The sequence below is a fragment of the Lagopus muta genome, chromosome 5, assembly GCF_023343835.1.
Source record: "Lagopus muta isolate bLagMut1 chromosome 5, bLagMut1 primary, whole genome shotgun sequence".
Classification (NCBI taxonomy): Eukaryota; Metazoa; Chordata; class Aves; order Galliformes; family Phasianidae; genus Lagopus; species Lagopus muta.
This window is the reverse complement of record NC_064437.1, coordinates 22,600,729-22,870,122: the sequence shown is the minus strand read 5'-3', so window position 1 is coordinate 22,870,122 and position 269,394 is coordinate 22,600,729. Positions and strand designations below refer to the sequence as shown.

Here is a 269,394-nt window from a genome sequence, read left to right as displayed (position 1 = left end):
ATTGCTGTGAGCAGCAGGCTTTCCTTGGCCTGGCGTTCTGTCTGCTGTTCCAGCTCATGGTGCTGATGGCCACTCTTGGCTCCTGCCTCAGCTAAATGTGAGCAGCCTTTAAGGATCTTCCCAGGCACTGGGTGTGATTGCTGCTCTGTAGGTGGTGATGCACAGGTGGGAGCAGATGGGCAAGGCTCAGGTCTTCTGGGTGCTTCAGCATCAAGTTCAGAGGCTTCCACACCGTGCTTACCTGTAGCACCTGCACATGCAGTCTTTGCTAGAGCAAGTGGCAACAGATACGTTGTTGGAGGGCTGTGTGTGGGGCTGGTTTGCCCTGTGTTCACCCATCGTGGTATGGTCAGTCTAATATGGGCCAGCTTTCAGACAAGCTGTCTCTTTCTCAGCACTTCCTATCTCCTTCAGCTTTGATACAAGGATATTTTCATGTTGTGTTGCACTTGGGTTGAAAACATTGCTCTCAAAGGATTTGTTCTCGTGGCACGTGCACCAGGGCAGGGTGGGCAGATGTTCTTCAGCTGGGAGAGAGTTCAGATTTCTTGACTCATAATCATAGAATGGTCTGGGTTGAAAAGTACCATAACAATCACCTAGTTTCAACCCCCCCTGCTATGTGCAGGATCTTGCTCGTGGTTTGCTTAGCTGGAGCAGGAGGTGATTGTCCCCTGTGCAACTTCTCAGGAAGAGTGGTGAGGCACTGGAATGGGCAGCACAGGGAGGTGGTGGGATGACTGTCCCTGGAAGTGATCAAGAGGCATGTAGATGTGGTACGAAGGGATACTGTTAGTGGGCAATATTGGTGGTAGGTGGGCAGTGCGGCTGGATGAGCTTAGAGGTCTTTTCCAATCTTGGTGATCCTGTGATTCAATGATTCTTATCAGGGTTGTCTTCATGCTGTCTGCCACAGTGCATTGTGCTACCATCCACTTAAACTGACAGTAGAAATCATGAGCTGACTTATTTCCTAATACTGAATATCTGTCAGCACTCAGCACTTAGTGCAGTGTGTTTCAGTGTTCATCCAAGAATCCCCTTCCAGCAGAGAGCAGAGCTGGCAGTGTGTGTGCCCCTGCTTGGCTCCAAAGAATTATTTTTCTCTTTGGTGAACTGTACAAATGATGGTGCTCTGCAGCTGCACAGACGTGCGTATAAAATTTTCACCATGAATCATAGACAGCTGCATTTATGGTGTGGCACAAATCAAAGTAACAGGCATCCATGGCCTCAAGCATGCACGCTAAGTATAAGTATTACTTCATGAAATTGGAGAGCGTTGTAAACAACCCCCATCAGATCGAAAAGTAGAGATGTGGGCTGTATTCCCACCAGGGTGATGTGGAGGTCACCATCCATGGATGTGTTCCAGAACCGTGGAGATGTGGCACTGAGGGATGGGGTCAGTGGGCACGATGGGGATGAGTTGGTGGTTGGACGGGATCATCTTGGAGGTCTTGTTAAGGAAGTGTTTTTAGGACTTTGCATGTGTGGTTTCCCATTAGGAACTAATGGCAAAGTTTTTCACACAGAGGGTGGTGATGCACTGGAACAGGCTGCCCAAGGAGGCTGTGGATGCCCCATCCCCAGAGGCATTCAAGGCCAGGCTGGATGTGGCTCTGAGCAGCCTGGTCTGGTGGTTGGTGACCCTGCACATAGCAGGGGGTTGAAACTAGATGATCATTGTTGTCCTTTTCAACCCAGGCCATTTGTAATTCTCATGCATGGAGATGTTAATAGGAAATGCACAGTTCAGTGCATTTCTCTGATGCAGTTGGTGTTTGCTTTCCCAAACTTGCTAGGAAAGCGGAATTGGCCATAAATACATCATTGGCTGGTAACTCTGGCTTGCATTACATGGCTAGAAATATCCCTTCCCAAATAACTGAGCATCAGGCAGCTTGCAGTCAAAACAGGAGGTTTGCTTTGCAAAAGGCAAGCGAGGCATCTGCAGTCAGTGCTCCCGACAGCACTGCGCCTGCTGGTAAATAAGGGCTGCAACCTGTGTTTAAAAATAAGAGCTGCTGGGAGTAGCGATTTCCAGCGTGGAGTGTTTTGGGTTCCCTGTGGGATTCCTCCAGCAGTGCCTGCGGGAGGATGAGCTGGTGGTGGTGTGAGTGTGTCTGCCTGATCCTGCTCGCTGCTCTGCTTCTCAGCTGCTTGCGGGAAGAGATTCAGTGCTTGCCCTGTCCTCTTTTCCTTCTGGACACAGCTCCTTTGGAGTATGGTGAGTCTGGTTCCATGTCCTGTATCCTTGTGAGTATGGGGAGAGGAACCCAGGGCTGGTGGACCCCTGCCATGCCACCCCTGAGGCTCGGGGGGTGCCTGGGCAGGGAAGAAAGGCAGGGGAGAGCCTGGGTGATCTTTGAGCTCAGAAGACTTGGGCAACTACAGGCTGGTGAGCCTCACCTCTGTGCCTGGGAAGATCCTGGAGCGGATCCTCCTGGAAGACATGTTAAGGTACGTGTGGGATAAGCAGGTGATACGAGACAGCCAGCATGGCTTCACCCAGGGCAGATTGCCTGGCCTTGTCTGGTGGCCTTATGTGATGGAGTGACGAAGGGCAACTGATGTCATCTACCTGGACTTGTGCAAGGCCTTTGACACAGTTCTGCACCACATCCGTATCTCTAGACTGGAGAGGTATGGAGTTGAAGGCTGGAATATTAGGTGGATAGGAAATTGATTGGATGGCTGTAGCCAGAAGGCTGTTGTCAATGACTGTCCACGTGAAGGCCACAGATGTGTGGTGTCTCCGAGGGTCCATTGTGACCAATGCTCTTCAGCATCTTTATCAACAACTTTGATAGTGGGATTGAGCGTATCCTCAGCAAGATTGCTGATGACACTAAACTGAGTGGTGCAGCCGACACGTTAGAAGGGGGGGACACCATCCACAGGGATGTGAACACGCTCAAAAAGTGGGCACAGGAGAATTGAATGAGGTTTGACAAAGCCAAGTGCAAGGTGATGCATTTAGGTTGAGGCAATCCCAGTTATGAGTACAGAGTACTCATTGAGAGCAGCCCTCAGGGCCAACAATGGCAGCAAAGGCACCCGGACAATAAAACTCGATGGCAAGTTATTTACTTGGCATTGCTGTGTCTGCCAAAAACAATATTAATTTTGCCTTTCAATGAAAGGAACGCTCTGCTGATTAGCCACAGGGGCAGCATTTGTTCAGGAAAGCAGCTTTAATGGGTCTGTACATCATGCTGTAACTCATAGTGCCAGGCAACAGGAGCTCCTGTTGCATGTACGTGGCTGTGGCTGTGGCTGGGGGAGGATGGCTGCACTCCAGGGCAAGGAAGGAGCGATGGGGTTCTGGCTGCTTGGGGTAAGCTGTGCTCCGTTGTGCTGGGAGGTGGTGATGCACCTTAGGATTTGTCTGCAGCGCCCGCTGCTCTGAACATCCCTCAGCCTCACTGCATGTCAAATGGAACGGACTAACAAAATGGATTAGGCTCTCAGCAGTGTGTTTGGTGAATGAAGCTCTCACCTCCAGATGTTCATCTGTGCTAACGGTGCTCAGGACTGTGCTGGAGAGGAGGGGACCTGGGGATCCTGCTCTGCTGCAAGCTGAGGTGCAGAACCCTCCCTGCATGGGTCCCTGGAGGCATGGGCTCTACGTGGGGTTTGGGTGTGGATCTCTTGGGCCTGGGAATGGTTAAAGTCATTTGGCTCTGGGCTTGCTACGCAATTAGTCATTGGGGTAGTGCAGCCTGATGTCACTGCTGTTTCCATGGTGATGGGAACAAGCAGGGAGGAGTGTGTGGATGAGAGCATCCCCAGCCCAACACCATGGGTCTGGCCTGGGAGGAGCGCGGTGCACGGTGGGGTTTGGGGCCACCCTATCGTAAACGTCCCCATCAGCTGGTCCCACAGCCCTAGTCCTGGCCCCTTGTTGGCTGCCAGGCATTGCACAGAAATGATGGCAGAAAAGATAGTAGATGCAGGGCAGAGGCATTGTCCCATTGCTGGTGCCAAAGAATGGATTCCTATGATCTACAGCCTGCAAGGAGAGAGACATGGCAACCTGCTTGTTAATGACAAATGCCATTAGACATTATATGAAATACATGGCCAGGTGAATTATGGCCTGGCCTGGGTCTGATTTACAGCACACCAGTTACTGCAGGCTATTTATTCTACTTCCACCTAAGTGCCAGGTTAGCCTGCTGCTCCTCCCAGCCACACAATGCAGCCCTTGGAGGAGCAGGGCCAGGAGCTGTGTGCATGCTGGGGCACCCTATGGCACCCTGCTGTGCCCTACTCACATCCCAGGCAGGTGTCGGGGGTCGGTCTGCTGCTCTTCCACTCACTGAGCATCGAGATCTAATTCGTGTTGAGGGCAAACTTAGGGAGCTGGTGGAGAGCGTCTGTCGGAGAGGTACAAGGAAGGGACCAAGCATAATGCAATTGCTTCATTTGAAGCAATTAGAGCGGAGCAAAACCATGTTTTTTCTAAACAGATTCAATATTGGTAAGTGATGCACGGCTGCTTTTCGTTAGTGCAGAGTCGAAAAGCAATTTTCCCGTGTGCTGGGGCCAGCATGGAAGTCTGACATGGGCCACGGTGGGGATTCCCAGCCTGCATGGAGATGAGCTCCAGCTCCCAGCACTCCTGGAACCAGCACTGGGCTGTCCGAGGTGTGAGCTGTTGGCCTCAGCCAATTTGTGTCCAGCCAGAAACTAGAAATTAAGCTTTATTAGTCTAAATACGGCTGTGTTTTCAACAGCCCACTAACCTTTTCCTCTTTAATCTTTGCTTATGTCTTAAAAAATCCACTTTCAGTATAAGACTGTCAGATTTAATCCTTTTTAAATATCCTTTTCCCTGGTGAGGCAGCAAGATTTCCCAGGCAGCCCTGAAAGTTGCAGATAAGATTTTGCTGGAATAAGACATCCAAATTAAATGAAGTCTGTATTTAGAGCAGCCTTTTGGGGAGTATCCCACTTTGTCTGTGTTTGTCTGCAACTTGCAAGCATGTTTTTTTTGGTGTGGGATGGCTCATCAGTGCAGAATAGCTCATGGCAGCTTGGTGGAGCAGGAATGGAAGCTCTGTCCTGCAGCTGAGCATGGAACCTGTGGGCTGGGCAGCTGGTGTCCCTGCACACCACACTGTGCTGGGCTGCCCTGAGCTGTTGATGCACATCCTGCATCCCATACTCTATTGCACAGCCATGCACCCCGCATCCCATGCACCCTGCATCCCACCTTGCTCTCTGGCACAACGAGCCAGCCCTGTATTGCTGCTCACCCTAACAGAGCTGCTGGCGGTGAGCTCGGCTGTGAGCACTTTGCTGTCCATGGATGAACATTGCAAGATGAAAGCTTTGTGTATTATTATTATTATTTTTTTGCTTCAAGTACAGCCCTTATCATTTAAAGCAATCTTTACTGCCTGCTTTTGACATCTTCCTTTCAGCCCCGCAGTCCGATTTCTATTGGCCTGAAGAGTAAATCCAGCCATTCTCAAGCTGGAAGAATTCTCTGCTAGAAATGGAGGCAAGGTTGGAACTGAAGCTCATACGTTCTCATTGGCAGCCATCAGATGGAAACGGCACTGGATGCAAAAAGAGTGAGTGCACCCAGAGCAGTGAGAGTCCTAGCACAGAACCTTTATCTTCTGGCATCTGTGTCCTTCCCTGTTTCTTAAATACCACCTTTAGTGTTAAATCACCTCTTCTTGCCCAGAGAAGCACCACGTGCAGCCTGTCCCACTGCTGCAGGGCCACGCAGTCCCCAGCACATCCCACCCTCATGCACACGTGGTGGATGTTGGGTATTGCTGCTGCAAGATTGCGAGCAGAGTGATTTATAGCTCGGGGATTTTGTGACATCTTTTTCTTGTTTAATCATCTCTGTCTCACCCAAGGTGCAAGACTGTCTTCCTGACAAAAGCAAACAGAAAGGAATTGCTTTTTGTCTTTCCTTCTCGGCAGCATCTGCTGAGGCTCCTTCCTTCTGTTGCACTCCAGCACGCAGCCCACAGCACCCACTCCTATGCCTGTGTTGAGGCAGCTCCTGCCATGGGGTGTGCTTCACAACCAGCACACCAGATCTGGAGAGGGGAAGCCCCCCAATTCCCTTCTGATTTGGCTACAGGTGTGGAGCCCTGCAGTCCTGCAGCCCGCGGGGGCTGGGCTTGGGCTCTGCACCGTATATTTTCATTACTGCAAAGATCTCAGGGCTAAGGATGCTTAAACTGTAATAAATACATAAATTGTTGTTGGAGGCTCCCAAACGGGGTGATGGAGGCATGGGAAAGCACAATTACCTTGCAGTGTAATTGAAGCTCTCAGTGAGGTCGCTTTATTTCCATGCACCTTAATTTCTAGTGATGAATAGTTCCTAATATGCACCTGACAAAGATGCTCAGGCACTGCTGCTGAGTGAGGTGATGGGAGAAAGGAGGAAGCCTCTGACCAGCTATGCTTTGTGGGTATGGGGTTGGATGTGAGCAAAGCTGCTTCTCCAAAAGATCTGTGGCGCACTGGCACGGGCTGCACAGGGAGGTGGTGAGGTCTCTGTGCCTGGGGGTGCTCCAGAACCACAGGGATGTGGCATTAAGGGATACAATCACTGGTGGGGATGGGCTGGGGTTGGAGTCAGGGATCCGAGAGGTCTTTTTCAGCAGTAACCCTTGGCAGCGCACATTGTTTCCCTTTCAGAGAGAGCCGAGAGTCCGGATGGAAGGGACTGACAGCTCAATTTCTCAGCCATGTGTTGTCTGTGATTACTCGTGTAACCTGCTTTGGTTACAGGCTTTTATCTGCACCTGCTGTTTGCTTCGCTGTAAATCTCTGTCCGGGCATTCAGGCTGGTGGGGGGCTGTGTGATGTGGCTCTGTCTATTCATTAGTGCCTTCTGATCGCACGGTGCAACCTTTTTGCATCAAAGCTGCTATTCATTTTGCCACTGCGAGCACGGGAGGCGCCCAATGTTCCCCTTAAAATTAGAACTTTATTTCAGCAGCAAGCATCCCTGCAGGACACAGGGCAGTGCTACCAGCCCAGCTGCTGCAGGTGGGGAGGGATCAACCCCTGTGCATTGCAGGCTGCGGAGTGGCATGGGGACCTGCCTGGCACCATGGGCACCCAGTGTGGGGAGCAGTGTATGGGGATGCAGGAGCCTGGGGAAAGCCAGGGGGATGCATTAGGCGTGCAGAGAGGGTTCATATCAGAGGACGTAATTCCATTTCCACACGTTCCCCAGAGAAATGAGAGTTAAACAACGAAAAGATTGATTTTCTAATGAATGCCAATTTGTTTTTGAACTGGAATATCAAATTATGGAGGGGTGGGAGAGGGGGAGTGCAGCACAGAGCGAGAGGGGCCTTGTTCTAAATGGGCAAACAATTAATTCCCAGATTCATTACGACAGCGGTGAGTGAGGGCACACGAAAGAGTAAATGCATTTAATTTGGAGCCCGGCATTTCCCCTGATGAGATCGAGAGCTCAATGTGCTCTTTCCGTCGGTGAAGCTTCCTTTCCCTGCAACACTTAATTACCATTACCTCTCCATTACTGCACTCTCCATCAGTGCAGGATGTGGATGGCAGTGACGTGAGCCTGCAAGCAATGGAGCTAGGGCTGTGCACTGCCTGCCCTATCAGTCCCGCTGAGCTCAGCACAGATGGAGGTGGTCAGCCCCTCAGCAGGACACCCCGGGGCACCAACTCTGTAGCAATTATTGTGCTGTTTGGTTTCCTTTCAGCTGCACTGCTGTGTGTGTAACCAGCCTTATGAGTGCACAGGGGAGGGATGTCACTTGGAAGGAGCACAAACCGTCGTTCCTGACTTGCTCCTCTTTCCATAAAGCCCTTTTTCCTCTGTCCTGCCTCTTGGCTTTCCTCAGCCCTGCTCAATTAGTGAGCAGCCTCGGCCTCTGCAATATTTCGCTCCGTTATCTGATGCAATATTGACGCGCAGTGCTGGGAGTAATTCCCTAAATACCAACAGAGCTATTGATTTTTCAGTATCCAGAAGTGCATCTCCTCCTGACCGCTGCCCTTTCTGGTGGTGCAGCACTAAGTTACAACAAGCTTTACCCAGCCAACGAATAGAGAGGGTTTGCTTTCCTTTCCACCTGCCTCTGCACACCTGAAAGATGCTCTTTGCAGCACCCTCTTGTTCCCTTCCTACCTGCAGGGCTGGGAGGAGCAGCAGGTGGAGCATCCCCCCCGCAAGGGGCTGTGTGCCCACAACCTGTGGCATTTTGGATGGAGATAAGGGCTTAATCTGATCTGCTCTTGGGGAACACTCAATGTGAACTCGCTCAGAGCCCAGCAGCACTCTTTCCCACCCTCCTGCTCAGTACATCTGGCTATGCCCTGCCTCCTGCTGGACCCATGCCTTCAGATGTGCTTCCAGCCCGCAGCTCCACGTGGCTTTTCCTTTCTGTTGGCTTTTATCCATGTGCAGCTCTCTTCCCCAGACCAGAAATCCTTGTTCTGCTTCTCCTTGACCCCGCAGTCAGCTGGCAGCCCCAGCTTTCAGATATAGGGTTTGCTTCTGGGATGCTCCCACACACTTGGCCGAGGGCAAGGGGAGCAAATCAATGCACAGTGCCAGTTCCTCCTCCTTGAGCTCAGCCAGGTGCTGGCAGCGGGCATGGAGCAACGGGCTGAGCATCTGCGTGCTGGCCTGTGTGCAGCACAGAAGTCATCATTAGCCTAACTCATTAAGCCATTAATGATGCTCGAGCATGTAAAGTGCATTAAAAACCTCTTTTTAAGCAGCGAGTTAACCCCACAGCTTCTAGGGTCAGTGGAAATGGAAATGCATGGCATTAGTGCAGGATATTTAAGGGCTCTCATGCAGAGCTGGCCAGTGCTGCCCTCTCCTCCTTTGGGAAGATGCAGTAGATACTTCATTTATCACACAAATTAATAGGGTTTGGGCCACCTTGAGAAGTAAGTGGGTCTGTATGAAGGGAGTCATATGGAAAAAGAAATACTTTTGTGGGAGTAATGTCTTGCTAAGCTTCCTTTGTCCCCTCTCTTTCCCAGGGTCCCGTGGCAGGCTCTCTACTGAAATTCTGGTGTCCATCTTCTCATCTCTGGGACCTGAAGGGAACATCAGATTGCAGCCTTCACTCTACTGGAGAAGCACAAATATGGACAGCTTTGTGCTGGACGCTGTGTGCATGCATGGGCACACGTGTGTGATTCCTGCTGCTGCCTGCCCCCTGGTGTCCTGGGTACTCCTACAGGGCTCCTTTTGGGGGGTCCTTTGGGACTCCTTTAGGGCTCCTTTAGACTCTTTTGCATCTCCCTTGGTGTTCCTATGGGGCTCCTTTGGGGCTTCTATGAGACTCCTTTGGGGCCCCTTTTGGGCTCCTTTGAGGCTCCCCTGGGTCTCCCTTGGGCTCTGAGAGGCCCAGCCTTGGTTCCTGGTGCTGGAGCCATCCTGCAGAGCAGGGCACGAGGTGAGCACCGTGTGGCTGAGGCTTCTGCAGCTTCTCCCAGCATGAGATAAAGCCGCTTCATTGTTCGGTGCTAACAATGTGATTTGCTAACACATTTACCCAGGGGTGACACAATCTGTACCGTTTAAAGGGAAATGTTAGAGCTGTCACTTCGGCAGGAGGTGTTGGGATGTGCTAAATGGGTCACGCTGCTGAGACAAAGACTGCCAACCTGAATTGATATTGTGCCTTAAAGGAATGGAGATATGGGTGCTGCCCTCGAGCTGGACCTGGTGGTGCCGTGTGGGTTCCCAGAGCCCGTGTGGAGCTGCTGGAGGGAGGTGGTGTCCTGAGGGGCAGAGCACTCTGCCCAACACTGATAGGGAGTCACTGGGAGGGACACAGGGCTGGGGACACAGGGATGAAGACACCTTCCTGGGTAAGAGCAAAAAAACGATGCGCTCTTGGCATTAATTCCAAAGCTTTATTGTGCGGTAGCAAGCCAAGGGAGTTTACTGTATCTTAATATAATATAAGGCAATCAACAGCAGTAGAAAAGTATCTTAAAAGTAGCTATTGATTTTCTGCCCAGTACAACATCTCTCAGCTATTTCCTAGCCTCCCTGCAGCCACAGCCACAGGGTTGCAGCCCTGCACTCCCACACATGGATCACCACCACGGCTGCCACCAAAGGGAGAGCTGCGACCCTTCTGCACCAGGGAACCCTATCCTTGTAGTGGTTTTGGGTCGGATGGAATGGCAGGGGTCTGTCTCTGAGCAGCAAAGATGTAATTATCTGGCAGGGTGTAATTAACAGCAGGTGGAAGGTTCTTGGTTTGTCAGTGCATTGATCAGAAAATGAAATCTTTGTGTTTCCAGCATATTGGAAGCAGGAGGGGGGATCTTCTCCAGCACTATTCCCTCGAGTCTTCTAGACATTGTGCTGAGACCACTGACCATGGATAAGGACCAGCCCCACTGGGATGGCTGGGTCTGACAGAAGCCCCTGAGGTGCCCCAGGAGAGCAGGGGATGCAGAGGGAAGGCTGAGGTTTTGCCTTTCTTTTCCTTACTTCAGGCATTCAGCCTTGGGGCAGGGATGATGCGATGTAGCTTCCTCAAAACACACTCCTGCAGACAGCTGGGCTGTATGACAGGCATTTCTGTGCACTCACACAAGTCCCCATCTAACAGCTAAATGTACCCATCTTGTTGTTACCTCGTTAAGGAATCACCTGCGCTACCCTCACTCTGCCAAGCCCCCAGGGTGTCTGGGTGACAGCAGATCAAAACTCAACGAGGAGCAACCCAGCAGCAGGGGGTGGGCAGAGCCCAGGTTGAGTCCCTGCATGGTGCAGACCCCCACCACACCCCACATCAGGCAGGGTCCTGCTGTGGGACCCCGCAGCCTGGCTGCAGTGAGGGGCCCCCAGGGACCAGCAGCAATCCCTCATCCTGGAGGCAAATTATTCAGGCTGCAGAGGCTGCCTGGGGAGCTTTATTTTTAGAGGAGCCTCTGCATTATGCATGAAACAGAGGGAGTGAAGGTGGTATTTTATAGGAAATTACAACAAGGGGCAGCATTAGACCTTTGACTCAAGCGTGGGGTCAATCAGACACCTGCACAGAGCATGGGGCCATGTCTGCAGGAGATGGAGGGGAAGGCTTGCTGCATCACAGCCCACAGCCCTGCTGCCAGCTGCAAGCAATGGCAGCTTATAGGGAGCTATAAAGGGCAGGAGTGTGGGGCTGGGGCTGCCTTTCTCCCCAGTAGTGGGGGGGCAGCATGGGGAAAGTGGAGCTGGGAGTGCTGCAAAGCTCCTGCACCCTCTGATCTCCGAATGGATGGCCAAACAGTGAGTTTGCTCTGTGCCAGAGGCTGTTTTCATTTATTTATTTATTTATTTTCTTCTCCGGCCAAACTGTTTGCAGGAGTTCATCCCTCCTGCCTCGCTTTCTTTAATCCTCCTTTTTGTATGGAGGCTGAAAACCTCCCGGAGGTTTTCAAGGGGTGACTCCCAGAGCTGTGCCTGGCAATCCTAGCCTCTGGCAGTGGCTATGAGCGTTTGCTCTGTGAGATGGGAGCATTTGTGGGGCAGCACCAACTCCTCCATCCCAGCAAAGCATGGGCTGAGATGCTGCCAGGAAGGGAGAGGGGTCAGGCACTGCCTGTGTGTCCGAGAGGGTCCGGACAGGGATGGTGATGGAATAAGGAAACATGTTGCTAGGAGACATCAAACTGGGGCTCAATAATTCATGAGAGCTCTGCAATGAAGTGAATAATTTAGGGTGTGGGAGGCTGTAGGGCCCCCGTCCAGCCCTACTGCCCACCTTAGCTCCCTGGGAGGGACCCCAAGGGCTGAGATGGGTGGCTCTGCAACCCAAACCAGATCAAAGCAGGGAGCCTGGCTGCCCCAGTCTTCTACCCAGCACCCAGGGATGTGCAGACCAGGAGGAGGAGCTGGGGGCTTTGCCATGCCTGGTGTGAGCACAGCTTTATTCTGGAGGCTCTCTCCATTTTCAGGCTCATCCAAATGCCTTGGCAATGAGTTTTGCCTCCCCCTGAATACTATGATTTCTACGTCCCAATGTTAAACAGAAACAACCCTGACAGGCTCCAGCGATCTGTTAGAAATGTTTCATTTGGAAATCAAACGGAATTTAAATGATGATGGTAAGTATTGGAGAACAAAACCAATGGGTTCTCTTTTGAGTTGAACTGAGTGCTTCATTCAATGTGAAGTCAGGATTTACAGGAAAACAAGCCTCTGGTCACTGAACCAGTAAGAAAAAATCATTATTTTAATCACAGCTCTATTCAGAATGGATCTCTTCAAATGATTTTATGGGGTAAGTTGGCTGACAGCAAGCATAGGTTTGTGTTTGGATGCTCCCCTGGCTATGGGGAGGGGTTCAGGACTCCACTTGAGGTCTGGGTTTTGTGACCTGTGGGAGTAACCCAACAACCAGGCTCTGTGGGCTTCCCCACACATCCCCACCTGGTTGGATAGCACCATCATGGGCATCCTGTCTCCTGGGAAGTGCCCTTTGCTGGGCTGCAGCTTCACCACAGACAGCATGATGGCGATGCCAAAGCTCAGAGGAAGAGGAGGAACCTCCTTCCCCCTTTGCCCATTCCGGTGCATTGAGCTTGCTGGGGAGAGCTCCCGTCAACCTGGTGCTCATTAGCATTCAGTTGCAGGAGTGTTGTTTGGAATTGCCTCCGCTCGTCACAAGCCAGAAACACAATTCGAAGGAAACAGCCATGAGTTGATTTGCTCTGAAATGAAATGGACTTGGGGATGGGGACGGCTTCCAGAATTGCCTGGCGCTGCCCAAGCAGTAAAGCCGAACGAGTGAGCTGCTGACACTGCAATGAACAATGCTTTTTTAGAGCCATCGTTTTTCCTCTAAGACCTGGGGAATGCAGGAGGGCTGGGTGTCACTTCTGAACCAGCAACGAGGGTCCTGCCCTGTGCAGCACGGGCTGTGGGAATGTGGATGGGGTATGGAGAAAGGAAGGGATGGGAGCCCTGCAAGCAATGCAGCCAGGAGGCCCAGGAGCAGAGCAGGCAATTCTTCCCCATCTGTGCTGGTACAGCCTCTCACTGCAGACGTGCTCAAGTGCTGGGCCCAGAGGAGCTGACCTTTTCCTCTGAACATCTTTTTGCAGGCAGACGTGTAAGAAGCTCCCTGCAGGAGACGGAGAGCAAATTAAACCAAATAAGTACGGATGTGCTTTTGGGTAGGAGATGAATGGGAAGTGCTGTGGCAATAGTTCTGATGGGAGAGGGCTGGGAGCAAGAGCAGGCCGTGCCCCTCCAGCATCACCGGGCTGTCAGATGCCTCCAGACAGAGCAATAGGTCGGCTCACCAAATCTAAAAGGACAAAGCACAGCTGATCCCAACATCCCTTTCTTGCACACAGTGCACAGTTGTAAGACACGGCCACAGCACAGTACCAACAGGATGTGTGGCTGGAGCCGTGCCACGCCTGGCTGGCTTCCCGGAGCAGCTCGAGCGCTGCCGAGGCCGCGTTTCCCTTTCTCCCCATCAGTCCCCATGTTCCTTCCCCCAGGGCTGTGAGCAGACCCCCCGGGGCTGCATCCCGTGCCGCCGGGCTCAGTGTCGTGCGGCGGCGGCTTCGCCATCACAACAGTAATTACTGCACAAGGCGCCTGTCAGCTCCTGCGCTCCGCAGTCATCCAAACCTCCACTTTGAGAGCACGGGGAGGGTTCTGTCTGCGATGCTCCGATCCGCGGGGGAGGACGGCTCCGGTACGGCTTTGTCTCGCAGCCAAGCGGTGACAGATGGGTGGGCTGCAGTGGGGCTGAATCATGGCATTGCTGTGGACAACCTCAGAGGTCTCGCTCGCCCTCCCACTGCCCAAATTGATGGCCTGGGTCTGCACCCTTGGGGATGCCCTGTCCCAATAGAGAAGGCTCTTCTAGAACGTCCCCAAAGAGATCTTATGGTGGCCTTCCAGTGCCTGAAGGTGTCTATGGGAAAGCTGGGGAGGGACTTTTTGTAGGGGCAGATAACGACAGGACAAGGGGAAATGGCTTTAAACTGGAGGAGGGCAGGCTTAGACTAAACATTAGGAAGAAATTCTTTACTGTGAGAATGGTGAGACACAGTAACAGTTTGCCATGGAAGGGCTGTGTTCTTCAAAGAGACTGACTGTGGCTGCTTAATTTGTGAGTCCAACCCTACTTAACTTTTTTTAATTACTCCCATAAAGCAGGCAGTTTCAAGCGCGCACGCGGTATCGTGTAGATTCAAATCTAATTAGCTGTGTTCGCGTTAATTAGATTCATTGTGTATTTGATGCTTGGCTCTTCCTTCGAGCTTTGTCTCAGAGCATGTGTTCATAATTAACCCAAATTTAGTGTGTATTTAAGGCCACTCTGTCCCATGGGTACGCTCCTGCATTTTTCACCTGGAGCTGCATGGGGTGAAACCAACAGGAGCCCTTTGGAGTGGGTCAGGAATCGTGTTTGTCACCTGTGGAAGTCTGGAGCCTGAAGTGGGGTTCTGGGCTCCATGGGCTCAGTGGGATGGAGATGTTTCGGATTTGTTGTCTCCTCGCATAAAAAGAGAAAAAACTGGTCAAGCATTCAGCTGCAGAAAAATCCATATGGAAGATTTCCTCTCTCTTTGTTGGTTTGAAGCAACAGAAGTATTATCTGCGTTCAAAAGGATCCAAAGACTGGTGCCAAACCAGTCACATCTGAAAGCCTCTCTCATCTAAGATTCAAGAAAATGGTTTCTTGTCTAACAGTAAATGACATTATTAATTTATATGGCATTTCTGCGCCAACAGAAAGTCTGAAGAAGTGCCATTTTGCATTGACACTGACACAAAGCAGCCCTGACAGGTCATTCTTACTTTTCACAATGGTCAGAGGAGCAGGCAGGCGGCGCTTTGCTGCTCTGCCTTTGGGAAGCGCGGGGTGGTAGAGCTGCTCCCGGTGTCTCCCAGCATAGCACAGCATTTCCTCCTGGCACTTGAGCAACCCCAGGTGCAGAGCTGGCCCTGGCAGGGCTCTGACACGTGGCCATGGGATCTGGGCTTCCGTGTGGCCAAAGCTGTGCTCCCAGGGCTGCGGCGCATACAGTGCAGATGGCAGAGGCAGAAGGCCGGCATTTGGAGATGGATGTCTGCTGAGCACTGCAATGCTCCGTGTGATGAGCAGGGCTGGGTGCTCAGTAGCAAACTGGGGTGAATTTAGACTTCCAAATGCAATACATCAGCATACTTCAGAAAATCTCTCTCTTTTTTTTCTTTTTCCCCCCAAGACATCTTTTTTGGGGGGAAGAAATCAAACCAAATTTCATTCCATTCCAACGACAAATTTGGATGCATTCAAAGTGACTTTTTTGGAGGAGAAGGAGGAAAAGGCAAAAAAGCATTCCCTGGAAGCAGGCTACTCCAGGACTGCCCTGCCTGTGGACACTTGGCCGAGCATCATCGCTTGCTGGGGCTGCTCGCTGCGGTGCCATGCAGCCCACTCACCCACTCTACAGGCTTTGCTGTTTTCTCCCTTTCTGATGGATGGCTGGATGATTTGTCTTTGCTGCGGAACAAGATACATAAAGTTTGACAAATGGTGGGGAGAAACATTTCTCACGCCGGAATAATTCAGTTTTATTGGAATTCTCCGCTGTGCGCTGCACTCCCTACGAGTTGCTGCGGGATGGGAATCAATCGATTGAAAAGGGGTGGAAAGCAGTGGGGCTGGGAAGGGCTGGGGATAATGGCACCACTGCCTGCCCATGGCACAGGGATGTTCCCATCTGCAGATGTGGGCTCTGAGGCCTTGCTGATGGCAGTTCCTCACCTGGGCAGTCTTTCTGCTTCTTCACTTGGGTTTTTTTCGACAGTAAGCAGTGCTTTTTGTTTAAAAATCAAAATCTCACCTAATGCTTGAATCAGGTGTCTTGCAAAAATCTGGAAGTGTAAATAGAGTGAATTTGCACTGTAACCTTCACCAGCCATGACAATGAACAACAGCAATCAAGCCACTGCATGGCTTTGCTTAACAGCAGAGCCAAGGGGCTAGGATTTCAGTCCTGGTTCTATTAAAGAGGGGAAAGCAGGCAGGGGAAACCAGAGAGATGGGAACAGCATGGAGATGGTGAATAAAGGCAGTGCTCAGCACTGGTACCTGACAGTACCAAGGGGACAGATAGTTTTGGAAGAGTGCAAGCATTCCCTGCAAGAGATGAGGTGACATGGCAGTGAGGTGCCACTGTGGTAAGGTGGCATCATGGTGAGGGGACATCATGGTAAGGTGACATCGTGGTAAGGTGATGCTGCCCTTCCAGCTACCACAGCTGCATGCTGCCCTGCCTCAGGCCACTCGCAGCAGCTCTTCCCTTCTCTCTAATAGGATTTGAGAGCTTAGCTACCTTTGTGCGATAATGACAGCTCACCCTGCAGTCTTTCAGGCATGGCTGCTTGGCTGCCTAAGAGCCTGTAAAGCTGCTAATGAAAAGTAATTCCTGCCCGGAGCTTTGGGAGGGATGGCCACCTGTGGGCACGGCCCTGCTGCCGTGTGAGCAGGGCTGGAGCAGTTCTGGCAGGAAATAAGGAAGATGTGAGCATGGAAATCGGTTTGGCCATCGTGCACCCAGGGCCGGGCGTCTATCCTGAGCTCCTCACAGATGCCCATGGATAAGCTCATGATTCATTTAGATAGGAGTACGTGCTCGCCCCAGCTCCCTTCCCGCTCCACTGGTTCCTCCTCTCCCTCAGCACAGCTCGGTGCGTCCCGCAGCCCAAACCCATCATGCCCAGCCCTTGTACTGCAGAGACGGCAGTGCTGCAGGCATCCCACCTCTGCCCTGCGAGCTCCACAGCTTCCAGAGAGCGGCCCTTCTGCAAAAAACAAAAGATCATTATCCTAATGGATGTGACACATTCTCCGCGTACTGACACATAACATATGGCACAAGATTACATCCCTCTAAATGATTCATGCAGTTCATCACCACCACGATTATCTGCGCCTTCCCAGAGCAGCATCTCCCTGATGCAGCGACAGCTCGCCGCTCCCCAGCTCCAGCTGCTGGGGGGACTGGGGAGGAATACCAAATTCTTCACTGTTTTCAGGCTCACATAGATGCCAGGCAGCTCTGCCCATCTCCACTGAAATGAATAGTTGAGGGGGGGTTGTCTTCATTCATTGCTTTTTAGCTCCTCCTATTGCTTTTTGGGGACCCTCCATTGCCCTGGGTCAAGGCTGGGCTGCCCTGTCTTGCTCCATGTGTGCAGGGCTGCTGCCAGGGCTAGTAGGCTCGGGGCAGTCCACCAGCGAGAAGAATTTCTTAGTTCCACAATGGAAAATTCCTTCCAGGAAAAAGTGCTCATTGAGATGCAAATTCACCATTCTCTCCACGGCAAATAAACTCATTTTCCCCACACAGAGAGCCAGTAACCTATTTGTGAGAGCACTGCTCACTGCCAGAGCTCCACGCCCCAGGAAAGGGAGCAGTGCATGGGCAGGATCCTGTGCTTGTTCATCCTTGGGACTTCTGAGCAAAGAATTAGTATAACTGAATCTTGCCAATCCATGCACTTTGCTGGGGAACTTTAAATGGGTTTTTAACACAGAAGACTGATCTGCACCATGTGAACGGAAGGAGCCTCTTGGGGTACTTATAGCCATTCTGCTTTAATGGCAGAACCCTACTGGGGCAAAGCACGACGCCCTGCATGAGGCAAAGCAAGGTGACTGTGCTCCGTAGTGCCAGCCTACACCTGAGATATCACTATCATCTGCATTCTGTGATGATGGAACTAATAGCAACTTCTTTAAGATGCTCCTGACAGAAAGCTCCGTTAAAAAAGAGACGTTGCTCAGGCTGTGAGTTAAGTGCTGGGCATTGGGAAAGGCCAGGTTGGTGCTTCCTCTGCTGCTTTCATTTCACTCCATGTGCGCTGGAATGAGAAAGAAGCCCCAGGAGGAAGGAGCAAGCCATCATTTAACTAAACACTGCTTCGTAATGTAAATGGGGGCACAACGAAGGTCAAACTGGCTTCCATAAAACCAGCGTTTCCAAATTTCTGCAGCTTGAGCTCGCTGCCTTTTAGTGGAGGCTTTGGCAAGATCTCCTGGCTTCTATTTATAGGACTTTGAATGGAGAAAAGACTCTGCCTGTCCCCAGGGCTGGGGTGTCACACTGGGGAGATGGCTTCCCCGTTCCCTACAGCTGTGCAGGGCCACATAGCGGCCACACACAGAACAAGGAAGGAAGGTTAGGAAAGACAAGCAAGCATTTTCTTTTCCCTCCTACTGATGCAGGAGAGCGTGCTGCCATTTGTCTCCGAGTTTTTTTTGTCTGAAAGGAAAGTGCTGAGAAACTGCTGTGTTTTCTTCAAATACTCCCTGTTCCATAAGAATATATTGCTTGACCCGGGCGGTTTGCGTCCCTCTGAGGGCAGCAGCAGCAGCAGCTGGAAGCATGGCACTGAAACAGGGCTTTGCTGATGCACACAGGTTTCAGCATCTCGGAAAGAGCTGAGGCTGAGATGGGGGCAGCTCCCTCATCTATCTGATGCAGGTGGGGATGTCACCTCATGGGGACATCACCCCACGGGGATGTCTGAGCAGAAGCATTCATGGCTCTCCAGAGAGCCACTTTTCCAGCAATGGCCATGAAATTCGGAGTCATTTTTTCCCTTTGCGTTTAAGGAGCTGCCAAGAACAAACAGGCACAATGCCGTGCCATCATCTCATTTCTCAGTTTAGAGGAATAATGCAGCATTTTTCTAGGAAAAGTCACCATCCAAATGACCAAGGTTTCAGAAGCAATTTTTCCCTTGAAACTGGTGTTGGAAACCACGGCTTCCATCATTACTGACTGCAGAAAAAGGCACAAGAAGAGTTTCCCATCTGCCCAAGGGTACCAGCCTGCTGTCACCCTGTCCCCAACCACCTGGCACTGCCCACCCACTGGAGCAGCCAGGTAATTAGCCCTTAATTGAATCATTTCCCATCCCCTTTTCCCTGCTAAGCCTCCACCCTGGAAGGCTGCACTGTTTCAGGCTGAGAGCAGCATCTGAAATGATCAGCCCTAATTCCCTGTGGCTCTGTTTATTAGACCAGAGGACTTCCCCAGAGTAATCAAACCCAGACAGAAATCGCATTAGACCCACAAAACAAACACCGCTGTTTGCAGCACAAAGCCCTTCCTGTCTCATTAAGATCAATTAGGTTGTCTCGAGCAAACTTTTGCCCTCCTTTCTGCTAAGCCTGGGCCGCAGAACCCATCCTCCAACTCCACATCACTTTTCTCTAGGCTCTGAGGACCCATGTGCAAACTCACAGCCCAAAGCCAGGCACAAGCAACTCCATCCCCAGCTCCCACCGTGCCACAGACCTGCCCTCTCACTGGGCATCATGCAGAGCACAGCAGGCGTGCTTTTGCTGAGAGCCAGCACGAAAGGCAGATATGTAGTCAAGCACTTGCCTGGCTACAAACACTGTGTGATGAAATGAGCCTTGGGCCCATCCTGCCAGCCTCACAGCAGGCAGCAGCAATGTCTCTCCGAGGCCCATCTCTCTCTCCTGGGTGTTCTTTGGCCACGTTTGGGTCTGGACAGTCCTTCAGCTTCCCAGGAAACCTTCCTCCAAATGGCACAGGGTTTGGCACAAACCAGAGGGGTTCTGGCTGGGAGGGAGCGCCCTGCACCCCAATGGGGCAGCAAGCCTGCATGCTCAGAGCAGCATCCTGTTGCCACTGAGTTTAAACATGCTGGGAGTTCTGAAGGGCTTTCCAAATTGGCCCAAGTTTGCTTGGAATAGGAGGCTCCCCTTCACAGAGGACAGCAGCCTAGTAAGGAGCATAGGCAGCTCTCAGTTCCTGCTGCTCGCTGTCTCCAGCCCCAGAGACAGAAAACTTGCTAATGCTTGTGAGCCCAGGAAATCACTCAGAGAGGATGTTTGGGGGAAAGATGATGTTTATTCAGTGGGAAGGATGCTTGTGTAGGGCTTGGGGGTGGAAAAGGCGGTGGGAGGGGAACTGCCCCCACCAGATCTGCAGCCATGGGAGAATTGGATAAGATTTCTGCTGGAAGGCAAATAGAATGAAGAGCCTCCAGAGATGGTTTGGTTTCTCAGAAATCCTGATATGAAAGAAGTGGAAAATAAATTGTAGTTTTAGAGAAAGCCCAAGGTCTCCTCTTTCCTCCTGCTCTGCAGCACAGCAGAGGTGGCTGCACAGGTGCTGCCAGTTTGCTGAGCCAGGTGCTGCAAGGCTGCGGGATGCCAAGAAGGTGTAGGAGGAGCAGCAGCATTATGAGGGCTGTGTCAGTGCTTCAGATTAAAAAATGGATACACCTGCTCTGCTCTAACCCTTTGCCAGGCAAGCTGTGCAGCACACAGGCAGCATCTCTCCATTGAAGGCTGGGCATTCAGATTCCTTTTGTGGGGCTAAACCACACAGCCAAGCTGTGGCTGGAGGAAAAGCAGGAGCAGATGGTGCTACGCACACAGCACTGCCCAGGACTCCTCTGCCACCAAATGGCCTTTGAATGAACACCCTTTGGAGTCACCTTGAGATGGGAACATAAGCGTTGAGGTGGGGTTGGGGCTTAGCACTTCCACTTTTCAACACTCTAGGAGCAAAATGAAGCTTTCATCCCGATGGAGGATGTTTGAATCTTACTGTGAAGCCTGCATGGGAAGCTGCAGGGAGACAGTGCTGGGGCTGCTCTGGAGGGCAGCACTGTCATCGTTCTGCTCCTGCTGGGGACTGCACAGTGTGAGGGGTGTTTGTAAATACACGGAGCCACTGGCTGAGAAATGAAGTGTTTGCAACTAATTATTTTCAGTAACTGACCAGCTTTATGGATGGTTGGGTAATATCCGTCGGATAAATTATTCATGATTTCTTTCCGCTGATCAGCAAATCAATTAGCCGCAAACCTCTCTTCAATTATTCATCCAGCTCCAGCAGGATAAATGGGCAGATTTATGACACAGACAATGAACGAACGTGTTTTTTTCTAAACAGGGACCCTTGATATCCTTAAACCTTGTTTAAGATTTAAACCGGCTCGGATGACCCAGTGCTTTTCTTTGCTGTTAGACTCTCCACGCTCAGCGATACTTTGCAGTGGTATCCTACTGAATATGGCTAAGGCAGCTGGACTCAGGGGCTGGGGCATGAACAAGAGGATCAGCAGCCTGCAATGTGCGGGGTCAGTGCCACGATGCATGGCTGGGCTCACAGCAAGGTCCCCCTGCCATGCCTCACGTGGCTGCAGCTCCCTCCCCGCAGTCTACAGAAGCACTCATTAAATGAAGGCTGAGGCTGGCTGCGTAGATAAGGCAGGTCTGGATGTGGGAGGGTGGCTGCTGGCTGTGCCAGGCAAAGCTCCTTCTCCCGCGGTGATGGAGGGATAGGCGCAGGGGAAAGGCATCGCTTGCAGTTTGATCCAGTTAGTGGCTTAAACCAGTATTCTCATACTGCCTTAATCTGGTTTCACCTCCTTGCTTGGCAAGGGCTTCCTCCTTGCACGGCTTCATCTATACCTGCAGGGCTGTCCTTTGTAGCAGTGTTGGCACCCAGCACCAGCCCTTCCCAGCCCTGCATGGACTCCAGGCGGTGACAGCTCAGTCCTTCTGGCAGGAACCAAAGGCGCTGTGCCGAAGATTTGTTATTTCATAAAGCAACTGCAAACACAGCTGAGAATGTTGTCTTCACACCCAGAGACCAAAACACTCCCTGGGAATTCTGTAAAGCAAGTAAGCTGTCTCACAAAGTGATCAGAAGTTCAGGAAAAGGAGAGATGTAATGCCAAGTGTCCGGGGGTATCACTGCTGCTCTGCATGTTGCTGTGGTTGGGCTGCACATTGCTATAGTGCTAAGGATGAGCAGTGGGGATTGCTGGGGGATGCAGCCACCCCACTGGGGACACGGCTGCCCCACCGTGCCCAAGTGCCTTCCATGGGCCGGAGAAGCAGAGTGCTGGGTAGGCTGTGGGGCTCAGTGTGGTGCCAGTGAGTGATAGCGGTGCAGAGATTGCTCTTGGCATCACCCTATCGCCCACCTACAAACCCAACCAGGACGTGGTGTTCTCGGTGGGGTCTGACTCCCCTGGCAGTGCCCACGCTGGGAAGGCAGAGCGGGGCAGGAGGGAGGCAGGCTGGAGAAGCGGCAGGGAAGCAGGGCACTTGCTGCCTCTACTCCTCCTAGGGGTGGAGCAGGAGCTCTGCCGTGAGGGGCACCGAGTGCCCCCTGCCCATTTTCTGCCGCAACAGCTGAGTCACCCCTGGGGCGCAGAGCCCCGCGGGATGGCCGCAGCGGTCCCCGCGACGGAGACGGGAGCAGCCCCAGCCCTCAGCGACAGCCGCGGGGGGGGGAGGGAGGGGAGTCCTGCGGGATGAGCTCGTTCTCGGGGAGCGGGGACGGCAGGAGGAAGGGCCTCTGCCTATCGCAGGGGGGCGGCGGGATCGGCCCCCCACCCACCAGCCGCACCGCTCCGCCCCGCCGCCCGCCCCCTGCGCGCCTCCCGCGGACGGCGGAGCGCGGTGCGGGGCCGGCGGAGGGGCGGCGAGCGGCGGCGGGGCGGCCCGCAGCCCCCGGGCGGCGGCGGGGCTGAGCGGCCCCCTGGAGGAGCGGGGGCAGCCGCCCGCCCGCCCTGAGCCGCAGCCGGATTTGCGCGGACAGCAGGCTGCCCGCAGGTAAGGCACCGCAACGGGTGGCTCCGCGGTTCGCGGCTCCGGGCATCCCCGCCGACACCGGGTGCTGCGACGATGGGTCTTCCCCCGTTGTCTCCCGCAGCCTTCCCCTCGCCTCCAGGCGTGGGCTCTGGATGAAGCAGGCTGAGTAGCAGGAACAGGGAGGGAGAAGCCTCCGGTGCTTTTGGAGCAAACTTAGGTCCGCGGAGCTGCCTTCAGCCCAGGGCGCTGCGAGAGCACGGTGCCCCCGAGGGCATGTCCGGGTCTGCTCGGGGCGTTTCGCCCCACGGAGCGAATGTTTTCCGATAGGCCCCAGCCGGGGGATGCGGCATGCTCCATCCCTGCCCTCTCCGGAGAATTCGGACTCCTTCCAGCTCTTTTAGCAGTTGGAACAGGGAGGGATGCTGTCCTGGCTGGGAAGGATGCTCTGGGTCCCTGTGTTGGGAATCCTTTCCTGTATGGCTGAGAAAGCAAGGCTGGGAGAGCGGCACAGCCTTGGGTTCAGTGCTTCCCTGAGGGGCTGTTTGCTGCTGCCTTCCTCTGCCCAAGCCAACCCCCAGGAGCAGGTGCTTGGGCTGTGTATCTCTGCTTCTCCCGGGTACATTCACTTGGGCACTGCTGGATCCCCATGTGCAGTCCCCCCTGCTCCCTACTTGGCAGCAGACTGTCACCCTCCATCAGGCAGCCGGGCTGTGCAGCTGAGCTGTGACTTTGTGTGGGAACAGAGCATGGGTCCACAGCTCTTCTGGAGCCGTGTGGAGGTTGTGATGAGCCTGGCACATCACCTGGGGATCCCATTGACTGCTGCTTGTCTGAAGGAGGTTGGGATCCAGCATCCTTATGATGGATGTACCATTGTCACACTTGCCATAGGGCAGATAGCACCAGGGCTTGTATGTCCCGCAGTGGGTATGCCTCTTTAGCCATGTGCAGTGTTATATGGGCAGAGAGGAGCCAGAACCCCTTCAGACTGTGGGAGAAGAGGGAGGAACATATTCAGGAGGAGCTAAAATTTCTATGTTCTCCATAGTGTCCATGAGGCTGTGTCTTATGTCCAGGCAGTGCAAAATCCTGGCAGCACCTTTGGCGTTATATGAGGAAGACTCTGAGATATCCTTGGGAGCTGTCAGATGCTCCTGAGCCCACCGCCGTGCCCACTGCCAGTGCCAGCTCCTCTGTGTCTGCCTGAACCCCCCGTGCTGCACAGCTCAGCACTGTGTATGTGTGTGGGGGGGGGATGCTGTGCCCCCCTCCCCAAAGCCACCCCTGCAGGTGGCACGTTCTCTGTCCTTTGGGTATTCGGTGGGTGTGGAGGGTGCCCGGTTTTATCTGCAGGAATTCAAGATGCTCATCGTTGTGTGCAAAATCCTCCCCCAGAAATTCTCTCCTGGCTGTTGCTGATGGAGAATGGAATAAGCGGGAATTGAGGTTTCTCTACAGGTTTTGCTGCAACCAATAGTAGAATGGGCTGAACGTATTTCCGTGCTTCCCAACGCAAAGTGTTTGCTGTCGGAATGAAGGCTGCCTGCTTGAGCCAGGTCTTGCAGAAAATCACCTCCGGCTGAGACAGCAGCAGGGCTAGGAGCCCAAGCCCTGTCCCGCTTACCTCTGTAGCTCTGAAGGCAGCACGTATGTAACAGTCTGTGCCTTCCTTTGGCTGCAGCACCTCCTATTTGATGGAGGAGCACAGAGGGGACCCAGGAAGACGCAGCCCTGGCAGAGATGGGGTGTCCCCAGGAGAGCAGCGTGCAGCCCGCACCCACCTGGGGGAGCACTGCTGCATCATTTCCCACGCAGACCCAGGGAGCGAATGTTTTCCTCTCGCTGTTTCTCTGCCTTAACAAGCTGACTGATTGCTGCCGACGTTTCGCTGCGTGCCACGCAAAGCGCAGCCCCTGTGCCTGTGGGCCACGGCTTCGCTGCTTTGCTCTTTGCCAACCCCCTGCAAGGCTGCACAGGGGCTGTGGATGGAACATGGCACAACCGTGGGCTCGCTGAGCTCTGTGTTGGGAGTGGGGATTTCTGCAGAACTCCCGGGAGGAGCAGCTGGCAGCTGGGTAGCTCTGTGGTAGAAGTGTGTGTGTGTGTGTGTATGTGAATTCCAGTCTAAACGGGAAAGGGAAAACATCCAGAGTTACGGAACTAATGCAAATGGAGTTGGCTTTCATCTCTCCCTGCAGCATCCCGGTGGAAGGCATTTGCATTTCCCACAGTTGGTTTTCCCTGCCTGTCTCGTGGAGCTGCAGGGCGCAGCCGAGCCATCCCACAGCACTGGGGCACTCCTGACAGGTGCGCTCCAGCACTTGGGGTGGGATGTCCATGTCCAAGGAATGCAGAGGGCAGCATCACCCCAGCCAGGTGTGCATTTCCCCTTGGCCCCCTCCTAACAGTGGAAGCATGGAGTGGGGCTCGGTGTGCTCCAGCAGCAGCTGTTGGCAGTGCTGAAGGACTACAGCCCTGCAGGACTCACCCAGTGTTTATTACACAACTCAAGCATCAAAGGCAGCTCTTATAGACTCACATCTTCATATCAAATAACTCTGCAAATTCCCATCCAACTTAATTAAAACATTCACTGGGCTTGTTAACAGCACAAACCAAAGGCTGTCTTTCCTCAGGCACCAGCCATTTTTAAGGAATGGAGAATGCAGAGTTGGTGCATGCTTCTTTGTTAAGGAATCACCTCTGATAGAGCCTCCCCACACCACCGGGTCTGATTAATCTCAGGCTCTCCAAAAGGAAATAAATGTGTTTTCTTCCTTTTTATTTTTTCTCCTGGTGAGGGCTCATAGAACAAAGATGAAAAAGTGAGAAGTGCTTTGTATGGAAAGTTAGATGAGAGGGTGGGGGAGTGTCAAACCCAGGCCTATAATAGGAAACAAGTGCTGGTGAAAGCACCTTTCATCTCAAAGCACTCTGAGTGCTGTGCAGCCCATGAATACACACAGGAACTGCAAAACAATTGACAACAAGCTGCATCAGGAGATGGAATCACCACTCCTCCTGGCAGCTGGGCCACCATGAGCACGTCCAGGTACCGGGGCTGCAGCCCTGCAAGGCTTAGAGTTGTAGAGTTGCAGAATGATTGGGTTGGAAGGCTCTGAGTTCCAACCCCTACTGTTGGCTGGCAGCCCCCCACCACATCTGAGTGCCCAGGGCCCTTCCAGCACCTCCAGGGATGGGGAACAGCCAGCTATCTGGTACTGAATGCCCCATGTGCCCAGCACACAGATGTGAAATGCAGGAACAGGGGGGTAGCAGAGCTCTTCCAATTGGTGGTTATAGCATTTGCTCACTGTGTGTCTAGACAAAGCTATAAAGGAGGGAGAGGGCTGTTACCTAGGAATAAAACTGCTGAAACCAGCCCTGGAGAGCTTGTCGCTGCATTTCCAGGGAACTGGGAGATTCCTGGTGATGGATGTGACAATGCTGAGGGCTGTAAGCTCACCACAGCTGGGCACTGAGTCAGGGGATGTGCTTACAATGCCCCCACTGCTTGCTTGTGGCACAGACTGAGCATTAACTGTGGTCTCTCGGCAGCCCTTGGCTGTTCCTGGGGCTGTCACTTGCTTACAGATCAGGGTTCAGTTCAACGACTCCAAAGCTGCAGCGGCACAACACAGCAGCACGGGGGCCACCGAGGTGCCATTTGTCATCACAGTGCATAGAGCTGGAAGGGTTGTGCTGGCCCTGCTCCCACCTGCAGGCAGGGCTAGGGTCAGGGCAGCCTGTGCCACTGTGCTGGGGGATATTGAGAGCCAAACACTGTGCTTCTGGTCTCCGTGCTGTGCTTGAGCTGCAGGACTTCCACACTTGGCAAATGGTGAGGGGAGAAGCGAGGCTGCAGGGATCTCATTTCTTAAGATGCAAATTCTCTCTGATCTTTGCTTCCACCACATGCAGCACAGTGGGGTCTTGGTCTGTGCTTAAGGCTCTGCAGCACTGTCATGATAGCAGAAAAAGGCATAAAGAAGAGATGGGGCTCCTTGGCAAAGCACCTCAAAGGAAGCTAATGACATGCTGCTGGCCACAGCAGGAGCGCACCATGGCTCATCCCATGCTGGTGATGGGGTTCTGCCCAGCCTGCACGGGGATGGAGCATAATCACAGGGCTCCACAGGGTGCTGGGCTGATGGCTGGAGCCAAGTGCAAGCCACCAATCTGTATAAATGCAAGTGCAGTGTGGCTTGCGTGACTTGATGGCATGTGAGGAGCGTGCTGGTGGCCCCGTCATTGGTTTGCTGTTGAAAGTCAGGGAGAATAACTGCACAGTTAGAAATAAAACCAGCATTTGTCCACTTTGAGATATAGCAGAAAAATTATGAGGTGTGCAGGTGGTGCTTGACAGACAGACCAAAGGAAGAAAAAAAAGAAAAAGGAGCATAGAAAGGCAGTTAGCTGCCCTACTTGATTTTAAGGGCATGCCTGTTAGCACTTCCAAGTGCACTAATGAATGAGTCACAGCTGTTTTAAATAGCTGATTACCTGATTGCTATCAGTTGCTATAGGGCTTGATGCTCACTTTCAGCTTGCTTTGCTGTGGTGATTTCTTTGAATTCTCTCTGTGCATGGAACAGAACCCTCTAACGTCTGGGGCTGCCCTATGCCAGCAATGTAAGTAGGGCTTCTCCCGCAAGGCATGGGAATGTGCCTGGGCAATATGGGCCTCTGAAGCACTGAGGATATACTAAAAGCTGTTCTCATCTGATTCCATAAAGAATGCTATTGGGAATACAGCAACATCTCCGGTATGTGAGTAAATATTGGCCTTGAATGAAGTTGCTGATAAGTTGGGAGATAAGTTATCAACAGCTGCTTAACCTAATATTGCTTCTATGGAAGATAGCGCCGAGCTTTTGTAAGAGGTTAATAACGAGATGCAGAATCCATCACTGTATGAAATGCCCCTGACAGAGGGCAGTGCTTGTTCTCCCCCAGGGCTTTGCTGGAGCCTAGGGAGCGTATCAAGGCGGGATGTGTTTGAGGGTCAGGCCTGGCTCTGGGCACTGGGATGGGTCGAGGTGGCTCCAAAGGCACTGTGCTGACTCTGAAGGTGGCCCCAGTGATCCCTTGGCTCCTGCAGGAGCTGGGCTGCCTGCCCACGTTCCTGCCTGCCTGCAGTCCTGGCTGTCAGTCCTACCTCCATCCCACGGCCCTGCTGCCACTTGGTGAGTTGGCTGTAGATACTGGGGCAGCAGCTGCAGTCCTATCGATCCCTTTGGGGATGATGAGCCCAAATGAAGGCCCTCAGGAAATAAATATAGAATATAAAAATCTGGCTGCAAACAGAGGATGGGACAGAGGCAGTTTGTAAAGGGCTTTGGTAGTGGCTCCTACAGCCCATTGCAGACTGTGCCTTGAATTCATGCGGAGAGAGCAGTGTTGCACTGAGCCCACCTTCACGCACAGTGCTGGTATAGAGAACAAGCAGGAGGGTCCTAGAGCCTGTGGCAATTAGCAGGCAGCTCAGCCTGCCCTGCCCTGGGCTGGCATCCTGCTTTCCTGCAGGTTAATTTTTGCAGCAGCAGCAGATTTATGTGAGCTTTTCCACACCTCCCTCCAGCCCTTGCCCTTCATTAGCATTGTGAGCTTCAAGTGTAGACTGATAGCAACTTTATTATTAAAGATTGTGAGTTCCTGCATTATTGACGTGTGGACAGCTGGGTGCACTCTCTGGACTTGCGTACACTAAAAGCACCCCTGCTGATCTGCTGGTGGTGTGGGAGCCCCCTCTTACACCAAGGCTAGGTGAATCCTCCATCCAAGCAGCTGATCCCTGCTGTGGGCCGCAGCACTTTGATTCTCCTTCAGAGCTGGATTTATGCTCCTGCTGCCTCTCCCTCTGTGAGCAAGATCCCATCTGCCTGCTCTTTTCCCCTTTTTGTGCTGTGAGGCTGCATGCCTGCTCTTGGGCTTGTAAGCCTGCAGCCACCATACTCAGTTGTGCTAACAAAGATTTTTATTGCTACACCAGAGCCTTTTCCTGGGCAGCTTCCATGCAGTTCATTTATTTGCAGGCTCTCTGGCTCCTGGTTTGTTTTAAAGCTTTGTTTTAATCCCTTTGCAAAATATCCAGCTCCCAGATGGGCCTTGCTGGAATTCTTCTGAATAGGGCACCCATGAGACATGCTGCACAGGGTGGTGAGTCCCCGTCCCCTGTGCAAGGGGCTGTGGTGGTGACCCCCAAAGTCCCACGCTGGCTGTGCCTCAAAGTCATGAGGAGAGAGCAGTATTACTCTGAGCTCATCTTTCTGCTCAGAGCTGGTGCAGGATTTGTAGTTGCAGAAGAGCTTGGCGAAGCAGTGAGGCAGCCTTTGGTATAGGCAAAATAAAGCTATTCAGGGAAAAGAAATAGCAAAGGGAAATGGAGCAGCCATCAAAGGAGAAAATGATGAAAGAAAGGGAAGAGCTGGCACTATTACTCTGGGCTCTGGACTTACAAATCTGAGGTCAAACATGCATTGAGCTCTGGTGGCATAGGTGACGTTATGGGGACTCATTGATGTTCATTACCTTCTAGACCAGGTTCAGATGTCAGCTCAACATCAAACTGGAGCTGATCAAAACTGCCTCAGTTTGAAAAATTGTGGGAAACTGAGGTTTTCAAGTGAATGAATGTGATTTTAAGTGGCACCTGCCTTCCTCAGTACTGTTAGATCATTCAAAATCAAAGATCAGAAAGGAGGTACTGGGCCTGCAAGCTAGACTGTATAGCCAGAAGCTGGAGAGCAATAATTGTTTGCTTGTGAGGAAGGGGGTTGCGTTGTTCCTTATGCCCTTAGAATTGCAGAATGCCTGAGGATGGAAGGGACCTTAAAGTTCACCCAACCTGTGGGCTGGTTGCCACCCACCAGATCAGGCTGTCCAGGGCTCCATCCAACCTGACCTTGGGGATGACCTCTGGGGGTGGAGTTTCTTTCCTCTGGGGCATGCACTGCCTTGCTGGGAGTTACACTGGGATGGTGGAAGCACTGGGTGATAGTGGGGTGCTACTGGAAATCAGGTGAAGTGTTGGATGAAAGCTTTCAAATTGGCCAAGTGCAATCTGCCACCAGTGGCTTGTAGTGGTCTACTGCATCATGTCACTGTGCTTAATGCAAAGTGTCTGTGAGCCATCGCTGGGTGGAATTCTCTGTCAACCAGCTGTCAGGCTTAATTGAGTTGTCCTGTAAAATGTCTTGCATATAAGTAAATGGAAAATAGTACAGCCCATAAAAGGGCCAGAGTGTGGCACATTCGTGATATTTATGGGCTTCTCTGTGGTGCTCATCACCATGGCAGCTGTGAAGGTCGATGTGGAAAGCTGTGGGGAAACGCCATGCGTGGTTCAGTGAAAACATGTGGGGTGATGTGGGGCCACGGGGTCGTGGGGACAGGGACCGGCAGAGCCCCGTGATATTTTTCCTTCTCTGGGGCCATCTGTTTCTCTCCTGTCTTCTATTGGAGCTGAACTCTCTCTGAGGGTTGGAGATGCTCAGTGAGAGCAGCTCCTGGCTCTTACAACTCCATTCAAGAGCTCTTCTTGCACAGCAAATACATCGAGTCTCTTCTGCTCTGGGACTCACATGCTTATTAAGCTTTCTGCCGCGGAAAAAAGGTTGCGAGGCAATTCAGCTTGCTAGCTAGGTCATGAATCTGTGTATATGTTATGAATGGCAACCGTATTCATGTGCCCTGGGCTGTGCCCAATCATATCAGGCAGTAATACAAGTCAGGATGAAAATAAATCTTAATACCAACCACCCTACATGAAACGAGTGCTTATTTTACATAAAACCTAATTTTAGGATGTCAGGACTGTAGCCGATCCACTTTGTGTCTCCCTGGCTTAGCGTAACTGCGTATGTATTTATATTTATATATATACAAAACTAGATATTTGAGTACACGCTCTTCTTATGATTTTTTTTTTTTGTCCCACTTGCCCTCTCAGCCAGCACTCTGCACGCCAGCAATCCTTCTCTTCCTTGCGTGGGTATTGTCATGCCCTGCAATATTAACGCATTAATATTAATAGTACCATTATAATTGAGGCTATTTCCTTGGGCAGCAGCTGCTGGTGGATGCCAAAGAGTGGCCCTAAGGTGGGCTGCCAGCGGAGCTGAGGTCAGCACAGGGGTGCTGGACAGGCACTGATCCACCTCGGTAGGGAGCAGAGCTGTGGGATGCACTGTGCCAGGGGTTCCAACACTGCTCACATGCTCTTGTATGCACAGGGAGTGCTGGGGGAGAACCAGAGCTTTCTATGGAATGCCCCGAGGGATTCAGGATGTGCTCAGGTTTTTCAAGTGCTCTGGGAAAAGTAGCATAGAGCTAGTTGCTTCACTGAGGATTTTGGCTAGCACTGGAAGCTTGTGGGAAGTGTCTTGCACTCGTGGCTGCAGAACAAGGTTTTAACCATGAGCCAAGCCCATCTTCGAGGCTCAGAAGCCAGCAAGCAAAGCTCTGTTTTGGATTGCTGTTCAAAATATTGCCAACGTGGTGAAGCCACTCATGAACAACCAGTCTCGGGAGCCCCAAGTGCTTCGGTGAGCCACAAGCAGGTTCTGTTCAAGTTCTCTTGTTCGTCTTCAGTGTAAAACATCAGAGTCTACTGTGGTTGCCTCTGTGCTCAAAGAGACCTGAAGAACAACGAGAGAGCCTGCAGTGATGAATCTGAATGCCTTATGAACATTACAACATTACATGTAAGCAAGGTTCTCCATCTTATGTTTTAAAATTATTGAGGTCCAACTCTATGCTAGGGTGATCATTTTATGAGGGATTTTCATAACTTTGGGATGCAACAGGCAGTGGTTCATTACCTATTTTTACACTTAATTGCTTTTATAATCCCTGTTAATGATAATAAAGCACTGCCATGAGGAGGCCAAGCACCGTGTCCTCACTGCCTTGTGCTGCTGCAGTGCAGCTCCTGGCAGTGCTCCCTGCTCACTTCTCTGGTTCTTGCAGATATTGGCTTGTGGTGCTTCCTTCACCCTCCCACGAAGGCCATCTTTGGTGGCCTCCTGCAACTCTCAATTGAAGGAACTTGCATAGTTCATTCATTATTTATTAACTCTCTGTGGATGTGTTAAGATGCATTGCTGGACTTGTGATGCTGATGAGCTCATGAGCAGTGATTGATGGCTGTAAGTAATCTGTGACCTGTTGGGCCCACAACAATTGATTAATTACTCTTTAAAGCATCCAGAAACAGTTTGCAAGCCTTTTATAAACTATTTATAACTGGACAGGGACTGCTTTATCCATCACTATCTGTGAATTTACAGTGGAGGGGGATTGGGAAGAGGCTGGATCTGTCCTGGTTGATGGTGGAGAATTTCCCTTATTTTGCAATTTAGCTAAGCAGGGCTGGTGAGCATCCAGCTCAGGTTTTTAATACACTCTTGGGCTAAACATAGAGCAAAGGATGAGCAGGCTTGCTTGTTGCTGTGCTTCTAGTGGGATAAGATTAAATTACCCACCCCATTTTCCTTCTATGTGTATGCAGGGGGTGTGGAGCCAGAGGCAGCAGCTGCCAGCATAGTGCAGTGGGCTGCTGGGTGCTTGTGGGCAGCGTGCCGGTCCCTGCTCGATGGGATGTCAGCATCCGTCATCACTTCTAGCAGTCAATCTATTATCTCACCTGCTGCTGATGCTGTCTAACAGGAGCCAGGATGCGTGAATTCTGTGGGATGGTGTGGGACAGATGTGCTTATGGTTCTTGTTAGAGGCTCTGTCCCTCCTTCCTCTTTCTGCCTCCTCCTGAGAAAGCTCGGTGCAGGGCTGCAGGCTAAGCCATGTGTGCATGGGATGGATGAGCCCGTGCTCCGTGGGAAAGGGGATCAAAGCACTGTGGACAAGCTGGTGGTGGCAGGTCCATGCAGCTGCATCTGGTCCCTCGTGGTGCACTGTTTGCTTTACACAAGGGGGATATTTTTTTCTGTAAACCAAACTGTCTGGCAAGCTGTGCAGTGGAAAAGGACCTGGGGGTGCTGGCTGACATCTGACTAAATGTGAGCCAGCAGTGTGCCCAGGTGACTGACCAAGAAGGCCAGTGGCATCCTGGCTTATATCAGAAGTAGTGCAGCCTGCAGGAGTTGGTTGTCCCTCTGTACTCAGCTCTGGTGAGACTGCACCTTGGGTGCTGCGTTCAATCTTGGGATCTTCGCTACAAGAAAAATATTGAGGCCCTGGAGCATGTCCAGAGAAGGGCAACAAACTGTGCCAGGGCCTAGGGCAGTGTTTTTGGGGGGAGCAGACTGCAGCATAGGCTGCATGCACCTGGTTTGCTGCTTGTCATTTTTATTCTTCCTGAGAAGCCTGAGCACTGTGCTGTTTTGAAGTCAATCTAAGGTTTAGCAGCAGAGGGGTGGAAGGAGGAGAAGGGTAAAACAGCCCCCAGGAGAAAGGACAGCTTTTTCAGGCTGAACAAAGCATTTCAGATTGGCTCCGAGCCATTCTTCACAGTTCTTTATTTTGCTCAAAAACCCCACTGCAGATAATTATATGGTGGGCAAAGAGAAATAATTTGTATTGGATTTCCAGCCAAACTGCTGGACTGAAACGAACTTATCTCTTGGAGATGAGGGATGATGCTGCCCTGCCCTGGAGGTGCCCCCCACATCCCACCCCCCTCCTGGATTCCAATTCCTGCAGCTCCAGGGCTTGAAGCTGTGGTGTTTGGCAGCTGCAGGACAGGGCTGGGCTGGCAATGACTTGTGTGATGAGTGAATGGCAGTGCCTTCAGGGGGTTATGGTCAGCAGCAAGAGCTTCCCACACACACTATGATATAAAATGCAAAAAAGACGCTCAAAAGAGATGAGGTCCGAGGTTGGCAACTTGAGTTGGGTTTCCCTTTCTAAAAACAGTTCCCAAATTGGCCATGTTGGATCTGTCTTCGTCCCTCATCCTCTGAGCATCCCCTATTGCCTGCCATATCACAGTGGGGCGTTAGTAGTTCCCCATCCCTAAATAACATCTTTCAGCAGCCTGTTAAGCTTTGAAACAGATTAGCATTGCCTTACAGCTGTGTGCACAACAATTTTGCACAGAAATAGCATTGCCTTTCCAAGGGGACGCGTCCCATTGGGCCCCTGAGGGTGATCCCAGAGGCTGGGAACACTGTGCTGAGATCGCAGCACCGGGGGAATGGGCTTTACATCCTCAGAGATGCGTGGATACCCAGAGCTGTTTCTGAGGCTGGAAGCCAGGTTTGGAATGTTAATGACAGAGCCTTTCATTTGGGGAGCAACCGCTGTCAATGACCCATTTTTCTTTGTATAATGATCATCATTACTAGGAGGAAAATGAGCACTGAGGACGGGGACAAACGCGGGCACCGAGGAGAAGGGATGGCAAAGCGCTACGCAGGGAAATAAACCTTTTGTCCTCGGGAGTGCTGGAAAGATGTCTTTAAACATGCATGTAAATTTGTAACAAATCAGGCACCGCGGCCTGAGACAGAGAGCAGGAGCGAGGAGCCGTAAATATTTCATCTCCTTGGCAGTGAGCTCCAGCACAGCAAATTGCCGTATCCCCCAGGGTGCGGGCGCTGCTTGCAGCTGGGCGGGCAGCCCCTTCCACTGCTTGTCCTCAGTAGAGCTTTCCCTTGACAACAATGCATTTTCAGTTCTTTTTTTTTTTTTTTTTTTTTTTTTTAAGGCTATGTATATTTATTTTTCTTTTCTTTTTTTTTTTTTTTTTTTTGCATGGGGGAAGAATTTTATTACCAAAGAAAGCCTGAAAAAGCAGCGGCTTATGGAAATGAATGGCTGAATCCAAACATCTCTGCCAGAGAGGGAGCTTTGGGAACACAAATTCCCACTGTGTTGAACATGACCCAGCATGGTGATCCCAAAGTGTGCTTGGAGAGCTGGGCCTGGAGATGGCTGCTGCACAGTCTCAGAAATCCTTTGCCTTTAGGACAGGAGTCAGAGCCCAGCTTATTGAACCTGGTCTCCAGATGGAGTACAGGGCTCCTCGCTCTGCCCGAAGCTCAGCCTGGGAGCTGTCAGCTGCTTCTGACCACACTGTTCAAGCATCTCAATAATTCCATTAGGCATGACCCAGGGAAAACCTGTAAGTGTGCAATGGATGGGGAGGGTGAATGCTGATCCCAAGTAATTGGTCTCTCCCAGAGCTACCTGCAGAGCCTTGTGGCTGGGCTCATATGCCAAGGATATAGCTGGTCAGCTCTGAGTGATAGAAGTCTGCTCTCTGGGTGCTGGGATTGAATTAGACACCAGCAAGACGGATGTTATTGGATTTATTAGATGGTGAGTAGGAGGAAGGCTGAAAACAGAGGAAGAGAAATGTCTCCCTGCTGACCTTGGGGCTGGCGTTATGCTTCTTGCTGTGCATCGAGGTGGGTGCAGTGTTTATCTCCCAGGCGGTGTTGGAGCTGTGGATGCCAATGTTGCCTCATGGGGTGCTCTGTGTCACTACCCACCCCATGAGTGACTCAGCTCTGGTCTGGGACTGCCACATTCATCACTGTCTGCAGGAAGACGTGCCATGGGAGCTGTGTTGCTGAGCCTGATGGCGAGGAGCTGCTGCCATCGATAATTAACACTGGGCTCCTATTGCCAAAATTAATTCACGGAGTGTGCAGCGAGGCACAGTTCTCTTGATTGTGCAACTCATCTGGCATGGTGGAGGTTCAGGTTGGATTTTAGATAAACCTCTTTCCAGAAGGAGTCATTGGGCACTGATGCAGGCTGCCCAGGGCGGTGGTGGGGTCACCATCCCTTGGGGCTGTTCAGGAATAGCAGAGATGTGGCACTGAGGGATGTGGTTTAATGGCACAATGGGGGTGGGCTGGTGGTTGGACTTGGTATTCTTTGAGGTCTCTTTGAATCTTCATGACTCTGTGATTTTCCTGTTCTGCAGCCGCCTCGTGTTAATTGGGAGCATAACCATTGCTCTCAATTAGAGGGCAGGCTGTCGGCAGCAGGCTGCGTGCCCAGTGCTCTGCATCTCACTCCTTGCAGCCCTGTGCAGAGGGATGGGGGGGGATGACACAGCTGTGTGCCTCCAACCAACACTGCCTAGGCAGAGGGGAAAGCAGCTCTACAAAAGCTCCTCACTGGTATCTTGGTTTTCTTTCCCCTAATATCAATAATATGAGGTTATCTGAGGACCTGGCAGTGACTCTTGTACAAAAGAGCAGCCCTGAACTACTGAACTCAGCTGCAAGCTGTATGTTCTTGGTGTCCCTGCTCTGCCTTGGGCTGGCACTCAGGTCTGTGCCTGCTGGTAGTGCTGAGCAGACTGAAGCACTGTGCAGATGGAGCACAGTGGCCAACTGGATTTGGGCTGTCTCACCAGGGAATTACCAGCTGAGTGTGGAGCTGTCTGCAGCTCCCACCCACATCTCCCAGGTGTGGGTGGAAGGGTCCCGTTTCTCTGATCATCACACAGCCTGTGTGTGGTGCTTTGCCTTTCCAGCCCAGGGCAGGGTGTTCCCATGGTAGCAGCAGCATGCTGTGGGTACTTAGGGGATTTGGGCACTATGAAGTCTGGGGTTTGGTGCTAATCAGAATGAGGTCTTACAAGTGCACCTGCCTTGGAAACACTGAGCAATTCTGCTACTGGAGCCACATGTTTTATTGGGAAATTGTTTTGATAGCGTTGGAGCAAAGCATTATAATTTTTACATTTTTATTCCAGTCCAAATGACTCATTTACTTTCTCTGAACACTGTATTTAAGCATCTGAAATGTCTGCAAGGTCTTTTTTCCCCTGCGTCTGTCTAGCCTCACCCAGCTGGGTGCTGTGAGCAGACACAGCCCTGGGGGGGCACAAGCACTAGGGGCAGCAGTGCAGCGTGGATTTGCCCACTGCTGTGGGCAGGGGCTGGTTCCTCTGCCAGCCTCACTGATCTGCTTCTTCTGGGAACAGTCTGCAGCTCTCTTCCCATTTTGCTGTGCCCACACGGCAGATTACATGTAATCATTAGCAAGAGGGCTATTTCCTCCTTCAGATACAATTAGTGGGCAGGGCCCGGAAAAATTCTTCTTCAATCTCATTTCCTGCACAGGATGCTCTTGAGATGCCTGGGAGGATGCAGATCCCTGGGGCTGCTGGCTGCATGGTGACTCTGGGCTGTGAGCATCCCATGGCAGTTACAGAGGGGGACTCCGGATGCGCCGATGGGGATGTGGTGGCACTTCAAGGGGTGAGCTCTGGGCAAAGAGAGGAGGAGCTGCAGGCAGGAGGGAGGCAGCAACAGCTCTTCAGGGCACCTCCAGATTTACATCCAGGAAAGCTGGAATAAATCAATGCAATTAAAGTGCAAATGAAGCTTTAAGCAATGCGGCATCCTAACTACCTGGGAAGCGCTGTGCTTTTGCCTCGCTCACTCCTCTTTTTATTCAAAAAAAGGCTTCAAATCACTTCAATAATTTAAGCTAATTTTCAAGGTAGAGATGGGTTCAGGAGGTGCCTGCAGGCATCAGTGAGGATGCTGTGTGGCAGCAGCCTGACCCTGGGGGGGCTCTGTGCTGGGGGACGCCCAAGAACACAGGGCCTGCGTGGTGCCTCCCCACATTTATTTACAGGAATTCATTGGGAGGAAAGTATTGGGAATACTTGTCTAAACAAATATTTGCCTCCGATGTGCTCTTGTGGCTGTCTGACAAACTCATTTTCTTGTTTATCCAGCACGTTTCTCAAGCAGCTTCGGAATGTCATTTAAAAATTATGAAGTGGGACTTCCCAACTAATGACTGTTTAAAGTGATTGTTTAAGAACTACCTGTTTGTTGTAATAGTCCTCCGAGGGGACTTGTACTTCCCCCTCCTGGTAGGACAGTCATGCATCACTCAGTGTGGAGATCTCCCTGTTTTCATACAGGCAGGGCTGGATGGAGGTGGGGAGAACAGTGGCTCTTGTGCACAGCACTTGCAGCACCCGTGCTGGTGTGAGAACCACTGCCCTCCACTAACCACAATCCTTGGAAGGAATAAATGCTGAAAGGGGAGAGAAAAAAAACACCATTCCCTTTTGAAAGACCTAATTTATCTGGAATTATCCATCCTTGGCTGTAAATCCCCTGTAAAACTTGGCAGAAGTCTCAAAGCAGTTGCAGCAGTGACTATATATTTTTTTTTTCACCTGAAAGCCGAAGGAGGAACAAACGGAATGAACAAGCGGTGCCTGCGAGGTGCCGTGCTGGTGAATGCAGGGCTGCTTGGGGTACAGTGCCTGCCATGCTGGGAAGCTCTGTGCATGGGCACACATCTTTCCCATTAGGTTCCTTGCCTTGGTTCTGAGCAGTTCCTACCTGAGACATGAGTTTTGCACACCAGTTGTCCCAGCTGGGAAAGGCTCCACCAGCATATGCAGCTTCTTCATGCACAGAAGGGCAAGGCTTTGATGTCTTGAGATTTCTTAGGCTTGGCTTTCTTAGGCTTCTTTCTTCGCTACCTCAAAGGTGGTTGTAGCAAGGTGGGATTGCTCTCTTCTCCAAGATAATGGTGATAGGATGAGAAGTAATGGCTTCAAGTTGTGCCAAGGGAGGTTCAGGTTGGATGTTAGGAAAAATTTCTTCTCCGAAAGAGTGGTGATGGACTGGAATGGGCTGCCCAGGGAGGTGGTGGAGTCACCTTCCCTGGAGGTGTTCAGCAACCATGGAGATGTGGCACTGAGGGCCATAGTGGGCATGGTTGGACTAGGTGATGTTGTAGGTCTTTTCCAACCCTTATTATATTATGAAAAAGGCACTTAGTGTTAAGGTATGCACGGGCCATGGTGTTGGGTGTATGCCCCTGGTAGGGTGCTTGGGTGGGTGCCTGACTCCCATTGGGGGACTGGGGGGCTTTTGTCCCATGGCACAGAGGGTCCCTAATGCCTGTTCTCTGCCATCTTTTCCAGAGAGACGGGATGGAGCGAGACTTGCACAGCCACAGGCAGCAGGAGCTCGTGGTGTTTGACACAGGCATGGCACAGCCCCATGAGGATCGGCGTGGAGGTGGCTCCCTGTGAGTGCACAGGGACGCCCTCAGTCCAGGACTGCCTCCTCTTCCTTCTCTACCGGCCCACTTCTCCCTGCTGCCTCATTTCCTACAACGCTTCCAAGGATCTGCGAGAGGCTTTGAGGCCAGGAGCCAGCAAGTGTATTGCCAAATGGGGCTGGAGAGTTTGGTGACAACGGGAACACAGAGCAGAGATACTATGTGAGTTGTGGCTGCTGGCAGAGGACGGTGCCTGGGGCTGCTTGGCTGGCCAGGGGCTCAGGACAGAGCCCTGAAGAGCGGGGCTGCCAGCTGACCTGCTGCTCCTCCACAGCCTGCTCCTCGAGTGGGGACACAGCATCCTGTGGTGCCCACACTGATGTCTGCCCACACCTTGCTGGCAGGCCTGCTCCCCTAGTGCCGCCGTGAGGCTCTCACCATGGTGCTGCCACCACCCGACAAGCGCCACGTCTGCCTGACCACCATCGTCATCATGACCAGCATGGCCTTCATGGACGCCTACCTGGTGGAGCAGAACCAGGGCCCTCGCAAGATTGGGGTCTGCATCATCGTGCTGGTGGGGGACATCTGCTTCCTCATCGTGCTGCGCTACGTTGCGGTGTGGGTGGGCGCGGAGGTGAAGACGGCCAAGCGGGGCTATGCCATGATCCTGTGGTTCCTGTACATCTTTGTGCTGGAGATCAAACTGTATTTCATCTTTCAGAACTACAAAGCGGACAAGAAGAACCTGGAGACAGTGGCCAGGAAGGCCCTGACGCTACTGCTCTCCATCTGCGTGCCGGGGCTCTACCTGGTGCTGGTGGCCTTGGACAGTATGGAGTACATACGGACCTTTCGGAAGAAAGAGGACTTGCGGGGACGCCTCTTCTGGGTGGCTCTCGACCTGCTGGACATCTTGGACATCCAGGCCAACCTGTGGGAGCCGCACAGGACCGGCCTGCCCATCTGGGCGGAGGGGCTCATGTTCTTCTACTGCTACATCCTGCTCCTGATCCTGCCTTGTGTGTCCCTCAGCGAGATCAGCATGCAAGGGGAGCACATCGCCCCGCAGAAAATGATGCTCTACCCTGTCCTCAGCCTGGTCACCATTAATGTTGTCACCATTTTCATCCGGGCCGTCAATATGGTCCTGTTCCAGGACAGCAGGGTTTCTACCATCTTTATTGGCAAGAACATCATCGCCATTGCCACCAAGGCGTGCACCTTCCTGGAGTACAAGAGGCAGGTGAAAGAGTTCCCCCAGAATGCCATCGCCCTGGAGCTCCAGCAGAACTCCCTGTCCCACAACCAGACCATCCACAGCACGCAGGGCATCCCTCATGAGCCATCACCCACCAGCGAGATCCTGGACACATGATGGGCGGTGGCTCAGGGCCTTGGTTCCGATACTCCGTGCTGAGTGGAGGAGAGGTGCTGCTTCTCTCTGGCTGCATAGGTTGAGCGTGAAGGACAAATCCCAGCAGTGAGGGCTCTTCTAGGCACAAAACACCAACCACGTTGTAATTGAGCTATGGAGTGTCCCCTAGACGTCTTCATCTCAGGTATAACCCTAGGAGTCCTCCAGTCAAACCAAATGAACTTGTGAAGGACCCAAAAAAGCTAATCTTCTCTCTCCCTCCTGCCAGCCTCTCCCCTCCCAAGCAAAGGCCGTTGAGGTTGCAGTGTCCCTTCCTACTCCTGGAGCACCTCCCCTTGACCCCAAGTCTGGAATGAAGATTTTGTTACCGGAGACCTTCTTATGGTGTGGGGACAGGGCCACGGGTGTTTGAGCTGGGGGAGGGTGGGGTGTCTGAACCAATCAATCCTGTGACCGTAGATGTCTCATATCCCAATGATCACATTTACAGTTTGTTGTTTATAACATCTCCCCGGGTCCCACGGCAGGTGGCAGCGAGGACAGCCCTGTCCCAGCTCTGCCAGGAGCAATACGTGCCAAGCTGGAGCCAACCTCATGCTGGTGTTTTATGGATTTCATTCACTTGAAACGACTCAGCACAATATTTCTATTTTTGGAAGGGTCTCTCTGTTTCGCTCTTGCCCTTGGGCCCCTCCCATGCCAGCACATGTGGGCACCGAGGAGGATGGCAATGATGCGTTTCATTCTGGCATCAAGCGTTTGTAAAGAGGGCTGCTTTCCACAGCTACTATATTTTTAAAATAAAATATTTCAAATTAAAAAAAAAAGAAAGAAATGTTCGGGAAGGCAGTGGAGAACTGGGAGTGTCTCCAGACTGTCTGTTGGACCACAGGGACATTCCCAGGTCTCCTCTGCCCAAGTGGTGATGAGGGGCTCAGTCCCTGGGTATGGGGTGGGAAATGAGGGCCAGCGGGACAATAAAAGCCCATTGAGAATGATGGCTTCTTGTGGTCTCTTTTCTGCCACTTGGGGAAGGGCAGCTTGTATGTGGCCCAAATGTCTTGTGTCATTCTGTCCTGGTCCTCAAAAGCCAATGATCGTTTGCCCAGCTGCAGCGGTGTCCCAAGGGCTCAGGCAGCTCCTTTGGCTTGGGATGGGAGGAAAAGGGGATACAGGCAGTTAAACGGCATTGCAAACACAGAGAAGTAGATATTTTTTCTAAACCACCCATCTCATTTGGAGGAGATTGGAATAAAATGCCTGCTGCTGTTTACATTTTTCCTTCCACATTTCCTCCTGGCTGTGCTCCTTGAATTTGACCTAAATCCACAACTCATTTTAGCCTCCATCTTCTCAATCCATCATCATCTGTCCAAAGCATTTTGCACAGCCCCAATTCAGCTTTCCACATTTAGGAACAGCTGGTCGTGTTGCTGTCGAGCTCTCTTCAGGCACCCCATTGCCTTGGGGGGACTTTGTGGTGGGGGCTTCTCTGCTGGGAATAAATCCATGGATAAATAAAGCAGTTTCGTTGCCAACAGCCCTGAGTTTGCAGTAGATTAACTGGGTAGGAAAGTTTCTGCCTCCTGTCCCCCAGGAGGAAGAGTGCAGGTGATTCAGAAGGCATTAGCAGAAATTAATTAAATTGCTAAATTATTCTGGAATACCTATGGAATTATATATTACATCTCTACTGGTGCCATTAAAATACGTGCAATCAGCATCTGTACAATTAACTCCCAAGTATCTAATAACATTCTGTCACTCGGGTAATTGATTTATGAGCCTTTATTTGAAGCTTTTCCACCAGTCTGAGCAGAGGGAACCTGCAGGTGCTCGTGGGCAGTGCCTTGGGGAAGGCTTAGAAGTGGTGTGTGAGAGCAGGTGGCACCAAGCAGAGGTGGGGAAGGAGGACAGCTTCCCACCCCAAAGCACAGCTCTGCATGCCTTGGGGTTTCACGCGTGCCTGGTTTCAGGTCTGGCATCCTTGAAGGATAACATCCATTTAGGTTACTGATTCACGCGTGCTCATTTAATTTCACCTTAATAAATGTTTTATGTGGTTTTGACATGTTCAGCGTCTCATATGTATTGATCACAGCAGCCCGAGGAAACATTATGACCATAACATTGCAGGAAGCATTTAAGAAGACCCTGGCAAGCTGTACTGGTTGCCGCCTTCTTCCTTGAAGACAAGGAGCAGTCAGAGGGACGAGTTGGGATCGCAGTGTGCCCAGGTGAGCATCCCTGGTGCTACAGCATCTAATGTGCTGCTCTTCCCAGCAGATGTGCCCCATCCATAGAGGCATTCAAGGCCAGGTTGGAGGAGCCCTGAGCAGCCCATATGTGGGGCAGGCAGCCCACAGCACAGGGTTGGAGCTCGCTGTTCTTGGTCCTGTCCAAATGAAGCCATTCTATGAAATGTGCCCCCGTGTTGGTGTGGGGCTGTGGGCATGTTCTGAGCACGGACACCAAGTCCAGCAGAGCCCTGCCGGCAGAACCAGGCTCTGTGTGCCTCCCTGCACTGCTGCCAGGCAGCGCTTAGTATGCAGGAATGGTTCTCAGATGTTTCACTTCACAGCTGGTGAATGTACTCGGGGAACTCAATAAACCTCTGTGTAAGGAATTATCTCTCATTAATCTCCCCAGCAAGGCTGGCACTGCATAACATTCTGCCTGCATATAGCAGGGCACAGTGGAACGGGCAATAGGCAGTGAGTTATAATGGGAGAGCCCCGGGCTTTAAGTAAAGGATAAATTCCCATAAAGCTTTCTGTCCTCCTGACCTCCTCCTGGGAAGAGGACAGCCCTGGGAGGAACAGTGCATGGTCCTGTGGCCACACTGCCCACCTGAGCACAGGGCTAGGACACGGCAGTGGTGCCTCACACGCAGGGACATCCCAAAGTGAAGGGAGGTGATGGATGGGCTGGCCCTGCTGCTGTGCCCAAGGACATGAGCACCTTGCATGAGCAGAGAAGCACCCTGCTAATGTGAGCGCAGTCCTGGTGTGATTGATCACAGGGGGATGGGAGCCAGGGGTGGGAGGGAGGACAGGCAGGGAACTTCTGCTCCTGAAGGGCTGTGTGAACTGATGGGGCATTTTGCTGGTCTGGGAATTTTGCTGGCATTTTGCACGTTGGGGAAGAAAGCAGAGATGTGGCCATGGAGGAAGTATCAGCCACAGTGCCAACCTGGGAAGCAAATGGAAAAATAAAACCACGGTGTAGTAAAGCTGTTCTGCAGCCATAACCAGCACGCTGAGCTAGAAAGATGATTCAGCCCATATTTTAAGAGTCTTCTTTTATGGATGCCTAATGTCCCGTGACCAGTGTCCAATGAGGAGCAATTAAGCATTTGCTTAGAAAAAATGTGTCTCTTCAAGCAATAACTGGGCAAAGGTTCTACCCCCGTAGCATCAGTATTCGGGTTTGCAGTGGGAAGATAACAGCGGGCTCTGCTCCCTCACATGGCTGTGATCTGCATGCTGGGGCTGTTGATGAACTGCAGCAATGGAAAAGGGAAGCCAATAAATTTCCATAGCCAGAGCTGAACTCAGAGCACTGTGCTCCTTTGGGCAGCTCCGTCCCATGGCTGTGGCACAGCACTGCCTGCTGCTCAGGAAGAATAAAATTATACAGCTGTGATGTTTAATATTATGAGCTCACCAATCAAAGATCTAAACGGAATAGTGACCACTTAGAGCCCTGCCAGCTGAAACATATTTGATGAGGCTGCCAAATATTCCTGTCTCTTTCAGAGGCAGGGAGACCATGATGCCTACAGGACAGGGCCCTGATCCACACAGCAAGGAGCAGCAGATTCCAGGCACAGAGCAGCCAATGAAACAAACATTTTCTGCCAGGAGCACAGTGCAGGGGTACCCTGGTACCTGTGCCACATCTGCTTGGCTCTGATGGGATAAGCCAGCAGCTGGCTGTGCCTTGCAAGAGCCTCTTTGCCCCCTGCACCTCTTCCTGGGGTCTCTGCCTGATGGAGCACGCTTCTATCTCACATTCCCTTTTATGATGACCACAAATCAAAGCCAAGTGTATGGCAAAAATAATGAAGTTCTACAGTAATTACCTTAAAGGCAGCTAGCTGAAAGCCTTGACTTGCTTGAGGCATTACTGTAGCTGGATTTGGGCCATTTAATGCAAAAAACTCAGGGAAAGCCAAATGCAGCAGTGAACCCACGAGCCACAGGAAAGCATTGGGATTTGGGGTGAGCCCTGCTGGGTGCTTGCAAAGCACATTCCCAGCAGCAGAGCACCCAGGGACCGGGATGCTCCAGGCAGGCACTCAGAGCACAGCATGCAGCTCGGTGCTTAATCTGCTGCAGTGCCAAGTGGGACCAGCACAGCCTTGCTCTTTAATTGTCAGTGCCGATGGAACTTTGCAATATGTCCTTTATCTGCCTCCTGAAGGGCTTGTGCTATTTTGGTGAGCATCGCGGGAAGGGAAAGCTCTGTACAGTGTTAGCTTTGAGAAGCGAAAGCGATCTCATTGACACACAATGTGGGGTTTGATTGATAGGGCCAATACCCATAAACCACGCTGATTGACACTAATTAGCCTGCCAGCCTTTGATTGCCTCTGATCATGTCCTACATTGCGCTGATTAAAAAATTAGTCCCGTGTAAAAAAACTCAGAGCAGCGGGGGCTGATTGGAGGAGATCTCAATGGGGGTTTGGGATTTCATGCTTGATCCTTTGCCTGCAGAGCATGGGCAGGAGGGGGCAGCCCCCAGTGCCACGGCTGGCACAGGGCTCTCCTGCCCCAGGTTGCACAGAGGTGCATTGTGGTGGGGCAGAAGCTATGGCATGGCCATATCCAATGGCACCGTTTCCTGTGCTGGGGACGGAGGGGGTTTGTTCTGGGAACAGAACCAGCATGGCACACACTGCCTGATTCAGCCCCATTGGATGGCTCTCAGGGGAAAGCATGTCCTCGGAGCCCCACAAAGCATGGGGAATGTTGGGATTTGCCACATTTCCTTCTTTCCCGTGGGGATGTACGAAGCGGCGCTGCAAAATTCACAGTTCCCATGGCAGCCAGCGGCAGATCCCAGCCCAGCTGAGGCTGCCGTGTGATCGCACGCTATTAGTTTGATAGTATCATTTAGAGTTGACTTAGAACCGCGTCCCAGCTAATTAAAATGGAGCTGCTCGTGAAAAGCGCAAGAGCAGAACAAGGTGCAGAGCATTGTCGCCCCGGGCCCTGCGCCTCTGCAGCTGTCTCGTTGGTGAACGGCTTTGTATTTCCCCTTTCACATTGGAGCTAATTCCATCCGTCACCAGACCAACGTGACTGTGCCCCCAGCAATGAGAGCATGGCAGGGAGGGAAGCCCGGCTCCCAGCAGTGCCATCTGCAGCACGTCCCTCCCTTCATTACGCTTTGCTCTCCTTAGCGTTGCAGGGGCACTGGGAGCTTTGCTACAGGGAAACACAGAGTGCAGCCCACCCTGATGGGCAGGCAGAGGTGCTGATGCTGCAGAGCTCACAGCCTGTGTGCTCACAGCTGCTCTGCCCCGAGGTGCCCTGTGTGGAAGCACTGCTCCTTTGGCAGGCGGTAATTGCCAGGGTGAGGGAGGTGATGGAAAGCGTTTGGGGGTTTGTGGCACAGCAGTGAGGAAAATGCAGGCAGACAGCCCTGGCATGGCACGGCCTCACAGAGCTGCTGTGCAGCCCATGTCTTGTGGAGGAAGCTGCTGGGGATGCAAAGCAGCGTGAATCCCAGTCTGCTAATCTTAATGGGAACTCAGTGCCATCAAATTGGTGCTGGTGTGTTCCCATCTACTTAAAGGCTTGATTGATACAAGTAAATGTGTTGGCATAATACACTCACACACAGGCGCCTGCCTCGGTGTCACCCATCAGTCTGATTAATACACACACAGCACAGATGTGTGCAGTGCACAGACTGAAAATAAGCTCACAGAGAGATCTCAGAGTACTTGGAAATAGGATGGCATCACTGGCAGATGTAATTCTGGTGGCACCGCACCAGAACTAGAATCTGTCCTGGCCCCATTGCAGCTCTGCTCTGCTTTCCCATGGGGAAGGCTTCAGATGAGCAAAGCACAGCATTAAGCACTGGCCTGAATCCAGAGCTGATCCTTCAGGGATGCAGGGCTGGGTACCACAGGCACTGAAACACCCATCTCTCCTGTCCAAGGGAGTGCCAGGGCTCCATAGAGCCTCTGCAGCACAAATCAAAGCAGCAGCATCAAAGGAGACTGTGAAACAGGGAAGAGCTGCCTTCAAAGGCAGCTGGTGCCAGGCCAAGGAGAATTTATCTTTTATCATTTTCTCCTGAAAGGGAGAGAATCCTGCCAGCCACACTTAGCTCTCCAGCCTGCTGCAGGAAGAGATGGGGGCAGCTCAGGTGTGCAGTGTGGTCTGGGTGAGAGGGAGGGGATATGGGATGGAGGGATGTGGGATGGAGGGATGTGGGATGGAGGAGATGTGGGATGGAGGGATGTGGGATGGAGGAGATGTGGGATGGAGGGGATGTGGGGTGGAAAGGATGCAGGAGAACGAAGGATGGTGTTGGTAGAGGAGAGGTGCTCTTTGGCACCAGCAGTGGCTGTAAGACACGAGTTGCCTGAGCCTTAGAGAGCCTGGGAAGAGAGGATGAATCATAGAATCACCAAGACTGGAAAAGATCTCTAAGACCATCTAGTCTAGCTGTCCAACTCCCCACCAAAAATAATTCCACACTAAGCCATGTCCCTTAGTACCACTTCTCCACACTTCTTTAACACCTCCAGGCACAGTGACTCATGGGCAGCCTGTTCCAGTGCCTGACTGCTCTTATAGAGAAGAAATATTTCCTAATATCCAACTTGAAGACATCCAGGGTAGGACTTGAGAGTCTCCCAAGCTGACCCATGCAACATCCTCAACAAACGGGATGAATGGCATGGAACGTGTCTGCAGTGGGACTGCAAATGTTTCAGGCCAGTTTGCTGTTTCAGTATTTATGGCCCTTTTATTTGTGAATGCTAAAGAATATCAGCTTATCCTTGCAGGATGTTTGTGGAAAGGAAATGCATCTTGTCTCTCTAAGAGCACAAAATAGGGAAAGTATTTCCATGCCATTTGGAAAAGCTGCTTTTACTATCTGCATAATAAATGTACAGGCCTCCAGCTTGCAGATAATTTGCAGGGGACAAGGTACTCTTGGTGAGGGTAAGAACCCATCTAAAATAAGCCTCTTTTGCCAGAAAAGCATTTAATTTGGATTTGGGTCAAGGTTTCAGGCTCATGCTAAGTGCCTTTTCAATCACACTCCGTGTGCACAGTGCCATCCTTCTGATGTGCAGAATGAAGAGGCCATGGGCACTGCATCTCAAGGGTTCAAAATGAATCTTTGTTTTCATCCCAAAGCAATTTCCCAATTATTTTTCAGCTGAAATACATGAGTTATAGCTGGATTGCTTGGAACTCCAGGCCATTCTTACAAGCCATATTCTTGCTCCCCTCATGCCCACCATGCAGACCCTACCTGTGCATGCACGGGCCCACAGCTGGAAGCACAGCTGCAGCCGATAACAGCAGAGTGTTTAGCAGGGAGGCAGCCCAAGCTGGCAGTGTTGTTTCTCCAGCATTAATTATGGATGCTGCTCCAGGCATCCCTTGTCTGAACCCCATGCTGCAGAGCATCGCTGTGCTGTGAGCTGCAATACAGCATCATCCTGTTCCTAGAAAAGCCTGATCTCTATGGAAGTCAGAAGCAGGGATAGGAGAGCAGGGGCATCCTGCCCTTGTCTTGTTGGTCCCCAGGCTCAGAGAGCTGGCAGAGGCACCCCGTGTGCCAAATCAGACCTTCCTTTTATTTTTTTAATGCGTGTTAAGCTCTCAGCTGATAGGATCTCTCCGACTTCAACATTTCCATGTAGCTTAATTCCTGGTGTTTGAAGGAGGCTGGTGTTCTCCCGGCGTTGCCATAGTTACTGATGCATGCATTCCTCATTTCACACGCTAATGACTGTCCCAGACCCTTGATTGTGGAAAAAACTGTGTAACCCTGAGAATAGAATGGAACGAAACATTAAGGCAAAGGAGGAGAGAATGGGATGGGAGCAGCGGGCAGCCCAGTGCCGAGTGCCACTTTGTGTAAGCAGCCAGGCTAGCATCACTTCTGCTCAGCCCTGCTCTCTGATCCCTATCTCTGTGACAATAAGCTCTTTCACCATCCTTACAGCAGCGGTGGTTTAGGGAGCTCAGCCCGTTTAGCTTATTATGGAGCCGGCTGAGAGAAACCTGATCGCAGACTTTAAGTACCTATGCGGGGAGGTGATGATGTGCGCTATTAAAGAGCTCTTTGCAGTGGCCGATAAAGACATCACAACGTCCAGCACTGACAATTCAGCAAATTTCCTGGAAATGCAGTGAGCACTTTGTGTGTAAGTGCTGTTGGTTATCCAGGAGGTGCTGAGACGTGTGAGGAGCTCCCAGGGCTGCAGCACACACACATTTGCTGTGTACAGCATGAATGCTCAGGGAGGTGGTGGGGTCACTGTCCTTGGAGGTGTGCAGGTGTGGCACTGAGGGACGTGGCCAGTTGGCATGGGGGGGGCTGGGTTGGGATTGCACTTGGGGTTCTGAGAGGTCTCTTTCAACCTCTATGAAATCTTGTGTCATCCTTCTAAGCCCTCAATATGCCCAGCAACATGTGAGCAGGGTGTCCAAAATGGGCAAATGGATGGATGGACAAATCCTTGGAGCCAAGGTAGGGATGAAGAACCAAAGACAGAAGAAGAAGCTGCGCAGAAGCCCTTCACAAAAGCAGGGGAGGAGGCCTGTCTGCTTCATGCCTCTGGTGCAGGTATGATCCCTGAGGATGTGCAGAGCTTAAATTGCTTGTCCCCATCACCTCCATGGGTACAGGCACACGCCGAGCTCTCCCATCACCAGCACTGCAAACCTTTCAGCTCCCTTCCGTGTCAGTTTTAGCTTATCTCTGCAAACACGACAAAGAAATCGCACATGGAGAAAAGCAACTAAAAAGATACTTTTTTAAAATTAAGATGTTAAACAGACAAAACTGGCATTGTCTTTGCACTTCAGCTCAAGGACATGGAAATAAGCCATTGAAGCCTCATCTCCTGAACTGAATCCCATGGCTGGTTTTCTTTTATTGGATTAATATCATTGTGATCTGCTGACCTAATCAAGGTAGGGAATATGGTGGCAAAAAGGGCTAGAATCCTGTCTCATGGCTAAGCCCTACCTCTGCCACACAGAGGGATAAGGGGAACTCCTGGTGCTGCTATGGAGTTCCGCTCACAGCAGGTGTGATCTCAAGGATTTGCTCCCTCCAAGGCTACCAGTACAGAAGGTCCATTCATGCCCTTTGGTTTACAACAAGGAATTCACACAGATCCTTTGTGATGGTTAATATATTATCTGGAACTCCCATGGGCACCTCTGCTGCCCTTTGCTCTTGCAGGGGAATGACAGTCTCCCCGTACTGGCAATATTGTAGATCCATAGAATAATTCAGACTGGAAAAGACTTCTGTGATCATCCAGTCCAACCATCCACCTACCACCAATATTGCTCCATGACCACGTCCCTATGTACTACAGCTACATGTTTCTTGAACAATTCACCCAAAGCTTCTTTGAACACCCCCTCAGGTGAAAGCAGGCTTACTCCTAGCACTGGGATTTAGTGAGTGGCAGCCTAACAACACTGGGGGAAGGCAGAAACTGGGCTGAGCCTGGGCATGAAGGTTGTACCTTAAGGCTGGGGGTGCCCAGGGCTTCCCATCTTGCCTTCCATCCATACCGTGCAGAACCTGACAGCAAGGAGTGTGTTCTGAGAAGCCTTCAGACTCCTATGCAGCCCTTAAGTGCTGGGCTGACAGCAAAGCCCTTGGTTCTTCCCAGCACTGCGTGTGATTGACTCACACATTTCCCTTAATGAGAAATTCTGGGCAGCAGAAAACAAGCACCAGAGGATGATTTCAAGAGAGCAAATAATGAGGAGAATGTCAAAAAGTAAAAAACGCTGGAAGGAAAAGTACTTGCAAAAAGCAGCCGTGGAGAGAAACCCAATAATGCAAGCCTGAGGGAAGCATTATCCTGAAGAGAAAAGAAGAAAAAGGATTTCTCCAAGTGACAAACCAGGGGCACTCCTCACCTCCCCGCCTTGGAGCACAGGGGAGGAAAACCAGACCTAGAATTGCATGCATTCCCTGAAGCAGCATCAGCTCAGCCCTGCCCTCTGCCCCCAGCTCACAGCCCGTGGGTTTTGCAGCACCCAAGGACTGGGGACATGCTGGGGCTGCAGTGGTGAGTCCAAGCACAGGCTGAGTGCATCGCATTGCCTGTCTGCCAGCTTCACCCATGCTACTTTTCTCCTGTTACTTAGTAACTGCCTGATCCAGGTTATGTTAATATGGATTTAAATTCTCCAAAGAGCAGAAAATTAAGGGAGATTATGAATCAATTTACGTTTCATCTGATTCATAAACCTACACACTCTACAAAATGAGTTGATTCGAAATAATTAAAGTTAAGAATGTCCTCATCACCTCTTCAATAATTCTGCTAGATGCGCTGTGTTTTCTTTGTCTTTACTTTTGCTCTCCTTAGCATTTCAAATTACACGTCTCTCTTTGTGTCCTTTTTCCAAGCTACCCCAAATTTAGCAGGCAATTAACAAAGTGATATGTAATAATAATGACAGCATTAATAATAGCAATAGGCGGTATGTGCAGCGGAGTGCCAAAGAAAGCAAGATGAACGGGAGCTCCTTGAGACAGAGCGCTTTGAAGAGCATCTCTGGAGCACTGTTATATAGCAGGGGGGAATGGGGGATGGATGAATCCTTTCACAGTGCTGTTTTCTCCATAATTCCTCCCCATCCAACCCCAGGAACCCTGATTTTGCACCCCCAGGGATGGGCAGGGGCAGGGCATGGGGCACACACTGCTGGTGAAGCCTCTGTTTGCTTGTTGAAGATGCTGCCCTACTTATTTAATCTTTCAGAAAGATGCCTGACGGGTTTTATAAAGTGTCTGAGCACAGTTTATGCTCTTGGGTTGCAGGAAATTAAATGCCTTTCGGTTGTCTCCTCGGGTAGTAAAGAATGAGTTCAGGAGACTTATTAAACTTCATTTCCATCTCCATCCCCGGTGAAGGCACACTAAATAACTCCATCTGGGTGGGTTTGGAATATGTCATGGGCTTATCTCCTGGCCATGCAGCACCACGGATTATTACAACTTCAGAACTGCAAAAAGTCTCAGCCGTTCTCTCATTTATTGTATTTTATTTTTGTGCTCACATCTAACAATTGTAAACAGCTGTAACAGGTGAACTGTTAAAGCACAGGCAAGGGGTGCAATCTGGGGCTGCTGGGCACCCAGAGGGTCCTTTTCTCCTCATAAAAACTACTTTTCCACTACCAAAAGCCTTGTGCAAGTGGCAGAATTGATGCTCTCTGGCATTTGTTTTTCTCTGGAGATTTCTTTTACATTTTATGGCCAGAAGGGATTGTGGGGTAGTGGCTGAAGAAACTCACCTGATTCCTCCCTCAAGTCCTGAGTTCCTGGCTGACCAACCACCCATCTGTGTGCAGAGAGCAGCCCAGCTGTCATTAGAGAGCATCATGAGCTGGGGTGCTCTGTGCCCATGGCCTGTCCCTGTGGCAGACCCATGCCCACATGCTGACCCCATGGTAAATAACCTCTCTGGGTCAGATGCTTGCTTGGCAAGCAGGGGGACGGCATCTTTTTCGTGCTTGGGCCATCTCTGCATCGACCAGCTGCAGCTCCCAGCCCTCTGATGATGACAGAGCCCTACTGACACCAGGGTAAAGCTCTCAGCATCACTCGTTTCCTTCCCTCTCAGCATCTGGAGCAATTGGAGAGATTTGCAGCTCATAGCCAGCACGAACCCGGCTGGCTGCTGCCATCTACGGCAGGATAGCCGCAGCAGGACTGCATGCTGGCTCTGCATGTCCCTGCAGCCAAGGCACGGGGAGCATGGGAGCTACACAACCACGGGATTCCAGCTGTTCTTGCCTCCTCACTTACGTTTTTCAGCCCAAACCCAAGTTTTTCTATTGGAAATTCGGCCCTTGTGTGCTAGCTGCTGTGTGCTGCTGGGTAAGGGGCTGTGTCGTGGCGGCTATGTGAACTGCTTCACCTACATGCCACAGTGGGGGATAAGGAATTAAGCAGCCTCTAATTTTATCATCAGGGTTTATTAAATTAATTAAATACTGTGGACGCACTCTGTTAATCAGCTTTGCAATGGCAGAGCGGTTTCAGCAAGAGAGGAGGAGATGCTGACCGTGCAAAATCCTATTTCTGTGACACAGAACCAAGGGGACATTGGGCTCTTCCCTGACCTTGCTGTCCTCAGCAGGCACACAGGGGGTGAATTTGAGGTACAAAAGCATGTTGACTGCATCTGATTTGAAATAAAGGGAATGAAGTGTTTTCCTGGTGGTGAAAGTAAAAGGGCCAGGAGGAGAACATGACTGGTGGCCTTGGGACGGCTCTGCATGGCACGGTGGCACCGCTGTCCCTGCACCAATGGCACACAAAAGAGTGGCCAGAAATAAGCATTCCCAAAGAAGGAGGAAGCTGCAGTTATGTAAGAGAAAGGAATGAACAGGACAACCAGCATAGGGGGCCCTGCCCCAGCTCCTTTCCTATACAAAAACATAAGTAACACTGTGTGTGCTTTGCTTAGGGAAGTGATTTCAGCATCTGTTCTGGCTGCTGGGGCACCTTGTAGCAGTACAGTCCCGTGCTCAAATAGTTGTTAGAGGACAGGATGGTTTTCTGTTGCTTTCAAGCTGATCACACAAAGAAAAGCAACATCTGCTTAGTGAATGGGCTCCTGAGGAGAATTTGGAAGAGAATGGGAAAGAGTTGAATCAGCAAGATTCTCTCTTGGGAGAACGTGTATTTTTAGCCCCTCGCGTGCCCCATCCCTCCATATCCCTGCAGGCTGCTGACATCTGGGGAAGATTTTCAGTTGGAAGGTAGAGCCAAGAGCCCCAGTAATAAGGTAAAACAGGAGAAGTTCCTAATGAGAGCTCAGTAATGAGTGCCGGGCTGCTCACTTCCATCACATAGAGAAGTGAGCCATGAGTCAGGCCGGCGACTGCCGTGCGCTCTGTGAGGGCTCTCAGAGCAGTAGGAAAAAGTCATCCATCATTGGTAACAGGAGTAGGATCTGAGTTTCAATTACAGATTCTCAAGCTATGCATTTGCAATTGTTTGGAAACAAAGTCCTCTTTAATTCCTCACTCAACGCTGTAGCTGGGCTGAGCAGATTGGGCCAAGGAGGAGTAGGAAGGGAAAACCAGGGTGGGATCCAAGAGCTGTATGTTCCCTTGTGGGGGGACACGAGCTCACACCCTGCCCTTCAGGCTTCACTGGTGGGTGGGATGAGGCTGTCCCAGTCCTCAGTGAGCCATCCTCCCCACTCCCTATATGTCAGGGACTCGTATACAGGCTCGTGTTGAAATTAATCATTCTGGTAATTTACAAGGCAATTAAAGAAAGGAGCCATGTGTCTGATTATACAGCAAATAAGCCTTGGCAAATTATAGCCATATTAAAGGTAGATCCAATTAGCCACAGTGATCATGGGGGAGAGCCCCAGAGTGATGGCTCCTTTGCTTCCTGCTGTGACAGGTGCAGCTTGTCCCACTCCCTCAGTGCACCTGCAGAGGTGGTGATGTAAGTAGATGGGACTTCAGTGTGGTGGCTGGGTGCAGGGGGGCAAGTGGTGTCAGATGGCTGTGCCCAGCTCATGCTGCCTTGCTGCAGGTGCTTCCAGCCCTGTCTGGGAGCTGGGAAAGGGCTGACTCAGAATTGTAGGGCTTAGAAGGGACCTCTGGAGACCATCTGGTCCAATGGGGAGCTGTTGCTGTGCCTGCTGTGAGATAAGAAGTGCTGTGTTGAGGGGTAAGCACTGATTTCCAGGTGCACAGCTGTTAATACACACATTGATACATCTGCCAGTAGTCACTGTAACTGGTTGTGCTGAGGATGTGGTTTGTGGGGGGTTCCAAAAACCTGGGATAACTGTGAATTGAAAGGCTGTTCTGTTAGCACTTTGCTCCCACTCTGGTGGATATCAACAGCAGATCTGTGGCTTTAAAAGCACCCCTGAAGCTGTTCCTGGTTACGCCTCTAAAATAAATACACACGTGCATGTTTGGCTGATGTGAGTGAGCGCTGCCAGCTTCCCAGAACAAAATGTCACCAAACGCCAGCAAGTTCCTGACCTTAATTCTAGCATACTTGCCTTCCTCCCTTCCTGAACTTTTGGCTTCCTTTCCAATCATTGCAATTTAGATGTTAATCACCCGGTTTTATTAGACAGAAAACGGGCTGCTCTCAGTGCCGCCCTGCTCAGCGCTTCTCCCCGCTGTGCCGTGCAGGTGGCAGAGGCACAGTGTGACCGCAGGGATGCTCCGTGCGAAGCGCAGAGGCAGAGCTGCGGGCTGGGACTCGGGGTCGGTGCACGCTCTGGCGTTGCGCTTCGCAGCCGGGAGGTGGCAGGGCAGGGCCAGGAATCGCCATCCTAGCGGGCAGGTGCTGCCCGTGCCCGGGACGGGACCCTGGTGCCACCCCGGTGCCCACGTAGGGACCCCGAGCAGCCCGCAGCGCTCTGTCCCGGCCAACCCCAAGCGCCTGAGCTCGTTCAAGCAACCCTATTTATTTGGATGGCGGATTCCTTCCCACCGTGCCGGTGGCGCGTTTGTGTCCCTGCCCTGTGTGACGCCAGCCTGCTGCCGCCCTCCCGTGTGGCACTGGGGACCTTTGTCCCCGCCACCCATTGTGCAAGTGCGGGCAAAGTGCCCGGCCTCGACGGGGCGGAAGCGTACAGGGCTGAAACAACAAGCGAACAACCGGTCGCACCGCTTGTGTGTGTGGCTGCGGGGTGTAATTGCTGCTTTGGGAAGGGAGGGAATGGGCTCTGGGTGTGCAGGACAAACACAGTGTGAGGGTTTGGTGCCCTCCATGCTCACTGGGGGGATCTGGAGGGGCACCGAGTCTGGTGTGTTGGAGCGGGGCCTGGCCAGGTGCTCCCAGCGTGGGCTGGTGGAGGGTCCAGGGTTGGACATTGTCTCTTCCAGGTGTCACTGTTATGATATAAGCTTATGAGGAAAGTGGAGCTCAGTGAAATGTCACACAAGTCTCTGCAGAGTGCTGCAGGCAGGCATTTGGGCTGCAGAAGAGCAGCTTTGTTACACGTTGTGGCTTACTGGCACGGGAAGCCCAAAGGCTGAGAAGTGCATCCTTCGGCTGCAGGCTTGCTCTGGGCACTGCTGCAGCTAACGCAGCTGTGCTGGGCCTGCACAGGGCTGGAATCCTCAGGAGGCCTCTTAAGTGACTGGGTGATTCCCAGCACCTGGGATTGCAGTGCTGTCAGCTGAACCTTCCTGAGAGGTGGAACAGCTTCAGCCAGAGCCCAGAGCACCAAAGGCTGAGGCACAGACCCAGCCTCAGTGCTGTCTACCCAATACTGCCTTCTGCTTGTCCCATACTCAAGCTTTAGACTTTAGGCTGTGTGGCTGTCCCCCTAACAGGAGCAAGAGGTCAAAATGCTGGAGACAAAACAAGCATTCCCACACACCTCGTGGCACTGCTGAGCACAGGCAGCTCTTATCTCCCTGGTGCCTGGCCCTGCCTCTGGCTGCTGCTGGTTCCGGAAAGTCCGCTCCAATGGAAGGAAGCAAAACACTTTTTCAAATGTGGCTGAAACAGAGCAGCTCTAAACAAGGAAAGTTTTACCATGCTGATTTTGCACTGAGAACAGCCCTGGATCTGCTATGCAAGGCTGGATTGGGGACAGAGCCTCGTGCCTTGATGGCTGAGGTTAGGGCCCCAGCTCGTGCTCAGTGCCACGCAGGTGGGCTCCTGTGTGAGGAGAAAGCAGCACTGGGGTGTCTTCAGCTAGGTGGGACTGATGTGTAGTGTTTGAGGGCTTTTGTAAGGTTTGGTGTGGCCAGGTTGCAAAGCCTAAGACAAGATCATACCACTTCTAGTTACTTGGTTTCCATGACTTTTGGTATTTGCAAGGGGTAGGGTTCCACATGGCCACTAATCTCCAGGGCCGGAGCGTTCAGGGTAGCTCCAAGCACCCCCACCCAGCATCCTAGGGCTCAGCTCCCTACCTGGAGAGCTCCCGTGCTCTCCACCCTTATAAAAATCCCTCCGCAGCGCTGGGGTGCAGAGCCGGGGCCGCGCACTAGATGTCAGCGGTGCCTCCGTCAGCTCCCCTTTCGGGTGCTTTTTTATTTTGATTCAATTATTTATTTTTTTGAAATCCTCCCGGCCCCTCCCTCCCCGGGGCAGCGGGGCTGCGCCTCGCTCCGCGCCCCCCGCTCCTCCCTTCCTCGGCGCTGCGCGGCGGCGCAATCCCGCCCCGGGGGCGGCCGGCGGTGCGGGGCGGAGGTTGCGCGGCGGCGGCGGCGCCGGGCGCGCTGCGGGGCTGCCCGGCCACCGCGGGGCCGCCATGCCCGCCAAGTCCAAGTACAACCTGGTGGACGACCGGCACGACCTCCGCATCCCCCTGCACAACGAGGACGCCTTCCAGCACGGCATCTGCTTCGAGGCCAAGGTGGGCAGCGAGCGCGCGTCTCCCGGTACTCCCCGCTCCCCCGTTCTCCCGTGATTTTCTTTTTTTTCTCCGCTTGCCCCTGGGAGCCCTTTCCCACAGACTCGGCTGCCGAGAGTTGAGTGAGTCTTTCCGACTATCCCACAGGGTGGCCGGGTGGGTCAGGCGGTGACCCTGCTCCTTCACCCTTCCTTAGCATCACATAGGAGCATCAGTCCTGGGGCACAGGTGAGGTCGGGAGCCCCTTACCCCGGCTCTCCCCAATACAAAGAACTTGCGGTGAATGGGTGGAGGGACTGCGTGCCATGTGTTGAGCTCTGGGAGAGGTCAGTGCTGGTCCCAAGCAAACACTTGCTGTTTCCCCTTGCAAATATAAATCATTCTCACTGGTGTGAAACATAGTGTGTTTGGCAGGAAGCTCTGGTTGTGGTGTTTTTTTTTTTTTTTTTCTGCTGGGACCTCAGGCTCGTACTGCATTGTGGTGTCCCATGGCTCTGGTGCTTGCAGCCCAAGAGAGCTGAGCATTTGTCTGCCTTGCCCATCCGCGGGCAGGTAGCTGGGGGGAGATAGCAGTGGAGTTTGGAAAGCAAAGCCATTAAATCCCTGTCTCCATTGCTATTCATGGAGTTACAGTTGTCACATCAGTGAGCTATTCCAGTGAGTCTGGATTGGAAAAAAAAAAAACCAACAGTCTAGAAGAGTTTCTGAGCAGCACCCATCCCTTGTATCCCATTGCCCAGAGGTGCTGGCAGGAGACAGATCGGAGCCCTGGCATCCAGTTCTGCATGGTGCCTTGAGGACAACTCCCTGTCCTGCTGCTGGGCACAGGGGCTGCATGTTCCCTCTGCTCACGGCTGGCAAGGTCTGCAGGGAGCAGCACGGTGCAGTTGTCTATGGAACAGAGTTACAACCTGCTTTGGAACTGCTCCTGGGAACGACTGGGTTTTTCATCCTTTTCTCCTGGGTTATTGCAGCTGGTTGCAGTGTTATTGCCAGCACCTGCTGCACAGCAGCTCCCTTCTCAATCACTTTACAGCTTCTTGGCTGCTCTGCCTCTTCCCTGTCTGGCTTAGGGTGGGAGCAGAGGTTTTGGGTGAAGAGGAGGATGTGGCTTTATCGCCTGTGGTCTGCTCACTGCTCGTCTCTTCTCTGTGGGGTTCTGGGGCGGTGCATGTGAGTCTTTGTTAGCTCCTTTCTCTTATTTTGTATCCTGTGGCACACGTTCATGCCAAGCACGAGCTGGATGAAGCCTTACTCTTGAATTTGTGTATTTCTCCAGCAGCTCCCAATGCCAGATGCAGAATGCAGATGGCTTAGGCAATTACTCCATCCTTTTATTAGATTGGTGGAGATTAATTAAATGCTTACACTCCTTTAGTTCCTTTTATCCCCATGAATCCTGGGCACCGAAACTCACACAGCTCTCATTGGAGAGAGGTGCAGAGCACACATCCCACTGCTGGGTGGGGAAAAGGGAGGCTGGGGTTTGGAGCAGAGCAACACCAAAAGGAGAAATCCATCCCTGCAAGCCCTTGGCAGGATTATGTGTTTTTGTGGGTGGGGCAGCCCTGGGGGCTATGGGGCATTGTGAGCAGCCTGGCCTCTGCCTTCAGCTGCGCCTTGCTCCTCCTCCTCTTCTCCCTGATATCCAGTGTTGGTCCCATGCCCACCACCTTTGTTCTTGTTGCAGTTGGGATGTGCAGATTTGGCCCTTTCCAAGCACGGGGTGATGAGAGTATGTGGTGCAGCTGAGGGTGCTGCCACCAGGGCTGTTTGCAGTCACATACTCTGGCATAGGGATGCTCTTCAAGCAGGGCACTCTCCAAGCCTTACAGTAATCCATTTTATGGAGATAAACCCAATAACTGGAGAATTACGCTCCATCTTCTCAGGGAGTAGTAATGCAGTTCACACTTTTAGATCTGTTTTTACTGGCCACCTTTCTTGGCACTGCAAGTCTCTGCATCTTTGAAGTGCCTCGATCAAGCTGGTGGGAATTGGAGGAGCTGGCTTCACTTTCTGCCCATTGTGGTCAGAACTGTTGGATTAAATCAAGAGCTGGGCCTCTTGGGTGTGCTGAAGCGCTTGGATGAAAGAGCTGCGAGCTGCAGCGTGTCGCAGGGGAGCTGGCATGAATCCCCACTTGTGCAATGGTTTCCTGTTTAAATAAATAAGTATTTAGAGAATAAAGACACCTTCTGTCCACCTCCTCCCATCATGGCTCCTCCAGTTGGGGCAGGCTGAAGGGCATACGAGCCTGCTTTGTTTTCTCAAAGGGAAAACTGGAGGATGAAATCCAAGAGCAGCTCAGGTGTTGGAGAAGGAGATGCCTGGGGTGCCCATGCAGAGCCATCAGGATGTTCCCTGCCAGCAGGCCTGTGAGCAGATAAATGAGAGTGGGTTGGAGGATTGCTGCTGTTGTTGCCTGCAGGTTGGTTTGGGGGTTTGGGTGGGCTTTTTTTAATTCTATACTCCCCTTAGAGGATCTTGGCAACCATGCATTTTCTGTCATGTTTGTCAGTACTTTTCTCCACTTTCGTGCGTGGGAAACTGAGAATGAACCGAGCATCTGCCGCCGTCTATGTTTGGAGACAGGACATGGAAGAGACTTTGCTCGGATCCAGCGTGTTCCTTCCTGCGGATCCTGCCAGATCCAGCAGACTTGCCTGCCTGCCCCTCACAGGGCTGTGCCAGTGCCAGCAAATGTCAGAGTTTGAAGCAGGAGAGATACAGGCACCTCCAACTTGGGCCATCCATCTCTGTGCCTTGCTGCAGGCTGCCTTTGTAGGCATTTCTCCATCCCCTGCTTGGGCTTGTTGGCAGCCGGGCAGTGCTGGGAGTTGGAAGCAGGTTGCTTGAAGCTCATACCTCCAGGTGCCTGGGAGAGGTTTGGCAGCAGTGCTTGGGGGTGTTGGTGCTGGCAGCTCTTGAACACGGTGCTCAGCAAGGTCTGCTCACCAGCAGCAAAGCTGCAGCGCGGGATTGCTCGCTGCAGGCTATAAATAACCTTGCCGAGCACCACAGAAGTTCTCCTCTGCAGCAGTGGCATATTTTTGCCATACTTGTTAAGTCAGTTTGGAGGCTGCTCGCTGGAGCTCCCAGCAAAGCTCTCTGCTGGGACTTGGCAGAACTGCAGAGAGGGGCCCTGGGGCGGCTCTGTGGCTGTGCAGCAGAACTCGGAGCACAGTGTGTGCACAAGGATGGAGCACAGGCAGTGGTTTCCCATCCTGTTGGGAGTTCATCCTCCCAGAGCCTGGCACTGCTTCCTCTCTGCCAGTGTATCATTGTGATAAAGGAGTTCCCAAACCTCTCCTCCGGGTCTTTTTGAAGGAGACAGTATAGTGTGTTCATCACCCTCTGGCATGATGCTGTCCCACCAGCCTTATCCCCAGTTGATGCGGACTGGCAGGCTGCAGGCTTCTGGGCACATGACTGGCCAGGGCCAGGAAGAGGAGGCTTTTCCATTGAAGTCAGCTGGCACATCAACTTTTCCACTTCTGCCAGCTCAGTTCTGCCCTGCTGGTTATGAGCAAGCCTCTCCCCTCACAGGGCAGAACAGGGGGTGGGATGTATCCCCCTGGGCTGCTCTGGGAAAGCAGTTCCAGCAGGACAAGGCTCCTGCAGACATATGTAAAGGCAGCAGTGATGGAATCACAGCTATGGGTTTCCCCATTGTGCTGCCCCACGCTTTGGGGTGTGCTTCCCCTCGCCTGCCCTGACCCCCCAGTGCAATCTCTGCCTTGACTTTTTGCTCCCATGCTACAGTGTCTATGGCAGTGGCACAGTTCAGGGTGCAAAGCAGAAAAATGCTGTCCTGCTTCTTATGGGAGCTAGCACAGTAGCTGGGGAATCCAGGCAGAATATGGGACTGGTGTTGCCTCCAGCTCCCACACCAGCAGCTCTGCCCCCGCTGCTGGCTCCTTATCTCAGGGCAGCTCTTGGGGCTGGCGAGGCTCCAGGCGGCTGCTTTGGGCTTTCCCAGTGGGATGATTCAGCCCTGACCTTTGCACGATGCAGGGCTGTGGGGTGCTGACATACTTGCTCTTCATGAAGGCTTTCCTGATCCCACGGACACCACTTGGGAGGCATCACTGTGTTTTTTTTTCAGGCAGATCACCTTCTCAAGGGAATTTGCTTTTGAGGGGGCAGGAGAGCGTTAAACAACCTCAAGGAAATGAAAAAACACCAAGAGAACACAGAAGCTAAATAATTTGTGCAAACATTGCAAAATGTATTTCCCAGATTTCTCGTGTTTATTTTCCTCCTGCCCAGGGAGAGCTGGTATTTCTCTGAGCTGGCAAGGGCCTCTGGGCATGCTGCCTGTCCTCCCAGGGGATGGGGAAGCTACACAGGGCGGCCCTGCTCCCAGCAGCAGCTCTGGATGTTCCCACACCTCTTCCTCAAGCAAAGCTCAGAGCTATGGGTAGGAGGGCTGGGGGTGCTGATAAGCACAGTGCTTTCTCACACCATCCTCACTCCTTCACCCTGTAAGGCTGACCTCACCGGCTGCATTTTTTGGGGGATACTCATCACACTGCGAGGCTTTGTCTGTTTCCAGAGTGAAGGAGAGGTGGATGATTTCAAGGCTGTGAGCCACGTGCTGAGGTGCTGTGGGCTTGAGGTCCTTGCTGCCAGCAGTAGGGTGTGGGATGTGGGCAGGATGCTCTGGTTTTGAGCAAAGTGCACCCTGTGGGGTTGTTTGGTGGCCAAGAGTTCCTACTGATGCTCTCCAGGCTTGACATAAAAAAAGGGAAGTAAATTCATGGCAAAGATACCTCTCATAATAAAACATAAACCCTTGATTCTGGATGGCAAGAATCTGTTTAGGGACTGTAATTGCTACTTTTGCAGTCAGGCTTTAGCTGCTGGGGTTTAGAAAGTGAGTGCTGCCTCTGCCTGTGGCTGCATCGTGGGGCTTAATTCCTGGTTGCGTAAGGCTGTCCTGCACTGCCACGGCACATGATGAGCAAGCCAGCTGTTTGATGTTTATTTTTATATCCCTCCTCTTTGTGTGTCCTCATGGCATCAGCTGCCAGGTCCTGCACTGTCACCATCTGCCTGCCCATGGGATCCCTGCGGGGCTGAAGGTGGGCTCAGCACATGCTGAGGAGAGCTCATGCTCTGCACCCGGATGGGCTCTGTGCAGCAGTGGTAGGGGCAAAGCCTGCTGCCGCTGCCTGGGGGCACTGAGGGTTTTGTACAGTTCACACTTCTTCATCTTGATTTATTAACGAGATTAATCTGGCTCTTTCTTGCAAGCGGGAATGCTACGAAGAATGAGACAATGGGTATAGATCCTTGTTTCCCTTTCTATGGTAGGAAACTTGAGCTGTGCAGCATCCAACAGGCTTCTGAGCCATGTGCAGCATACAAAGGACTGCCCCATTTTAGTCATTCAAGCTATTATAGGGTTTTCCTATAAGAAAGCCTCTTACTCTGTCAAACAGAAAGGATGCTCGCATGAGGACTGGCTAAAGAAGCAAAAGGTGACACAGGAGGAGAAATGTGACCGCTGTCTGCAAGCCATGCTGCAAGGCAGGAGCAGGCAGAAAGCGAGGCTGGGAAATTTAGGGCAACTGCTCTTTGTGGGGACGGAGAGGGCTGGGAGGGTGGGAGGAGATGTTGCTTGCAGCACTTTGGGTATGGTGGGCAAAATGCTGGGCTGTGCGTGGGTGCAGCAGGGCAATGCGAGGCTGTGAGGTTCCGGAGCTGTCAGTGACATGCAAACAGGGCTAACCCGCTATTTCTCTCCATGCAGTACATAGGCAGCTTGGATGTACCACGGCCAAACAGCAGGGTGGAGATCGTGACAGCCATGCGGCGGATCCGGGTGAGTGCTACGACTGAGCTCCTTCCTTCCTTCCCCTTGGGGTGAGGGTCACAGCCCTCCCCTTCCCACAGCTGCAATCTTCCCCTGCTCCGGCACTGAGATGAGTGCCTGGTGCAGGGTGCAGGATCGCTGGCACCACTACAATCAGAGGGGTGCAGCATATGGCTTGTAGGAGAGGTACATTTGTTTTCTTCTGCTGGCCTAAGAGCATTGCTGTGTGACATTTTGGATGCTGGATGCCAGCAGGTCCGTGCCCTGTAAATGGCTATGTGCAAATGGAAGCTCTGAGTTCAAGTAACCAGCAGCACATGGGTGAGCTGCAGGCCAGCCAGCAGCAGGCTTACTTGGTGGTGAGCAGATCAGGGGATGTCATCTGGCTCTGAAGTCATCAGTGTTTCCAAAATAGGGACAACCAGGATGCTGGGCTCTCCGGTCACATAATGCCTGGCCAGCAGCCACCGGAGCGGCTCTTCCTCTGCTCCCCTCCTGCAGAACGTGTGGCTGGGAAGCCTCCAGCCTCTCTTAGAGGGGTCTGGCATTGTGGCACAGATTTTTAGTTTCAAATTTTGGTACGTAAATAGCCTGTGGGCTTTTCCTGCATACACTCCTGCACGCTGCCCTGTCTGCCCAGTGGCTGGGAGGTGTTTTGTTAGTGTTAGGTTTGCTCACCTTGGTTCTGAGCTGGGTTGAGGATATGTTACACCATCGGGAGCTCTGCAAGGCTCATGGGCAGCTGTTTTCTCTTCCTTCCTTCAAGTTCCCTGGGACCAACGTTGTCCTGGGAAAAGGCACCTGGGATCCAGCTTCTGAAATCAGGAGCTCAGCCCCAAGGTTTCACAGCTCTACATCAGCGTGAGAGGACAGACACAGAGAGAACAGCTTTGAGAACTTCAGTAACCCCCCCATGTTTAAGAACAAAACAAAACAAAACATCCTTTGTTGACCTATATGGACAAACTTAAGCATAGCCTAGATAATGTGCAGATGAAGCTCTGGATGATGGAAGGAATGCAGATTAAGATAAAATAATGACTTCTTGTGATGAATGATGTGTTTGAAATGTGTACTTGAGCTGCCTCGGTGCAGCATAACATGGGACAGATGCAAGTTGTCAGAAAGACATGAACTTGCAGATGTGATGCACCAGAGGGACTGGTGCAGAAGTGCATGGGCACCCTGTGCGGCAGCTGGGGCCCTGGGGAGGACACCCTGGGAGCCCTCACGTGCTGCCAAAGGACATGGGAGCACTGCTGGGGCTGGCTGGGCTGCAGCATCCTGGTGGGATGTCCCCCGACCTGGGGGGCACGCCGGACGCGCATAGCAGGCATTGCTGGCATTCCTGCTGCCTGTGTGCTCCCTGCTCCCCCGCAGAGGCAGCCGTGCACCGGAGCCAGATGCATGCCGAGAGCTTGGCTCTGTCTGTTTTGTGGAGCTGGATCGAGAGGGGCTTTATATGAGGAAACTGCATTTCGTGAGAGTGGGCAGACTGATCTAGTGAGTGGCAACCCTGTCCATGGCAGTGGGTTGGAACTGGGTGATCTTTGAGGTCCCTTCCAACCCAAGATTCTATGATCTTTGGCCACATGTGCAGCAATAAATGCAATAAATACAGGAGGCCAGGGCTTGTTTTCCTGGCAAGCAGCTGGGTTTATGTATGTGCTGCTGAGACCTTCTTCCTCCCCGTCTCCAAACAGGGTGGCCTGTGCACTCGAAGCAATCACAACTCCGTCCTAACTACGTAGGCTTAGAGTTGCATAAGATTGGAGTTGAAAGTAGAAAAACAAACTACAAACACACTTCTTTTTCCTTTTCCCCGGGATGGTTGAGCACAACCAGAACTGTATGGGTTTTTAATGCAGCCATGATGTAAGCATACACAAATGCCTTCCGCCCGGTGCTCCTGGCGTGTTTCCAGTGCAGCCATGATACCTGGCACAGTCATTCCAGACAATTTCCGCTCCTCTTCTTTGCTGCATGGATTGCTGAGTGTGGCTTTAATCCAGGTTTTCACTGGTTCCAGAAAGGATGAAATCTTATATGGGCACTGTAAAAATTGCTTCTGTGGAGGTCTCCTGCAAGCCTGTTGCTGGGAAGTGTCCAGCAGGTTCAAAAAGTGGAGGCATTTCAGGCATTTTAGAGCCTAACTCCTCCAGACATCCTGCTCTGCCAGGTACATCTGATTTTGTGTGATTTCTGCTTTGCATAGCCGAGCTTTATTTTAGCAAACTGGCAGAGTTTCTGAATTTCAACAAGCTTGCTGAAAGCAGAATTTTTCATCCTTTGAAAGCTACATGCACAGTTGGACTGGTGAGAAAATTGCTGCGTGTGGCCACTCATTTGCACAGAGCCCACAGTGTAATTTGCAGCTCATTTAATTAGCGTCTTTCTGAGATATACCTGTTAGCACCGCGGCGAGTTTCTAAGTGTTAGGCGACTCATCATGTCTTGCTTGACAAAAGGGAGGAAAGAATGCAAGCAGCACAAGCACTGCAGTCTGTGCGGTAACAGGGAGCGGTCTGGGGGTGGGCTACAGATCCTGTGGGGGGATGTGTGATGGGCTTGGGCTCAGTGGGGGCTGGGAGAAAAGCACAGCACTGGGAGCAGGGTGAGCTATTAGAGCTAATAGCTTCCCATCATTATCCCAGATGTAGAAGATTGCGTTCTATTAGATCTGGGAGGAACGGGTGGGATATCTGTAGCAATTGCCATTTATCGGATTAAAGAGGGTAAAGGTGAGCTTATTGATTTTTCCCTGACACTGCTTAGTTTTACACTGAAACAACCTCCCACTTACTTCAGAGCCTGCCCCGGTGGCATCGCTGGGCACATGCTTGTGGAATGACTCGTGAGGATGCAACTGCATGTACTGGGTAAGGAGCAGCACCATGCTCTCTTGGTAGGACCGTGGTGAGGTGCTGGAGGACTTGCTGGAGGTGCTTCATTAGTCTGTCCCTCCCTACCTGCTTTGGCTGATCCTGTTGCTACTGATATGCAGTCACTGAGGGGAAAGGCTGTGCTCTGTGTCACGTAATATGACAACCCTGGGTGCTTGCTGTGACGCAGGGGGGCCAGGCTCACTCTTACACACCTTTCCTGTGCATTAGAAAAGGTCCTAATGTTAGACTTCTTGGAACTGCATCATTTTCTATGTGAGATCATTCTGCCTTCTGCATCTGAGATTCCAAAACTGATGCAGGAGCACTGCAGAAAATAAGGTTGAGAAGGATGTGCTGAGGTGGGGTTGATTTGGGGCTTCAGCTTGTCCTGGCATCTCCCAGCAGGCGCAGCGCAGAGCTGGGCTTGTCTCATCGCTCCAATCCCCAGGAGTTTCTATGACTCATAGCACCCATGGCATTGCTTTTGAAATTTACTTCTGGTTTCCTGCAGCATGGAATTTTCCTGTGGGTTTCAGAATAAACCAGGCTTTCAGCTTACTGCCACCATGACAGCTCTGTGCCCCTGGGAGGGCACTCGGTCTGGCTGCTCCCTTGTGCTGACTGCTCACGCCTGCACAGCATGGAGCTGGGCAGAGCAGATGTGGGCAGCCCCCACCTCTGGGCAGGTGTCTGCATGGCAGGGATGCCTTACCTGGCTCCTGCTGTGCAAGTGAGGGCTCTGGGGAGAGAGAGGTTGTGCAAAGCAGAGCAAAGAGCAAAAAAATCTCATGAGGAGGAGGTCAGGATCAACCACTACGTTATATCTGTTTGACGGATGAGAAACTATGACTTAGGAAGAAGAAGGGATTTGTCAGGCTTATCTGAGCTAAAATCAACGTTTCAATGCTGCTGTTGTGCATGATCCTTTCTGCTCTTGTGCTTCTCTGCTGGTCCTCAAAGGCCAAGATCAGTTCTGTTTAATCTGCTGGCATGTTCCTTGCTGTGTCACCTATGTATTGCTGCACAGAGCTACAGCCCTGCAGACACCCGCTCAGTGAAGTACCAGGCAGAGCAGGGCTGTTGGACAAGCTGAACAAACTGAGTGTGGTTCAGCCCCTCTTACTTGAGTCTGGGAGCCTGATGCATATTCTTTTTGCTTCCTTCTAATCTCTTTCCTAATGCTTCATCCAAGTGTGCTATAAAACAGGTGATATTTCATCAGTTATATCAGTAGGGATTCCCACAGCACTATGCTGTGAGATAATTTCACCTTTCTGTGTGGCTGCACGTTCTTTTTCACACAGCTAGGACCCTGTTGTCCTTATTGCAGCAGCAGCATGGCAGTGGAAGCTCAGCTCGCTGTCCTTTCTGCTGGATGACACTTACTGATGTCTGATAGCTATATTTTTTTATAGATTTCTGCATCTTATGTATTCAGTTTCTGTTCCTTTTCCTTTGGGAAGTGGCTTGGACATTGCCATATGAAATCAAGCTGAAATAAATACACACCAAGTTCACTTGACCTGGATATCAAATATGCTGTTTTCTTCCAGACCCACATAAAAATAAGTGTTGTGCTCTCCCTGTTGTGGGGTTTACTGGATAACAGTGGCATTCTGTCAGTTTTCTGTCTATTGTTCTTTCACTTTGGAATCCAGTGGTTAGTGGATTGCACACCCTCGGGCTGGGCTGTACTGTTGTTTTAGATAACATTCGTCAAATTGTTTGCAGAGATGGAAATTGAAAGATATTCTTTAAGTTTCTCAGCCAGCCTCATGCCTCTGTGTGATACACCACTAATTTTATTGGGATAGCTTAGGATCTCATTTTGCATGGGACTATAATTGCTCTGTCGAGTTGTGCTGCCATCCTTTGGGTTGGCATTCAGTCCCACATTGACTGCGTTCTAACATCCCAAAAGCTTGAAACCTTTGTTAACTCAGAGTTTTTTCAAGGATCTGAGTCTATAACTCTTTATAAAACTCTCTGAAGGATGGTATTCAGGCTTGCTGATTTTAAATGTAGAGTTTAGTGAATGGTTTTTAGTACCTGCATGAGTTATTGCTGAATAGGAGCCAGGAAACAAATGTGTGATATGAATAATTGCCTTTTTTGTCCAGTTGCAAACCAGAAATGTTGTTGAGCACCGTTACCATTTAATGAGACCCACAGGGCTGGCTTGCTTCTGATGCGCTAAGCATTTAGTGCTATTGCTTATTCAGTCTTTATTAATTGTCTGAATTTCGTAATTGCTGATTTAGTTACATTATTACCAGCCTGCTTCCTTTTGGTTTGTCATTGCTTTTCTGCTTGGCCGTTCCCATCTGCTTACCACGCTGGAGTTGCTCAAGCTTTTTATGCAATTTGGTGCAGTAAAACAGGCAAATGAATGAAGCCTGTGCCACAACCTGGGCTGCAAACCTTGCTGTGCTCAGACTGCTCCCTGCATTGACACCTCCCTGCAGCACTGGGCACGGTCCTCTTGTTGCCCCATTTTTCACCAGTGCCGAGGTGGAGGGGGGATCGGCACACTCCAGTGGTGCCAGAGATGCTGCCCAGCAGTTGCCTTGGGGTCTGCCTTGGAAAGCATGTTGGGAAGGAAGCACAGAGTGCTGATCTCTTTGAAAGGTGCTCGCCAGGCGTTTCCTGACTCTCCCCATGGCAAGCCGGATGAGGCTGTTTCTGCAGAGCTGCTCAGGGCAGCCTGGTGCTCTGAAACATGCCAACCAGCACAGCCCTGCTCTGTAGAAACCACACCGTGCCTGTGGTCCCTTTGATCCGAGGACTGCCCAGTGTCAGCCATCTCCAGCATCTCCCTGCATGTCTGCACCAAGATGGTGCCCGCATGGCTGCCTCCTCCTCATGGCCTCCTTATGGCCTCCGCCTTGCAGGCTGTGCTGCCAGCCCGTCAGTTTTAACCCAGGCCTCAGCACAGCTCCATCCCAACTGGGCACGTTGTCTGTCTTCGACGTGTTCCTGCAGTTTGGAAGAGCTAATGAGCAGCTAATTAAAAATGCCACAAATTCCAGTCAGATATGGGGTTTCCAAAGAATGTGCTGCTGCTGCTTATTTTAGCAAGAGATGATAAACACTAAAATGGGTATGGCTCATTGTTGGAGTTGTGTCTGCAGGGCTGGACTGAGCTCTGCTGCAAGAACAGCATGTACTGAGGCATCCCGCTGCCTTCCACGCTGCCCTTCTACTGTGAATCCCCCTACAGATGCAGTGTGCTTTCTCCTCCTTTCCCTGCACCCAAAGCAGTGGATGCAGTGCCTGTGACCATGCAGCCTGGTAATTTGCGACCAGTCAAACCAGTATCCCGCATTGGTGGTGAGATGCTCACTCCTGGCCTTGGCTGCTGGTTTAACTTCTATCACAGCTCTGATTTTTCTGAGCTTCCCATGAAACTTCTCAGGTTGAAGGGGTACCTCAGGGTGTTAGCTTGGCTAATGGAACTCGGGAGCAGAAGGGAAGGCAGAGGGAGCTGATGGAGGCAGCTGTGTGGTGGGGAACAGCAAACCGAGCAGACAGAATTTATTGTGAAATAGTCAGTGTTACTGGGGCACCTATTTTGTGTGATAAATGGTATGCTGCGATCCAGGCTTGTTGCAAAGCAGCCGCCCTAACTCTGCTCTGCTGCTGTCGCAACACGGGTATTTTTAGACTGATTCCCATTTATACCCGTCAGTACACGCGGCCCTCACAGACGTTACTGAAATTAAACCTGAAGTTGGATGGGAATATAGGCACTGACCTTGTCAGCACACACCACAATCACAGCTCGCTTCAGATGCACACGTGCACTGTGGAGCTGCATTTTTCCATATGTGCAGATCTGCTGATTTGTGGAGGAGCTTTACCAAGCAGCACCAACCCAAGAACCAGCACCCCATGCCTTGTTACTCCTCCTTCCATGTTACTTTTGAATAAAGTGCGGCCATTGGTGAAACCCAACCCCTGCATTGCACTGGTGGGAGCCCTGCCGAGTGTCCCCTCTGCAGGAGAGCCGTGCAGGATGTTTTTGTGCAGGCAGGCTTCCTGGCACACCCAGACATGTGTCTGTGTGCGTGGGGGGACACATGGCGTTCGTCCCTGAGCGCTCTGCAGTGCTGCATGCAGGGACGTGCCCCTGCTAACGTGATCTGCACGGCGTTGCACTGCCGGGCTCCGCTGGGAGAGCACTGCTGTGTGCAGAGGGATAGCGCTTGTTGGGTTGGGTGTGCAGCAGGAATTCTTGGGCTTCTGGAGCTTTGGAGCCTTAAACTTACCCTCAGATGTTGTTTGGTAATGAGTTAATTGTTCATTAGGAGGTCGTTACCAGACTGGGGAAGACTTCACAAAGCTGCTGCTGCTCGCTTCGTTTCCCTGAGCTGGCACTGGGCTGAAGCCTAGCTTGTGTTCTGCTGGCTGGGACAGCAACAGCTCACTGTGTTTAGGTGCTCTTCCATCAAAGAATTTTCCATCTGGCTGTACCCTGCTAGTGCAGTCTGACTGCAGAGAGTTCCCAGTAATCCTTCCCCTTCTGATTGAGGATGCCAGTAGGCAGATTTAAATCCATACCTGCTGCAGTTAGATGGGTTGGACTGAAACGAGAGCACTTTCATGATGGTTAATCTTTTTCAGAGCGTGGGGTGATGCTGAACCTAGTGAGGCCCCATCTCCCTTCTTTAGCATCCAATCTGCCCAACATAGCGCATTGGTAGAAGTTTCCTTGCACTTTTGCTGTGTAGGAACAGTGAGATGAGGACATACAACACATTTATTTCTAAAGGGGCTGAGATTTTCATGCTTTTCACACGTACCCCTCTCACTCAAGGCATGTACATAATTTTGCTCCAAACTGACAAGGTTACATGCGCTCTCTATTAAGTAACATACATCAGCCTGTTCTCAAGAAAGGGCACTTGTAATACTCTGCCAGCAGAAACGTGTTGTGCAACGATGCATACACCAGCTGGCATTATTTTCCTTCTAAGAGCATGTCTTTGAAGATATTTAAACAGCAAACTCTGCATGAAGGACAGATGTTGAAAATAGACTCCCACCAACCTGAGGTCAGAGCTCAGGCTCTTGTGTTCTGATATTCAGAAAAACACGTTTCTTTTCCAAATGAGAAGGTAAACATGTTGGTTTTGTTGGTTATTCACTTGTTTCATAGCTGCTTAGAGCTTACAAGATGTCTAATACAGTATATTCATGAGTGAGACATCCTTGCATTTTGTCTTGAATGCGCCAAGAATTCAGATAGCTAAACACAACTTGTAGTATTATGGGTATTTCAAAATCTAGAGTTGTACCCAAGAGGGGTAAGGCAGCCATGCTGAAGGTGCAAAAACCATTACATCTTCTCTGTAAGGAAGCAGCCAGCTAAGGGGGTGGTGGGGAAGCCGCAAAAACCCTCTTTCATCCTTCCCTGCTTCATGAGGAGTCCTGTATCTTTTCTTTATGAAACAGTAGGCTGGGCTGTAGCAGAGCTTATACTCCTTGTTTACTCAGCAGTGGGAAATGTGGTTTTCCTTCTGCAGCAGCCCCTCTAGTGCCATGAGCACTGCTTTTCCCATGTAGGATCCTACAGCATGTGGTGATGTGAGGTAGCTGGCACTGGTACAAGCATGGATGTCAATGTGCTGCATGCCTGCTGCCTGTCCTGGCGGTGCTCCCCAGCTCGCTGCATGCAAAAATAACCCTACTTGTTAGCAGCCCAGGCTCTGCCAGAGGGCAGGGAGAGGAGGCGATAAGGTTGTGTCCCATCCCTGAGCAGGGTGCAAATTAACTTCTGGGTCAGCGCAGGCTGATCCCTGTGCGGGTTGGGATAAAACAAAACCCTGCTCATTTGAACTGTTGCACCATGAGCCCGGAGTACTGGGCAAACCCTGCTCGGTTCTGATTTCACCCCTTGCAGTTTCTGTGACTCACATCTCGCTCAGACGATCTGCACAAGCTGGTGCTTTCTTCGACCCTACATGTAGCTACTGCTTGGGGTGAAATCTGTTCAGTTTGAGGAATCAAAGCCTTGTGAGAAGGACAGAACAAATTGCATACTGTGGTTATGAGCAGGGCAAAGTGGCTCCCAAGTGGTGCTGGTGCTCCTACTTGCTTTTCAGAGCAGTGCATTTAGGCTCTTCTTGCTCTGCTGCTCATTCCCACTGGTGCACTCCCTCCTTCCCAGCTCTATTTCTGCCAACTGGGGATCTCTTCCCCAGCATCACCTACAGCCTTTGTGCACATGGACAAGTTCATGTGGGCTGAGGGCAGGTCCAGCTGGGCACCTGTTGCAATTGCAGCATGCACTGAATCATTCAGACTTGCCAGCACTGCACTGGGGCAGCTTTGGGTGGTGATGTCAGCTCTGCCCTCCTGACCCACTCCCTCCTCCCCTGGACCTCTGTACCTTGGACTGACAAGTGTGCATCAGAGAGGAGGGGAAGCTGAGTTGCTGTTTTATTGAATTCTCTTTGTCACTGATTCATTATTAAATTATGGTTAGCATCTCATTAGAGAGCCCCAATGGGCATGAGTTCATTAGTGTTTTATTGGTTAGAGCTGTGCTTCATTACGTGGGAAACGTATCCCAAAGAGTGTCTGTGCTTGTCAGAGTGCTGCACTAATGAACCTGGGCTGGAGTGGATGTGGCATAGTTCTGAAGACTCAGGTTTGCAGGGGAGCTTTGCACTCGCCTCAGCATCAGGATCAAGGGCCAGATTTATGGGAGCAGATCTGAGTGCTCAGCCTTTTGGAGAATTTGCTTTCTTAGCTGCTTCCAGTTCATGCTGGAGCTTTGCCACAAAGGGATTTGGCTGCTGCACGGCCTGGGCAGGATGCTTGCCTCGAAGCAGGCAGGCAAGGGATGAGCCCAGGCAATGCCTTCACCAGCAGCCCCAGTAGGGTGAGGCACAGGGGACCCTTCCCCAGCAGTTCCATACCCATTCTGCCCCATACAGCCCGTGCCAGGGTTTGGTAACACCTTTGCTGAATCCTGCTCTGTCTGCTTTGCTTTCCTGGGGCTGTTACTCACCCAAAGCCCAGGCTAAAAATAGTCTCTCTAACCCTGAGCTGTTTTTCAGGGTTGGAGTCTCTTCTGAGCACAGATTAATTAGCACTCAGGGTCACTCAGAACAGCAAACTTTGGCTCCAGCAGCTCGGCGGCATGGCATGGTGCTGCTGATCAATGAGCAGCAGGACCTGCAAGTCAGACTGAGGTGGTGAGGGCTGTGCTCAATTCTGCAACTCCTCTGCTTGTGAGGGGTGACCCTTGGAAACTGGCTCCAACGGGCTCCTTGCTGAGCTGCTCTGGAGATCTGCTGCTGCACCGTGGAAGCAGGGCACAGCCCTGCAAGCAGCTGGCAGGCAGGCAGGGGATGTGAAATCTGTCTGTAGCCTGAGCTTTGATTTCTGCAGCCAACAACTGTGGCTTTGGAGCGTATGGGCTCGCCCAGCCTGCCTGCTCCGTGTGCTGGGACAGGCAGAGCTGCATCACCCTGTCAGGTGCTTTTCTGAGTCATCTGCCTCCCTCATCCCTGTCAGCCACTTCCAAATGGCTTTGAGGAATTGTATTTTCAGGTCTTTTATCATTGGATCACAGGTTGGGGCCAGAAGCATTTGCTGCCTGCTGGCTTCTGGCTGCCAGAGCTGATGCATCATGCAGTGCTGGAAATGTCACACAGAGCCTCAGCAAGGACCTAAGGCAGGGCCCGGCTGCTGCTCCCTTTGCAGCAAGGCTAGCTAATGAACAAGTTCATTAAATCCCTCTTTCTTGAGTGCAGGATACAGGGATGCTGTGCCACAGGGGCGCTGGGTACCAATGTCAGTGGTGGGTAGGTTCTGTGACTCTGCAAAACCCTGCAGCGATGGGAGCAGATGGGTGCTCCATCTCCATGAGCACAATTACTGGCCAAGCATCCCCTGTCCCCTGGCACCCTGCAGGGCCACAAGAGTGTGTGTGGTCCTACTGAGCCACAAAATGCTGTGGTTTTACCCCCAAAAACTTCCAGCCATAGCTTTAGCAAAAGGCAACCCTCACTAGTGCTGTGTGGGACTTTGCTCAGCGTGAATTAACACCTGACCTGTTCACCCTGCCCAAGCCCTCAGTGATTGTAGGGCTCTGCATGCAGGAGTGGTTGGGTTTGGGGGAATCGTGTTCTCTCCCTGTAGCTGGGCTGGAGTTTTGTGTTTAGCCACTGATCTTTGGAAGTTCCTGGGTTTTATTTCCCATCCAGTGATTTCTAATTGAAGTGGGTAATCGCATTATGCTGTCTCCCCCGGCAAGGTTCACTGAGTCCTTAGCAGTCATCTCTGATTTTACACTGAGCCCCCCAGAACTGTGCTTGGCATGGTGTTTCTCCTCCCAGAGTTCAAGCTGGGGGAGGGGTTGGGGAATTGCCCTTCAGAGCTCCCCAGGAGGACTAACTTGGCCTCTCTCTGCAGTATGAGTTCAAAGCTAAGAACATCAAGAAGAAGAAGGTGAACCTCGTCGTGTCGGTGGACGGCGTGAAGGTCATTCTGAAGAAGAAGAAGAAGGTAGGCAGCCTCAGACCAAGGTGGCAGTGCTGGGGACCTGCAGGGTGTGCAGTGAGATGAAATCCATGGGTTCCCAGGAATCAGGAGGTCCCTGGCTGTGCTTTGGGCAGGAAGCACTCTGGCTGCACGGGGCTTTTTGGCTGCACACTGGGCAGGTCATCTGCTGGGGCTGCAGGGCAGCAGCAGGACTACAGCAAGCACTGCCCCAGCACTGCCTCTGCCCTATTCTCGATCATGAGGGCAGCATCTGACGTACTGATTTTCAGCTTTTTTCCTTGCAGAAAAAAGAATGGGCCTGGGATGAGAACAAAATGCTTGTCATGCATGATCCCATTTACAGGTAAGATCACTTGGGGATGGCACAAAGGCTCTGATGTGCCACACCAGCACCCTGAAGCCTGAACTGAGCTCTGAGCTGTGCAGTGATGGCTGCTGGGTCCGTGCTCAGCTGTGAGCAGGCACACTCCTGCAGGAAAACCTCTGCTGAGTTCTGCAGGACAGCTGGGCCAGGTGCCACTAAGCTCCTTTTAATGATCCCAATTAGAGCAATAAAGCTGCACCCTGCTGGGGAAGGGAGAGACCTGATGGCGGGGTGGCTCCATGGGCTGGAGCCGGGCTGGGGCGCAGTAGCCGATAGGACTGTCCTGTGGTGATTTCAGAGGGCACAGGGCAGCTGCTCTGGTTTGCTGTGCATTCCCAGCATCCACCCAGCAGGCTGGCTGGGGTGGAGGAGACCAGACATCAAAAAGGCACAGAGGTTTTTTTCCTGCGGGTCTCCTGCAACCTGGGGCCTCCAACGCTGCCATGGGGGCTGAGCAGCGAAATCCCTGCGCTATCTTTGTGAAGGGTTTGCTGCTGCTGAGTCAGCAGAGGATTTTTTTTTCACCCCAGGTGGAACCACTGCCAAAAAAGAATTTCTGCTGGGCTTTAGCAGGGCTGTGCTGCAGAGGCTGGGCAGCTGCCAGCACCCAGAGTGTGGCCTGTGAGACTCTGGCTGTGGCCTTGCTGGCACCCTGGGCAGCAAGTGGGTAGTGTGTGTTGGAGGCAATGTCCTCCCCTTCCTTTCTGTCCTTGCAGGATATTCTATGTGTCCCATGACTCGCAGGACCTAAAGATCTTCAGCTACATTGCCCGGGATGGGTCTAGCAACGTGTTCAGGTGCAATGTCTTCAAATCCAAAAAGAAGGTGAGGATGCTGGGAACACGTCCCAGCGGGATGGCTGGGCCAGGACCTGGAATCACAATGGTTTGCATTCTGAGCTGCTGTCGCAGTGGCAATGCACAGAAAGCTGGGCAGCTGTTCACTATGGGCTGATGCCTCTGCTGTTTTCCCTCCTGCTGCAGAGCCAAGCCATGCGCATCGTGCGGACGGTGGGACAGGCATTTGAGGTCTGCCACAAGCTGAGCCTGCAGCACACCCAGCAAAATGCAGACGGGCAGGAGGACGGGGACAGCGAGAGGAACGGGGACGATCTGGATGTCCCAGGTACCGTGCTGGGGTGAAGGGGCCACAGATCATTGCTGAGGTGGCTGGCAGGCACCATCTGCAGAGCCTCTGTCTCTCTGTGAAGCTTGCTGCCGGCTGACACCTGCAGGGAACGGATTTGCACGGCAGTCTGTCCTGCAGTGCGGCGGGATCTTGCCCAGCAAGGAGCCTTCGCTAGGTGTTAACCTTCATCCTCACAGACATCCCCCGTGCTGGGAGCCCATTAGCAGCGCTCTGGGCTCGGCTGGGTGCCCAAGTGCTCTCCGCTTCACATGCTACAAACATTTCCTCGCTGTTGCCAGGAAAGGGGCCAAAGCAGGGACTGTCCCCACATCCCCAAGCTTGTATCTGATGGTCGGAATTGTAAGAGAGGGGAGTGGGTGGCTGTTCTGCAAGAGATGGCTTGCACACCTGCAGCCTTCTTCAAGCCCAGTTTAGGGGCCCTTTGGGATGTCTGAAGGTCCTGCTGCCTGTCTGCATTCAGATTCTCTGTCCCCCATAGGGTGCAGGGTCCTCTGGAGCTGCCTGACCCTGCAGCACTGCTGTCCTGAGGGGCTGCTGCTGGCCTGAGTGGCTCATTGTTTGTTTTTCCTCTGCACAATGTCCTGGCCTTGGTTTGCAGCTCCCTGGGGATTTCTGAGCATCCGTCCTTTTTGTTTTCCCATAACCTCTTGTTTACCTTCAGCTTTCTGTGTCTCCTGTTCTCAATGGCCAGCTCCAAATCCAGGGCTTTTGGCTGCTGGTCCCTGGAGGTATTTATCTATGAGCCCTGCCCTTGGCAGCCACAGAAGCACAGCCATGGAAACATGATGTGCGATTCCCCAGCCTGCATATAAGACATGCACTGCTCTGGGACACAGCATCTGGGAAGCCCTAAGGAGCATTGCAAGGGACTTTGGCTTAAACGGGACATTAATGTGCTTGGGTAGCTCCTGCTGGGGGAAATGCAAGCGAGCAGAGATCAAACAGATGGGGCAGCCGAGGATGGGGGTACAGGGGATGAAGGGGGGAATGCAGGGTCCCAGTGCTCACCCCCAGCCGTGCCCTGCTGTCCCACAGCCTGCCGCCTCACTGCTGCAGAGCGGGCAGCCACCTCAGCTGAGGAGACCGACATCGATGCTGTGGAGCTGCCGCTGCCTGGGGCTGACATCCTCGACTTCAGCCGCGGCGTCACGGACCTGGATGCTGTGGGCAAGGAGGCCAGCGGTGACACCAAGGTGTGTGGGTCCCTCTGGGAGCCTGGGGGTCAGGAGGGATTTTGCAGCATTCCTAGATCAAAGCTGTCTGCTGCTGCCCTTTGGCTCGGGGCTGAGCTGCGTCTGCAGAGCACCGTACCAAAGCTCAGCCACATGGAAAGAGTTGGGGCAGAGCTGATAGGGATAATTGTTTTTCTTGCACACCTCAAAAAAGGGTTATTTTTGAGACAGTGGAAATTTCCATGGGAAACGGCAGCCTTTTCCAAAACTTACTGCAATAATATTTGTGCTTTTGTCACAAGCCTGGGGTAACATGGGGAGGTCAGCGAGCCCGTCAGCCGGCCTCAGGCAAAAATTGTTCTCAGAGCTTTTCAGCAGGCCTCTCCTGCCTCAGCAAAGCGTGATTTGCTTGGAATGCAGCAGCCTTATTCCTGGAAATTTTGGAGACTGCTCTGTGCCTGGCAGCTCTCATGGCTGTGGAGGCACAGGGTTGCCCGTACTGACGTTGGTGTGTTGCAGGGCTGCCTCCACCCTGAGGACATTCTGACCGCTTCGCCCAAGATGCTGCTGCCATCATCCACCCCGCTGCCCGACCTGGGCACTCCTCTGTCTGCACACCACCAAATGCAGCTCCTGCAGCAGCTCCTGCAGCAGCAGCAGCAGCAGACACAAGTGGCTGTGGCACAGGTTTGTCCCAACACTGTTTTCTGGGGGCGCAACATTGAAGCGTGGGGAGACCCATCATGAGGCATGTGGCAAAATGCCAAACCGTGCCACTAATCCTGCCCAACCACAGCCAGCAGCTCACTCTGCCTGAGTTTTCCTCATTTCAGCAGCTCTGGCTCCTCCACTTGACCAATGACCATAGCTTTGCTTGTCCCCTGACACTTCCAGAGCTCTTTCCAACTGTTTATCTTTCACAGAATCAATAGCAACCATCTGCCCATATGCACCATGCCCACTGACCACGTCCTCCAGTGCCACATCTCCTCAACTCTTGAACACCTCCAGGGACAGTGACCCCACCACCACCCTGGGCAGCCTGTGCCAATGCATCACCACTATTTCAGAGAAGAATTTTTCCTAATATCCAACCTGAGCCTCCCCTGGTGCAGCTGAAGGCCATTCAACTGGCCTGAGCAAGCAGCTCCAAAAGACTTTTTCTGCTTTGCTTTGGCTTTTCTCCCGAGGCATCAAAAATCAGCACTGATCCTTCTACAAGGGTCATGGCCTTGGGAAATGGCTCACCCTTTGAAAGAGGAACCTGCATTTCTGGGGGTCCTCCATTCCTGCCCAAGCAGCAGGATGTTGTTCATACAGGAAACCACATCCCTGTGGGACAGAGACTCATCACCTTTGGTAGTTCCCAATCTTTGTGGATCTGCAGACCTTTACACTGCTGATTTCTTTTTCTTCCTACTTCCAGATTTAAAAAAATCTGAAGTAGTGTGTAGCTATCTCTTGGCTGGCTTGTGGGATGGCAGCCAGTGGCTCATCCTGCTTTCTCCAGGGGCTGACACCCTGCACTGGAGCTCTGCCCACCTCGGCGTGGTTCTCGTCCCAGAGCTGTCACTTAGCTCCTCTCCAATCCATTCAGCGTGAGCCGTGGTGATTTGGTGTCACACTAATTTATTAATGAAAAAGTTATGTTCTGCTGTGTCAAATGCCTGTTAGATGACTGAGCACATTACATCAACATCTCTGTTGATGGTACTTGTTATCTTCTCTCAAGAAATACCAAGCCAGTTTGTCTCTGAACATGGTGACTGGCACAGGCTTAATTCTTTACAAACAAACCAGTAGCTGTGCTGTGTCAACCAGGATCTGTGTCAAACTGATGGGTCTGTAGCTGCAGGGACCATTCTGTAATTATCGTTGCCTGTAATTAGCTGGAGATGAAATATCATTTAGCTCCCTCGCTGACCAGAGAGACTTCTTTTTTAAGGTGTTTCCAGATACCTGTCCATCTGAGCACTGTCCCTTGGGACTGGTGGCACAAGGCACTGCCCTTCTGCCAGCTGCAACACGTGGGCTCTGCTGGCTGCTTCTCTGCAGCACCTGAGCACCACCCCAAGCCCTGCTGCAGGCTTCTGTGATGCAGAGGGGAAAGATTTTTTCCAGGCTGATGCTGTCAGCACAGAGACTGCGCACCTGCTTAGCATTTAATTGCAATTCCACCACCGCCAGCTGCTGCCTCACCCAGCAGAGCTGTGCAAAGGGCTCCCTTGCATTCCCCACGGTCATTGAGTGTATTCCGATGTGACGGTGTGCCTTCTGCCCCCCAGGTCCACCTGCTGAAGGACCAGCTGGCTGCGGAGGCAGCGGCACGCCTGGAGGCGCAGGCACGTGTGCACCAGCTCCTGCTCCAGAACAAGGACTTGCTGCAGCACATCTCGCTCCTGGTCAAACAGGTGCAGGAGCTGGAATTGAAGCTGGCAGGGAACAACACCAGTAAGCACTCCTGCCCCATCCTCTCACCTCACAGCTAGCTGGGAACCCATGGCACAAGGGGGTGTATGGCGGGGGACCTTGCTGTGCACCCTGGCTCCAGAGAGACATTGGATTTGGAGACATGGCACAGCACAGCACCAGTGCCCCTGTGTGAGAGGGGCTAGGGGTAGAGTCCGTGGGGAACACGTGGGTGTTATACCCCACTTTTTGGTGCATTTCTGATGTTTTCTGGGGAGGTGCAATATTAGTGCCATTCTGGCCTGGCTTGTGCATGTGCAGTCGGACACCTGCATGCAGGATGGAGGGAGGTGTGGGGTGGCCATCACACATGTCCATTAGCTGTATGTCTGCTCTCCCCAGCAGCTGCACGTCTATGCCAGCTCCCTCCTTGCCACAGAGACCCTCCTTGACCTTCTTTTCCAGTAGATGTGGCCATCAGTTGCCTGCAGGAGCCAGGGAAAGGCAGCTAGCTTTCCATCCTGGCTCTCTGCAGGCCAGCAGCTCCTGGCACACGTGCCACTGTCATCCACGCATTTGAGGCTGTGGATCCACAGCCAGCCATGGTGGCCTTGGGATGCCTGGGAGGGACAGGGTGGCACTGCCTGCCTCTCAGCCATGCCCTTCTCTTGCAGCAGGCTCCCAGGACAGCCTGCTGGAGATCACCTTCCGCTCCAGCGTCCTCCCCGTGCTCTGCGACCCGACCACCCCGCAGCCCGAGGACACCCACCTGCCGCAGCTGGGCCCTGGCTCGGGCTTCCCCAGCGCCCTGGGCAGCCCCATAGGTAGGAACGACTGTCTGGTGAAGCTGGAGTGCTACCACTTCCTGCCGAGCTCGGGGTCACATGCCCCAGAGCCGGCTCTGGGCAGCCTGGAGCTCCTCAAGTTCCGTGAGTCGGGCATCGCCTCTGAGTATGAGTCCAACACGGACGAGAGCGAGGAGCGCGACTCCTGGTCCCAGGAGGAACCGCCACGCCTGCTCAACGTCCAGCCCCGGCAGGACCTGGGTGACAGTCTGGAGGATGAGATTGCGGTGTAGGGGATGTCAAGAGGTGGCACAGAGCAGCCGGGACCCCCAGGGATGGTGGAGGGAGCGTGGTGCTGGTTGGCAGCAGGGGCCAGAGCTGGGCATGGTGCGTGATGCTGCCATGCTGGCAGCTCCCTCCCTGGCTTGTGCTGTGCCCAGGACCCTGATGTGTGCAGTCCACAGCAGCTTTAGGGAGGTAGACGTGGTGGTACTGCAGTATCTCTGTTGGAGCAGGGGGCAGATCTTCCTTCCCTGCTGCCAGTCATCTTGTCCTGAGCTCAGCCGGCCCTCAGCACCCTCAGCTTCATGCCAGGCTTGTGTTGCTCCCTGGTCCCCATGTCCTCCCAAGCTGCATCTTGAGATCAGAAGCAAGGGAAGCAAAGAGCTCTCAGCAGCAGTCCCTGCAGGGCTCCTTGTGCTGCTGGCATTGCTGCTCAGCAACCGTGATGGGTTAGGAGCCACTGCTAGCAGTGTTGCTATTGGGTGGAGCAATGAAACTGGAGAATGTTTTTGCTGGAGGAATGAGAAAGCAGGTATGGGGCAGGGACAGGAGGGACAAAAGAGCCAGCATGAATTGGTTTCCTGCATGATAGAGATGGTGAGAGATGAGGCTGGAGCTATGCTACTGGGATGAGAGATGGTGCCCCACCGATGTGGGTGTGCGAGGGGGGAGGAATGCTGGGAAGGAGATTGGAAAAGTGAGGAATAAGAGGAAGTTGCATAGTACAGCCAGGCACAGGCAGCTCCTTGCAGGCACTGTGGTTTGTGGCACTGTGGGGCAGAGTTTGTCCTTGCCTGGGCAGACAGAGGGTGCTGGGCACTGCTTGCTCCTCTCCTGGGCTGTGAAGTGTATAGGGAGGCACAAATGTGCATGCAGTGAGAGCTGGGGAGCACAGCACAGGGAGGATGAATTCTCCTTACCTCATTGCCTAGTTCCGGAGCTCTTTGGTACTGCTACCAGGTATCAAAGCCTTTCTGGTGCTCTCAAGTCGTATTTTCAAGCAATTCCCTGCACCACTGCTGCTGCCAGTTCCCTGCTTGGCTTTACAGACAAACCATTCCATTTCTGTGCGGTTGCTTGCCACCAGAACACGGCTGGCAATGGCTGTGTGTGCATGCAGACAGACATGCACAGCCTCTCCATGGGAAGCAAGATCTCCTCCTTCCCTAGCTGCTGTGGGCACAGTGTACGCTGACATTCCCCAGAAGGGGTTATTCTGCAGGGTGACTTGGTGGCTGTGTAGCCCATCACATGGCTGGGGTAACCCTGCTCCCAGGCAGGGTCTGGATTCATGGTGGTTGCTTCAGGGTGCGTGCTGACCCCAGGATGGAGAAGGGGGGCTCTGGACCCCTCTGGAAGGCGACACCAGTCATGAGGAACTGCTGGGAATTGCCTGGTGCAGGGCTCAGTGCCTGTACTGAGCTGGAATGGGAGAGGTGGGCACCCTATGCGGGGAGCTGGTGGGTGGCACAGTGACAAATAACTGTGCACGTGGGCACCTTCATGTGTCTGGTTTTCATCTTCAGAAGAGTTAATCCAGAATTTCTGGGCCTCCACCAGCCCCTAAGAGGCTGGTAGATGTTCTTGGGGGCCTCCAAAGGAGCCAGAGCTTCTCCCAGTTCTGCAGCACACTTACTAGTTGCCCACTGTTGCAGCCTCTGAGAACGCAGCTGAAGGGATGCAAACCAGATGACCCCTCTGCTCCTTACAGAAACATGGGGAGACAGGATTGACATGATTGTCTTCCACATCTTCCACCCTCCTGTCCTGCTTCTGCTTTGCTTTGCTGCTTGCCTGCTGCTTTTCCTTTTGCCAGCTGTCTCTGCTTGATCTGCCTGCATCTAACCCCTGGCTGCCTATCTCCCAGACTCAAGCTCTTGCTCTACTCCAGTGTTTGACCCTGCTGTGAGGAAGGTCCATGGTTTTCTCCTGCTCCAGTCCCCTCGGGGCGGAGGAGCAGGGTGCGGGTGAGACCCCAGGGGGAGCAAGGGCTGTGCTGTGCACTGTCCACCCCATGAGGAGGTGGGCACTGCAGGTAGCAGAGCTGTCAGGAGCTAGAGAGTCCTAGTGGGAAGGAAGGATATGTCCTCTGATGGATCTCGTGTCAGCACCAAGGGGCATGTGGGGAATGTGGAGGTCAAAGGCAGCCTTGGCTGCAGTGACCCTGAGATGGTGGAATTCTTAAGATTCTTAGGTCAGGGAGGGGAGTGAAAAGCATTCTTTGTGGATCTGCTGGAAGAACTCTGTGGATTGTGGCCTTTGAGGGAAGAGCGGCCAATAAAGCTGACTGATACTCAAAGATCACCTCCTCCAAGCTCAAGTGGTCCATCCCATCAAAGAGAAAGTCAGGCAAGGATGGATGAACAAGGAGCTGCTGGTCAAATTCAGACCCCAAAAAAGAGGCATACAGAGGGTGGAAGCAAGTACAGACAACCTGGAAGGAATAGAAACATTGTCTGAGCATCTCAGGATGAAGTTAGGAAAGCTAAAGACCAGATGGAATTAGATATGGCCAGAAATGTCAAAGACAAGAAAGGCTTCTGTAAGTATGTTGGTGACAGAAGGAAGAGTGCAGGTTATCTCTGAGCTAGTTCCAGCCTTTGATGCTGTCTCCAAAAGATCCTTATAGACAAGTTCTTGATGTACGGGACGGATGGGCAGACAGTGGGATGGGTTAAAAACTGGCTGAACAGCCAGGCCCAGATGGTAATCATCTGTGCAGACTAATTGGAGGCCAGCAGCTTGCAGTGTACCCTGGAGGTCAGGGGTGGTACAGCGCTGTTGAACCTCCACATGGACGATCTGGGTGACGCGGCACTCTCAGAACAACAGCAGACAGCAAACCTGGGAGCAGCGGCTGCTGATCCACCAAAGGGCGGTGCTGCCATCCAGAGGGACTGGAGAGGTGGGCTGGTGGGAACCTCCTGGGGCTGAGCGAGGAGAAGTGCAGTTTGGCTCTCGTAGGAGCAAGCCCAGGCACTGGGATATTCCAAAAGCAGCTTGACAGAGGTGGAGCTGATGGTCTTGGAGGACACCAAGCTGAGCTGAGGCAGCAGGTCGAGACAGTGATCCTGCCCTTCTGCTCGGCACTGGTGCAGTGCAAGAGGTACACGGAGCTCCTGGAGGAGAGACCAGTGAGAGGTTGTGGAAGTGGAGAAGGGACTGGAGCACCTCTGCTGAGAGGCTGCGGGAGCTGGGACTGTTCCTCCTGAAGAAGGCTCAGGGGAATTTGTTGATGTGTTTAGATACCTGAAGAGAGAGGTGCAAAGAGGATGGAGCCAGGTATTTTTCAGGGCTGCCCAAGAGGCAATGGAGACAACTGGAACATGAAGTGCAGTGTGAACATTGGGAAGCACTTCTGTGCTGCGAGGGTGGCTGAGCTCTGGCACGGGGTGCCCAGAGAGACTGTGGGGTCTCTTTTTCGGGAAGTTTCAAAAGCTGTCTGGATGTAGGCCTGGGCACCCTGTGCTGAGTGGCTTTGCTGGAATAGGAGTTGGTCCAGGTGGACCTTCTAATCATTTTGTGATTGTTTCAATGTGCTCACCAGTGGCCTGGTGCCCAGGGAAGCCCCCACACCAGCTCCAGAGGGGATAGAGCAGGAGTGCACGTCCTGGGTATTTCCTGCAGGCAGGGCTGAGCCTTGGGTTCACGGCCAGCACAACCACAGGGAATGGTGAGCTGTGTCCCAGGGCTGACAGGGGTGCTGCAGCCCCCTGTGCCTTGCCAGGGCCAGCTGGAAGCCACCCAGTGCCATGCTGCACTGCAGCACCATGTGTATGTGTGAGTGGTCCTCCTAGCCCAGCACTGCCTACAAAATGCCTCTCTAGCTTCTCACTTTTGTTATGGACCTTGACTGGGGTTTTATAGCTATATTTTTTTGTCCTTTCTTTTCCTACAACTGTCGTGTTACTAACTGTTGACTCGGTCTATCTGAGAAACCAATCTGTCAATGTAAGTGCACTTAACCCTTGGGTGTTGTCATTAGTTGATTGGCTTTTGCTAAATAAATCTTTCTATTTCTCAAGGCTTTCTGTTGTCTCTTCCTTCTTGCTGACTCTCTCTCTTTCCATACTCCTCCTGCCCTCCACACTCTGCCAGCCTGGGCTGGCAGCCAGCACCAGGGGTGGCACCCCCAGCATTGCACAGATTCTCTTGGAACTGAGCATCCTCCCCTGCGGGACCCCGCAGCTCTGAGCTGTGCTGACTGCCAGCTGACTGTGAGAGAGGGGTGCCCCAAATGGTGTTGGGGTCATCTCAGGGCTGTTTGACAGCTCGAGGGTGCTCGTGGGCTGCTGGGGCTTGCACACCTCTCCGCAGAGATGCTACGCAGAGCTTTCCAGGCATTGGGAATTTTTGGCCACTGGGGAAAGAAAACAGCTTCTGAAAGGATGTGAGAAGCATTTTTTCAACGAGGGGCTGCAGCAGAGCTGTGCCTCCGAAGAGAGCAGCAGGCAGGCTGTGATCTGCATGGTGTTTATTGTGCAGCAGTGGAGCAATGGAGCAGTGCCCTCCTGCGGCAGTGGCCCAGCTGCTGGAGCTACTCAGGCACCAAAGGGGTTTTGGTCTCCTGTACATTGTGCTCCTTCTCCAACAGGGCCTTGAGCTTGTAGTAATACACCTTGCAGCTGTAGCCCTCCTGGGAGCTGCGCTGGACATGGTTCTTGACTGAGCACAGCGTGGGGAAGATGCGGCAGCATGACATACACTTGTAGCCGTGCTTTGGCGCATGCTGCTCCAAGGAAGCTTCAAGGATGTCTCCAGTGGTGATACTGACCCTGTTGCTGGCACTCTCCGGGGTCTGGAGCTCCTCTGAAGAGCAGGACAAAGAGGCGAGAGCCTCCAAGAGGTTTTTGGGATCCTCAGACTCCCAGGTGCTACTGAGTGGACTGGAGGAGAGGTGCTGCTGAGAGGCTGCTTTGGTGCAGATGAGGTAGCTGTACGGTGAGCACCAAGGTCTGTAGATGGTGCGGGCAGGGAGCTCGCTGCCCACTGAGGCTGTGGAGCTGCGGTCTGCAGAGGAAAGAGGCAAGAGTGAGTCAGGGTCACTGCATGAGCATGGGCACCCATGGGGATGGGAGTGGTGCTGGAGACCCACGAGGAGTCCCACCCTCAGCATAGTGTTCAGCAGAGCCCTTCTCTGCCCAGGGCTCTGGCTGATGGGTTGGTCTGTCTCACTCTGTGCATTGTGGAGGTGACTGCCTCTGTCACCAGACATCCCCCCAGCACTGAGAGCTCACCCAGCAGCCAGCTGGAACTGTCCCACGAAGTGCTGTCCTGACACAGGGGCAGAGCTGGGGGCCATGAGCTGGAGCAGTTGGAGGCAGCATCCCCAGCTTTCAAGGTTCCTGCCGGGAAGACATAAAGGTGAAAAGCACCATCATGCAGAGGTGGACTGCAACAGCAGGATTCCCCTCCCCATTCCTAGAATGCACCTTCTGCCATAAGGGCCCCTGTTACCCCTCTCCTGCCCACGCAGGCAGGTACATCCAGCCAGACCCCTCCTTGCTCCCCTGCCTGGATGCATCCCCGGTGCTCACCAGGCAGGCTGCACTGATCCCAGGAGAGAGTTGCCTCCAGGTTGCCTCTTCTGGGAACATGGGGCATGGCCTCAATCAAAATAGCTGGCATGAAAAATCCATCCATTACCCCTGTGATGTTCTTTGTTGAGGCCCCAGAATCCACCAGCTGGCATTGCTAATGGCTGATGTCACACAGCAGAATATTTTTGGAACACAAGGTTCTGCCCACCTCAGGGTTCTGGGAACCTGATGACTGAGGTGATGCTTGCTGGCTCCAACCTCAGGGCTGGTGGGGGGCAAGGGGCAAGGTGTAGGGACTCAGTCTATTCAAGCTGAGGCCAGTTGAGCATGGGGTGGTGTAGTAATGTGAGATTTTGCACACACATGGCTGCAGCAACTTGGCCACAGCAAGGTAAGTGAGCAGTAGAAAGTGCCACTTGAGGATGTACAGTTCAGAGCCCAGGCAGTGGGTACCCCAGCAAATGAGGGATCCTGGGGGCGTCCCCTTGCTGTATCCCTTGACAAACCTTCTCTCTCTTTCTTTCCACAATCTGCTTCACAAGCTGCTTGGTGTCAGGTAAGAGATGTCGTCAGTGTGCTGGTGGCAGCAATGTGGTGCCCTGAGATTGTTGCTCCCCCACTATGTCCTCACGGCATGCACAACACAGCTGTGGGGCTACAGAAACGGTCTTTCTGTCCCCATATGGTGTCCTCCCCATGCTGCTGGGAGGCAGCCCTGGGATGATCAAGTCCCCGCATCCCGCCTCATAGCCACTCTCTGCTTCCTTTCTTTTCCAGTGGACCATAGTATGTTTGAGAACACCAGTGCTGCCACGGCACCCACCCCACGCCTGCAGCACGTTCCCACTGGTGCCTTGCCACAGCCCTCCCGCCCCGCTGGCAGCCAGCACCTTCGTAACCTGGGCAAGGCCATGGGGGCCAAGATGAACGACTTCCTGCGCCGCAAGGAGCCGGCTGGACCCCCTGACGTGGGAGTGATGGAGGTGAACACCAGCGCCGGCGCTGCACTGGGCGTGGGGCAGTCAGCAAGTGAGGATGGGTGAGTGTCCCTGCCTTGCACAACCCATGTAGAATCCTTTGGGTTGGAAAGCATCACTGCCTCTCTCTGCTTGCAGGAGCATGGGGCTGGATGCTTTTCCCCGGCTGGACCCCCCGCCTCCCATTACCAAGAAGCGGACACCGCGTGCCCTGAAGACCCCGCAGGACATGCTCATTGCACCTCAGCCAGAGGGCAGCAGCACAGAGGAGCCCCATGATCCACCTGCAGCACACGCCGACCTTGCAGAGGAGTGGCCAGGAGTGAAGGACATCTCCCCTGCGGAGCACCCCGGGGTGCTCAGTACGACCGGCATCCCAGGGCCGAGTGGGGACCAGCCCACCACTGTCCTCCCTGTGCCCGACCTCATCCATAAGGGTGGCCTGGAGACCCCACCTCGCACGGAGAAGCCCCTCCGGGAAGTGGGCCTGGAGCAGGAGTTGTCAGGGAGTGCAGGGCATGCAGAGCCATGCACCCCCAGCCGGGAAGCAGAGGGTCCCCATCCTGACCTGCTGTCTTTCGAATAGCAGCGGGCAAAGGGCACTGAGGGGGCTGGCTCTCCCAAACACCTCTCTTTCTGCCACATGCTGTTCTTGGGGTCGTTATTTTGGGGAGAGGAGAGCCCCAGGGCAGCAGGAGGCATCTCTGAAACGGCCTGCGGTGCAGGGATCCTCCACCCCCCACCTCATCTCTTCTCCCCAGGTACCCCGGAGGAGCAGAGCCCGACTCGGGCAGCTGCAGGAGCACCGGCTCCCTGCCCACACCTCTGTCCCACCACCTCCTGTGCCCGCAGGCTCTCATAGCCCAGAGGTGCCCCTCGGCCCGGGGGTATGCACAGCAGGGGTTATCCACACGGGGAACGGGCAAACCGGCAGCTGTGGGCAGCACTTCTGACCCGGAGCACAGCGGTGGCTTCGAGGGGGTTACGGTGAAGGTTACGGTGGGGATTGTGATGGGGATTATGGTGGGGGTTATGATGGGGGTTGTGATGGGGTTATGACGGGGGTCATGGGGAGGGTGAGTCCGGGGGGAAAGCGGTCACTGTGTCACCCACCCCAGCCGCACAGCTGCGTCCCACCCCCGGCCCTGAGGCCAGCGGTGCCGGCGGCACCCTCTATTTATGTTGTTTGGGGTGTGTACGTAGTTTGGGATAAAAGATGCGAATTGCACAATAAAGGTTTTTTTTGTAACCCACCGACACACGGAGCGCCCGCGCAAACGGGGCGGGGCGGGGCCAGGAAAGCGGGGCGGGGTGAGTGGGCGCGGCCTGGGGGTGCGGTGCCCCGCCTCTCCCCGCCCCACTTCCGGTGTCATGGCGGCCGCAGAGCGGCGTCGGCCGGGTCGGGGTGCGGGCGCGGGGCGGGCGTCGGCGCGGCGAGGCGGCGGTAACAGCGGTAGCGGCGGGGCGATGTGAGCGGGCGGCGCCATGTCGGGGTGCGTGTGGGGCGCGGCGCCGCCGCTGCTGCTGGAGGCGCTGGGCCGGCTGTGGGAAGTGCAGGCGCCGCTGGGCAGCGGCTCCTCGGCCTCCGTGTACCGGGTGCGCTGCTGCGGGGACCCGCGGGCCCCTCCCGGCGCCGTTAAGGAGTTCGTGCCGCCCCCTGCCCGTCCCGGCCCCGCGCGCCGCCCCGGCGCCCGCCCGCCCGCCGCCGACTGCGCCGAGTACGGCTTCCGCAAGGAGCGCGCCGCGCTCGAGCAACTCCGCGGGCACCGCAACATCGGTAACGGCCGCCCTTCCCTCCCCCCTCCCCGCTCCCAGGGCGCTCTGGGGATACGAGGCCTCGGCCCCACGGGGACTGTGGCTGCAGGGTGGGCACGGGGGGCGGCCTGGGATGGGATCCCCTGACGGCGGCCTTCTTCCTGGAGGCTCCCTAGGCCGCCGGGGCAGGAGGTATCGCCCTCGCCGGCAGGGCTGCTCCTGTCGGCTGCGCCACACGCGGGGGGGCTGTGGGTGGGTTTCTCCTGGGCTCCGTTCTCTAGGTGTCGTACGGCGCTGCCTGCCGCGGCTCGGTGGGCAGCGATAGGGAAGAGCGCCATCGCTGTGTGGTTGCTCCTGACCGAGGTTTACGACCTGTATCGCTGCAGTGACTCTGTACGGCGTGTTCACCAACCACTACTCGGCCAATGGCCCGTCCCGCTGCCTGCTGCTGGAGCTGCTGGACATCAGCGTGTCCGAGCTGCTGCTGCACTCCAGCAACCAGGGCTGCTCCATGTGGATGATCCAGCACTGCGCCCGCGATGTCCTGGAAGCCCTGGCCTTCTTGCACCACAAAGGCTACGTGCACGCAGACCTCAAGCCACGCAACATCCTGTGGAGCGCGGAGGAGGAGTGCTTTAAGCTCATCGACTTTGGACTTAGCTTCAAAGAGGGGAATCAGGTTTGGAATGCTCTGCTCTCTCAAAAGCAGTCGCTCTGTCTTGAGCTGTGCAGATCTGTGCTGCTTTCAGCTGCTGGGTGTAGGAGGGGAGGTAGCATGGTCAGAATGGGCTGGTGCTGAGGGTTTCCTGGAAGGCTGAACTGTTAGCTGGGTCAGGAAACAGAAGCTGTGATCCCATTCCCTGTGCATGTCTCTGGTTAGCGTCAGTGTCTACGCACAGTTGTGGATTCCAGAGTTAATGATACAACTTCCTGGAAAGTTTGCTGTTTTTTGCGTGGTCAGACTGGTGGGAGCAGCTAGCTCTGTCAGATCTCCTTTTATCATCTCATATCGCATGTAGTAGTAATCCAGGCTTTGCTGTCAGCCAGTTGCATCATCCCTAGCAGCGTCCTTGCTCTTGTCTTTACTTTCATCTTATCTTCAGCAGCTTCCCTTTCTGTTATCCTGGATGCTTCTTTCCCACGTCATTGTGCTGACCAGAACCCTGGCCGTGGCTAGGTGGCGTTTGTTCTTTCCCAACATGGTCAGGTCTGTGCCTGCTTTGTGCTGCTTTCCTTCCCTCACTGTCACTTGTTTGTTTTGGTGACCGGTTGTTTTTGTAAATTTGTTTTTGCCCCTTTTATTCTCTTCTGTGGCCTCCGTTGAAAGCATGGACTGCTTGACTTTCTGCAGATAGCCTCAGGAGGTTCTGCAGTTGGCTCGATGGAACTGCCTTTCATCCCTCCTGGTAACCTTCTCTGAGGGGTATCAGGAATCTGATCTGATCTGAATTCTCATCAGATAGCCTCTTAACAAATGAGCCTTTAGTCACAGGGTGGTAGGTGGTGAGTGAGCTGTGACTCTTCTTTACACGCATCCTGCCTTGTCCCTTTCCTCACCCTCAGAACATGTCAGAGATCGTACATTCACGTATTTCTTTGACTGGTCTACCCGGTATTGACAGTTAGGCTCACTGATCTGTGAATATCTGAGAACTGCGTGGGCGACCTGTCTGAATTCTTTGGTACGGCTGATTTGAATGTGTGTGCTTAGCAGCTTCTCCTTGTTGTGTTTGGTTTTCCCACATTCTTGGCTGAACACCATTTCGTGCTGGTAATCTGTCGCTATCAGCAGAAACCACTCTTCTGGTGTCCTGTGTCTGATGCAGATATATTTTTTTCCTTCAGGTCTGTGTTTTGCTGCTTGCTCAGTGAGTTGCATCTTAATAGTTGACCGTGTTTTATTTGCTTCCACCATTTCTTCCAATCTGCTCTCTTTGGGCTGAATTTCTTTCTCTGATTCTTGTAATTACTCTGGCTGTTGAGATGAACCATCTGACCCTGCTTTGAATATGTACTGGATGTCAGCCTCTATTCTCCGCCCCTGCTCAGCAGAATATATGTGTGAATTTCTTATCTTAGTCAAGACCATGTTCCTCACACTTCTGACAGCTCTGCCAGCATTATCCTTACGTAATTTTTCTACAGTTACTGTTTAACAGGGAATGGCTGTACACAGAGCAAGGTCTCAACCACGTAAATCTCTCAACATATTTCACATGGTAGGAGTGAAATTCCATCTCTCTATTTTTGCCAGTGGCAATGACCACTGTGTTCTCTGCATTTTGAAACGTCCTTTAGTGGGGCTGCTGAACTGCTGCTTTTACCTTGCTAGAGGTTCTGTTCTTTGTTGATCAGAGAGGGGTACCCTACTGTGCAGTTTATCTTTTTTGGTTCATGAAATGCTGCTGAGCTCTGTTGCTTATAAATGCCATTTGTAGACTTTATTTTCAATTGGAGAAGCAGGTTGTTTTGGTTTTAATATATCCCCTATGTAAGAATTCCCAGTCTTGTGCCTTGTCCAGGAAGTAGTCTCATATTCTTCTGTTGTTCCTTGAGTTACATCAGTGTATTATTGAACAGATACTGGACAGAGGATGACTAGACAAAGCCATGTCTGTCTGATGTAGTGTTGGCTGTGGGTAGGAGCTTGGATGGGAAACTTTCAGAGCTGCCCCCCAATCCTCACAACAGCCCTCGTGTGATTCTGTCGTTGTCTTGTTTTAACTAGGCAGTGTGTGGGTATTTTCCTCTGCCAGCCACAGCAGCTGAGCAAGTATTGATTGCTGCAGCACTTCTGACTGCAAGGGGAGAGAAGGAAGAGGTGCGTGGGAAGCAGCTTTGATAATTCCTCGTCTGGGTGTTAAATGCCTGCTTCATTCTTCTAATATTTTGTTCTGGAGATCATCAGTGCTTAAATAATGAAGGCTGTTACTGATCTTCACTGTTCAGACTGAGCTGTTTGTGCTCTGGTACATGGAGCACATTTTGTGTGTTCCATCCACCCTTATTCTGAAACTTCCAATGTCCTCTGTACATGCAATGTGACATCCAGGTTCTTTCTCCCAGCAGTGCTGTAATTCAGAGAGCTCAGGTGTTAGTGGGATGACTGCTGTGTTGCTGGGGGGTGTTTTCTCTTCCAGGTAGTCTTATTGTTTTGTTTTCTTTTTCCCATCATCAACACAGCAGTGCAGCAAGTTGAGCTGCCTTCTGACCACACAGTACTGACTGTACTATGCTTTCAGTAAATTTAGCAACAGTATTTTGGTGACCCATCTGTAAACTCATTTGAGAGTAGAGCACTTGTATCTGTGAAATTAACTTCATGTGTTTGCTTGGTCTCCTGTAGGATGTGAAATATATTCAAACAGACGGGTATCGGGCTCCAGAGGCAGAACTGCAGAACTGCCTAGCACAGGCAGGGCTCCAGAGTGAGACGGAGTGTACCTCTGCTGTGGATCTGTGGAGTCTGGGAATCGTTTTACTGGAAATGTTCTCAGGAATGAAACTGAAACATACAGTCCAATCTCAGGAATGGAAGGTGAGCAAGAACTGCTGCTGGCTTACACCAAACGAGTTCTCCTCCTGCTTATTTGTACCTTAGATTTGTAAGGTAGCACCTGGCAACTAGAAAGTATTTCCTTGATGTTTCTATAATCCTATTGACCTGGGAATTAAGATTTCAAAGCCTTAAAGACCTCTGGGCTCTGTAGGACTGTCTGAACACTGTCTGTGCTCAGCCTACTGAAATTGCACAGCTCCAGGACTCTGTTTCTGGAGCCTGTCTCTCCTCACGAGCTGTGAGGTGAATTTTTCTGACTGTAGTGTTGCACAGATGGAAGAATGAAATAGCTAGGTGGTGACTAGTTCAGCAGCACCATGCTGCTCAACAATTATTTGCTGTTTCTACCATAATGTCTAACTTTGGACCCTTTCTAGCCTAACCTGCTGTAGGGAACCCACTTGTGCAGGAGGGTTGGACTAGGCAATCTCCAGAGGTCCCTTCCAGCCTGTATGTTTCTGTGATTCTGTGTTAGCTCGAATTTGGGATTTTTTTCTCCTACGTCTTTATCCTGAGAAAACAAGAGGAAGGCTCTGTATTATGAGCCTTGAGCCGGATTCTGTCCTCTCCTTTCTGTGAAATAACTTTGTTTCCTGCTTCCCTTCCCAGTAACAGTATCCTTTCAACATCATAAGGTTCTCAGTGAGAACAAATCTGTGTACACATGACGCTTTCCAGCTTTCACATGGGCAAATGACTCAATCTGAGGTGAGCCTGCAGCATCAGGGATCTCTAGTGTAACACCAGAGTGTCGGAGCCCTCTGCATCCAGTTCAGAAAATGATGCTTAACCCACCTCTCCCAGAACCTAGGGTATTGCAAGCTTTGCACTGTTATTTGCTTTCATCCCTAATGACTGCTGCTTCTTCTTTTCAGACAAACAGTTCTGCCATCATTGATCGCATTTTTGCCAGTGAAGGGGTGGTTAATTCAGCCATTCCAGCTTATCACCTCAGAGACCTTATTAAAAGGTACCTTTACTGCATTTTATGAAATGTTGCTTAAAGATGTGCCCTGTGAAGTCTTGTGCCTTGCTCTTGGCAACTTAAAGCCTACTCCCACCACTTTTTTTTTTTATTAAATGCCCTTGTCACTGTGCTAGCAACAAGTGCAAGCATTATCTGTGTCAGCACTTCACACCAGTGAGTCTGTATTTGGGTAAAACTGGAAAAGTAACAGTGCAGTGAAAACTTTGCTGCTTTAGGGGGACTATTGTGAGAAACAAAAAAGGGGCAGACAGGATTCAAATATATTTGTGCAACTGTGTGCTGAGAGGTCTGCAGAAGAGATCTTCCTGACTTGTGACAGTTCTTTGAAGCTGCAGAGTGTATGAAGCCACAACTTGGCAGAGAGCCACTTCTCAAGTTCAGCTGGGGATGCTCTCAGGCAAGCCCTGGGTTATTGGCTGCTTTGAATCCCATTTGTGACAAGATGTGGGAGCTCCTTGGAATGCAGTCATTTTTGTGTGACTGTAGATGTATGTACGTCTGAGACAAGGGTGGAATAGCTTGGAGAGGTGAAGCTGGAACATATAGTGTTCATTGTAAACCTGTAAGTGAGAAACTTCCTTAACTTGGTGTTGAAATGCATCTCAGAGCAACACCTCTTGTATTATGCTTTGCAGATGCTCTCAAGGAATCCTTCTGGTGTGATTAAGCCGTGAATTGGAAGATGTGCTCTTGACTGTTCTTTTCGTACCATAAGTGCCGTAAAGATAGGATATTCCTCAGTACTGCCTTCTAGCCCAAATTGAATTTGTTGATGAAAGAATGTTGAATGCAAGAGCATAAGGATGTCTTTTCTCTTCCAGCATGCTTCATTGTGACCAAGGCAAGCGAGCCTCTGCTGAAAAGGCTTTGTGCAGCCCATTCTTCAGCATTCCCTTTGGTAAGCTGTGCATGTTGTCTTTGCTCACATGGTTGTGCATTTGTTTCCTGTCTTGTCCTCATTGCTGCTGGTTTTGTGGCACTTGTCAGACCTCTGGTACTGCAGCAGGCTGGTCGAGTGCTGTCCTTGTTCTCAGCACTGCTTTGTCCCAGTGGATGTGTGGGCTGTCACTTTTCCTTCCCAGTAAATTCTGCTCAGATTTAACTGATTGAGAATGCACTGACAGCATTATTCAACCAAGGGGACAGAAATAACCAAGGTGCTTAACTGGAATTATTACCATTAAGGTGCTTTTGAAGCGTGCAATGCTATTTATGGTAGGTGGATGGATTTTACTATGCTAACAGATTCCCAGGTCAGAAGCCAGGAATATGAGCAATAACTGGTGGTCGCATCTGCTGCTGCCTCCTCTTTGCAGGCTGAGCAGTCCCAATGTGTTCTCACAGTGCTGGAGCCCATCTTGGGCCTGGAAAGCAGGGAGCAAGTCAGGGCCTGCCTCTTGTGGGGTCCATGTGGCAGGTCAGACAGATGCCACCTCTTTTTGATCTGAAGATTTCTCTTCAATAGAGAAAAAAGGTGGTGTATCCCAGGACCCTCCCTGTGTGGATTGCTGTCAGCAAAAGATGGGCTGTGACAGTCCTGTTCAGGCTTATACCCCTCTGCATTTCATGTTCCAAAAGCAATACGGTAGCACTGTTCAGAGCTTCCCTGCTCTCAGGAGCACTGGTGAAAAGCTCCACGTCCATCTTTTCTGCAGCATAAATCAATGCATCCAGCTTCTTGATGGGATAGCATTTTCCCTTAAATCTGAGCCCTACTTTTCCTAAGCTACTTGCTGTAGCTTGCAGTGAAAGCTGTTAAATATTGCATCTTCTGAGGTTGCGTTTAGATGTTGGGGTCTCTGCATATTGAGCAAAAGTAACAAACTCATTCCTCTTTTAAAACTTCTCTCGCATTTCAGAAACTGTGGCTGTTGTAATCAAAGCCACCTTCCATAAAAGGAGTTGAACCTTTCTGCCAGACTTGCTTTAGAGCAGAGGGAATAGTATATTGGCACTGCTTTCTGGTCTCATTTTGAACACACAGGCCTTAAACTGTACCTGTTTGTACTAGGAAGGTGCTTCTGTGGTTAGTGCTACAAGATTATACAACAGCTTCAATTTTTCTTAGTTGCTGGTTGTCTTCTTTGCCCAGGTTATACGTAAGCATGTCTGCACAAAGAAGCATTTACAGTTGCTTTCCTACGAAGGCAGAATATGATCCGTTGTTACCTTTCACTTGGACACAGCTGTTCTGTTTAGAGCAAAGACAGCTGAGAATGGCTTTCCTTGTCATTTACAGCCAAGTCTTTACTTCCCAATCCCTCAGCTCCTTTCCTGAATTGCTTGTAGACTGCAGCATGCTGTGTTGTCAGTGTGGTTGGTATCATCTGAAACTGAATAGGAGCATTGCTCCTAGGCAAAAAGTACACCCTAGGATAGAAAAGTATTGCAAGAAATGCATTTGTCAGGTGGCTCTGAGTTGTAGGTGTTTGTTTGTCTCCCTTCTCTTGATTTCTGCTCCTGTAAAGTTGTTCACAGGATCTCACCTTCATTATGTGGCCTGAACTTGTTAGCGCTGCTTGATGTAATTCATCATTTTCCCTTTTTCTGATGCAAGATCGTGTGCAGGTCTTCAAAACAACATGTTGCATTTGGATTTTGAAGATGTTAAGGGAAGAACTTGAATATAGTGTAGAATCAGCTGAGCCTTGTGCCTTAGCATAGCTTAAGAACTGAAGTTATACAAGCTGTCTGGCTTGTTTCTAGCTTGTCTGGTACCAGTAACAGGAGGAGCAGGTTGCAGAATAGTTCTTTCATCTTCTCTCATTGCTGTATATGAGGGGTAGTTTGCTCAACTATCATAGCCCTTGAGTCTCATCAAGTTCTAAATCTGAGCTAAGCAGGCACAATGCTAGTCTTAATTGCTGTTAGCTTGGTAATTTCAAAAGCAGTTTCAAGTGCTGGCCTCAGTATAATTGCAGACTGTACTGAATCCTTTGGGAGAATCTATCTGTTCACAGGCAGATATGTTGGAAACGGGGAAAATACATTGTCTGTGTAAGTGCAGGTAATAATAGATTGAAGCAAAGCTGTATTGCAAAGAGCAGCCAGTTCTTGTGTATGACAGGAGTGCATGTTGAATCAGCTTTGTCTTTGTGCTCCTTTGATTTCTTTTGTTTTCTCTAACTCTGTGGGTGTCAAACAGCTCCCCATATCGAAGATTTGGTGATGCTCCCCACACCTGTGCTGAGGCTGCTGAATGTTCTAAGCGATGCTTCTCTGCAGAGTGAAGAAGAATATGAAGGTTGGTATGTGTGCTCTGCATTTCCCACGTAGCAGTGTCATCTTAACTGTTTTGTTTGGATTTGGTGATGAGAGAGCAACCAGAGGAGCAATTAACAGGCGCAAGAATAATGAGCTTCTCAGCTGAGCTCTGATACCAAAAGGGTCAGCTGTGCCAACAAAAAGTAGGCTAAGACTGAAAGATTGAGCCAGAATGCAGAGCATATAGGGAATTCTTAAAGAATCCCAGGTATAAAAAAAAATTTCCTATCTGTTGAAGTGCTTACAGAACCTGTAATGTGTTTGTGGCTCTGAGCTTCTGCAGAACGTGCACAGGACTCTGTGGAGCCCAGGAGCAGGATCCTCAATAGTTTACTGGTTGACTTATCCAAGATCTCATAAGAGAACTGAAATAAATTGAGTTCTTAAACTGTAACAAAGCTATACTTGATAGGTAACAAGGCATGCTTGTGGAATTTACTTTTCTGCTTGCTTTCCAATCCCAATGAGTGGGCACAAGCTAGAGATCTCAGGGGATAGAAGTTTAAAAGGCTGTGTTCTGCTCACACAAAGACTGCTTTGTAGCAGCTACTTTAGATCCCTTCCTCCAAGTGCCATAACCAAAAATAAGTCACAAATCCTGAACGATTTAGCTACTGGAAGGCCAGGCTTCACGTGCAAGGAGAAGTACTGTCTGTTCTCAAGGATTCCCTGCCTGCACGTCTGTGACTGGGGCTCAGTTCAGACACTCTCTTGTTACATGTGGCTGTTGAGCAGTATCAATTTCTGTGGTGGGAATTCTTGATCATTGATTTTAAATTGGAGAGGAAAAGATTGTGTTGACTGGAAGTTCTGGATGTGTTCATTTAGCCTTTGGTTGTTTCTTAGCACACTCTAGTTTGCAAAGTGAAAGACAGCCAGCTCTTTCCTTTTCAGATATCCTGGAAGACATAAGGGAGGAGTGTCAGAAATATGGACCAGTGGTTTCCTTGCTTATTCCAAAGGAAAATCCTGGTAAAGGCCAAGTAAGTGAATGGAGGGAAGAGGCTGTGCGTTCATTCTCATGGTCACTCTGAGTGCTGCAGGACTGCTTTCTCAGCTCCTGACTGGCAACAGTGCTAAAAATAACTGGTTGTCGTGAAGGACAGCACACGTTCCTTCCCAGATATGTACAGTGCCCTAACCTGAAAGGACCCCAAAAACAGCTTTAGAAAAGGGTCTGGAATATGGGAGAGAATGGGAGAAACCAATGCGTAGGAGAGGAAGTGTTGAGGATGCAGAGCATTACCATAATTTCTCCCACCCTACAAAACACACTGTCTGCAGAAATGAGGAGTGAGAATTGAAATTGCAGCTCAGGGGTGCATCTTCTTCCTTTTTAGCTCCACTGCCCTGGATTCCTCCACAGATGGAGGGGGAAAAATTTGCTTAGAGACTGTTTTCTCAGTTGCAGAGTTGGGAGGGGGGCAGGTGGCATGGTGCCCCAGGGGCATTACTTTTCCTCTCTCTTTTTCAGGTCTTTGTTGAATATGCAAATGCTGGTGATTCCAAAGCTGCCCAAAAAATGCTGACTGGAAAGATTTTTGATGGCAAGTTTGTTGTGGCTACGTTTTACCCACTGAGTGCCTATAAGAGAGGATATCTGTACCAAAACTTGCTGTAGGCAGTAGCAACAATCAGGAGAGTTGTCTCACTCCTCTTCCTCACGTATTTTACAGTTGAATGTACAAAAGAGCTTCCTAGCCCTGCTTCTGAGTCATCTGTAAAGGAGAGATGCAAAGGACTGAAACGGGCTTTGAAACCTTTACTGCTGCTTTGTGATGTGCAGAGGAGGCCTGGATGGCTTTAAGCGTGTGCTTGTGTGTGTGTATGTGTGTGTAGTGCTTGCTTGTTTACATTGGATGTTTGGCTTTGCCTGCCCCTGCGGGCACTGCGGTGACTGGAAGGTGGCTGCGGGAGCCTTGCAGGCAGAGCAGGTCTCAGCAAGCACTTTCAAATGATGGAAGTGAGACCACTGAATGTCCTGGCCTTAGCCTGGTTTTGCTCTGCGGAGAGGATTTCTTTATTAAGCTTTCCTATGATACCTGTGCTCTCCTCTAATGAGGAGGAAGAAGGCTTCCCTGCCTTTGCTGTTTGTGGTGAATCGAGCAGAAGCACCATTCTCATCCTCTCAAGATTGTATTGGGAAGACTTGGAGTCTCCGCTTCCCTTAGAGCAAAAGGAAGGAAGCAGGAAAATGGTACCTGCTGAGCCTGCAGTGCTACCCTGTCACTGACTGGTGATCTGAGAAGAGCCGCATGTCTCACCTGGCACAGATGGCATGCTGGGCTCGGGGAGCGAGGGATGGCTGAGCTGAACTTGCTTGTGTGTGTGGGATAGGCAGGGACTGACTGGGTGTGGTTAAATGTCGTCAGAGCAGTGCCAGCCTCAGTCCCAACACAACCTGTAAGCACTTTGTAGCCTGAGGTGATGTGAAAACTGTCACATGGAGTCATCTTTCTAGCCTGCACCCTGTGCTGGCACTGACGCTCTGAGCTCTGATGCCAAATCATCTGTAATATGCAAGTGTCTTCAGGTGGTGCTTTTGGAAAGGGGTGTGCAGTATTCTTTGTGTGTCTGCAGGACTTCTGCCTGAGAGTCTTACAAGAAATAATGTATTTGTCTGTTGTAGGTTCCACGCTTGGCTTTTCTGTGTTGTGCATTTTGTTTTTGCATTAACCCACTAGACTTGTTGTAGATTAGAAGCACTGACACTTTTGGTCCTTAATAGGTTGCACAAAGGGCCTGAGGCAATCTGAGATCCTGTTTGGAAAGGGCTTGGTCAGTAATGACTCTTAACTGGCCAGATTGATGTCTTTCCCAGTGTCAGGGACAACAGCCACAGGCTTCTGGAGAAAGAACCTGGGTGAACAGCATCACCACTCCCCTCTCTGCTCATGTGGCTTTAATGCATAGGCAAAAGATCCCTAGAGCAGCTGCTAGCATGGAGCAGCCAGATGGTTGCTTCTCAGGGGCACACAGACCCATGTCTGTGTGCAGGGACAGACAGCCCTGCACAGAGGGGAATAGCATATTCCAGCATGCAGCCCTGGTACCAGGTTAGTGATGAGGAGAGCCCTCCTATCACAAACCCTCCTGAATTCTTTTCTCCAGCTGGAATACTTGAAGGCAGCTGCCCAAAACTGTCTCTGACAGTTAATAATACCTGAATTACCTTGCAGTTTACTTCCTTGCAGTTTACTTCTTGCATCTTGCTGATGCTGGACTTGCTGGAATCCTGCACTTAAATGGTCCTCCTGATTTTTGCCCTGTGTGTGCATGTGTGCAGTGTGTTGGAAGAACCGACATCTGTAGCGTTTCACTATTCTCTGTGCTGGCGTGGAGGCCTGTCTACTACAGCCCTTGCCAAACTTACCCAGAAAGGACCAATCTCTTTGAATTTTCTGTAGCCTTTGAGGTGGTAGATTTTCCAGGAATAAAAATCCCACGGTGTGTTTTAAGGTATGATTTGCTGATCAGACTGTACCCAGAATTATACTACTTTGGTGTACGTAGCTGTAAAGCAGCTTTGCTTAGATGGGGTGTGTGATTCATTGCTTTTAATTCAACTGTCCTTGCAGTGAAGCAGCTTTATTGTCTGGGAGGATCCAGATGATGGTTGGATTAGGGTTTTTTCCTATGTGAAGAGCAGTGTTTAATTTGTATCAAGTGCTCTAAATGTTGCTAGGTAGTAACTGACCTCCTCAGATCTGAGTTTTTGCTGTCTCTGGCAGGCTTGGCCATTGGTACCGGCACTTTGGCCCAGGAATTCCCAGGTTCAGTGCCATTATGTCAGCAGCACAGAGCTGGCTGTGTTGTGCCTCAGCTGGCAGAGGCAGGGCTGAGGGATCTGCCCAGCTAAGTGTCAGCCATGGTAGCATGGAAGGCTCTCAGCGATGGTGGGACCTGTGCATCTCTCCAGTGCTGGGAGCTGCTCTGCTCTCTTTCAAGCTTATCTCCTTTTCAGGCAGTTGGCTTTGAATTTTTGGTTAAAGGTGAGAGCTGTGCCAGGAACTACATACATCTGAAGATGCAAACTCCTGCCGACACATTCTCTCACTCAATGAGACCAGGCTTGAGTGCTGATTCGAGCAAAAAACCTAAGGCTGTTGTTTTTTTTTGTTTTGTTCCCTGCTGGCTGGAGTTGAAGATGCTGATCTCTGTCACTGGATCCAGTCCCTGACTTTTCCCTGCAGGCTGCAGGGAGGTGTAGAAATTCCTCAGAACAGAAGCATTTTAGCATTATCTGTCACTTATCTGCCTGCAGCTTGATAGAAGAAGGCTCTGAAACTCACCCTGGTGTCTCAGTGAGCTCTTGGTGGTTTGGCATAAGTTCCAGCCCTGCTAAAGCCTGTGTTCCTTAACTCTAGATTGTACCTGAGTGTGCGTGATGGTTCGATCTAAAGTGACTGTTTGGCTGTGGATGGGCATGGCTCTCCTTGTCTCACAGTACTACTTGCTGAAGGGGTGAGGTGTTGAGGTTTTCCCCCAGGTGCTTGCAGGTTTCTTGGTCTGTGCTGCAGGTAGAGCTTCCTCCTATGAGCTGTCCTTCTCTACAGCAGTGCTGGGTCTTTCCCTGGTGCTGCAGCTGTCACTGGGGTCATGTTCCCAGTGCAGGCTGTGGAGCTCTTGCAGCGTCTGGAGAGGAAATTGTGGCTGGAAGAAGGTGTCATGTGGGGAGAAATCTGCTTCAGGGAAAAGGATGAAAGGTGAAGTCTCTGGAGACAGCACAGCTGTGAGCGGTGTCCCTGTGCAGGGCTTTTCCTGGCTCTTAAAGCTGAGGGCCGAAGGTGGAATGAAATCCAGCAGCCAGTTTCAGCTGCTGTGTGCGTGCATGTGTGTGAGCAGGATGATAAAGTTCTTTGCGCTTCCAGCTCTTTATTACATCCAGGGAGAGTAACTCTGGGTCACTGCTTGAGGCACGGCCAGATCCCATCTTCATTTCCAGCTCCATCCCCGCTGCTCTCGGCACGGTGCCGGCACGGCACACCTTGGCTCGTCCTCCTCGAGCACTCGGCGCAGCCCCTCCCTCCCCCTCTCCGGATCCGTGACCTCGCTCTCCATCCGGGTTAGGTGTGAGCCGTCGTACCCTGTCACGCTGAGCGGCCGTGCGCTCGTTCCCTCACCGATGATCAATAAATGACGCTTGGAGACACGGCAGCGTGCAGCCAGCTTCATTCGCGCGTCATCCACATGGCGGGGCCGGGAAGCGGCGGGACCGCGCCGGATTTGCGGCTCCCTGCGGGAGCGGTGCCTCACGGCTGCCCGTAAGCGGGGGCTGAGGGCCAGGCCGCGTTGCGCAACCGCCCCGTCCTCACGGCGGCTCCTCGGGGAGGGGGCGCGGCCCCTGCGAAATGACGCGCGTGGCGCCACGAGCTGCTGTGACCGCGGCCGGTGAGGCCGGCTGCCTGCGGGGCGGCCCCGCTTTCCGCTGGGGAGCGGGGCCGCACTGGGTCTCCGTGCGCTCGGAGCGGGCCGCCCTCCCGGGGCCGCGCGGCTTTCTTCCCGCTGGGCCCGCACGCTCCGCCGACGTGGCGCCCGTTGCCATGGCGGCCCGTCGCTCCCGCCCCCCACCCCTCTATCGCTGCTCTCATTGGCCGAGGTTCGGGGGGCTGCGCGTGACCCCGGCTCCGATTGGCGGCGTCACGAGGCGGGCGGGCCAGTGAGGACGCGCGGGGCGGTTCCGCCTCCGCCCGCCATTGGCTGAGCGGCGGCGGAGGCTATAAAAGGGGCGGCCGGCGGCGGCGGCGCCGCGCGGAGGGATGGAGGCGGCGGGCGAGGGGGACGTGGCGGGGCTGCGGCGGCGGCTGGCGGCGGGCGGGCAGGACCACGTGCTGCGCTTCTGGCCGGAGCTGGGCGCGGCGGAGCGCCGGGCGCTGGCGGCCGAGCTGAGCGCCATGGACGTGGCCGAGATCAACCGCTTCTTCCGCCGGGCGCGGGGCGGCGGCGCAGGCGGAACGGTGGCGGCGGGGCCGGACGCGCGGCTGGAGCCGGTACCGCGGGACGTGCTGGGCAGCGCCTCCCGCGACCGCCGCCTGCTGCCGGGCTGGGAGAGCCGCGGTAGGTGCGGGGAGCGACGGGGCGCGGAGCGGGGCCGGCGTGCGGAGCCCCACGCGTATCCCATCCCTCCCGTGCGCAGGGCTGGCGGAGATCGCGGCGGGGCGAGTGGGCGCGCTGCTGCTGGCCGGAGGGCAGGGCACTCGTCTGGGCGTCCCCTACCCCAAGGGCATGTGCGACGTGGGGCTGCCATCCCGAAAGAGCCTCTTCCACCTGCAGGCCCAGCGCCTGCGGCGGCTGCAGCAGCTCGCGGAGGAGCGGCACGGCACGGCGTGCAGCATCCCCTGGTGAGCGATCCGGGGCTGCCGTGGGCCGGTGTGCTCCCGTGTGGGTCGGTGCGTTCCCTGGGCTGATGCTTCCCTGCAGGCTGACGTATTGTGGGTGATGCCCGCTGTTGGCTTGGCTCTGTAAGTCCCTCGTGGAGTGAGGATGCCAGACCCCGTGTTCCCCCACAGGTACATCATGACGAGCGGGCGGACCATGGAGTCCACCAAGGAGTTCTTCCAGAAGCATCGCTACTTTGGCCTGAAGAAGGAGAACGTCATCTTCTTCCAGCAGGGCATGCTGCCCGCCCTGGGCTTCGATGGGAAGATCCTGCTGGAGGAGAAGGGCAAGGTCGCCATGGCGCCAGGTCCGTGGCTGGCAGCAGGTGCAAGGGGTTCAGTGCTGCACCCCGGCCTGTCCCCCACTCCCCCAGCCGGGCTCCCCACTGTCAGCCAGCCCAGCCCCTCCCGTGGGAGCAGGCGGTGGCTGTGCCGTGACGTGTGTGAATGACACAGGCTGGGAGGTGCCGGCTTGGCAGGAGGGCTGGGGTGGGGTGTAACGGGGCTGGGCAGCCTCCGAGCCCGCTTCTTGGCCATGCCGAGGAGGAGGGCCCAAAATGGCTGTGCCCAATGCTCCTTCCCCACCCCAGATGGCAATGGGGGTCTGTACCGGGCACTGGGGGTGCACGGCATCGTGGATGACATGGAGCGGAGGGGTGTGCAGAGCGTCCATGTCTACTGTGTGGACAACATACTGGTGAAGGTGGCTGATCCCAGGTTCATCGGGTTCTGCCTGGAGAAGGGAGCGGACTGCGGGGCTAAGGTATGGTTCTCAGGCTGCCCCTACCCTGGCTTCCCCAGCCCCGTTCCAGCTATGACATCCTGGACACACATGCAGTGGGTGCAGCTAACACCAAGCACAGCTCCACGTGTCAGCTGTGGGATGTTGCACACCCAAAGCTTTGCTCAAAGGCTGGATTAACAGCAAAAGGAGCTGAGCATTTGTGTTTGCTTTGGGCTCGGCTCTGGCAAACAGACAGTAGATCTCACTGACCTTGGTGCTGTTGGAGCTGGGAAGGGAAAGCGGTCCCTCCCTCTGGCTGGCAGGAGGAGAAAGTAAACCCGGATGCCCTTCTCCGGGCAGGTGGTGGAGAAGACCAACCCCACGGAGCCAGTTGGCGTGGTGTGCCGTGTGAATGGTGTCTACCAGGTGGTGGAGTACAGTGAAATCTCCCTGGATACTGCGCAGAAGCGGGGCCCAGATGGGCGGCTGCTTTTCAATGCCGGCAACATCGCCAACCACTACTTCACCACCTCCTTCCTGAAAGATGTTGTCAAGTACGGGCTCAGCTTCATATTTTGGACCCGGTCCTCCAGATGAGATGAGCCATGGCCGGCGTGGTGTCCCTGTGCCTGCCTTAGGCTCGCTCTCTTGGCCCCTTGCAGCACCTATGAGCCACAGCTGCAGCACCATGTTGCTGAGAAGAAGATCCCACATGTGGATATTGAAACGGGGCAGCTGATCCAGCCTGAGAAGCCCAATGGGATCAAGATGGAGAAGTTTGTCTTTGACATCTTCCAGTTCTCAAAGTATGGCTGTCTGTCCCTGGGCCACGGGTAGGGATGTGTCCTTGGGATGCCCCAAGAGCAGACCCGACCCTCCATGTCCTATTCTTCTCCCCAGGAAGTTTGTGGTGTACGAGGTTCTGCGTGAGGATGAGTTCTCTCCTCTGAAGAATGCAGACAGCCAGAACGGCAAGGACAACCCCACCACAGCACGGCACGCCCTGATGTCCCTGCACCACCGCTGGGTGCTCAACGCAGGGGGACACTTCGTGGACGAGAATGGCACACGCCTCCCCGCCATCCCCCGGTGAGCTTCTGCTTCCCTGGAAGGGCAGAGCCTCCTCCATCCCCCTGGGCTGGCTGTAGGACATCGGGCAGCCCCCAACCTTCCTGGTGCCGGTTCTCCTGCACTCAGCGCTGCCGCCAGCAGATTGCAGCACCCCTTGGCCAAGAGACTGCTGCCGCTGGTTGGAGATGGCACTGAGTAGAGCGAGTCGGGTGTCCGGCTTTCCCATCCTTCTTAACCCTTCTTTATTCCCACGTAGCATCACAAATGGAAGGTCAGATGGCACCCCGGCCGATGTCAATGACAAGTAACTATACATGCCACCGGGCTGCATGGTGGCGGGGCTGGGTGTAGGTACTAACGGGCTGCAGGCGGAGCGAGGTGACCGGGCACTAACAGGGGCTCGGGCGCATGCTGCCTGCAGGCATGTCTTGCTGTAGGAGAGTGGTGGCGCACTTCCTTCCTGGTGCTCCTTTCCGCAGAGGCTTTGGGAAAAGGTGAAGGGTTCTGTGCTGCTGTGGTGAGCTGGTCCCTGCCATGGTGGTGGGGAGCAGCCCCAGGACATGGGAAGTGACTGATGTTTCCCAAGATCTGCCCGACACCCAGCAGGTCGCTTGCTGGAATGGGATGAAAGGCACTGCACACCCTGAGCAGGCTTTGATGTAGTACGTGTTGGCCATAGTGGGGATGGCCAGCTGTGCTTGGGAACTCCAGCTGTTGGGCTCTGGATTCAAGCTGACATCAGCAGAGCCGATAGCGAAAGGGACACGTAGATGCCCCATCCCTGAAGGCATTTATGGCCAGGCTGGATGTGGCTCTGGGCAGCCTGGTCTAGTGGTTGGCAACCCTGCATGTAGCAGTGGCGTTGAAACTAGATGATCATTGTGGTCCTTTTCAACCCAGACCATTCTATGATTTACAAGCATGGGAAGCATAGAGAGGTGTTACAATTATTGCTCTAATAGCAGCATGCTCTGCAGGCACGGAGATATCTGTGCTCCAGGCACTGGGCTCATCTCAGAAGGATGCACCAGTGGGTTGGAGGGCACTCCCACTGCTTGCGTTCCATCCCCTTCATAGACACTGCACTGCTGCCTTCTGATGGATGCACTCGTGTTCTTGGTTTCTAATTCAGAACTCTGGGTGCTTCCAGGCTTATAGATGCCATCGTGCAGTTAGAATGTAGGATAACAGCTGCAGATAGCGGCAGTTCCGCTTTTTTTTCTTCAATACTGAATGTTTTTTAATGCTACTTAGTGATTAAAGCAGTCAGACCTAAAGGAGGACACAGGCACCAGGACCCCATGCACCGCTGTGCCATCAGTGTCCAGGAAGGGGCATCCAGGGGTGGTCCTGCAGCGGCTGGGGCAATCCCCATGGCAGCAGGGTGCAGGAAAAGGGAGTATCAGATGCAGTGGGGCAGAGGGCTGGGGGCATGGTGCTGCTGTAGTGCACACAGAGATTCTTCTTAAAGCTGTGCCTCGAGTTCTCTTCTAGCTGCTGCCCCTATCTAAACCACAGCTCACGCCTACTTGGGGAGCACACAGTGCTTTGCTAACCAGGGGGCCATGTGCCAGCAGCCTGCCAGCACCAGCCCCCAGCCCCCAGTTGCCTGTGGGGGGCTGATAATGGGTTCTCTCTGCAGTCTGAAGGACGCCAGCGACGTGCCCATCCAGTGTGAGATCTCCCCCCTTGTCTCCTATGGTGGAGAGGTAAGTATGGCTCTGCCGTGGGGCAGTGCCCACCCTCCTCCCCCTGCCTAACAGGTTGCTTTCTGCTCCACTAGGGTCTGGAGGAGCTGGTGAAGGAGAGGGAGTTCCGTGCACCTTTGGTCATCAATGAGGACGGGACCCACGAGCTGGTGCACAACGGCATGTAGGCAGCGCTGGGACCCGGCCGTGCTTGGACATGCTGCAGCTGTGCCTGGCTCCGACGTGTTGTCTGCTTCTATTTATGTTTTAATTTAAAAACCAAACACTTGGTGGATGTCCCTGCTGTGAAGCACAGAGGCGGTGCTGCTCTTTGCACTGTGGGTGTGTATCTGTAGACCTGTACATACCAGTGCTCAGTGTACCTGCAGAGGGGTTTTATGGTACAGGGCTGGGGTTAACCCTGGATTTTTATTTTTCTTGAAGCAACGTGGCTATTTTTTTTATAGGATCCTTGTTGTGGCCCACCCCCTTTTTGCTCATACTTTGTACATTGCACAACTGGAATTGCCCATTAAACCTCTATGTCCTTCCTGGCTGCCACCTGGTGTTGTGCGGCGGTGACTGTGTGCCGCTGTTGTTGCAGTCCCTCTGGGCACCGGGCTGGGGCAGCTGCAGGGTAGTCCTGGGGATGCCCGTGTCCCAAAAGAGAGTTTTCAGGGTGTGCTGGGGCACTGCAGGGAGGTGGGGGCTGCTGGTGTTTGCCTTGGCTGCTGGGCTGTTTGCACACCAACACTTCTGCATCGGGTCCTGGGATGGAGCAGTGCTGTCCGCTGCCAAGTTATGTGAGCACTGACTCCGGGTAGCAGAAGGTGTGGGGTGGCTGTGCTGGCGGGCACGTAGGGGTGGTGGGCACAGGGTAGCACTGCCCCCGGGGGGTTGCGGCACTGGGTCTGGCAATGGGAGACAAGGGGCTCCAGCATGTTGCCACAGCCTGACACTATTGCACAAAGCATGATTAAAACCCAATATTATTATTTTCTCCATGCTGTGTTGCGTTGTCAGCCGACCACGGTGCCAAGCAGCTGCCTGGAAATGATGTCAGAGCCCTACTTCAGCACGCAGCCTGCAGAGCTGCCAGCTCCTGCTGTGCCCCGTGCTGGGTATGGGTGCCATGGGACCCCTGAGCCATGCGCTGCCCAGGGCCTGTAGTGAGGTGGCACCTACATATAACTAGAGTGGGGTCTCAGGGAACTGCTCCACCACCCACTCTGGGGAGCCCCATGGGTCCCCATAGGGCGCAGGAGGGTCGCAGCAAGGCCCCGCACACATCACACTGCTGTGGGGTGAGTGCCGGAAAGGAGAGCGCTGCCTATTGCTTTAAGCTCCCTCCCCGACCACGGGTATTTTTTTATTTTTTCTCCCGCTCTATGAATGGGTTTTGCTGTAAATTATAGCTTTGCACACATTCCCTCGGGTCGAGGAAAATAACCTCCGCCGAAAAGCCAGCCCGGATTGGTGAGCGGCTCCCCCTCTCCGCTCCCTAATTGAAACCAAATGTGCGAGATGTAGGATTGTGGGATTTCTGGCCGGCTCCCAGGAATCCGCAGAATGTGAGCGGGCTCGCAGAGGCATCTTGCATCAGCCCGGGGAAGTTCGCTCCTCGCCTGGCTCCCGCCGCCCGGGCGAGGGGCGAGCAGCCCGCCTGCCACCATCCCTATCCTGCTCCGGTGAGTCCCTTGGGGAGAATGGGAGGTGTCCAGCCCCAGTCTGGGGGCTTCAGGGGGAAGAGGGGTCTGCGCTCTGTTTGGACGCTGTGTGTTGGGGCTGGGCGCAGAGCGTGTGTCTGGTGGCGGTGCTGAATGGCCGCGGTGCCCCGCTGTCTCTGCGGTCCCCAGCCAGGCACACGTGTCCCCATAGCTGTGAGGGACACAGGGATGCCACTTGGGTGCCCCCAAGCACCCTTTCCCAATCCCAGCGCAGGGGACCCGCTCGTGGCTCCCCGTGCCAGGGCTGTGTGGCTGTGTGCCATGGAAGGGTGATGCCATGAGCAGTGGCGGGGCGATGCCATGCGCCATGGCGAGGTGATGCCGCGTGGCTGTGTGCCGTGGCACGGAGCGGGAGGAGAGCTACAGCTTTCAGCTGCTGGGGGCCCGTTTGGGGTGCAGCACCAAGGGCCACGTCTGCACCCACTGCCCCGGAGCTGTGCCGCTGGAGTCCCTCTGGGCAGCCACGGGGATGCGGCTGATACTCACAGTGTGCCGCTGGGATGTCCCTGCTGAGCCTGTGGTTGGGGAGACATTGTGGATCCAGAAGACAGGGCTACCCCTGGCCCAACCAAGGTCCAAAGCAACATTTTCTGTGAGGAAAGGGTCCCAGCATGCTGTGCTGTTCTGCATAGGCTGTGCTGGCGGTGCGGCATACTGGGGGCTGTAGTGTAAGCTCTGGACCCCCACCCAAACACCACCAGCCCTGCACTCGGCGCTTCATGGCCATTCTGGGGGAGATGGGATCCAGCTCCTGGCACAGCCTCTGTGCCTCCTTCCCCTGGAGCAGCGCGCTCAGAAAGCCCACAGGGTCATCACCAAGCTTCACTTGCTTTCATTTACTTTTTTTGCTACTAATTTCAGTAGAAGAAGAGGGGAAGAAAAAAAAAAAAAAAAGGAAAAATAAATAAATAAAACTGAAGCGGAAGAGGGAAGCTCAGAAGCAGCAGAAGGTGCCAGGGAGGAACTCCAAATACGCTGTGTAGTAAAAATTTCCAATGGTCAGAAAACTTCAGCAAAGCTGTTCAGACAGAGTGGTCACTTTTGTCAGAGTGGTGGAACAAAACCCATTTCCAGCTGCTCGGTACCTCTGCCTGTGCCACCGTCCTGCTGCTGCCCCTGGTGGGACCGCCAGCGCTTTCTGTGTCTGCCCAAATAGAAACCCGGCGCCTTCAGAGACAGCGGCATCTGGTCCCCTGATGCTGACAGGGTTTACTCAGCCTGAAAGAATAGTGGGAAAAATGTCTGCAGATGTCCCTTGGAATGCAGAAGGAAATTGAGATTTTAGCGTTGGAGGAGTTGGCCATCACCAGCGGGAGCCTTGTGCTCGCCCGGAGCCGTGTGGTCAAAGCTCCAGGCTGGCAGCTCGGCCCGCTCCCTGCATTTTCCGAGCTGTCAGCAGGAAAAAGGGCAACAACATACGTGCTTTTCCAAAAGGGAGAGAAGAAAAGGGAAAGAAAGGATTGCTGTAAGTCAGGGGTTGTGTTTGTGCTGCTGTGGAACTCTCCCTTAGCACACGGGCTGTGCTCGCTGCATCCTGCCTCTGTTCCAGCAGCGCCAAGCTCGGCTCTGCCACGAGAACCATCTCAGTAAATACCCTATAAATCTCAGGCAATTACCTGTTATTATCTCTCGGAGCCAGAAGGCAAGGAAACTATGCTCTGCAATGTGATACTGCTGCCATACAAGATCAGGTTGTGCAATGCCTTGCTTTTATGGCCATCCCTTGTGCTTCTGCCTTTGGGTTCAGGACTGTGCCAGTCCTGAACTGGGCTGCTGGCGGCTTCATGTGGCTCTCACGGCCCTATTGGCATTGGGGTTATGGCATCGGGGTGCCTCTGAGTGCAGGGGATGTTCAGTCCATCCCAGCAGCAGTGCTGTGACCCTCTGGTTGTGTCTCTGCAGGACTCTCGCCATGCCGGCCCTGCCCAGAGCTGCCCTGCTGCTGCTGCTACTGCTGCTGCTGCTGTGCAGCCTGCTGGCAGCCAGAGCCCAGGTCAACCCCGGTAAGTGGAAGCTGGGCAGCAGCCAGAGGCTACGGGGCTGGGGCACAGCCTCTGGAAGGCCACGGGTACGCCTGGCCCCCTCAGCCAGGTTTACAGTTTGGGAATTCAGTGGGCTGCCTTGCAGTGCATGCCAAGTTGTGCAGGGAGGCACATACCACTCTGTGCCCACCCCTCCACATGAGACCACAGTGTGCTCCACTGGGGCTTGGCATTGCCCAGCTCTGCACTGCTCCATGCCCTCTGGTTGCGGGGGGAGCGCTGCGGGCTGGAGCTGGCAGAGAGATGGTAAACAGGGCCAGACAAGTGGCCTTTCAGCAGCGCTCCTGGCAGCCAGGTGTGAAATAACAACCCCTTGGGAGTGGTGTGGATGTAGTGCTGCACAGGGGATGCAGCCCACCCGCCCATCCTGGTACTTTTCCACTCCCTTCGAGGCAGGCGGGTGGGTGAGCACCTAACTTTGACCTATATGTAGGCCGGGGAGCAGCATGGCCAAGAGCAGGGGGCTGCAAGTGGAATTTGGGGTGAGTAGAGTTTGGATGGAGGCCTCTCCCACCACTGCTTATGTGCTTTTTGGCAGCTGTGTGCCGGTACCCCCTGGGAATGTCAGGTGGGCACATCCCCGATGAGGACATCTCAGCCTCCAGCCAGTGGTCGGAGTCCACAGCTGCCAAGTATGGACGGTGAGTGTGGGCATGGGCAGGGAGGGCTGAGAAGGGGCAGGATCTGCTGGGGCATGAGGTTGACAATGGCCACCTCTGAGCCTTCCCCATGCCATCTCAGGCTGGACTCGGAGGAGGGCGATGGTGCCTGGTGCCCCGAGATCCCAGTAGAGCCCGACGACTTGAAGGAGTTCCTGCAGATCGACCTGCGTGCCCTGCACTTCATCACCCTGGTGGGCACCCAGGGCCGTCACGCTGGGGGGCATGGCAATGAGTTTGCCCCTATGTACAAGATCAACTACAGCCGGGATGGCACCCGCTGGATCTCTTGGCGGAACCGGCATGGGAAGCAGGTGAGGAGGCTGCAGGGCATGGCCCACCCCATGCCTCAGCACCTCGTTTTGCCCACTGGGTTCTGTCCCCTAGGTCCTGGATGGAAACTCCAACCCCTACGACATCGTCCTCAAGGACCTGGAGCCACCGCTCATTGCGCGCTTCGTCCGTTTCATCCCTGTCACCGACCACTCCATGAATGTGTGCCTGCGCGTGGAGCTGTACGGCTGTGCATGGCTTGGTGGGTGCCTGTCTGTCTGTCTGTCCATCCACCTATTGGGGCTGGGCTTATTGTCTCTTCCCCACAGACGGGCTGGTGTCCTACAGTGCTCCAGCCGGGCAGCAGCTTGTCCTACCCAGCGGTACCATCATTTACCTGAACGACTCTGTGTATGATGGGGCCTTCGGATACAGGTGAGGACCAGAGTCTTGGGCAGGAATCAGAGGGTCTCATGGTAGAGCTCACCTGGTGGGAGTAAAGGTATGGCTCACAGAGTGCCCCTGTCCCACGCCAGCATGACGGAGGGCCTGGGCCAGCTGACAGATGGCGTGTCGGGGCTGGATGACTTCACACAGACCCACGAGTACCACGTGTGGCCAGGCTATGACTATGTGGGCTGGCGCAATGAGAGCACTGCCGGCGGCTACGTGGAGATCACCTTCGAGTTCGACCGCATCAGGAACTTCACCACAATGAAGGTCCGCATGCCCCGCGCTCCCTGTCCCCGTCCCCTCCGTGTGCCACGCTGACGGGTTGCTCCACAGGTGCACTGCAACAACATGTTCGCCAAAGGGGTGAAGATCTTCAAGGAGGTGCAGTGCTATTTCCGATCCGATGCCAGTGAGTGGGAGCCCAACGCCATCTCCTCGGTGCTGGTACTGGACGATGTCAACCCCAGTGCCCGCTTCGTCACCGTGCCCCTGCTGCACCGCATGGCCAGTGCCATCAAGTGCCAGTACTACTTTGCTGATACCTGGATGATGTTCAGCGAGATCACCTTCCAGTCGGGTACCACTGCCTTGCAGGGTCCTCCTGGGGCTCGTGGGGAAAGCAGGGCTGCGGGGTGCTTGTTGTTCCTGTCCTTAGAACGGTTGGAAAAGACCTCTAAAATCAGCTAGTCCAACCACCAACCAATCCCAAGTGTGCCAACTAAACCATGTCCTTCAGTGCCACATCTCAGATGCAGGTGGTTCTTGAACACCTCCACCCCGAGCAGCCTGTGCCAATGCCTCACCACTATTTCAGAGAAGGAATTTTTCCTAATATCCAACCCATCCTTGACAATCTTCTCTTCTCTCTTGCCAGATGCAGCCATGTACAACAACTCAGCAGTTCCCCCGGAGATGCCCATGGCCCCCACCACATACGGTAAGGCACCAAAAAGCAACTTGCACCAAACCTGGTGGAGGCAGGGGTCACCTTCTCTTGGGAAGATCTGCCTCATCCGATGGAGAAAAAGGTGGAGGGTTTGTCCCCTCACCCCAGTGTGACCAAGCGTGTATTGTCCCCTCCTGCCAGACCCCACACTCAAGATGGATGACAGCAACACACGCATCCTGATCGGGTGCCTGGTGGCAATCATCTTCATCCTGGTGGCCATCATAGTCATCATTCTGTGGCGGCAGTTCTGGCAGAAGATGCTGGAGAAGGTGAGTGCACATGGGACAGCTGCAGGGCCTCTATGCCACCCCCAGCTAGTTGAGGTGACCATTCCAAATGCTTCTCCATTGGGCCAGATGACAGAGGGGGACATGCTGAGGGGGTATGCAAGGACATGCGCCCTCCCCAGTTCCACCATTATGGGACAGGGCACAAGAGAGGGGCTCTGAGCATGGGCTCAGGGTTAGCCATGGCTGTGGTCATGGGATCTGTTGTTGGGACAGAGTGTACAGAGCCCAGGGGACCCCAGGGGATAGCATGCACCGGGGTCCTATCCCAGCTCTTTCCTCCCTCACCCACTCCCACAGGCATCACGGAGGATGCTGGATGATGAGATGACCGTCAGCCTCTCCCTGCCCAGTGAATCCAGCATGTTCAACCACAATCGCTCCTCCTCCTCCAGCGAGCACGAGTCCAATTCCACCTACGACCGCATATTTCCCTTGGGTCCGGATTACCAGGAGCCCTCACGCCTGATTCGGAAGCTGCCTGAGTTCACGGCGGGTGAGGAGGATACGGGTAAGGAATGGGAGATCCTCCTGGACTCACTGCAGTGCTGCAGTGTGATGGGCACAGTGCTGGGTGGGAGCTGCCCAATGTCCTGTGGGCTGCACGCCCATGGCAGGATCGTCCCCACTGTCTCCCCAGGCTGCAGTGGCCTTGTGAAGCCATCCCCAGCCAGTGGCCCCGAGGGTGTCCCGCATTACGCCGAGGCTGAGATTGTGAACCTGCAGGGCGTCACGGGTGGCAACACTTACTCGGTGCCAGCCCTCACCATGGACCTGCTGTCTGGCAAGGATGTGGCCGTCGAGGAGTTCCCCAGGAAGCTGCTGACCTTCAAGGAGAAACTAGGAGAAGGCCAGTTTGGGGAGGTGAGCTGGAGCTGGCAGGCACAAAGCCTCCATGGGCTGGGATAGATGGAGCTGGTCCTTGTGGTGACCAAAGGAGACCAGTGCTGGAGGTGATGCCCATTTGTGGCCCCTTTCCCAGGTTCATCTCTGTGAGGTGGAGGGGATGGAGAAGTTCGCAGACAAGGAATTCACCCTGGAGGGCTTGGATGCCAGCCCCAACTGCCCCGTTCTAGTGGCTGTGAAGATGCTGCGGGCCGATGCCAACAAGAATGCCAGGTACTGCTCTCATAGCACAGCCCCTAGTGGGACAACCGTATCCTCTGGGCAGTGTCCCCAGCTTCCAGCACACTTATGTGCCACGGGTCCTTCCCATCCCCTGCCCACAGAGCCCATCCCACGCCACCCCCAGGCCAAGGGGAGGGTCCCCCTGCCACGTCCTTTGATTATCGGGCACTTTACCCCACCATGCTGGGGTGTCTGATTCCTGTGGTTTCTGTTTGGGAAAGGAATGATTTCCTGAAGGAAATCAAGATCATGTCACGGCTCAAGGACCCCAACATCATCCGACTGCTGGCAGTGTGCATCACAGACGACCCGCTGTGCATGATCACTGAGTACATGGAGAACGGTGACCTCAACCAGTTTCTGTCCCGCCATGAGGCACAGAGCCCTCCTGACGCCCAGGTGCCCACCATCAGGTAGTGCTGTGGGTGGGGGCACAGGGACGGTGGGGGACCTGGTGTCGCCCAGCCCCTCAGCCCTGCACGGTGTCCCCAGCTACAGCGACCTGCGCTTCATGGCCACCCAGATTGCCTCTGGCATGAAGTACCTGTCCTCCCTCAACTTTGTGCACCGTGACCTGGCAACGCGCAACTGCCTGGTGGGCAAGAGGTACACCATCAAGATCGCCGACTTCGGCATGAGCCGGAACCTCTACAGCGGGGACTACTACCGCATCCAGGGCCGCGCCGTGCTGCCCATCCGCTGGATGTCCTGGGAGAGCATCCTGCTGGTACGGCCAAGTGTCATGGGTCAGCCTGTGGGGTCTTCATCTTGCATGGGTCACGCCCTGTGCCTGGTGGGTGGCCCTGGGAGACACAAGGGGAAAGAGATCCCTTTGGGAGATGGGATGAGAGCATTGCAGTCGTGCACTGTTCCCATGCTGGGCATGGAGCTGGGAGGTTCAGGAGGCTTTGATCTCCAGGCATTAGGAGCCGTGGAGCTGTAGGGTGTTGCACATCCCAATCCTGCTCTGCTTACCCCTGCCAGGGCAAATTCACCACGGCCAGTGATGTGTGGGCATTTGGCGTGACACTGTGGGAGACCTTCACGCTGTGCCGGGAGCAACCTTACTCACAGCTGTCTGATGAGCAGGTCATCGAGAACACCGGAGAGTTTTTCCGGGACCAGGGCCGGCAGGTAGGAATGGAACAGGCAGTGCTGGGTGGGAGCTGAAGGAGAATAATAGAACCATAGAGTCATCAAGGTTGGAAAAGGCCACTAAGATCACTTTGTCCAACCATCAAACCATCAGGACGCTAAGGGGATGGATGGGGAGTTTGGCGGCTCTTTGCCATGAACACAAAGTCCTGGTGCATGGGGGAATTGGGCACCCTAGGGCCAGTATGGTGAGGCAGTGGCACAGGTTGCCTAGAGAGGTGGTGGGTGCCCCGTCCCTGGAGACATCCAAGGTCAGGCAGGATGGGGCTCTGAGCATCTGATGGAGCTGTGGGTGTCCCCTGTTCAGGGGAGTGGGACCAGATGGCCTTCTAACTCAAACGATTCCGTGATTTTATGATTTTGCTGTTGTCCGTTGGTAGTACATGGTGCTAAGTCTCTCTTTTTCCTTTTATTTTGAAGACGTACCTTCCCAAGCCTGCATTGTGCCCTGATTCTGTTTATAAGCTAATGCTGAGCTGCTGGAGACGGGACACTAAAGACCGTCCATCCTTCCAGGACCTGCACCGCCAGCTGCAGGAGGCGGCCACCGAGGAGTGACCCTGTGCTCAGCGGGCACCACTTCCCAGGAGGAGAGCCCCAGTGCGGCAGGGGAGCACAGGGCAGCACGGCCCCGGGGCTCCGAGCTGGGAGCGCTGTGGGTTGGACAGAGGTTATTTATTGGGGACAGTGACTTTGTGGGCCCAGGACCACGTGCCTTAAGGGAAGCCATACGGTTCCTCACCGTGCACCATCAGACCCCTGCACGTGGACAGGAGGAACTGTGGATTTCAGGGTGCACGGACCCCTCTGACTTTTTTTTACGCCCTTACTTCATCGCGGCACCATTTGCAGTACCCTATTGCTGAGGCATGTATATATTCAGTAGAAGCACCTGTATATACGGGACAACCCGCTGAAGAGATGCTCGGTGTCGTGGTTTCCTTGGGGCTCCCGGGTGACACGTGGGTACGCGGCGCCCGATGGGCGGGGCGAGAGAGAGCGGAAGTGGGCGGGGTCTAACAGGCCACGCCCACAATCTCCCTCTCGCTCCGCCCCGCCTCTCGCCCCACCATCACGCCACCGGCCGTGTGGTCACGCCCCCTCCGCCTGCACCCATTGGTCGAGGAGGGAGGCGGGGCGATGACGTAGGCAGGAGGAGAGGGCGGGTAGCGGATATAGGGCAGCGGTAGCGGGCGAGCCGGGAGCGCGAACCGGACCGAGATGGAGCGAGTGGTGCTGGTGACGGGAGCCAGCGGGTGAGCGCGCGGGGCCGGGGGTCTCGGGGTGTGGGGAGGGCATTGCCTACGCTTGACGCTGAGCATCGTGCCGTTGCAGCGGCGTGGGGCTGGCGTTGTGCCGGCGGCTGCTGGGGGAGGATGGACGCATCCACCTGTGCCTCGCCTGTCGCAACACCCAGAAGGCAGAGGCCACGCGGGACCTGGTGCTGCAGGAGTACCCCGCCGCGCAGGTCTCCACCGTGGAGGTAGACCTGGGCAACCTGGCCTCCGTGCTGCGTGCTGCGCAGGAGCTGCGCTGCAGGTGAGTGGGTAACCCTGTTATCCCCATGTGATCCCCCCCCATCTGACCTTCCCTCCCCCCTGCTGTCCCCATCTGACCCCCCGTGTCCCTCTGTGCTGCTCACCCCGCTGTCCTGCTCTCCCTACAGGTTCCAGCGCCTGGACTTTGTCTACCTCAATGCCGGCATCATGCCCAACCCTCATGTGAACTTCAAGGCCCTGTGGAAGGGGCTCCTGACCGGGTAAGGATGTGGGTGCCACTGTGAGCTGGCCATGACTCGAGGGGTTGGTGAGCGAGGGTCCAAACTGATGGACCCTAACTCAGCATCACAGCACAGCTCAGGTTGGAAGGGATCTGCAGGTGCCCATCAGGTCAGGCTGCCCAGGATCCCATGCAACCTGGCCTTGAATGCTTCCACAGATGGGACATCCCCAGCTTCTCTGGGTGGTCTATGCCAGGGCCTTGCCACCATAAAGAAGATCCTTATGTTTGACTGGAATCCACACTTGTTTAGTTTAAAACCTTTGCCCTGGAGCACCAGGAGGTGTGGCTGTCCTCGGGGAACCCTGCGTGCTGTCTGAGCCCAGCAGTAGGGCCAGCTGTGGGCTGGAGGGGAGGCTGGTGCTCAGCCTAGGCCTGGGGAGGAGTGAGAAATACTTGCGTGTTCTTGGGGGATGAAGTGTGCTCTCACTGGGTCTTGTTTCTGTGCTTTTTTCCCAGCTGTAGGTCACAGTGTTTTGTGATGCTGTGATAGCTGGCTGCTAATGAGAGAGCTGAGCTGGGGATCAAAGTTATGAGATGGATTCTGATACAGCTGGGTGCTGAATGTAGATGCAAGGCTGCTTTCCTCATCTGCTGATAGGTCTTTGTTCCATGCCTGAGATTGGTCTTCATATCTGAATGCTCTGTTTCCTACCCTTGGTTTCCAGGAAGGTGCTCCATATGCTGACCACTGCAGAAGGCATCATGACACAGACAGACAGACTGAATGGGGACGGGCTGCAGGAGGTGTTTACCACCAACCTCTTTGGGCACTTCATCCTGGTGAGGCTGTGCGAAAGTCGGGCTGTAGGTCTGGGTATCACAGCACAGTGAGTGCTGATGTGGGTTCTGCCTTTCAGGTTCTGATCCTGCTGCAAGCTCAGGCCTGACAGATAAAGAATGATAGGAGAAAGGTCTCCTGCCATGTTGAAATAGCTCTAAGTGGTCACAGAGTTGTTGTAAGGATTAATGCAATCTAAAGCTTACCGTAGTCAGTGGGTAGAGGTAAACCAGGCACAGCTCTTTCCCTCTCCAAGGAGGCCACCAAGGCTTGGCTCTGTGGACTTCTGAGGTGTTCCTCTGAGCTGTGCAGAACACTGCCACTGCTTGTACAGCTTCCTGGGAAAACATGGGCTGAAGCTGCACCGGAGCTGTGGCTGCTTTTTCAGCGCTCCCTTCACAGCTTGGTGTTGCTCATGTTGTGGCCCATCTACGAAGGTTGGCCATTACTAGGAAAGCTGAGCTGGCAGCTTTTCGGTATGGTGAAACGATGCCATGAAGCTTTACAATTGTGGTGACAATTCTTTTTCAGATTCGTCAGCTCGAATCTCTGCTCTGCGGTAATGAAAAGCCATCACGACTCATCTGGACCTCCTCCAGCAATGCAAGGGAATCTGCCTTCAGCCTGTCTGACTATCAGCATGCCAAGGGGCAGGAATCATACAGTTCCTCCAAATATGCCACTGACCTGACAAGTGTGGTTCTGAACAGGAAATTTAATAAGCAGGTGACAATGGGATTTGTGTGTCTGAAGGACTTAATGAGCAGCTACTATTTGTAATTATTGTTACATTGTTGTTGCCTTGCTGCATTAGTTTGCAGCAATCAGATATGTGCCTTAATGCATGCGTAGGAACTGGCTGTGGCTGCACTGGTGGGGCATGCAGGCTGCCAGCCACAGGTCTTCCTGCTTGAGCCATCCACTACAGAGTATTTCTGATAGCAGAAGCTTTTAGGAGAGGTTCCTGCCTTGCAAGCTTTAATTTTCTATTGAAACCAAAGAATTGGTCTTAAAGAGCAAAGGGCTGAAGTGCTGGCCACTCTTCTCAGGTGCATGTGCCCACTTGAGGCATAGATTCTGCCAGAGGGAGGGGATAGGAGCCCTTCTTTACTGTTGTGTAGTTACAAACTGACTGTTTCTTCTCTGCAGGGTCTGTATTCCAGTGTTGTTTGTCCTGGCCTCGTTATGTCCAATATGACCTTCCGAATTTTGCCAGTTTTTCTGTGGGTGCTGCTGATGCCCATCATGTTTTTGGTAAGAGGCTCTTTGCTGGTTTGAAGGAGCTCTTTGGAGCAGCCTGCTTGTGGCTTCTCACTACTATTATGGCTCTGTAGCTCTTCAGTTGAATTGGGCAGCCATGCCCTGTGTGGGCAACTTGCTGACTTGTTCAGGGGGCTGGTGGTTCCTCAAAGCAACCCTCTGGCCTTCTGAAGCAGCAGGTTTCCTGGGAGGAGAGAGATGGCAGTCTCCTTCTCTAGGAGCTTCTTGGAACATGAGGCGCAGAGGGGAGAGTTAATGACACCCCTTTAACCTACACCAGATAGGTGCTGCTGCTCTTGTTATGTGCTCTGACACAGCCTGTTGTCTGGAGTGGCTTTCAGGGCTTACTCTTGAGTGTCTGCTTCTTGTCGGCTGCTCTTCCAGTGAAGGTGCAAAGCATGGCTTGGAGAATGGAAGGGAAAGGCCTTGCTGCATCTGCTTGGCACTGGGAGGAAGGCACTGCTGGTGTCTTTATTCTGCTGTAGGTTCCTTGTGGGAAGGAGAAACAGAAGGTGTATTCAGATCTTGCCAACCTGCCCTTGGGTACTGTGGGTCCTGGTTTTTCCAGCAGAGCTCCTCAAAGCAGCTCTGCTGCTGGGAAGTACTGCACACAGATAGAGCTCAGCCTTTCAGTTGCAGCAGCATCAGCAAGACTCCCAGTACCAGCCTGGTGTGGGCTTGCAAAATAACATGCTTTTCAGCAGTAGTGGAGTTCTGAATGAAACTTGTCCCTCATTCCTTGACATGCTGTTTGTTTTTGCAACAGTCTTTGACTTTCTTAGAGGCACAGAAAGAACACCCAAAAAATGCCAAGTTGTTTGCTCTCTGTCCCTTCTCCTGCTACCCAAAAGGCTGCCTTTGCATTTGTTCCTGTAGCTTCAGCTTTCTAGACTCAGTGCAGCTCTGGCCCTGCTGCAGGATGCCTGCCCCAGCTGTCTGAGCAGGCAGTGGCTGATCCTGGCAGATCACCTTTCTCCTGTCAATGGAGAAGGCAGTGCCTTCTCACTTGTCCTCAGCACTGATGGTGTTGCGGACCCATTTGGTCTCCAGCCATATCACAGCCACACAGGGCAGGGGGCAAAGTGTCTGTGGGATGTGTGCTTGCCTTGTTGCCTGCCTCCTTCTGCCTATGGAGTGAGGCTTGCTGGTCTGGTGGGTGGCCCAGGGAACCAAGCTTGTGGGGACAGAGGGATGCTTCAGTTCCAAGTGTGCAGCATTGACTGGAGGCAGCCTTGAAAGCATTTCTACCCTTGCTAGATGGTCTTGTTGTTGGGCTTGTCAAAGAAACCTTGGGTCAAAATACTGATTCTTTCTTGTATATCTTTTTTCCTCCATCAGATACGTTTCTTTGCCAAGACTTACACTCTGACACCATATAATGGAGCAGAAGCTCATGTAAGTGCTTCAGTATTTAATTAAATAGCTCTCTCTCTAGGATAGCTCTTCCCAGCACCTGCAGACTCTAACTAAGATGCCCTCTACAGGGCTGGGGTCTGTGTGCTGGATTTATTCTCTGAATCCCTTACAGCAGGAAGTGCTGGGAGACCAGAAGTGACCAGGGCTGATCCCACAGGTCTCTTTGTCAGGTGTCCAGAGAATGGAGGATATAGGCAAACTAAACTCTGCCCCTTCTTTCCCTAATGGGGAGGGTGTTGCCCTGCCTTTTTGCTGTCAAACCACAGGCGCATAGCCAGAGGGCAATGCAGGTTGAAGCTGAGGGCAGCCAGTTTGGAATTTCTTCTCCAGGTATCTAGTCTCCCCAGGCTTAATGAAAGCACCCGTGGTGTTTTCACCCATGTCGTCCAGAAGCAGGGTCCTTACCTATAAGTTTGGTTGGGACTCCCTGCATGACTCTGTGCTGTTCTTCCTAGGTGTGGCTGTTCAAGCAGAAGCCAGAATTCCTGGATCCACTTGTCAAGTACCACAGCTGTACCTCTGGACTGGGGAAGAACTTTGTGGAGCCTAGAAAGGTGAACAGAGCATCAGCCTCCTGCTGTGGGGACTTGGCTGGGGTCCTGCTGTGTGCTGCCTGGTACAGAGCAGAAGGGTTGGTGATGGAGGTCCTGGGGCTGGAGAGGAAGCTAGCTGTGTGCTGAGCAGCAGAGAGGGATGTGGAACTATCTATGAGGTTTTCCTAGAGTAGCACATCTGCCATCCTCATACTGGAGTCTGTAAGCTCTTAGGACCAGCCAGGAGGGTTTGTGTTGGTTTCTGTTCTATCTGTTCCTTAATTGGGCAATCCCCCCTCTGTTGGGCTGGTGGGAAGATGGGAACAAAGACAACAGTAAGTACTTCTGATGTCAGCTGACGTTCAGGTGGTAGCAGGGGAATGTGGGAGCTGGAGGTACTTTGGTTTCTGACAATGTGTCATGGTTGAGACTGCTGCACCACAAGCTCGACTTGAACAGGCTCTGTGTATGACCTGGTCTCTTGGCAATGAAGATCTTGCTCAGAACAGGATCAGTGTGATATGATGCTTCCCCACGATGTGCTCTGGAGATGGATGCCTCTGGGTGCCACACTAGAGAATCCAGAGCTGCCCTCAGTATCCATACAGACCACCAACAATGACATGTCTCAGTGCCCTTCTTATTCTTTTCCAGCTTGATGTGGATGAAGAAACTGCTGAGAAATTTTACCAGAAGCTGTTGGAACTGGAGGAGCAAACTCTAGAGAAATATGGTGATCTCCTAGATTAAATAAAACTCATTCTCAGTGAGTTAAGGCTTCTATCAGTAACATGGGCTTCCTTCATTCTGGTGCTACTTGGGGTGCCTGCTCTTCTGTGGGCATATGGCTTCAGCACTGATCTTCCTTCTCTAAAGAAGGTGAACAGTTCCTGAAAATGGGAATGTGCGAACTGAAGAAGAATACTTAGTCTTTCTGGTATGGGATTTTTCTGGCGTAAAACTGGAGACCTAGCATAGGTGGAAACTGTCCTAACACAGCTGTGAGGCGTTGTCTTCTAAAAACATGACTGAACTGTGTACAGCTCAAGAGGAGCCTCAAAACATGGTTTGAATGTGGCTTGGTGTGGGGAAGGCAACAGCCTGGGGTGCTGCTGTGAGTTGTGGCTCCACCAGTCCTTCGAGATGGTTTGAACTCATGACCTGTGGCTAATCCTGACATACTTGAAGGCCCAACTTCAGCTGAGCTGCTTCTGTTTGCACCCCAGAGCTTGGGCCAGAATTCCAAGGGGCTGGCAAGATTGAGCCTTGCTGAAGCTCAGGCTGTGTATGGCCCTGAGGCAAAGCTCCTGAAAAAAGAGGGAATGGTACCTCTTGCCTCCACTGTGAGGTTAGATGCTGTTTGGATAGCTGGAAAACATGAGCCATCCCTTGGATTTGGGGCCCTATGTTCTAGCCATGACTGACTGGGAAGGCTGAGGCTGTTGAAGTTAGCTGGGTTTCAGGGCCTCACTGCTCTGTCTGTTGCAAGAATGAGGTCACCCTGTTATTTATATCTATTTAACTGTCTTTTTATATTTAATAAGTATTCTTTCTGTTACTATCTTGCGAGTACCTGGTGTACTTTCAATGCTGCAACAAATAAATAATCAGCACTCACTTGTCCTTGCTATGATGGAGTTTTTGGTGTGATATGGGATGCGGGGAGGGAGGGCATACCTGTGTGTAGCAGGGAAGTGAGGGGTCCCCCAGAGCAGCCTGCTCATGTGCCTTCTAATTAATGCCAGGCATTAGTAAGTTCTGAGGACTTCGGTGTGGTTTTGTACATTAAACGTTTGTCTGAGACAATTTCCTCGCTTCAAGTGCTTGAGACAAGTGGATGTCTCCAGCACTTACTCACCTACCTTGTCACATAACTAGTGATTAATTACTGTGCTACTGGGAACGCTGGCTGTGCCCAGGCACTGCCCTGGGGTAGGCAGGAGCTGGCAGGAAGGCTCAGCATGTAAAGGCTCTGACTTCTGTAAAGCAGATGGAGTGTGTGCTTGTGTGAGCCTTCAGTTAAGCATAGGAAAGGCTGTCCCGGGCCGACCTGGCCTCTAGCTTTGTTCAACAGAACCTCTCAGGGCTGTAATCTCGCTTTTCTGGGCAGGAAAGGAGGTAATGATAGCAAGCCAGTGGCTGGCTGCCCGCCTCCCCTTGAGCTTCTGCGTACCTTGTCTTACAACACTATTTGGCTTCTTGTTCTAGAGAGTAATTAAGCCTTTCCCTTAATTGGCTTTAGACGTGTTTCTTGAACGCTGCAGTGCTTCTGCCCTGGGATTTGCTACCCACTACAGCTTTCAGATTCTCATAGCCAGAGACACTCCATCATTCCTCATACTATGGATGCTGTGCCCTGCTCTGACAGCTCTTTCTTACCTTCTTTGGGGTGTAATGTATGGAGCAGCAGATACTGCTCACAACAGTCTGACACAATGCATCATGAAATGAGTGCAGCTTGTGGGAGGTGGGAAGCAGAGGGTTCTTATGCCAAGGTAATCACAGGTGTTGTTTGTGCCTTCTCTCAGAGCCAGCTGCATGGCTTGATATAGAGTAAGGAATGTGTGCAGTCCTGACACCATAGCTGTGATGGTGTGAGGACTTGAATGCAGTGGGATCTAGAGAAGTCAGCTTTCCATCAGCTGGAAGTCAGCTACAAGGGGGATTGGTCTTAAACTGAGACAAGGGGGGTTTAGATTAGAGGAAGATTTTCACCCAGAGGGTGGTGATGCACTGGAACAGGTTGCCCAAGGAGGTTGTGGATGCGCTGGAGGCATTCAAGGCCAGGCTGGATGTGGCTCTGGGCAGCCTGGTCTGGTGGTTGACGACCCCACGCATGAGAGGGGGATTGAAATTTGATTATCGTTATGGTCCTTTTCAACCCAGGCCATTCTATGAACTGATATATGTGGAGAAAGCAAATGTTTTCTGGTGTGCAACCTTTTAAGCCTGGAATGAAGTAAGCAGTTTGGTTGGCAGGATGGGCACAGATGGATGACAGTAAGTAGGATCTTGGATGATTTTTCTCGTATGCGCTTGAGTTGCACATTTCTTGGAGAAGGTGGGCCTGGTGAGATGGGACATGTGCTTTATGCCTGCACAGAGGCTCTGGCTCTGTTTCTTGCTTGGCCTTCAGCTGGGAACCATGGGCAGAACCTGGTGCCTTGGAAGGGAAGCTGCCCCATGCCTGGGTGCGGCCCAGCTGCTTACTCTCCTTGTTTGGCTCCCTGGAGAGAGCGGGTCAACGTGTGTTGCTGGAGAAGCGAGGGCTGGGCTGCCCTAATTCCCTATCCCTTCTTCCTGCCCTGGTTCTGTGTTGTTCTGTGCCTTGTTCTGTCCTGCACCTGTGCCTTCGGTGCAGGAGTGGCAGGTAAAGAGGTGTTTGGGGCTGTTCTAGGCTCAAGGTGTGCCCAGGAACACTGAGTTGCTGAGCGGTTTGAGTGCATCACCCACCTTGCTCAGCTGCACCCAGAATGAGACAGTGTCCAGAATCTCAAGGTTTTGCACTGAGGCCATCTAAAGGTGGTCTTTCCCTTCTTGGTGACTCTGGCCCATGCCCACCTTCATGTCCTGGTTCAGGTGTCTGCCCCAGGTGCCTGAGCAGAGCCAGGCTGTGCTCTGAACTGCTCATCTTTGGGGTTGATGGCTCCTTGTGTGCTGTTCTTGGCTAACAAGAGTGTGTGTGTGTGTAGCTTTATCCCCACCTAATCCCTCTAGCTTGAGGCGCATCCAGTCATGAAACTGGTAATGGAGAAATGACAACTGGGTCAAGGAGAGCAGGCAAGTACTGCACACATCCATAAGACTCTGCCCAGCACACTTCTGTCTCCTCATCTTGCGTGCTATGGCAAAGAAGACCCAACCAATGCCAAGGTGTGAGTCAAGGGCATTGCTTGGGTTATGCACGTGGAACTGGTAAGCCCTTCATGCAGCAAAACCAGCTCTTGCCCTGAGCACAAGGCCAGCTGTGACAAAGACGGGTGAAAAATGCAGGGACATGTGACAAGTGACAAGTCTGGAATGGCAACAGTGAGTCACTGCTGAAGCAGGAATCTTCTGCTGGTTTGGGGGCTTCCAGAGATCTCTGAGGTGGGTGCTAAGCGCGAAAGCTTGCCATGGTTGTTTCACAACATCCTGCATGGCTGGGCTGTGTGTTCCTCCTTTGCCAGCCATTATGACTGGTCTGCGGCCACTGATTTCTTAGCTGTAGAGGCAAAGGGGTTGCATTGCTCCAGATGCAGCTCAGGTCTATCACTACTTACAGCTCAGTGGCCTTTACCTATGTAGGGCACTGTAGGAGTGGGAGTGGCAGGGCTAAGATCCTCTGGGCTTGATGAGCTCTGCTCCTCTACCACGGAATCACCAGTAAGCAGATCGGTCCCTGTAAACAGGTGCAATGCAGCCATCATGTTTCAAAACATCCAATATTAATCTTCCAGTGGCAGCTTTGCTGTTGGCAGTGCTTTGCAGGAGCTGCCCAGGCTAGGGGCAGATGATCATGTGCTGAAGGGCTGGGCTGCTCATGGGGAGATAAAGCCTCTCTAGGGATCCTTGCAGGAGCACAACAGCTCCGGGGCGAAGAACCAGCAGGGCACAGGGCTGGGTGGTTTTGCTGCTGGCTTTGGCTGCAGGCAGGTTCCTTGCCTGCCATTAAGGACCAAAGTAGAGATGGGATCCACCATGCTGTTTCCCTGTGCCCCCCCACAGGCCTGCAGCTGGGCCGTGGGTGCCTTGGTGTGGCTGTCATTGCTGTCCCATGACACACAGGGCCAGGCAGGGTGACACTGGGGGTTATTAGGTCCCGGATATGTTGCTGGGGGTACCTCGTGGTGCCGGTGGCACGTGGTGAACGTGTCCCTGTGACACCCGCCCTGTGCTCGCTGCCCACTGGTGCCAAGCTGTGCTGTGTCATCAGCCACAGCAGGTCCTGCCGGCACCCCGCATGACCCAGGGAGCCGTATCAATCACCTCTTTATCAGCCCTTGCTCATCTGCCTTTGCTCCCCACCTTTTCCGCTTGGCTGTGCAGTGTCGGAGCTCCAGGCTAGAACATGGGGTGCAGGCACGTGGTGGGTCAGTTCCTCGTCCACGTGGGAGCTGTGGGCTGAGCTGCAGTGTCCTGAGCTTCGTGAGAGCTTGTTGAAGTAGGACAGGCAGCTCCAGCCATTTTCTGTGCTTGCTTCATGGTTCTGCTGAGTGCTGAGCACCAGCAGCTCCTGCAGAGTCTGCCTGCTTGTGTGGAGCTCTGCCTGCATTTCCCTGCAGCTCCTGAAACTAACTTCTCTCTGAGCTTGAAGTATCCCCAGGACATTTGAGTGGGGTTTTGCCTGGGAGATCAGAACGGGTTTTGCTTCCATGCTTCACCCAGCCATGAGTAGTGCTAGAAGCTATCACCTAGGGCTTCCTCAGTCCCTGTGTCCACTATGGGCTGTCCTCCACCAAAACAGGGACCTGGGCTCTTGGGCTGGGCGTAGGTGTTAGATAGTTTTGCCCGGCAGACTGAGCATGTTGTTCTGCTCTGCCTTGTGGGCACAAGGTGAATGTGTTTTGAAACCCAATGAGGTGGAACCTCCCATTGATCACAGGGGCTTGAGAGGTTTAATTACAGCGTGCAGTGGGGACAGTGCAAATCAGCTGGAGGAAGGCAGGATGTGTAGAGATGTGTGCACGCACTATGGGAGGAGAACAGAGGGATGAAATGCAGATGGATGTTGGACTCTCCCCTCCATTGCCCTCTGGCTGGAGCAGCTGGAGGGCCTGGATTTCAGAGTAATATGGCTACAAAGCAGAACACATGATCTGGCGCAAACTCTGTACTCAGCTGCTGTGCAGCTCAGCTTGGTGTAGGTTCTCCAAAATCCATCTTCAAGGTGCATTTACCACGTGGAATAGAGCTGCTCAGGAAGCTGAGGGCATGTTGCAGCCTGCTGGTATAGGTAAGCATTCCTGGCTTGGACAAAGCTCCTTGCCTGGCCAGGGCACCCTGCAGAAGAATGCTGGTACAGGCGTGCCTCCTGCAGGCAACATGTTGGGCAGCTTCAGAACCAGCTACCTTCCAGGGCAGGTGTGCATTTACTGAGCATCATTTGACTCATAGACAGAAATGGAATTGTCATTGCTGAGGTCAGCTCGGAGCCACTCAAATTGCTGGGCAATTCAGATTTGAGTCATGAGCTTTCCTGCATAGTCACCCAGCTCCTCGGGATGGATTTCCTCCTCCAGCAGATGAAGATGGCAGCGAGCTCTCCCTGTCCTGGCACAGAAGCCAATGCACAAAGGTCTGTGTATCACCCTCCTGCCCTCTAACCATGACCCAGGTGAGAGGCTTCTGCTGGGGCTGCCTCTAAATGCTCAGCTGGCCCTTGGGAGTGGCAGAAGCATTGCTTTCAATGAAACCCCTTGGGCTGCAGAGCTCAAGGATGTGACAGCATGCACCTTGGGCTTGTTTCTCCATATGATCCCTAGAAGGCACAGCTGGGTGACGTGGTGCACTAGGGGTGCTGCTAATGGCACCTGCCTCCAGCAGCTTTGGCCTCTTCCATCAGGATGTGGTCTGCCACTGTAGGTCGTGGGACCAGAGAATGCAGGAGATGAGGCCATGGGAAGGTGCTGGCAGCTCTGGCAATGCACCAGGCATGTGCAGACAGTGTGTCCCACCAGGAAGGGTGGGTACCTCTCAGCTGAGGAAGTAACTGGCTGTGAAACCATGGCTCAATGCTGAGTGTGGTGCTGGTTAACCTCTCCTTGGACCATCTGGGTGATGGAGCACCCTCAGCACAGCTGCAGATTACAAGCCTGGGAACAGTGGCTGCTGATTCACCAAAGGGCAGTGCTGCCATCCAGAGGGACTAGAGAGATGGGCTGGTGGGAACCTCCTGGGCTGAGCGAGCAGAATTGCAGAGTTCTGGCCCTAGGAGGAACAAACCCAGGCATCCCGACGTCCTGGAGTGCAGCGTTGTAGAGACGGAGCTGATGGTCCTGGGGGACACCTGGACAGCCCGGCATTAGCTCCGGGACGCTCCGTGCAGCGAATTTCATCAGCGAGCATCCCAAGTCGTGCAGCGGCAGCAGCAGCTCGGCAGGGGCGGCCGTACCGCGGGATGGTGCTGCGGTGCCTCTCAGCGCGGCCCCGGGGCAGCAGCAGCAGCCGGAAGGCTCCCTTGGATCGGCTGGGCTCGGCACGGTTTGGCTCTGCACAACGCGGCACAGCATCGGGATGGCACGGCCAAGCTTTTTTGCAGCGGGGACGACCTGCTGGCTTGTGCTCAGCCGTGCCGAGCCGTGCTGTGCAGTGCCAAGCTGCACCGAGCCCTGTGAGCCCTCCCAGTGCCTGGGCTTGTTCCTCTCAGGGCCAGGACTCTGCACTTCTCCTCGCTCAGCCCAGGAGGTTCCATCAGCCCACCTCTCCAGTCCCTCTGGATGGCAGCACCGCCCTTTGATGGATCAGCAGCCGCTGCTCCCAGGTTTGTTGTCTGCAGTTGTGTCGCATCATCCAGATCGTTCATGCGGAGGTTTAACAGCGCTGACCCCTGGCCTCCAGGGTACACTGCGAGCTTCTGGCCTCCAACTAGACCACGCTGTCCTCTTTGCCCCCTCCCTTCAGGTGTCTGAACACATCAGTGAGCTTCCCCTGAGCCTTCTCCAGGCAGCTCTCAGCCTCTCCCCATGTTCGTGGCCCTTCACAGCACTCTCTTCCAAGCAGCTCCATGTCCCTCCTGTACTGTGAGGCTGGGCACTGCGCTCCTGGTGTGGCCTCAGCAGCACCAAACAGAAGGGCAGGATCACTGTGTTGAGCTGCTAGCAATACTCAGACTGATGCAGCCCAACACCACTTGTCTTTTATTTTATTTATTATTTTTTTTTGCAGCAGGGACACCCTGCTGGCTCAGCTTGGCATGGCACAGCCCCAGCCTTGTGGCAGAGCCTGTGCAGGAAGGAAGAAGCAGTGGTGCACAGGTGGGCTTGCAGCCTCCCACAGAGTTCAGCAGCCCCTGAAGCACACTGACACACTCTGCTGTCCTCTTTCTGTCAGTTTGCCCTGTTGGGTTGTTTCTTGGAGGGGGATTATTCAGAACTTAGAGATGACCGCAGTGAGCCTGCATTTCTCACCACTGTCTCCTCCTGCCCCCAAAGGACAGGCTTAAAATTGTCTTCAGCCCAAACTAAACACCACCAGAACCACTTTCTTCCCCAAGCACAGAAAAGAAAGCAACAAAGGATGCTGATAACATGTGAGATCCTTCCTTTCCCATGCATCTTTGGGCTGCCTGCCCCGTGTGCCCATGGTGCGCCAGGGACAAGAGCCACTCTGCCTCCTGATAGCAACCAGGCTGCTCTGAGGCTTTTAGTCTGAAACCATTTCCCTTTGTCCTGTCACAGTAGACCATGCTGGAGAGTCTGTCCCCTTCCTTCTTACAGCCCCTGTGTACACTGTCAGGTCTCTCTCAGGTCTCCTCAGAGCCTTCTCTCCATGCTGAACAGCCCCACCTCTCAGCCTGTCCTCAAAGGGAGGTGTTCCACCCCTTGGTTCACATTTGTGGCCCTCCTCATCAGCAGTCTTGCTAAGGGTGGACTCGACCCCACTGTCAAGCAGTGATGAAGACGTTAAGGAGCCCTGGTACCACCGCTGACCAGTACTGACCCCTGCAGGACACTGCTCGTCACCGATCTCCACCCAGACACTGAGCCATTGACCACTGCTCTGTAGGCATGATCTCACTACTGATTCCTCATCCATCGAACAGTCCACTTGTTAAATCTGTATCTTTCCAATCTGGAGAGAAGGATGTTACAGGGAACTGTGTCAAAGACCTTGCTGAAGTCCAGATAGACGGCATCGCAGGCTCTTCCCTTGTCCACTGCTGCACGGCCGCTACAGCCCGGGCAGACTCCAGTCCTGACATCGGTTCCCCAGCGCTGGCGATCAGCAGGTCTGGCTTGCACCCCCCTGGTGGGGCTATTACAAGCTCACGATGTTACCCTGGATGCATTCCAGGAGCCTCGCGGATCGATCACAGCTCGCGGCATCCTCTGGGTCCACCTGCCCCCCGGGGGTCGGCCGGCCGGCCCCGCTTCGGCTCCGCCTCGTCCTGCCGCCGGGGGAAGGGGGGCAGGGAAGTAGGGAGGGAAGGAGGCGGGGAAGGAGGCGGGGGCCCGACCCGGCCACGCCCGCGCCCGCCGCGCCGCACCTGAGCGAGCAGCGGCGGCTCCGCGCCCGCCCCGGCCCCGGCTCCGGCTCCGGCCCCGTCGTCCCATGGCTCGGCCGCTACCGCTGCTGCTCTGCCTGGCCGCGCTGGGCGCCGGCTGCCGGGCAGGGCCGGCCCCCACCGGTACCGCCGGGCCCTCCGCCGAGCCGCTGCAGGACGAGGCGGACAATCAGGAGAACATCCTCTCGCAGGTACGGGGCTGCTTTGGGGGGCGATGCTTTTTGGATGGATGCCGCGTTTGGAGGGATGCTGTTTGGGGGCGGTGCTGCTCGGGGGAACGTTGCTTTTATGGGGTGATGCTCCTTGGGGTGCTGAGAGCACCCGGGGTGCCGCGACGTGCGTGTCTTGCCCTGCGCTGGGAGGTGCCGTGCAGGATCGGGGTGGGTGCATCTGCAGAGGGGTTTATCGCTCCGCTTTGTTCCTGCTTTGAAACACCGACCCGGGGACTTCCCTGGGGGGCTCGGGGAAGGGGAGGGGGGGATCCGTGGGTGGGGATCTGCCGCAGCCTCTTTGTGTGCGAGCTCTCCTCGCCCGGGATGCGGTGGAGGGCTCTGTTGGCTTTGGCCGATCCGACCGTGTGCTATTATCTGCCCTCGGAAATGGCTAACGCGGAGCCTATTGGAAACATACCGTCAAAGTTATTTTTGTGCTCGGGCTTTCAGAAGCTCTGTCTGCAAATCTCCGTAAAGGAAATTCCTGGCATTGTATGGGGCTAATCAGCAGCACAGTCCCACCACCAGGTTACGCTGCTTGTAGGGCTGTTCGGTTAGGATTCCACAAGATTCAGGATGCCCAAAAGTCAGCGGGGAGGTCGGGCATCCCGGCAGGGCCGTGACGGCGCTGTGCTCAGCTGCTAGGTGACTACGACAAGGTGAAGGCGGTGTCCGAGGGCGCCGACTGCCGCTGCAAGTGCCTGGTGAGACCCCTGGGCCGCGGCGCCTGCCAGCGCATCAACCAGGGCTCCTTCCACGCCGAGGACTTCTACACGGTGGAGACCATCACCTCGGGACCCGGCTGCAAGTGCGCCTGCGTGGCCCCCCCCTCGGCTCTGAACCCCTGCGAGGGGGACTTCAGGCTGCAGAAGCTGCGGGAGGCGGACAGCGGAGACCTGAAGGTAGGAGGAGGGCTGGAGGCTGAGGTGGTGTTGCTTGAAAGTGCTCAGAAAGCCTCTGGGGATTGCTGCTGCCAGCTGGCAAGCGTCGGAGCCTTTGTGGATGGGTGTATAGATGGGATGGTTGGCTAGATGGATGGATTGATGGAAAGATGGGGTGGTTAGATAGAGGGAGGAACTGATGGAGAGATGGGATGGCTGGATACATGGATGGGATGGCTGGATAGATGAATGGGTGGACAGGAAGACGGATAGCGCTGTCTCCTTCCATCACCACATTAAGGTTCCTGCCTTGGAGAAGAGTGGCCCAGAGCACTTTGGACAGATGCTGCCTGCTGCAGCCAGAGAACAGCTTGAGGGTACGGCCCTGAAACATGGCCAATATATAATATTCATAGGGGATTCTGAAAATAATTTTTCCCTACTCTTTGTCCCTTTAAAGAGATCTTTTGATCTCTTTCTTCCTCTGCTTTGAAAGCATTTATCTGCTACTCTCATATCTGCACATTTTATGGAGAAGAGAAGCCAGTGCAGAAGGATGGAGGTGTGTGGCTGCAGTGATCAGATGCTGTCCATCCCCACTGCCTCACTCCTTCTGAGAGCTGTTGCGCTGTTCAAGGAGGTGGTGGCAGCATTTGTTGGCACTTCTGTATCATTTGCTGTCCCAGGGCAGAGAACCAAGTGCTGGTGACACTTCCTGCTGGTTCTGGGCTGCACCTCAGTGAGGCTGCATCCTGGCTGAGGTCAGCCCCACACAATAGCTCATTCCCATTGGTTTGGAGCTGGGGATGTGTCTCATCATGTCAGACCGCAGGCAGTGAGCAGCCCGCTGTCCGAGTTCCCCACAGCAGGGGGAGATGACAAGCACGGGCAGATAACCCAGCATGCTAGGGAAGGAGGGACTGCTTTGCAGCTCTCCAGTGGTCCCTCGCTCTCCAGGAAGCTCAGCTGGGCTGAGGCAAAGCCCTGAGACCAGCGTAGCCCTGTTAGATGCTGTCAGGATGCAGCTGGCACGGTGCAGCACAGCTTGGCTTTGTCTGCTTCCCAGCCATGGTGTGAGCACTCCTCTAGGAACTGGCCTCACTCACAGCCCGCCTGGCAAGCATCCACATCTAGGACTTTCCTTTGCTGTGTGAGTCTTGGGAGCTGTGAAAGCAGACGGCTTTGTCACCAAGCACGACTCTGAGAAGGTCCCCAGAATAAGAGGCAGACAGTGCCAGGAGCACCCCACCGCACGTGCAATGCATCCCAGTGAAATTGTGACTTGCTGCCCCTCTGCTTGTGGGTGTAGCTTGCATTCTGGGGGTCTTGGGTGTACAGCCCACAACAAGTGTATGCTCAGGAGGAGCTGCTAATGAGGTCTACAACCGCTGTACCTTGGTGGAAGCCATCCAGCCCGGGTGGAAGTGCTTTTCTCTAGTGTCTGTCTGGCAGCCCACATGCATTGTGTCAGCCGTCGCAGTCCAGTTCTCAGCAGAAAAGTGGATGCACAGCCATAAAACAGCCTTGTCTCTGCTGCTGCCATTTTACTTGGCACAAAAGGAAACTTTCCTTCGCTGTCAGCTCCGCAGGGAGACTGCAGGGGCTGGGGTGGAAACTGCGAGTGCCGCCAGCAGTGCTGCCTGCATTGCTCCCGTGTTTATGGAGCTGTGCTGAATGGTTTGACTTGCTGGGAGAAAATGCCACCTTCTTGCAGAGCTTCCCATGCACTAATGATGCTCAGTGGCTGCATGGTGCCATGCTGTGTGCGCTCATGGCTGAGGGCAGCAGAAGAGGCTGCGGTCAGAGCAGGAGCACAGTGCTGAGGGTATCACTGTCTCCAGGGTTCCCTGAGGTCACCTGTCTTCACCCAGGAAAGCCTGGACATCTCCAAAACAGGGCTGTCAGGGGAAGGCAGGATGCAGCATCCCTCAGGTGAAGTTACTCTCCAGGGAAGCCACTTCTTACGAGGCTGGCGCTGACTGAGATCCCTGCATGCTGTTGCATTTGAGAGTATTTTTATATTTTTTAACAAGTTTCTTCTTGTTCCAGGAAAAACAAGCCTGGGATGGCAGGAACTCAGAGCGTGATCTCAGGCTCCCTTTTATTAGTGCTGCGGTTCTCCTCTTGGCTCATCTGCTGCCACTCAGGGCAGCCTGGGGCTGGGCAGAGCCATGGGCAGCATTTCTCATACCTCACACCATACCTGGGGCTCAGGGCTGTCTGTACAGTGGAAAACTTGCTTCTTAGTGAACTTCTTGTGCTCCCATGAGTGCATTATTTTGGCTATAGAAAACCATAGTGGGTGCCTCAAAGCAAAGCCCTGATCCTGATGGAGCACTCCCTTTGTCTTACAGCTGTCCTCCATTGTTGAGATGCTAGAAAGTGCCTTCTATGGCCTGGACCTGCTGAAGCTGCACTCGGTCACAACGAAGCTGGTGGGTCGGGTGGAGAGGCTGGAGGAGGTAAGAGGGTCCTTGGGGGCTGCAGGTGGTGTCAGAGCTCCATGCCTGGGGTGAGGAGTCAGGGTCATAGGTTGGGCTGCACACAGCTGACCTGATGGTAGCCAAGGAGGTTGGCTGCATTCTGCAGCACTGTAACAATCAGAAAGAGCAACACAATGGAAAGGTGATATAACAGGTGTAATGACAGGAGGACTAACACCACAGAAAGGTGTTACAAGGGAAGGGAAAAGGACTGCTTACCTATCTCTGAAGACCAAGGCTCACAAGGGAAAACTTGCCCATAGAGGGATCTCCAGAAGGAGATCCTTCTGCACTGGCAGTCAGCCCTTAAATGAGGTTTAAGAGAGGTGCAGCCAGGCTCCACCCCTTGCATTGACACAGCTGAATTGCCTTCACCTGTGCTTCTAAGGCTGACTGGGTCCTTCCCCCAGGTACTCAATCAGTGGTTCAGGCTATGATTTAACAGCTGCCACACAATGACCAAGCTGCATCTTAGCTTGCCTCAAGAAGAGCTGAGCCCTCAGTGCTGCTTGAATGATAGAAGTACAGAATCCATAGCTGAGTGTTCCCTTGGCTGGTGCGATGCATGGGGTGCAGTGTTGAGCCGTGGGGTCCCAGGCTCCCAGACAAAGTGCTGAGTGCTCTCTCTGTAGCAGCACAGTCCCGCAGACTGCAGCCAAGCAGCGATGATTTAGAAAGCCAAAATTCCACTTGCAGTGCGTTTCGGGAAGGCACGGTGTGCTCTGCCTGAGGTCAGGGAGGAGGCAGCCGGGAGGAGCACAGGGCTGCAGGACCTGGGTTTCCAAGCAGGGAATTGACTCAAAAAGGGGAAAGGGGCTTTGAGGTCTAAAATTAATAAAGCAAAGATGCTTCTGTTTGTGATCCCACCCTCTTCCTGTGGCTTGGCGTGCTCTCCAGACGCCTCTTGGGTTTGCCGCTGAGCTCCGTGCTGTCAGGGAAGGGGAGAAGGTTTGTCTGAGCCTGAGGCTGGCTAGCTGGAAGTGCCTGGGGGCTTGGAAACACCAATGGAGGTACTGCCTCTGCTGTGCCTCTTCTTACTGCTCTGCCACTGCAGGAGGGCAGAGCACTGGGTGACAGAGCAGGAGAGGGCCGGCGGGGCTGCAGGCAGATTGTGAGCAGCTGTGAGCAGCCCCCTGTTGCTGGCTCAGCACCCAGATTTCTGCCTGTGCCGGCCCAGGATCCGGTGCAAGACAGCTGAGGCACTGCAGGAGAGCCTGGCGCTGTGTCAGGGGGTCAGAGAGTGCAATTTGAGCAGCTGGGCCCAGGCACAGCAGCTGGGCAGCACCAGGGAGCATCACAGGGTGCTGCTTTGGGGTAGCTCTCAGCTGAAGGAGTTGGGTTTTGTTTAATAGGCCAAGAATGGCACAGAATAGGTGATAAGGGCACAAGGCTATTGGAAGCAGCTTCCATCCCCAAGGGAGAAGGGTGTCAGTGCTGCTCAGTGGGAGAGCATCTTCAGCTCAGCAAAAATCTTGCTGGGAAGTACCGCAGTTGTTGCGCTCAGCCTGAAAGTGCAACACTAACACTGTGGCCCACAAACCCTCAGCAAAGGCACTCTGATGCTTTTGAGAGTGGCCAGTTAATGGGGCTTGGGTCAGAGTTTGTGCAGAGAGGAGAAGGGATGCAAGTTGTTTCCAGTGTAACAAGCAACTGCATCCAAATGGTGTCAGCGGAGCAATGAACTCCCGGATGCAGTCTGCAGAGTGAGTGCCTCTGGTTTGTGTTCAGCTCGCAGCTGCTGCCTCAGCTGGCAATTCTGGGATCACAGATGGAGGTCACGGTGGATTTTAGGAGAAATTAATGGCAGGACAGATTCACAACAAAGGACTGGGGGGCAGTTGGGGGGCATCTTACACCCAGCCCCGTGGAGACAGAGCCAGGAGCTCAGGGCTTGTCATTCCCCTGGCTGCAGGGCTCCGGGCTCATGTCCCCACTCTCATTTCCCAGGGCATGTCCAGGAATGCCACGCGGGCAGGAGTCAGCGTGGAGGAGCCCCTGTCAGAGCCCCAGCACCGTGTTGGGGAGAACTGCTCTGGCCTCATCTCTAACAGCCTGGCCGACATCGAGAGCTCGTTGCAGCGGGACGCGGAGGCTGCATATGTGCACCCCGAGGTAGGGCTGCACGGCACCCATCAGCCACACGGCACGGTTCGGCATCCTGGTGGGGTGCCCCAGTGCCCCAGCGCTGGCAGCAGGCTGCTCTCCCTGCTCAGCACAGCCCGTGTCCCCCAGTACAGCCAGGCTGCTCTGGCTTAGCTGCTCTAGCCTCCCCTCCTGTTCCTCCAGGTCGGAGGGGCCAAGCGCTCGGAAAGGCTGATGTCATCGCGGCCGGCTGGGAGCCTGGGACGCCGTGGATTAGCAGGGTTTGGGGCACGCAGCCTGCTGCTCTCTGCTCTCCATCCCGAGCAGTCGGATGGAGTGGCTCCTGGCACACCCAAACCCTGTGATACCCACAGCACTGCTCCTTGCTGGGGCTGAGCCTGCCTTGCCCAGCGGAGCAAAGCGCAGGGCTGCTGTCACCCTGAGCGACCTCATTTCCCAATATTCCCTCTCATTGTTAATTGCAGCCGGGCTCCAAAGGAATCCTGGGCCCGCCCTCAGCCAAATGGGCACCGCTTCAATGCTCAGGCTGGCTTTCCATTTTGCTTTAATGAGCTGAAATCCCGCAGCCATGAGCTGCAGCTGCTGTGATGCTGAGCTCCTGGCCCCAGCTCACCCTCTGTACAGCTGTCCGCTGCCACTGGTGGCCCAGGGGCAGAGCAGGTCCTTGCAGGTCCATGTTTGGCTATTTGGGCCCATCCCAAAGCAACTTCTCTTGTTTCTTACAGGGCAAGTACGAAGAAAGGTTCCTGAAGGATGAAACCATCTCTCAGCAGATCAATTCTGTCGAGTCCCTCACAGAGTTGCATCTCACTCCTGAGGAGGGGAAGCCCAAGCAGCTCCTGCAGAGGAAGCTGAGCCCACGGGGCCGCCCTCCCTCTAAGCCCACCATTGTGCGGGGTGTCACCTACTACAAGGCTCAGTCCTCTGAGTCCGACAACGACATAGAGGAGCAACGTGAGTCAGGCCAATGGCTGCCACCTGCATCCTGAGCAAAATGTGCAGGGCTGCTGCAGAGAGGGGAAATGAAGGGGTGTGGGGTGTCCAGCAGTGCTGTCATGGTGATTTTGGCTCCAGGAGATTGGGATGGGAGCAGGGGGATGGAGATGTGTGCTGGGAGATCCATGGGTGAAAGAGGAGCAGGCAGGGATGCACAAGGTTATGGTAAGGCTGCCGGTGAGTGGTGGAGTGAGAGAACTGAGCAATAAGGAGCAGAGATGGATGAGCTGCTAATCCTGGGATGTGGTTTATGAGAGGGAGCAGCAAAACTGGAGCTGCAGGAGGTGGAGACATGGAGTAGAGGGGAAAGGTGCTGTACTATCAAGTCCTGCTCCCTGCCGGCATGCTGTGTGGCTGATGCAGGGTGTATTGATCTACAGTGGCAGAACCAATTGGTAAATCACTGCTGAAAAGAGCTGTATGAGCATCTGGCCTCTGATCTGTGCACGGAAAGCAGTGTGGTGGTGTTATTGCATGGAAAATATATGGTAGCTAAGGAAGTCCTTATATACAGAATCAGCACCTCTCCAGAAAGGAAACATGAGTTGATGCATGCAAGTCCTGCAAATGTGCCTGACGTCACTGCAGGAACATGTGCTGCAGGGCTCAGAGGGGAGCCAGGATCCCTCCCTCCATGCAGGGTGCCCCAGGGCACAACGAGGCAGGGTCCCAATAAACTAGATGCACAAAGCAGCACACAGCCTTTGGGTGCAAGGCTGGCTCAGCAGCTAGGTCAGGTCAGGGCAGCCCTGCAAGGACCCAGGAGATCTCAGATCCCTTTCTCTGGCTGGGAATTAGGAAAAAAAAAGGCAGATGGATTCAGAAGAAAGAGCGAGGGGAGGGGAGGGGAGGGGAGGGCAGGGCAGGTGGCTGTAGCTCTGCTGATCCATATCTGTGCCTGGCAGAGGATGAGCTGTTCAGTGGGGACAACACCGTGGATCTGCTGATAGAGGACCAGCTGCTGCGGCCCAGCGGGCGGGTGGGTGAGGCTGTGAGGAAACCATCCCCGGTGGGATGGCCGCCCACCCCCAGCATTGACCCCAGCACCGCGCCAACCACCCTGCCCCTGTCCACTGCCGCCTCTGTGGGGCCGACACCAGAGCCCACCACTGCCAGCCTGCCCCCCCCTGCCATGGAGACTGCAACCACACCCTTGGTGGTGCCTGAGGAGGAGACCCCGCAGCTGCCGACAGCATCAGCCAGCATGGTGGCACCCGTGGCCACCGAGAGCCCGCCTGTGGCCAACAGCTCCGTCCCCAGCCCTGCCGCGGCTACCACCAGCCAGACCTCATGGGATGTGGGGATGAGCCCTGAGCCTGGCATGGAGAGCAGCCCGGGACCCTCGGAGCAGGCCAGCACCCCCCCGCCACTCAGCACCACCATCCCCGCCACCCCAAAGCAGGCCCTGGAGGAGGAGGACATCAGGAACATCATCGGTGAGTGCATGCGTGTGGCTGCAGGTCCTGTCCCCTCCTGCTGGCTTGTGCCTGTGCTGTGGATTTGGCCATAGGAGGGATGTGGAATGAGACACTGGGCAGTGCTTTACCAGGGCATCAAGTGTCACTTGTTAACTCTGGAACCTATTGCAGTCTCCTTCTTGTGCAAGTGGTGGGCAGGGGGATGGAGGGGCAGAGGGAAGTGTGTGGCTGCCCTGCCTCCAGCCTCGCCATCCCCTCTGCCCACGCAGGGCGCTGTAAGGACACGCTGTCCACCATCTCGGGACCCACCACTCAGAACACCTACGGGCGCAATGAGGGGGCCTGGATGAAGGACCCTCTGGCCAAGGAGGAGCGGATCTATGTCACCAACTACTACTATGGAAACACGTTGGTGGAGTTCAGGAACCTCGACAACTTCAAGCAAGGTGAGGTTGCACTGTCCTCACGTTGCCATGGCTGTGTCAGCTGCTCCCAAAACCACCCGTGTTCCCTGCCACAGTAATGGGAAGGACCCTCTTGGGTGGTGGTACCCAGTGTGTGGGTCTGTGTGGGGCTCAGAGCATGGGGCAAGCCCAACTGCCCATGGTGGCTGTGAGCATGCTTGTCACCATTGCGGGGCCGGGAGGCAGCCAAAGGCTGGGCTGAGGGCCGGGCCCCAAAAGGGAGGATTTCACCGATGTGGCATCTCTGTCCCTCAGGGCGCTGGAGCAACTCCTACAAGCTGCCCTACAGCTGGATCGGGACGGGGCACGTCGTCTACAACGGGTCCTTCTACTACAACCGGGCCTTCACCCGTAACATCATCAAATACGACCTGAAGCAGCGGTACGTGGCTGCCTGGGCCATGCTGCACGACGTGGCCTACGAGGAGTCCACACCATGGCGATGGCGTGGCCATTCAGATGTGGACTTTGCCGTGGATGAGAACGGCCTGTGGGTCATTTACCCGGCCATCAGCTACGAGGGCTTCAACCAGGAGGTGATCGTGCTGAGCAAGCTGAACGCAGCCGACCTCAGCACCCAGAAAGAGACGACGTGGCGGACGGGGCTGCGAAAGAACTTCTATGGGAACTGCTTTGTCATCTGCGGGGTCCTGTACGCGGTCGACAGCTACAACAAGAGGAACGCCAACATCTCCTATGCCTTTGACACGCACACCAACACTCAGATCATCCCCCGGCTGCTCTTTGAGAATGAGTATGCCTACACCACGCAGATAGACTATAACCCCAAGGACCGCCTGCTCTACGCTTGGGACAATGGCCACCAGGTCACCTACCATGTCATCTTTGCCTACTGACAGCCCCGTGATGGGGCACTGCGAGCGAGGGGCCACCAGCACCTTTTATTGTTGTTATTTTTATTATTATTATTATTATTTTGTACAAATCAAAGAGTACGTGATGGGTTTTTGTCTCAGGCTGTTTAGATGGCGGATTGTAGATCGATCCCCAGGCCAGGACCACCCCTTTGTCCCTGGTGTGACCTTGCCTCTGTGCTCGAGGGCAGCGTGGCGGGGCCTGTGGCAGCAGGGCTGCTCCTTTGAGGGGACGCTGAGGAGGAGGTGGCCCTGACATAACCCTGCTGATGTTTTTTAGATGAAAGCCATCAGCGCTTAACCCCAGGCCCAGTGCAAAGCTGGCCTTTCTGCTGCAGGCACCAGCTTCTGGCAGGACAGTGGTGTCCACCCGTCCCAGTGGAGGGGTGCACTGTCCCCCCTGGGGGCCACCCTCCCACCCAACAGTCAGTGGGTGCTCGGAAGATCCTGCTGTACAACACACACAGCCCTGGTGCTGGCACTTAGCTGAAGACTGTCCCCTCTCCCCCTGACTCTGCCCTTTGCAGCCTACCCTGGGGGCTCCATCTGGCCTGGGGGGGGCTGTGGGTGCCGGGCTGGGAGCTGGCAGTGGGAGGGGGGCATTGTAAATATGTGTAGATGACTTCTGTTTGTGCGTTTTGTAACCAAAATAGTCCCCACTTGGTATTTGCCTTGCGGAGGTCCCAACCTCCACCCCTCCAGCCTGGCACCACCTTTGTATTTACCCGCTGTTAATAATAAAAGATCAAGTACCTCTGCAGTGCTTGTGGGGCTTTCTTTGGGCCTGGGTCACTCACAAAAAATGGATGGCTGGGAAGGGTGCTTGGCCTCCTTGTCGCCAGTGGTGCCTGACAGTGCCAGCAGCCCAAAAGACAGCACTTTGCCTTCCACTCTTTTGTATAACTAATCCTGTATTAAGCAAAAGAATAACGAATAACAGTAATAAATAAGAGAACCACTTTATTGCCTTCAGTGCTAGGGACACACAACAGGATACAAGGGAAGAGAGGTGCTCTCTGCCACTGCCGGGGGCTGCAGCGTGTCCCCAAGCCCCCTGTGCCAGCCCCAGGCTGAAGACGCTGCCCTGCCACCCACCCAGGGGTGCTGCCGATCTCCAGCAGCAAAGGGCCCCCTTAGAGCCCCACGTCCGGGGGGCTGCGTGCCTCCAGCTGGGGCACAGCCGGGGAGGTTCTGGGCTGTGTGAACTGGCCTGCCGTCAGGTGGGGCCTGGGCCAGGAAAACAGGACTGGTGCACGGAGTGCGGCCAGGCCCCTCGCCGAGCCCGGCTGCTTCCCAGCAGCTCGCGCCGGGGGGACGGGGCTGTGCGGTGCTGACTACGTGGCAAAGGGCAAAGCTTTTCCACAGTGTTGCAAGGCACATATTTTACTGGGGTGGATTGCTCCTCGCCCTCCTCCTCGCCTCCCCCCGAGCTGTTTGTCTTTCTGCTGGGTCAACCTTTCTTTCCTAACAGCCACACACACACAAATAATAATAATAATAATTAAAAAAACAAACACATCAGTTCAGTAAGTGGTTCAGACGACGAGGGAAAGCCAACGGTCTGGCAAACTGAAGCTGATCATCTTCTGTGCTAAGTGCGAGGGGGGAAATAACGTAACAACATGCTGAAGTCATTACGCATGGCTGCTGCTCCCAGCCCAGCACCGCAGCCCCTCAGCTGCTGCCCAGTAGGGTGCTGCCCACCCCATAGGCCTGCAAACACTCTGCAGGCTGTGAGCAGTGAAAAACATTAAATATTACCCAACATGAAAAAAAAAAACCAAAACAAAAAAAAGGGAAGAAAAAATACAAACCCAAAAACAAACCCAAAAGAAAGGCAGTATAATCTTTAGCAATGCACGTGCTTAGCTAAACCACCACAGCCTAAACCACTTAGCCTTGCTGGGTCACACCACAGGGCTCCAACTCCCTGATAGCAGCACCCCATATGGAGGGGTGCACAGAGCCCCTGTGCATCGGTCCCTGTGGCCCAGGTCTCACCTGGAGGCAGTGCAGGTTGTTCTGCTTGTAGTGCCTTGGCTGTGAGCACCCTGTGGTGCAGGGCTAACGCTCCTCACTGTGTGGCTGGGCTGCCCCATGGCACCATCACCAGCCTGCAGCACCCCCACAGGGGAGGCTGCATGGGGAAGGGTTTGAGGAAGGTGCATGGGGTGACAAGGAGTGGGGATAGCCACTGTGGCAGGCGTGGATGCTGTGGGGTGCAACGCCAGGACGAGGGCTGGCAGGACCGCCTGCAGCTTGGATCTGGGCACTGGGGGAAAGCCTGGCCTCAGGCACAGTCTGCGCAGCAGTGTCTCTGAGTAGGACCCCAGTGCTCAGCACCAGACCTCAGGAGACTGTTTAACAGGGAGAAAAAAAACAAAACAAACCCAAAGTATGGACAGTGCATAAGTAGCAAGGACAGCCCGTGCTCCCCCTGTGCCAGTGCTGAGCATCAGCTGATGCTGGACACCAGGACTGAGGCGGTGTGCATTGCTTGCACCGCTGGCATTGGGCACCACACTGCGTGGGTCCCCCAGGCCTGTCCCCAGTGAGGGGCCACAGAGCTCTGCAATCCCTGGGCTAGACATGTGGCCATTTGGCAGCATCATGCACTGGGACAGGCTTAGCTGCCCTTGCTGTGTCCAGAGCCCCATGGACTTGGCAATGGCAAGGCTCAGCCTGGCAGCAGGACCTGCTGCATGCTGGGTGCACGGGCTGTGCTGCTGTGCAGGAGTTACTGCAGGGACTTGACAATGGCCCTCAGGGCGTGGGGTGTCTCTGAGACAGAGGAGGATGAGCTGTAGAAGGTGTTAGTGTCATTTCTGCGCTGCTCACGGAGGTACGGAGGAACAGATGAACTTTTGATGTGGAGGATCCTGGTGTCCATCACTTCGCAGTCGATTTGCATCATCACCTCATAGTCCTTCCCATTGATCACGTTCTCTGCAGATACACAAAGGCCAGCGTTAGCCTTGCAACCTAGCGACCCAATGGCATCAAAAAGCAGTGCTTTCTTGGCGTGTCATCATGCTGGGCTAGGAGCTTCAGCTGAAGGCAAGCTGAGCTGTGGGCAGACCTTTTGTTTCTGTAGGTCTATGCACAGAGTCTCATCCTGCCACTGGCACCCAAAAGGCTCTAGACCAAGCTCAACATGTGCACTCACACCTAAAAACTAACACCAGCCTTCTTTTTCACTTCTTCATCTGCACATCGTTACCAATGGGTTTTGCACTGTATAACGTCTATTGCTGAAATGTTGTTCTTGAGCCACTAAAGCACAGGGCTGATTAAAGATAGGGCTTATTTAAGAAAGAGGAATGTTTTCACTTTTTCTTATTGGTTTAAGAATAGCATAACCCTGATGACACTGAGGATCTAGAGGAATTTATTCACCAGATTACTATTTAAAAAACAAGTTAAAATGTGAATTCTTAAGGAATTAACTGTGCCTCATTAGCAGGCTGATCTGGCTGCTGTACTTGCAGGACATGGTGGAGCTGCTGACCAAGCTGACCACGATCGATGGGCACAACCAAAAGACTTGCCTTTGGAAAGAGAAAGACCTAAGAAGGAGACAGTGACAGCTTCCCATCTGCTGACTATGATCCCGAGAGCCTGCTGAGTTCTCTGAGACTCATGTTCTCCCTGAGAAAGGCTCAGAGATGTCTCCAGGAGATGGAGGGAGTTCAGCTACCAAAGCTTCCAGCCCTGCAGTGCACGGCCCCAGGCTGGGCACGTTAGTTAGTACAGGAGCTGCTGGGCAGCCAAACAAGCCGTGCACATGGCCAGCATCTGCTGCCTGCTCTGAAAGGTGGGAGACTATCCTGCATAGACAGTGTGTCCAGGAATGCAAGAGCCCAGATCAGATTTCCAGGCACGACCAACCCTTGCTTTTTAGAGTGGGAAATGCTGACTGCCATCGGCAGGGTTTTCTTTCTGTTCTAAGGAGGATGGAAGAGCACCTAATGGAAAGCGTATGGACTGGAGGAATGCAATATACATTACTAATTCTTACTGCTTTCCTGGATTAACTCTGATTCTGGATGACAGCTGACAACTATGGCCGGACCCTGTTGCACCCTACACCACCTGTAGAAGCCATTAGATCAAATATGTCTGGGATAGTAATGAAAAGCAGGAGCAAACTTTTTCTAAGGGGGCTGGGAGCCTGGAGGGGAAATCAAAGCTCCCACCTGCAGAAATGAAATGGAAAAAGCTCTGAACGTGCCACCAAGCAACTGCATCCAGGAGCAGCTGTGCCTGGCGCCATGAGCTGACCCCAGGACCCTGAGCAGCATCTCGTCCCAGTGCTGTGTCCTCAAGCAGGGCCACGCTGGGGACACCCATCCAGGGGAGCTTTGTGCATCACCTTTTCTCTTGTCTCTTGGTTGCCTAGCCTTTGGGCTGGAGAGAGAACATGGGAACAGATGGCTGCCTGTGGCACAACAAGCTGGAAATACATCTCTCAGCTTACCAGGAGCCTGGCTATGTGAGAAAATGTGCACCAAAGCCACAAGTGGGTGAAGTGGGATGGGCCGACAGCCAGAGCCAAGAAACCCCTCTGTCAGCTCCCCAGGCAGTAAGACTACCCTGCATTTGCCTGCAGCGGCCAGCACAGTGGGTTACTAGTCAGTTCCTTGGCATTGCACAACACAGAATAATAATACCCCCAGAGAGCAGTGATGTGAGCAAAGGAACCGTGCTCTGTGTGGGTGGCAGCGAAAGCATGGGAACGAGCTCAGCCGCCTCTCACCCAGCCTCCTGCTTCCCTCAACTCCCCCCACGACAAAACTGGACCACGATTAAGTAAGCCAAGGCTCTGAAATACTGCGATGCAGCTGTTCTGTTCAAGAGGTGCAGTGCCTGCCCTGTTCAAAGCATCTTGTACAGAGGAGCAGGCTGAAAGCCGTGCCAGCCCCTGACACCTTGCCACCACGGCTGGGTCATGCCCTGGCCATTGCGGCCCAGCAGCACAGGGGCTGATGCTCTGCACATGATGCTCAGAGGAGCAATGAGCAAGTGTGACCTGGATGCAGTCAGCGTAGCACAGTGTGTGGAAAGACCAGCTCACTGTCAAATGGGCAGGCATTTCAGAAATGATTCCACATGGCTCCAGCCTCAGCTCGATTCCATTAAATTGTTTCATGATCTGGATGATGAATAGAGAGCATACTTATAAGGTTTCTGGAAGATGGGAAGCTGGAGAGATTTCAACCACCTTGGAGTATTGGAGTACAGCTTCGATAAAAGAGAGAAGCTGTCCAAGATCAGGATGCACTTCAGCAAAGGCAAGAGCGAAGTATGGCGCTCAGGAGAATTGAAAGGCACGAGTACAAATGGGGCTAGGCAGAAGCAGCTTGAGGGCTGCAAAAGAACAAAGTGCATAAGCCAGCATCACAACAGGCCCAGAAATAATCAGCTCAGCTTCAAGAAAAACAGTCTTACCCTTACCAAGTTTTTAATGCTAATGTCTGGTGATTCCTGCATCAGATCTTTTAAAACTAGGTGGTCTCGTGACCACACCACCATCAGTTTTGTGGACAAGCCAAGAGAATACAGTGCAGTTCCACCGAGCCCTGCTATGTCTGCATGGCAGGAGCTGAGCCCAATGCTGCTTGTGCTCCCCACAGGCTGCAGGATGGGAGGGGGCCTGGGATGATACAAACCAACCTTCTTTCTCAGGCAGGAGGAGGGATAAAGCTGGCGGTCTTTCTGACAGTGTGCCAGCAGATGAGCTTCCAAATGAGAGAAGAGGCAGACACCTGTGCAGGAAGGCCCTGAGCTGGGCATAAGCTGAATAAGCTGCAGGATGTCCTGCAGAAGCGTCTGGATTTATAAACAGATTTACTGCTCCTCTCCAGCATTCAGAACATACAGCCTTTCACACCACACGACAACAGAATAAAACTCCCAGACAGGCTTAATCTCAGAATTGTAGGAGGCCACCTAGTCCAATCCTAAACTAAAGCAGATTCCCTACAGCAGCTGACACAGGTAGGCATATCCTTATGGCTCTTTAATATCTCCAGAGAAGGGCACTCCACACCCTCTATGGGCAGCCTGCTCCAGGGCTCTGCACTCTGACAGTGAAGCAGTGTTTCCCTGCGTTAGTAAGAAACTATCCTTTCCAGGCCAAAGCTATGTGCTGCAGTTACTATTTGTTACCAGATTTAAAGGCTGCGTTTTGCACAGATTACTTCAAAATAACAGTGAGGTAGCTGAGCCAAGCACTGCTGTTCCCAGACTGCATCTTCTCAGAGCTCGCTGGCTTGAGCCCTACCAAACTCCCAGCACGTGAGCCTGGCCTTGGGAACACATGTCCAATTCCCCAGCACTGCTCTCTGGGGAAGTCACTCTTACAAACAAGTGCATTGTCAGATATGGACTACATGTCCTCAGTACTTTTGGTAAGACACAAGGAGGGAAATCAGTTGTCCCACCTGCATTTTACCTACCTGTCTTGGTCAGAAATACACATAAGAGCAGAAGATCACCTCTCCTTGTGTAGATGATAGTGCAGGATCCACTGAATTAGTTTAATTGATGTCAAATGCCAGGGAATCATGTATGCACAAGATGACACAAAACCGCTGCCTCTTTTAAAAGCATCTGTGCAGAACAAAACACCCCCTTTTATTTTCCACTGTTCTTCTAACAAGCAAGGTCTGTTGTGACACATCAGACTCCCAACAGAGTCTGTGTTGGCATTAATTTACACTTCCAGCTCTTCTGCAGCCCTGTTATCACACCAGCAGGAACCTCAGCAGTTTTCAAAGAGCCATCAGAGGCACACTTGCTTCATGCTAGCTCACAATGCTGAAGTTTGGTTTAAAGATTTAGCACCAACCTACCAAAACAATTTATACTGCAGCCTGTCCTGGCCCAAAAAATGGATTTCGGGCAGCACAGTGTTCAGGAAACACAAACTTCACAGAAGATGAGGACATCAGCTGCTCTGCACAGCTCTGTCCCCAGACACAAGCTGGGGCTTCCCTGCCCTATCTGTGCTGTGATCCTCTCCATCTCCACTGAGCAGCCCCGACTGGCCCAGCCGCCGCATCTGGACAACGTTTCCGGCTGAAGGGTTGCTACACACTACCAAATAAGTAGATAAATGAAGCAGTGTTGCTCTAACAGTTACAAAGACTAAAAATACACTCACTGCAAGGAGGCAGCAGGGTTTCTAAAATATTCACAGATTTACTTGTTACCTAGGGTTTCTGGAGGCAAGGGAGAAAGTAGTAAGGACACTCCAGTTAACTTATTTTTAAAAGCAGGCTGCTGCTTGCAACTGTTTCTAAGCAAACCAGTTGCAACCTTGTGGACTCAGCTGCCTTCAGTCCCCGGCACATGTCAGGGGAGATCTGGATGTTTCCGTTTTCCTCTCCACCAGCTTTTTACTCCCTGTCCCTCAGCAACTGGTGGGGGTGTATGAGGGATGCAGTGAGCACACACTCATCTATAGAGCTATTACAGAGGGAGCCAGGTTGGAGGCACCAACACAGTGCCTGGTCTCCATTTCTCAGGGCAGGTCCTGCACCAGGGCCACGCACACTGCAGACCACACAAGGACATGCGGATAAGCCACAGGCTGTCAGCAAGGAGACAGGGCCTTTTCCCATGCCCAAATTGTTGCAACACTGGTGTCAGGGTCTATCGTAGGGGGATATACACAGCACAAGGAGAAAGTAAGAAAATGGGAGGAAACAAGTGCTGTGGCCTCCTAAGTAAATAACGGAGTCATTGGCTGTGGCTGAGGAGAACAATGTGCCCTCAGCCCATACCATGGAAAAGGCCAGGGCCTGCAGATCAAGAGATCAGTAGCCAACGGAGAGGGCCCAGTCTGGGTTGACTAATTGCTCTTGCTGGTTTGAAGAAAAAGCCAACGGCCCTCTCTAGAGGAGCAGATCAGCAGCACTGATCCTTGCAGGCACATAATTTAAAGCTCCTGCAGGTAGAGTATCTCTTGCAAACACCAAGGCATTTGCACTGGCTGTGCACATGCTTGCTGTCAGAGCTATGGCCATATTTGAAATCTAACCAGCTGAGGCAACGTTTACATGAAGAATTGAAATGAAAAGGAGAAAACAAAGGCAAGGCACAGCTTTGCTACACAGAAAGTTCTCTTGGGAATGAAAGAAAGGAAAGAGGCTGGAGAGAGAGCAACTCCGTTAGGCAGAACCACCCATGGCTTCTTGGGAAGCACAGAACTTGTAAACAAACTCCCCACACGGTCTGCAAGACAAGACATACCCACTTACAAGACAAATAGCTGTGCACAGGAGACCAGCCTAAAAAGGCATTCGTTCTACTGGAGGCTTACTTCAAGAGCCAGAGCTGGAGGATTTCTTCCTCTGAGTGAGGCAGCACAGGACTAAGAGGAATGGGCACCTTCCCTTCTGTGCCCAACGAGGAGCTAGCAGGAGCACTTGGGTACAACTTGCCACTGCAGCAGCTCTGCTCTCTTGGTCCATCCAGGCGTGCTCAACTCTCAACAGTTTCAGCCAATGCGTGCTGAAGTGAGACTTGACTTTTTACAGCTCCTGACCCCATTTGTCACTTTTCTTTCTTCTGATATTTATATATCCTCTGTGGTTAACACCAACACAAGAACACTTCAAGGTTTCCTTCAACAGCACTGACTTCAACTTTAAGTGCTCTTTTACACCTTGGTCCTCTACAAGCACCACAGATTCCCTGGCAGGCTTCCTCTGAAAAAAATGTTTTTATTACTTTTCATGCCTTAAACAAGTTGTTCCTCAGTATCACTTTTGGCTTGACTTCTTATGCTTTGATATTAAGTCTCCCAGAAATGGTGCTCCATTTCTAATTCCCTCATTTGGCTATTTCTAATTCCTTCTCATTGTTTTAAGAGAGCTCTCATTTCTAAGAACCTACTTTAATGTATTATTTAAGCCTGCCGGATTTTCTAAGGTCCTTTTAATGGTCCTTTGGCATGGAGGCTTTACTCTTAATCAATCTCCATACCATTTGCCAGCACTTTATCCTATGGTGTTTGCTTTGCATGTTTTCCCATCCTTACGCAGCCCTTAACCTTTGAAGTTGACTTGCAGTATGTACTTCAGCATTTTGACTTGTAGGCAGTTACTGATAAAATTAACTGAATTATTTGACTTCTTACTCTTTAATAGGCAGCCATCACTTTTTTTACTGGCGTGGACTTTTCTCTATCACCCACTATCACTTGTAGCCTAATGTTAAAGTGTCTCACTGATTTAAGAGTGAAGGCTGGTGAGAGCCTGTACTCACTTACAGTTCAAATGCCTTTATAGGTTGGATGGTATCCAGATAGTGAGGTGAAATTTCCACCTGTCTCACTTGGATACATAAAATTACCTCATTTATTTAGAAACTGTGATCAGCCCTTGCTCGAAGAAGAACATTTTTCACGCAACCTCCGTGCAAGTTTTTGTCTGCATGGGGCAGCTGCTTTCCTCCATGTGAGCTTCCCTGATGCAATACATTTGCCAGTTAATTAAAACAAATAAATCACTCACATACGCTGCAGAATGCCTATGTGAATGAGGCACGCTAATAAAAACAAGTCACTTTCAAAGGCCTCTGCCTCCCAGCTACAGCAAGAGGAGATTTACGGCTTCAAGATAGGAACGCTGCCTTGAACCAGAGATGCCTCTTTTGCACAGCAAGGGGCAGCTCAGACTGCTGATCATTTCTCCATCCACAGCCACCCAGAGCGTACTGCTGCTGTGCAGGCACATGCCACCACCTCTTCACATGGACTGCTGTGGAACAAGGGACAGGACAGAGGCAGATGGTGGAACCACGTGCCGGGGGATGACTGAAATTGAAAATCTCAGGATGTATTTTTCAAATGCTTTCCCACAGCAACCCTGCTGTCCGACTGCTACAGAGACTCAAGCTGGGAGAAGGCACAGGTAAGGTGTGTTCTATGGAGTGGGTGAGGAAGAGTCCCTGCATGGAAAGCTGGGCTTGGGAGCGGAGAGCAGGGCAGCAATCATGCAAGCCCCGCTGGCTGCAGTCTCCTTAGAGACTGCAATCCAAACACAGAAAAAGACCGTCTTGGACTGCTGAGCTTTTCCTAATCTCTAGGTTTGCTCCAGTGATGTCCTCAAGACAGAACTCATAAATGTGAACCTCCTCTACCAGTTCTTTGCAATTTTTTTTCTTGATGTTTTTACAGGGTGAGCTCATTATGGATAATTATGATTCAGATCACAGCAGAAATAAAGAGCTACCAGTAATCAAAGCTGGCCTACGTATCACAAACATAAAAGTGTATTTGCCACGTCTAATTTAACACTAAAAGGAATTATGTAATCTTAAATTTACAACACTTGAAAACGTATCAAAGCAGATCAGCTGGACTGAAGGCTAGAATTACGACGTGCTGCACAAACACAGTTTGGTGCAGCTGAGATGGCGAACACCACCTCACCTCAGGACTGAAACGTTCTCTTTGCTTTGCAGTCTGCTCTGCAGCCTGGTGGGAGAGCATACCCACATGGCAGTGTCAGCTCCAGGAGCGATGGACATCGAGAGGGCAGGCTCTGTGCAGTGAGACACACGCACTGGGTTCTGGCACGCAGCATCCACACTGGCAGCTAGCGTCATGGGTTTCCTTTTTCTTCTACATTGGGGATTTTATATAGCTTGTCTTTCATATGGAAAAACAATCTGGTGTAATAACTCTACACAGGCATTTGACATACTAGATGTGAAGTCCAATTAATTTATGACTCATTCTCTATCCCTCTCGGACAGCATGTTCCCAAGAAAATGCCATCTGCAGCATTTATCCTGTCTATACAGAGAAGACCAGTCGTGCTGGGGCTTTGGTCTGCTACATCACACAAAACCCAAGAGATTTTCATAATAACGAAACGGCAAAAAGACACAGAAGATCTACTGAAATCGTCTTCCTGTTCTTATGAACACATAAAAATAGGTTACTTATTTAGCAATTTAGGTAAACAGACCATTATCAAAAGTCACTGGGGAGTAAGTCTTTATGATTTCATTTCTTGATCGCTTCCTGTCTAACTAAACAAACATGAACTCAAGTGACACAGATTCCACTGCTTTTGTGTGTGGAATACTTGAACCATTTCTGTCATAATTCTATGAATAATTTAATCATCTTTTTCCTGTCAGGGACAACATATATTAAGAGAAAACTGGTGGGAAGCACAGCATCTCTCAAAGGTTGTCAATTCAGCAACGATCAATTTTGCAGAGAGGAAAGATTAGCGTACATCACTTTGAAAAGAGAACAGTAACATCTTACAATATGACTAAAATCTGTAGTCAAAATTCCTCGGCAAGGTTTCAGTCCCAACCTCTAGAGTAGAACTCAATATAAGCATGAGGGGTGAAGAACATCTGTGATACCGGCCAACAATCCTATGAGAGATTCTCAGCCTGAGGTCAAGCACAGCAGCTTAGAGAGGAAGCTACAGGAACAAAGATCTGGCTTCTAAGCTCCAAGATCTGGCTTCTAAGCATCAAGAGTTAACCAACAACACCTGGAGACAGAGCATTTGCTGAGCAGTAACCTTCAGAAAAGTCAGCTGTTGACCAGTGTATGGTTTTAGACCTTCATCTGATGAGTGACAAGGAATTCTGCCGCTTACTCTGAAAGACGGAAATGGCATCTTTTGTTCACTTGAACCCAAGGCAGAGGATGTTGAAGACTGTATTTATTTAACCCCAAGACATGGGAACTTATAGCACATCATCACTTCCCAAAGAGATTTTCTTTTTATCCTCCTTCTCAGCCTGGGTGGCTTCTGTTTGCTTTACAGACTTCTCAGAGTTTGCTACCAGCCTTGGACATCTGCTGCATGCAAATACTCATGCTGCTTGATAGCAAAATCCCTCCAGTTTTGATCAAAAAGCCTTACCATTAGATTTGCTGTTCATCATTTGAATTGAAACGTGCATTATTTTAGAGCATGAAAAGACTTATGACATTGGCACATCACATTGGCAGGATGAGAATTGTGACAAAGGAAGGCTGAGGAAGTGGCTGCGATCAGAAGATGTGCAACACAACAGAGCACATGGACTTTGCAAAACTCTCCATCCCACTCAGCACTCTTTGGGTGCTGTGTTTCATCACAAAAAGCAACTCCTAAGAGAAGTCTATCCAGGAACACATAAATTATAGAGGGCAAGCACAAGTATCTCAAAGGCAGACTGAAAACAAAACCCATTGTGCGTGACGTTAGACTAAGGACCTATCCAGAACACTTGTAGAAAATTCAAAACTCTGTCACAGCTGTCAATTCTCAAGAAAACAAGGAACTTCAGACTTAGCTGCTGACTGGACGTGCACTTGTTTCTTGCTATGCAACTGAAATCCCTGCTGTTCGGCATCCTTACTGTCTACATTCTCCTTGCAGCAGCTCTCTCTGGGATCAGTGGCAGCTCAGAACTCAGTAACCTTTTCCAGTGACTTATTCCACATACTGGCAGATGAACTGACCTGCATGAATCAGCTTCCCTGTAAACAGCCTCTGGTCCTGACTTACACATTTACATACTATGAGCAAAGGAAAGGGGAGAGATTAATGCACAAAGAAATTAGTTTGGTATACAGGATGCCTGGGGGTTCCAAGAGGATGTACAGCCCTTCATCTCCGTATCAGCAAGAATGTCAAATCATGTCTATCTGAAGACTGTACACAAGTCCTTATGAAATAAACAGGAAATCTGAAGCTTAGTACCCAGCTGGTTGGTTTCCACATGGGCGAGGGCCTGGTAATGGCACTAACACCACTGCATCTGTAACTGGCATAAAGGCCAAGGACTCTATAACTGTGCTTCTTCCAAGACATGGAGCACTGGCACTATCCTAAGAAGAAATGCAGTAAAGAGAGCATCTTCTTTGGCTAAACTTTGCATGCTATCTCCTACAACAGACGGCTGTACATATGTTCTCACTTTTGTACACCACACAGAGAGGACTACTGGTGGTGTGTGCTGCACTGCAGAGCTGCAGACATCCCACAGAGACTAAAGGTCCCTGCTTGGGGTAGGAAGAGTGGCTTAGCTGTGCTGTACTCTATAGATTATTTTGATCCAAAGATTGATGTTATAACCCGCTGCATTTTTTACAGCAGTTAAGTAAATACAGGGCTAATGGCAGATGTTTTCATTTAAACTGAAATGAAAGGCACCGCCTTTATGTCAATTTGGAACCGGTGTAATGAGCCAACAAGACTCTGAGTTACAATAAAAGCAAATTTAGGAACGAAATCTACTAGAGACTTAACTGGTCTCAAGTGCATAGTTAGATTTCTAAAATAATAGTTGCAATCCAGCACAACAAACATGACTTGCTCAAAAACAAAAGCTTAAGTTTAACTGTAAATTGCCGTTGGCTTTCATTCCCATGAGAAAGTGCGAGATATTTCTTGGAATAACTTCTCATCACAGGCATACCAGTGGTGTCCCCAGAACCATGTACAGCAAGACTAGGACTATGCAACTCTGCTTTTTTTCCCTTCCAGGCTTACCAGCCCTGGGGTTCCTATGTCCCACTAGACAGATCAATCCAGTGCTGGTTGCATCCACAAATGCTGGGGCTTTGTAGTTGGGCAGGGGCAGGTTAAGTTGTGGACACAGTTGGCTGCAGGAGGCTAAGGGAGAGTAGTACTGAGTGACAGCAGCCAAGAGGGGAGTGGGACCAGGGTGAGAGGCAGCACGCGTCTGGGGAGGCTGAAATGGAGGAGCTGATGGCGTGTACTGGCTGCAAACTGCAGGAGTGGCCCAGCAAGCTTGGAAAGGGGGCTGGAACAGGGTGGGGAGGAAGTAAAGAGGGGTGGGATTAACATGTATCAACATTGATTTTTGTTTTGTTTAATTTTTTTTTTTTTTTTTTAACACCTTAATACTTAAGAGTTCACACAATTTCAGGCACCTGCACAGAAGCCCTCAGTGGAGACTCTGCCAGCTGTCCTCATGCATGGGACAATCCGGGCTGAACAAGAGACAGACCACATAAGAGAGGCATAAAAGGTAATGGCCATTTTTACTCTTTTAACATGCAATTACTGAATAGCTTTTATCAACTTCTTGTCTCTAAGAGAAATGTCTTACTGTTCTTGCTTTGCACAGCATTCTCTTAAATACTCCAACTTAAACTTCTATCGTATTGAACCCACACATACACCCACTCCTACTACAAAGGTTTCTGTTAATACTTGCCATTAGCTGAAAAGCACTAGTGCTGCCAGCTTTATATCTCGTTTTCCCTCCAAGAAGAATTCTGAAATGTTTTTCAGACTGTAGACTCTGTTTGTACACTGGTGAAAAGAGCCAGACAAACCTTGCAGAACTATGTCACTAACCTTCATGCACAGTCACAGAAGACAGTGACCGACAACTCATGTTATTTCCCAACCTCTGTCCATATTTGCTCTCTCTTCCTGCTGCTGTCAATGGGAACTGCTCAAATCAGCCATGGGAAGAGTCTGTAACAGAGCTCAGAGGGCACTCCAGCATTCAAAGCATAATCAGAAAAGGATGACAGTCCTGCTGGAAAGAGACTGTCCGAGTAGTTCAAAATGTTCTTTTCTGAATGAACTGTACGCTGTTTCATATCTGAAAAGAGCAATGGGTAAACTCTGGTACAAAGATAAAATGAAGATCCTGTAGAAGAAAGCAAATGAAGAAGTTCTGAAAAAGTTTCAAAGCAGAGGCCATTCCACTTCCACTCTCCTCGCCTCCACTGCCAGGGTTGTGGCAGAGAAAAGGAACAGCAAATAAGTGCAAGTGGAAAAGGCTCCCCTTCTCCCTCAAAGAACTGGCTGAGTCATGAGAAAAGGCAGGAGGGGACAAGTTCTTTCACTGGAAGTATTGCCAGATCCTCCCAGGGAGACCCAGCCTCTTCCAGCAGCCGCTTCTCTGCAGGTGGATGAAGAGCTAAGGTGGGCTTAAGGTGGGCTTTCTCCCTGCAAACACCTGAGAGAAAAGCTTTGTTATCAGCAAACTGTCAGATGCTCATTTAGAATGTATGAGCCCTCATAGAGGCAGGATAGGATGGAGAAGCAATATTCTCAAAGCAGAGAAATGGTTCTTCTCCAGGCACAACTTCTTAGCTAACAGCCTCCTATTAGTAATCTACTAATAAACAAATTAAAAATGAAGCCAAGTTATCCACCACCTCTTATTTATCTTGGAATTTCTTCCTAGCACCTGATTGAGTGCCACAGGGGAAGAAATGTTTGATGGCATTGTTTATTTAGCCACTATCCTTGTGTCTGCTCCATTTCAACATCCCTGACCAAATCCCTGGATATTTTTTATTTCCTGGATTATACCGATGTTCTGAAGAACAATCCCAAAGAACTCCAGTAACTACAATTTCACAATGTTTTACTAATGATGAAGGATAAGATTCATCACAGGGCTCTGATGTGTATTTTCCAAATCATATTTACTCCAGTAACTGGAAAGATACTTAAGACTCAATAACATTTAAGAATAAATAGGCTGTAAGTTAGAAATAAGAGCTTGCTCTCCAAGTGATAAACTGCCTATTTGCTAATTCAGCTCAGCCAAGAAAGGATTTTTGTAAGGGACATGAAAAGGGAGTTTCTGACTGACAAATGCCAAAAATAATTCTGACACATCTCACAAAAATTCCCCTCAGATAACTGGTTGTATACCACCACACTCGACTTACCATAGTGCTCAGGAAAGCGCAATTATTAAAATGCTGGAAGCCTGAACGGATTGTTTGTTTGTTTATGGAAATTCACATCATCAGACAATGTTTTCAGCACGCCTGACTTCACAAAAACATTTGGGTTTGTGATTCGTTTGTACTGTAAAACATGTAAGCCTTAAAAAGGCGTCACAGCGTACAGATATTCAGTAAGCAAAGTCTGTGCTGTCGCAGGGTTCACAATGCGTCTGATGACTGTGACAGTGACATTTTCCCAAACATGCCTTAACCTTGTGGCATCTGAATTAATGATATATTTATTCAGTTCTTGTCCTATCTCTCATGTGGGACTAAAATGGAGATCAAGAACACTTCCTTTCACTAACAAGCCCGTGCCCTTAGTGAAAAGCTGTTTTCTCTGCTGTCCTGCAGCCCTTGAATATGATTGTTATTAATACTGACGGTGCAGTGCTGAGAGGTCCCTCTCACACTGAGCGTTGTATAACACAGTGGTAAACAGCTGAGAAGCTGATGGAAGGCAGTCAGCATCCCAACACATCAGAAAGGTCAAGGAATTTGCCCTGCTAGGCAGCCCAAATGGGACGGCAAGGACAGTCTCCACACTCAATCTTTGTACGTGTTATGAAACGTGTACGTTAATGCTAGAATGTGATGGAAAATATAGCAATAACAGTGGAGTGGAAAAGTCTCTGACTGCGGCAAATGAGGACAAGCCCAAATGCAGCAGCTGTGGTGCAGAAATGAATGAAAATAGCTGCTTATCTTTGAAAGGCTTCTGGTAGCATCTCCAGAGAAAAACCCCCACCTCCACTGCCAGCCCTTAGATGAAGTCTGGGAAGGGGTGGATCCTGGCTCCAGCCCTTCCATCACTCAGGTTCTTTGCATGCACCTGAGCACCCCTGGGTTGGCCCTCCTTCCCACCAGGTGCTCAATCACTGCTTCAGGCTGTCACTCAGCACTTCTACTACACAGATGCCAAATCAGAGAAGCTAGATCACGTTCTGGCAACTCTGATCAGCTATGTATAAACCACCATGACCGGATGGCATTGCCATCAAGTCCTGAGGGAGCTACAGAGAGAGACTGCAGACTGTTGGCCAAGGCAGTCAGAGGTGTCTGGGTGACACTCGTGGCAGCGTGGATGAAAGGCATGGATGAGATGCCAGCACCCCAGCTCCAGGGGGCACCCTGGCAACCACAGCTTAGAGGTGACCAATCTCACTTCATTTTCAAAGCTGTAACAACCAACGTGTGATCCAAGTTTGGTTTCCACACACAAGTCAGATGCATCTCTTTGAAATTATTCTCATAACAATCTCTCTTTCATGTTTTGCACTTACCATTGATGTTTACAGCTGGCAACACTATAGACATCTTTGGCCTTCTAGTCTTGTTATGTGTGGTGGCTGGCAGTAACAGGTGGTCCTGAAAAACAGGGGAAAAGATCTGTTAAATCCACCCTAGAAGCACAGAGCTGGGAAAATTCCTTTCCATTCTGTGCTACAGGCATGCAGTATAAAACTATTTACAACAGCTTAGCAATTTCAAGTTGTAGAGGGAGTCTTCCAAAAGTCACAGCAGCTGCTCATGCTGTGTAACCAAGAAGAAATCCCTATCTCATGCAGCACAATATGAAAAAGCCTTGATCATGTGGAAAGAGATGGAAACTGCTATTAGACCCGCATTCAACAGAGTACTTATGTATATGATTAAAGTAATTGAGCTTGACTTCAATGATATTTAAACATGTGGTTAAGGGCTTTGCTGAACTGGAGCCTTTACTGGCAGTGCTGTCTGCTTTCTATATAAATATCTTCTTGCTCTATCTATGTCAACTCATGCCACGTGCCTCTTGCAGCAGGGCCGTATCAGTGAGGGCTGCGATGGGCAGCAAACTATGAGCTCCGCTGACAAAAACTTACTGAGGAAGTCTGATGGCAAAGCTGTGCTTAGCAATTTATTTCACAGTGAGGTGGCTGGGTGTTGCTGTAAAACAGAAGCGTTCAAACAACCCTTGGCTGTAATAGCAGAAGCTGCATCTACAGAAGCTCCAGATGCAGACCTGGGAAAAATGCAGCCTTTCTTCTTTTTTTTTTTAATTTTATTTTTCCTAACTATAGCTGAATTCAAACCGCTCAGGTTGATGTGTGGGAAAATCTGGTTCATTCCTTATCATTCAGATTGTGTTGTGCTGTGCTGACCTAGACCACAGAAAGACCACAAAGAACATGGAAAACTTCCCAAGCTTTTCAAAGATTAGCTCCTCTGCCTGCAGGTTGCTTCACCATAACACCTCAATATGCAGTGGGTGCTGTGAGGGAAGCATATTTTCCCTCTTAGTAATTAAGAGCAAAGGATCATGTTTACAGAGTTCACAAATGCAGTGTAAATTCCTAACTCAAGCTCTAAGTGAAAAAACATCCTGCCGATCACTAACCATCTTTGCCAGCCCCCCAGAAATTAATCCAAAGCTTTATTTTCCCAGTCCATGCATTTACTGCTCTCTCAATGCCAGTGATCCCACATTCAGCCTGAGTCACTGGGAAGAACCAAACCAACAGGTACCATCATGTCCAACATACGCCAACCAGCTCCTTAAAAAGTTTTTGCAACCTCCCTAAACCCAGACCCAACATCTGCCTTTTATTTTTCAAGATCCAGACATGTATCTCACATGGGCAAACAGCAGCAGGAAGTTTGACCCCTCGTTTCCACGCTTTTCCATTTGCAAAACTCCTATGATATCTTTATGAGACCGGCTTAGTTTTGTTTCTAATGGCACCTTTACTTACTGTATGCATCAAATGTATTCAGAACAATCACAAGAGCTTTATAATTGGAGTAACCTCTACAGAAATCAGCAGCAATGTCAGGACATTCTATCTAATTCAGGACCATTCTATCTAATTACCTTCTTGGCTGACTTCTGAAAGGTCAGTGTGAAGTGGCAAACGGAAAGCAAAGGTAGAGAAATTGAGAGGATGCAGCATCCAGGCTGGTCAGAGGTCTGGTGCCCAGACCACAAACCTACATGGAGAGGAGGAGGGAGTGGGGCTTTGATACCTCTCATCTGTGCACTGTAATTAGCAAATCCTCCAAACAACCACTGGGTCTGAAGAAAGTTGCATAGGGAATCATCTTCAGTGACGCTGCTCTGCTAGCCAAGACATTAAAATTAACTTCCCCTTAATTTCCAGATTCTGAAACGCCTCCTAAAACTGCACAGGAAAGAGTACATCCAAGCAGCAATTCACCTGCTGCTCCTTCGTTTTCCTGGTGCAGATGGAACAGCGTGGGAAGGACTGCTGCTCCCACAGCAGATAGTGAGACATTGAAGTCATTTCCACTCACGCCTGTGCATCCAAGTACGCGCTGGAGCTGTGGCACAACTCTTCTGGAGAAAACACACACAACAGGCAGTCAGCTGTAAGCTCCAACTGCTGGCAGGAGCCGACCTTCGAGAGGAGCAGACTGTCTGGGACCTGGATGCAGCCCATCTTCACTACAAAGGACTGTTATGAGTTATTGTTTAACCTGGAGTTAAAGAAATGCATCCATCTCCTTGTCATCTTCAATTTGCAGGAAAGTCCCTCTGATACTTGGTCCTAACTTGCATCAGTGATGCAAAGTGTCATAAATATTTCGACAAGTTTGGCTACCTGCAGCATTCTCAGCAGCCTAGAAAGCTTCAAACAGTCCTGAAGTTTTTTTCAAAGTAATACTTAATTATTTGTATGCAACACAAATGAATGCAATATTAGTGATTAGGAAGAATTTAAACATTTAGGAACACAATGTGAATGCATTATTAACATGTGTAAAACATTTTGTCCTTTCCTATCTTGTTCAGAAGTATGCTGAATTGCTACCCTGAGGGGAATGTGACGGCATTATTCATCCCTAATTTTAAATACTAGACAAAAATATCTAAAATTAAAATACTGTTTGTGATATTAATACATGGCATAAAACTGAAAATGAATAAAAGCAAATCCTACAAGTCAGCATCTGGCTCACGAGCATGACCGTCAACCAGAGGCAAAATAAATCACAACTATTACCCAACAACAGATGGCTCTGGCTTGGGCCAAGATTTGCACTTAGATGGGATGACAATTTAAATAGACGATGCAGACCTGAAAGTGCTGGCATAATGACTGGAAAAAATATCGGCCTGGAAAGACAATATTTCAAATGAGTCCCAAGCTTCAGCACTCTCATTTTGCTTTTGATCATCACTACAGTTTGGTGTTATTGAAGTCAGCTGAGATGGACAGATAGATAAATATAGACATGGATACTAAAAATCCAGCCACAAATGTATTACCTTTTTTATTAAGTTGGGATATAGAAACACATTTGTTCTTGGGGATAAAGTCTGAAGTTATTAGTTAAACATCTGATAACGATCACATTTATCAATCCTAGCCACCACAAAACATTCAGAGCACTAGATAATTAGGATGAATCAACTGCAGTTAATTATAAAAGTTAAATTAAAGCTTTTAGAAATTAGGTACTGCTATAGAATGAACGTTCTCACTGAGCGTTTGTTCTTCCCTAGCTACTTCAGTCTCTGCTGATCTGCTCCTGGACACAGCAGCACATGGAACCACAACAGAGATTTTAAGGCTTCTTCCATAAGATCAATGTCAAGACTCTCACAGAGATTAAGGGTTGGAGACTCACGTATCTGTAACCCCCACAATCAGATGGCAATGGAAACCCGATTCCACTGTGCTAGAATATTCCAAGGCTGGATGTTCCAACAGTTCCAGCCTGAGTCATATGACATGTGGCTTGTTTCTTAAAGCACCTACCACTAGATGCATGACAACCTGCAGGCAATCTTAGCCCTCAATAAAAAGAGACCTTTTCTAACTCTCCTAGAACAGAGTAAACATCCCTGCATATCATTTTCATTAGATGCAGAAAAAACATGCTGCTCCAAAGTTGTTGTTCTTTTTTTTTTTTTTCTTTTCTTTTTTTTTTTTTCCTAGCTGGTACTTGCCTTTCATATGGTAAGAACTGGCAGTTCTGACAATTTGGGTTTTGCAGCATGTGGTCCCTCAGCAACACTGCACCCAGGAACAACTCTTCCCTTGGGACCAGTGTGCCACATAGCTATGGGCACCAATGGAGCTCCTCCACCTCACAGCATGGCTGTGATGTAAGAAAACAGTATCAGTGCCATGGGAAATGTTTAGAGGAGAGGTACACACATTTGCAGAATATCTGAGTGACATGGGACACAAAGGAACACTCCAGGCTCAGCAGGAGCTGTTTTTTCTCCTACCCTGATGTTACATTTCTCTCAAATTGACTTCTCGAGATTTTTCTTACTTTCTTAGCTGATCTGCTTAGGAATGGATAAGTATTATTCAATAGCCCTACGTACCTGAGAAGAATGAACATGACTTGATCCAAGCGTGCTTTGTTACAGTGTGGAAGCTGCAGGCCCTATCGCTGCATCTCCTCTCACAAAGACTGATCCAAGATGTTGGGATGAGCCCAGCCCTCCATTAGAGGCTCATCTCTGACAAACTAAGGACAATGTTTTCAAAAACAAGGGACATTTGTTACTTTACGGGAACAAAAGCTCCACAGAGACTGGATTAAAATACCAAAGGAAAATCTTAGAGCGCAGCTCTTGCCATCTGCCCCGATGAGGAGATTTGATCTTTACCATTGCCTTGGAATCAAGCAATGTGCTAGAACATTGCAGCTAACAAAGACACAGGCAAAGCAAAGAGGGCAAGCAGAGCCAGGCACCTCAGCATGCCAGCTCTGTCGAGGCAGCTTTAGAAATTTTCTTGTAATAAACAAATACTGTAACTGGGCATTTTGTTCATCCGTTTATGACTAACAGGTCTCCTGGGGAATCATGCCTTGACCTCTTCCAGCTCAAATCTTCACAACTGTGATTCTTGGAGCCTGTTACAACTTCTGCCCATGACGGCTGAGGAACTTCCCACATCCAGCTTTCATGCTGGCACCTCCCCAAAGCTGCTGGAGGCACTGTTTTTATTTAACTGTGCTACCCCTGGTAGTGTCCAGCAAGTCCTGACAGCTAAAAGCTTACCTATCAACTACCCAACCATGCCTAACAACCTCAGGATGAAGGGGATACAAAGCAAGTATACAAAAGTTGTGCACAAAATCTAGGCACCATCCTTTAAAGTTAGCTTTTCTGAACATCTGCAGGAATTTTAGATCAATGAGAAGAGACTGGAACTTCTTTAGAGCTATGCTTTTGGCATGTGAAACTAAAGTGTACTTCCAGAGTCCCAAAAAGTTGCATCAACTCCAGAGGCTGCCCTGGGAAAACCATTGAGAAGATAAGCTTTTTAAAACCCAGAGCTGACAGGAGGGCTACTGGGAGGCCCAATGAGCCGGCTTTTTTCTTCTACCACAGAGTTCACACCTTCTGATAATTTCAGAGTAACTGTTTTGGGCTGCCTGACTGCTGCCAGAGACATGACATTTCCATTCCCATCTCCTAAGCAGGCCAAGGAACCTGAGCTGCATTATGGCCTTTGGATGGAACCTGGTTCTCAATACAGTTGCACCTGAACCTCAGTTGCTCTTCGGCACACTGCTCTGGACACAAAAGGAAGCTATTCCCCAGGGAAGAGATCTTACTGCAGCATACCAACGGCCTAAAGGCTTACCCTCATTTTCCACAGCAGCTCCTAACACTGCCAAGCACACAACAAGGACCACGGTGTAAATGAGAATCACGTCTTGGCATATCTGTTTCTGGTTTCCTCTGTCAGTACGAAGAACAACTGCAAAGGACGTGTATGGCAGTTTACAAATTTGTACAGGAAACGGCTGTATAATGTCACCATTGTTGGGTTGGGTGATGGCAACCAGATGGTGTCCTGAGGATGGATTCACCAATGGCCGTTTGAAAATGCCACTGGTTCTGCAATATTGCTTGTGCTACCAGAGGACATGAAAACAGGGCAGTCGTTGTAGAACGGAGGGTGTTTCCAAAGCTACTTCTGTCCTACCAGTGCAGTGTGACCCTTGCATCAGAAAAGTAAGGGGATGGGTTTAAGAGAAGGGAATGAAAGAGGAAAACTGTTAAAGGCTCTATATAAACTGTGATTCTCAGCCACAGCATTTACCCATTATATCACAAACTGCAAAAGCTGCACTGTTTTCAGAGTAGGAGCACTGCTTGCTATTATTATTATTTCAACACTAGGCTTTATAAGACCAAGTGCATTCACCCACCCCATCAAGGATCCTCACAGCAAATACATGACAAGCAAAGATGTGAATGGAAGTGAGCAGAAGATGGGCCAACTACTGCAAGGAAGCTGCAGGAAATCTGCACTAAGAATTCACAAGGTCTGAGCCTCTTTGCACAATCTCTTGACAATTCAACTTTCAGAGCTGCTTTCAAAGCAGTAGCTCTGAAGTTTTCAGTTTAATTATAACAATTTAGCTTAATTTGAACAAGTGTCAGTTCAGTACATACCGAATGATATTGGCTCCACATATTATGTTTGATTTTGCTGCACGTTAAAGAAGAGTTTGTAACTGAAAATTCAGCCCCCACCTCTCAACCACAAAATTCTATTAACTCTTTTCTAAATTTTAATGCTATTTTGAGACTGGGGAGAAGGGAAACTGTCCCATAACAGGAAAGCTCTCAGAAGGAGTGAGAAAGAACTGCTTTTTCTGCTTTTATTTTGGCCAGAAGTGTTCCTATTCACACCAATGCTGTTCCAAACCTAGTGTTTCTATGCACAGGTGGTTTTTACAGCCTATACATTGCACACAGCAATGAAGTGATGAGATATGCTTTTTATTTAAGTGTTTTAACAGAAATAACTCAATCCCACAGTCCATAAAAAGTCCTGTAGTGTAAGATTACACTTTTTCTGACGTTCCCAGTCTAACTCTTATAAATAACACCTAACTGTGCTCCTTCTGGACATTATCGCTGTAGAAGATAGAGTGGCCATCCAGCTCAGTTCCCACATGAGAAACTCTTTAATGGAGAGGTCCTCATTGCCTTTTATTATCAACTGTGCTACTGCCAGATGTGATATGGCCTGGGCTGCAAAACTAAACCAACTGGGAAGCATCTCAGTGTGAACCAGAGCCTTGTGAAAATCCCAGAGACCTCAGAGGAATGGAAAATTCACCCTACCACAAGGCTCTTTTTTGAGGAGTTTCTTCCACTCTCTTCCAAGAGCAGCACTGCTGCAGGTCGATGAAGGGCAGTGCTAAGCATGTGCACAGTTTAAAGGAGAACCAGGGGCCAAGGACGTCTTCTGGATTAAGAACTAAAAAATTGAGACTAACAAGGATATGGAAACCTACTATGAGTCCTCTCTACAAAGACAGCAAACATCACTAGTGCAGGAACTACTACTTCATTTTGTCCCTTCACCTGTTGCATTAAATTTATGCTATGTTACTTTAAAGACCGTAAGGAACCTAAAAAGCAGATGTCAAATTAACGTGACCTAATTTATTGTCATGATTTATGATCTCGTTATTCACCTTCCAAGGCCAAATAGGAGGAGCTATAGAGACTTAAGATAACAGCAAAATATGCTGATAATTCTCAGTATTTATTAGTCAAATAGCAGAATCTACCTCGCAGCCTCTGAGCAAGAGCTCCTGTCTCTCTTCAGGAATCAGAATACAAGCACAGTTCCAGAAGCCAGGCCGGCTGACCTTATGTCCTACTGAAACGTCTATCTTAATCCTGTTAACAAAGTGACACCAGCTGCCAAATGACCTCAGTCCTCCCATTCCTCTGCAAAGCTCTCATACCGTAATTACTTTAGGCATACCTGCCTCATTCCTAGCTCAGCTTTTTGAATCTCACTTCTGACTTGCAACACATCCTAAATAAAAGGCACTAGATACAAACAGCACTCTTTCATGAATAGGAAATACTACGGGAAATCACAGTTAGAAGAAGCTTGTGTGTACACCTTGTGTGTATGTAAAGTAGTCAGGCACACAAATAGGCACAGTAATGCCAGTCATAGGGTAATGAAGGAAAAGGAGGTGCTGGCACCTCATTTGGACCCTATTTCTACTGTAAATGTACTCCTAAGGTTTGTCTCCCCTCCCCCCCCCCCCCCTTAGAAGAGCCACAGGAGAGAAAAACCAAATCCCCTGTGAACAAGGAGGACACAGGACAGACTGGACAGAAATGCAGCCAATTACACTTCTCTGCAGAACTCCTTTGCAAGACCCAAAAGTAAAGAACAATGCATGCATTTGCTATGATGTAATTTTGGTTTGGCAGCTGATTAAAAAAAAATTCCTAAACGCCAAGTAAGAGGATGTGAAGAACAGAATTCTACGTTCAAGTAAACTGTTTGGGTTAAAATCATATAGGAAGATTTCTAAGGAATTAAATTGCTTTGATAATTTGTGTGTTATTTGTGAAAACTGAAGTTCAAGATAAACTGGAAAGGATATGTGTATATGAAGACAAAGAAAATATCCCAGACTATACTGGTTGAACAGTTCTTGCCGTTACGTTTGATAAGCATCAGATTTTCTTCTTAAGGCTCTCTTACAAACTAGCACCTTAATAACATTTTTTTCCCCTCTAAGTAATTAAAAATGACATTTCTCCACTATTTTGTGTCCTTCTTCTTGGCTGTATAAGCAGAAAAATGTAGTTCATCCATAACTTCCAGGTGAATCTGTCAATTATTTTTGTAGATTTTACAAGCTGTAAGACCCAAAAAGAATTAACTGCTTTACTACTACTACCAATAAAACATATTCCCCTCCTTTTCTAATTCACTGCATCAGAGCTTTGCTTTTGCATAACATCTGCAGGCTATTAGTTTTGCAACTGCAATCTGTAATTGCAAAAACATGTAATTTAGGTAGGGCGTGTGAATAGGGTCCAGGAAAACCAAAGAGGATATAATCCAGATTCTTTGCTTCTCTAACAGAATGTTAACCCAAAGTTTCTATATTTGTTTGCAAGACCTCAGGTCTTTTACTGAAGGCAAATTCTGGATTCCCAGAATTATAGCCCAACTGGAGACCGATCCTCAAGTGATACAAACCGGAGTGGGCAGGGTTACTACCAACAAACACCTTATTTCCGCTGTTCTGCTTTTTGCAGCTCTGCCACATAAAGCAGAGAGCCAATGAAAGCTCACAAACAATGTGGGTTTTATGGACATGCTCCTTGGATCCAGCATCATGAGATGGTCTAGACTGTTAAAAAACAACAAAAAACCCCACAACAACTTATTTCTCTCTAGACCAGATTTCCCATGAAACAAAATTTGGATGAGTGAAAGGAAATTTATGTGAGGCTTTCTCCAAACGCTGGATCAACATGACACTGGGGCTCAAAATCCATTTGCTAGTGCAGCTGCACTCTGCTTTCTCATTTTAACGAGTACAAAAGACAGCAAAGCACCAGAACACTTTGTCCAGAGATGCAGTGAGATCTCCATCCTTAGAGGTCTTTGGAGCCCACTCGATATGCCACAGCCAACTCCGTTGCATGCTGGTGACAGCCTTTCTTCATGCAGGAATTTCCTTGGAAAGCAGAAGTCACATGCTTTCTTACACAGCAGATGTGCCCACACACACGGGTACTCAGGAAAGCAAGTGAACTTTAAATAATAACTTTTAGCTTTCCCAAGCAGGAACAAGTGACTGGTTGCGTTACAACCTTAACCTTATTTAAATGGAGACAATTCATTTGATTATGTTGTGTTCTATCCTAGAACACGTGGCACAAAATCTACCCCTGGGTTGGAATTACTGTCTTCTTTCATCCTGTATGAACAGCAATGACTTTTCTAAAAAGCACGTGCTCAGTCCATCATCTTCCACAAAGGGATTAAGCACTTCTTCAGCCCAAATACTGAATGTCAGCAGTTGTGTTATTGAGCTGAAAACTTAGCATGGGATTTACCTTCCATGTTTTTGTGTCTTCCAAGAGTGTGTCTCTCACAGTCAGGTAATGGATTCTCATAAAATTTGAGAGGATAAAATAACATTTGGCCAACAGCAACTTAACATCTCAGTCACCGATGATGCACATGGAGATGGAAAGAAAAACTGAGAATAACAATGAATAGCAAGAATAAGGAATGGCTTTCAAGACTAATGAGAAGACAGAATGAAGTAACCAAATTTAACTTTAGGTCAAAATTGTTATTAAATAGATGCAATTAAAGTTGCATAAAAGCATTCCAGTTCTACAAATCAAACTTCTGCTCTGTGAAGGTTCCAGCCAACAGCAAAAACCCAGACCTCATTAACACAGGGTGCTCCTCTCTGTTCTCCCTGTTGGAAAGGCACACTTCGCTACCGTTTGCCTGTGACTGTCCAGCAGCAGACAGAGGCAGGCTGATTCTAACCTATCATCAGGAGGATGCTGCTTCTGAGAGACCAACATATCTACAGGAAATTAGCAGCAACAAATCTTTCCTAATGGCAAAGCAAATTGGCTACACAGACGTATATCAGAGGGACTGAAAAATCCCTTTCTGGAAAGAGCAACTCTCACTGTTAACTCTCTGCAGATCTCCTCCTGATCACAATCCTTCTATCCCGAGGTACCTCTTACCCTCCGAAGTATAATTCTTTTTCACCGAGATGGAGGAAGCATCTCCCAGCAGTGACAAGAAACGAGCATTATATCACAGGTAGGAAGATGTGATATATTTACGTAGATCTATTTCTACAGATCTCCCACTCCTTCCACCTTCTGGCATAGCTGAATAAAAGCGAGCTGTTAAATAACTCCCAACAATGGGGACACCACTTTCAAAACCACAAAAAATAGACAGTAGACAAGATACAGGAGGAAACAACTAGATAATGAGGAAACAAACGCTCCTCCCAGCGAGCAGCAAGGCTGCATTTTTCCTTGAATCCCCTAGATTTACCCAGAGCTCTGCAATGACTTCAGCTCAGACTTGGGTGGGTCTCTGTACGTCTTGGCAGCGGGGACAGGCGAAGCTCCTACGCCGTGATGGCTGGACGGTGGTCTGGCACAGGGGCCAGGGCTGGTGCTCCAAATTCAAGCTGCCTTTTGTTTTTCTTAAAATGTCAGTTCAGAGACGAGGAGGTTTTAATATCAAGATGCACTGGGCTGAATTGAAATTTGATGGCAGTGTTTTAAACTGCGCAATGTGGATCGCATTATCGATGCTTGTTGGAAAGATGTTTCTCATTCTGCAGATCCCAGGACATCTGTATGGCTGTGGATTCATCAACTATTCATAGTTTCTTCTAATTAAAGAGGTATTCACTATAATATTGTCAAAGAAGTTGTCACCTCTATCACTAGTTACTTCAGTTAAATCAGGAGTGTGAGGATGAAGTTTCTTCTCATTTTTTTTGGCTGTTAGTTTGCTCAACCTGCATTTACCCCAGCCTGACGAGCTTCTTCCTCTTCAAGTCTGTAGCCGAATTTCACTTTTAAATCTCAGTTCTGAGTTCAGAGTTGTTGCCAAATGCCTGCTCTGTTTGGATTTCTAGTGTTGCTGAGGAAGACGTAAATCAGTTCTAGAAATAGATTTCATTTTATAAGGGGAAAAATGTCTGTAAACATTCACTTTTTTTCCCCCAAAAACAAAACCTGACACCAAAACAAGAAAATAATCCAATGGAAAGGAGTCCTTACAGGCATAAATAAGTTATGTAATTAACTCACACTTGGTGGCAAGAAGGATTTGGATGCCTGACACTGGGGCATTCTTCCTTAATCACCCTCAATCTACCTACAGACACCCCTGATTGGTGCACTTCAGAGCAGCTCAGCACAGCCAACAGGGAGCTGAGCAGCCCAGCCTCTTATGGGCACCAAAGAGGAAGGCTGCCTTCTTCCTTCCTCAGCCCTCATGCCTTCCCTCTGCCAACCTCTGGCAGCTGTCAGACAACTACAAGTCCCCTGACTTCCATAAATAGCAGAAAAGCAGCTCAGCTTCTCCATGAGCTATTTTTCTGAGAACATTAAATGGCTCAGAGAAGGATGCACACCAGCACGCACAACTACGGAAACAACAGCAATTCTCCCTGCTGGCAGTGACACACGTTCTCACTGGTATTACTGGAAGCAGCTCACCTAGCCAGGGAAGGAAAGGCATCCTCCACTTTTGAGCAGCGGTGGGAATTCATACAAGCTTCATACAGCACTGTGGGGGCCAAAACTTTCACAGCCAAGACAGCTGTTATGCAAAAAGCTCTCTCCTGTGACAATAGTTCACTTGGATTGTGTGGGAAGCCTAACTGATAAAAGGATAAGCAGGGGCTGATGCGGGAGGGTGTAAAGTAGTGCAGGAACGCTGCACTCCTTGCACATCTCGTGACAGTGTGTGTGACCACGCTCTGTCTGCTGCAGCAATTGGCTGAGCCACATCATGGGCATCAGATTAAAGAGAGTGAAAGGTCAGCTTTTGGAAGATAAATATGTAGGGAGATAGTTCCTCGCACGCTACTCAAAAGACACAAGCTGTAGCAGTCTGGGCCTGACAGTCTCCGGGGTACTGCTCTTCCTGGAGAGCAATATGTTTTCTTCTATCAGTACTTGCCAACTCTTAACCACATTTAAAACATAATGGCTCAAGCAAATAGGAGCCTTTCATCTCCCCACTTAGGGTGAGATTAATTTTTTCCAGCTTTAGCTGCCTGACAGAGCAGTCTAGGCTCCCTTCAGAATCTGGAGGAGAGTCACCCCCAGAAGGAAGTTCAGTCCACGTAGCGGTAGGCGTCTGGGAGAGGTGGGAGAAACTGGGGGGGGCTTTTCTTTCAGGTCAAAGAAAGGCTCTACTGGAATTCTGATCACAGAATGAAGATTCAAGAAATGATGCCTGAATCAGTAGGTACACCTGTGAACTCCTAGGCACTGAGTTGATGAGTGCTCAGGCAAAACAACTGATCTGACTGTGTGGGTAACATTAATTGCATAGGCATGTCTAAAGCTACAGACCTCTGAACCACGCTCCTGTGTGAATCCTACCCTCTTTTTGTTTTTGCTACTGCAGTAGTTTTAACTCTATACAAAAAGACTGAACATCATGGACTCACCACAGCGCCTGCAAAGTATCAGAGAAGTACTGAGCACCTTGAAGGCATTACATTCCAATCCTCTCCTCAAGCACAGCTGGAGACCCATTCAGCTTGTCATGAACCGATTTAATACACACAGTCTCTATTCTATCACCCCAACTCACCAATGAAAATACCAGACAGCACAGGACACAAAGAAGTTTGAAGAGCCTTATGCAATAAATACTTCTAGTTTCACATAACACAACCGAACTTCTCTGTTACATGTAGATTTTGTTAATTTGACATCTCAGTGTGTTTTCAACCACATCACCATGCCCTCCCCCTGTTCAAGATACCACCAGCACTGCTGCCAGAAGATATATCATCTACTCAGCTTTTTCCTGACCCACACCACCAGCTTAGAAGAAAACAGGAAGAGCATGGAGAATGTAAAGCATCTTAAACATGACTAGCATCATCTGATGTACACCCCAGCAGGCTTCTGAATTTCCTGGTGATTTCTAGGGCTTCTGGAGGTTCTAAGTCGCCTTTGGCTGAGTTTCACAACCCATACCCACACAATTTCTATCAGTGATAAATGTTTCACATTTAACTAAACAGGCCTTCAATGTGAGGGGATAGAGAGAACAATAAAAGCTTCATGCTGCTTCATTCTGGTGGACACACACACTTTTGCTTACATTCCTCCTTGCCCTTTGAACCACTTCTGGCTCTGCAGAGCTACCCTTGAACCTGCACAAAGGCAGTGTGAACTTCAGGCAGTCCCCGAGCTGCAGATCATTTCCCTCCACATCTATGATCACACAGAAATGTGTTTACAAGCATACCTACAGTGCACACAGCCCTAGAAAAACTGCACATGCCACTGCTGGGATGGAAACACAGACAAGGCACATGGTAACTTACTGCCAATGGGTTGAATTCAATAGTGTGATTTCATACAAAGTAGGTGCATCAAGGCTTTGGCAGTATGCTTTCAAACAGAGCAAGTGCTACAAGCAAGTAAAGGTGACAAAATCAGACAAAAGTTGAAGTGCCACAGCTAAGATTCAGAGCTGTTTTTTCTTTCCTTTTAACCCAGACCCATCTTATTCTCAGGTTCCTATTTCCTAAGAGAATTAAGTTAGTTACAGGAACTGACTTTCATAAGTCAACAGGCAAGTTTTTACATCAACTACTCAGACCTGGAGAGACTTGTAAGTCATAATGGCTGTTGGTTTTGAGATGTGTGAAGAGGTCCTGAATTTGCAGGAGGATGATGGGCAGTAATGGTTATTACACCTGCCAAGAGAAGGGACAAGGCTGCTGGAGGGAGTCAAATACTGATTATTTGACAACATATTGGACATTAGACTGCTCTCCATGAAAAAGTCTGCATGCTTACTTTCCTTCTTACAGACTTGCACATGCAAGATAACGAGAATGAATTGCATATATACTTCTCACATGTTTGTTTTAACTTCCTGACAAATGACATGCTGTGGGTAACTCCTGTCTTGGATTGTCACAACAAACAGACATAAACCAACGTGACACTTAAACAGACGTGCCCTGTCACAAGGCTACCAGAGACTTTCTAACTGGGTTAATGCTCCATTTTCAGCACTTGCAGTATTACCTCTGTGTTCTGCCTGAACGTAAATGGTTCCTTTCTGCATCTGCAAATATAATTCTTTACAATTTTTTTAATTATTATTCTCCTAGAGCCACAATTAACTACTTTAGAATTTTACACAAAGAAAAGTGTTACATCTGCCCAGTTTTCCACAAACAACAGCACCTTCATGTCCCTTTTCATTTTTTATCCACATTTCTCTATGTTGGCTTGAGAATTGAGGAAAATTCTTACCTACGCTATATGCAGCGCCTTGGTTGCCTGCTGGAGAGTTACAGCTGGTAAGCACATACCAAACACATGGTTTAGCAAAAGCAAAGAGAAGCCCATGATGTATTTTCCTAATGTTAAGGAGATACCCTTCTAGAGATGTTGGCCCCAGACTGCCAGAAACAGCTAAATGCCTCTTTTCCAATCCTGTTTTCAGCAATCACCTGCCCAGGAATTAGTTCCTGATCTCCTGATCCTGATCAAAATCTCCAGGTCCAAGCACTCAGGACTGTTCTTGGAAAGAAGAAAAGCTACGCATGGATTCCCTGGCAAATTTAAACAGTGCCTCACAGATGCTAACAAGTGACTCAGCCCAGGAAACTCAGCACTGGCCAAAGCTTCAGGGAAGGAACCATCAATGAGGCACAGCTTGGGAATGTCCATTTCTAGAGTCCCACAGAAGAGTACTGTTTAATATACAGAAGCCTGGCTGGACTCGAGAAGACGGACATTGCACCTTTCTTGTACACAGGGAGCTTTTGGTCTGCATACAGCTTAAGGTCTTTTTCAGTTTTATCAGACACCCCTCTCTGATAACTGACACTCCTGACCAGACTGTGGATAGTGGAGCATTGTTCAATAGAGCTTTGCTAAGCAAACTCCCACGTGATTTAACACAAGCCATTTCCACCTAGGGCTCTCATGGTGCAGACACTGAGTTGCTCATGAGTCCCTCTTGCTATGAAGACAGAGCATATCCATACAGGATTCTCTGAAAGAACTTCTAGCTACAGTGGATATACTTCTGGAACAGGCCTATCCTGATGCTTGGATAAAAACACAGTGAAGAAAAAAAACTGCATTCAGAGAATAGGGCCTACTGCTTTCTAGGAGTCAGAAAGGAGACTGAGGTGCCATAGAGTGCCAAGAACACCTGAATGGTGCACACTGTATTTTTATAAAGACTCCGAGTAGGGCTGCCACACAAAACCTGAAAACAACCAGAAAAAAAATTAACTACTCTGAAGCTGTGAAAGCATGAAGTTCAAGTAAGAAAATAAGCAGGTGTATTTCAAGGTGCTCTCTGCATATACTGTCAGTGAAGTTGTGTGAAAGCTCATATTTTCATCCAAGAACTCATTCCTACTGTACATTAAGTTAAAGCCTTACTGGTTACTGCAGCTATGGAGTTGAAGATAATATTTATGTCTCCATGTAGTTAGGACTCAGTCCATAATTAAATATTGCTACAGATCATAACTGGAGTCCATCATTCCCTTCTGGGCACTGCTCTGAATAATCTCAGCTGAATTTGTTTCAAAGAATACAGTGCTACCATTGAAGAAAAAAGCATTACTATCTGGCATTATTAAAATATTACTACATTTGGGCTCTCTCCTGAAGAGAGGCTGCTTCAGAGCTGCATTTCCACTGCGTGCTATACTTCAAAGCCCTTTACTTGTTTGTAGACAATCTCACTCTCCTGCACGCTTTACTGTTGGCAAGTGCCTGTTCTCCACTCCTCCTCAGTGAGACACCGCTGTCACGTTCCTGCACTCAGACAATTCCCACTTTATAACCACTCTTCCTCCCATACTTCCCAGCTCTATTTCTCTACTCTATCTCCACATCTATTTCACAAGCAGTGGGTATTTTACAGGGGCTTTCCAAAACCAACAATCTTCCTCTATTTCTTGCCCACAACTCTTTGTCTGTCAAGCATACAGCAGATTTTAAATAAATGTATGCTATTACTGGTCACATCTGTCTGCAACCAGTTTGGGTTTTGGAGACGATTTCTGCAGTACGTTCTATTTTCACTGTAATTATCCACAGTGTATGTTGTCCTTCCAAGCACTAGTTTAAAAATAACAAAGTATTAGTTAGGCCCGGGACATATAAGGCTGAAAGAAGTTCAGTGACAGCATTAATATGTTTCATGAAGTTCCAGCAACCATACAGAAGACAAACGACTCAAGACTATGCACACAAAAGTCAAGAGTGCCTCTTGGTCCACGCCAGACATATTCAAGTGACTTTCTGTTTGTGCTTACACATATGTCCTCAACACCACATTTATTCTCAGTTTTATTTGGAGGACAGCAGGACTCAAAGGGACTCCGAGGAGATAAAAATCAGAGTGACGAAGACTTTGCAACGTCTTGGAGAGCTAACAACAACAACAGGCACTTCCAAATGAAACAAAACCACACTTGATGCGACAGGCATTACCTCCCTCTTCGGGAACGCTTTTGCGTTCTTGTTCTGGTCCTCCTAACCACTGTTTGCATCGGGCTGAGCCAAACAGCTGCTGCCCGGAAGAGGCTACAGTGCAGCTGGTACTTGCTGGCTGTTCCCCTTTGCTGTCTGCTCTGTAAATCCAAGGTGCCTCACTGCCTGGCTCCTGCTCTTCTGTCTGCCTCGCCTGGCTTTCCTGGATGCTAGCCCTACAAAGCATGGCTCTTGCTTCTGTACCATTGAGAGCATGCTCTCAAGGCAGGACAAAACTTCCAGACATTGCAGAGTAACAGCAGTGAGAAATAAGGAACCACTGGAGGCTCTGTTGGAAAACCCCACAAAGCTCTGAAAGAAATGCTTTCTAAGGAATCACTGGTCTTTATCTACAAACATAGAAAAAATTGCCATTCTGAACTGTTACTTAAAACTTGGAGTTGCTTTCTTAAGCATGCATTTCCATAATCCCAGGATTACAGGAGGGCCATTTGTACACTATACAGTACCATTAATTTCAGATTATTGCATTTCATTCTGAAGACTTTTAGATTAAGCAACAGCCCTAAGCTGCTACGAAAAGCAACACTGCCCAGCTGAGTACTCAGAAGACTACAGAGAACCTTCTTCTTCCCATCACATTTGACAGTCAGCTCTCCCTTACACCATCCTACCAGAAATATTCCATGCTAGGGAGGATGACAGCAAGAAAGGCCAAAAGCGAAGCTCATTTTGCATTTTCAGGTGGATACTAGAGCTTTGGGAGGAGAACATTCTCTCTGACGTGGAGAGAATACACAGTTTAGCCAAGAGAATTGGTAGCAAATCACGCAGCAGGCAGGATTCATTTTCATTAGTGATATTTAAATGGAAACAGGAGGTTTTCCTAAAAGATTTTCAAATTCAAAAGTCAACTGCAGCTCTAATTTGACAATGTCTTGCTCGTGAGACTTGGGGCATGAATGAAGCACAACGACACGCACTGCTTTCCTTCTCTCATTTTTTCCAGAGGCAAGGGTCAGCTCCATAGGGAAGGCAGGCTAAAGGGTGACCTTTGTTTTGAAAGTGCCTAACAGTTTTATTATGGATACTATGCCCTTAGCTTTGGGTCTTTCAGTACATGTAATTCTCATTGTCCATACACTATACAGGACAAGATCTTAACTTCTTATGGTAAAGCCATTTTCCTCTCAATAGCTTAGGTCAGGTTTCATAGGATAAATGGGAGTTTTAAAAATCTTTCAAAAACCTGCATTGTAACTTGCAAACAGCTGCAAACTCACAAGACACAAATATACAAATAAGATACTTTGTCTTTAGAACCAGCAATGCTCAAAAGTCTCATCCTTGCATTTTATCTGAATGGGAAACCAAATGATACAACTTTATCCACAGAAATCCCCAAACAAAGTCCAGAGAAGAAAACTACAAGTTCAGTGACAAAACACTCATTGATAAATGTAACAGAATAGTACAAAAATATGCTAGAACTGAACTTCTAGATATGAAACGTCATCTGAAGCCAACTCATTACAATTCATCTTTGCCTGCAGGACACACGGGGCATCAAATCTGCAAAGAACTGGAACCTGCCTTGTCTACATTCCCTGAATAAGTTCAAACTATTTCCAAAACGATGTTTGTAGCACAGCAAAGTACTGCCACAAGCATTGATGCCAAGCAACACCGCGCAACAGCAATGATTTGGTCCTTCACAGCAGCCTATCTGATGGCAGAGCAGAGAAATGATTCCTAACTGGTAAGAAGAGCAGGTGCCATCTGACACCTGAAATGACTGTCATTGCTTTGCTTTTCTGTGCATACCTGTTTTAACACTGGAAACATCACTGCTACTACCTGAGCTTCGTCTGCTTTTCTAAGTGGATACAGCACAGAACTGCTCTGAGACCGTGGCTGCTGTGTATGCGTCTCTGAGCCACTGGAAATGCAGGGTCTCCTCTCCTTTTCAACACACCATAATCTTTTGCTGCCTGTGAATAACGTATCACCCAAAATAAAATTAACATGACACAGGCTTCTTACTAACAAAAGCAAGACACAAATTAGGTATTTTATTTCTAACACATTGCGTGTGTGAGAAAGATACTGATGAAGAAAGAAAAAAAGCTCTCATTTCAATTTGGTTCAATCACTTCCGTAAAAGCTTGTTTGCAGAACTTGAGAAATCCTTAAATGTCCATTCCAGATGTTGGCTTTTAGGAGCAGAAATTCACATCTTCAAATAAAATATTTATCTGAAGCTCTATGGTTCGTGTACCACAGAACTGAAGCAGATTTGCAAAGTGAAATTCTGGTTCTATTGAACTTGGTAATGGCTTTGCCATTGATTTCCATAGGGCCAGCATTACTCTTGCTTTAACTTGTAATAACCAGAATTAAATTTTAATATCCATTTTTTACTGCAATATACTGCAAGATATTGCATGTGCACTGCCATTAAATGTAGTTGGCAAGCTTTAATACCAAGGGACATCTGCACTTTGAAATAAATAGAGATATTACAGAGAGGGAATGTTAGTGGCCTTTTAAATTCCCCAAACAATCAGACTTTAAGCCACGATTCCATTAATATCAGTAATTACACACTTATGCTACAAACACCATTGTCCTTAATAAGCCTATAATGATGTCAGCCAAGCATCTCTGACAGCCCCCTGACAAGAGTGAAATCTACTGCTTAGCCATGGGAGCTGGGGGGATTCTGCCTCTAACCACACAAGAGAAGTGGGGGGATTTGGAGCACCATTTACAGTTCAAAGTAAATTGAAGGGCTGTTTTCTTCTGTGATCTACTTAATTGCCCTTCAAATTGTCAGCTATTCATGTTCTAAAAAGCAGTTAAGGTTAGCCAGGAAAGGCAATATTTTCCTCAGAAGAATCCTATGCTCTTTTCTTACCTTTTGTGCTCAACCAGCAGGAATGTTCACTCTCTCTGAGCATGATAGTACCAGAACCTCCTACCACTTTCACAATTATCTTTGTGCAGTTATCTGTGACTCACTTGGAGCCATCACCAGCAGAAATTCATTCCTACATATGTAAGCTAACAAAGTAATTCTAGAAACAATGGCAAGGTCTGAATGCTCTGGCAAAACAGATGTGAGCTCTGGAAAGAGAACAGTTTTTACAACAGGCAGTGCCAGGCTTACAGGATGACTGCAATGGCAGCCAGGTGCCTCTCCTCCCAGTTGACAGAGCATGTTACCTCAACAAATCTGAATTTCACAGCCATGTTCCGCTGGAATTTTAGAACAGATCAGGCAGACTTGGTATAAGAGATGCCAAAGGGCAGAAAGCAAAGGTATTGGCAAAGCTACAGACATTGAATTCTGTCTCTTAGACATGGGAGAAATGAACACGGGTTCAACACCAACTGGAGACTCCAAAATGCTTCAGGGAGACGACAGCGGCAGATTTCCACTTGGCCTCCATCTAGTGACAGCAAGGGGAAGCTAATTAAAACTCAAGTCAGAAGACCTGTTTTTCACCCCCAAAAGCTTTCTTTTCTGCTAACAGCAGTATTTCCAAACATTTCTACAAATCACTGTATCAGATTAAGGCATCCATCTCCATGCCATTCTCTCCTGGCTACAGTTAGCAGCAGAGCTCCATTTGTGGCACTCTTTTCAGTGATACATGGCAATTTGCTTTTATTATTCACTGCACAGACTTCTCGGCTCTGAACATGCTCTATAAAAGCCAAGCCAAAGCAACACAGCTTAGATCCATGGTGTAAATACACGACTTCTGAGCACCAGAGCATTCGGGGACAGCAGGTGTGAATACCAGGAAACACATTCTTTTGTTACACTGCTAAGTGTCAGTTTCTGCAATGTTGAGGGAAAGCTGAACACAATTTCCTAGAAGTTGGATAAATAATGAAATTAACAAGTCAACATCTCAAGAAATAAACTGTGACAAGGCCTGCCTGTGAAGGACGTTGGCTGCTGAAGCCTGGCAGAGCTGGGAGACAACACTGACCTCGTTCAAGAATTCTTTGCTTGCTGTCAGCTACATATTTCTTGTGGTTAAAAAAAAAAAAAAGATACTAAGAGTCTCCTGGCAATAGCAGAAAATAAATTTTGTAGACTTTTAGTGAAAGTCCTTCTTCGCGTATGGTCTTAGTTGGTCCAAGTACTACTTTATCTTCCTTTGACCTCCTTACAAAAAGGAAAGAAAGCCAACTCCAACTGCGGTATGTGCACATGCAAGCCTTCCAAAGCACAGAGAGAAAAAGCTGAAGAGATCATGAGAAATTCAGTCTTGCAGGAACCACCAAGCACCACTCAGGGATGACTGTGCCCAACCTTACATCTTCAGAAAGCTGAGTCTTGCCATGTAAGACATGCATGGGCAGTCCTAGCAAGTGCCATTTTCTCAAAGATCCAGGGAGGTGAAGGCACAGCTCCTCCACTGCAAGTCTGAATATTTGGAAAACTCACCAAAAAAATCATTACATTTCAACACTCAGATCAGGGACAAACACTGGGTTACATGGTACTACACACAGAGCACAAAGAATGGGGATGCCAGAGACATGAAGTGGAAGGGACCTCTGGAGCTCCAAAGCTCACATCACCAATACCAAAATGACCCAATCCCTGGTTCTCCTAACTGTATGATTCCTGTCCTTTTGTATATTTCTGCTAACTGATAACAACCTACTAAATGCTTGGGAGAGCACGTGTGGCAAACAGCCAGACAGGAGAACAAAACCCATCACCTCCAGGCATTGTTTCTACCTTGGCAAATGAGCAAGTAAACATAAGGAAACCGTCCCTCAACATGAAGAGGAAATCCGTCCCCTCTCAGCTCCTAGCCATCAGCAAAAAGGGAACAGGGTCCAGAGAAAAAGGTGCCAGCAGTGCTGAGGTGAAGGGCATCCCCAGCTGAGGCCCAGCTGGTGGCTGCCTCAGCCCTGCAGGGCTCCTTTTGCCTGCAATCACAAACAATCCAGGCCAGCCATCTGCAAGTGCCTCCGGGCAGAACTTGTCATGAGATCAGGTTCGCCCCATAAAGTAACAAATGAGGTGGTATATAAAACTGCTTTTGATTTGACAACATTTCATATATATAAAACAAAAATACCCACAGCTTCGCTACCAAATAAACTTCATATATGGTTTTTAAAAGTCCCCAAACCTCTCCCTGCAAGAGAGCAGAGACAAGCGATGGGAATTCTGCAGCACAAGGCTCACTTCATTTCCAAGGACAGCTCTAAGTCCAAATGAAAGCTGACAGCTTGCAGGTCATTAATCCAATGGGGTATACAGGGTAAACAGAACCTGTGTACCAGCAGACGCATTCAGGTGCACTACAGCCATGACAGAAAATGAGGAATTAGACAAACATTGTTCTGCTTTTTACTTTGAGTTTCCTGTAAAATCTTCTATTATCAATTCTCCACTCCCTTCTACTCATCCTCAGGATATGCAGAGCCTGGTGCTGGCTGTATTTGTGTTGTTAGCTGAAAGAACAGCAGAACATGCCAAGCATTTAATAACAAAATTCCAGCCTTGTGACACAACCTAGTAATCCCAATACTGGAAACTAATCTCATATTTCTACTCAACCCTTAATAAAACCCTAATCCTAACAAAAGTACCGCTATATTTTTTTCTTCTGCCTGAACCTTTTCTAAACACATATATCTCACATAATAAGAAAGTTACTGCAGACTAGACCAAAGAAAGATGTGTTACACAAGCTTTTACATGTGCATGTATTGATTTACACAGGGCAGACTGACAGAAGACTGAGCGAGAAAGAAATAGCATCTCAGATCCAGATACAGTAATTTTCTTCTAAATGATCGTGTTTGTCATACTGTTTATAAAATATCTGTGCAAAAACAACAAAATTCTGTATGGCAAACACTGTTATCACTGTCTTGAAACCAAAGTCATGCATTCTGATTTCTGAACTTTGAAGATGTGGGGAGAGGTCTTCAGCTGGAGCAAGAGAAGACATTTCCATTCTCAGCTTTGAAACACAGCTCTCTAACTCAGGGTGCAAACCAGCTTTGCAAAGAGTTGAAGATGCACAGCCTAGTATTGTTGGCTGAATAGTGGCCACAGGCACTCTTCTACTGCCACAGAACTGCTTCCTGCAGCCATCCCACCACACAACTCTGTTTCTTGTGTGCATATCATTCAGTGCTTTTAAACAGGCACCAGAGACTTGGCAATGCTCAAGCTCCTGGCCTTGCATAAGCACACACATACGCATACCACCCTGTCCATTCCCCTGTCTGAAGCCATCAGGAAAGAGGGCAGCTGAGCAATACCAACTGCTTTCTTTGCTGCGGGGTTCCACGGACCTCAGGCAAGGACTGCTTGTACGTGGATGAGCTGCTGTAGCTGCAGCTACCAGTTTCCTGCCTCCTACCACTCAGGACACTTTCATGATGAGGAAACAAACAAGGTGTTGCAGGGTCCTAGGAAAACATTAGTTGTGAATAAGCATGTATATAACAATTCTCTTCTAATGTTACAGCCACAAAATAGCAAGGCAGGAGGCTTAGCAAGGTAAGACCCCAGATTCACATCTGGGCCAAATGTGAATTACAGGCAAGCCTCAGTACTCAGCAAGACCTTTACTAAACAAAGGAAGTAGACTCTCCCACCCACCAGCTGCTGCCGGAACCACCGTTTGCTTTAATGATTTCCATCACCAGATCCCAAGCAGCTTCTTACTCTTGTAACAACCAAGACCACTCAGGCTTCCAGCACAGAAAGTGTCATCAAACACTCAGAATTCCAGTTTTAAAATAGCTTTTACTGTTGCTAAGTGTGCTGCACATGTGAGAATATGCCTACCAAAGCTGTAGCACAAGCCTGTCCTGTACACTAGCACAAGGGCTCACCTGTCTCAAACTGAAAATCACAAAACAACAGAAAACTGTACCACTGAATGAAGTCCTGCTCAACACAGGACATAGAAAATCTCAAATGGGAGTATTTTAGGGGAAGATAGAAATAACATTATGTTGAGCAGAAATAATTTGTGCACAGAGTACATTTATTCCTATACCCTGAAGCATAAAAAATTTATTACACCTATTAAACAAATATCCAGTTAACTACTCTGATTATTGGCCTGCTACCACATGCAAGTGTTTAACCACAGGTTGGACCTGAGTGAGTATTACACTGAGACCCCAGCAAGTATTGCACAAACCCAGAACTCTATGCCCTGCTCTCCAAGCAGGCATAAGTTTGCCAAAGGGGAGTTATTCTTACAAAACTCTGAAGGTACTCTTCATTTCCACCAAGCATCTGGCTGTAATACTGCAGTGCTAAGGAGCTGTACAGAGCAACACAAACGCTTATTTTTCAAGCTGTTGCCTTTCAGTTTCAACAAATGCTCTTTCAGTCATCCTGATCATGTTAAAAAAAAAAAAATTGGTTTGGTCTATTTGTTACTTCATAAATGTCAAATCAGGGCTGGGAGAAGGGTGCCTGAGAGGAAGAAATTGGCAAGGCAGATTTGCCAGTTTGGCAATAGCAAAAAGCCCCACAGAACCCCCTTTGCCTGAACATCTTTCCTTTATTTACAATTTCCTTGCAGACACAAAACAGATGGTGATACTTTCTGAACACTCCATAGAATGGAGGGTTGAAACTTCCACTTGGGGTGTGTTGGGCTGAGGGTACTTTGCACCCTGCAGAAGCAACTCTTTAAATACTGTAGTAAGATACCTGTTCACAGCATTCCGAAGTGCTTGTCAGGATTGACTGCCACAATACAATGACATACATGTGCACAACTGAATGCCTTTAAGCACAGCTCCGTTCCTCTGTACTGACATACACGCTAAACGAGCTCTTAACACATTTACAACACACACAAAAAGGTTCCGCCTCTTTAGAGCTTCCTGAGCATGGCCATGTACAGGCTCTCTCTCCAAATTGTCACTGTGTTCCTCAATCCCCTCCCTGCCTGCATAATCCATAATAGAAACACTGCACATCTGGAAAAATGAGCAGGCACAGGAAGAGCGATGAAATCCTTCACTGGAATTCTTGCAGAGCAGCAGGAATCACATACTGGCCTTGAAGGATTTTATGGCTACGTTGAAAAAAATTATTCAACCTCAAGGCTCAGTACTCCTACTATAACTATGATGAGGGTGAACAACTCGCTTGCCTAAGGTATTAACTCTGCCAGTCAATATTAACCTTTCAATGAAGGTGTCTAACAATTAGTCCCATTAGAAACTCATACAATACATGGAGTTTACCTACTGCTCACCCGATAAAACTGCATCAGCATTTTACCTTAAAAACTGTGCAAAGAGAAATACCATTTCTTTGCAGACGGTCTCTCACTTCCAGATGCTCCTACTTCAATCCTGCTTCCCCTGTCCCTGGGATTTTCAAGTGATCCCATGCTGTATTGCCCTTGCATTACAATGCTTTCTGCAAAACTCTCTTTCCAATCTTAACTGTGACAAGCATATCTGAGAAGATCACAATCCAGCCATTTTACTGTGAAGGTTATACTGAACCATCACTTATGAAGAAGCAAGTTTAGCTTCAAGTTTGACTACAACATCTCTTGTCACAAGACACACAGCGTAACAGACTGACGGATTCATACAAAAGACCAGCACTGAACAACTGCTACACTTACCCTGCGAAATGACACCACGTAGAATGTATCTTCCTTTCTGTGAATAGCTTCAAAGAAGTCTTGATAGCTCCTTGGAGAGGCATAATACACTTGGAGCTCATTCCCTGAGTTCCTGCTGAAATTAAGAAGGGAAGAAAGTAATTATTTTAGACACAAGAAAGTTAACTTTAATGAGAAAATGGCTTTAAAACACATGCTTTTCAAAAAACAGCAGTTCTGTATCCATTGAAGGAGCACCAAGAACATTAAATGCAGGTGAAGACAACCAGATCTACTGAAGTGGAGTGTGAAGTTAAACACAAACAGAGCTTTTCAATGCAACAATATCACCGTCTCTTTCATTCACCTTCTTTTTTTGCATCTCTGGTCAGCTCAAAGATTTGCTCTTCACTTTCAGTTTAGATAGTGGAGTAAAAAGAAGACATTCACAGCATTCATGTAATCCTGGCTTATCTTTCTCACAATTATCATCTTAAATATCCCAGACATATGGAAAATACACTGTCAAAAATATTCTGTGTGAAAACACTAGCAAGTCATGCAATCCAGTGTTTATCTTGGAAAGGTGAGAAATTCCCAGCACATTTTGTTATCATCCTGCTCCCGTTCAAAAATACCACATTTAATCAAATTGCAAAGCTGTACTTAGACAAACCATTAGCTGGATCTCCAACCAGTCATTTTAATTCTTTCCCACTTTAATAGCATACTATCTGTTTGCAGTATTTGTGGCAAAAACACTGATGGGACTATTCCTCCCAAGCTGCCTGGTGCTGACCCAGATTCTAAACTACGGTGGCTGATTTAGATTATTTTGGTATGTTTCTAAAATATACATAACTACGCCTCTCAAACAAGGCTCAAATCTATCATCAAGTGATTTTCTTGAGTAGCAGTAATAGCAGGCCATCATTCTCTCTGCTCTTACTGCTCATCTGGCCCTACAGAGATAGGAGTGCAGCTGCCAAACCTGGCTTCCCTTAGCAAGAATGGGAGGTGAAAATCCTGGGGATCAAGAGTAGACAGTTCTGTTCTGTATACCCTCATTAGCTAAACAATGCAAATGGAGACTAAGATCACATCCTTCACAACACAGGAAACAAAGATCCAAGCTAATCCGAGCTTGATTGCTCATTCATAAAAACACAGAGGCCCATGGGAACACCCCTGAGATTCAGCATTGAAGTTGTACTGTGATAAAAGACAGAACACCCACATATTGCTCAGTAAAACACATCCTGAAAACTGAAATAGGTCCCACAGTTCCGTTTTCTCACCCACGCTACAGAAGATCCAGCTAGATCTGGAAAACAGCCTTTTGTCACTTGAAATCCAGCCATGGGATGGAACAACAAAGTACATGGGAACCAGTGGGCCTTCAGCAAGGTAGAGGAGTTCCATGTTTATCACTAGTTCAGAATTCTAGATAATACCAGTTGATTTATCTCATGCTGACCTTTGTGCATTTAAGGGTACCCACCACAGATTGCTTCATGAAAGGATGGGAGAAATGGAGGACTCAAAACAGGTTCAAAACTTCTAGTTTTTTAGTAATATTGTGTATTAGACTGTGTCTCCAAACTGTGGTGCTGAATCTGGCTATTTATTCCAAGATAATAATAAAAAAGAGTCTTTTTCATTTTCAAAGTTAGAAGGACACTCTGTAATGCATTACAGAGCACAAGTATGTGGCAAGAGTGCTTGTTTTAAGGAGCAAGGCTGTGGGCACTGTGCTTTAAGCATCAAGAACCACAGTTTTTATAGTGCAAAAGTAAGAAACAGGAAAAAAACTTGAGTGCTCTTCAGAGCTTGATATCTGAATCCTAAATGCACATTTACGGAAATTCTTATCAAAATCACCTCTGAAGAAGGCTAAGAAGACTGAAGAGAGTTGAGAATTTTTCATGTATGTTTGTTTTTAAGTCAACTTGATTTTGATCTTCCTCTTCTTTGACTTTATTGCAACGCCTTACAATTGATAGATTTTTTTTTAGGAACTGAGGACACAAGATAGCAATGTTGGAATTGCCAGTACTACACACAAAGATGAATCCACATGCTGTTAGTATCTTCCTATGCATGGATTCACCCATGAACAACAGGTCACCAGCAAGGATGATCTAAAAGGTAGTGGTCACTAGATTTCTAATCACAAAACAAGTATTGAATAAAAGTCTAGAGAGTGTAATATAAATAAAAGCATTTAGTTCATTAATAAGAGTTTCAGAGCTGTCTACATGTACTTAAGTTACATACATCAGGAATATATCTATATATGAGGATATATCTATCTATCTATCAATCATATATCAGGAAACTGAAAAGGGAGATAGAGACAGTCTCTTCTGACAGAGATGCACAGTGAAGGGATAAGAGTCAATAGCTACAAATTACTACAGGAGATATTCCAAGTGGCTACAAAGGAAAAATATTTCACAATGGCAGTGGGTTAGCCCTGGGATAAGTGCCTAGACAGCTGGTGGCATCACTGTTTCAGGAGATATTCAAAGCTCAGCTGGACACTGCTCTGAACCACTCGATTTGACTTTGAAGTTAAATTCACTTGGAGTAGGAGGTTGAACTGGACCTCTCCAGAGATCCCTTAATAACTTAAATTATTCTGCTACTCTGTGATTTCACACAGCATCTAGTAACTGATGTCTTTGGGAGAAACTGGAAGTCTTTTCTGTGCTCTCATCTGTTCCAGGACGGTCACAGCATGTAACTGCTGTGACTCACTCAATGGTCTCCTTCGTTTAAACATCAATCCTCCAGAAAAAAAGACAACACAAAAAGCACCTCATTTAATTCTGAGCACAGTAAATATTCCATGCAGAGCTGCATGATGTCAGACTGTTTTTTATTATATTGATACTTTTTTTTTTTCCAAGAGTAATGCAGGTATATATATTAAACTACCCTATGCTGTAAGAACAACCTTGTTGGTTCAGTTTTCAGTTAAAATGAACATCCTTCATCTGCCTATAGAACTATAAAAGTGGCTTTTTTATTTGTTTGTTGACTTACTAGTCAAGACAAATCAGAGTTTGGCAGCATGGTTTCCACAGCACTTCCCTACAGCTCACTGCTTTCTCCTAGGATGATTCTGCTCTCAAAGCTGCAATGCAAATGGAATGGCCACAGCAGTCTTAATTTCAGTGGCAACATCTAACTTGTTTCTCTCAATAAAAAGTCCTCTTCATACTCCATTTTCCTTACTCCCCCTTGCCACTTCAAAGCAGAGATCCTTTTAAACACTGTCACAGAGAATACAGAAGAGAGAATTTTTAGTTTCCTTAAGCTCTTCTCTCCATTTTTTCCCATCCTCCAAGAAAAGGACAGAATATATGCAGGTGTGGGTGAGGAGTCAAGAAACTCCAAATGAGGATGTTCTAATTAACATCAAGGAAAATCGGGAGATGAAGAGAAACTATACATATAAGATGTAATGACACTTCATCTAAATAATATATTTGGTGCTAACTATAGTGCTTTTACTCTTGAAGACAGAGAAACTGTTGTCTTACTAGACTTCTGACACTTAGAAACTTTCTTATAAAATATTTCTTTCCCCTGCTTTTTTTTCTTTCCTTAAAGATTCAGATCTGTCTAGAAAGAGACTCTGTCTCTTTCTAAGATAGTAAGTACTAATAAGTAAAGATTTTATTAAGATTCATTGGTAGAAAGACCCAGGAAAAGCAAAGCTCTGATACCAGGTTCCTTTAAGTGTAGTCCGAATCACAAGAAGCAGCTAACTACCGAGGTACAGAAATGAGGCCAATAAATGTAGCTAGCATCTCACTCCAGAAACCTGACAACACAGTATAAACAGACAATTTTACCAGCTGCTAGTGAAAAATAAAGTTATTAATTAGAAAGCAACAAACAAGTTGTTCTGCCTTACCTGAGGCTTGTGTCTGTGTAAGGCATGGTCATTAGTTGGGAATGTACCTTCTCACTAACGGAGCTCTGAAACAAGGGAAAAAAGAATGACACCAATGGGAAACAGTAAATATTTTCTTGGTTTAGCACTACATAAAACACGATGCACAGCTGTAGCAGACGGAACATGCAAGGAAGCAGAGTGACCTTGAACAACAAACACATGGACGCTTTTTCACTGGTGACAAGAGAATAACTGAAATGGCAAGCAGCAATCGAGCTTGAGACAAAGAAAAAGGCAAGTGTTTTAACACAGCCAATTTGATCAGAAATGAATAATAGATGTTGATATTGTATACACAGTAGGTACGTGTATTAGGATATCCAAGAACAAAATTTGCTACAATTGAATCTGAATGCCTGATTCATAGAACTCTTTTGAAGTCACATCCACTTTGTATCTCTGCCAAAATATATTACCCACATCGTGCTTCTGGTGTTAAGAGACACCAGAAATGCCCAAACTTGCCCTACTTAAACTTTCTGTCATTTTCCTTTAGACACTGGTGAGAAGAATCTACTGATTTTGTAGAGAGGTGTTTATTTATCCTGTTGTGATACTGACTCACTAGTAAAATCCTGCTTACCTGCATAACCCGTGCTTTCTGATGTCGGTTATTGGACTTCCTTCTAGACCTTGTTCTTTCCACTTCATGTCTATGAACCCATCCTCGAAGTTCATGATTCAGCCTAAAAATGAAGCAAACAACAAAAAAACAAACACCACAAACCAACAGTATGAATAGATGTTCCAAACAACAGTGGGAGAACTTCTTAATTATAGAGAACACTTTAAAGACATGGCAATTTAGTACTCTTCTGGCTAATTTTTAACATCAGAATACGCAAATTTTACTGCAAGACTCAATTTATGAGAGAATTCATAGACAGTAGAATACAGTGATTCAGATGGAGTGAACCAACAACGGTTATCAATTGCCAAATATCTATAAAGTATTGGAATTATGGATGTTTCAATAAAGCAGATATGGTATTTTCTTCTGCCCAATGAACAGTAGTTTTGAAATTACTAGAAAGACTACTGAAATTTAAAATCAAAAGACTATCAGATCAAGATTAAATATTGGCTAAGAAAGCTGAAATATCACAAACAAATTTAAGGAAGTATGGACAAAGTACAATGGAATTAAATTAGAGAAATTAAATTTACTCTTTGGAAAAAAATGGAGCTAAGGATCTCCTAATAATGAATAAAGCAGATCTGCAATGACAAGTCTGCTTGTATCAGAAGCTGAAGGGCAGAAGACCATATTTTACATATATCTGACAGATGTGCTTTTATTTGGCTCTGATTACCATACTATAAATACTTCCACATAAGAGAAATCTCTTCTTAAGTCATTAAAAACCTCCAGGCAACCAGCAAATTGTTGTTCAGTTATTGCTAAGTGACCATTGTGTATACTGAGTGAAAATCATTGCTAAAAGCATCAGAAGATTAAAAAGATTGGAGTGGATCTCCTGTCTCCATGGCAGTAGACACTGGACAGTGCAGACACTTACAGAGCCATTGTTCACAGACTGGATGAATACTGTGAATGAATAACAGCATCACCCAAGGCCATTTGTCCACTCACCTAACTTGGTAGCTTAAGTGCTCAGAAAAGGTCTGCTCACCTTTGTGACTCTGTCCGGTTGATCAGGGGCTGACAGGGTGGTGGTGGAGGTGAAATATACAACAGTGGTTCTTCTGATACTATCATCAACGCTTTGTTATCAGACACAGAATTATCATACCTGAGGAAAAAAGACACCGGGAAATCTTTAGAAGTTTTCCATTAAACTCTGACCAAACTCAGAGGAAAAAAAAAAAGTGACCACTGGTAAACCCACAAAGGTTACGGCTGTTCAGATGAAACCTTTAAAGAAGGTGAACAACAATTTCCAGCAAACATCCAGTGGTCTTAGTCAACTCCCCAGAAGAGTCTGGTAGCTTTCGACACAGGGTAGAGATCAGCATTAACAGTTCCAAAATCTCTTCCCTTACAGGCCAGATATTGAAAAGAAATGCAGCTCTTAAAATATTCATCATAAAATGCAAACTGTGAGATCTCAGCAGAGGCAACTTTCTCTTTCATTCCAAAGCTATGAAGGATTTGCCACAGGAATATGGAATATTAGCCATTCAAACTATGCAGAAAGAAAGAATACAAACTATATGACAACATAGCAGCCAGAAACTATATTAAAGCCAAGCAGAGAGGACTGTTTTCCCAAACATCTCCAACAGCCTCCAGCAGCTGGATTAGCTTTGAGAAAATGTGAAAGAGAGCATGGATTTCAATGCAAAAATCCTTAGAACTTTCAGTAACAAAACAAAGAATAACATTCCTTCCTCCTTGTTATCTGTATTACTTGAGTGATTTAACTATTTATCACCAAACAGCCACAATAACATCCTCCCTTGAGAGGGTATAAATATAACAGCCTTAGTCGTCATGATTTTGACAGACTCGTAGCTCCTCCAAGCTGAAAAAAAAAATCAGTTACAAGACCTAATGAAAGAACTTATTCACATCCTGTTTCCCCACCTTTTTCTCCCCATCTGCTTCTGCTGTTTACTGTATCTAATACTGATAAAGGAGAATATGCAGCAAAGAGCTCACTGCTTGCAAAAAGAACAGGGTGAAAGAAGAGGAGGAGGTACACACACTAGCACAGCCTCCTAGGGGAATTACTTACAACCATGTCACATAAGTCATGGTCCGAAACATGCCACACAGGACACAAAGCCCTCACCATGGCTACAGCATTAAAGTGTTTGTGATTTATTGTCATTTTTCTTCATGGCAAAAGGTATTAGAGCTTTCTGCACATCTGTGCCTGGCTTTGTTCAACCAGCCAAAATACTCTACTGGAAAGGGACAATCTGATAGGATAGATCCTATAAGTGGAAAACATGAGCTGGATTAGCCAGACTTCAGTCTGGAGACAATTATATGTTCACTTATGCATTGAGTGCTAGAGATTGAGGAACTTTAAAGCAACTATATAATTAAATAATGGTAAGCATAAGGTTGGACTCAGATTTTTTTAAGAAGTGCAGTACTAGTTAATTTCAGAGAACTCTCAGCCATTAACTTCTCCAATTTTCTCTCGAGTAACTCAGAAAATAAATACTACAGCTTGAAAATGAAGAAAAGATAGTAAGACATATCTTAACCACACAAGCCAAAATAAAGAACACGGAAAAAAAAAATAATCAAACAGATGAAGAGCTGAAGAAGCACCATTAAACTCTGCCACCTAAAACACGTGAAAAGTCTTCATCTCACCTATTAATCTTCTGGGAAATTATGTCAATGGGTATTTTCTGAGCTGGGCTGGGCTCCTTGGTAGCTGAGAACTCCAGGAGATTTCTGGTCCGGTGGCTGGAACTCATGGTGGAATCAACTCCATTGGGATCTTTTTCAAATACACTGGAAAACACAACAGATATTTTGCTTATATACAAGGGATCTGCAAGACTATCACTCTGAGCACGAGTAGACAAAAACAATTCTGTTCCCTTTTTCAGCTTTACTTTTTTGAAGGATTTTGATCATAGAATCGCTTGAGTTGGAAAGGAACTCAAGGATCATCAAGTTCCAACCCCCCTGTCATAAGCTCTGGTTCTCTTGTTATCTTAAGCTTTATCTAACGAAATTGAAATGAATCTGTAACCTCGATCTGTAGGCATAAGAAAATGACCTACACACAAATAAAACGCATTTCCACTTTCATCAGCCTCAAAGTCAATTTACATAGTTTATACTAGTACAATATGTAAAGAAAATATAGCTCCCAAATCCTGTGCAGCTGCTGGCTTGGAATATTATGCCAGATGTTCAACAGAACTGTACATGAAGTTCAACTCTATGTGGATTTACAGACAACAGCAGGATTGGCAATGCAGTGGCAGTGGGGCATGGTACAATGTACCCTGCCTTCCTGATCTGTGTTTGCACTGATTGCAGCATCTTCCCCTGGAGCCTGCTCAGGCAGCCACACAGCATAAGAATGCCTGTGCTGCCCTAGAGGCAAAGCAGAATAAAACTTCAAACTGAGCTGGAAAAATGAGACAACTGCCTCACGAGACTGATGACATCCTAGTTCAGAAGGGCTACTTATGAGTGAGAAATCCCGAAAGCACAGAAGCACTACTTCAATTTGTCCTTCCCAGAGGCTAGCTTTATTCTTCTATAAACATGGATGCTTCCTGAAATACACATCAAAATGAAGCCCTAACCCTCTTGGCTGACAACAGCAGAACACTGCCAGCAGCAACACAGCAAAAATGCATGAGGACCCCACTATGCCGACGAGGACTTTGCCATGCATGTTGATCACTGCTTACAGACTACATTCTGATTCATGCTCCATCTCTCCTGTGTAGCAGAACATAAACCCTGCAGGGGAAGGTCTCATTTTCCTATTTGTTACGTGGCATCACATTGCAACAGGCAATAAATGCAAATGGCTATAACAAAGAAAGACAAAAGCTACCAAGGACAGGAGGTTAAGTAGTCCCCAGCTAAGGAGAAGGATGGCAGATCTAGCTGCCTAGCACTCCCTCTCTTTTGCCAACGTACTTATGTTCTTGTTAATAGCAACCCAAGTCTGCTCATGAGTATTTGTGTCACGTTCAGCAGAGCTGTGAAGCCAGGACAATCCAGATACAGGCTAATGTCGCTTGGACTGCCTTGTGTCCTTCAGGTTTCCAGGCAGCAGCACAGAACCTAGGCAGCAGAAACCTCTGAGCTTGTTTTCACTACAAGGACAGTGGGCAGAAGAGTATTTATAGACAGCTTCCTTAATGCATTTGAATGCTAACATCCAGAAGTCTCATTGCTTCTCATGTGTAGAATGGAAAGCTGGATGGCTTGTTCGTAGCTTCGTGTATTAGCCAGCATCAGGCTCTCCAATTTCACAGAACCAATCTCCATGACCTACTCAATTTTATGAGATTGCGTTCCTTCTCTTTCAATGAGGCACTGGTTCAGCTGGCAGCAACTAGAGACAGAACCAGATCTGAAAATTAAGGCTGATACCCAAAGGGGTGCCATGCATTCCTGCTGAAAATCTTTTATCTGCGAAGTGGTTTTGGGTCCTTACTCTAATTTCAAGCCCTCGCAGCCACAGGTTTACAGAAATTTAGTAATGAAACCAAAAACACCTATCACAGAAGCTCTGAAAGTTTCAACAGTCTCCTGCAACCTGTTTTTCTGCAGCTCAAATGAATGAGATGACCAGTGTTGGTGAACCTGCTGGGTATGGCATTTCATTCTGTCCTACTTCTTCTCCTTCCTGTTCAAAATGAAACTTCAAACCAGAAAAACTTGCTATGTAATTCTTTAGTTCAAGCTTGTTAACAACCAAATCACAAGACTGTAACAATTCTGCATTTTTTTCCATGATGGTTCTTTCTTCTTCCTTGGAAGACAATTCTGCAAGGATAATTCTTATTGTTTCAGGTTGCAGCTAGCAGAGGTGACAAGTCTGAGGTGAAGTGTCACATGTAACATGCTTTCCAAATGCTGAACAGAATAGAGAAATCCAAACCAAGTCCATTGAGGAAAAAGATGACACTTCTGCAGTCACAGGTAATCTTCATTTAGCTTCATTTAGGTAGCTCCTAATTTAGCTGTTTTAACAGCCACTCAATTCCCTTATCTCAAGCTTTAATTTAGGGAACTACACTGTAAGCTTTTTGTTAAAATTTAAATTTCACTTTTGGCACCACTTATGGGATAGGATGTATCAACATGAAAGAAGATTTCTTCAGCAACAAGAAACAAAGGAGAAGAACAGAATATCTTTTACTGTTCTTGCAGGCAAAAAGCATGGCTCCCAATTCTAAGAACATACACACCCAACTTGAGGAGAAAATATGATATTATTTATTGTATTAATTGCAATGGCCTTTCTTTTTTTCTTTTGAAGCAAAGCTTTAAGCTACATGGACTACACTTGGCTCCCTTGTCCCATTCATTTTTTGTAGGATGATGACCAAAAGCACCTTTCCCAAAATCTCAAAAAACACCCTTCCTTGATCCTTTAGACTGTGGTAATGACCCAATACTAAAAGAAACATTATTTTTGACAAGAATCTCCCAACACAACTTGAAATACTGCCTGTCTTCCATTTTTTACTTATCTAGGGAGTTTTGTTAGATTTTCCCATCCAAATAGAAGATTTTGTTCTTCTAGCATAGTGTCTCCTCCTTCCTTCCTCCCATAAAGGTTCACTTGCAGAGTTTGCCTGTAAACAGGGCTCCATCTTCAGGTAACAGATAGGAGTGGACATGCAGGTAACAGCCCATATCCTCTGACTCTTCACTCCCAAAGACTTGTCAAGTAGGTACATGAGGGTATGATATCAGAAATAATCTTCCTTTACTTAGGGTGAGAAAAGCATAATTTATGACCAAAGACCACTTCAGCAGCTAGGATAAAAATGGATCTCTCTTGTATGGTACACCTGGAAATACCTGCCCACCTTCTGCACACGGAGCTTTGCATATGCTACATAGAACAGCATCAAAACAAGCTGGAAAACAAAGGCTCTGCAGCCCACATCCCAACCACGAGTGAAGATGGCAAGTCAGTGTAAAGTATGTATGAACATGCAGAAGAGGAGAGAAAGAACAAACAGTGAAGGTAGATAATCTCCCCCTTTAGAACAGAAAAAAAAAAAATCTAAAAAAAAAAAAATAGCATTTTCAGCTAAAAATATTTTAGTATTACATAGTAGAATCAAGGAAAATTTTTTCATTCTGTTGGCCCTCAAGATGAAAATCTGGAAACAGAAGAGCGTGTTGGCATATCTGCTGTGAGAAAGTTTTGCTACTTGGAGGAAATGAGTTGCTGCCCCAACTTAGAAGTCAAGAAAGCTTTAAGGCAGAGAAGTAGCTTTGTTTGAGATGACCAGCTCGAGGCTGGAAACTGGGTCTTTTTCTGTTTGGTCAAGCTTACGCACCCCGAGTGCTTATCAAATCTTTGCAGCCCGCATATGAATATTCCAGATATTGTGGGCATTAAAGGGTTTTCACACAGCTACAAACGTTCTGTCCAAGCTGGCTGAGCTATTGTTTCATTTTCATTTAAAATGCAAAATCAGATCCAAGGTATAAAAAAAGAACGAACCACTAACTACCTCATGCAGATGTGTGCTCAAAAGTGTAGATAAATTCGATCACAGGAGGGAAAGAAAAGCAACCCTCCTGTCACGGTTTCTCCAAGAAGCCAATAGCACCTGATATTTTAGCAGTATTTTTACTTCTTTGGTTTGAATGTCAGTTTGATAAATGTAAAAGCAAGCCTTGCCAAGAGCCTGAACTAAATTTCATTTCTAATTCTGGCTGAACAAACCCTATGCACTTCAAGTTTTGCATACTGACATTTAAGTTCTACAGGAATTTCTAGACGAAAGCCAACAGTGATATCATAACAAAGAGTTTTCTGGGGACAGAACTATCTCTGAATACGAGCTGGGATTTTTCCAACAGGGTGAAGTTGACAATGCTAGAAGACACCAACTGAAGACGATGTGCTCTCCTTAAGCGGTTCCAGACAAGGCTGTGACAACACCAAATGCTCTCTGGGGAGCTTTCCCACTTCTCACTGTCAGCAAGGGCACCACGTATCTGCCTGGGTGCTCCAATAAAACAGCAAGGCACTACGCTCTGCTCCAGAGCTCCTCTCTGCAAGTGCTGGGCTGGTGAACGGAGGGTGGCTCTCTCTCGTGCAGAGAAGGATGAGGAACGCCACTGAAACTGGAGGGACAGTGTCTGTGAGCTTTTGAGTTTTGCTTTCTTTAAAAAGCAATTCAATGTTTATTAAGGGTGAAACCTTTGCAAATTTCACTTCCGGCCCCAGTGGATGAACTGCTGGAGAAAAGAGGAAAGCCTCAGTGAGTGTCTGGCATCGTGTGCAGGCTTTGTGACTGCACCAGCAGGACAAGGTAAACAGGAGAGCACAGCCGGCCCGAGGCACTGCTCTGCCAGGACGAACATGTGGCTGTGATCAGCAGGAGGAGGAGAAAGGAATCACTTCCTGCAGTTGTAGTCCATAAGAAAATTCAGAGTGTTCAATTTTACTCAAGCTACCAACACATTCAGAGAGACTCTAAGAGGTCTGGAACAAAACCCTTATGTCCAAATTACCCAGTTTGTCCTTTTCCTTTCTATTTTTCTCACTCCTGAAAGAAATTTCAACACCAGAGCAAAGATGTACCAGAGGACTTTTTGAGTTTTGGACCACCTCCAACTCAAACGAACACTCAGCTCAGAACTGAAACTTACACTTCCATTGCCACAAATAGTAAAGATGGTTTCCCTGCTTAGGGGTCTTAAAGCCATAAACATCTTCCTGGACTTCTGCTGTGTCTCCTAAAACACTTGAGGAGCTCCATATTCCTTTAGAAGATTTCTTCATGTGTATAAAGAAGCCCAGGAGTAGATGAATAAGGAATGAGAAATGCAATCTGTTGTACAGACCGTGACTTGTGGTGGTGGTCCTGTTCTTAGCCATCTCTTAGATGCTTCAGTGGCCAGCACAAGTTCAGAGACCACTGCTCAGCCTGAAGCTGACAGAAATCACGGGGCATGGCTACAAGACTTAATGCTCCCTGCCCAGCTCCACTTGCTGACCAGGCACCACCAGCACAGTGGGAAGACAGCACTCACCAAACAGGACACCTGGCTGGAATACCCCTCCACTACTTTAAAAGTGATGCTTTCAAGCAACCTGCTCAGCTCAGTGCTGGGATGGAGTAAGGAATGAGCACACAGCATCGGGGAGAACTGTTAGGACAACAGAAGCAAACGCTCTCTTGCAGTTACTAGATATTGCCTTTCATTTATGGCAGGTGACAGACACTAGGCTTTAGTCTGCTCTGAGTACACATTTGGGATGTTACAAAGCCTGCCATGATGAGCACTGTCGGGGTGTGAAGCAAACCACACTAAGACCTTGGCCCAGGACTGGCTTCTGTGGGAAGAACGTGAACGGCCAAACCTGAAACATGCAGTTCCAACACCTCTGCAGGAATGCAGCACTGGCTGCACATGATATAACAGTAACAAGGCTAACTTCTTTGCCCACGCAGCTCACGGTATAAGGGAACTACCAAAAGCCTTCTCTGACTTTCCACTATCCCATCACTGAGGTATGCAGCAGCTCCCCAGGCTCCTGCTTGCTGCAAGACAAGTCTGTTTCTTTAATCAGGGAGCCCAGTGGTAAGGCTCAAACAATAGCAACTGTGCACAAAACCACCACTGAATGCATGAAACCTCTGAGTAATCCTGCTCTCCCACGCATTAACTTGAGATTGCTCAGCTTAAGTAAAGGCTCCAAGCCACGCAGACACCAATACCAGTATGTTTAATGGATGGTGCTTCCAGCAGCCCCCAGACAGTGCCTGCTTTGAAAGCTCAGAGGCTACACCACTACCAACAAAAAACCTGCAGGCTAGGCAGGACAGCATCCCAATGGGCAAAGATTTATGCTTTGCTTGCCTCATGCTTACAAAGAGCAGGACATGGTAGCATGCAGCTCAACTACCCTTGGGTGGTTTCCTCATTGTTCGTAGAAGATGATTAACCTTACTACTTCTCTTTTCTCCCCAATGCTTGTGCTGCCAGAACAAGAATGAGACACACCCTTAAGTCTTTAACAATTGAAAATTACTGATTCTCCAAGCTGCAGACTGCAGAAGCAGCAGCAGACAAATCCTATTTCTCAGCCACCCAGGCGGGTGCCTTTATTTGCAGGTTGCTCAGTGGTTCTCAACTATAAATAGATTATTCTGTTTCCAGGATAGTTCTGGAAAGTAGAGGAAAACCCATCAGGACTCCTACTCCAGGGAGGAGCTGCAACAAAACCTCTATGAAAGGCCAGCAATTCTAGTGCAGCTGCTATAGGTCAACAGGACACGAGAGATTAAGAAGCAGAAGCTTACTTAGCTGCATCAATCACCACCTCAGTCATCTTCCATCCCAAACACAGCTTAAGAATTTTGGTTGCATCACCAAATTTGTTTTCCTGCTTGAAAGGGATTCCAGCCATGCAGAGATGGCTGACTTGTAAGCAAAAAAATAAAATAAACCCACATCACTTTCTCAACCCCCCCACCCTGGTTTCAGCCTCTTCATAGATCTGCCCTTCCTCTTTCCAACTTTGTCTTTTTGTTTTCTGTCCACTCAATATCTGAAACAGTGGTTAAGACATTCTGGCTGGCTACCCTTATAAATGTTCTAAAACTGTTGTTAGATGATCAACATGTAAATTTGAGCAGACTGATTAGCATGAAAATAAGAGTATCTCGCTGAATGTTCTTCATAGCCAAAAAAAAAGCAGTGCTAGGGCCACAAGCAAGCAAGGCTTACAGGCATCGCTGCCTCAAGAAGCAGAAATGCAGAGAATCCATCTTTTGCATCTTCTGTGACCATTCTCCCTTCCCTATTTTTTTGTTCCTACTACAAAAAAAAGAAGGCCAGCAGTTTGCTGCCTCTACCAGTAGGGCTACAACTTAAAAGAATTTTAAGGATTAAATTAAGGATTAAAAAGAATGCACAAAATAATTTACATTCAAACGGGAACAGAGAAGAAAAATAAAACAGTTCCTAAAATAAATACATGGATTCTTTAGACTAGCACATGTGTTTGGTTTCTATTTGTTTCAGCATTGTTTTAACACGTTCTCAGATCTGGTTAGTACCCTGGCATGCTCTAACAGAAATATGGAAATCACCAGTCTGGAAAATTATCAGATTTCCTATGGTGAGTGATAAAAAAAGCACAGCTAATCAGAGGCTGCTTAATGCCAGAAGTCAGCAGTCTTTCAGGGTGTGAAGCCAGCTGAGAACCTGACAGCACTGACCCACGCACGCTCTCACAGAAGGCAAGCAGAAGGGCAGATACCTGCCTCCAGATGCTGTGCTTCCTGCTCCAGCTGCATGCCAAAGCCTGTGCTCTCACTGCCTTTTGTGCAAACACTGCATGCTGCCAATTCCTGCCTTGCACCTCATGGTATGTAAGGCTGAGGCAAAAGGGTGATTTCATTCCTTAGAGAGGTCAAAGTGCACCCTTCTCCCTTCATGCACCTCACCAATCATTCTTAAGTAATAATAAAAGGAAATTTTTATATATGCTATATCCAATTCTAAATAATATGCAAAGATTAGAGAATAGTTCATTGACACACAGACGAGACATTCCTGTGCACCTTTCATCTTGTATAAAGCAAACGTTGGCTTTTACTAATAGAATTCCCACTAAATTACTTGTAATAATTCAAAATTTCAGATTCTACACTAATATTTAAAATAAACAATCTTAGAGTAGTTTAGTAACAGTAAACTCTGTAAGACCCACTTTCATAACCAGAAAGTATTAATTCCTCATTCTCACTGAATTTAGATTACATTCTTTACCAGAGATAACATGGTGCCAATTCTAAGAGTGAAGAATGCTTCTTGTCACTGGCTATGTGAACAGGACTAGACTTTGCTTCCAATATTCTCAAGCAGTATTTTGGGGCTGATGTGCTGGTTTCCCTGCCACACTTTCGGCACCACTCCCCTATTTACCAGCTCAGTGCTACAGATCACCTACACACATATCATACTTGTCAGCAGGCAGCATTCTGTTCCAGCAATCAATCTTACGTGCTAAATTCACTTGCCAAGGGCTGCCACATCCCAGACCGCTTCCCATAATCAGCTTCAGAGTCCTCCGTGGAGCATCCCACACATCTCACGGTTAACAAACAGCCAACAAGTGGCTGTGCTCCCTGCAGGAAGGAAGGACTACCTGGGGTTCCTCTGCTGGCCTTCTGGAAGCCAAGAATGGTCTGCAGGGCTGACCGGAGCACTTCCCTGGCTTCTCTGATTTGACAGAAATAGACAGCTAAGTAGAAAACCTATATCTGTTCCTTTGTTTTACCTCCAGCCTTCAAAGAATCCCATCACTTCCGATTACAAAATTGAGAAGTATCTCACAATAAAGCCAACTAAGACAACCGCAAAATCTGCTGCAGAGTTTAGGGGGTGAAATTCCCACATTTCTGCTTTGTTCAGATGTCACTCTCTCTTTGCAATGGTTCATTGGTTTTAAATAAAACAATATTCACTGCTAATATGTTTGAACCAAAACATTTTGTGCCTGAATGCTGTTGTGCCTCCATACAGGTTTGCAGACGATTTCCTACACAGAGGAAACGGTAACCATCTCACAAAGCTTCAAATCAGATTCATCTCCCAGTTGACTTATGCATAGAAATTACATTCTTTGCACTCAGTAACTCAGGGAAACTGACTTATTTTGCTGAACTATAAGCTAGCACAGATATTAAGATAAAAAACATCCTGTGTATTGGAAACTCCCTCATTGTTACAGACTAAGCACAACAGCAATCACAATTACCCACTCATGGTGCTACAAGTCAGTGACACCTCTATAAAGGTAAGGAAATGTACATGGGAGGAGTGAGATCTGAAGTTGGCATTTGTACATCCCACATTCTGAGCCTTCCAAAGGATGCTGCACAATCCATGTTCACATCACCTTGGTACAGCCAAGTATTTTAACTGCAGTGTGATTGCTTAATCACACTGCTAGGGAATAAAAAAGAAAATAAAGACAAGAGTAGCTCCTTGTTAATATGCAGTTACATTTCTCTTCACTGTCTAAATCCAATTCTGATTCAGACCACACATTCAGTCTCAGCAATTACACTGGCACACACAGCTGTAACACTGGCCAGGAGCAACCAGACATTCAAGAATTTCTTCTTGCTCTAATTCATAAAATATCCAATAGGTCAAAAAATTAACCTTGTCTCATTTCTGAAGTTACCAGTCATTACAAAGATAATGAGCACAAACTGACCTTTCAATCTGCCCTGACAGCAGTTCCTTGCTATCAATCTCAACACTCACTCCTTGGAGCAGAGAAGCTGACACATGAACTTCAGAGCATTGCAGTAAGTCTTCCTGTTCTCATCTTCTGCTCTGTTTCCAACTCTCACAAATAAAAAAAGCTTCAAGTGCTCTATCTTGTCATTGTAATGGAGATACAACTAGAATTGCTGGCTTCAGGAAGATCTCTGTCTCTTCTATGTCTCAATAAGAATAGCATTTCTTGAGTGAGTAGTAATGCTTACAAATGCAGGTGGGATATCAAAAGCAATCATGTAGTATCAGGAAGCTGATTTTTCTGCTTAATAGTGAAAAAAATCCCAAAACAAACCCTAAATGCACTAAGAAACAGCCTTCTTTAACCTCATCCCTATCAAAGTAAAATTATCAGCATATTTCATTGCCTTAAAGGAAAATGTATTTGCAAGAAGTACAAACACTTGAAAAGTAATTACATCTTTACCAAATTTACTAACATTATTAAAATACAAAACACCAACCTTTCAGAAGTTTATCCGGGACAGAAACAAACCCTTCCTCCAGACTTAGCCCATCTCATTCCTTTAGTCTGACACGGGCTTTAAGGACAAATGGAGGCATTACTGACTACTAAGAATCTACTGAAATATCCTTCCCCTCCTCTTTTGAAAAAGTGATCGACTTCATATAAAAGATCCTTACGTTCTAAAGTCAGTCAGGTCAAATACAGTGACAAGCAACAAACATCTCCTTTTAATCTTCTCTCTTCCACGGGATGGTAAAACAGGTGGGAAACAACACAGCATTTTTTTGCTGCTCTCATTCCTCTCTGCCACAGTGATACAGTTCAAAAAGAGAGTCAGTCAACTAGCCCAAGATACTTCCTAGCTTAAAAATAACAGTTAACTTGTTAAAAAAATATGTTTGTCAGAACCTTGGCCGATCTGGAGACAAGGCAGTAACAGCTTGGTAGCATCTCAATTCAGAGACATTGGAGCTAGAAAAGCTCAAAATTTGATTTATGTATATTATATACATATATAGACTCATATATTCATGAGTCTAGCTGTTCTCTAGTGGCAGGTATGCATAAATAAGAGGAAATAAATCTGCATGGTTTGAAATTTCACAACAAAATACTTAAGACAAAACAAATACAAAAAGGATTATAAGGAGAAAAGAAATAGCCTTCAAGACTATTAAAAGCTGTTGGAGGGAAAGAGAAGAACATCATTACCAGATCCATAGCACAAGAATAAAGGGAAAATCATAGCTTTTCACACCTAATGGACAGAACTGCAAAGCACTGGGATGAACAGTGGGATTTCCTGCACTGGGTGCTAGTAGCAGCTTGAATTAGTAGTATTGAGATTAGCATGGGTACAAATAAACAAATGAGCTCCCAAAGCTCTCAACTATAAAAGGATTCTCAATACAGGTCTTTAATCTGTTCAGGTATAAACAAAGCAAAATGCTGTGCACTGCACTGGTTAACAAAACGCCAAGCTCAAGAGAAATGAGAAGCACAAGATTCAGGTCTTGTTGCTGAGGAAGATTCCAAAAGAAGACCCATTATACAGATGGAGCTGCCACTGGCATGAGAAGCCTAAAGGACAGAAGACAGTCTACCAGCTCAAGGCTTTAAAACACAACACTGCCTACACTAAAAATTCAAACAAAAATCACAGTAAACTCAATCCTAACTATAACGACAAGCAACTATATCAGGAATATGGCTAAGAGGAATTCCTAGGCAGCTTACCTGAGTGGGCCGTAATTCAACATTATAAAAGCCAGTATCACCATCACACATAAGGTTCTTCTCTTGGGAGATGATACTTTGAGCTTCTGGTTCTAGAAAGGAAAAAACAAGAGAGAAGCGACACAAAGATACGTCAGAAGTGAAACAAACCAAATTATGCTTATTTCATTACAGTCAGACCTTCCTTGCAGCCACTTACCTCTAACACCACTTCATCCAGCTGCCTCTTCAGTGTGCTGTTTTCTTTCTTGAGCTTTTCATTCTCCAGTAAGGCTGCCTCCAGCCTGGCCTCTAGCCCTAGCATGTATTCTTTCTTTTTCTTTCGTGACTGAAAGGCTGACTCGCGGTTCTTGATCATGCGCTGCTGTCTTCTCAACACATTGATCTAGAGAGGCAATTCAGAGTCCTGTTAATAGCATGCAATTACAAGTGCCTCTACTTCATACATAATTACCGCTCCTCTACTTTGTCAAGAGTCTTGCATCTCTCATCCTGCCTCAAATCAGCCAACGTGTTTAGCACAGAAGTTATGGTACATCTCCAAGAGTTGCAGCTCACAGATAATTAAACTAAACAAGTCCTGCATCATCTCTGTTCTCTGCTGCATTCTCAGCCTTTGCAGGGGACACACCAAGTACATTCAAACAGCAGTCTGATTTAATCAACCAAAACAAAGTAAATACGTATCTATAGGTCTGCAAGGCAGCAAGAACTTCTTCACTTCAACATGTAATATATAAGAGCTACAATCAGCTGTTTTCCCAAGTCCTAGTTTTTCGGTTTCTCCTGAATGGAAGCCATTTCCGTAATGACTACACTTGCTTCTGCACTTTTTCCAGCTCTGTCATACAGTTTTTAATACTATAGAATATGCAGTCTGAGATCAGCTATGTGCATCAAGCATATACATATTATATGGCATATACTGGGAGCATCTTACATTAACGTTTTAATTTATATAACAAGAGTGTTTTTTATTCAAATTTCCTAATCACTCCACTTAATATGCTTGATTTCACTCAGCAGCGTTCAACAGCACACAAACTGGATTCCTTCTGGATGATGCCAAATCAGCAAATACACTCCAGGAGAGCACAGAATGCACTCCAGCTACTAGCAGACATTCAGACTGTGAGATCAGACAGGGACAGTTCAAAGGCACTCCTCCCTATCTCCCAGCAGCCTTGGTGACTCTGCTGCCTTTCTGAAGCAGAACAATCTATCTTCATTTACCACTTAGTCATTTTGTGGTTTGCACAGAGTGGGACGACCCAGACTGAAGGCACCTCGCTGCTGACAAAGACAACGATGATTGATATGGCAGAGCTACACAAAACAACTTGAAACTCCAAGCTCAAAGGCTACTCTGCAAGTTTCCTTTTCCACACAGATCAGCAATGGCAACTGTGTTTTTTGTTTTATTAAAACCAGAAGAATTTGCGATGAATTTTGTAATGCTACAATACTTAACGTAAGCAAACGTCTGGAGACATAGAAAAGCTTTTTTTTGGAGAAAAAAATAAAAACAAGATTTGGGCTAACTGAGGACTGGAATACATAACACATACCAGTCTGGAGCCAGGATCACTTCGGCTACCCAGAGATGAAAAAACAAGGCATGAGTTCATGTAGCAGCTTTGGCTTTTCTGAGTTGTGTGATACTCCAAACAAGTACCGTTACTTTCCTCTCTCTTTTAAAGAGGTTTTACATCCTGAAGTTTAACAAAGATGACCAATTCTTGTTTGCATACTTGCTTAAAATTACTCACTACTACACAGACTTTCATTTTTAGTATTTGGAACCTCTGGTAAATCTACCCAACCCCTGGAGAAATGTTGGAGTTAAGGTAGCAGCACAGTGTTCGTACACTGGAGGTATGTTAAAAGGTACCTCTAATTGCTGTTTCCATCCCTACCTGCTACATTACAGGTGGTTTTTATCTCAACTGCCCTCCTTCAATCAGTGTTCTCCAAACACCATCATGAACAGCAGCTCTGTCCTGTACGATCCAAGGTCCATGTGCAATAACTGATTGTCAGTCAATAACATATTAATCTCACTTAGACTCAAGCTTCCACAGATAAACAACTATTTCTGTCCCTGATTCATTTTATTTTAGCAAACAATCCCTAAAATACCTCAGGCTCCTTGGCCAACCCTCCAGTACTTGCCTGGCTTTTCACAGGGAGCAAACCCTATCTGCATACTTGTTCCTACCTAACTCTGATGCAGGAAGTGGAAAGAGCTGTGTGAGTGAAATAACAGCAGTGCTTAAACTTGGAAGCAGTACAGCACCAGGCACTACACAGCTGGCTTGGCACCAACACAAACACAGTGATTGCTGAGCATTTTGATAATCAAAAGAAAGAGGGGGAACCAGTTCATAATGACAGACAGCTCAAACAATATTACTTTTCAGCTGTGTTCAGCTCTACTTCAAGGTACCGAACACCTCTGCTAACTTAACAATTTCTGGTTCTCAGGGGACACAGACTGTAAATGGAAAACAACAGCATTAAAACGAAACACTAATCAGTGATGAAATTCTTACTTCCCAGCTCTAAAAATTACACCATCACATAAAAAAAAAAACAACAAAACAACAGATGTTGTAAAGAGAAGGGAAAGGCCTGTTGCAAAACTCATGCACTTTTACAAATAAACTCTGCCACCTCAAAATAGGATTGCAAAGTTTGAGCAAGATGTAACCTCCACTTGGATGCAAGCTGTGTGGCACACAATTACATATTCCTGCTAGAAGACAGCACACGTCACTGGGTAAAAGTTAATTTAATGACAAGAATTAACAGCCCTCCCCAGGGTTTTGGGTACACACACTGGGAATATTAACACAGCTGAAAGCCCAAACCACCTCAGCTTTACACTTGTTGGCTTCTTACCTCAACTTATAAAAGCTGCTGCCTTTGAAAATACGTCTTAAATGCAAGAAATACAAAACCTATAAAAGCATTTCTCTATTCTGTTGAAAGATCTGGACATTTTGTCTCCTACTCAACAGAACACAACTTAAGAGTCTATCTCATATTGAAGTTACCCAATGCACAGCACAGAAAATGGGATTCTTTAACAGAAATACATATTTACACTGAGGAATTTCACACAATCATATCTTTTATTAGCAACAAAATGAGGAATTAGAATTGAACCCTTTCTCACTAGAGTGGAAACATGAGAAGGGTCTATAAGCACACAGCTGAGCCGGACTCCCTTGCACGCCTACTGCCTGTATCTCATACCATTTAACTACAAAAGGAACAGCAACCCTTTTTTTCATTTAACAGCTTCTTTCCTCCAGCTGGCAGAGTGGCCTGCAGAGGCAGCATGTCTTTTGTGCAATTTTGTAGTGAAAAGCTCTTCGCCAGTTTCCTAGTGAAGAATGACTGCAATGAAAGCCTTCCACTCCTCTGCTGCTGGCAAGCTGCCTAGATGTGCCCACCAGGATGAGCACCACTCAGGGCCCTCACAAGCACATATTAGCACCAACCAATCTTAGCTTGATCCATTTGAAGGGTTGAGTGTTAAGTTCATAGCTTATCCCTCTTAAACCCAAAAGAAAGTTCTGCAGTGTTTCTTTTTATCCTGCAACATCTGCTTAGATTAGCAAACAAGAACATGTGTTAGAGAGCTCATATGACAGCTACATCTGTGCAGCTCTGAACACCACATATGGTGTCTACAGCAGTTGCAAGATGTTTTAACTCCATTGATGCTGCCTGTATCCGGGAACATTTGTTCTTCTTCAAAGTGTTGTTTCACAATATGTATCAAAGAGCAGCTGCAGCTGTTTTTTTTTTGTGCTTTGGTAAATGTAGGTAAGACCAGTATTTAGGCTGACACCAAGTCTTAAAATTGCCTCCTTAGAACTTCTTTAGGTGGAAATACCCACACAACCATCATATAAAACATAGCCAACCATTACCCAGGCTATATACTTGACTATGGACTGTCACAGACATAGATATGAAGTGTAATGACAATTAGGAGCTTTTGTCAATTAAACCTCATTTTTAACACAGTGGCAAGATGCCATACTCATTGTGGTTACAGGGAGCCACAAATCTAATGAGTGCTGACAGAGTTCTTCAGCTTGGCTTTTTATATCTAGCTATTATTATTTAATAATGTCCTCTAACTGACCTCCCGCTGCCTTTTGAAAATTAACAATTAAGTTTCCATTGCAGTGTGGCTTCTGACTTAAGTAATTTTTTCTTAATTAAAAAAATGCAGCTCAGACACAAACATAACAAGTGAAAAAAATTGACCATCAAGCGTGACCAGCAGCACAATTCTGAGCTGCTAGGAAATTGTACAAAAATTGCCTTTCAAAGAAGGCACATGCCTCAGTGAGAATCAGTGTCCTGCACTGAAACTTCTGGTGGCCAAGGTGGCACGTCAGGCAGAACAAATGGTACACAGTTATGCAGAAGAAAATGAGGCAAGTGTGCAAGAGGAAACTCAAACAAACTGCATGATGAGAAGGTGCTGCAAACCATATCACCACTTTGTTAAGTTAAGCTGTAACAATGGCTTTGCTCAAATTTATGCCAAGTCCTTTGCTGAGTCAGAGTCCACTACAGAGGCTCACTGACATGAAGAACAGGACTCTCAACAGCAAATATCTGAAACACTAATACAAAGATGACAAACACAGCAGAGCTCTCTCAGTTAAAGGAGAGAAGATATCAGTGCTCAAAAATGTGCGGTAAGTGTCTGAAAAACAGTCCTGCAAGTTTAAATTAAGCCTGTGAGACAATCTGAAAATACTAATGCAGTTCTCTTGCACAGTTACACAAATCTAATTGTTTTGGTCCAGCACAGCCAATGTGCCTGTTACTGCACAGTATCTCTTCACCTAGACAGGTATGCTTTCCAGCAAGAAAACTATGTAAGGGTTCGACTATTCAAGAATAAACCCCTAGAAGAAGTTCTGCTTCATAAGCAAAGATGGAACTCTTTTTCCAGAAGATTTGGATCCAAGGTCTAACTGAAGTTCCAAATTTAGAAGAGAACAGCTTTAGGCAGAAAAGAAAACACCTGAAGAACCTGCGCCTTATTTGCATTAAAACTGGGAACAATGCTTGTTTCTGTGCATGGGAACAGTTCTTGATAGCAGAAATAGGCCATTTGGGATGGAAATTCTTTTGCAAAGTGTGACGCTGCTGAAGAAAGGATAGAAGAATGAGTCTGAGCTACTAAATAATTAATGCATTGGAAAGTTATCCAACCAGTTTGACACTTCCACTCTGTTCTGCATTAATGCCAAATGAACACACAGCTAATAGTCAGCACGGCTAACTTACCGTTAGTACAGCAATGCTAATTTGTGCCTGCTGAGAACAGGGGTTAAAGACTTCAAACATTAAGTATTCCATATCACACCTTATTAAGTTTCAGCTATTTAAGGTCGCTCCAGTTTTATTTGTCCCATGTTCTTTGGAATTTCGTAAAGAACAACTTCCTCAACATTCACATTTGTTGATTTCTTCACTTTAGAGGCATAAAATTAATTGCCTTAATAACAGCTCTCACAAAAGTTATTTCAGAAAGAGAGGCAGAACAGATGGTGAGTGAGTGTCCTTAGGAAATACTAATGACTGAGCACCTCTGCCAGAAGCCACACTGAACTGCTGCCAGCTGAACAGCACTGTGAAACTTATGATCCTTGCCAGGTAAGTGGGTCACAATACTGCAAAATTCCCTGCGGATGGACACTGCTTTCTCCCCCACACTGAGATGCAATAGGGCATAGCTCACAGTAATTGTGCCTGGGACACTACAGCAAAGAACAACACCCTGAGAGTCTAAATAAGAAGCTTCAGTATCCTCACCCAAACGCACCTTCCTTCAACAAAAAACTCTGAAGTGCCCTGGGGGTCGTACAACATTCGGTATGCAGGTAACTGAAAGCTGGTTAATGCCAAACTTTGATTATTGGCTATCATCACACAACCAGTACTTACATCCAGCCCCACTGCCGGTGTGGTGCTTTGGAGCAAGGGTTTAGCCACTGTGATTTTGCCATTTGCTGAGCCATTCGCAGCAGTCGCAGGCAGTGCACTCACGGTGTGATTGTGCAGCTGCGTGGTTCCTCCTGTGACAGCAATGACTGGCTGGGAGGCAGGTAGCACCCCAGAAGCCTGCAGCTGTACCACTGCAGGCTGGGGAAGCACCACTGATTGACCTAGAACACAAGAACAAACGTGAGTGCTCAGTGTATGACGTGACATGGATTTGTATATGATCCGTTTATAGGGCAACAGTGTTACAGCTGGTAGGAAGTCTTGCTCCCCTGATCCATGCTACTCATCTTCAGCATTAGTATACTCCACAGGGGAAAAGAAAAAAGCCTCATAACTAGTCTGCGTGGCTCTTAACCTTACCCTATCCTGCAAACCAAAACTATGCCTACTAAAGAAATCCATTAAAATCAATCTCTCCCCCAAAACCTAATGGCTTTTCAAATTTAATTAAAAAAAAAAAAAAATTAAAAGAAATCAACTCTTTTTAGAAGCATTACTTGTTTCAGTACTGCTAATGCTTGAAACACACAAAGCAACTTTATCAAGGAACCTAACTAGTTCATCTTAATTCTTCTTCTCCCTTTTGTCCATCTCTATTTTATTGTTCTGTTCAGAGGAAATGTTACTACACAGAAGTGACTCATACTAAAAAAAAAAAAAAAAGATGAACAGGAAAGAACGAAGTTACAGTTTCAAAACACAAGCTAATGTCTCAACTCACACTAAGACAAGACAAGACCAAGTTGTTGGAAAAAAAAAAAAGTACTGCTATATATTAGAAACATTATGCACAGACTGAACAGAGCATAAAGAAAAACAAGCAGAAAAAATGAGGTAATTTCCAAAGAGCTTTGAAATGGAATTAAGAACACTCACATCCAAGAAATTTCAGTCCAAGAACTACATTTAACTCAAGCAGGTGCTCGAGTAATATTTTCTTGCATGAAAGCACATGAACATCTCTTTAATCCTTTGTAACAAGATGACCTGGCTGCCTTTTAGAAGCAGCACATTCCAGCTGACATTCCAATCAATATGCACGACTCTGTACTACAACACTTAGCCAACTTTCTGGAAGATGAAGTCATTTACCTAGCACTCCAAGGTCTTATGTTTGAGGTATAGGATTAGGTCTCCTTATTGCACAGACGATCTTAAAAGGCACAGTAAGTTTGCACTATCCTACTCAACAACTTCAAATGGTAAATTTGAGATACTTCCAACAATTTTTTTATACGTAGAACATGTGATGGTCTAACATTGTGCTTTCTTCTCCTAAGCTTTCATGGAAAGGCCTATAAAGGTATCGCTCTTCACACTCCTTGAAACTAATGGCACATTTTAATCTGGCAGCTCCTGCCACGTGCAGAGAATTTTTAATAATGAAAAAAATCCCTATGGTTTTTGTGGTAGAAATAGCACTAAAGAATTCTAAAGTGCACCGTCAAAGTAAATACGTTCTTTACCTCTACTGCCTCATAGAAGCTGCTCTCAGGGAAAAGAAGCTGTACCACTGTATAACAAAAAAAAATGTGTACCTCCAACATCCCTTATTCCAGATGGTATTTTATCAGCTGGAACATCAGACAGTAAGAATTAGGTCACGCTGACTGCGCTGACCTGTTTTAAGTAGACCATCAGCCTTAAGCATGTTGCAACAAATGTCAGCCTGTCCAGCCATGGCTTAGTTCCTTTGATGGCTGAGCAATTAGTAAGAAAGAAATTTTTCACTATTAAAATAATTTCTAGATACTTTCACTGAATGTATTTATCTCCTTTCCTTCCCAGTCATCGGCTGTGTAGTCAATTGCAAGAATATGCAGCCATCAGGTGGTGGAAACAAGCAACTGCATCTGACTATTTCTGCAATGCAAGTAATGTTCCTGCTCTCTTGGCAGAAGAATAAATAATGCTCAGGATTCTGAAATGAAGACCCAGGCTTAAATAAACCAGTTACAGAGTAACAGGAGGAATGAAAACATACAGATGGACAGGAAATCTGACCTTGTTATCATCAGCTTATAGTTTTAAGGAAGTACTCTAACTCCTAACACCACTCTCATAACTTTTAGCAGATTTTGTAACAGCTTATTTAATATTATTTAGTTATATAAAAAGCCATAAACTTATGTTTCACATGGGTGAAAATGGCTTACTCCTCCTTCCCATGTTTTCAAGTTTCATTCAGCCATCCTTACTGACTCTGTTGATCTTCCTTTGGATAAAACAGAGTACAACTGGATTAACCTTATGCATCACTTGCCAATCACAAGTAGAACAGAGCAAAAGATTCCTAGAGATCCATCCAGATCAGCAGCTTTATCTTCATGACTCCTAATGCTGAGGATAACCTCTTTTGTCTTCTATTCCACACAATGTTCAGGTACCTGATGTTTTTCACACAGCTACATAAGAGAGAATTTAGGTTGTTTTCTTAGCATGAAGCTTTTTCAGCAAAGCATGCATCACTCTTCTCTTAATCCTACCCCTCCTGTTTCTTTTTTCCTACCCTTCCTGTTTCACCTGCCACATGTAACTTCAATCTAGAGACTATCCCTAACAGACATAGTGTTTACCCCCAGGATTTGGCTCCGTGATGACAATTCACCTACCTTTGGGAGGTGCTGGCTGGATGTTAACAACTGGCTGATGCTTTGGCAGTGGCACAAGTGTTGGAAGCGTCTGAATAATGATTGTTTTAGCTGGGATGCCAATGTTAGCTTGAGCCTCAGGTACAGCAGGCAAAAGAGGCTTTGGTTGTATTGATGGCCTAGACGCTGTCTGACCACATTTCTTCAGAGTCTTCACAGAATTATTCGCTAGGAAAAGAAAGAGACTGAGTTGGATCAGAAATTCTAAAGTGAAAAATTTCAGTAGAGATAACGTGGCCTTTGGTATTGTCCATCTATATCTGTTAAAACTGATGTATCTATAGGTGTGGAATCTAAGTAACTCAATCTCTCGTACCGGACCGAGAAGTGATGCCAACAATCGGTTTCTTCTCTGCATCTCCTTCAGAGGACGCAGGGCTTCTGGAGCTCTTGCAGTAGAGGGAGATAGGAGACAGCTGGGAACTGCAGCTGAAATCCATATCATCCTGCAAACAGAAAGTAGATGAGACTACTACTTCAGAAATAGATAAAAGTGACTACAAGAAATTCAGAGTACAACCGTCTTTCATCACAGGTGTTGCTACTGAAGGAAACAGGAGAAACGCTTTCTTTTGCTATCTTATTCAGTGCCAAGTGCCACTGACAACCAAAGCAGCACCACTCTACATCAGCAGAACAAAAGGGTGGAGAGACCAGCAACTGCTAGACTCAGACACCTTTAGAAGGTATTTTGTTTGGCAAACAGGTCAATAAGCACAACTGAGGAAACAGAACTGAACATGCTTTTTTAGGAATGGATTACAGGACTAGAAGAAGGAAAACATAATTGAAGGAAAGTAGTTTTTGCAAGGGTTGAAAAAAAAAATAAAAATTAGTTTCTTTTTATGCTATGAAGTTAACCAGATAGATAAATCAATAGTTTTTTTTTTTTTTTTTTTGCTTCTCTCAGCTGGGCCTGAATTAATCTTGCTATCTATGTTACATGGAGGTTTCTGCATACAGGCACATTCTGCACTGGAGAGTCCGCAGATGATGGAGAAGGGACGGAACAAGTTGAAGGGGCTGGTGATAAGGGCTCAGTCTTCACATTTGCATCTGCAAAAGATAAAGAATTTTTCTCTGTACAAGTTCTTTACAAGGGGAAATCAGTGAAGAACATCACTCTATACCAGCTATTTAATTCCCAAAGCAAGACACAGCAGAAAATTGTGAGATTAAAGATATTTAGATTGTAGGGCAGCTCCTACCAGCTGTACCCATGCTACAGAAACACAGCATAACTTCTCACCATAGGACTAGATCAAATAGTGCCACAAAAATTACCAGTACCATAAAGCTGTAACAGCTCACCCTTGTGGAGCAGGATGGAATTGTCATACCTGCAAAATTTAGCTAATAAGTTACCTGAATAAGAGTGGCTTGTAATATTCCAAAGGTCTGAGTCCCAGGACATCAAATCCAAGTCAAAATGAAAGTTACACAGATCATTTTCCTGAAATGACTGTTCAGAAAGAGAAACAAGAGAAGAAGGCAATATACAATGAGACCACCAGCTGTTATGTTCTCATTCTTATGTTTCTGGACAAGCAAAGGGACTATCACTTCAGTTGCCTTAAGAATACAGCCTTAAGAGGGACATTCTGAACTGGAATACATGAGATGAGGCTTCTTTTAAAGCCTGGAGTTGTAGGATAAGAGCATTTCTGTCCAAGAATACCATTAATTACCATTGTGTTGACAGTCATTTGTAAAGCAAAAGTTCTAAGTGAAGTCACTGAACCACCTTGAATAAATTACAGGATTGGTGACTCGTTGCCATCACTCTCCTTCACCTTCAATGGAAGAGTAATGCTCTTTCATCATCAGATCTCAAAGCACCTTGTAAACGAAAATAGTGTCAGCATCAGTTTAACGAGAGAATGAGAGACACAAGGAGTGATTTGCTCAGGAACATACTGACCATCTCAGAGATGAATCAGGCCTCTCTACACTTGAATGAACTGACATCACCACCTTCTAAAACCAGAGACACTGGCTCCACAATCCAACAGGAAAAAAAAAAAAAGGAGAATAAAATCACCTCCTACACATCAGTTACTGTACAGCCCTTGAAACAACAGCCATCTTTTTGCTTCACATTTTCCTGTTGCTAAACCTCAGCTCTCTATCAAAATGTAACATTCCTATCAGCACAAAAAACAGAGTGCTCTCTAACACTGTACATACAGTTTATATAAATACACAGGTAGGATTTACTTGCTAAAACCTTTCCTGAAAACATATCTTCCTTTAAATTCTCAGCTTGCCTCATAAACGGTGGTTCAGAAAGTCCACAGATCACACAAAAATGGATATTTGCAGGCAAGGGTGAAGAAAAAGCTCATCAGAGCATGCCAGGAAAAGGAATGAGCAGAAGCCACCGCTCAAGCTGTGCAGTAAGAGTCTCCCATGTGTAACTGATGCTAATATGCTGAAAAGCGATGGCTTGGCCTCACACAATCCAGCAGTTCCCAAGTTTTCTCTTGTGCCTGTCCTACAATTCCTGTAGGAATGCTCATACTACCCGGGACTAATGTGGGATAGCACAAGGCTGTGTGTTAGGCCACAACAGACAGAGGGAAGGCAGAAAGAGGCACAGAGAGTGGGAAATCCACGAGGCAAATGCCCCAGGGCAGAGCCAGAAGGAGGTGTGACCACACAGCGAAAAGCACAGGGTTTAATTTGCTGCGTTGGAGTCAAGGTTGAAGAGAAAACCCTCAAACAGACAAACAAGTGCCTTTAGACGCGACTTCCAAACCCACCGCCGTGCCACTGACAGTTCACAAAGGGACGGGCAGCCCCGCCCGGCCCGCAGGTGCCCGTGACGCCCTCCAGCCGTGGCCACACGGCCCCACAGCGCCGCTCTCCCCTCGCCCCAGCGCCCCGGCCCGCCGATACTCACGTCGGGCTCGTCCCTCGAGGCGCGCCGCGACTCCGCAGCACCGAGCAGCTCGCCCAGCTCCTCGCCCAGCACTGTCTCTGCGGGGAGATAGCGGCCTCAGCACCGGGTGCCGAGCAGGGAGCCGAGCTCCGCCCGGCCACACGCCCGTCCCGGATCCCCAGTCACCAACCCCTCCCGGTCGCTCTTACCCCAGTCGAGGCCGCCCCCCGCCGCCGGCAGCAGCCCCATGGGCTCCCACTCGGCCTTCGCCGCCGCCATCGCTTCCGGCTTCCTACTCCCGCACACGTATACTTCCGGCAGAAGCCCCGCCCCCTACGGCGGCCCCAGAAGGACATACTAGGCCCGCCCCAACGCGCTCCGCCCCCAAGCTGTGACCACCTCCCATGGAGCACGCGCGGACCCCGGTGGAGGGCAAAGGCGTTTATTGAGAGCTCTTTGGCACGGACCCGGCCCCAGCAGCAGGCCGGGGACGGAAGGGGGGCTACAGTCCGCTTTTCCACGTCCCTGCTGCTCTTTAGCGGCCTTGCCCACGCGTGGGTGTAGACTAGGGCAGGTACACAGCTCTGCCCTCCCAGCCCCTGAGTGCAGCTTCAGGCCAGCAGGCAGCAAGTGTCTGCAGGGCAATGCGAAGTACAGTCAGGGCTCGGTGCTGGTGGGGGCAGTGCTTCTGGCTCCACTTTGCCTGCAGTGAGATAGGAGGAGTGACACAAGTGAGGTGGCTGGGCTTATGCTCCCTGAGTTTTCCATCCAGATAAGCCCACGTGCTGCCCAGAAGCAGTGGATTTTTTATGCACACCTTCCAATGTGCTGCAAGCACTGTGCTGGCATTCACCTTACAAGGTGGAGTCATAGGCTGCATTGGTGAAGATGCCTGGTGCCCCCAGGTCACTGGGAAAAAAACATAAAGAGTGTCAGCTGGGGGGGAAAAAAAAGATAGGAAACATCATGCTTGCATGAGAAAAGCACTCATGTCTTAGCCATTTCCCCCCAGGGGCTGCACTCTGCAGAGACTCCTTGAAGAATCCTTGTATTCTGAAGCACACCAGTTGGCACAGCCTCATCAGCCCGTAGCTATGCTCCTACTGCTGTACAGGCAGCTTCACGCATGCAGGTAGAGGTGATGGTAGTAGGGAGGGGTCCACGATGATATCCACCCGTCTGCAGTTAGAGACACTCCTGCCAAGTACAAATCTTACCTGGTGGGGTTCAGGAGCTTCTTCTTCTCCTCTGAAAGCGGAGTTGAAGTGTCCATGGAGAGTGCAGATACAAAAGAAAGAGTCAGATCTTTTTAGTGAAGGTTTGAGAAGCAGCAGTAGGATTTGACAAAGCAAAACAAATGTGTCACGCAACCCCATTCCATCTTATCCTGGAATAATTGCCTTTTGCCCCTTCAACAATGATGGCATTTTTCTGTTTCTGCCCCCAAGTTGTGGCTGATGCTCTCAGCAGGACCCAGGGCCAGGGAGATGCTGCTGGATTGGACCAACCCACAGCACATAGGACGTGGACTGAGACAGTCACATCTATAAATTCTTTTGATCAACACTCTTTCCTTGGGGCTCTGTAACCACCTGGTCTGAGAGTCCCTAGCCAAAGCACCCCCTGGCTACAGGTGTTTCAGTACCTCTGTCGCTGAGCTGCTTGGCAAGCAAGGCGATGAGCGTTCCGGAAAGCACAAGGCCAATTGCTGCCAGGGCACTGGTGCTGGTGTAAACCAGAACTTGTTTCAAAAAAGCAGCAGAATCCTCTGAAAAAGGCCCACAAACACTCAGGTTGTTATCAAAGGAATTCCACAGGGACAAAGATGCCAGGTGCCTCCTCCAGCCTCAAGATGTACTGCAGGAGGCTGGGAAGCACAGCCCCACCATACCTTCACAGACTGGGGGATGCCTGGTCCAGTTCCCTGTGGCTGAACACCTGAGCATCTCTGCTCCCATCTGGATAAATCCTTCTTTGCAGGAAAAGCTGCAAGTGGAGTTGAATGTGAAGTTCCCATGTGGATGAGAGCAGTTGAGGTGGCCATGGCTGGGGGCATCCAGCACTGGACAGCTGATGGCTGCAGGTAGAGCACAGCAGCAACACTGATGAGACAGAATTGTTGGCAATGGAATGAGGGCACAGGGGCTAGAGAGCCAGGGGATGAGCAGGGGATGAGCTGGGGTGCTCAGGGAAAAGGGATTCTGGGGAAAGCAATCTGCTAGCACAAAGCAGTGGGCAGTGTCCTGGCAGTTCTCAGAAGAACTGGAGATTTCAGAGAGTCTGCCTCCTCATGATGCTACGTATTCGCTGTGCGTAGCCCTACTGGACTCACAGAAAGTGTCAGGATAAAGGCAGCAATGGGGGCACCATCACTGCATCCTTACACAGCTCCATTCCACTTGCACCGCTTGAGTGCACAGGGCTCAGCTCCTCTATCTCCCAGAGGAGAGACTGGGGATATATCCTGGGGAAGGGGCAGCTCTTCATCAGGGTACACAGTCCAGGAGCAGAGGTGACCACCACAGTTCTACCTTGGCATTGCGAGGTGTCCCCAGTCCAGGTTCCAGTGGCCATGCACTCACGGCTCTGTGGTCCAATCAGCTCAAATCCTGTCTGGCAGGAGAAGTCACAGATGGAGCCAAAGGTGAAGTTCTCATAGACATGGGAGCAGTTCAGCTCTCCATGCTCTGGAGCAGTAAGCAATGAGCAGGTGATGGCTGAAAAGAAAAAGAAACACATCTCAAGCAGGAGCCAGGGAACTGCTAGACTTCATCCTTGGGATGAGAGACCCAAGAACATCCCAAGGTGAACTCCAGGTGAATGGCACTTTTAGCAGCAGCTCTACCTTTGCACTGCGGGGTGTCCCCAGTCCAGGTCCCCATGGCTGTGCACTCATGGCTCACTGGCCCCATGAGCTCAAACCCTGGCTGGCAGGAGAAGTCACATGTGGAGCCAAAGGTGAAGTTTCCATGGATGTGGGAGCAGTTCAGCTCTCCATGCTCTGGAGCGCCAAGCACTGGGCAGGTGATGGCTACACGAAAAAGAAGCACACCTTAAGCAGGAGCCAAGTAATTGTGGGATTGAACTTTTGGGATCAAGAGGATAAAGAACATCCTAATGCCATCCCCATACCAGTTACACCCCAAACTCTAGCAGCAGCTCTACCTTTGCACTGTGAAATGTTCTTGCTCCAGGTCCCCATAGCTGTGCACTCGCAGCTCTCTGGCCCTATGAGCTCAAACCCTGACTGGCAGGAGAAGTCACATATGGAGCCAAAGGTGAAGTTCCCGTGGAGATGTGAGCAGTTCAGCTCTCCATGCTTTGGAGCACTCAGCACTGGGCAGGTGACAGCTGCAAGGAGAGCAGGTCTCAGGGCAGATCCTGTTCATGCTGGCAGGAGCACATCTCCATGTCTGGAGATGGGGAACCCAGAAGTTCTAGGTCAATTCAGACTGTGCCTGCTAGGTGCAGGGGATGGCGTTCTGGTCTCAAGGAGTGTTAATGCCTGGACAGGGAAGTGTTGGCAGACCCAGTTCCTTGCTCTGCAGGGCTGTCAGTGCCAACTCTTTGAGGCGGCCATTGTGGACAGAGGATTTTCACTACTGGGACACGATGGCAGCACCTCAGTGATGTGCCAGCATGTGTCAGAGTATCAGGAGTGCACAGAACAGCACAACAGATTTGGGAGCTGCCTTTTGGATGCAGGCATAGGGCAAGCTGGGGGCATGGCCCTCACCCTGAAAGCTCAGGGCTGATGCAATGCAGTGGTGCTGCAGGCACCAGTGCTGTCACCATTTGTGGAGGGGGACACTGGTGAGAATCATGGGCCTGTGTGTGCATGTGGTGTTGGGGCTGCTGAGTGACAACTGACAGGCTGAGGACAGCACAGGGCAGCCCTGTGGTAATATCAGTGACACTATGAGCTCTAGCAGCAGCTCTACCTTTGCATCGTGAGGTGTCCCCAGTCCAGGTTCTTTTAGCCATACATTCACGGCTCTGTGGCCCCATCAGCACAAACCCTGGCTGGCAGGAGAAGGCACATGTGGAGCCAAAGGTGAAGTTACCATGGATGTGGGAGCAGTTCAGCTCTCCGTATTCTGGAGCACTGAGCACTGAGCAGCTGATGGCTGAAAAGAAAAAGAAGCACATCTTAAGCAGGAGCCAGGGAGCTGCAACACTCAGCTGTTGGGATGAGAAGGCTAATGCAGCTGAGAACATCCCAGAGCCAATCTCAGGCCAGTGACATCTTTACCAGCAGCTCTACCTTTGCACTGTGGGGTGTCCCCAGTCCAGGTCCCCATAGCTGTGCACTCATGGCTCACTGGCCCCATGAGCTCAAACCCTGGCTGGCAGGAGATGTCACATGTGGAGCCAAAGGTGAAGTTTCCATGGATGTGGGAGCAGCTCAGCTCTCCATGCTCTGGAGCACTAAGTACTGGGCAGGTGACAGCTGCAGGGAGAAGAGGCACACTTCGAGCAGGAACTGGGTTACTGTGGGTTTGAACTGCTAGGACTAAGAGGTTGAAGAACATCCTAATGTCATCTCAAAGCTCTAGCAGCATTTCTACCTTTGCACTGCGGGGTGTCCCCAGTCCAGGTCCCCATGGCTGTGCACTCATGGCTCACTGGCCCCATGAGCTCAAACCCTGGCTGGCAGGAGAAGTCACAGATGGAGCCAAAAGCGAAGTTTTCATGGGGATGGGAACAGTTCAGCTCTCCATGCTCTAGAGTTCTGAGAACTGGACAGCTGATGGCTGAAAAGAAAAAGAAGCACATCTTAAGCAGGAGCCAGGGAGCTGCAACGCTCAGCTGTTGGGATGAGAAGGCTAATGCAGCTGAGAACATCCCAGAGCCAATCTCAGGCCAGTGACATCTTTACCAGCAGCTCTACCTTTGCACTGTGGGGTGTCCCCAGTCCAGGTCCCCATAGCTGTGCACTCATGGCTCACTGGCCCCATGAGCTCAAACCCTGGCTGGCAGGAGATGTCACATGTGGAGCCAAAGGTGAAGTTTCCATGGATGTGGGAGCAGCTCAGCTCTCCATGCTCTGGAGCACTAAGTACTGGGCAGGTGACAGCTGCAGGGAGAAGAGGCACACTTCGAGCAGGAACTGGGTTACTGTGGGTTTGAACTGCTGGGACTAAGAGGTTGAAGAACATCCTAATGTCATCCCAAAGCTCTAGCAGCATCTCTACCTTTGCAACGTGGAATGTCTCCAGTCCAGTTCCCCGTGGCCATGCACTCATGACTCTGTGACCCCATGAGCTGAAACCCTGGCTGGCAGGAGAAGTCACAGATGGAGCTAAAAGCGAAGTTCCCATGAAAGTGGGAGCAGTTCAGCTCTGCATGCTCTGGAGCTCTGAGCTCTGGGCAGGTGATAGCTGCAAGAGAACAGGTCGTAGGGCAGGATTTGGGTGGAACTGAATGTAGGGATTAGTGTTTAATCCCAACCTAATAAACCCAAATTTGAGGTGGCAAGTCTTTGATCTTCCTTTCTTACCTCAATAGCAGATGGCAAGCCTCACTTTCTTGGGCACAGCAGTAGCTGTGTTGGTACAGTGATTTTTGCTCCACATGAGAAGCAGTTGCTGCTGTACCAGGACCGGGTTTATCCCTGGCACACTCTGGATCACAGTTCCATGGCAGAAGACTATGGGCATCTTACACAGAGCCTGTTTCCCTACAGGATGCCCACCTCCCAACCCAGCACCCAGGCACACTGGCTCTATCTTTGCCATAAGAGAGGGAGCCTGACCAGGCGCCCTCAGCTATGCACCACAGCCTCTCTAATCCTGTTCTCTCAAAGCCCTCCTGGCAGGAAAAGATGCACATGCAGTTGAAGGCAGAGTCTCCATGTGAGTGGGAGCAGTTGACACAGCCTCCTTTAGGATCCACCACTGCAGGACAGGTGATAGCTACAACCAGATGCAGGCAGAGCTGGTGAGGATGGGGTGAGCACAGCCATGTCATCCCATGTCCCCGTAGTGCCCTAGGGCATGTCCAACCCTGCTGCAGCCAGAGCCTGTGCTTGGTGTTGGAACAAACCAAATTGTCAATGCTCACTAACAGCTTTGTTATCAGTTTTGGCAACCAAGTCAGCTGATTATTTGCAGAAAAGAAAAATCCATCATACATCAAGCAGGAAAAAACAGAGCTGTGCTCTGGAAAACAAGATGTGGGAACTTGGAAAGCCAGGGGCAGGAAAGGTCAGGGCAACTTGCTGTATGGTGCATGGGGGGACTTCCACAAAAATGACATCACATCAGCTGTTGGTGCCTGCTCCCTTAGCTGCAAAAATCCCTGGACCACTGGCCTGCCTAACACTGCCTCACTAGGAGATTGCCTTGCAATTAGCGCTGCCAGTTTTAAAAGTGTGTGTACTGCTAGGGCTGTCCATACAGGAGATACCCCTTTGTGTCCTGTACCTGCTTCAGGTCTTGTCACACCCTTGTAACCACACGTAGACCTGTTATACAGAGCAGATGGAGCAAGACTCCACATAAACCCCAAGCCAAAACAGCTCAATGCCTCTGGGACACCAGCAGCTACAAGCCCTCAAGATACCAACAGGAAGACTTTCTCTGCATAACACACCACAGCTCAGTTCTTTTGTGGCTTTCTCCCCACAGTGGTTTCCTGCCTGCCCTATTCCACCCTAAGCACCGCCTCTTGCCCTTCTGCCCAACCCAGGCAGGGTGCACCCCTCCCCCAGCCATGTGACAGCTCCCATTTCTCTTCTTTAAGTCCTTCTGAAGCACCCAGCACCTTCCCAAGGAGCAGTCAGTGCCTCTAGCATGATGGAGGTACCAGGACACCAGCTGTACCCCAACACAAACAGGGAGTGAGCATCCTCATGCGGGAAATTGCAAGGGTTTGCTTCATCTACACACCAGAATGCACTGTGGGAGTGATGCTGAGCATCAGTGCCACACTCCAGAGCCCCAGACCATGGCAGTGCCTACCTGTGCATGTGGGGGTCTCCGCTGACCACTGCCGATCAGCCAGGCACTGCAGCTCATCCGCACCTTGCCGTTCAAACCCTTCTGGGCACCAGAAGGTGCAGGTGGAGTTATATCTGAAGTCTCCAAACGGATGGCTGCAGTTCATGTATGCTCCTCTGGGTTCAAGTATGGGGCACTGCACAGCTAGGAGAGATGCAGCCACAGCCTGTCAGCAGCATGAGAGACCCATGCTCTTTGCTGGGGCTTCAGCTTTCCAACAAAAGAGGGGTATTTGGGGGATATACAGCCCCAAGCACCATCCAGGACAAGCAACTCAGTCCCAAGCAGAGCCTGCTGGGTACTCACCATTCTCACACTTGTCCCCTTCAAAGCCGGGGTGACACTCACACTTGTAGCTCTGGATGACCTCCACACAGTCACCATGCAGGCCACAGATCAGGGGCTGGCAGGAGACTGTGCACATTGACCATCATCAAAGGGTGCCCTGTCCTGCTCCCAGCCCTCCCCATGTTCTCAACACTCACCCTTGTAGCACAGTGCCTTCTTCTTCTTCTTCGTACAAGGCTCATCGTTCCACTTGCCTGCCTCTGACAACCGCTTGATGTAGATCTCCACGCAGTCCTGGTTGAACTTGCGGTTGTTGGGCTCCCCAGTGGCCCAGTTGGCCGCTTCCTTTGTCAGTGCTTTCTTGGTGCCCACCCAGGTCCAGATACCTCTCAGCTTGCGGATGCCAATCCAGTAGTATTTGCCATGATAGGGCAGGGTGCGATTGAGGTACTCAATCTCCTCCTTGTTCTGGATGGCCACCAGGTCGGTGAAGAACGTCTGGCAGTATGTCCTGGCATCGTCCCACTCATAGTCCTCCTCACTGTAATAGTATGTCCAGGCTCCCACCTGCATCACCATGCCTGCGGGAGAGGATGTGGTCTGGGATTGCTGCAGGAAGACAGTGCAGGTCTGGGAACAGGGTTGGGGGACCTGAGGCTGGTACCAGAGCCAAGAGCCACCAGCAACCAGAGGGAAAAAGTAGGGGAAGTGCAGATGAAAACAGTTCAAAGAGGGTACACAGAGATGTGTAAGAATCTGGCATGGCAGAACAAACCATGCTGGGGTAGAGGGGCAGCAGAGAAATGAGGAAGGTAGGAAAGAGCTGGGGCTCCCCTCACCATAAAGGTCTCCCAAAGAGTTCCTTAAAACACATTTCCTTCTACAAATGTAAAATTGCTCCACACGTGTGGTTTTGTTGTTTAGTTGTTTTCCCTACCTTATTTAATTTACAATTCTACAGGAGGGTCAGTTTTGCACAAGAAAGAAGACCAAGCATGCCCCCATGCCCAAAAGCATCCTCATGCCATACTGCATCCACTATCCAGAGGTGGCCCAAATTGCTGCAGAACACTGCATTGCAAAACACAGCCTTGCAGAAAGCAGTTCATGTCTTGGCCATGCTCACCAGGGAAGGCAAAGCCCAGATTAACTGGAACCCACGCCCAGAAGTGGAAGGCACTTTGATGAAATACTGCTTCTGTTTCCCACCACAACTTGATGTAATCAAGAAGTTTTTGCCACCCAAAAAAAAAGCTTCCTTCCTTCTCCTTAAAGCAGGTATGCCCACAGCTGCAGAAAGCAGCCCCAAAGCAAGGTGGGGAGCAAAGTCACTCCAAGAAACAGGCCTGAGGTACCCTGTCACGGGAGAGCACATCTTACACTTTCATTGTGAAGGCAAAGGTCTAGGCATTGCAGATTAAATACAAATACATGGCTTCACAGATATAATTAGGGCTCTAGCTAGGCCAGTTATCATACATTTTCCTATGCAAAATCCCTACAGCTTGTCTGGTTTTCCTTGTGGAAGATCCAACTACCTGTTTTGTTAAACAAAACCAAGAAAAATGTGTTCCCAAAAGCAGCCCAGCTTCTCAATTCCTAGGGCTACCAGGGCATAAACTTAGGGCAACTGCTGGGAGCCTGCCCTGGCCCCTACCACCTCTCCTAAGAATCCCAAAAAGGACCAGATCCCAGGAAAGACCAGGGAGCAAATCTACAGCCTACCTGTCATGCAGACACACTCCTGCCTCATTCTTCCAACTCATGCAGCCCCGTATGCTCAGTCTTGTCTCACCTCTCCCCCACCCACCTGAGCTGAGCCCCACCGGGGTTCTGTTAGCAATACAGACAGCTCCATGCCTCCTGCCCTGTGCAGTGTGGCACAGTGCTTGCAGCACTCAAGATGCATTTGTATTCTTGTTTTCCTTGCAGAACTAAATCTCAGTCTCCTCCTGACACTTCTACTTTTGCCTCTGCTCTTCTGCTGGTTTGCGAAAGGTCTTTTCTAAATGGACCCAGACCACACAGGATTTTTAGGACAGAGTACATTTCTCTCCCCCTGCAGTGCCAGTATACAAAGCAAAGATCCTGCAGGCACCAAAGCCAAGTGTCTGCTGGGCCCCCAAAATAACTCTGCTGCCCTTCTCCAGTTTCCCCTTCCCTCAGGGTCACGGTGGCACCTTACCACATGTGAAGACAGTGATGCCCAGGCAGCAGACGCCACAAGAGCCGAGAGCCCACATCCTCCGAGCGCAGTGCTGTCCCACAGTGGTGCCCTGTGTGCTGGGGAGAAGGGCATGAGCATGCATCCTTGCCAACTGCAAGGTACCCACTCACAACCTTCCCTGCCCCCTACCCGAGCAGACCCCAGCTGTCCCCACAGGAAGGAGCAGGCAGACCTACCACGCCGGTGCTGCAGGGTGCCTGCTGTGCCTGGCCCTTGCCCTGGGCAGGCAGCGCTACTCACGCTTCCTGCAAAGTCACAGAGCATCACTCCCTCCCCTCAGTTTCTTCCCCTCCTGACCCAGCCCTGCTGCCAGCCCGCATCCTGCCCAGCTGCGCTCCCCACTTCCAGGAACCTGCTGCCAGCTGGAGACTGAGACCCCAACGAAGGCCCAGCCTGGTGTGCGGCCACCCAGAGCCCTCCAACCCACCATGTCAGTGACAGCAGTGAAGGGAGGACAGAGCAGGATGAGGTGTGTGGACCTGCACCGGGCAGAGCAGGAGTGTGGTGCGTGGCTCCCGGATACCACTCAAGACCAATTAGTTACACAATGTATTTTCCCGTTTCTGCTTTTTTAAATCTTTATGAGAAAGGTCATAAAGGGACAGGGGAACTTCCCCCCATTAAATGTCCTTTATGAACATCTACCAGTGCTTCAGGAAGGTGCCTGTTGTGTACAGGTGTATCACCATATACCTATTTTTACACATATTCTAGTTCTAAGTAGTATCATTTTCGCAAGGTTTTCTGCAGGAATTGCTCCGCTCACTTCCAGTTAAAGCCAAGGCAGAAGCCCTTTGGGTCACATGCACATTCCAGTTCCAGAGAAATAAGTAATGCTCCAGTGGGACTCATACAACACAAAAGGAGGAACCCATCTACGAAATCCATAACTCATTACAGTGCCTTTCTGCCTGGCCAATGTAAATGAAATTCTGTTCCCATTCTTTGTCATCATCCTTGCAAAATGTTCTACTGCAATTCTCCCTCTTTCTGTACATGCAGTAACCCAGCAGCATTTGCTTTACCAGCTCCCGTGCTTGGGACAGGGAATGACATCCCAGTGGGCAGAGAAGCTGAGGGGTGGCTGATGGGCAGGGGGACACCTCGGGAAGCCATGGTCCCCTGAGAGGGATGAAGCTGCTGCTGCACTAGGACAGTCAGAGGGATGTTGCTGGATGCTTGGCCCCAGGGGACGGCGGGAGGAAAATGGGCTGTGCCCCTGCTGGTTTCACTTCTGCTGGTACAGGGCACAGTGGGGCAGAACAACAGAAAAAAAATATTGCATTTTGTTGCTATGAATAGTCCCTGGTGCTGTAAAAGCAGAAGTGAACTGGCTGAGACCTGGAGGTGGCCACTGCAAGGGGAAGGATGCAGCCTTGAACCCAGGGGTGATGCTTTGCATGTAGAGGAGAGGGATACACATGGCAGAGGGGAAGGAGGATTGCAATCAGTTCTGCAGCTCTCCCAGGAGTTAGATAATCTGGGGGATAATCCTGTTTTGACTTGCTGGTGTTCCAGGGCCAGCTTCTGGGCAGGCGTCGGCACATGCTCCTCATAGGGATCCTGCAGGCTCCTCTGGCATCACGAGACTGAGTGGGTTGCTCCCCTGCCACTTGGAAGGAGCCCCTCACCATGCACACTGCTCTTGTTTTTGGCAGAGGCCCCATCGCTGTGTGGTACAACCCTCTCCTCTCCTTGAGCAATATTCCCTGCAAACCGCAGAGGAACCGACTCACCCTGACGCAGCCTGCCTGGAGCAGCTGCCTCTGGTGATACCACAGGCACCTTCCTGGGCACCTCCTACATTCCCCAGGGCATGGAGACATGGGGCATCCCCAAAGGGTGCAGTCATCGGGTGCAGCCCTGCTCCCTCCTTCCTCCCATGCCACCCCATTTCCAGTCCCTACACTGAGCCAGGATGCTTTGGAGGCACCTTTTGGGCATGGGCTGGGGATGGCTCCCTTTCCACAGTGCCACCATGGGGGCTTTTTGTCCCCAAAGTGGTCCCGAGCTTGGAGGTGCCTCTGAGTGCATCTCGCCTTGGTGCCCCTGCAGTGTGGCATGCAGTACAATCTTTCTCAGAATCTGAAAGTGATAACAGGTTAGCCACAGGAAGACATGTTTACTGAAATATCACCCCAACCAGGGCAGGGCGAGATGGTGGTACTGATTTGTTGAACCAGGATGGGGATTTCCCCAAATGTCCCTGGCATGCCCAAGGTGAAACAACCCTGGCTGCGAGGTGCAGTGGGGTTTGGGGACCCTGCCCACCACACCGTGTCCCCCTTGCCCTATTGATACCCATCAGAGCCATTTCTCTGACCCTGGAGATCTCAGCCTTGTGCCTTCACCCTGCAACAGAGGGAGAGAGAGCCACATGGCATCACTGCCATCTGTGCACCCCTGAGGCTGGCTCCTGTTGCCTGGCTGCAGCAGCATGTGCCAGGCATGGGTAAAGATTTGCCAAACAGGATGGTGGGGGTGGAGATAATGGAAACTTATCTCAGTGCCAGTGTAGTGAGCAGTAAACAAGTGGCCCTGCCTATCAGGGTGAGTGCAGCCTGGGGCATCCTGTCCCACGCAGCCCTACTCATTGACCTTATGGTACTGCCTTGTGTCCCCCAGACATCACCAGTGCTACTGCAACAGTCTGGTTTAATGCTTTAATGAAGTCTTCTTATTTCAAGAGGGCAAGCCCAGAGGTGGATTCTGCTGCCTGTCTCCCCAGCACGTTTTTGCCTCCCTCTGCCTCTTCCCTTCCCCTTACTCTGGCTCTCTCTCCAGCAGATCTGGCTCTGCAGCCATGCAGCTCTGCAAAGAGCCATGCAAACGAGCGGATGAATGCTCTCAGCCATCAGAGCCCTGCCTCGGGCTGGTGCCAGACCCCCGGAGCAAACAATGTCCTGTACTCCTGCCAGGAAATCCGGAGGCAGCCCGGGTCATGCAGCGAGGCCAGCTCCATTTTCCTGCACACAGAAGCATCCTTGAGCATGTTCATTCTTCACCTTTTGGCAGCTCAGGGCTGAGCTTCCCTCTCCTTCCAGCCTCAGGCAAGCGACCTGCCTTGTGCTTCCTGCCCTCTTGTGTTCAGTGCCAGCAGTGCTTTGATGCTTTCAAACCCTGGGACCTTGGTTATTTTTCTGCTCCTGAGGACCTCTCTCCTTGGAAAGCGCCCTTCTCCTCACTGCCATCTGCATGCAGAACTGAGGAGACACCTCTCCTGCATTCTGGTCCTGCTGCTTGTCTCAGAGTTGGATGGTTCCTCTCTCAAAGTCCAGACTTGTGGGGTGAGACTCTGCAAAGAAAATAACTCCACCTAAAATAATGGGGGCAAGGGTGTCCCCAGTATTTTGCTGTCATTTTGAAATTAATTCCTCCTTCTCCACATTCTAGCTTTCCACATCTGTGGTTTATTATAGAATCACAAAATCATTTAATCCAACCCCAACCTATTCCCACCATGCCCCCTGAACATGTCCCTCACTCAGTTCTTGAACACCTCCAGGGATGGTGACCCCACCACCTCCCCAGGCAGCCTGTGTCAGTGCCCAACCACTCTTTCTGAGAAGAAATGTTTCCTAATAATACTTGTGCTTCAGACCCCTCACAGCTCTGTTGCCCTTCTCTGGATGCATTTAAGAACAGGACCTTTCCACTCCATTCCATCTCCTGTCCCAAAAGTAGACAGACTCGTTGGCAGGCTTTGCTTTGACAGGACAAGGGGAAATGGTTTCAAACTAAGAGAGGAAATTAGATTGGATATAAGGAAGAAGTTTATTTCCATAAGGGTGGTGAGGCAGTGGCACAGATTGCCCAGAGAGGTGGTGGGTGCCCCATCCCTGGAGACAGCCAAGGTCAGGCTGGATGGAGCTTTGAGCTCCTGATGGAGCTGTGGGTGTCACTGTTCACTGCAGGCCAGATGGCCTTTAAGAGTCCTTTCCAACTCAAATGGTTCTATGATTGATTCTATCCCCAACTCCACTGGGGATCTTGCTGGCCTAGACCCATGCTGGGGCTCGCCCCCACCTCACCAACACCATACCTGGCTCCTGGAGGGATGCCATGCACAGCGGCAGCTCAGGCCACTAACCTCTGACTGCCAGCCCCGCCGCTGTCACACAGATGTCACATAGAGGTGTCTCAGCGCTGTGTGGGATCTCCGGGCATCCTTCTGCACTGATGTCTGTCGGCTGACATGTGAGGCTGCCCTCAGCATGGGAGACACCGGCCCCAGCGGTGTCACCCGCAGCGTTCGTCCCCGCTGCCGCTGGGGTGTCTGCAGGGTGCTGGGGGCACCTGGCACACCTCCATTTGTTCCTGGGACGTTGCTCTCAATGATGAGCTGGAGGAGGCCTGCTCCAGGGAAGTCCAAAATGACCACTCCCCAGCACACCGGCTGCCCCGAGCAGCGCTGCAGGTGCTGATAGCACTGAGGGTTGACGAAGCGGGCCACGTCCTCGGGGCATGTGAAGAGCCCATTGCCGGAGCAGAAGGTGAGGTGCATGGTGGCAGGGTCCCCACTGGCTGCTGCATCCAGGTGCCGCTGTGCTCGTGCCCATTTCCTCTCCAGTGAGAGTACGTTCCACGCATCGCTGATGCTCAGCCGCTCGTAGGGGATGCCCAGCACTGCCCGCTCCAGTGCCTCCAGCACCACGATCTTGCCTCTCACCTGGCCCAGCGTGGGCACCTCCTCCCGGCACCACAGCCGACCTCTGCTCTCCTCCAGCAAGCATCGCTGGAGCCGGGCAGCAAAGCGGGTCCGCGGGAAGAAGGGGAGCTCCTCCTTGATGCGCATCAACACAGCCTCGCCAGGGTGGGCGCGGAGGAAGCGCAGGGTGCGACGCAGGACACCCCGCAGGCTGACCCGCTGAAAGGCACACAGATGGTAGACGCGCAGCTCACCCCGTTCCAGCTTGCAGCGCACGTCCAGGAAGCGCACGCCAGCCGCCAGCTGGGCCTCCAGGCTCCAGCTCTGGCAGCGCAGGCGCCGGCCACCAAACAGGCTGAGGGAGTCGTGTGTGCCGGGGATGGAGAGGCGAGAGAGCGGCAAGGCGTCAGGCAGTGCTGCCATCCAGTCGGGGCAGCAGGCAGCAGGATGGGCCGTATTGTCGAATGCTGCATTGCGCTGGCACCGTGCATCCATGCTGCAGTGAACACGGGCACCCCAGCACTGGGCCAGCCTGTGGTGGTGGGGTGCAGCCTGTTGGATGGGGTGTAGGCAGTGACTGGCAGGCTGAGAGGGATGCTGAACATTATCTGGGTGATGCTTGTGATACACGTCATGTCCCTCATGTGGCACGTGCTGCAGGGATCCAGGCTCACTCTTAGCCAAGGAGAGCTCAGCAGGATGGAAAATTGCTGGGCTGATCCTGAATGCAGCCGGTCAGGCTGCACACCTCCCTCCTCAGGAATCAGGATAAACGGGACCGGGTGCCCCACAGTCCTGGGAAGCTGCCTGCACCCGGAAAGGCACAGCTGGTTGGGGCTGCCATCACCGCTGAGCTGTGAGCCCCGTGAGCGGGAGGCAGAACCTGGGGGTGACTCACTGCCTACCCTTGGGACACAGCTGCCTCACACTGTGCTGCCCTGAGGGCTTTGATGCTCGAAAGGCGAGTACCCCTGCTGTGACATCTCTCTGGGGACACAGAGCAGGATGGCCTCCTGTGACACTCTGTGAGAGCTCTCACTGAGCTGACCCCAGCATAGAGGCAGCACAGGCTGAGGGTGTGGACGTTCTGCTGCCACCCCCGCTGGCATGACAGCAGGGCGGAGCGCTGGGGCAGGCTGGGAAAGCATCAGCCGCAGCTCCAGGAGCGGCAGCAGCGCAGCCCAGCCTGCAGCGCGGCACCTCCCCTAAGCATGGCGGCACCCAGCCCTGGAGGTTCCTGCTTCGTGCTGGGGGGCTCGGGGGCGACGGGCCGGGCGCTGCTGCGGGAGCTGTGCGCACAGCGGCCCTTCAGCAGGGTGACGGTGATCGGGAGGCGGCAGCTGAGCCTGCCTGAGGACAGCGGTGTGGCCGTGGTGCGGTGTGGGCCGGGGTTTGCGGGGTCCGTGCTGGAGGTTCCACCCTGACCCACGTGCCTCCCCCAGGAGCAGGCGGTGGTGGACTTCGAGCGGCTGGGCGAGCACGCCGATGCCTTCCGCGGCCACGACGTGGGCTTCTGCTGCCTGGGCACCACCCGGAGCAAAGCGGGTGCGGTGAGTGGCCCTGGCCGGTCCCAGGGGGTCACTGGGCATCGCCTCGCCCAGCGAGATGCTCGGATCTGGGGGATGTGTCGTGGGTGCCTCCGCTCCCGCTGGGGCGCCTGCTCGGTCAGAGGTCGCTGACCCCGCTCCCTGTCCTGCCCTAGGATGGCTTTGTCCGTGTGGACCGGGACTACGTGGCACAGGCAGCTGAGCTGGCGCGGGCAGGGGGCTGCAAACACTTCGTCCTGCAGTCCTCCCAGGGAGCGAACGAGCGCAGCAGCTTTCTGTACCTGCGGGTGAAGGTGAGGAGGGAAGCTGGGTGTGCTCCTAGAGATAGAGATGTGGGGACACTTGGGAACGAAGCTGGAGCTGAGGCTGCAAGGGGTCCAGTGGACCTAGGACTCTCCTGGTGAGGGGGAACAGAGAGCCCAGGAGATGGGTTGGCAGCACAGCAGCGTGCCCTGCTGCGTCCTAAAGGGCAGACACCAGGCGTTCAGCATCCTTACACTACTTAGCACCACCCACTCTTGCAGGACTCGCTCCTGACTGCAGTGTGTCACACCGGCATTGCCCGGGCTGGGCAGCAACCCGTTGCCACCCCTCCTCCCCCCCAACCCCCGTTGCCCTGCTCTGCCCACTGTGCGTGCTGTTGCTGCAGTTAGCGCTGCGGCTACAAGGGAGCGCTGCTGACTGCTGTTTGGCTGTCTGGCACTGACAGTCCTTTCCTAGAGAGCTTCCTAGGGCTGTCTCTCAAAAGCTGGGTTTTGTTTTTGTTGTTAATGAATTTCTGGGCTCTCTGCTGACCCATCCATTTGCCCCGTTTGGGTCCCTGCACTGCCCTGCCCTCTGCTTTGGCTATTGGCATCTTGGCAAAATGCTTTGCATTTTGAGCAGGGTCAGCTCGGTGGTTCTCCCTTCCTTGCCCTCCAAGAAACCCCTTTCCTCAGACATGGTTGTGGCCTGCATGGAGAGGAGTGACCTTTACCTATAGCCAAATATACCTGGCTCCTGCCAGTTTGGGTGCTCTATGCCCTTCCTACTGCAACCCTCATCTCCTAAGTTATCTGGAGGATTACTCACGGCTCACAAGCACACACCAGTTGTGTGTTGGGCAACACCTGCAGGTGGCAGGTACAGAGGTGATGCAAGACTGAGCATATGTGCTCACAGCCCTCCAGAGGCTGGTGGGACTGTGGCTGGGCAGGTGGGGAAGGGTCAGCCACTGCTGCTTTTTGGCCACCTACCTCTAAGCAGGTCTTCTGCTTCTCCCTTTTTGTGTCCATATTTTTCCCTACCACCAACTCAGCAGCTTTCCTTTGTGTGTTCATTTTACCTTTGCCACATTGTAGAAGCCTGGGAGCTAGATCCATGCTGGTCAGCCCCAGCACTACAGTCATGTCCTGTGGCTGTGTTGTGCACTGGGGGTCCTGGGGTAGGCTGCAGGATGCAGCATCAGCCAGACACTGTGACCTGCTCACAGCTCAGCTCTTCCTTCTTCCTGATTCATAGGGTGGGAGACAAGGTGCCTGTGATCATCCTCAGCTTGTTTTGTCCCCACTGTGACAGGGAGAAGTGGAGAAACTGGTTGAGGCTGTCGGCTTTGACCGCTGCACCATTCTTCGGCCAGCGTGAGTAGCAGAGGGGACACGGAGCCAGGAAAGGGCTGGGAGATGGAGCCATGGGCAGGGTACATTAGTGGAGGGTTGGGAAGGAAGTGAAGACAGCCTCCAGGTGCAAATGCTGCTCCTACCTGCACCTCTTCCCTTCTGCTATAAGCAACAAGCCTAGTCATTTCCACAGTCCTTCCCGAAGCCATGCTTTTGAGGCTTGGGCTCAAAGCACAGGTTGGGGGACATTGGTTGAAGCTTAACTTCATCTGGAGGTCAGCCTGTGTGGAGGGGCTGCTCTCCTGTATCCTTTCAACCATACTCTACCTGGGAGAACCAGCATCCTGGTTTTGGCAGCCTGTTGGTAAAAAGAGCTCCCAGTGATCAGCCCACTCATTCCAGGACCCTGCAGAAGCCACTTGGGGCCAGTGCAAGTTTTCCAGCTTGGCTGGGCTCTGCAGCCTGGCCCACCTCACCTTCTTGCCCGCAGGGTGCTGCTGTGTGCACGCCAGGAGTTTCGCCCCATGGAGTGGATCACACAGCGGATTCTGGGATTCAGCGCCCGGTTCTTCCCCTCTGCTTACTCAGTGCCTGTAGAAACAGTGGCGAGGGCAATGGTGGCCAGTGTGCTGCAGCCAAGTGGGGAGAAGGTGGAGGTGCTAGAGAACAAAGCCATTCATCAGCTGGGAAAGGCAGTGCCGCAGCCGGGCACATAGAGCAAAAGTGGCAGTAAGTGGTTGGCTGACCTTCTGGATTCTGTTCTGGGCTGATGATGAATGTATGGGATAATACATAATACAGTGGAGTATTTGCATGGACAATGGAGAGCTGGGGTGCAAATCTGGGTAAGCATTTTATAATTTAAACAATTCCTTGAATTGAGACCTTGAATAAAACCCTGTGACTGGCCTGTGCTAATTGTGTTGAAATTCTGCTTTCCACCTGCACGTTGCCAGCCTGGCTGCATCTCCTGATGCCACCTCAGGGAACACATCTGGGCATATGGTTGGGGCACAGCTGTCCCCAGGCACCAGCACCCTTCACATGGCTGCGATCCCAGCAGCTGCATAGCACCCATATCCTTATGCTCTGTTGCGTGGCAAAGAAGGCAGGGCTATTGGGCTGCCCGGGAGCCTCTTGCATCCCAGCCCCTGCACCAAAGCCATTCTCAGGCCTCTCACAGGGTCAAGGACCGTGGTGGTTCTGCAGCTGGGAGCTTTACGTGACTCCTGCGCTCCCGTCTGGCTGCAGGCCCAGTGGCTTTCCAGGGTTTTCTTTTCTTCAACCTCCCCTTGGTCCCTGTGTCAGTGACTCAGATGGGGAGAGGAGATGGGTGCCTGGTCTCTGTCCTCCCGCACAAATGTTCACATCACCAAGCTGGCACCTCAGAGACGTGGTGCCACCAAGCAGTAATCCAGGGAGACTGATCCAGAGAGAGCCAAAGGAGATCTGTAGAGTAATTCTTAATGTAAAAAGGGACATGCAAGGTGGGCTGCTCAGGAATAGCACACACACACCTGGAGGGGTTTGTGGTTTATGCAGCATGAAGGCTGCTCAAACATGCAGTGCTGGGTTACTCTGGTGTAAATGCATCCCAGTGCTCAGAGGTGTTATCAAAGGTGATGTGTTCAGCAGAGGAGAACAGGTGAATGCTTGAAACTACGAGACCTGTGAAGATGCAAAAATTGCATACATACAAGACAAAGAAAATAAAGAATGCAAACTCTGGGAAGTTACAGGTAAAAGGCAAACTGAGGAGGTTTGAGGAAAACATCCTTAAGGCATAAACATAAATCACGACAGTGTGAGAAGCAAAAAGCTCCCCACAGAGCCTGGTGGGGCATGACATGAGCAGGTTTTATGAGAGAGCCATCATAGGAAAGCTTAAGGAGTTGACTCATATCAGCCTCTGCTGTGAACAAGCTCACACCAGCATCGTTCCTTCAGAGACACATGATTGTCCCAAAGCATTGGGCTGTGTAAGGGAAAAAGTGATTTTTAACCACATTTTTAGAATGCATAGTTTTAAAAAATGGCCAGTGCCAGAAGGAATGCTCAGATGGATTGCCAGAGAGTGCCTTGGGTGAGAATTGCAGCAATCCATCCACCAAGAAGCCAGTGTTGCTAAATATGATGCTAATTTTCAGAAAGTTCCAGTGGGAACCAGGAAGCTGCAAAGCAGCAAAGCTGCGTTCTATAAAAGGCAAGTTGTTAGAAAGGAAAATAAAGGCCTGAAATAACAGAAACCAGAATAAATACGGTGCAATGGGAGATTCCATGTGGCTTTTGAGTGGGCAGCTTGAAGGCACGAGCCCATACTGCTCTTTGAGGATGTCAGTCGCTGTGTACATAGGACATGGTCCTCAGGGGGCATTGGATCTCCAAAATGCTCTCCCAAAAGGGCTCTTAAAGAAATTAAGCTGTCGTGGGAAGAAGAAGAAGGTCTGTGTATTCCTTTTAGGAAATATTTTCTTAGCACTCCAAAGCCTTGAAATGGACAAAACAAACATTTATTCCTAGACAAAGGTCTGGGGAAAACACCGGCTATTTCTGTGCAATCCCTTGTTTTTGCTCAGCAGAGAGGCACCACGCAGCATCTCCCCAGCCCCTCCTCACCCAGCTAGGGCTGAAAGAGGTGGAGGACCAGGCACAAGGTGAGGGAATAGATCTGCAGGGACATCCCTGTGTGCTCTGGGCCACTGAGATCCTGTCGGAGCAGCAGGAGGTTGGCACAGTGGGAGCTGTGCTGCAGCTGGACGGACAGCACGCAAGGTTGCTCAGCGTCTGCTGGACAGCATCCATGCAGACCTCCTGCTCCCACAGATCCCAGCTCCCCCGGGATAGCTGACCCTGGCTTCGTTGCTGGAAATTAATGAGGAAAAAACAACTGCAGTCCCCATGACTCCACAGCCGGGCGCATGGCTTCCCGTGCGGCTCTCATGGCCCTGCTGCCCTCCTGGATGGGGAGCTGTGAGAACCGCCGTGCCCTCTGCCCGTCCCCGCTCCTGGCAGCCCCATTGGGTGACAGCAGCACCTGCAGGCAGGCTGCAGAGCCTGGCACTCCCCACAGCCCTGGGGCTATGGGGCTCTGGGCGGTCTCCAGCACGGGGTGCATCATCTCTATGCCAATAACAGCTCAGGAACAGGCTGATAGAGCACCTGATCCTCTCAAGATACCCCAGGTGTCCTTTCTTTTATCCCACTGTCATTGCAAACAGTAATTGCTAAGTCCAGCTCTCCATGCAGGCAGAGATGGCCCTGAATGTTTCTAGCAGACTTCCAGCTTCGGATTCCTACACTCAAATGTGGACACCAGTTTGTTGCACACCAGCAGGAGTTGGACTGGAATGGGGCCCAGGTCTGCCCCAGGGATAAAGAAGGGCACAGCTCTGACACAGCTGGGTAGCAGAGAACACATCTGGGGTGAGCTTAAATCCATCCAGGGCAGTTACATTCACTCTTGCCACTTTAAGTACTGTTAAAGCACAAAATGTTGTTTGGCTCTCCTCGCAGCATATATATGATGACTAACTAACGTGGGTCAGAAACCAGAGCAGATCAACCCCGGGGTCATGTGTGGGTGGGCACACACTGCTTTGTTCAGAATGAGAGACATCTGCAGCAGGTGTTGGGGCAGTTTTGGACCAAGGGTTTGGTGCTGGGCCACCCGCAGCCAGGCTGACCCCCCAGGAATTTGCCCCTCAGCCTCACTCCATAGCGCTGCCTCTTCACCATGCCTGGCTGAGGCTGGAGAGAAGTCACACCATAGGCAGGCATTGGCTCCACAGTTCCCGGTTTCAGAGGAGCAAACAGAGTAAACATCCTGAGTCCCAGAGAAGTGCTGTCACACTGCAGAGGACAGGCACTGGGTCCCTGCTCAAGCACTCTGCAGCCCACTCTGCAGGCAGCTCCGAGCTCTGGTGTTTACTCTGCTTGTCTGCAAGGGGGTGGGAAAACAAACTCCACATAAAAGCAAAGGTAGGAAACCATCTAAGCCTCATCAAATCATCACCATCATAAAACCAAACCATTTGTTATCATTAAAACATTCACTTTTTACACTTACAACCTGTTCTGGAACAAATGCTACCTATCACTCACTTGCTGATAACCACTGCCGAAACTGGAGGTTTTGACATTAATCACAATGTTTATTTCAAAGGCAAATCCTTCTCCTAAGCACTTGATTTTCATGCAGGTAGTACTTTTGTAGGAAAAACATTCACTTGCAAGCAGCGTTACTACACACCTCCTCTAAACACTGCCCCGGAGCCTGGTACACAAGCAAGGGGAAGCTTTGTGGGTTTCTCCAAGCTCTGCAGCCTGGCCCTGGTGCTGCCATTCCCTGCTCTCACCCTAGGCACACGCATTTCCCCGTGCAAGCTGGAAGAAGGGAAAACAAAATCGTGAGGCGGCTGGGCCAGCTGCTTTGGGACGGCGTTGGGGGCTGGCAGGGATCCAGCTGACTGCACTATATAGCTGTCAGAGGGAGAGCTGGGCTGCAGATCGAGTCGCAGCCATCGCGCACCCTTTTCCTGCAGCTGAGGAAGGAGAAGCGTGCCAAGATGTGCAAAGGACTCGCCGCGCTACCGCATACATGCCTGGAGAGGTGAGAGCAGCTGGTTCTGCATCACTTATGGACTGGGAGGGAAGGGATGGGGCTGCTCCAGCTGCGGGTGGCTTAGAGCTTGAGGGTGAGCAGTGATGTGGCCCCAGACTCTGGTTTGAAAACCTCTCTGCTTGGCAAGGCTGCAGTGCCCCACAAACCACCTTTTGACCCCACTGTTCCCCCATGCTGTCTCTCTGCCCGTGCCTGTGGAACAGAGGACCAGTATCTAGTCCTGCCTTCCCACCTGCCATACCAGAGAATGGGGAGCTGCTACTCCCAGGAAGCCTTAGGTCAGCTTTGTTAGTGCAGGAGCAGGCTGAGCATGCATCAAGGTGCCTGGGGAGGCTGCCAGCAAGCCCCCACAGAAAAGTTTCACTGCTCAGAGCTACGGGGCTCTGCAGCACCCGCACATGGCAGTTGTGCTCTCCTGTGGGTCTCAGGGTTGCAGCAGTAATGTTTGCAAAGCATGGTGGGGAAAGCAGAAACGCTGTTGCCACTCTGCACCAAAACCACCTTTAACTTTAAAGTGCCTCAAAATCCTTTTTGTCTGATTATGTTCTTCTCAGCCCCCAATGACCACAGCCCTGAGCCCTTTCACGAGGCTCAGCTTTGTACACAGTGCTGTTCACCCACTCTTGCTGTCCCACCTCTGCCTGCCCATGATGATGCTCGTGGCACCGGCTGGTTGCTTTCATATCACGGGAGCATTTTGGGGCAGACACCTCCGCTTCAGGCTCTGGTGCATTACAAAAGGCTTCTGGAGATGCTCTCCATAGGTGCTGCTGGAAGAGGAGCTGCTGCATGAGGCTCCACCTGCATTCCTCAGGGCTCCAGCGACCTGGCAGCCACCCTGCTCACAGCCTGCTCAGCCCAACCCTGCTCACCTCCTGTAAGATCTCAGCCCACATTCCCTCACCCTCATGAGGTTGCCCATGCACCAGCTCCTACCTTTCTCATGCTGTCTACCGTGGAATGTTTTCTCCTGCAGTGTGTGTGGGGAGGTCTTGCTGAAGGCCTGCTGGACTGGTCCCTCCTCACCCTCTCCCCCTAGCACATGCTTGCTGGCCTATGCAGGGAGCTGAGATGCCTGTCCGGAGGCTGCTCCTGCAGCCAGCACTGCACTGCCTCCTCTCTAACACTCCATATTTGTCCATGTGTCCACCACAGCCAGCTGCTACAGCTGCAGCTGACATTTCAAGCTGCACTGGCTGTGCAGCCACACAGCTCCCCAACAATCCCCAGGGTCCATCTCCTCACAAGGGATGTTGCATCCCACACCAGACATCGTGGGGATATTGCACTGCGATGCCACTGAGGCTCCTTGGTGGCTGCTCGCTCCTCAGCCTCTCCCACCTGTCAGGACATCAAGCAGATCCTGTCCAGAGAAAGCTTTCCCCGTACAAACGGCCCCAGAAGCTTTACTGCCTGGAAGCAAACCAAGAGCTGCAGCCTTTCAGCTTCAGCTTTAACGTCTTTGAGCTTCTTGTTTTGTTTTCTAACTTTGAGGCTCTCCTGGCCTGCATCTTGATGTGTTTGACAGAGTCCATATTTTCTCTTAATGCCTTTTGGAAGCTGTTCCTCAGTCTTTTTCTTGGCTTGCTCCCACGTATTTTCACACATAACATTCCACAGTTCATGGTCTCTCCATTCCTCTCACTCTGGAGCTTGTGAAGAAAGCCTGTTTGCTTATCGCTGCCTTTTCAGTCCCACTGTTTAGTCTTCCTGAAGGCTTGCTTGAAGACTGGTGACACATCTACTTGAGCACTCTAGGACAGTGTCTTTTAAATAACTCTGCCCACCCACATGCCTGTGAGTGCTCAGCCCTTCTGGTTGTCCTTTTGGCAACCCTCCTCATTTCAGGAGCTTCCTCGTGCACCAATGAGGCCCCACAGCTGAGGACACACACTCAGGATGGGGAGGTCCTTGCTCCCATTCCCCATACCAGTCAGGGCAGGTGTCAAGGCAGCCCCAGGTGTATCACAGCCAGACCAAGGGGTGGAGCAAAGCTAGGGCTGCTCAGAGAACAGGACAGCAGGAGAAGAGACCATAGTACAGCCCCTGAGCCTAAAATATAGGGCAGGGAGCCCAGGTGGGGCTGCTGAGGGCTATCAGTGCTCATTTGTGCCCTTTGTGCCACACAGGTGTTGGCTCTGAGCCTGTTACAGGATGGGAAATTGCTGGCAAGATTTTGAGCAAGGGACAAATGCTATCCAAGGAGCACCTGCTGCTATGTAAAGTGATGCTGACCACTTCCATACCCACAGTACAGGTCAGCACCCATAGCAGGGTGGTGAAGCATCATGTCCTGCTCAGACAAGGACAGATGGCTGGTCTCCTTCTCCCCTTTGTTATGCAGTCATGCTTGTGGATTAGATGTGGGTCCTGGTGACCTGCTGCCAGCACAGCCCACATCCCCCACCCACCTGAGTCCTGGCACCTAGCTAAGCTGTGGCAGAGGTGGTGGTGCCAAGGGGGCATAGCCCCAGGGTCCCCTCAGCATGGTGAGTACGGGGACATTACCACCCTTCAACTCAGGTCCTGCTCCATCCAGGCAGGGTCTGACCTGCCTTGGAAGCACGAGGGATGGAAGCTGTCCCTGTCACTGCATTCATTTTCTGAGAAAAGCTAGTTTTCTGGCTGCGCTTCTGCTCCGTGTAAGGGTTGCTGTTGGTGGCTGCAGCAGGCAGCACGCACCCGTGGAGGGTGGAAAAGCAAAACAGAGAGATTTGCAGGCAGACCAAAAAAAAAAAAAGAAAAAAGAGTGGAAGTGAAATAGCAGACATAGCAAGGGAACGGTTTTGCACAGAGGGCATGTGAAAATAAGAAGTGCAATGAGCCCTGGAGATGTGCAGTGTGGCCTCTGTCATCACACCGTGGTGAGGCTCCAGTAAAGCTCCCAGGGTCTGCAGGGCCCTTCCTGCTACAGGTGCAAGGCTGAGGTGCCACTGAGAGCTGAGCCATGCAATGCAGTGGGTGCATGGGAGCAGGCTGACATGAGGCAGGCACCATGCACGGGCAGGCTGCCTGCTCGCTTCCTCTGGACTTATTGCTATAGAAACTGCACAGACATCCCCAATCCATCTGCATGGCAGCCAGGACAGGTGATGCAATTATCCCAGCTACAGATGGAGACAAAACAAAGAGATCAAGCTTACGAGCTGTGGCTAATTCTGAGCATCTGGCTTGAAGTGCTTCACACAGGCTCCTTTACAGCATCAGGGTCCATTTGTTCACGTGTAATTAACAACATGGCTCTGTACCAGGCCAGGTGCCTGGCCACATGGCTGTGCCACTCCAGCAGCTCTGTGGTCCCTCTTGTCCCCCTGCCCGACCTGCCTCTGCTCACCCCTGCAGGGCCAAGGAGATCAAGACCAAGTTGGGCATACTGCTCCAGAAGCCTGACACGGCCATTGACTTCATCGTCCCCTACCCGGAGAAGCCAGAGAAGCCAGCCAAGGCCGTGAAGTGAGCATGGGTTTGGGTGCTGGGCAGCATGGCTCCATGGAAAGCAGCTTTCTCACAAAACTTAGTTTGCATTGAGATTACATGTTCATTTAACACAAGTTTTGTGGAGTGGGTGGATTGAGAATCATGTCAGGAGGCAAAATAAGCCTTTAAAAGAAAAGTTAACTTAAATCTAAAAGCAGAATGGTGTCCTGGACATAGTCAATAGCCCCACTATTACCCCCAGCCCAGCCTCACTGTGAGCCTGAGCGTCAGGACATCCGAGCTGCTGCCCCAGTGCTCTTACTATCCCTCAGCACTGTCACCATCACATGTCACCCTTCACGTGGCCAAATGTTCATTTCCACTTTAAAAATCATGACTTGAGTTGTCTGACTTGCACTGGTCCCTCAATGGGGAGTGCTTTCCTTTTGCCCCAATTCTGTGGCACCCCGCCTTGCTGTTCCTAAACTAAGCCTCAGAGATCCTGGCGACCCATCACCCCAGTTCTCCAGAGCTCTTCACTCCATCCCTCCCCATTTTTAAGGAATGACCACCTGCTGCACGATGAGCATGAGCTACCCAGGCTTTCTTTACCCCTTCAGACCATCCCCAGAGGAGGTCCTGCAGTGGCGTGACTCACTGGAGAAGCTCCTGCAGAACCCCTGTAAGTCCTCTTCTGTGACCGTGTCCCCCCCACAGCCGGTGTCCCCCTGGTGGGCAGTGGGGATTCAGGGTGCCCCAGTGCTCAGCAGTGCCTGACCCCTGCAGATGGGCTCGCCAGCTTCCGCACCTTCCTGTGCTCCGAGTTCAGTGAGGAGAATGTTGAGTTCTGGGTGGCCTGTGAGGACTACAAGAAGACCAAGTCCCCTGTGAAGATGGAAGAGAAGGCCAAGAGGATCTATGAGGAGTTCATCCAGACCGAAGCACCCAAAGAGGTTGGTGACTGCAGGGTGGGGATGGTGCTGGGAGGGGTGGGGGTTCCTCTAGCTGATGGCTGCAGGGCAGGCTGTGCCACAGCCACGGGGCTTGCAGCAGCTCTGGTGCCTTGTTTGCAGACTTAGCAGCCACCCTCAGCCCTCGCCTGGCTGACCTGCCAGGTCTGTCCCCATGACCTTTTAGTGGGATAGAGCAGGTGAGGAGATGCCACCATCCCCTCACAAACGTGAAGCTTCCATCCTTCTCACGCTCCCATCGCAGGTGAACATTGACCACTTCACCAAGGCTGTGACCATGAAGAACCTGGTGGAGCCATCGCCGAGCAGTTTTGATATGGCTCAGAAGAGGATCTTTGCTCTGATGGAGAAAGATTCCCTGCCCAGATTCGTGCGGTCGGAGTTTTATCAGGAGTTAATCAAGTAGCAATGCGGCCAGGCTGCATGAGGCAGCTCACCACGGGCAGCCCTATTGCTTCTGTCTCAGCACCTACTCCTATAGCCACTTTGCTTTCATGATGCCACCCTACAAGAGCACTTAGGAATGCTGCTAAACACCTGCCTCAGTGCTTTGGACTCTCAGATGTCCCAGTGTCTCCTTTCTTTCCCATAGAAGACCAGCTCACAGGATCACCAGGTGATGCTCCCGGGCCTGACTAGTTCAAAACACTGGCATTGTTTAGCAACCCTATGTACCAAGCTCATAGTTTCCAGCCCGCAGCTGCATCCCTACTGTCCACATGCAGCCTGGTGGCATCTCTGGGGGTGCTGCTGTGATCGCTTCTCTCTCTGGTTGCTTCTCTGCAGCAGGCATGCCACAGCGATACTTCTGCACAAACCCAAACCAGGGGCACAGGTGAGAGGAAGGAGGACTGTCATGCTGGGGGAGAAAAGAGCTGCTGGGTGAAGCCCGTCAGAGCAAATTCCAGGGAACATAAAGCAAGCAAACAGCAAAGCCAAAGATGTCATTGGAAATACGAACAATAAAACCCCATCTTCTTGAACAGATAACAAACTCTGTTGAGTTTGTGTAGCCTGCCTCTCTCTTCTGTCTCCCTCTCTCTGCCCAGGGCACGTGTTTCTACAAGGCCATCTCCTAAAAAGACTACATCTTTTCAAGCAATCCAAATCCAGCCTGCTGTCTGCTACCAGAAGAAATTGCATCTGACGATGGGGCAAAGGCACATGCAAAAAGTAGCTGGGGCCTCATCCAGCCCCGAACCAGAGAGTCCCTGGATGTGGAATGAGCTGAGCCCCATCCCTGGGGGATCCCTGCAGCATCTGTGTGCAAGGAGCAGCAGACAGGGACTCACTGCCTGCACCCACCTGCACTCAGACTGCTAAACTTTAGGCCATGAGGCTCCACACAGCCTCTTCAGCATTTACAGAATCGGATCAAACCTCAGTAAACCCAAATATTTACATGCTGTCACTATGGCAACGAATAAAAATACCACAGGAAGTGGGCAGGGAGGGGATACAGGGGAAAGATGAAGGCGACCATAAGCATGATGTTGGCAGTGGCTTTTTTTTCTCCTCTCAAGCAAGTGGCTGGGAAAGTCGGAGCTGGAGCAGCAGGTGAGGCTGGCAAATCCTCTGGAGTGGCTCAAGCTGCCCAAAGGTGTGGGATAACCTCAGCATGGGTGCATGGCAGGAGTGGGCAGGAGGCTCAGGAAGTGCCACCATCAGGATATCCCCACCACAACCCGCACGTCTTCATGAAGAGGTGCTACCATTACCAAGTCTGGCATGTTTAACCTCCCTGTTCACAGCATAGAAATGCAAATCCAACCAGGCTTCTCCATGGAAAGACCCAGACCTTTAATTCCCACGAATGCTTTGGCAGCTATTTCTAGATACCCTCACGTGTTTCGCAGTTGAACACTGATGTTGAGGCTCTTGAAGTTTGGATTCTACTGGAAGCTGAATGTGCAAAGAAAACCTGGGATGTCATTGGCTGCAGCAGCTCTGCGTGGGGCAGGAAAACAGGGCTGGGGTATGTGAATGCCCAAAAGAAAGCTGAAGGCCATGGAGGTGAAACAGACCCATTGGGAATCCCACCCCAGCTCGACCTCTACTGAAAATGTTGGAAACTTGCTTTAGGGGTGATGTAACAGTTCCAGCAAGGAACAGGGTGGCCATGAATTGTGCCCCCAGAGTGTTTTGGAGCTCTTGTGAAGTTGTGTTTGTGTAGAAGGCTCGTTTGGGCATGCTTACCTGGAAACATAGCGATGCTTGCACCGCATGGCCAGGCTTTCTGCAGGCCCAAGAGTGTTTGCTAAGTTAGTAACAACCATCATATCTCTGGTAGCAAATGCTTCATGTATTTTGTCACTCTTGCTTTTACCAAGTTTGGCATATATATGAGCACTCTTCACATGACATTATACATCTATAACATTGCATCCATACTTAAGTATACACACACACATATACATACTCTTAATATTGGCATCCAGATCCAAGTCAGTCTGTGAATCAAAGTGCAGGATATGGTGCCTGGGGTCTGAGGGATAAGTAAATGGATTTAGCATGGTTCCCAACACCACCAAGGGAAACCTCAGCCCCTCACCTGCTGAAAAGAGAGGTGCACCCTCCCTCACACCCTTAGAGGCCACCCTGTGCCATGGCTCTGGCACTGCGCACCCCAAGGCCCATAGGGTGCCTGGGGACCCTCCTCTGCCATGGGGCAAGGCAACCCCATGATGCAGCCTGGGCCCCAGCACCATCCCAGCATGGGATGGCCATTGGTGCCCGTGGGTGGCTGAGGGTGTCCCAGGGTTCAGTCCAGCCCCTGGCCACTGGTCTGGGCTCCCTGGCTGGGAATGCAGAGGGCCATGGCCAACATCCAAGGTTGGAGCAGGATGGGTTCCTTACAGATCCAAGGAGCTGCTTCTCAGTTTGATGTTCTCCATGTGGTTTTCATGCTTGAAGATGCGGGATGTTGATGTGCACTGAGGAACTGGTTGCATTAACCCACATTCTTGTACCACTCAGTAATCCACGTATAAACATTTATTTCTGCTACCGTCTCAATGGACTATTTATTCTGTCTCTGTGTCGAAGGGGCAGCATCCTTACCTTCCACAGGGCACTCCCAAAGCCCTGGCAAGCAGCAAAGTCTTCTGAGAGTTTCAGCTGTGCCAGATGTGTCAGTTTCCCAAGAAACTGGAAAAGGGAATAAAAATACCACCCCAAGAGACTAGAGCGGAGGAAATCCCTGGCACCAGCACAGCCTGGGCATCCCCCAGTGGGCAGCTCTACCTCTGCAGTGCTTGGGCACATGGTCAGGTTGAGCCCTGAGCTGCAGCGTGCTCCCCTCTGGAGCTCTGATGTGCAGGTGGGGAAGGGGAGATCCCAGCTGCAGAGGCACATGGGACACCAGGGATTTGCAATGAGGAGGTTCCCCCCTCCATGGGTGGCCCTGCGCTCACCCCAGCCCTGTGACGAGGGTGGGCATTCCCTGTTAGGAACAGCATGGACCCCAAAAAGCCCACCCCTACTCCCTGCCCCAAGATGATGGATGCCTCTGCGGGGGAGCACACCTGTAGGGGTTTAATGGCTGCTTCACCCTTCCCCGATTTAAAACAATGGGAGCAGAGCCACTTGTGAAATGACTTTTCAGAGGAACTTTAGTCAGTGAATTGCATCACCACGCATTCTTTGGTTCACACAACAGCACTTTAGCAGGGACTAATCCAAATATGTTTTATTTAGTATGTATTCATTATTATTTAAATATCAATACATTTTTTTTGCAAGAGTTGTCAAGAGTTCCCAGTACCAGAGGCAAATAAAACATAGCCACATGCTCAGCTATGCTCAGAGTATTAGAAGCTCTCCATCTTGCAGCTGAACATGCAGGGTGGTATGTGTCAGCACACAAAGAAATGCAAAAGAAAGCAAATGTGAGAAGAGACGCTTTTGTGTGGGCCTCAAAGCACCTACTGGAGAGCCACAGCCTTCTGCCATGTCAGAACCCCTGTGAGGACAGTTGTCTGAGCAGGGATGCAGTACGAGGAATGTATGGCTGTCAGAGCAGCAATTTCCAGCAAGGGAAAGACTGAGAGCTGGGGAGAGTATGACCAGAGCCCAGGAGCAGTAGCGAGGCCAGCACACCCCTTCCACCATCTTCAGGACAAAAGTGAGTAATGCAACTACTGGATGACATGAATAACTTACATTAATAACTTAAAAAGCAAACAAACTAACAAAAAAAAAAAAGCCTGTAATATTTCAAGTATTCCCAAGCAGCGCCTTCCCTCCTCAGCTGTTGTGATAGTGGTCTTAGTCTATTACAAATTGCTTCATTCAAGTCAGGACAGGCAAACCTGCGTTCAAGAGTTACTAATATCTGTCTAGAAGAGAAGGAACATGTTTCAGTTCTGCTCTGCTATAGTATAAGAATGATAGATTTAGTTTGGGAGTGTGAAGGGTACAATCACGTTCAAAAAACTGAACCTCCCCCCAAAAAGTAGCTCTGTGCAGCCTTAAAAAAACATAAGGTCCTCAGCCAACTTCATCTAGATGCTACAGACAGGAAAAGCAGCTCGGAGAGAGCTTTCATGCAATTTTGTGTAATGACCATAGGAGACTGTGTGCTAGCCTGAAAGTGTTGATCTCCCTTCAAGAAAGAGTGGAGCTCTTCCTGTGCCTGATAGCTGGGAGCTATACAAACAGCTAAGGACCAGACCAAGTCCTTCCTTCCCACCTAAGCTCTTGCTGATTAGAAGGGGTGAGAGGTATCAGTCCACACCACCTTGCGTGGCCTCCCTGCTCCTTGCTACGCGTCACACTGTGACACCATGAGACTGTTCCCTTTATGGCCAGCACTAGGTGTGAGTGTGTGTGCCCCCTCCCTGCTGCTCCCACCCTCCTGGGCTCAGTGCTTGTCAGAAATGGACCCACAGTGACCTCACTGCGCTCTCACATCAGACAGACCCCAGGGCTCCTACACAGTCGGAGTCGGAGGGTTTGCTACACAGACTGAGCCTGGTTTGGGTTACAAATGCTGGCTGCTGCATGACACGGGACACAATGGGGACATTAGACAGCTACTGAAGACAGCTCTGTTGCTTCATGCCAATGAATGCTTTTGCTGCCATATATTCCTACGAGAGCCCAGCCTGCTCCTGACCTCACTGCAGGTTCAGGCACACTGGGAGATGATATTAGAGTTACAGTCTATGGCATGAGCCTGGGCTCTTTTGTAGTTTTCGGGCCCACAGCCAGCTGTGGGTGGGCTGACCAAGTCCAGGTAGTAGGGGGACTTGAGGAAACGGCGGTAAGAATCCTTCTCCATGAGGGTGAATATTTTTCTCTGAGCCTCATCAAAGCAGGACAGTGTAGGCTCCAGCATATTGTGGCTCGTCTTCTCCCGTGTGCATGAATCCAGGTTGACCTGTGGGCCAAAGGGACAGCATAAGTAGCATCTGTCCCAGGAATGGTTAGCATATCCAAGTGCCTCCTAACTCCACCAAGTAAACTTAATCTGTCCGTGTGGGCAGTGGTCTGAAATGACCCTTGGACACCCTGTAGCCTTCAAATAATCCATGCAGATGGACACCAATGCATCTCTTCTGCTAGATGAATTGTCAGGGCAGACTGACACATGCTCCTCTGGGATTCAGCCCGGCACTAACCTCAAGCAACTTCATGAGGAGGTGGAACATGGAGCAGGTGGAACACTGGGAATCAGCATCCTCTTGGGCTTTTCCCACCTGAGTGTGCATGTGGGATGGCCACATAACTAGACCCACTTTCTCTCTATCCAAGTTAAATATTAACACAATAAAGATGACACTATTTCCTTGCTAAGCACAAGAGAAGAGGCGCTTTTCAATTCTTGTGAAACTACCAGAATTCTTTTCCCTATTTCTGGCCTGGTTCAGGACCTGGGGTCTATGTCGTGTATAATGTCGTGTGAAGGGTGCTCATATATATGCCAATCTATGCCCAAAAAATATTCTGTGCACATACCTCTTTTGTTGCCTGCACAGAGATGAATTCATCATATATCTTCCTGGCCTTGGGGCTGAGCTTGGCTGGTGACTTGGTTTTCTTGTAGTCCTCACAACTGACCCAGAACTCGATGTTTTCCTCACTGTACTCAGATTTGAGAAAAGCACGGAAAGCAGCCAGACCTCCTACAGATCATGGAGGAAAATATATAGGGTTTATAGAGGAAAATCAGAGCAGGTAAGAGCGTTAATTTCTGGGTTTGGTCAACACATATGAACACCATATGCCTCAGCAAACAGCAGTTCTGGATTACCCTTGACTGAGCAATTCCTTTCCACTGGCAACAGCTCCAGCCTCCACAGCAGCAGCTCGTGCAGGCCAAAGGAGGCTGGAATTCAGGCAGGTCCCACTGGGATGTCAGACGTGGGTCCTCAGCTGCCTGCCCCCACACTGTGACCCTCTGTGGCTCAGCCAGAACACAAGCAACTTGTATGATCCCAGAAGGACCTGAGGAGCCAGCTAGCATATGCTGCAGAGTCTCAGGCCATGGGAATGGCGTGAAGGAAACCTCAAGGGCATCAGTGTGGTCTGGAACTGATAGGAAGACAAAGTCTCCCATGGAGATTCAGCTGGAAATAGCTTCTCTGCTTTCTGCCTCTTGTTTAACCCAATGTTAAAGACTGCGTGCTTCAGTCTTGCTGCTCCTGAAATCATCTGGCACAGGAGTGGAACAGTTGCCCTCACAAAAGGGACAGCCTAGCAGTCAGCCAAAGCGCCGCTCTTGATGCCCCTTGGATCTCACATACAGCACCCTTCACCACCCCTCCCAGAAGTCAAAGGAGCTACATCGTGCTGTTAAAAGACACAAGATAACACCCCATGCCTCTTAGGACTGCTAGGCATGTTGGCTGCTGGCGGGACCCTCAGCATCTCCTCCTCAGCATCAGCATCAGCAGAAGGAAACTCTTTACTTACTGTCATGATGGATCAAATTTTCCAATGACTCTGCCCACTTTTTGACTTCCTCTTGGCTAACCCTGTCAGGAGAAAAAGGGAGAATCATAGAATCATTAAAGTAGAAAAAAACCGCTAAGAAGATCTATTCCAACCATCAGCCCACTCACAGCATGCCCACTAACCACATCTCAGTGCCTCATCTACATGGTTCTGAGCACCTCCAGTGACAGTGACTCCACCACTTCCCTCGGCAGCCTGTGCCAGTGCCTCCTTTCAGGTTGGTGTAGAGAGCAATAAGGTCACCCCTGAGACTCCTCCAGACTAAACACTCCCAGTTCCCTCAGTCCCTTCTCATCAGGTTTGAATTCCAGATTCTTCATAGCTTTCTTGCCTTTCTCTGGACACGCTCCAGGGCATCAATGTCTTTCTTGTAGTGAGGGGCCCAACACTGAACAGAGCACTTGTGGTGTGGCCTCACTAGAGCTGAATAGAGAGGGATGATCACCTCCTGCTCCTGCCAGATGCACTATTTTTGATACAAGCCAGGATGCTGTTGGCCTTCTTGGCCATCTGGGCACACTGCTGGCTTATATGTTCAGCTGAGCATTGACCAACAGCCTTGATCCTTTTCCTCCACACAGCTTGCCAGCCACTCTGCCCCAAGCCTGCACCATTGCATGGGGCTGTTGTGACCAAAGTGCGGCACCTGGCACTTCATCTTGTTGAACTTTGTCCCATTGGCCTCAGTCCAGTGATCAGCCCATCCAGATCTCTCTGTAGGGCCTTCCTACCCTCAGGCAGACTGACACTTCCTCCCAGCTTGGTGTCGTCTGCAAATGTATTGAGAGTGCATTCAATTCTGGATTCAAGCACACAGGAGTTCAGGAGGCACTATGAAGCAGCAGCAGCAGCAGAAATGCTAATGACTCCATCTCACTGCAGGAGTAAACAGCACATTGCAGCCAACCTTTGCTCAACTGCATGGCAACACGGCTCTTACCTCTGGCTTGGAGATACTTTCTCCTTCTTGCCCTGTGGAGAGCCATAGTCACAGGAGTCTGACTTCTGCAGCAAGACACCCAGACGATGCTTCATATCCTTGGCACTGAAAGAAACAATTCAAGAATGACATGAGAATAATGCACTATGACTCCCTCTGCAGCCACCTTGACTGCAGTAAGCTTGTTCAGCACTGTTTGGTTAGACCAAAGCAGGTCACAGCCAGTGACTCCAGTGTTGACTTTTCACTCCTTGTTTCATTTGCTAGACAAAATACAGCAAAGTCAAAGCGTTCATTTCTCACTCTCAGCAGCATCATCTTGCTGAGCTCCTCAGCCTGCAGGGAGGGCTGGCAAAGGGGGAGAAACGGTTGTATTACTACTAATTGTTTACACTTAAAATATTGTGATAGAAAAATATCACTAAATGTGCTGCTTCTCCCTGAACTGACTTGCCCAGCTACCAGTGTCTGATTCTATGCTTACTAATGCCTTCCTACAGGAGGGTGTCAGTATTACTTGTTTCCAAAGCCATGTTGAGCAGGCAGCCTTTTTCCCCAGACGACAGCAGGCGTACATACTGGGCTGTGGGGCAGCTCATGGTGCTGGGGGTGCACAGGCAGCTCAGCCAGCACAGGGGTGGCCTGGCCAGTGCCACACATGGGGCACAGCCACCCCACATCAGCACCTGTCTCCTGCTCCTGCAAAGTTTGGTTTCTAACTTGGGCTGTGTTCTGGGGAATGAACCCCAGTTGTTGTGAAATCATGTCTGCCTTGCTTCCCCCTCAAAGAAATCAAGAAAAGGAAACTCACCAGAGATAGAGCGCTGAAAGCAGAAAAGGGGTAAAAGCTTGTGGCATAAGCAGATGACAGGAATATCAAGGCAGAGCAATGCTGCAAGCTGTTTGTTTTGCTGATGGGAAGGACGGTTGTAGCATTCCCACAGCTCAGTACAAATTCCTTAGGCAATTCTGTTTCTGACTAACAGTAAAAAGCCCGTAAACCATCATTTGTATCTAATCTTACAAAGGAATCAGAGCCAAATCTGCCACTTCTGCCTCAGACACAAAGTGCATTTCAGCGTATCTCCAGGCTAACAAGACCACGAGAGATGCTCAGAAATAAACAGTACCTTTTTAAGCAAGTGGCTGGCAGTGCAGCGAGTCCCTTGCACATCTTGCTCCCAAGGTCAGGTCTGTATTCCAGGAAAAAAAATAACCACAAGGCAGGAAGCAGCAGGGGCTGCGCAGGTCCTTTGCTGGCTGCAGAATTCGGTCTGCCTGTGAGCCAGCTGCTTGGCGTGGCTCTGTTTTATAGCCTAGCCCAGCCAGCCCAGCAGAGCTCAGTGACCCAGTCAGCAGCCAGCATAGCAGCTGCACCGTCCCCCTTCTGCCCACCCAAGAGGAAGAGGGTGACGTATAAGCTGAGACAAATGGCTGAGTGGGACTGAAAATCTTACCAGAAATGAAGCTGGGTGGCTGCAGAGATGGATTCTTTGCAAAGGATGAAAAAGCTCCAGGGGCTTTCCCCTGTCTCAAAAGATGGAATGGTGCAGATAAAAGCTGGGGGAAGATTTCAGAGGGGCAAAGGGTCAGGGGAATCTGTTCTGTCAGTTCCTTGGTTCATTTTCCCATTCCTTTTGGAGGAACCTAGTGAAAATAAGGGACAAGAATTCAAAACCCCATAGGTTCCCACAGCCTCAGCAAATGCAGAAGCTGGAGCTGTTAGGAAACAGGAATGTGAATTCACCAGGGAACTACCCAGGCAAATGAGACTGGGTACTTTCATTCTGGAGGCGTGTGGATATATGCCTTTGATCACGCTGAAAAAAAAGGTCTGAGGAGCACATCACCACTGGAATACAAAATGAGTTAGTCCCAGCACATTTATATTTAAGGACAGCTCGTGCATATGTGTAGGAAAAAAAAAGATGAGACATTGAGAACATGGCTGCCTTAAATATACGGGTATCACTAACACCTCACTTCTTCATCTGCATTTGCCCCCACTCAAAAAGCCAGACCTTGCTACTCAGTGTATCTGAGCACCAAGGGGAGAAGATTCATCAACACACTGGGCATAGCAGTGCCTCCTCGGAGGGGACTTCCTGGCAGCATTGAGGCTGCTCTGTGCTAAAGGATGCACCACACACCTGGGCATGGGGATGCTTGGCTGCACTGCTTGGTTTTGGTGTAGTTCTGAAGGAGAGTGGAAGACTCCAGCTGTGCCACTTCTCCTCACCTCCAGGAGGGTGCAGAAGGCAGAAGCAGGCTGAAAGCACCCCTCTGGAAGCAAGAGCTGGCTGAGTTGCTGCTCAGCACAGTCTACCATCTTAGAAGAGGGTGTCATGCACCATCATGCGCACATGCTGCTCCTGTGAAACAAAGCAGCTTCAGTTCAGCAGCAGGCTGTCTGCCCACATTGCCCACTGCTGCCAGGACATTTGAAATACTTTGCCCACAGCCTGGAAAAGGTGTAGGGTAAGCTCTTCCCTCCCATATCTCTATAGCCTCCAGCCTGCAGCGCAGAAGACCCAACTCCTGGACTAGCTTACCTGCCTTGGCACACTGCATCCTCTCAGTTTGTTACCTGCACTGGATGTTCACGAAGTGAAGCATTAAGTACTCCAATAAACCTTAAAATGCTTTTGTTCTAATGTGACTACTGCCAGACCTGAGCTGTGCAGTTCCCACGCTGTTTGGACTAAAATTTAACTGTAGCACAAGGCACTGTCATACTTCATCTGAGTGTTGGTGAGCCAACAGCACTTGGGTGGGTCTGTGGGGGGTGACAGCACTGTAGAGCTGGTGCCAAAGCTCTCTGTTGTATCCTGTTTCAGAAGTCAAAGAGCAGAATATGGCCAAGGAGAAAAATCTGACTTAATTGAGCAATTTAAAGATGTAATTAATTTTAATCTTACACTTGCGAGATTCTACTGCTGCTAGCAGACTGTAGCACACTCATGCTTGCTAAGCCAGGGAACCTGTGTCCAGGACACAGAAATTCTGCAGTTTTTCTGCAAATGGGTGTATTCAGAAATTTAGGAATCTTACACTTTCTTTATACAGTGAGCACATTTCCTGTGCAGTTCTCAACATTCACTTACCTTCTGGATACCCCAATTTCTGTTTGAGCAGGCTGTGAGAACAAGAGGCATTTTCCAACGCTGCCAGCACAACAGACAGCAATTAAGAATTAGGCAATTTGCAATTAAGACCACCTTCTCCAGACTGGGCATGCAGACTCCCAGAATTTTGCAGCATTCAAAATTTTGCTCTTTCCAGCTCATTAACACATGCTTGCTCAGTCTGTTCCTCCTGCCAGGAGCGTGGGTTTGTGTTGTGTTTCTCCTCCCCATTGTGTTTCCCAGCTGTTGAAGTTCAGTATCATCTTAGCTGCTACAGATGGTCCCCAATGAGAAATACTTCCTTCTATCTGTTCCTCTTGTATGAGCTCTTTTCTCCCAGCACACAGGTAGGGCTGTTCTTGATGCCAAGATCTCATCCCTGCCAGGTGCAAGCATGGCAGCTCTTGTGCGTGCCATGCAATCTTTGCTTGCCTTGCCTGTGGACAGAGAAGGGTGGGGAGGTCAGTAGTGAGGATGGGCAGGGGGTGTGAGGCTAGGGGCTCCCTGCCAAAATATCTCTAACAAATACTGCCACAGCCTTGAAACGTGATGCTGTCAGAAGCGAAAAGAGCCTCAAAAAAACTAAGTAAATGCCAAGGAATTCCTCACAGTGGCCTGGTAGGCAGAGCAGAGCTTTCCCTCCTGCCACTATTGCTAGGGAACAATCCATGTACGTGCTCATCCACCTCCCCCACTAGTGTGTGTGTGGGATGCATCCCTCAGCTCACAGTGCAGGATGTGTCCCTTAGCTCACAGCACAGGCCGTGGGAGGAGGCTGGGAGCATAGCAGTACTGCTCCTGTGGTCATTGCCCAGACTCAAGCTACCAGAGGCCATTGCCCTCCCAGCAGCACAAGGCTCTATCCCTGCTGTGCCTTGCTGAGGCTTGTACAGGCTGGATATCTCTTTCTGCTGTTCGTACTGGTCTGCCAGTCTCTCAGGACTGCCCTAGCATGTCTCTGGGTGCTGAGCATCCCCATGGCAGTATGCCTGCTCCCTGCCTGCAAGCACTCTCTTGCATGGAATCCTACCCACCACAGATTCCTTCTCCAGTGTTGTTGTCAGTGAGTAAGACTGTTCTGCTGACAAGGACCAGATCTTCTCCACTCACATGCATGATTTGATTGAATTACCACTAATGACCTGGGAAGAAGGTGCCCTGGAAGGACTGTTTGGGTGTGAGTTTGGTTGAGTCAATTCTGTGTGTGCCTACATCTGACACTACAAGCAGCCATGTTTTCTGTCCTGGGGTTCTGCCGGCGTCTGGCTTCTCTCAAAGATGCATGGAAAAGCCTAATTTGTCTCCATCAGGTCCCCCAGCCAGCACAGGGATTCCTAGAAGTGGCATTCCACAGCACAAAGAAACAGAACTGTCCCATGTCTCTGCAGTGCAGTGCCTGACTTCATGCATGACTGCAGTCACAGCCCTGGTAAGCAGCCCAAGGCAGCCTGTGCAGGGAAAGCATCCACTCCCCAATTAGCCCTGACGAGAGCCATGACTCACCCTGCTGCCACATGCTTCATTCGCTGCTCACACGCAGAATTTCTGTGAGTGGATTTATCTCCAGGCTGACCCAGTCACCTCTTTGCTTTTCTTGTCTACGATAAAATGAACTTTTAAAGGCGATGCTGCTTTGAGTTGTTCTGTTGAGCCTGCACCTCTCTGAAGTGATGCTCTGTAGATGTTGGCTTATTCATGAAGCAGGCTCCATCTTCATAGACTTTATACAACCAAAGAAGCAACTCATTCAGTGTTCCCACACTCCCAGGTATTTCCTATTACGTACTACTCGTTTAGGGTGGTGGTTGTTTTGGGGTATTGCTTTTTCTTCAGTCCTTAGTTTCTGGGTTGCTTACTTCTGTTGCTATCAAGAAGGCTGAGAAAAATCAGAAAAAAATACTTAAACTTGTAGCAAATGAAGAATTTTGTTCTGCCCAAACAGACTTTTTTTCTCCTGGTTTGGGTTTGCCAATGAAACAAAGAGTTTTTTGTCTGACCATTGCTCTTGTTTCTGGGCATCAAACAGCAGAAAAAGCTGCAGTTTGAGTAATTTGCCTTCCAGTTCCCAGATCTCCATCTCATCATCCATTGTGATTAACAGCCCATTAAACATTTCCTCTTGATCACTCAGAAAGTTTTGAATAACACTGGACCACAAACCAAGCTACCATATGCCTCTTCACTGATGCTTTCCAAATACTAAAAACACTTTGAAATGTCTCAGCCAGTTTGAGTCCATTTAATATGGATTTCATGGTATTTTAACCCAAATATTGATAGCAAGTCAGACTCATTTATAAATCTGTTTTATCACCACATCTGTCTCAGAAAAAAAAGCACTATTAGGTTCATTAGAAAAGGTCTGGTTTTTTCCATTAAATCATGTCAGCTGGTATCAATTACATCACCTCCTTTTCAGACGGGTCTGCTATCATCTGTGCTACCAGTGTTCCTGCACTGATCAAAAGGTTAATAGCTTGGTGACTACATAGCTCCTCTGCTTGCTGGGAAACGCCCTACCAAGGCAGCAGCAGTGAGACGCAAAGGTGGGACAGCTCTGATTGCCCCCATCATAGCAGCATAGGATTGTTGGGTTTGGAGGGGACCTTTAAAGGCCATCTGGTCCAATTTCTGCACTGAACAGGGGCACCTACAGCTCCATCAGGTGTTCAGAGCCCATCTAGCCTGACCTTGGATGCCTGCAGGGACTGGGCACCACCACCTGTCCAAGCTGATGTCCAGTAAAGGACACTGGTCTGTGCCCAGCTCCCTTGGGCACCTCGCACTCATGGGCTGACTGCTTCATGTGAACGTAACCGAGGATGCAGAGGAGGCAGAAAGTGAGAAGGGAGAGCATGGCTGCATCAGGAACTGTGAGCACCAGCTCCTTTACATACAGCTGAAACACTCCCTGCTCTTCCTGCGCCTTGGCAACCCAGCTGTGCAGGGACTTCTTGTCTACAGCTTTGAAAAGCTTGACTTTTTAACATGGCTGAGCTATCTTCTGCTGAAGTGATCACTGGAGGATGTGAAGTTACAGCCAACATCTTTTATGGCTGCATATCTGGCGAGATCTGCAGCCTTGATCTTCCTTCCTCCCTTCCTTCCTCTCCTGTTATCTTTCCAGCAGCAGCAGAGCAGGATTAGAGCTGCCATACCTTGGAGGCCCACGCCAGGGAATGAGGACACAGCTTTGTTCAGGAGTGCAAAGCCCCGGGGATACTTTGTAGTGAGGTCACAGCTGCGCAGCCACAGCTTGTTGCTCACTGCTCCAGTCACAGGTTGGATGTTTAATTCTCTAAGCGTGCTTTCAAACAGCGCTGTTTGAAAGCAGCAAGCATCTGTCAGTGCCTGCCTCAGGGGTACACTGGCTATCTAAAAGGTGATGCCTGGCAAGTCTGTGGGTGGGGATGCAGAGTGTTTGCAGTCTAAGGGAACACAGAAGCAAGGATAGCACCTGAACCAGAGGAGCATCTATTCAAAAGCATTCTGTGATGCCAGGAGAGCAGCTCTAAAAGGTGTCAGCTGTCAGTGGGGCAATAGGCTGCTGGCTGAAGAATCACAAAGAGCAAGCAGTCAAAGGAGAGGGCATGAACAAAAGCTGATCCCAGCCTGAAGTTCCTCAACCTGTGTCTTGGAGGCGAATCAGACAGGATGAAACTGCAAATGGTAAACGTTCAGTGTAGCAAAAATGTGGAAATGCAGCACTGAGGCTGGTGGCACAGAAGGGCACATGGTTTGTCACAGACATGCAATGACTACTAGAAAACAGCCACTGCTTGATGAGCTGTTTTCCAGCACCTCTTGTTTAAAATGCTTGTTACAGCTGCACTTTACAGCAGATCTGAGCTCCACTGTGCCACAGAAAAAATATGGAGAAAAGCTGTGAGCAGAATTCATGGCACACGGTGCTCAGCTGTGCCAGGCAGCTGATGCTCACAGCACCATGCTGAGAGCAACAGCAGTTAAAGCTTTCTCATTTAGAAACGTCTGCTTTTTCAGGAAAGAAAAGGAAAAAAGAAATAAATGCTCCATATTGTTGTATCTCATCCTTCTGATCTCCTCAGCAGAATGGCTACGGCTGAATTTTTCCTGTCTCCTCTGAAGTCATGCTTGCCTGGGATGCAGGCTGGATGCTGGTGGCTGCAGTCAGGCTCATCTGTGTGGCTCTGCAGCCTGCCATCCTACAGCATCTTTGTGCTTTGTTGCTCTACAGAGGCATAAGTCAATGCAGGAAGAAAAAGAGGGGCTTTGAACCTGGTTTGTATCAAGCCCCTAGCACCAATAACTGGCTCTTCTAAAGTAGGATAACTTGGAAACTTCCACAGGGGAAGGCCTCTAAATGAAGCGATTAAAATGTAATATAAATAAATGAAGAGATGCCAGGCAGAAGCACAGTTTCCACTCTTGGCACGTGTGGCCAAGAGCAGTCCATGGCACAGCCTGGTGATGCTGTGCCAACCACAGGGCCTGCTGCAGGATGTCACACTGCCATGTCACAGGGGGATGCTCAAGCTGCTGGAAACTGGAGGCAGCCCAGGGAAGGAGGTCTTCTGGGAATGCCACAAGCTCTTCCTGTAAAGCAAAGTGCAGTGCAGACAAAATAACGATCACTGCAACTGGTCACAGAATCACAGAATGGCCTGGGTTGAAAAGGACCTCAAAGATCATCTAGTTTCAACCCCCCTGCCATGGGCAAAGTTGCCAGCCACTAGACCAGGCTGCCCAGAGCCATATCCAGCCTGGCCAGTCATGCTGCGTCTGTCAAGGATCAGCATCTCTGGAGTACAAAACAGGAATGTGACAGACACATAGCAGGAGTCCTTAAACTGGCAACCATAGAAGACCTGTGGTCCCAAGGATGCAGTGCAAGAGCCGAAGGAGATGTTGCCTTGATTATTCTCTGAGATAGGCATGAGAAGGTACATTTTGTATCTACACATTCTCAGATCAGGAATGTTCAGATCCAAGGCACTGTTTCTGATCGCTGTAGAGACGAGCATGGCTCCGTAGGGAGCTGTAGTGTTCAGTGTTATCATGGTATAAATTGCTATCATCTACAGAGTGCCTGATATGCCTTAAATGCCAAGTGTTTATTTGTGCATCGTTTGGAAACGGCGAGTCTCTAGTGAGGGTAGCACTGAGAAATTATGTTTCTCATTTTTTTTGCAGAAACAATACTGCAGTTCCAGTCAGCCCGGCCACCCACAAAGCTCTCACATGAGATTGCTGTCCAATTCCAAGGACTAGTCCCAGGTGGAAAGGATTGTCAGATACAGACCCAGGTTTGTTACAGAGAGCACCTCTGTCACTGAAAAGGTCTCACACCCCAGTCATGCCACGCTCTGCATTCACATCTGCCCTGTGAGATGTGTCCTACCAAATTTCCAGCAATAAAGCCAGCTGTGTGAGCATCAAATATGTTGGAGTGTCTAAGGAGGGAAAGTCAAACTGAGGAATAGGGTGGAGCTTTGCCAGACAGAAAGGGGAAAGACTGGGGTCATGAGAGCTGGAAAGGAGGAGAGCAGGAGGGAGAAAAGTGGTCAGTGACATACAGAGGGGGCAGGAGGTTATGTGAGGAGAACCCCCAGAGATGAGCCGTGGGAAGGAGGAGGATGCATCCCATGGCATCTGGTCAATCCACTCCTTGGGAACAGTGACAGCCAGGCATCCCCTGGGAGATGTGGCTGTCCCTGGAGGGAGCCTGTGCACGTGCTGAGCAGCCTTGCTGCTCTGCAAGGGAGGCTGATTAGAACTAAAGGCAGCACCCCAGGGTTTTGGGGCAGCACGTGGGACCACTGGAGGATCTGTGTTGTGCATGGGCCTCCAGCACCAGCCTTCTTCTTAGCACATTCCTAACTGTCTCTATTACTCTGAGCTTGAGATCCATAATGGAGAATCGCTTATGTTCTCTCTGACTAAGATAAGCTAAAAATAGTGCTAATATCGCAGGATGAGAGAGAAGTTTGCAAAGTAGAGCAAGAAAGCCCAGAAGCCCCTCACAGCCATTATATTCTCCCACAGCTCTTGGCTGTGCTTGTCAACAGCAAATGCTCTTGCAGTTTGTTAGCGAAAGAAGAAAATTGCCTGAGACAGTGGAAGGCATCGTATGGGAGTGATTTATTTCTAGCCTTCCTCATTTTAACACACCTCAGTACTCTCCACCTTGCAAACCTGCTTTCTTTAGCCCCCTTCTCCCAAAGCTGCCAGCAGGCACATCTGGTAAGGCATCACATCAGACCTTGCACTGGGAAAGAACAGGCTAATAATCTGCCATTTTCTAAGTCAACAACGACCTACAAAGAGGCTTTTCTTTCTTGTCAGAGCCAGACACTGCCAACAGCACCCACAGCCTCTCCAGGCTGACCCTCAGTTGTAATTTCTGACTAGTGTGGAGGGCTAGTCGCCTCTGCTGTGGACTCATTAGCAGATCAAGCTTTAAATAAGCTCTATGAATATGCTATATTTTTAAGCACTTTTTGATAAATGAAAAGCAGAACTTCAGGAGAGGAAACAGCCAAGAGCTCAGGCTACCAAATTAGCCAGACACCTGGTGCAGCCCAGCTTCAGATGAGGGGCACAGGAACAGACTTGCATCACACCACACCAGTGGCCTACAGACCTCTTCCAAGCTGCAGGAGCTCCAAGCTTAGCAAAAAGGTCACTTTCCCTTCGGAGGTCATCCCTTTGAATCAAGAGACCAGGGCAATACCTGAATCTGGTGCTGCTCCCACTGATCTTGTACCCACGCTGGTACTGCTCAGCACACTGTGCTGCACAGGCACTAAGCAATCCCTGACCCTCTGTGAGGCTAATGGAAAGGAAAGTGGCCAATTTAAACTCTCTAAATAATTCTGGATGCTTTTGGGGGTGCTTATCTCTCCTATTCTAATAGGTGTGGGCTCCAGGGAAGTTACTTTACAGTGTGAGCTGCATCCAGAGTGACAGGCAGCTGATGCAAAACAGGCTCACAGGCAGTTTGGGAAAAATAACTTGGGTAGTGAGAGGGTTCACCCACCCATAGCCACAATAAAGCATTTGATGTTTCCCTCCCCTGCACTTCATCACGTTCCCACTGCCTCTGTGATTCCTATTATGCAACTGATTGACTTTGCAAGATATGAGAACAAAGTGTCTGCTTGTCTGTTCCCTGATGTGCGTTAAGTGTATTGGGTTGGAAGGCCAAAGCAGAAATCAAAACAAGCCCCCCAAGCCCGGTTCTCTGCTCAATGCTGTGCTCACACCCTTGTAATGCTCAGAGACTCAGCACAGCTGTCATCTCCAGGCAGCATCCCAGGCATGCTTTCACTGCTCTCCAGTGCTGTTCTGTCTGCTGACGCTTTCTGTATCAAGCAAACACGTCTTCCAACGGGATTTTTCTCCTTGAACGTTAATGAACAAATCTTGAAGCTGCCTCTGACCAACTAGATATGAACCTAACCAGGAGGCAGAGGCAACTACACACTTACCAAACAAAAGTTAAAAAAAAAGTCATGGAGAAAGGACTGCAACCACGGGCATCCCCTGCTCAAACAGGGACATGTCCCTTGTAAGCATGGCACAGGCAAGGTATCTCCCAGGAAATCTCAGCCTGCTTTTGCTCAAGAACTCACTGCCCTAGGGTCACCACATTCCATTTTGGTATCTTCTGGTCAGTGACACATCCCCAGGGTTGTTCTGTCAAAAGGACTTGGTGCAGGCACTGCTGACAGATGACACCCACATCATGTACGTTCATAGACAGGGTACATCAATATGACAGCACTAAACTTAGCTGTTTTATTCCACTGGTGTTGACTGGAGAGGGTTTTGCTCCTGTTTTATTTCCATTTTTCCTGTATCCAGCTGAGGATTGCCTTTATACATGGCTCTTGGATAATATAGGCTGAGTGCTGCCTTGCCATTTGACTGTTCTTTAAACTCTCTAATCCATGCACACCTGGTCCAAAAATGACCAGTCCAGTAGGAGAGGCAGGTTGGGTTCTGTCAGCAGCAGATACCCAAGTGAGCTCTAATTTTAAAGACCTTAGCTCTAAAATCAGTTTGTCCTTGTTCTGTATGAGTCACACAAGTAAGGGGAATGGGAACAGCTCTAAGAGGGGAACAATTTTTTTTCTTCAGTTTCCCTTTTGTAAAGGTCTGGAGTTGTTCACGGGAGGGGAAAGGTAAACTACTTGTAGCCTGAGATCAGCAGAGCCCTACAGCAAATGCTGCAGTCTCAAACGGGGAAAAAAGCTGTCAGTCCATGCACTGAGAAGCACAGTAGGACAATAGAGCCAAAGCCTCATCAAGCTGTGACAATGGGGAGCATCCCACAGGACAGCAGGTAGCTGTGAGTAGTGGCAACTGGGGAGAAAAACAGAGGCAGCTGGGATGCAGCAGTGTGAAAGGTTTGCAAGAGCAACAAGAAAAAGGGAATGGACTGCATGGGAGGAGCAGAAGAGAGCAAAGGAAAAAAAGACCTGAAGGTACAGAAAGGAGAACAGCAAGGACCTTGGTGGCACAGTGTTGCTAGAGAAATGGAATGGAAAAGGTTTTGGAGCTGCAAAACCCAAGGCTATTTATCTTGAAGCTCTAGTAACATCCTTCTGGCTACAGATAACATGGCATACTTCTCAGATCTGAAGTGTTTAGCCCGTGTTATTTGTAGCCAGAAGGGCAGTAGATGCAGGGTGGAGGACCTCTAGGTGCTGTAGATAGCCCCATTGCCATCCTACAAATCAACTGCAGTCAAAAATTCTTAGTTATTTGGAAACATTCCTAAACTGCTCTGAGCCCTTACTCTCCTTTTCTATCTGAAGTATTATTCATGTTAGTGGGGGTTTCTTCATGCTGGTTAATACCAGATGTTTGCTAATAACACCAGACACTTCTCACTAGGTGTGGAAATATTTGCACAATATATTTCAGTGAGTGTTCTGGGAGGAGAAGATGACAGTGGGGCTTTATAGTTGTTTGTTGTTTTTTTTTTTAAGCCCTCAACAAGAAGCTGCTTTTATACACACATACAATCCCTCTCTTACAGATTTCTTTCACCCAGACCCTTGCAAGCTCACAAGCACCACGTTGTGAGAGTCCAAGGGGCCTGGATGAGATCAGCCACATGCAAAGCAGAAATCATTGGTTGTTAAGGAGTGGTTCTTTGCCTCAGAAACACACCAACCTGCTTCCAGGCTGCAGCCCTCCATCTGCTTTTTTTTTTTTTTTCCTTAGGATTTGTCTCTTTTTTCAGTAGCCTGTCAGGAAAAGCAATGGCATCCTCTCCAGCAGATTGTAGGATCTTCTGCTGATGAGCTGTGATCTTATCAGGCAGGACACAGACCTTTTGGGCCTGCCATAAACACATCCTCCAGTTTTATCAGGAGTGGCATCCCAGGAACTGGGGCTTGGGAGGGGAGCTCCTTGTTATCACTACTGGCCATTTTTTCAAAATTCATTTGCTTCTTCCTCTCAGTGTTTACACACACATTTCCATTCAGACTTCACTTCAACCTTAGTATTTCTGTCACAAATCTCATGTGTATTTTTGTGTGGGATAATCAATATGTTCTGCCTTACTCACACACTCAGCAGGAAGTCGCAAGATGGGTACTGCTCTTCAAGAAGGCTGCAGACTAACTGGAGAGACTCCAGATCACAGATCTACAAGGAAAGATGGAAGGATGAGAATTTGTTCCATCTAGATGTGAGCAAACCAAAGGCACACAGGTTAATGATACACCAAGTACCTAAATGTCACATCCATAAAAGGCTGCAGTTGCAAAGATGAAGACGATAAGCTGTTCACCATGTTCATGCTGGCTAGGACAAGAAATGTTTGTCCTGAACAAGGAAGGATTAGACAGTAGACAAGATTTTCTAGCTGTAAGCTCATGGAGTATCAACTGGAGCTTGTAACAACCAGGTAGAAAAACTCCTATTACATGCACACTTCATTTCTTTCCACCTTGCTGAGGCTCTGGGTGACGAAGCTCTCTGCATTTCCTCAGCTAAGAGTTATCAGGAGATGATAAAATAGAAGTCTAAAGTCCGGCTTTAGCACTCACATCTAGGTTTTGGTTAAACATTGTATGCACAGGATCTCCTGCTCCTAACGATCCTGCCTGGCTGCTGTGGAGACAAACACTTGGCTGCTGTTGGATAGCAGGAACTCACTGGCTCTGGGCAAACTGTCTTCAGCTCGGAAGGTGCAGCTGCCCTCTGCAATCCAGGCTGTTCCATTTGTACCAAGCTTTGTTGCTGCTTTGCCACTGCAGTAAGGCAGCTTGTTACCTGCATCATCAAATCTACCAAAAGCCAGGTCACTCCCCAATTGCTCTGTAAAGTTCTGCAGTGCCAAAGCCTCTTTCTGTAAGCCATGCTGGCCCAGACACGTTGGGGAAACTCTAGATATGATATTCCATTCATGAAGAGGACACGGGCTCTACTACTTCCTATCTCTTTTTCCCCCACCCCACTTTTTATTACTGTTATTATTATTTTTAGAGCTGCATATACTTCCAGGCATGCTGCACCCATGGGGAAAAAGAGTCCGATTCTCTGGCTGGAGAAAACAGCTCATAGTGACCAATCCCAAGGGAAAGAATGAAATCAGTGTTTCTAAGTTTCCAGTTAATTGTGTTTACTGAAGAATACATAACATTAGAATGCCTTGAGCCTTGGCCAGGTTTGTAAAAGTAAATAAAGACAATTCCAGTCTAATGTTAGAAAACTGACCCTTGAATTATTTCTGAGCTCACTTCTTCCAGCAGCTAGAATAAATTCTGATGCTTACGATGTTAAATAAGGAGCATCAGACCCATACTTTGTTTTTTCAGCAAATAAACACATTCAGCTGCTATAGCTGGAAGGCAGCTCTCCTCCAGAAGAGGGGCCATGAGACAGAAGAACATATCCTTCCTCTTTGAGAGTCATCTTCTTTGGAGAAATCGGCTGCACAACATGCTGTGTCAGGGAGTGTGGGAGCAGGACTGGAGATGAGGATGACCAGGTTGTGCTCTCAACTAATAGGCACCATCCCAGGGCAGGCAGCCCAGGGAGCTACTGACAGTCTATCTGCAGCTTTAGGACAGAGGACATCCAGAAAGGACTGTCAGAAATAGCAAGAGATGGGCTTAGAGACAGACCTAAGTACAAGGGAGCACAGGAGAAGAGTGAGGACCATGGCCCGAGTTTAAACACAGCTCCTGGTCTGTGGGCAGGTGAGGCTGCCTGGTGCAACTGTACAGTGCTGCCTGCCCCAGAGAGGAGGACAGCCATCAGGTGCTGCCAGTTCCTCTCTGATCCTTCCCAGTCTCATTGCTTTATCTCTTTGCTTTCTGCCTGGCCACACGGTATCAGCTGGGGACCTGTTGATTTCTTCCGTGCTCTCCAAACACATCTTGCAAATTGTTCACAGCAATCCTAATACAGCCATTTCTGCCCAGTAGAGTCCCATTAACTAGCAGCTCTCTCTTCAGTCTCTAATGATTCAAACCACAAAGCTATTTGTCATGGCTACATCTTCTTTCTCAGGGAGTAAAAGTCAATTAGTGTTTCCAGTTTGGCTCTGAAAGAGCCCTAGCTCTCTCTTGTTTCTTCATGCTACCAGGAAACCATCTACAATAATGACTTGTTTCGACGTCTAGTTTTCTGTTAAAATTTTTCTTTCTGTGTATCAAACACTTTAAGCAGAAGGGACATTGGGTGTGCTTACCTTCATCTCTACTCAGCAATGGATCTACGCATTTGCTTAAATTTCATTAAGGTTAATCAAATGTGGTTTTGAGCCAGAATCTGAGAGGAAAGGCTTGAGAGGTGCACACAGAATGCGTACACTAAATGCGTACACCTTGGTTTCCTTTAGCAATGGCTGTCAGTCATCTGCTGATAATGGCTCTTATTTCTCAGCAAGACTACCAGCTGATGACCAAAGTTCCCTCTGCTGGTACAGTGTGACACAGATTTTGTTTTGATGTTGCCTTTACCTTTGGTCCTAAAAGACAAAATCCCATTTGGCTTTCAGGCTCTTGTCACCCGCACTTTGCAGGGGGCATCCCACACTGAATCTGTTAGCAATCTTTCTCTGGAAGGAATTGCCCGTCCTGGGCAGTTTTTGCTGTATCACCTGCTTCCAATGGCCCACAGAGCAATTCCTGGCCTGCGTCTCATCCGTAAGCAGAGATGTGAGCTGGCCTTTGATTTGCACTGCATGCTTTCTGGTACCTCATGGTGTAAGCTGTGTGCAGTGCCAGGCCTCTAGTGCTCCAATGAGTGTGCTCTCCAGCATCCATTGCTCATGACTGTGCATGACTTGTCTTGGGAAGTCAACATGGGAGGCACAATGCAGCCTGAGTCAGTTTTTGGGAAAACAGCCACTATTTAGATGGGGCTGAACATGTGCACACTGAACTGTTTGTGAGAGATTTGCTCATCTGTGATTCAGCCGAGGAAGTAGCCTGCAAAACTCACCCAGCCTGGCTTCAGGCCCAGCTCACACAATTAGAAGAGTATTAGCTGAACTTAGTAGGAAAATCAACATTAAGCAGATAGGAGCTGGTGCAGTTGTTAAAGACAATGTAGTGTTTTTCCCTGGCAGAAACCCAGACTAATGGAGAGCTTCCAGCATCCAGAGCAGCCTCCAAATGAAGGCTTAATTGGCCTCAAAAGCCACTCATATAATTACAAATACTTGTAATGAAACATGAAAAATACAAGGGCTCAGGACTGTGACTTAGTGGGAAGAAATGGTCTCAACTGCCTCAGGAAATAAATCAAAGCTCTTTCACCTTTTCCCTTCCAACAGAGCCAGCTCCTCTCTGGCCAGCAGGCTCCACTCTGCTGCTGGTGACCAATGGGCCACCGTGCTGCTACCTGAGATCAGGAGAACAAGGCAGAGCTCATGCTTTCCCGTGGCAGCTGGGGACACTTTCCCTCTCTGGGTGCAGTTGCTGGTTGGAAATTGGGAGGACACTAGAACGGGTGTAGACTGCCCACTGCTGGTATGCCTCAAAACATCTGCTTTGGTAAACGTTGCATATTTTGATTCTGCCCATCTTCAGCTAAATGACTCTCCACGATCTCTGTTTGACGAGAAGAACAGAACACAGTCTCTGTGTAGCTGCTCCCTGAAACATGCACCTCTGCCAATTGCTCAGATACAGCAGCAGATGTAGCACCTGACCCTGGCAAAGACAGGTGCTTTCCCCCAAGCCCTCTTACCAAGGACCTGCAGCTCCCAGTGCAGCCTGATGAGAAATCCAGGGTATGATTCCCAAAGTTGCTATGCTGGATTGAGACAAGGATCAATGAGATTTGAGCCATTTATTACTTTGCAAGTTTCTGGCTCACTGGAGACAACTCAATGACTTGTTTGTGCTGGGGAAGTTTCTCAAACCCTGCAGTGAGTTCAGAGTCACAGTCTCCAAGGCTGTAAGGGAGCCAGGGCCCATCTAGTCCAACACAAAGCAATGATAGCTCCCACATTTGCTGTGCACCCTTTCTATGGAGCAGATGGTGTCAAGTCCCACTGAAAGGAAATTTCAACCAAGCATGCTAGGGAAGGCCTGAGAGGTTGTTAATTTTGGTCAGGAAAGATTCCTTTCCATGGATACCAGCAAGACAGCTGTAACAGCACCACACCCAGCTTTGTCCAATTAGCAGTGCCATTTCCCCGACTAATTAGACCACACAAAGCTTTGCAGGGCCACAGCATTATTTCTTGTTCTTTCAATATCAGATCAAATGACACCATGTCCCTTCGCTCCTGCTATCTCTGTGGCATCCTGCTGCAATTAAACACTGTGCTCCGAGCCTTGGTCACTGGAGGACCACTTGTTTTGTATGACTCATGTCTGTCAGCAACTTGATCGAAGAGAGGACTGTGTGAGCCAGGTTGTGTCAAGATAAACATACCAGAGGACCATTTCACATCTAGCACATGCAGCCTTACAGTGCGCCGGCTGGCCTGCTGAAGCATGCAGTGTTGTAGCAAAGGGGGGAGTATCCTATCCTACCTAAGAAGATGGTGGTTAATGCAAACGACAGCTTCCTGAGCACAACCTGGGGACAGCCAGTCTTAAAGACATGAGATTTCCCTTGATTGCACTGTTTTGTATCATTTTACAGCTTCAATGCTAAAATGTGAGCAGCTCATGATTAGCAAAAGCAAGACCTGGCGTAATCTTAACTGCCCCAAACTGATGATAAGTGGGAGGTTCAGATAAGGAAGTTACCTGAAAATAAGCGTGTTTTGCAGGAGCTTGAGAGACTATAGAGAGGCTCAACTGTGTGCAAAAGATTTTCCTCCGCTTGCTGCAGGCTCAAGCCTGGTATTTTACTTTGAAGTGCCTGCCCTGGCTCTGCCCCAGGGATGGGGTTAGGGCTCCTTGCTTTCAGCTCTGCTCAGATAACCATCACTAAATGAACACAGCACAGCAATCACAGAGATGAAGCAATGACACATGTTTCTTCAGTAGCCATAAAAGGACCCCAGCTCAAAGCCCATCTGTTTTTTGCAGCTGAGATTATGCAGGTTCCTGCACGCACTCAGTTTCTAGAAAATGACCCCAGGTACAAACATCAGGAGCAATCTGTGTGTTTTGCCACGTCTGCACAGTCCTGCCATGAAAGCAGCAGAAACAAAAAACAAATGAGGTGCATTATCAGAAGCAAAATGTGCAGGCTGGCCAGGTGCTAGGAAAGAGTACTCTGTCAATTCTCAGCAGGGACAGAAGGTTTCTGTAATACTAATGATTTTTCCTGAGCTCTGAGCATGGCAATAACATCAGGAAACATGGGAATACTGCATAGCAAGGAAATACCAAGAGATGGAGTCTTAAGAGAGCTGTCACCTAGGGCAGAGCCATGCAGGCTGCCATGTTGGGCCTGCACGCTAGGACCTGGAGTGCCCAGCAGAGCTGTCATGGTCTTTTCAATCAGCAGAAGAGGCTGCTTGACTTTGGCTGCACGCAGCACAGCACCGTGCTCCTGCCCATCAAATAATGTGGTGGCTTTGGGGCTCTCTTCATCCCTGGGCCTGCTGCCCTCCTCCCACAGCCTTTCCTGGAAATAAAGCAGCTCCTCTCATTGGAGTGCATTGGCAAAATATTCGCCAGACTAAATAATGCAGTATTTTAGGTCTTTTGTGTACTGCTCTGTATTTCTGCTGTCACAACAAAAACCCTCTGATGGGATGTACCAGGTAAGCCCAGCACCAGACCAAAATAAAAGGAAGGAAAGCGCCTGCCACACAGAGGTTCACACTGCACACAGGGCAATTGGACTCAAACAAAACCACTGTTACCCACACAGGGTTGTTGGGGTCCATTTTCTGAAGGAGAAAGGACATGGCAGAGTTGTTCCAACAGAGGGAGCACGGGGACAGCTGTGGCTGTTACACTGCCTGCCCCTTCCCTGTGGGGCATCGTGGGCACTGAGACCATACAGCTGTTCTCACCTTTCTTTTGGGGATAATCTGGTCATCAGAGGGCAAAGTTGTTAAAAATTCAAGCCTTACTTAGCCTCAGTGACAGTGTATAAAGTTAGGATGTGAAAGGCACACGTGGATGCAGTAAAACAGTCTGCAGATCTTTGCTACAAATTACAAAAATAGTGCTTAGCCACTGTGAACTAGAATGGAAATTATTTCATAAATGCCACAAAGACGAGCTCTAGACTTAACAGTTCTCATCCTCAGGCAATTTGGGCCAATTTGCAACAGATACATTATTTCTATTAGATTTGGTGGCTCCAGAAATGGCAGAATTATTAAATACGTTTATCAAATTGACAGGGTAAACTGAGAAACGATCACCTGTTTTTCCTCAACTGAGAGGCTGGAATAGCTTGCTTCCTGCTGTGCATACTGAAAGTATCACATGTCCTCCATTTTGAGGAAGCATTCTTTGCAATCTTTGCAAAACTTACTTTTGCAATTACAGTTTTTCTAGATGTGGCAGGGAAATTCAGACAACAGAAATACAGGACCATCAGGCAGGACCAGATGGGGATTGGGCTTAGAAATTAATTTTGAACTAACAGGATGGTGTGATCAACGTTCAGAAAAGTTATGATAATAACGAAGCACACCATAACAGGGGCTAGAAGCTAGGCAGTGCCCAGGTGGTAAGGTAATTTGCCATGGACACAACAGCAAGGGTGGAAATGGGGAATCCATTAAGTACATACAGCTGCTAGAGTACAAGGTGAAGAGTGGTTGTTCATAACTACGACATACTGTGAGCAATTCACTATATTACTTTTTAAACCCTAGCACCATCAGCTAAATCAGACATCAGAACAGCACACTTTTAGGAAGAAGAAACAATTTGTATTGCAAAAATCTTAGACATGCTTTAAATAAGCAAAAGTCTGCGTGCTTGTATCAGTGTGGACTGATGTTGAGAAATGGGGCACACAATGCAGCTCTGCAACCATCAAGGGAGGCTTTGCAATTAGACATCCTTCTCATTCCATTCTGAATACCTAAGGTATGATTTTCAGAACCCATTTTGACTGCTCTCCCAGCCCTGCGGCAGCTCTCTTCTCTGTTGTTTAAATATGAAATGTTCCTCACAGCCTCATTAGTTCTGTGTTACGGACAATGCCTGGCCTAGTAGTTCCACCTGTGCTGCAGGTATCTTGGAGATATCCCCAAATCATCTGATTGGGAAAGCAGTGAGATTCAGATTGATTACAAGGAAGAAGGTTTTTCCAATAAATCACTGGCACAGTTTGCTCAGAGAGGTCTGGGGGCCCCGTCCCTGCAGACAGCCAAGGTCAGGCTGGATGGTCTCTGAGCACTGATGAAGCTGTGAATGTCCCTGCTCAGTGCAGAGGGGTTGGGCCAGATGGCCTTCAAGGGTTCCTTCCAACTCCAACCATTCTATGACTCCATGCTAACCTCTAACACCTGATGGCTGTGCTTAAGCCACACAGTAGTTTACTGACAGTGGGCTCAAGTGTGATAAAAAGGATTTTGTTCCCTTGTCTGCTGTAGGGAATTTCATCTCATGACTTATGTTCTGTGGACCAGGGCTCACTGCTTTCTGGCAGAGGGTTACTAAACCATAGTTTCTTCATTCTGTTTTCCCACATCTTGCACAGAAGGAGCAGAAAATGCTCAGCCCAGTACATGCCATCACTTGCACCACTAGTATAGGCCAATAAAAAACAAGAAGGTTGTCACATCAAGAATCCATCTGGGTTTCTGTAAGTAATACCTAATTCCGGTCAGATACTTTGGGCAGGATTTAGAGTACATTCCCGCCTTCGACATTTCCTGTGGATACAGAGCAGGAAGAAAACACTTTAAAATGTGTAAGAGCGTCCAAGGTGAGCGCTTCCGGAATTAAAACACGATTCTCTGATGAGCACTGATGTCACTGCAATACACTTGTGGAAAGCCAGTTGTAAACATGGAGCAGTTCGGCTGGGAAACCAGCTTCCTGCAGATTAATTGTGACAGTGATGTATGCACTATGTAAATAGAACTAATCAGAGATGCAGGCCGTAGAGCCACGGGGCAGGCAGGAAATGAATGCTGCTGAGAACTTTGCAGACTCACTTTCTTATTTTGACCTTTCAAGAGACGAAATAATAAATTTAGCACAGTGCAGATGAGAACATTTTTCACAGCAGAAGTTTTGCTGAAGTGACAGAGGTTCCCAAGCCAGCACCGAGTTTGATTTTTCATCGCAGATGCCTTACGAAATTCTTTGGACACTCCTTTCGCACACGTGCAAAGCACTGTGTTTGTGTTTGTGATGCATATCTACAGCAATGCAATTGTGTTTCCTTCCTTTTAAACAGCAGCAGCAAGAGGTTTTGTAATGTGAACTATGCGTAGATGTAATGGTTCTCTTCCACTGACTCGGAAGTATCTCACATGCCAAATTCCAACATTGTGATGAATCTTTTAGGCACACCAATGAAGACATTCACAGAAGTAGCAAACTGCAAGCTCCTCTACTTGAGGTGTACAATGAAGTTCTTTCCCTCTGGTATTGGTTCAAAATAACAATATATTGGATCAGAACGTTATTAAATTGTAGTTCCAATTACAGTTTCCAATAACAGGTAGTCAATAAATATTGATGGGTGATAAAAGTTGAGGTGTTTCAGAGGAGTCGCGGAATTATTTTTCAAATATTAATTCATCCAAAACATGCAATTTTCATTTTCCATTCTTTAAATACCATAGCAATAAGGAGAAATGTGGAAGCACGTTTTCACAGCCCTTCAGAGAAGATCTGTGCTGTGCTTACTCTTTACAGGACTGTAAGGACATTGTTGCTTTTTTTTTTCTTGGCATAGAGATGGGTATCACTTCCCTTCAGCAGAAAATAAACCTAACCCCACAGAGGGCATACAGCTGGTGGAAGAAGATTGAGTAAGAACGATGGCAGAACTTGGTTTTGGAGAAGCCTGGGCAATACTGGAACACAAGCATGGATGTGAAGGCGGCAAGGTTTACACATACCAGGCCAGCAATAAAATATGTTTGAAGAAAGATGTCGCTTAGAAAGAAGCACTTCTGGTTGTGCTCTAGCTCCCAGTGCTCAGCTGAGCTCAGTTAGGACTTCACTTGTTTTCAGCTAACATGAAAATCTGAATTATTCAGAGCTCACCTTTACAAACAAACAAACAAAAAATATTATATATCCAGTGTATAATACAAAGTCTTTATAGCTAATACTATCAGTCAATATTTCTCTCACAGAGAGCAGTTCTAAGTTCTACCTAACTCAAGCGTGACTTAATCACAAGCTGGGCTGGATCCCTACCAAACCCTGACAACAGTCTGTGCAGAGACATTTCAGGTGAGGAATAGGCCCAAAGAGATCAGTGCTTCCCATCTTGCACTTTGTGATCTAGTCAATTTTGCTGTTTGTGTCAAGTAAAGGTACTTCTGAAAATGCATATTCTATTCAATTATCTGTGAAAGCTTTGCAAATATATTTCAGAGGTCAGAAAAATGGTTGCTAATTAAGACATCAGTTCTCAGCCTGAATTTCTTCAGAGCTTTTTAGGCTGAAGTCATGTCATCAACATCATATTCCGGGTCTGTTTTTTCTGGCTTAAAATAACGTACTCGCTTTTCTAGCTCATCATCTGGCAGTATATAAACCATCCCAGAAGCATTTACAGGGTCATTAATACCGTTGCTATAACAACTGCAGCCTGCAGTGCAAAACAGAGATGCTTATTAGCACCAGCACCATCGCTGACAAAACACAGGCTGACTTTAATGTCATTCGGCTACTTCAGGGACAGGGTTTAATATTAGCTTTCTTTAAATGGAAAAATTTAAAAAAAAAGAAAGAGAAAGATTGATTGTAGTGATTCTGTATTTTCTTTCAAAATGTCCAACTGAATTCTCAGGAGATGCTGCATTTGGACTGATACCACTTTCACACTATGGTACAGTCTTATTTCAAGAAACATCGTCTGCTTTTGGGGGCATGTAAGAGTGGACTGGACAAGGCTTTCAGGCATGCACTGACAGATCAGCACTTAGCATTACAGAGCTGTAAAAGCTGAAAACAAAGATTTCATATGACCATCTCTGTTAAGGAGCAGTGAAATAAAATAATGCATTCTTTGTTTATTTTTTACTTACTGGTAAAAGGCAGAATATATTATTAAAGAAAGCTATGGTTAAAGAAATCTCAATAGGCAGGATATGATACATAAGCCTACTCTGAAACTGAAAATGTTCAAAACCATAGCCCTTCTTCTCAAAGGTGCTCAGGTTAAAAAAAGCAGTTTTGCACTGAAGATTTTCCATTCAGTCTGATTTTAAAATGTGTGTCACAGAGGTAATATGGAGTACTTTTTATCTGTTCCTTTTTCAAAATAAATAAATAAATAAATAAATAAATAAATAAAAAATAAAAAATCAGTATATACATATAGAGAGGGAGATGTTATATTCCAGGAATTTGGAGTAGCAGCAAAATTTTTTTAAATTCCTTGGACTCTGAGTACTTCCCCTCCTCCTCAGCCCTGCAGCCACAAGGAAGGGGCCATGGTAGGACCTGAACTCAGCAGAATGTCAGTGAGTGCACAGAACTAGCCAACACTGTGGGAAGGGGTTGAGGTCATGCCTTCTCCTCAAGGCCAGGTATCTTATCTGAGTTATCAGAGTGAGTCACTGGTGTTAAGAAGAGGAAGACTCAATGAACTGCGGTATCACTCAGCTATAGCAAGGAGACTTTCTCTGGGACCATCATGCCAGTTGCTCTTTTCCAACCTCTTGTTTAACTAACAGTGGTTTCTTTGGTAAATTTATTATTCCTGTGCATCTCCAACACAAATTCTACTAGAATGAGAAATTTAACCAAGAACGAGCTGGTACATTAAGAGCTAATTTGTGACAATTAGCCTAAGAAATTAGCACATTTAGGTTATGCAAATTGGAGTAAGAAATTTTTGGTTATTCAGTATCAAAATGAGAAGAAATCACTCTGTGTGTGTGTGTGTTTGTGTATTGAAAGAATTTTTATCCAGGCTGGGGGACTG

The 269,394-nt window shown here is 49.9% G+C and overlaps 14 protein-coding genes and 1 long non-coding RNA gene across 26 annotated transcripts; 10 read left to right on the top strand and 5 right to left on the bottom strand.

The window, feature by feature from the left end:
- The first annotated feature begins 22,485 nt into the window (after positions 1-22,485).
- Positions 22,486-41,990, top strand: LOC125693254 (transmembrane protein 121). Of its 4 annotated transcripts, XM_048944933.1 has the most exons (3): positions 27,180-27,221; positions 27,326-27,355; positions 38,467-41,990. In XM_048944933.1, the coding sequence occupies exon 3, from the start codon at positions 38,986-38,988 to the stop codon at positions 39,922-39,924; it is 939 nt and encodes a 312-aa protein (XP_048800890.1). In that variant the 5' UTR covers positions 27,180-27,221; positions 27,326-27,355; positions 38,467-38,985; the 3' UTR covers positions 39,925-41,990. The 4 variants fall into 4 exon arrangements, with proteins under 4 accessions (XP_048800887.1, XP_048800889.1, XP_048800890.1 ...); XM_048944930.1 differs by lacking the exons at positions 27,180-27,221; positions 27,326-27,355 and adding an exon at positions 22,486-22,610; XM_048944932.1 differs by lacking the exon at positions 27,326-27,355 and having other exon boundaries at positions 27,118-27,221.
- A 14,382-nt stretch (positions 41,991-56,372) lies between these two features.
- On the top strand, positions 56,373-87,482 carry LOC125693248 (nitric oxide synthase 1 adaptor protein). Of its 5 annotated transcripts, none has more exons than XM_048944916.1 (12): positions 56,373-56,530; positions 62,286-62,357; positions 73,658-73,750; positions 74,017-74,090; positions 74,828-74,936; positions 75,095-75,236; positions 76,296-76,453; positions 76,952-77,119; positions 78,718-78,883; positions 79,519-79,665; positions 86,226-86,487; positions 86,564-87,482. In XM_048944916.1, exons 1-12 carry the CDS (start codon positions 56,426-56,428, stop codon positions 87,009-87,011), a joined length of 1,944 nt encoding a protein of 647 aa, XP_048800873.1. In that variant the 5' UTR covers positions 56,373-56,425; the 3' UTR covers positions 87,012-87,482. The 5 variants fall into 5 exon arrangements, with proteins under 5 accessions (XP_048800873.1, XP_048800875.1, XP_048800872.1 ...); XM_048944918.1 differs by having other exon boundaries at positions 74,032-74,090; positions 79,516-79,665; positions 86,564-87,481; XM_048944915.1 differs by having other exon boundaries at positions 79,516-79,665; positions 86,564-87,481.
- Positions 84,045-86,217, bottom strand: SPATA46 (spermatogenesis associated 46). Its single transcript, XM_048944938.1, has 3 exons — positions 85,446-86,217; positions 85,146-85,253; positions 84,045-84,918 (listed from the first exon to the last, which is right to left on the bottom strand). The coding sequence occupies exons 1-3, from the start codon at positions 85,549-85,551 to the stop codon at positions 84,446-84,448; spliced, it is 687 nt and encodes a 228-aa protein (XP_048800895.1). The 5' UTR covers positions 85,552-86,217; the 3' UTR covers positions 84,045-84,445.
- Positions 87,483-87,806: 324 nt separating the features above from the next.
- UHMK1 (U2AF homology motif kinase 1) lies at positions 87,807-101,143 on the top strand. Its single transcript, XM_048944928.1, has 8 exons — positions 87,807-88,202; positions 88,567-88,859; positions 91,527-91,718; positions 92,615-92,709; positions 93,549-93,625; positions 95,873-95,971; positions 96,886-96,974; positions 97,466-101,143. The coding sequence occupies exons 1-8, from the start codon at positions 87,911-87,913 to the stop codon at positions 97,610-97,612; spliced, it is 1,284 nt and encodes a 427-aa protein (XP_048800885.1). The 5' UTR covers positions 87,807-87,910; the 3' UTR covers positions 97,613-101,143.
- A 607-nt stretch (positions 101,144-101,750) lies between these two features.
- UAP1 (UDP-N-acetylglucosamine pyrophosphorylase 1) lies at positions 101,751-106,855 on the top strand. 2 transcript variants are annotated; one of them, XM_048944921.1, is made up of 10 exons: positions 101,751-102,048; positions 102,128-102,332; positions 102,501-102,676; positions 102,959-103,131; positions 103,453-103,646; positions 103,755-103,898; positions 103,993-104,181; positions 104,420-104,467; positions 105,806-105,872; positions 105,947-106,855. In XM_048944921.1, the coding sequence occupies exons 1-10, from the start codon at positions 101,751-101,753 to the stop codon at positions 106,037-106,039; spliced, it is 1,587 nt and encodes a 528-aa protein (XP_048800878.1). In that variant the 3' UTR covers positions 106,040-106,855. The 2 variants fall into 2 exon arrangements, with proteins under 2 accessions (XP_048800878.1, XP_048800879.1); XM_048944922.1 differs by lacking the exon at positions 104,420-104,467 and having other exon boundaries at positions 101,793-102,048.
- Positions 106,856-107,433: 578 nt separating this feature from the next.
- DDR2 (discoidin domain receptor tyrosine kinase 2) lies at positions 107,434-115,438 on the top strand. 2 transcript variants are annotated; one of them, XM_048944906.1, is made up of 17 exons: positions 107,434-107,539; positions 109,481-109,581; positions 110,159-110,261; positions 110,362-110,593; positions 110,667-110,814; positions 110,882-110,987; positions 111,089-111,272; positions 111,339-111,582; positions 111,880-111,942; positions 112,093-112,223; positions 112,542-112,752; positions 112,882-113,105; positions 113,224-113,360; positions 113,591-113,782; positions 113,868-114,096; positions 114,354-114,503; positions 114,945-115,438. In XM_048944906.1, the coding sequence occupies exons 2-17, from the start codon at positions 109,491-109,493 to the stop codon at positions 115,080-115,082; spliced, it is 2,583 nt and encodes an 860-aa protein (XP_048800863.1). In that variant the 5' UTR covers positions 107,434-107,539; positions 109,481-109,490; the 3' UTR covers positions 115,083-115,438. The 2 variants fall into 2 exon arrangements, with proteins under 2 accessions (XP_048800863.1, XP_048800862.1); XM_048944905.1 differs by having other exon boundaries at positions 113,862-114,096.
- A 215-nt stretch (positions 115,439-115,653) lies between these two features.
- Positions 115,654-121,063, top strand: HSD17B7 (hydroxysteroid 17-beta dehydrogenase 7). The gene is made up of 9 exons (XM_048944929.1): positions 115,654-115,780; positions 115,860-116,063; positions 116,191-116,283; positions 116,972-117,086; positions 117,616-117,810; positions 118,234-118,338; positions 119,683-119,739; positions 120,216-120,314; positions 120,948-121,063. The coding sequence occupies exons 1-9, from the start codon at positions 115,746-115,748 to the stop codon at positions 121,041-121,043; spliced, it is 999 nt and encodes a 332-aa protein (XP_048800886.1). The 5' UTR covers positions 115,654-115,745; the 3' UTR covers positions 121,044-121,063.
- Positions 121,064-129,478: 8,415 nt separating this feature from the next.
- Positions 129,479-139,690, top strand: OLFML2B (olfactomedin like 2B). The gene is made up of 8 exons (XM_048944907.1): positions 129,479-129,689; positions 130,349-130,612; positions 132,946-133,053; positions 135,022-135,186; positions 135,903-136,131; positions 137,079-137,609; positions 137,861-138,037; positions 138,311-139,690. The coding sequence occupies exons 1-8, from the start codon at positions 129,546-129,548 to the stop codon at positions 138,910-138,912; spliced, it is 2,220 nt and encodes a 739-aa protein (XP_048800864.1). The 5' UTR covers positions 129,479-129,545; the 3' UTR covers positions 138,913-139,690.
- A 174-nt stretch (positions 139,691-139,864) lies between these two features.
- On the bottom strand, positions 139,865-211,894 carry ATF6 (activating transcription factor 6). Of its 2 annotated transcripts, none has more exons than XM_048944914.1 (16): positions 211,762-211,894; positions 211,574-211,650; positions 210,037-210,133; positions 209,633-209,727; positions 208,988-209,117; positions 208,633-208,839; positions 205,961-206,181; positions 200,178-200,363; positions 199,979-200,070; positions 188,614-188,757; positions 186,956-187,075; positions 185,905-186,007; positions 185,280-185,344; positions 181,376-181,487; positions 155,968-156,052; positions 139,865-141,876 (listed from the first exon to the last, which is right to left on the bottom strand). In XM_048944914.1, exons 1-16 carry the CDS (start codon positions 211,829-211,831, stop codon positions 141,668-141,670), a joined length of 2,013 nt encoding a protein of 670 aa, XP_048800871.1. In that variant the 5' UTR covers positions 211,832-211,894; the 3' UTR covers positions 139,865-141,667. The 2 variants fall into 2 exon arrangements, with proteins under 2 accessions (XP_048800871.1, XP_048800870.1); XM_048944913.1 differs by having other exon boundaries at positions 181,376-181,490; positions 211,762-211,892.
- Positions 141,884-159,543, top strand: LOC125693258 (uncharacterized). Its single transcript, XR_007377021.1, has 3 exons — positions 141,884-151,969; positions 152,854-152,955; positions 157,825-159,543. It is a non-coding gene; the product is annotated as an uncharacterized LOC125693258 (long non-coding RNA).
- A 114-nt stretch (positions 211,895-212,008) lies between the features above and the next one.
- On the bottom strand, positions 212,009-222,920 carry LOC125693125 (P-selectin-like). The gene is made up of 19 exons (XM_048944627.1): positions 222,805-222,920; positions 221,245-221,286; positions 221,027-221,124; positions 219,039-219,422; positions 218,860-218,967; positions 218,515-218,697; positions 216,748-216,933; positions 216,444-216,629; positions 216,121-216,306; positions 215,817-216,002; positions 215,494-215,679; positions 214,718-214,903; positions 214,398-214,583; positions 214,084-214,269; positions 213,444-213,629; positions 213,198-213,320; positions 212,770-212,800; positions 212,370-212,461; positions 212,009-212,255 (listed from the first exon to the last, which is right to left on the bottom strand). Exons 1-18 carry the CDS (start codon positions 222,918-222,920, stop codon positions 212,407-212,409), a joined length of 2,814 nt encoding a protein of 937 aa, XP_048800584.1. The 3' UTR covers positions 212,009-212,255; positions 212,370-212,406.
- A 2,262-nt stretch (positions 222,921-225,182) lies between these two features.
- On the bottom strand, positions 225,183-226,211 carry LOC125694190 (1-phosphatidylinositol phosphodiesterase-like). The gene has a single exon (XM_048947045.1). It carries the CDS (start codon positions 226,209-226,211, stop codon positions 225,183-225,185), a length of 1,029 nt encoding a protein of 342 aa, XP_048803002.1.
- A 635-nt stretch (positions 226,212-226,846) lies between these two features.
- On the top strand, positions 226,847-229,796 carry HTATIP2 (HIV-1 Tat interactive protein 2). The gene is made up of 5 exons (XM_048945930.1): positions 226,847-227,089; positions 227,159-227,266; positions 227,419-227,556; positions 228,821-228,882; positions 229,352-229,796. Exons 1-5 carry the CDS (start codon positions 226,928-226,930, stop codon positions 229,575-229,577), a joined length of 696 nt encoding a protein of 231 aa, XP_048801887.1. The 5' UTR covers positions 226,847-226,927; the 3' UTR covers positions 229,578-229,796.
- Positions 229,797-231,958: 2,162 nt separating this feature from the next.
- RGS5 (regulator of G protein signaling 5) lies at positions 231,959-240,881 on the top strand. The gene is made up of 5 exons (XM_048945931.1): positions 231,959-233,470; positions 236,825-236,935; positions 237,520-237,581; positions 237,686-237,852; positions 238,115-240,881. The coding sequence occupies exons 1-5, from the start codon at positions 233,427-233,429 to the stop codon at positions 238,274-238,276; spliced, it is 546 nt and encodes a 181-aa protein (XP_048801888.1). The 5' UTR covers positions 231,959-233,426; the 3' UTR covers positions 238,277-240,881.
- Positions 240,882-241,523: 642 nt separating this feature from the next.
- RGS4 (regulator of G protein signaling 4) lies at positions 241,524-247,491 on the bottom strand. 2 transcript variants are annotated; one of them, XM_048946589.1, is made up of 5 exons: positions 246,898-247,160; positions 245,768-245,872; positions 244,786-244,847; positions 243,829-243,995; positions 241,524-243,250 (listed from the first exon to the last, which is right to left on the bottom strand). In XM_048946589.1, the coding sequence occupies exons 1-5, from the start codon at positions 246,939-246,941 to the stop codon at positions 242,999-243,001; spliced, it is 630 nt and encodes a 209-aa protein (XP_048802546.1). In that variant the 5' UTR covers positions 246,942-247,160; the 3' UTR covers positions 241,524-242,998. The 2 variants fall into 2 exon arrangements, with proteins under 2 accessions (XP_048802546.1, XP_048802547.1); XM_048946590.1 differs by lacking the exon at positions 243,829-243,995 and having other exon boundaries at positions 243,180-243,250; positions 246,898-247,491.
- Between the last annotated feature and the right edge of the window lie 21,903 nt (positions 247,492-269,394).

Excerpts from the sequence above, each read along its gene's own strand:
- LOC125694190 (XM_048947045.1), bottom strand. The coding sequence starts at position 226,211 with ATGGATGCACGGTGCCAGCGCAATGCAGCATTCGACAATACGGCCCAT.
- RGS4 (XM_048946589.1), bottom strand. The coding sequence starts at position 246,941 with ATGTGCAAGGGACTCGCTGCACTGCCAGCCACTTGCTTAAAAAG. Across the intron at positions 245,873-246,897 it reads CCAGCCACTTGCTTAAAAAG|TGCCAAGGATATGAAGCATC; the intron begins GTACTGTTTATT and ends TGTTTCTTTCAG. Across the intron at positions 243,996-244,785 it reads AAATTTGATCCATCATGACA|GAGGTCTGGCTGCTTTCCGT; the intron begins GTAAGTAAAGAG and ends CATGATCTGTAG.
- LOC125693125 (XM_048944627.1), bottom strand. The coding sequence starts at position 222,920 with ATGACTGCACCCTTTGGGGATGCCCCATGTCTCCATGCCCTGGGGAAT. Across the intron at positions 214,584-214,717 it reads GAACATTTCACAGTGCAAAG|CCATCACCTGCCCAGTGCTT; the intron begins GTAGAGCTGCTG and ends TTTTTCGTGTAG. Across the intron at positions 212,801-213,197 it reads CAAGCAGCTCAGCGACAGAG|AGGAGAAGAAGAAGCTCCTG; the intron begins GTACTGAAACAC and ends CTCCGCTTTCAG.
- LOC125693254 (XM_048944930.1), top strand. The coding sequence starts at position 38,986 with ATGGTGCTGCCACCACCCGACAAGCGCCACGTCTGCCTGACCACCATC.
- UHMK1 (XM_048944928.1), top strand. The coding sequence starts at position 87,911 with ATGTCGGGGTGCGTGTGGGGCGCGGCGCCGCCGCTGCTGCTGGAGGCG. Across the intron at positions 92,710-93,548 it reads CTCAGAGACCTTATTAAAAG|CATGCTTCATTGTGACCAAG; the intron begins GTACCTTTACTG and ends TTTCTCTTCCAG. Across the intron at positions 95,972-96,885 it reads GAGTGAAGAAGAATATGAAG|ATATCCTGGAAGACATAAGG; the intron begins GTTGGTATGTGT and ends TTTCCTTTTCAG.
- OLFML2B (XM_048944907.1), top strand. The coding sequence starts at position 129,546 with ATGGCTCGGCCGCTACCGCTGCTGCTCTGCCTGGCCGCGCTGGGCGCC. Across the intron at positions 129,690-130,348 it reads AGGAGAACATCCTCTCGCAG|CTGCTAGGTGACTACGACAA; the intron begins GTACGGGGCTGC and ends CGCTGTGCTCAG. Across the intron at positions 133,054-135,021 it reads GGGTGGAGAGGCTGGAGGAG|GGCATGTCCAGGAATGCCAC; the intron begins GTAAGAGGGTCC and ends CTCATTTCCCAG.
- UAP1 (XM_048944921.1), top strand. The coding sequence starts at position 101,751 with ATGGAGGCGGCGGGCGAGGGGGACGTGGCGGGGCTGCGGCGGCGGCTG. Across the intron at positions 102,677-102,958 it reads CAAGGTCGCCATGGCGCCAG|ATGGCAATGGGGGTCTGTAC; the intron begins GTCCGTGGCTGG and ends TCCCCACCCCAG. Across the intron at positions 104,182-104,419 it reads CGCCTCCCCGCCATCCCCCG|CATCACAAATGGAAGGTCAG; the intron begins GTGAGCTTCTGC and ends ATTCCCACGTAG.
- SPATA46 (XM_048944938.1), bottom strand. The coding sequence starts at position 85,551 with ATGGATGGATTTTTCATGCCAGCTATTTTGATTGAGGCCATGCCCCAT. Across the intron at positions 85,254-85,445 it reads GGATCAGTGCAGCCTGCCTG|GAACCTTGAAAGCTGGGGAT; the intron begins GTGAGCACCGGG and ends TCTTCCCGGCAG. Across the intron at positions 84,919-85,145 it reads CAGTTCCAGCTGGCTGCTGG|ACCGCAGCTCCACAGCCTCA; the intron begins GTGAGCTCTCAG and ends TTTCCTCTGCAG.
- ATF6 (XM_048944913.1), bottom strand. The coding sequence starts at position 211,831 with ATGGCGGCGGCGAAGGCCGAGTGGGAGCCCATGGGGCTGCTGCCGGCG. Across the intron at positions 211,651-211,761 it reads GGGGGGCGGCCTCGACTGGG|AGACAGTGCTGGGCGAGGAG; the intron begins GTAAGAGCGACC and ends ATCTCCCCGCAG. Across the intron at positions 208,840-208,987 it reads TGGCATCACTTCTCGGTCCG|CGAATAATTCTGTGAAGACT; the intron begins GTACGAGAGATT and ends TTCTTTTCCTAG.
- HSD17B7 (XM_048944929.1), top strand. The coding sequence starts at position 115,746 with ATGGAGCGAGTGGTGCTGGTGACGGGAGCCAGCGG. Across the intron at positions 115,781-115,859 it reads CTGGTGACGGGAGCCAGCGG|CGGCGTGGGGCTGGCGTTGT; the intron begins GTGAGCGCGCGG and ends GTGCCGTTGCAG. Across the intron at positions 118,339-119,682 it reads TGATGCCCATCATGTTTTTG|ATACGTTTCTTTGCCAAGAC; the intron begins GTAAGAGGCTCT and ends TTCCTCCATCAG.
- LOC125693248 (XM_048944915.1), top strand. The coding sequence starts at position 56,426 with ATGCCCGCCAAGTCCAAGTACAACCTGGTGGACGACCGGCACGACCTC. Across the intron at positions 73,751-74,016 it reads TTCTGAAGAAGAAGAAGAAG|CTTTTTTCCTTGCAGAAAAA; the intron begins GTAGGCAGCCTC and ends ACTGATTTTCAG. Across the intron at positions 79,666-86,225 it reads CGCCCTGGGCAGCCCCATAG|TGGACCATAGTATGTTTGAG; the intron begins GTAGGAACGACT and ends TTTCTTTTCCAG.
- RGS5 (XM_048945931.1), top strand. The coding sequence starts at position 233,427 with ATGTGCAAAGGACTCGCCGCGCTACCGCATACATGCCTGGAGAG. Across the intron at positions 233,471-236,824 it reads CCGCATACATGCCTGGAGAG|GGCCAAGGAGATCAAGACCA; the intron begins GTGAGAGCAGCT and ends TCACCCCTGCAG. Across the intron at positions 237,582-237,685 it reads GAAGCTCCTGCAGAACCCCT|ATGGGCTCGCCAGCTTCCGC; the intron begins GTAAGTCCTCTT and ends TGACCCCTGCAG.
- HTATIP2 (XM_048945930.1), top strand. The coding sequence starts at position 226,928 with ATGGCGGCACCCAGCCCTGGAGGTTCCTGCTTCGTGCTGGGGGGCTCG. Across the intron at positions 227,090-227,158 it reads AGGACAGCGGTGTGGCCGTG|GAGCAGGCGGTGGTGGACTT; the intron begins GTGCGGTGTGGG and ends TGCCTCCCCCAG. Across the intron at positions 227,557-228,820 it reads TTCTGTACCTGCGGGTGAAG|GGAGAAGTGGAGAAACTGGT; the intron begins GTGAGGAGGGAA and ends CCACTGTGACAG.
- DDR2 (XM_048944905.1), top strand. The coding sequence starts at position 109,491 with ATGCCGGCCCTGCCCAGAGCTGCCCTGCTGCTGCTGCTACTGCTGCTG. Across the intron at positions 110,988-111,088 it reads GATGGGGCCTTCGGATACAG|CATGACGGAGGGCCTGGGCC; the intron begins GTGAGGACCAGA and ends GTCCCACGCCAG. Across the intron at positions 111,943-112,092 it reads CATGGCCCCCACCACATACG|ACCCCACACTCAAGATGGAT; the intron begins GTAAGGCACCAA and ends CCCTCCTGCCAG.